Source organism: Heteronotia binoei, chromosome 9 (genome assembly GCF_032191835.1).
Source record: "Heteronotia binoei isolate CCM8104 ecotype False Entrance Well chromosome 9, APGP_CSIRO_Hbin_v1, whole genome shotgun sequence".
NCBI lineage: Eukaryota > Metazoa > Chordata > Lepidosauria > Squamata > Gekkonidae > Heteronotia > Heteronotia binoei.
This window is the reverse complement of record NC_083231.1, coordinates 89,249,687-89,460,080: the sequence shown is the minus strand read 5'-3', so window position 1 is coordinate 89,460,080 and position 210,394 is coordinate 89,249,687. Positions and strand designations below refer to the sequence as shown.

At 42.2% G+C, this 210,394-nt stretch overlaps 2 protein-coding genes across 6 annotated transcripts; one reads left to right on the top strand and one right to left on the bottom strand.

Annotated features, from left to right (window-relative positions):
* Positions 1-17,466: 17,466 nt before the first annotated feature.
* On the bottom strand, positions 17,467-162,561 carry TBCK (TBC1 domain containing kinase). Of its 3 annotated transcripts, none has more exons than XM_060246961.1 (26): positions 162,399-162,561; positions 160,889-161,120; positions 153,164-153,236; positions 135,817-135,931; positions 129,100-129,173; positions 127,466-127,607; positions 123,635-123,695; positions 122,627-122,688; positions 121,721-121,782; positions 119,097-119,245; positions 116,591-116,729; positions 111,690-111,789; positions 106,121-106,170; positions 105,072-105,201; positions 103,997-104,095; positions 102,105-102,167; positions 100,924-101,050; positions 100,110-100,160; positions 99,153-99,236; positions 93,558-93,643; positions 82,498-82,534; positions 79,920-80,081; positions 68,378-68,553; positions 50,880-51,055; positions 44,812-44,971; positions 17,467-18,657 (listed from the first exon to the last, which is right to left on the bottom strand). In XM_060246961.1, exons 2-26 carry the CDS (start codon positions 161,079-161,081, stop codon positions 18,547-18,549), a joined length of 2,682 nt encoding a protein of 893 aa, XP_060102944.1. In that variant the 5' UTR covers positions 161,082-161,120; positions 162,399-162,561; the 3' UTR covers positions 17,467-18,546. The 3 variants fall into 3 exon arrangements, with proteins under 3 accessions (XP_060102944.1, XP_060102942.1, XP_060102945.1); XM_060246959.1 differs by having other exon boundaries at positions 162,404-162,561; XM_060246962.1 differs by lacking the exons at positions 153,164-153,236; positions 162,399-162,561 and having other exon boundaries at positions 160,889-161,027.
* A 1,341-nt stretch (positions 162,562-163,902) lies between these two features.
* AIMP1 (aminoacyl tRNA synthetase complex interacting multifunctional protein 1) lies at positions 163,903-208,298 on the top strand. 3 transcript variants are annotated; one of them, XM_060246957.1, is made up of 8 exons: positions 163,903-164,012; positions 165,944-166,042; positions 179,500-179,633; positions 182,703-182,816; positions 184,157-184,309; positions 184,789-184,997; positions 187,870-188,038; positions 208,049-208,298. In XM_060246957.1, the coding sequence occupies exons 3-8, from the start codon at positions 179,525-179,527 to the stop codon at positions 208,213-208,215; spliced, it is 921 nt and encodes a 306-aa protein (XP_060102940.1). In that variant the 5' UTR covers positions 163,903-164,012; positions 165,944-166,042; positions 179,500-179,524; the 3' UTR covers positions 208,216-208,298. The 3 variants fall into 3 exon arrangements, with proteins under 3 accessions (XP_060102940.1, XP_060102941.1, XP_060102939.1); XM_060246958.1 differs by having other exon boundaries at positions 163,938-164,016; XM_060246956.1 differs by lacking the exon at positions 163,903-164,012 and having other exon boundaries at positions 165,941-166,048.
* Positions 208,299-210,394: the final 2,096 nt, after the last annotated feature.

Here is a 210,394-nt window from a genome sequence, read left to right as displayed (position 1 = left end):
CATCCTAATCTCACATGAAAAATGGGCAAAGGTCTTATTTTCCTTTTCTCCCTAGAAAAAATGCAAGACATACTCTGAATGGAGGCTAAAAGTGAATTAAAGGAAGAGATCAGTGAATTTTGACCTTTTGTCTGCTTTATCCTATAAAAAAACTTTGAATCTTGTTCAGTGTGCCAGCTTGCTCTCTTGCTAGCATCAGAATGATCATTCTATTAAAATGTCACACTCTGATAGCCTAAAGCCATGAATGAACCTTTTTCTCTCTGAGGTAGAACTCAGGAAAAGGGGGCGTTATACTAGAGTTTTGCAAATTCTCCTAAAAGTTTGCCTTCATATTTGCCATGCACATATAATAACGTTTTGCACATTATAGATAGCTAGGTGGGGGGATTTGGTCTTGAAGGCACTGTGGCTCAGTGGTAGAGCATCTGCTTGGCATGAAGAAGAAAAAGAAGAAGCCTGCAGAATTATATCCTACCCTTTTCTCTGAATCAGAGTCTCAAAAAAAAAAAAAAGAGTCTCAGAGTGGCTTACGATCTCCTTTATCTCCTTCCCGTATAACGGACACCCTGTGAGGTGGGGCTGAGAGAGCTCTCACAGCAGCTGCCCTTTCAAGGACAACTTCTGTGAGAGCTATGGCTAGCCCAAGGTCATTCCAGCAGCTGCAAGGGAGGAGTGGGGAATCAAACCTGGTTTTCCCAGATGAGAGTCCACGCACTTAACCACTACACCAAACTGAGTCCCAGGTTCAATCTTCAGCATCTCCAGCTAAAGGATCTGTCAGCAGGTAGTGAAGAAGACCTCTGCCTGAGATCTTGGAGAGCTGCTGCAGGTCTGAGCAGACAATACTGACCTTGAAGGACCAAGGATCTGATTCAGGATCATGTGTTCATTTAACATGCATTATCAAATAAATGCTGAAAATTCAATGGGTGCAGCTGCACACATGGAGACTGCTGTGTGGGTAGTCCTACTTTCACTTCTCCTTCACATTCTCAGCCTTGACGGATTGTGCATTTGGTTGATAAAACTGAAGAACTGAATGAGAGGATAAAGAACCCGCCCAGTCAATCAGTGTTCTGATATGATATAGGATATTGGCTGGCAAACCATTTGCATAACCATTTGGCTTCTCAAGCACCATCTAGAATTATTCTCCAGACTTGGGAACAGAAGGGCTTGGAACTGGTGTGTGAGCAGAAAGGGAAAAATATTTAGCACAGTTCCACTTGCACATGCAGCTGTGCAAAGGGCTGAAGCAACCTATAGCACTTCTATATTTGTGCAATGTGCAAGTGGGGCGATGGAGTGTACAACAGAGAGTTTGCATGATTTCTTTTACACTGGTTTTGAAAATGAGTAAGAAATGGTTTGTGATATGTCCTTGAGTGGAGAAAAAATCTATACAATTGTTTTCACCTATCACAAGTAAACAATGAGGAGTAATTTGGCACTTCTATTAGGACTGTTGCACGCATGGAAATCTTCTATGGGATCCAGCACCATGTTTTTCTGCAGCTCTCAATCTTATAGGAACTACTTGTGCATTTTTGGGAAGTGATTACAAAGGTAACTTCCATTTTTGCCCCTTGACTCCAGAGGCATCTTGAAAGGTGATTTAGCATTCAGTTTTATGTAATCTCATGAAGTTTGAAACACCTCCTAGTCTCACTTTAAGAAAGCAACACACAACAGATGTGTGGGCTCTCTTCACATGCCCTAAAACAGCTTTTCTTAATTAATTGCCCTTTATTAGTACTTAGCACTTGGACACATGAAGTGTTCTGGGAAATTCAAAAGCTTGGGCATACTATCAGATGATATATCATTCTTAATCAAAGGTATTATGCTAGGGATGCCAGGCTCCAGGTGAGACCTGGGGATCCCCCCAGAATTACAACTCATCTCCAGTCTACAGAGATCACTGCCCCTGGAGAAAATGGATGCTTTGGAGGTGAACTCTATGGCATTCTACCTCACTGTTTGAGTGTGTTAATAAAAAAAAAGTCCCTGTTTGAGTGTGTTAATACAGCTAAAAGAGAAATACATTAGATAATGATGTTCTTGTCCACCTAATTTACTTTTTAACATGTAAACATAATTCTAGTTTGCCATAGGAAAAGGGAATACAATAAAATATAGTGCAAATGGGTAAAGCATATGTAATGAGATATACAGCCAATATTTATTTATTTATTTATTTATTCGAGATTTATATCCCGCCCTTCCCACGAATGGCTCAGGGCGGCTTCCAACAATTAATCAAACATAAAATTTAAACAATTTCAAGTATAAAACAATTAAATATTTAAACAGTTAAAACCTTAAAAACAGAATATTTCCATTTCCTGTAAACAGATGGCTGGCCAGTTACATCGAGTTGTCGTCCTAGCTAAGTATAAGCTAGCCGGAAGAGGGTCGTCTTATAGGCCCTGCGGAACTGCGCCAAGTCCCGCAGGGCCCTCACCTCTTCCGGCAGCTGATTCCACCATACGGGGGCCATAACGGAGAAAGCCCTTTCTCTGGTGGCTTTTAAACGGGCTTCTTTTGGCCCGGGGATAGTGAGGAGATTTTGTGTTCCTGACCTCAGTGCTCTCTGGGGAACATGTGGGGAGAGACAGTCCTTCAGGTAGGCAGGTCCCAGGCCATATAGGGCTTTAAAGGTAATAACCAGCACCTTGTACCGGACTCGGTATATCACTGGAAGCCAGTGCAGAGTCCGGAGACCCGGCCGGATGTGTCCCCACTTTGGGAGACCCAATAGCAGCCGGGCCGCGGCATTCTGCACCAGCTGCAGTTTCCGGGTCCGAGACAAGGGCAGCCCCATGTAGAGGGCATTGCAGTAGTCCAACCTCGAGGTGACCGTAGCATGGATCACTGTTGCTAGGTCGTCGCGCTCCAGAAAGGGGGCCAGCTGCCTTGCCCGCCTAAGATGAAAAAATGCGGACTTGGCAGCAGCTGCTATCTGAGCCTCCATCTTTAAGGAAGGCTCCAATAGCACCCCCAAGCTCTTGACCCTGTCCGCCGCCATCAGTGGCGCACCATCAAAAGCCGGCAGGGGGATCCCCCTCCCCGGGCCGCAGCGACCCAAGCAAAGGACCTCTGTCTTCGTAGGATTTAGCTTCAGCCCGCTCAGTCTGAGCCACTCAGCCACGGCCCGTAATGCCTGGTCAAGATTTTCCGGGGCGCAGACAGGCTGGCCGTCCATCAGTAGATAGAGCTGGGTGTCATCAGCATACTGGTGACACCCCAGCCCATACCTTCGGGCAATCTGGGCAAGAGGCCGCATGTAGATGTTAAATAACATCGGGGAGAGAACCGCCCCTTGGGGCACACCACAATCGAGTGTGCGCCTCCGGGATAGCTCCCCCCCAATTGCGACCCTTTGTCCCCGACCTTCCAGGAAAGAGGAAAGCCACTGTAAGGCCAACCCCTGAATCCCCGCGTCGGCGAGGCGGCACGTCAGTAGCCGATGGTCGACCGTGTCGAACGCAGCCGACAGGTCTAACAACATCAGCACTGCCGAGCCACCCCGATCCAGATGCCGTTGAAGGTCATCCACTAGGGCAACCAGCACTGTCTCCGTCCCGTGTCCCGGGCGAAAGCCGGACTGAAATGGGTCAAGGACGGAAGTGTCCTCCAGGAAAGTCTGTAACTGCATCGCCACTGCCCTCTCAATAAGTTTACCCAGAAAGGGCAAATTTGAAACCGGCCAATAGTGTGTCAATTGGGCCGGATCTAACGATGGCTTTTTTAAGAGGGGTCGGACCACAGCCTCTTTGAGTGGCGTTGGAAAGTGCCCTTCCATTAGGGATCTGTTTATGATATCCCGCACGGGATATCTAAGATCCCCCTGGCAAGATTTAATAAGCCAGGAAGGGCATGGGTCTAATTTACAAGTTGTTGGGCGAGCAGATATGAGAATCCTGTCAACTTCCTCCAGACTGAGGGGGCCAAAGCCATCCAGAGTATAATCCGAAGACAGGCTCGGGGCCTCAGGTTCGCTAACTGTCTCCAAACTGGCAGGGGTGTCGGGGCGGAGTGACGCGACTTTATCCGCAAAAAAATTCGCAAAAGCCTCACAGCCAATTTCCAATTCAATAGAATTTAACCTGCCTTGCGGCAGCGTTGTAAATCCTCTAATTACATCGAATATTTGTGCCAGGCGCGAAGTTGCGGACGCAATCTTAGCCGCAAAGAACACTCTCTTTGCGGATTTGATTGCCATCTCATAGGCCTTCAAACTCTCTCTATAAGATGTTCAGGTCGCTTCGTCTCGAGTACGCCGCCATTGCCTCTCTAGTCGTCTGAGCCCCCGCTTTTGTTGCCGCAGCTCCCGGTTAAACCAAGGTGACGGTTTCGGGCGGGGGCGCAGAGGGCGCCTGGGTGTGATCTCCTCGATGGCCCTGGAGAGCCCATCATTCCAGGACTCTACCAGATCATCCAGGGAATCACCAGCGGGCCAGGTATCCCGTAGAGCCGTTAGGAACCATTCCGGGTCCATCAGGCTCCGCGGGTGAGCTAAAATACGCTCTCCGCCTAAACGGGTTTTGGGTGACACCTCCATACGGGCCTTAAGGGCAAAGCGATCTGACCATGGCACTGCTTCCGTTGCAATATCAGTCACTGATATTCCGGCGGCAAAGACCAGGTCTAACATGTGTCCCGCCTGATGAGTGGGTGTTGTAACAACCTGGGAGAGTCCTAGTGTTGCCATGGATGACACCAGGTCCATCGCCTGGCTGGATGCCGCGTCGTCGGCATGGACATTGAAGTCACCCAAGACCAAAAGCCTTGGGTGCTCCAACGCCCAGCCCGCCGTGGCCTCCACCAGGGATGGTAAGGCGCCGGCCAGTGCGTTAGGCGGTCGGTACACCAGCCAGATCGCCAGCCCCTCCCCAACATCCCACATCAGGCCAACACATTCAACGCCTGGGATCTCTGGAGCCGGAAGAGCCCTAAAGGAGTAAGCCTCTCGTATGAAAAGTGCCACCCCGCCACCCCGCCCGCTAGTCCGTGACTGGTGAAAGACCGAGTATCCTGGGGGAACGGTCTGGGAGAGAGCTACCGTCTCCCCTTCGCGCACCCAGGTCTCGGTCACGCAAGCCAGGTCCATGTCCTGTTCGGTCAAAAACTCCTGCAGGACAGAGGTCTTATTATTGATGGACCTGGCGTTGCATAACACCAGTGACGGAGGCGAGTAATTCAACCTGGCCCCACTACCTGTCACCGTCGGGATGGGACGAAGGCTGGAAGGGGGTCGAGCACTGTTATGTCTCGATCTCCTTCCTTTATAATTCTGCCTCGTCCCACCGTCATATCTTCCTCTCCCCAGGAGCACTGGAATCCCCAGGCCAATCATCTCCTGTTAATGTCCCCCTAGATTGATGGAACCGTCCAACTACCCTCTCTTCCACCCCCTCCTCCCAGCTGGTCTGTCTATTTTAACTAATCTGCCATTTACTGATTAGCTATTTAACTAAATCCCCTCTAAACTTCCCAACGATTATTAGCTAAAATTTAAATTAATTTGATCTAAAGGCTTATTAATTATAAAACCCTCCCCAATAATTATCCTTCCTTAATCAATTTGCCACAGAACAGTTTTTAGTTTCAGAAGCTCCTTAATCATAAAAAACCCTCCCAATAAATTCTTCCTTAATTAATTCGCTATAATTCAAACTCTCACTTTAGCCAATAAATAATCTCCAATTTAAATAGCCTATAAACCACAACTAATAATAAATAATATCTCTCAATTGGCAGTTCAGATCTGATGGGACGGGGGTTAGGGACAGGGGGATGTAAACAGTTGAGTAATGAGCAATGGTTTTAAAGTGCTAGTGCCTATGAGTGCAGTGTTCTTATTTTTGCCATGTTCTTGTCTTTTTTTCTTCTGGCGTACTGGTATCCATATGGAGCCTGCTTCTTGTAGAGCGGTAAGAGGGGGGGGGGATTGCCGAGAAGTAGATAGCTGGATAAGGGTCATTGAAATGTTCTTATGTTGGTTATATGGCCGACTGGCCGACCGGCAGACTCGGGCAACTCCCTGTGCAGACTCGGGGGGCCCGGAGGGTATGAGCCCTCCGCGTCCCTTTCGTCCCACAGCCTCCGCCCTAATCCGCCTGTCAGCAACTCAATTCGGCCCTTCCAATATTCTTCCAGACCCTTCAGCCACCAATCAATCCCGCACTCCCCCCCAGTCAAAGTCACACTCCCACACAGGAAGGGGGGTAAGGGGGATAGGTCCCAAGGCTAGTCCGGCGTTGTTATTATCTCCTCCGGCTCACGGTTCAGGTTCGCGGCTCGGCTCCTCCAGCCCCCGACTCCGCTCCTCAGCCTCTGCGACCGCCTCAAAGATGTCCAGCTACGGTCCGGTCGGCTCAGCTCCTCCACCTCCACGTTTGCCTCAGTTGCGCCCGACTACAGCCCCGGCCGACTCAGCTCGCTTCTCCCGCGGCACGCACACCGCCCACAGCAGGTCCCGTCGCCGCCGCCTTCCCACTCTACTCCGCGGCTCGGCGCGGCGCGACTCAGCCCGAGCACCACAGGCAAGTTAGTTCGTTTCAAGGGGGGAGGATGGTTTAATGGTCTTCAAAATTCCTCACCTCCCTCTCTCAACTGCTTGTCTCTCCGTCAGAGGTAGAAAGCGAGTAGCTTGGCTTAGCTTGTGTGGTGGTGAGAGCTGTTTCTTGAGGAGCTCTAACACTAGGGCTCCTCCACTGCCGCCATCTTTCTTTCTATTTTGAGTATGTCAATACAAATAATTATACTAATACACAAGTCTAAAAGAGAAACACATTGGAATACTGTGGACCCAGCTTGTATTTGGCTATCCTACCTCCCCTTCTCCTACTGGACACTGGGGGGACCTGGCAAACCTATTAATGCAGGTTATTTCTGGACATGTTCTGAACAAGTTTAGCACAATACTTGGTGTCTGGGCAGCATCCATTTCGAAATGTAACACTTTAAAATGGGCGAAAGCAGTCAAAGCTTTTAATTTATGGCAGATGTAGTGTTTAGTGTGGCAGATCTAGTCCATTAATCCAGCCCAGTGTTTTGGACTCTCATAGTCTACTCCAGGACTTAGTGTGGGCAAGAACAGGGGGAAAGGGAGTTGTCACTGCAGTAACAGACAGAAAAAGGACTGGAATTAATAAAGTGTGCTCCTATTTGAAAATATGCTGTTTCCTTATTTTGATGCCTAGCATTAAGGACACAACAGCAGAGTCCAAAAGATGGAGAGAATGTTTTAACATTCATTTGCCATGCCTTTGGACAACTTTGTTTTTCCAAAGAAAGGAAAAGAGCTCCATGTGCTGATAAGATGTGTCTTGAAGTATAAGTGCCAAGATTCTTTTATCTTTCAATTTTTTTGGAAGATATAATTTCCTGCTTAGCATTTCTTAGTTTAATAAGCATAATTGCAATTGCTCAGGAATGTATACAGACTACATTGTATTACTCTGTCATTTTTTAAATTAAAAAAAAGAGTAATTCTTCTGTGGTCTAGTAAAGACCCAGAATTTAAATTACCAACTATCAACAGCATAAAATAGTAATTAAATGTCTTATTTTCTCTCAGAACTTACAACTCTCAAGCTATGCAAAATCTAGTTATCAGAGGGGAGATTTTTATGGGAAATAATAATAATTATATTTTAAATAGGAAAGGAAGTTTGCAGTGTCAGAATTTGACTGGAATTTCCTTCTGATGTTGTTCTTCAATAAAATAATTTATGTAGCAGATAAGACATAAATCACAACAGGACTTTGTACCATGTCAGCTTCTTTTGAAAGCTCAAGAAAAATTAATAGTTAAGGAAGTATTTTACAGGATAAACAGTCAGGGCTGGATCTAAGGGGAGGCAGAGGGGGGTGCCTGCCCCGGGCGTTGATGGGGCGGGGCACAAAATTGGGTATGGAGTCCATTGTATTCTATGGGACCATAATATAGAATGGCTCAAAAGGGGGTGTCATTTTTTAATTTTGCCCCCCTTCAAAAAAACATGTAGATCCTGTAAACAGGTAGTTAGACTCAAAGAGCTGTGAGGTGAACTCTGTGTGTGGAATTAATCCTTCCTATCTCTTCCTTTATGGTAGAGCCCCTATACTTCCAGGAAACAACTCACTGTATTTTTAAAATTATATATATGATATTGACATGATTGAAATTTAACTGGAAAAGGTATGAAGTGTTTTTCCACAGTGACCATCCTAAGCAGATTGACAACTTAAATATTCTTCATCAATTACTTGGGGAAGGGCAGAGGTAAGATGTAACTCTGAAATGATCATGACTACATGAAGATAGTTCTGAAACAGGAAAGAGAACAGGATTAACAACAGGTCTTTCATCTTCACATCTTCTGTGCAGGCACACATGGGACTGCTTAAAATTGGGCCTATCATAGAAGAATTTTCTGCAAGCTTCTAGAATCTACAGCAGAGTGCTCCCCCTCAACACAGAGGAATATCAAGCTCTGTTCCTGCCCAAACAAGCAAGCATGTGATGAATGGCAAAGGCAGCACTCTTCCTTCAGTTCTTTTTCTGCCACTGTGGGGAGATGTATTATAGCTTCTCAAAGATTTATTTATTGAAATTGTATGTTTTCTGCCAGTTTCTATAATAATATAGATGGCACTTTTTAAAAAATGCCACAATTGCAGCACAAAAATCGCCCAGGCAAGTCCAATCGCATCACATCTTGGAAGCTAAGCAGGGTCGACTATGGTTAGTATTTGGATGGGAAACTGTCCTTGAAATACCCAGTTAGGAGGCAGGGGCAGGCTTATTTAGCCACCTTTCTGAATATTTCTAATATTCCAATAGTCAGTCACCAGAGGGCGACATGACTTATAGGTGCAGAAACACACACACAAATACCAAAATACCAAAAAAAGAGGCACAAAACAATGAATACGACCAGTGCCTCATGTGCTTGAGGGAAGAATACCTATTTTTGTCAGACATGCAGCCTCTTTACCCTAAAAGTATGGCAAGAAAGGGCTCTTCACTTCAAAACCACTTTATGGGAGCAGTCACTTGGAAACAGTTCCAAAACTTTATGGGAGCAGTCCCCAAACTGTAGATCCCTCTCAAAAAAGGAATCTCATAATCATCTGTGCTCATGACAATACTAGCACTTCGGGTTTCCAAACACAACTTTTAATTAATTGCAATTGAATAAAAGGTGGCTAACAGGGGGGACGTTCCCAAGTCTGCCGTGCAATAACAATTTCAAGTTTTGTCATGCAAGGAAGAGTGTAAAAAGAAGGTTTTCATGCCAAACACTAACAAGATACCGCTCCTCCCCAACTGGTGCTTGTGCCACTCCTTGGTCTGAATGCAGACACACCTCCAGAGGAAAGCATATCCTGTGGCTCTAGCTGTGGATTCACGTAACTATAGATTGCAACACAAACATTCACAAACATGCCTCTTCTTTCTTGGTCTGACACCAACTGCACACGAATGACTGACCAGCAATTTGAGAACATCAGCTGGCAAGAAACATAGGCTTGGGAATAATCTAACACCTTGGCTTGTGCAGACCATCTTACCTTTTTATTTATTTTATTTTAGAAACAGCCACGATATGCGGTTTCTATTACTTCACAAATAATAGCACTGAATGTGATTTCTGAGTCTTTGAGAAAGCACAGGGTGTCCTAGCTATAACAGCAACTCCCAAATCTGGGGCTAATTTGGGGTTACTGAAGGGGGGGGGGTGGAGGAGCAGGCTGTCAATGCCATTTTGCTTCCAACCAGACTGTCACAGTTGTCTGTCCCCTCAGCGTTGCCCCAGCTATGTTTTACTTTTTATTTAGTGAACTAAAGCTATAAAGACAATACATTCGTGCTGAAAGAAATAGGGTTCTTAACATTAGCAAATTAAAGCAGATTCTTTTGGAGAGTACCCAAATTTTAATCTATGCCCTCTAAACTGAGAATTTTATTTTGGCTAAATCAATTTTTTAGTTCTGAAAAAAGAAAGTTCAATTTTACTAGAATCTACCTAAACATACTCTTACTAAAAGGCTTATTTTTTGTGGCTCTTGCAGTCATGATAACAGTAGTATTGGTTTACATCACTTCCTCTCTTTCTTTGTGCCTCTTTTGTTTCTCCTCACTTCACAAATCCTGTCAGAGTTGCCTGTGGCTTCTTTGTTTCCACTCCAGATAGTAATTCATTAGTGTGCCTGAGCAACACCTTGTAAGCCAAAAGTTCACAGATCTTCGCTGGAGGGATTGCTGCAGTTTCTCTCCTGCTGAAAATAGCTGACATGCTACATTGTTTGTATGACTGGATAATTTGGATAGATAGAGCCAGGGCTTTTTTTCTGCTGGAGCCCACAGGAGCAGAGCTCTGCCTGGGCTGGCCAGGGCTCTGGCTGGCCTGACCCACCGTGCAGCAGCCACGTGCTCCCAGGCCAGGTGGTGTGGCCTAATATGCAAATGAGCTCCTGCTGGGCTTTTTCTACAAAAAAAGCACTGGACAGAGCCATGGGATGTTGTGGGTAGAGTGTTGTATGTGAACTAAGGAGAACTAGACTGAAATCCTTGCTCTACAAGCCATGCATTAGAATGTATTACTATTTCTCAGCCAGTACTGCACCCCACTTGGAGTGATACATTTTAAATATATACAATTTTTTTAAAAAAATCTACCTCTCAGTTTCACTATGAGATTAAAATAAACAATGTTATGTATGCTTCCATAAGCATGATACAAATGCTATTTTTAAATTTAAAAGCATATAAATGTTTGAATCAGCCTTCAGAAGAGAATAATGGGGAGGATAACAGGGAGCCAGCTAAAATGTAAATCATAATAAAGTAGTTTCTGTTTCATGTTAAAAATACAGCATCACAACTTTCCTATGGGGAAGATTATTTCAAAGTAATCCCACTAAAATTGCCCAAATATCAGACAAAAGGCTTGATTTACTATATATATATATATATATATATATATATATATATATATATATATATATATATATATATGAAGACTGCAGATTTATACCATACTCTTCTCTCTGAATCAGTCTCAGAGTGGCTTACAATCCCATTTATCTTCTTCCCCCACAACAGACACCCTGTGAGGTGGGTGGAGCTGAGAGAGCTCTCACAGCAGCTGACCTTTCAAGGACAACTCCAGCAAGAGCTATGGCTAATCCAAGGTTTTTGCAGCAACTGCAAGTGGTAGGCTTCCCAACCCTCCTGCCCTGGCGGGGGACCCCAGGATTTCCACCCTCTTCCCCCGCTCCCCAAAAAAACGGAAGCAGGGGAGGGGAGGAAACGGCGCCGGGGAGCATGGCGAGCTGCCCGATCCTGGAGCGGGTGAGGCCGCTGCACCACTGCCGCCCCCTCCCCGCAGCTGCTCCTCCGAGATGGGCCCAGGCTGAGCCCATCTCGGAGGAGCAGCCAAGACCAGCGCAGCCAAAACCAGAGAGGGGGAGGGCGAGGCAGGCCAGGAGCATGGCGAGCCGCGAATCCGGGCCCTTCTAGGACCCGGACTTGCGGCTCGCCACACCCCCGGCCCGCCTCCACCCCCCCCTCCGCTTCCACCCCAGAGGCGGAGCGGGCGAGGCCGCCACGCTGCTGCCGCCTCTTCTCTGCTCGCTGTGGCTGCTCCTCCGAGATGGGCTCAGGTTGAGCCCATCTCGGAGGAGCAGCCACGGCGAGCAGAGAAGAGGCAGCAGCTGTGGGGCGGCTCGTCACGCTCCCCGGCGCCGTTTCCCCCCTCCCCCTAGCTCCACCCCCAAAGTCCCCAGATATTTCTGGGGTTGGACTTGGCAACCCTAGCAAGTGGAGGAGTGGGGAATCAAATCTGGTCCTCCCAGATAAGAGTCTATGCACTAAACCAATACACCAAACTGGCTCTCAGTTTTATATAGTGAAAAATAACTGAGAATATTCCAGACAAGTTCACATCAGAAGAACACTGATGTAATTTAGTCTCATAATGTTGAGAGACTGGATTCTGCCATTCCATTTTGCTGACACCAGCACGCTCCATCAACACCTTGGCTGAAGAGCATCTTACATCAGCACAAGGTTCCCTTAGCCAGTGGAACATGCCACCACCCGCAGAATAAAATGGCAGGATCTCACCCAGGATGCACAGTTTAAGAAGTGGTGAAAGTTAAAAGGCAGTCTAGCTTAGCCCAAACAATTACGCATTTTGAATTAAGATGGTTTCTACAATGTTCCAGGTCCCCAAGTTTAAAATAAGACTCAGAATCAAAAAATCACAGAATCATTGTTGGAAGGCACCTCCAGGGTCATCTAGTTCAATACCTTGCACGATGCAGGAACTTCACAAATACCTTCCCCACAAACATACATCCCCAGTGACCCCTGCTCCATGGCAAAAACCTCCAGGATCCCTTGCCAAACTGGCTTGGAGGAAAATTGCTGACTGACCTCAGTGGCAATCAGCATTTTCCTGGGTGTACAAGAAAGGACCACAAGAACTAAGCACTGATGCAACCCTTTCTGCCCTCCTCATGATCTGCCTAATTCACAGAATCAGTATTGCTGTCAGATAGCCATCTAGCCTCTGCTTAAAAACCTCCAAGGAAGGAGAGCCCACCACCTCTCAAGGAAGTCTGTTCCATTGAGGAACCACTCTGTCAGGAAGTTCTTCCTAATGTTTAGACAGAAACTCTTTTGATTTAATTTCAAGGTAGTAACTTTCTCAAAAGTTAGGTGACTCACCTAAATAGCAGATGGGGAGATAAGGTGACATGGTTTAGCTTGATCTTGGAAGCTAAGCATGGCTGGTAATTGGATTGGAGACCACCATGGAAAGCTCTGCAGAGAAAGGCAATAGCAAATCCCCTCTGATTCTCACTTGGCTTGAAATCCCCTTGCTGGGGTTGCCAAAATTCAGCTGCAACTTGATGGGACATAGGTACATAAATGGCAAATGATGAGACATGATGTTGCTGTCTTAGGAACTAGCCTGGCATCATCCAAAGCCACAAATGACAGAGGATATATCTATTCTAAAACCTTACATTGCTTTTGTATTAAGTTAACTGTCCATCATGCACCTCTCACAAGACTCCTATGCCCTGCAGTCTTGTAAATGTGCTGGAAATTCTGTTGGAGATCTCTGATTCTTTCACAGAGCTAAAGTTTCCATATTCAGCAAATGATAGTTAAACCAGTTCAAATTCTGTGCTCTGGATGTGCCCTTAGTTTCTCCTTGCAATAGATATTGAGTTGTACAAATGTTTCTTATTCCATATTGATGGGAAAGTGCAATTAGTGGCCAGTTCCTAATGTTCTCCCTTCTGTCAACAGCAGACTCCTTTACAGTGATTCATTTTGAAACTAACTCCTTAGCAAAAGAGATTAGTTTTTGTAAACCACCTCCTCATTCCTCTCATCTTATTTGCAAGACATCAGATTTTTCATTACCAGGCCAAACATCTGATGTCATTGAATCTACACATGCACCACTAACAAAGAGACTACACTGGGAGAAGAAGTGAAAATTCTAAACAGAATGAGAAAATGTATTGATTGGCTAGGAAGACAAGTAGGGAGAAAACTGACAGCTTGCTTAGACTTTTTATTTTTTAAAGCACCTGACCCCAAGACAAGTCATGCCAGTATGCTCTTAGGTTGGCAATGTTAACCCAAACAATATTGTGGTAATTTTGCCAGCAGTTGTACATACAGAAGGAATTGACATAGCACTTAGAATACTAAGTGCTTCATTTATGTTTGTTCCTCGTTATCCATCTGTTCAGTATGTTTTGCCTCACCCTTCCTCCAAAGAGTTCAGCAGTCTGTACTTTCCTTCAGCCCTATGAAATGGATTAGGATGACAGAAAATGATTGATTTAAGCTCCACCCCCAGTGAGTTTTATAGTAGAGTGGGATTATGACATCTCTACGACAGAGAGGATTTTATGCTTAAGACTTAAGAGAGAATGGCTTGCCTAATGAGACGGTCTACTGCACTCATGACTGAAGTGTGAATTCACCCTGGAACTACTTTGCTTGTAGCCAGCTCCCATGTCGCCCCATCAGACCTCATGGCTACATGGTTAGGGAAAGGAAGAAATTTTGTCAGTTGATGGGTCTTATAAATGTATCAAGATGGGGTGGTGGGAGGAGGAATCATAGCACATGCTGGGCATGCAGAAACTCCTAGACCCAATCCATGACATCTTCACTTTAAGAACATTGGATAGATGGTTTGGGGGAAAGCCTCAAGATTCTGGTGAGCCAGTGTTTGTCGAACCAGTTAGTATCACTTTGGATGAACAACCAATATATTCATACATGTAAGATTGTGCCTCAAGATGTTCTGGAAAACCTTTAAAGAAAAATTAACCACATAATTGGTATGTTACACTGGGATATGCTAGGCTGGCTGCCACCATATGTCGGCTAGGAGCAGAAACATTATATAACCATTAAAAATTAGAGGTTTTTTTAAAAATTCTCATTCTCCCACACTGGACTGGAAAAACCAAGAACTCTCATATAAACAAACTGCCTTGATATTGTTCAGACCCACAATATGACCAGAAAGTGTTCAAAAGGTTCCAAATTAGGAGGGGGGAAGTATAGAAATAAGAAATAATAATAGAAATCCACACAAGTTCGTGGCTGGTTTCACACATACATTTTGTGTCTTTAAAGATGATGGAACTCTGTATAGCATTGTGCATGGAATGCCCTGTGTCTTCACTAATGAACACATATGGTAAAAATCTGGCCACTATGGTGCGTGCTTTGATTACATCTAGATTTGATAACTGCAATGCCCTCTGTATGGGGCTGCCTTTGAAAAACATTCAGAAACTTCAGTTGGTACCCAACTCTGCAGCCAGGATATGGACTGGAGTGGGTTGTAGGGACCATATTGCTCCAGTCTTGGCCCATTTACACTGGCTCCCAGTCTGTTTCTAGGCATGATTCAAGGTGCTGGTGTTGATCTTTAAAGCCCTATATGGCTTGGGATCAACATAAGGATCATCTACTCCCCTATGAACCTACCTGACCACTACAGTCATCTTCTGAGGCCCCGCTTTGGATGCCTTCTGAGATTAGGCAGGTAGCATCCTGTGTATCCTACGACAGGGCTTTCTTGGTCATGACAAAAGCATTATTTCTACTTTCGAAATGCAATTTTCTGCACTAGAACAAAGTTGGAGTCCAGTAGCACCTTTAAGACCAACAAAGTTTTATTAACAATGTAAGCTTTCATGTTGATGCACACTTAATCAGACCATGAAATTGGGTACAGTGAGCAAAGTTATATATAGCTGGTTAAGCATGCAAAATAGTATGAAGGTAGGACCTAGCCACATAGTTTTGGAACTCCATCAACCTTACAAAGATTTTCTGCACTGTTTGATATACTTTTTTTGCTTTGTTTTAGGTTATTATAATCCTAATTGTTTACTAGAGATGAGATATCTCATCCCACTGATTGCGTTGATTTACACCATGTTATTAATGTCAATGAAAAAGGTTGATTATAAATAAAGCAAAAATCTTCTCTCCCCTGTGTGCCTTCAAGTTTAACCCACTAAATCAATAGTAAGGAGTTGTAACTCATATTCTTAATAAGGCCCTCATTCTGCCACAAAGTTGGCTTCCTGAAATATCACAGTCCTCACTGGGCTGAAAACTTGCACTCTCATTCAAATCCTCTATTATCATTCAGGAGCTGAATTTTATAAAAAACACATTAACATTTTCTCAAGAAGTGCCAGAAAATGAACGGTATCATTAAAGACTCCAGAGGATTAACCGAAGCATTTAAAGGGTGGGAATGAGGCAAAGCAAGTCTTGTACTAAGAAGGTGAGAAAGTTAAACCTTTTCTAATTCCTTAAGTTCTACAATGCACAGTGCCCCCGAATCTCCAGATACTGACAGGTTTGTTATTGTAGCTAATATTAACAATTATCCAGCAGAAGAAAGATTTATTGTGTTACTTTTGTGCTTGCTGGCGCCAGACTTATGTTCTAAATCCAGAAACAAGATAAAATTTCTCCCTACAGAGGTGCCTGAGAAAAGGTGGAGCTGTGACTCACACTGGAGTCAGTTTACTGTGATTATGCCAGGTAAATACATATTCAGTGCAAAAACCTGTCTTTTGACAGCTGATGAATCACATTTTGTAATACCTGAAGGGCTCTCCCAGTTTTTTCTTTTCTTTTCCAGAATAATTACTCTGTTCAAGACAAAGGTGGAAGCTAAGGATACCAGGTGATCCCCACAAAAGTACAATAGAATGTAGAGCAGTTTCTTGGCCATGTAGCCAAGCATGCTTGTTATTTTCTCCCTACTACCACAAGGGTCACTTATTTACCTAGAAGGAACTCTGTGACAGTGTTTCCTGTGACAAAATTCCAGTTAGTTTCATATGCTGAGTTTAATGTAATGCTTCAGTCATCTAGAGATAACACATACCTTGTTACTCATCTCGAGCTGGCAGGAGAGAGGCAAGATGAGATGGGAAGTGATATAGGGAAGTACAACAGAGGGTCTTTATCCCATACTTGCAAAAATGCCATCTCCCAAAATGACTGTAAATGGCAAAAAAGGGGGTTGTCTTAGAACTAATTGTATATAATCTAAGACTGGCTAAAGTGCAATATTTTTGGAGGCTTAATTCCAGGCTTAATTGGTTCCAAGCTTAATTCTACTCGGAATATCTTGGCTCTGATGAACACTCAGGGAGCTGTTTGTTCCTGCTGAGGACTTTACAAGGATCTTCTGGATTCTATTTGATGGAATATTTATATTATTTCTACATCACTTATATATAGGGTTTAATATTTTTGTATAACATTTTTGCATATCACTGCATGATTCTTAGAAGCTATATTGAACATTATGCATTCTTATTTCACTTAATATATTTTTTTGCATTTTATGCAGCGATTTTTGTATATTCAACTTTATATTCACCATGGTCCTGCTCAGCTTATATACCTTCTAATTGGGTCTCAAAAGAGGCAGGGTTCTCTTGAACCTCAGACAAAGTGTGTCCACTTGTGCACTTCCTTTGAACTTAGCACCCCCTTCCCAATGAGTGAAAGAACCTTAGGGCCTCTAGAAAGAGCATATGGCTTAAATTTAGCTAATGTCTTGATTAAAAAGGAAATGTAACATAAAGGAAATCATAAGCATTCTGAACAGCTGCAGCGATCTGTTTGCAAAATTTTAAAAAAATGACAAAATGATCTGAAATAATGAATTAGTGTTTTTTTATGCCTTTTCAGTACTTGAGTTTTTATTCTTATTATGTCAACTGAACACTTCATTTCAACAATTCTTTTTGAGGTAAGTATTAATCAGTGTCATAATACTGAAAAATGTGTAAATAGCACCTGGAAGCAGTTTTCCATTACCCCTCAAATTACAAGCATACAAGTTTATAATTCAGACGCTGATGGAAATGACAGAACTAGGGGGAAACTTTAGCTCACAAAAATTATGTTTTAATGTCAACATGATTACAAATAACAGTACAAAATGAAATGCTTTTTGTGTCAGGTTGGTGAACACGGTTAACCATCTTATTCTACGATCCTAAATATAAAGACAAGTCAAAGAACAGTCAATTTTCCTAATATATACCAGAAATATTTTAAAATTCAGGCATTTGCTGTTTGTTGCTAAGTAGTTAAACATTTACTAACAATTAAATATTCATTTAAAAAATTCATTCATTCAACTTCCTTTGTTGGTGAGAGTGCAGGGAATTTCATTGTGAGATCAAAAAATTTCCATGGTTCCTCTCTCCTGTGTCAACATGCCAGTGATGCCTGCTTCCAAATGCAGACAATCCACACATTTCAGGTAAGGACAGAAGTCTGTTCTTGCAAAAATACATTCCTCAAATCTCAGGATGTGTCATATTGAGTTACATGGATGAAATTAAGGCTCCTCCTAGTAGAGCACTATTGAGTTCTAAAAGGATGTATGGACAGATTTTTGAGAAAGGATTTGATAGCATACTTTGGAACTAACCTTCAGTTTGCTTTTCTATTCAAATTAAAAATGTCACCTTGTGTCCAGAAATAGATCAGCAAGCCTAATAACCCAATGCTACCTGTGCAAGCCGAGAGAGACCTGTGCAAACTTTAGCATTTCTTGTTTAAGTGAAGATTATGTCCCATTATTTTCAGCATTTCTTTCTCAAAACATTACCTCTGCAATAAGTTGAGCAATTCTGCTTAATAGTTTGAAAATGCAAAATTGATTGACCCAAATGTGTATTACCGCTGAACTGCTAGACAGACAAAATTCGACTGGAAGATTATTGGTACGCTGAAATCACACAGGTTCACATTTTCACTCTACGAGCATTTACATTACCATCCAACCAGCACTGGAGCTTCTATGCCAAAAAAATAAAATAAAAATTAATCTCCTGAAAAACTAGCATGGAAAGACTCCAATAATCTGTTGCTTTTATTGACACATGTGCTGTAACACCTTCACAGTTTTCTCACATAGCTGATAGACACCTCAGGTTCTCAGGATATTTAGTTGCTCATATTTGTGGAGAAGGAACTGTCAGCAGACCCGTTGGCTTGAGTTTGTTTATGCCACCATCTAAAATGCAAACCCTTGGATACTTGATTTTCACAAGATGAGCTGCGAACTGAAGCAGAAAAACTTGGTGTCAGAAGGCTGTGTAGCATTCATGTACTTACACAAAATCTTTCCAGAGTTAAGCAAACAGATGTGAGATGACTTATGATTTCCTCATCTTCCTTCTAATCAAACAAACTGCTTCATTAAATGATTTCAAGCCATTTACATTTATGTCTGTCACCCGTAAGAAACACAAAACTGACAGGAGTAGATTCCGAAGTACTTTTTGCACAGGATTCCTTTGCTGCTGCTTCTACAGCTCTCCATCATATCCTTCACCTCTGCTGTCTCATACAGACCAAGCTTTTTATTTTTTGTGAAAATGCAAACAATCAAAGACTCCTTGGTCTGACTCTGATGGTCTTCTACTGCTGATATCAAAACACCAAAGTTTACTGGGATGGACATGAACCTCTCCTGTTCAATAAACTGTCACAAGCCATCACAAATCGTGCCAAGTTCATGGTGGTTTGTCTCAGTTCTTCAGTTCATGAACTTTGGTTTGTGAATCCTAAACAGGCCAATTTGTGACAAATTTTAGTTTGTCAGCTGGTTTGTGCCCATTCCTAACTGACATTGATTAGTAAAGGGAAAATACACAAAAAGAGGAAGATGTATCTCAACTTGTGACCTGAAAGAGAAAATTTCTGCTTCACTAATTTTCAGTCTCTCCCACTCCAGAAATTGGCACTTAAACACCAAAATGAGTCAAAGTGCATTGTAACTTAGTGGATCATTTTAGGCAATAAATAATTCATTGTTTTATAGAAATATTGTGCTGCTCTGATTACTAGTTGAAAATTCTAAATTTCTTGATGACATCTGCACCAAAGTGCAAGCAACTTTCTTTCGCCCTCTGAAAAGCTCATTGTCACTTATAACATTTAATAAATACCATCCTTTGCCCTTTCTAGCATTCCTAAAGCCCACCCTGATTATTAGTACATAAATAGCCTGAATGAAAGCAAAAGACAGTCACTTCCCAGAGCATTTAGAAACAGCAAAACACTCCATGCTTTCACCTCACACCAATGACAAGGATAGCTAAATTAAAATGGAAAAAGGCCTATAAGCACAAAAGGAGAATCACATAGATGTCACTCTAAAGTGGCTCCAAAACTGTCTTCACAAGGTGATTTGCCTGTTTCTTTTTGTTGCCATCTTCGGCCAGCAGGTAAAAGATTATTTTGTTTTGCAAGCTTCTGTATATATGTGTACTTCATGTGTTTGCTCAGAAAGCACTGGTTAACCATAGGATATTACAAATGCCCACAGCATTTGTATTGTTTTTAAAGAAGCAAGTAAGAAATCAGGAAATGATGCACGTTGGGACGAACTTCAAATATATCTTAGTAGGATCTGAACCAGCTGTACGCATGCATGACACAGATCTTGGAGCTGGGGCAGATAAACCACTGAAATACCAAGGCAAAATGCAGAAGCAGGAAAAAAAAAATAAAACACTGCCTTTTAAGTGTTATTAGGAAAAGTACTGGAAGAAAAATGGCCAGTCTTACAAAATACTCTTTATGCAAAAATGCTGCTCTTGCAAGTCACGTTTTTGTGTATGTGGGAGTTTAGAAAGATCCATTTTCCTTGAGTTACTTACTTCTTTCTGGGTGCTTCCTCTGCCACCTGTCTAGCCTAACAGAGTAGTCCTTCAGGACTCTTGCCTTGGCACTGCCTAAAGACTCTGACTCTTTGCCTTGTTCCCCACTTGGCACTGACCAGGCACTGTGGGGACTTGCACATTTGTGCTCTCTAGGACATTTACAGCTTCCTCCCACCCACACTTCTCCTGAATAATTGTGGCAGAATTAGGCATAATATGGGTGCAGGCATCAGACTACTGACAGTCAATTTTGACAGCAGTTTTATAAAGTAATCAAACCCCACACATAGCCTATTTGCACAGCACACTGAGCAAAAATCAAAAGTGATATAACTTTGAATCCCTGCTTTGGTATATGTGCTATGAGATGGATAGGCTACTTATGCTTCAAGTTGTAGTGTTAAAAAATCATTCTTTACCTGAATTTCCTAGGGTATCGCTCATCCCCTTTATTCAGCCACATGTGCTCAAGATGGCATCATCCACAGCTTATTCCTTCATATTAACTAGATGGAACTTAAGAGTTGAACAGATCTAAAAACATCTTAGTCCCAGTGCCCTCTTATAACCTCTTTCTGACCTTTCCTTTATGGATTTTTTCATCCCTTTCAAAAAACGAAAAAGTACATTCTAGCTGTAGATTCTCAAATCTCTCTTGCTTAGGTTTAACTCTCTGGCCAAAGTGTTACCTTGGTGACAATTTGTCTTCTTCCTGCCAGAGCCATCTGTATAACTGCCTATGAAGCTGATTCCTTGCCCAGTAACTCTTTCACTGTTATTAACCTGTAGAAAGGCACTCTGAACACCTAAAAGAGCTTTCCCAGTCTAAAATTGCTTTTCCATTTTATTAGGAGTGCTGTAAAATAAGCGGACAGATATTTTTCTTCCTTCTCATAATACTTAAATTTGAAAGTCATGCAATGAAAACATGGGTTAAGACAGACCAAAAAACCCAACACTTTCACACACTGTAATGTGGAACACTTTCCAAAAGATGTGATGACAAACAGTATCTTCATTTGCTTTAAAACTGGTTCAGACACATTTATTTATTGTATTTGACTTGTATTCCGCCCTTCCCCACAAGTAGGTTTAGGGTGGTTTACAACACAGATAAACAATAAAACAATTTGTCAGAACCATAACAACAAGAATCCTGAATAAAAAACAGATGGCAGGCCAGCAATAATCAATTGTGAAGCTTGTGTTGAAGATCATGCCAGAAGAAATATTATAAACAGTCCCATTACAATTGATGGCGATGAGTGCCATCCACACCTTAAGCAATTTGAGGGCAGTTTGGGCAGGAGGATACATAGGTCTTACAACTGCTATTCATCATGCTAGCTAAATGGAAATAGAGATGCAGAGACGGCACATTGATTGATACCAGTTGCTGGGTATACACAACAATGGACATTATTGTCTTTACATGTGGGCTTCCATGAAGCATCTGGCAGCGTATTGTTGGATACCAGACCATGAAGACCCATCATTTGATCCAGCAAGTCTCTTAAGTCCTTATGTACACTGTGATTCATATTCACTGATAAGGATGGACTCACACAGTTCTATTTCTTGTATGAAAAGCACATTGAGCCTACTTATTTAAAAATCTCCATCACTCACTGGCAACCTATTAATGTCCTCACCCTTCAGTGAGTGAAAACCTTAAGAACATTGTTGATTCCTGAAAATAATAAATATAAAACAAATAAGGCAGTGGGTTGGATCATATGGCAGTGGAGGTAGCAGAAGATGCATTCCCCTGATGCAAGACAGTAGTTTGATGGTACTTGGGATCCAACCCCATCTCTTTTGTTAAATAATCCAATTGAAAACTCTGTGCAACAAACTGCACAGCCAAAAAAAGTCAAAGTCTTTATTAATATGGTCACAGACCAGCGCAAGTAAGCAGTCAATAAAATGGGAGAGGGGGAGAGAGAGAGAAAAAATGTGGTGTGTTATAGATATGCACTTAGATCATTGCTAGCTGGGTTTTTTTTTTTTTTGGTTAGGGGAAATGTAAAAAAAAATCTTTCAAAACTTTTCACATTGGCCTTGCACTCTGAAGTTTTGGTTCATGGTCTATTTGCACTTTACAGACTGCTTGTCCTAGACACGGAATCTTCAATGTCACTGCTGTTGGATGTATTTGTATAGGGAAAACCAAAGAGAATTGGTTTTGACATCCTTCTCTCTTCATACATGTTAGTGCCAATCAATGCAAGAGAAACGTCTCAAAGAAGGCAAGAACATATCAGTGACTATTTTAAAAGACAAAAAACGCAATCTGTCAAATGATGCCAGCTTGGGATGTAGGAAAGCATGCTTTGCATCTGATCCCAAGTCTAGCAAAGGATGGGCATTCAAGATTTACTTTTCCCCTCTGAACAATGCAAAATTCCCTTCACAAACAATCTCTTCTTCCAGTCCTCAACCAGACAGTACTTTTAGCAGTGGTCCTTGTAGTTGTTCACTATGGCCTCATTATTGCCAGCAGCCTAAATACTAAGCACAGTGAGGTGCCACCAGTGTCGCTTCTGCTCAACTGTCTTTGATCATCTCAGAAGGAAGAGAAGAAAATACTCCAGTAGTAGTATAGGCAGATTCACAATGGTACACCTACTCCTATGGCTTCCTGGATTTGTTTCTACACTACTTTCTAAAATATCATCTCCTCCAGCAAGTGGACTAGTGTTGCAACAAGCATATGCTTTTGCCCTCAGAGAACAGTTCATCTGAGGAGGACAGAAACTCATGTCCAGGAAGATTCCGCACTTTCATTTGTTTTAAACAGGGCTTTTTATTTTTTAGCAGGAACGCACAGGAATGTAGTTCTGGCTGGCTTGGTGCCAGGAGGTGTGGCTTAATATGCAAATGAGTTCCTGCTGGGCTTTTTCTACAAAAAAGTCCTGGTTTTGAAAGTGATAGGATGCTCTTGCCCTGCTTCCTTCTTGTATAGTCAATTTATATACACAGACACTGTAGCTTCTGGTTCGCATGGGCTATTCTAAACTCTAGGGTGGTGATCTGACCAAGACATCATTCAGGTATAGAAAAATTGTGACACTCTTTTGTTCTAATGTAAGTTACCAGGTCCTGAGTTCAAACATGAGGAAATGTTGATGGCTTGGCTAAAATGGAACATGCATCAAATCAATTTATACCAGTATGTCTCTCCATTAAATGGAAGTGGAAGAACATTTTTTATTTACAGCTTCCTTTCAATACATTTATTCATCTTCATTAAAACCAATATGGCATGCATATGCACATGGATGGTGTGTCTGCATGGAAAAGAGACTGTAAAGAAAACATATATTGTACATACCCCACTAATGTGGGATACAGAAGTGGAATTGAATCAGACACTTGTTCCATAGTCAATACTGTCTACTCTGACTGACAGCGGCTTTCCAGGATCTCAGGTATTACCTTTCACATTACATTGCTACCTGATCCTTTCAACTGGAGATGCTGAGGACCAAACCTAGGACTTTCTTCATGCCAAGTAGATGGTCTGCCACTAATCCATTGCTCCCTGGTTTGATGGTCCTAATACCTTAAGATGTGCTGAATCGTAGTTAACATACATATATTTCTCCAAGGATACAGATCTTACTGCTTTGCTAACTAGTTGGGATAGATGAAAGTACAAGACAGATATAGCTAGCCTATGAGTTCCCCTGCAAACCTTGATGAGGATGCAATCCAATTGCTACCAACAAAACATTGCAATGGAGAATGATTTGATAACGAGTCTAGTAGTCTATAAAACTGATTTTTTTTTTTTTGTAATGGAAATATCTTCACTGGATATGCAGCTTTCTGGTTATGCTGAGTACTCCACATTCCAGAAGAAGACTTGGAAGAACCTGTCTGTGGCCTGGGCAGGCAAGTCCAGCAAAGCAGAGTAACCCACAATCACTAGGACTTAATACTACAGCCATGTAGGAAGGGTCTACTTGGACCTTTTCATAGAATCAGAGTTGGAAGGGACTTCGAGTCATCTAGCCCAACCCCCTGCACAATGCAGGAAATTCAACAATACGTCTCCGTTCCACAGAGATTGTCCATAGGAGAAGCAGCATAACCCAACTCTTTAACAATACAGCAAGGGCATAATGGAACTGACAAGGGTGAGGAAGTCCATGCAAGTGGAGGCAAGAAGAGTATAAAATCACAGAAAGGATTGGCCCATTGTCCCTTTGGACTCAACCACTCCCTGCTTCTGCCATGAGAACAGCCAATGCAGTGCAGTGCTATAGGGGCTGTGCATGCACGTGTTGCTTCCCTCCCCCAGTTTGAGGGATAACAATCCTTTAATGCTTGAGAAGATCAAAAAAAGTGCCCTTGAAATGGTCACAGTTTTTTAAAGACTGGATGCTGAGCCCAGCCATGCAGGCAGATTCCAGAGATTATACCCCTTGTCATGAAGATTAGAAGCCCAACGAGAAAGGGAAAAACTAGCAATCAGACCCAACCGTGTCTGGGTGCTGAACAAAGACATGAGCTGCAGGGCCTGCAGAGCAGCTGTTTTGCCTCTAACTATGAAGACCCCATGTTTTTTCATGGTCAAAAAGAGACCAAGCAAGGATGAAAGTGACACAGGAAGCACAAGTGGCAGCCAACCCACTTTAAGATCCTTATAGACTGAAGATGTTCTTGAGCTTAGCCACTGATTATGCAGCTGATCCTTCTCCTGAGAGCAAAACAGCCTCCTTTCAGAGACTCATAAACACACATGAACACATGAAGCTGCCTCATACCAAATCAGACCCTTGGTCCATCAAGCTCAATCTTGAGTACTCAGACTAGCAGCAGCTCCCCAGGGTCCCAGGTAGAGATCCTTCACATCCCTTCCTGCCTGATCCTTTAACAGGAAATGCCAAAGACTGAACCTGGGACCTTCTGTTTGCCAAGCAGTTGCTCTGCCATTGACACACAACCCTTCCTCATTAACTGGAAATGCTGAGGATTGAACCTGGGATCTTCTGCATGCCATGCAGATACTATGTCACAAAGCCATGACTCCCTTTCAATTGGTCACTTGGCCCGGGGTGATTCTACCCAATCACCAATGAGCCGGGAGGGAAGAAAACATAGGAAGAACCATGTAATCCTGATGGCTGGAGGCTGGTGAGTATAAGGATGTAAGAGTGTAAGAGTATATAGGGATGCACACTAATTCATTTTCATGCACTAAAAGTGATATTCCATATTTTAGCAAACTTTCAGCGACTACTTTAGCTTCTATTCATCCAACAGGCATTTGCATGGGTTGCAGCTTTGCTTCTTTCTCAAGTGCTGATAAATTGTCTGCCATAATATTCTTTCCTAATGCCTAAGTAATCATGATGTAATAAAACAAGGCTCTCACTGAAGCGGTGACAAATGGCCTTACTGAAGAGCCAAAGGGCTATTACTACAGCCGTGCGAGAGCCCCATAGCAACCAGGCTGGACAAGATCTGCGATGACTGTTAAAATATCAGTTGAAAGAAAGAGAATGGTGGTGTAATGCAGTCGCTAGCTGGGTGGTCTGGGGAAATGAGCAATATTGCAGAGCAAAGACATGGCAGGAGCTTGAATAGCTTCAGAACAGAAAGAAAAGGGTGACATGGAAACAAAGTAGGAGGTCTCATAAATAATATATTTATTGATGGAAGAAGAAAAAAGGATGAGGGAAACAGTGAGAGCATGAATGTGTGTTCTCCTGGGAAAATGGCAGAATGTAGTCACTCGTTGATAAATATGAATGCAGGCAACCAAGAAATGATTAGGTCAGATCTAGATGATATCTAGTTCACTGTCCAAAATACATCTGAAGCCACATCATACATACCAAATTTCCTATGCAGATATCTTTCTGATACAGGAAATCACTTGTGATTACTGAGCACACACACAGAGAAACATTTACGACAGAAGAGGGCGTATGTACAAGTTCCTACATGGATATGTTATCTTGTGCATTCTTAAAAGAAAAATACTACTGAAATGGAATTTATTATTCCTGCTTATTTCTAGCACTGTTTCATTTCTTGTCCTAAAAGTCACAAAATATGTAACAGTGTTTTTTTCCCCTCTCTTTGCCTTTTTTGGTTAAAAAGGTTAAAAGGTTATTTCTGGTATGTACACTGCTGGAGGGAACAAGCGAAACAATCATTCCAAATATTTACAAGGATCTCAATGTTCTACTCTGCCTGCAGGTCTGTGTAACTATTGTAAAGTTAACTTGGAGATGAAAGAAAAGCAAAAGAGAAAATAATTTCCTAATAAAAAGATGAAACATGAAAAATACGGGAATAAAACACATTTGGATAGAAACCACTTTCCAGATTCCTTCTTCACCAACTAGTAGCTGAACTTCTCACCACAGGCAGATCAAAACTTCCCTTTATTCTCTAACTACTGCCTTAGTGTTGCTATAGATAGGAAGCCATGGAGATTTCTATTTTCTATTACTATTAACTTCTGTTTTAAAACAGTCAGGTAGTTTTCCAGAAGTGAATGATTTTTCAGATTTCTCACATCTATAAAATAGAACAGAACAACATCATTTCATTTAAAAATGCTTATAAGAACATAAGAGAAGCCATGTTGGATCAGGCCAATGGCCCATCCAGTCCAACACTTTGTGTCACACAGTGGCCGAAAAACCAGTGCCACCAGGAGGTCCATCAGTGGGGCCAGGACACTAGAAGTCCTCCCACTGTCCCCCCCCCCTATAAAGAATCAAGAATACAGAGCATCACTGCCCCAGACAGAGAGTTCCAACAATACGCTGTGGCTAATAGCCACTGATGGACCTCTGCTCCATATGTTTATCCAATTCCCTCTTGAAGCTGTCTATGTTTATATGTTGTCCTTCACTTTCTGCCCTCCTTTAGTTTAATTTTATTGTTAGAATTTTTGTGTTGTGAGTCGCCCTGAGGCTGCTTCGGTGGGGTAGGGCGGGATATAAATTGAAATAAATAAATAAATAAAATAATTTAAAGAAAGGCCATTTGGTATTGTATGCAGTGAGAACAGATTTCCAGATAAAACTCTATCAAAAGCTTGTCCATGTTAGCTGAAGTGGACTTCTATATGTAGGAAAGTTTCTTGGAGGGGTGATGACTACTAGAAACATGGGAGTTACTGCCAAATGTCCTAATTTTCCCAATGAATCACAAATAGTGGTTAACTTACAGAATGGAGTCTTTCTGAGATAGGGTTGCCAACTCTAGATTGGAAAATACTTGGAGATTTTGGGGTGGTGCCTGGGGAGGGTGGGGTTTGGGGAAGGGACGACCTCATCAGGATAATACCAGCCCATCCTCCAAAGCAGCCATCTTCTCCAGAGGAACTGTTCTCGTTCATCGGGATATCAACTGTAATATCAGGATATCTCCAGGTACCACATGGAGGCTGGCAATGCTAAATCTCCTCCTTCCTGATGCAGCCTCATGTACCCTCCAAAAATAAGCTTTTAATTTGGGGTGCCCAGAATGGTATTTAAAGTAGCACACAGGAGTTGTGAGGAGAGAGGTTTGGCTCAAGGAGAACAGGAGGAAATGAGAGATTTCATCTTTCATAAGTGAAACTGCTCTTGTATATCTAAGTTACAACACTGGATTAAATGGATCCAACAGAGCCCTTTGAATATTCTAAAGTTACCGCTAGGTAAATCTAGCATATTTTGAAGTATGTGCCCATTGGTCATGTTAAAAACAGCCAGTAAAATAGCTAGGAATAGCAAACTGGATTGACACACATACCCTCCACCCATTAGTTAAGAAAGTACTCATCAGAACAAAATCAAACTTGCTACTATTTAGATAGCAGTCTGGTTTACCATACAGTACTGAGCCTTCATACCCACAATTCTAAGTGATTTTTCATTCCTCTTCCCAACTATTTTCCTCTCAGTCCTCAGAAGAAAGCTACAGATATAATCTAAAATCTTACTTTTTTTTAAAAAAAAAGAGAACACCTTAATTCACCACTGCCCCTTTGTGAAGACCTTACACATCTATATATCTATGCACTGAATATTTAAGTAGACACTCAAAGCTTAGATGCTGCTACAGCGAGTTCATTTAAAGATATTCCAAGATAAATTCCTCTGCAACGCTTTTGAATATACATTGCAGCTCTGACTTTTTATGTTATACTCATATATATCAGAAGCCAAAATGCTGTGTTTATGTTTTAACCATGACCCTTTGCATTCCTCAATAGAAGATTTATTGGATTATCTTTTATTCTGTGCTACTGAAGAAAGTAAAACCTCACATCTTTCAAGTATGTTGGAACATTAGACACCTCAGGTTTTTAAAAAATGTATACAAAAGTGATTCCACTGAGAGAGAGAGAAGCAAAAAATACTGTTATTGTAAACTGACTTTAGCCAAATCCTCACACATAATTCTCATGAGCTCCAGTGCTAGTGCACAGAGCTGTCGAGAAACTGTCCCACCCTGCCTGTTGATGTAACACAGGGCAGTGGTATTGTCTGTTAGCAGAGCAACAACCTTCCCCGCCACCATGGGGTGGAAAGACCAAAGAGCAAAATGAACTGCCAGCAGTTCCAAGTAATTTATGTGGCAGTGAGTCAATTTCCAAGGCCAAGGACCCCCCCCACACAGAGCGTCCATGTGGGCACCCAAACCCCCTAAAGACACATCTGTTGTGATAGTCACAGTTGGTGCAGGTAGATGGAAGGGAGCTCCCTGACAAATGTTGTCCTTTGACTTCCACCATTGCAGTGTTTGAAGTGTCACAGGTGGAATTACAAACCTCTTTCGAGGTGAGTCCCATAACGGGCGAAACTGACGAAGAAACCAAAGCTCATCCTCAGCTTCGCAAGGAGCAGCACGCTTGTAGTCGCCGCTATCAGCCCCAGCATCCGCTGCAGCTGCTGCGCCGTGCCCCACTTTCGACTCTGCAGAAGTTTGACAAGGTTGATAATGTCCATCACTCTCTGCTGAGTCAGAAACATGCGATGAAGGTTCGTATTCAGCAAAGCCCCTATGAACTGAACTGTCCTTGATGGAGTAAGGTGTGATTTCTCCAAATTGACCTGCAGACCAAGGTGTCGAGAAGACGAAGAGCGACGGCAATGTGGGATGACAAACTCTCTTTCGACTCCGCCACAAGGAGCCAGTCATTGATGTATGGAAAGACGACTATCCCTTGAAGCCGGAGATGGGCAGCCACAACGCTCATCATCTTCATGAACACCCGAGGTGCAGTGGACAGGCCGAATGGAAGAGCTTTGAACTGGAAGTGCTGAGAACCTACTGCAAACTGAAGGAAACGTCTGAACGCAGGATGGATGCTGATGTGGAAGTATGCATCCTTGAAGAAGAAGAAGAAGAAGAAGAAGAAGAAATTGGATTTATATCCTGCCCTCCACTCCGAAGAGCCTCAGAGCGGCTCACAATCTCCTTTATCTTCCTCCCCCACAACAGACACCCTGTGAGGTGGGTGGGGCTGGAGAGGGCTCTCACAGCCGCTGCCCTTTCAAAGACAACCTCTGTCAGAACTATGGCTGACCCAAGGCCATGCCAGCAGGTGCAAGTGGAGGACTGGGGAATCAAACCCGGTTCTCCCAGATAAGAGTCCGCACACTTAACTACTACACCAAACTGGCTTGAGGTCCAGTGTTGCCATCCAATCCCCTTGGTTGATGAGTGGCAGAATTATTTGCAGAGGGGCAGAATTGTTTGCAGAGTGGACATTCTGAACTTCTGTACAAAATGAATTTGTTCAGATTCTGAAGATCCATGATTGGTCTTAGACCCCCGCCCCCCTTGGGAACCAGGAAGTAACGAGAGTAGAAGCCTCCCGTCCTGGCCTCCATCGGAACCCTCTCTATGGCTTGTTTCTGTAAGAGGTTGCTCACCTCTGCCAGCAGAGGTGGGGAAGGGAGAGTGGTAATTACCACAGATTGGTTCGGAATCTGAGCAACGTCTATTTTGTAGCCTTCCGCTATGATGGAAAGCGCCCACCTGTCCATAGTGATGGACTCCTAGGCCAACAGGAATGGGCGGAGGCGGATAGACGAAGTGGAAGAGGGGACGGTGACACGTGCTGCCAGAAAGTCAAAGGCCCTGCTTTTGAGGGCGAGTGCCCTTGGACTTGCCGGTGGTCTGTGAAGCATAACGGTTTCTGTTGTTCCCCCTGTATGGGGACCTACTCTCAGGTTGAGCAGAGCAAGGTCTCCACTGCTGTTCTGGGGAGAACTTTTGGTACGGCTACTTTGCCCAAGGCTTGTGCCACTGTTTCTGTTTCGCAGCTCTGGAAGATGCTGGTACGCCCAGGTTCCAGGAAGTTTTTATACTTTTGTCCATTTCCTGGAGCGCATTATCGGTGGTAGAGCTGGACAGGCCTTCATCCTCAAAGGACAGATCTTCAATGAAGGCCCTGGTGTCCTGCTGGAGAGCCGTAGATCTGAGCCAGGAGTCGCGGCGGAGGCAGACGGCAGAAATGATGGTCCTTGCTGAGATGTCGACCATGTTCTTTGCTGCAGCCAGTTGTTGTTTGGCTACAGCAAAGCCTTCCTTCTGCAACTTCTTTGCAGCAGACCTCTTCTCCTCACTCATGGAAGACAGGAGGGGGGTTAGTTGTTCCCATACTGAGTATTGGTATCTAGCCATGCACACGACATAGTTAGATACCTTTACTCCCAGCACCCCAGCAGAGTAGAACTTCCTCCCGACGTTGTCCAGCTTCTTTCCCTCCTTGTCTGGTGGAGAGGAGTGCATCTTGCGGGCGGAGGAAACGACCACCGAATTCGGCTTTGGATGTGTGAAGAGGAAGTCAGCCCTGGACTCTTGGACACGATACATATGGTCCAACCTCCTCGAAGACACGGGTGTAGAAGCAGGCTTCGCCCAAGGCTTCTTCACCACCTGTAGGATGACCTTCGTCACCAGCAGGGCAACCGCGATAGACGTATCCCGTTGCATGATGTCGAACACGTTATCGTCTACAATGGGTTGCGGCTGTGACACCGGAAGCGAGAGGGAGAGTGCCTTCCTCTTCACCAGGTCCCCGTACGACTTCAGATCCTCTGACGGTGAGATGGGAAGATCCTCAGCTGTATGAGACACCGGGGGAGGTTCCAAAGCCTGGTCCGGAAGAAGAAGATATTGGATTTATATCCTGCCCTCCACTCCGAGGAATCTCTGAGCAGCTCACAATCTCCTTTATCTTCCTCCCCCACAACAGACACCTTGTGAGATGGGTGGGGCTGGAGAGGGCTCTCACAGCAGCTGCCCTTTCAAGGACAACCTCTGCCAGAGCTATGGCTGACCTGAAGCCATTCCAGCAGGTGCAAGTGGAGGAGTGGGGAATCAAACCCGGTTCTCCCATATAAGAGTCCGCACACTTAACCACTACACCAAACTGGCTCTCCGACGATGAAGACTCTCTGTGTAGAGACCGTTCTGAGAGCACCGGCGTAGACTCTCTGACGAGCGACTGGATCAACCCTGACGACCGAGGTTGGACTTCCTCCACCACCATGCTGCGTCTGTCAGGCGGGACAGCGATCAATGCCGAAGGACGCCATCTCGAATGTTGAGACAGCCTGGACATGTGGGAGGCCTCGGACTGCTGGTCCCAGTCTGCAAACTCACGAGGAGGGTACCATTGGTATGGTGAGTAAGGATAAGTGTAAGGAGGCCATTGGCGCTGCTCCCATGGTGGAAGCGGTGGGAAGCGACGAGCTACTGCAGTCGGTTCCAGCTCTCTCCAGCCTCTCGCCTGATCCATCGTTGCCGAAGGCTCCATCGGCGCCGACACCTCCACCTCCGAGACTGAGCTGCTCTCACTGCGATGCCTGGACCCTGAAGAGTGGGAGTGCTGAGTCAAGTCAATCTCATGCTCCGATGCCAATAGGCGCAGCTGCGAAGCACTGCCTCTCGACACCGAAGGGCTAAGACGCAGGGATGCCGAGATCTTCCTCGGTGGGGCTGTCAATGTTGAAGCATCATGCGAAGGCGAAGGGGTGCGGGATGGTCTCTTCTTCCGCTTCTCCTTCGATTTCCCCTTCTTCGGCGTGGATGATCGGATCCCCGAATCTTCCCGACACCTCTTAACCGGAGTGTCCACTGACCCTTCAGAAGGCCATTTCGTGGAACGCCCGCGCTCGACCGGCATCTCGGTCTTGATCGGCGAAGTCTCAGCCGATGTGACCGTCAGAGCCGCGGCCTCACCCATCGGTACCGACGGGCCCGATGCCATCTTCTGCGGACGAAGTGCCAACTCGACCAAAGCCGTCGAAAGCCTCACCGCTCGATTCTTACAAGTTTGTTTCAAGAAACTCAGACAGTGAGCGCAAGAATCGACTAGATGTCCCTCGCCCAGACAGAGGAGACAGAGGGAATGGCCGTCGGGGGGGGGGGGGGGCGATCTTCTTCCCACAGGAACAGCACCTCTTAAAAAAACCCATCTTTCCATAGACGCCCAGGAAAAAACCCCACCCAGGAAAGTCTCTGAGGGGGGAAAGCGGGGGAAAAACCAAGCCCCGAAGGGCAAGTCCAACAAACCTTTTTTTTTTTAACAACACTATCTAACAACTAACTAACTAAACTAAGAAAATAACAAACGGGCTATATACAAAGGCAAAAAAGCAATCTAAGATTACTTTACCGACCAGGGACACGAAAGGAGATCCTCTCAGCGCAGCGGTCAGAAAGGAACTGGCGGGATCCTTGAGCTGGCACCGGCAAGCATGCGCACTGGGACGCCTGCGCATGCCTGTTGGTGCCGAGTGCGAAAAAATCCCGGGCTTTTTAGGTACCGATTTGGGGATCGGCGCAGGTGCTCTATCCCATGAGTGTGAAGCACAGAGACCACGAAGAAGATCGTGACAATACAGTGGAAACATACAGAGACCTAGCAGAGTTTTGCTTTGTGAGAACTGGTGCAACTAGAATATCCCTCCTTCTGTATTATAATGCCCAGAAATTGGTTGCACCATATCTTGTGGAAGCAAAAATGTGAGTAGGGATAGATTGTTTGACTTAGTGTAAGTAGCTACCACAATCTTTCCCTTGCATTTCTGCTTTTACAAGACCTCTAGTGCAGATGGAAATTTTGTGCTGGATCCAACCCACTGATCTTTTGGCTTTTCAACTGCTTGTGAATGTAGATTCAAATGAGTTAAGGAATGATGATTGGGTAAGATCTTGGTATAAAATAAATTCAAAATAAAGCCACCTGATCTCCCACTTGCAAAGTTTCAAAGTCACAGATGAGCTGATTGTGGTCTTTTGTTGAGCTAGTCCTAAACTTCCTCTATAATGCCCCAAGTATGCTAAAAAGCAACATACATTTCACATGACAGATGTGTTTGCTGCTGGACTACTATATGTTTTCCAGTGAAGAATCATGTCTGAGGAAGTGTCTATATTGGGATACACAAGGGGAAAGTACTAGGGAGCCCTAACTGGCCAGGGTACCTTGATAAATGTCCATCTTCCACTATGTTACAGGTATCCAAGGGAAAAACACACCAGAAAGTAGCCAGTTTGAGAGCCAGTAAGGTGTAGTGGTTAGAGTGTCAGAAAAGGATCTGGGAGATCCAGATTCAAATAGCTGCTTTGTCATAGAAGCTTGCTAGGTGACTTTGGGCCAGTCCAGGTCTGCAGCTACAGTGGGGCCTGGGAGGGGCCAGGCCCATCATTTCACCCTCCCCTTCCAACTGTATAGCCCCTCCATTGGACAGCCCCCAATCTGTCCCCTTTGCTCACTGCCACTCTAAACAAGTAGTAGCGTTGCTGCTGGTCTTTTTGCTTTTTCGCTCCCCTTCCCTAACATACCTTGCAGAGCAAAGAGGTGAGGGGAGAGAGTCAAGAGATCTCTGTCTCTCTGAGAGATGGGCACATAAAAAAGGGGTGGGGGGAGCAGAGCTGATATGACTGCCCAGGCAAAGGGAGGTTAGTTTGTGGAACTCAAGGCAGCTTACAGTGCTCAGAGCTTTGGCTGCCAAACTGGGTGGCCCCCCCCGACCCTCCAAACAACAAATCCTACTGTGGGCCCCACCAAACATGAAATCCTGGTTACGGCACTGGGCCAGTCACACACACTCTCAGCCTAGCTTGCCTCACAGGGTTGTGGTGAGGATAAAATGGAGGGGAGGAGAAAAATGCAAATCACTTTGGGTTCCAACTGGGGAAAATGGCTAGGTGTGAATGAAGTAAGTAAACTTATCACCTATGTTGAAGTGTTGAGTTACCCTTCAAAATGCTGACCAAAGCCACTTAGGTACAGTCCAACCATTGTGCAAAGTTCTCAGATACCGTAAAATCGGAAAAATATCCATCTTATGGTTCCCTGCAGTACTGCAATACATGGAGTAGAACATGAAGGCTATATTTTCAAGGCTTTGTACATTTAACAGTAAATTTGTCTGGATCGTAACATGTTTCTATTTTTAAAGAAAACCTACAGTTCTTCTGTGATTGCATTTGTAAAAACTAGTTGATGAACATTAAAGCAAATAAATTGTTCATCAACACTTGCCATTACTGAAAAGAACTGCTCCATGTTAACTAAGCATACAGTAACCCTTCTCACTCTATTTTGCGGATTATTTTTTAAACATTTAGTCAACAGTGTCAAACAGTAAAGGTTCACTGATATATGAGACTGGAAACATTCAAAACGTTTCTTAGACATGGTCGGATGCTTAAAGCAGCACCTACACTACTAAGGCAAAGAGTAAGGAACAACAGTATGCACTTTTCTATTCACTCAAGTACAAGGAAAAATTCCTTACATACCCAATGGATGAGGAATGTACGCTTTTCACTCAATAATTTCAAGTACAAACTGACAGGTTTAAGGGCCCAACACACAAGGAGTTTAAAGATCCCATTAATCTACATCTACACAGATGGAAAATATGATAAGAGATAAGGCCATGAAGATCAGCAGATGCCAAAAGAGAACATTCCCAAGTTAACTACTTCAAGTGCAACCACATTTATAGGGAGCACCGAATTGCTCAGTCAAAAAAAGCGGGGGGGGGGGGGGGAGGGCTTGTGATGCTACTCCCTCCAATAACGAGATGTTACGTATCTTTCGAAAGTGATGTTCACAGGCATCTCTTTGTCTGCTGTAGCCCTTAACTGACTATGGTAAAGGCCACCTGGTCACTAGCTGACTCTTGTCTCAAGAAAATAGAGGGTAGGAAGGCATTTTCCTGAAGTGCTTTATCCCTGCTTCCATTTGAGAGGACAGATTGCTCCAGTCCACAGCCTGGGAAAAATAGTTAACCAAACCTTCCCTCCACATTTCATCTTAACCAGCTGTGGTTGTGTGCATTAAAACTGCAATGGCATGAAATTGTTGCATGTGTTTTCTATGTAAGGCGATCAGGCACCACAATTCAGTCATTCAAGTGACTCTCCACTGAAAGAGTGCTGCAATATTAGTTTGTTGTATCCAAGTAATTTTCCTTTCGCTGTCAAGCCAAAAGAACAGTTCTCATAGCAAAGGGCCACCATACATATTTGGAAATGTGTTTCACAAGAGAGACATTCCTTTAGGCCAAGAATGTGTTATGTTCAGGGGAAGCTGAATTTAATCTTGTTTTATGCTGATTTGAAGGCCAACAAAACTTTGTGTGAAACTCACGATTGCCCTCTTTTGTTTAGAGAGGATTACCTGTTCCTCTTACAGCTAACTTCTGCCATACATTCGAAAGAACTATGATACTATGGTAACCAGCGTGTATATGGCATTTTATAAATGTTCCAGATAAGGAGATGGTCTCATGTCAGCTACTTTTACAGGCCAAAATAAATTGGTATGATGATCAAAACGTCATTCACCATAACCACAGCCAGCTATAAAAACAAGGTAAGAGACATTTATTTAGCTTTGTAACCACTCTTCTGGCTTAGGCTTCCTAAGTTCTGTCCAAGAAAATATTTTTCCCAGAGTACAAGACAAAAGAATGGGTCATTATTATTGTCACCATGATTAAAAATATTCTATCAGATAATGCCTCCATACAAAGAAGTCTGCTTCTGTGCAGCATTTCTGTTATTCAAGATCATAAAAGGTCAGCGTGCATATTTGACCTTATTACTAGAGCCTTCAGAATATGCTCAATTAGCAAGTATAACATGGATTCAGCAGCGTGGTCAGTTCCAGGAACACTATTCACTAACACATTGGCTTTGCAGTTTCAAAAGCAGAGCCGCCATTGTGGTCTCTGACCTCAGCCAAGTGTTTCTGCTGCTTTCTAGTTTGATGATCAGGCTGGAAAGTCGTTTTCACATATATTCTGCCACCTCACTGTTGTGGAAGAGTTTCCTGGAAAGGATGAAGCAGGTGTCCTTGGAGCCCTCCAGTAAGGCTGTGAAGAGGAGCTATTTAAGAGAGCTTCAAAGATAGTCTAAAGGTTATAGACATGGGCTGTGGCTTATTTGTTTTAAGAATTTTAACAGATGCTTATTTTTTATATTGTTATCATTGTCTTGGGTCCTGACTGTTTTGAGAAAAGTGGGGTAAACAAATAAACAACATGGAGCTAGGGGTGTGCATTCAGATCTACCTGAGCCAAAAATATACCCCAAAATACTTTTTTAAAAAGTATATTTCAGCTTCCCAGATATATCTTGGTTTACTTGGGAAAATCAAGGGGAAAAAACCCCAAGGAAATCCTGGGAATATTTGGGAATTTCAGGTAGATCTGAAAACATCAGAGAAGCAGAAGCAGATTACTCTCAGCTGTTTGCTGGGCAAGCTTATGCAGTCCCTTTACATTTTAAACCCCTGGTTTACACTAGGCAGCAAGAGAGGGCAGCCCAGCCAGAATCACTATGCCTGTGGGGATCTGAGAGCTCCCTGGAGGTGCCGATTGCTCCCTGCCAGCACAGCTCTGCGCTGCCTTCTTCCTGCAGCTTGATTTAAACCAGGCTGCAGGAGAAGCCCAGCCAGCCCCAGGATCATGCTGATGTTTTTTATTGACATTTTTTCAGTTCTGGTGTATAGGACCTGAAAAAAATTGGGTTTTCTGAAAAATCCCATATCCAAATATAGCAATGGGATTTTTCAGGAATCCTGAATTTTTTTCCAGGTCCAATAGACTTGAACTGAAAAATACTGGTAAAAAACAACTGCACACTCCTACATGGAGCTGCTACTATGATAGCTCTGTCCTTAATAAAAAGGCAAAATGGCTATCAATTGTATGTCTCAATAATCACTAGTACTTTTACATACCCTGAGATTAGAGTGAAATCTCATCTCATCTCTGCTGTACACAATTAGTTTAGTTTAGTTTATTAAATTTATACCCCGCCCTCCCTGCCGAGGCAGGCTCAGGGCGGCTTACAACATTGGTCATAACAACAATAACAACATTGGTCATAATAAGAACATAAGAACATAAGAGAAGCCATGTTAGATCAGGCCAATGGCCCATCCAGTCCAACATTCTGTGTCACACAGCGGCCAAATATATATATATATATATATATATATATATATATATATATATACACACACACACACACACACACTGTGGCTAATAGCCACTGATGGACCTCTGCTCCATATTTTTATCTAACCCCTTCTTGAAGGTGGCTATGCTTGTGGACGCCACCACCTCCTGTGGCAGTGAATTCCACATGTTAATCACCCTTTGGGTGAAGAAGTACTTCCTTTTATCCGTTTTAACCTGTCTGCTCAGCAATTTCATCGAATGCCCACGAGTTCTTGTATTGTGAGAAAGGGAGAAAAGTACTTCTTTCTCTACTTTCTCCATCCCATGCATTATCTTGTAAACTTCTATCATGTCACCCCTCAGTCGACGTTTCTCCAAGCTAAAGAGCCCTAAGCGTTTCAACCTTTCTTCATAGGGAAGGTGTTCCAGCCCTTTAATCATTTTAGTTGCCCTTTTCTGAACTTTCTCCAATGCTATAATATCCTTTTTGAGGTGCGGCGACCAGAACTGCACACAGTACTCCAAATGAGACCGCACCATCGATTTATACAGAGGCATTATGATACTGGCTGATTTGTTTTCAATTCCCTTCCTAATAATTCCCAGCATGGCGTTGGCCTTTTTTATTGCAAACGCACACTGTCTTGACATTTTCAGTGAATTATCTACCATGACCCCAAGATCTCTCTCTTGGTCTGTCTCTGCCAGTTCACACCCCATCAACTTGTATTTGTAGCTGGGATTCTTGGCCCCAATGTGCATTACTTTGCACTTGGCCACATTGAACCGCATCTGCCACGTTGACGCCCACTCACCCAGCCTCAACAGATCCCTTTGGAGTTCCTCACAATCCTCTTTGGTTCTCACCACCCTGAACAATTTAGTGTCATCCGCAAATTTGGCCACTTCACTGCTCACTCCCAACTCTAAATCATTTATGAACAAGTTAAAGAGGATGGGACCCAGTACCGAGCCCTGCGGCACCCCACTGCTTACTGTCCTCCACTGCGAAGACTGCCCATTTATACTCACTCTCTGCTTCCTATTACTCAGCCAGTTTTTGATCCACAAGAGGACCTGTCCTTTTACTCCATGACTCTCAAGCTTTCTTAGGAGCCTTTGATGAGGAACTTTATCAAAAGCTTTCTGGAAGTCAAGGTAAACAACATCTATCGGGTCTCCTTTGTCCACATGTTTGTTCACCCCCTCAAAGAAATGTAACAGGTTGGTGAGGCAAGATCTTCCCTTGCAGAACCCATGCTGAGTCTTCCTCAATAACCCGTGTTCATCAATGTGCCTACTCATTCTGTCCTTGATAATGGTTTCTACCAACTTTCCCGGTATTGAAGTCAGACTGACTGGCCTGTAATTTCCCGGATCTCCTCTGGAACCCTTTTTAAAGATGGGGGTGACATTTGCTACCTTCCAGTCCTCAGGAACGGAGGCAGATTTCAATGAAAGATTACAGATTTTTGTTAGAAGATCCACAAGTTCAACTTTGAGTTCTTTCAGAACTCTCGGATGTATGCCATCCGGACCCGGTGACTTATTAGTTTTTAATTTGTCTATCAGTTGTAGGACCTCCTCTTTTGTCACCTCAATCTGACTCAGGTCTTTCAACACCCCTTCCAATATTAGTGGTTCTGGGGCGGGCAAACACTTCTCATCTTCCACGGTGAAGACGGAGGCAAAAAATGCGTTCAGCTTCTCAGCCATTTCCCCATCCTCCTTCAGTAATCCTTTTACCCCATGGTCATCCAAGGGCCCCACTGCTTCCCTGGCTGGTTTCCTACTTCTAATATATTTGAAGAAATTTTTATTGTTGGTCTTTATGTTTTTTGCAATATGCTCCTCATAGTCCCTTTTTGCCTGCCTGATCACAGTCTTGCATTTGATTTGCCACTGCCTGTGTTCCCTTTTATTAATCTCACTTGGACTGGTTTTCCACCGCTTAAAGGAGTCCTTCTTACCTTTTACAGCTTCCATTACTTTGTTTGTTAACCATGCTGGCCTCTTCTTATACCTGTTTGTGCCTTTCCTAACTTGTGGTATGTATTTTATCTGAGCTTCTAGGATTATAGTTTTAAATAGTCTCCAAGCTTCCCCAAGGGTTTTGACCGTATTTACCTTTCCTTTCAGTTTCCTCCTCACATGCCTCCTCATCTCAGAGAATTTACCCCTTTTAAAGTTAAATGTGGTTGTGGCGGTCTTTTTGGGCAACTCCCTATTTATACAAATGGTGAAATCAATAACATTATGGTCACTGTTCCCAAGCGGCGCAATCACTTTTACGTCTCTCACCAAGTCTTGGGCATTACTTAGGACCAGATCCAGGATCGCCCCACCCCTGGTAGGTTCTGAGACCATCTGCTCCATAGCACAGTCATTGAGAGCATCAAGAAACTCAATCTCTTTCTCTCGACCAGAACACATATTGACCCAATCAATCTGCGGGTAGTTAAGATCACCTATTACGACACAGTTTTTACGTTTAGCCGCTATCTTTAATCCCTCCATCATATTATAATCGTCCTCTCTCTTTTGATTTGGTGGGCGATAACAAACTCCCATAGTTAAATTTTTTTTGGGGCCCTCTATTTCAACCCAAAGCATTTCTAAAAGGGAATCTAATTCTCTGACCTCAGTCTTACTGGACCGTATATCCTCTCTGACATACAGAGCCACCCCACCTCCAACCCTTCCCTCCCTATCCTTCCGATATAACTTATATCCAGGAATCACCGTGTCCCACTGATTCTCCTCATTCCACCAAGTTTCTGAAATTCCCACAATGTCTATGTTTTCTCCCAACACTAAACATTCCAATTCACCAATTTTACTTCGGACACTTCTAGCATTTGCATACAAACATTTATAATTTCCCAAGCAAGCTAGGCCCGCCACCTCTCTCCTGCCGCCTCGAGACTCTAGCAGACAGTCCATACTGTTTGTCACCATCACAGTGGACAACTCTGATCCGTTACTCGGTAGAAAAATAGAAGCCAACCCTTCATCTCTTTGAGACGAGTCCTCCCGAACCAGAGACATTCCATCTCCTGTCGGCTTTCCCCCAAGATTTAGTTTAAAAACTGCTCTGCCACCTTTTTGATTTTAAGCGCCAGCAGCCTGGTTCCATCCGGAGACAAGTGGAGACCGTCTCTTTTGTACAGCTCCGGCCTGTTCCAGAAAGCATCCCAGTGCCTAACAAACTTAAACCCTTCCTCCTTACACCATCGTCTCATCCACACATTGAGACTTCTAATTTGCGCCTGTCTCTCCTGTCCTGCACGTGGAACAGGTAGCACTTCCGAGAAGGCCACCTTGGAGGTCCTGGCCTTAAGTCTCCCACCTAGCAGCCTAAATTTCTCCTCCACGACCTCACGACTGCATTTCCCCACATCGTTGGTGCCAACATGCACCATGACCACAGGCTCCTCCCCAGCACTGTCTATCAGCCTATCTACTACACGCGTAATGTCCGCTACCTTCGCACCAGGCAGGCAAGTCACCATACGGTCAATACGCGGTTTCGCCACCCAGCTGTCTACTTGCCTAAGGATCGAATCACCAACTACCAAGACCCCCCCTCTCCCCCTGCCCAGGGATGGTTCCTTGGCGCGAAAGGATACCCGCTCACCAACCGAAGAAGAGGTCCCTTCTGAGGGCGCATTCCCCTTATCCTCAGCAAGGTGCCCTGTTCCCTCTAGACCCTCACGCTCTCTGGCAGCAACGGGGCTGCCACATTCAGAGTGGGGCTCATCTAATACGCCCCCAAGAGTCTTCCCCAATTGCCTAACTGACCGTCTCTGCTTCTCCAGGGCAGTCACCTCGGCCTCAAGGGTACGAACTCGTTCCCTGAGGACCAGGAGCTCCTTGCATCGAGCACACACCCAAGACTTCTGTCCTGTGGGCAGATAGTCATACATGTGACACTCAGTGCAAAACACTGGAAAGCCCCCACCCCCCTGCTGGCATTCTACCTTCATGATATATATATATTAAATATACAGTCCTCTTTAAATGCTGTTGTTTACGTGGCTCCCCTTCTGGAAGGTCAACTTACCTTATTGGGAGAACAAGGAAATCAGGGATCTGGGTTCCTGGTCCTTAGGAAGCCCCCAGGCAAAGAGCCACAGGCCAAGAGCCCTTTAGCTCTCGCCCTTCGGCTCGCGCCAAAGGCTCGTGCCTTTGGCAAGGCGCAGCTTAAAATGCAAAGAGGGTGGAGCAGACCACTCCTAAGCAATCATCAACAATTACTCTCAATCAATCAATCAATCACTTTCACCTTTAGCCCACTCACCCAAACGTACAGCAGTTCCCCAGCTATCACAACTCAGCCTTTTCAGCAGTCACCCAAGCCTCAGAATGAAGTCTTTCAAAACGCAGAGATTCTTAGCAACTTCTCCAGCTGTCTCAGCTTATCAGAGCTGCTCTGCTCTGTTCTGTTCCTCTCAGGCCTCTCACATTAGCATTAAAATCAATCAGTTAATAAAACAATTTAAAACACTTGGTGCTAATAACATTTTGGTATTATCCAGTTACCCTGGCATCAATATTTCCTGGATTTCTCCTGCTGTTATAGGTCTCAAGGATCAGCTGAAAGTAAGCCAGAAGAGTATGGTCTTACAGTCCTTGTGGAACTGAGTGAGGTCCTGAAAGAACCTAACCTCTTCTGGCAGCTGATTCCACCAGTAGGGGGCTGCTACTGAGAAGGCGCGATCCCTAGTAGTCGTCAATCTCACCTCTCTCAGCCGAGGGATCACTAAGAGATGTTGAGTTCCCAATCTTAGCACCCTCTGGGGGACATGTGGGGACAGATGGTCCCTCAGGTAGGCAGGTCCTCAGCCATAAAGGGCTTTAAAAGTAATGACCAGCACCTTGTAGCGAATCCAGTATACTATTGGCAGCCAGTGCAGTTCTTGCAGCACCAGCTGTATGTGCTCCCACCTGGGCAGCTCCAAAAACAGCCTAGCCGCCGCATTCTGCACTAGCTGTAGTTTCCGGGTTCGTGACAAGAGCAGCACCATGTAGAGGGCATTACAGTAGTCCAATCTTGAGGTGACTGTTGCATAAATCACCGTTGCCAGGTCGCTTCGGTCAAGGAAAGGAGCCAACTGTTTCGCCCACCTAAGATGAAAAAAGGAGGATTTTGCAGTTGCTCCTATCTGGGGCTCCACTGTCAAGGAGGACTCCAACAGCACCCCCAAGCTTTTGACCTTGTGCGCCATTGTCAGCGGTGCATCATCAAAAGTTGGTAGGGGAGTTCCCCAACCCAGACTGCCACGACTCAGGCAAAGGACCTCTGTTAGCTTAAAACACAAATGAAGTAAAACTGGACAGTACTTCAGCACTAAGGTTAAAATATCCTTAAAACAGTAAATGGAGGGTTGGTAGCATTTTACTCTGGCACAAGGAGTCTTTTGCTTTTGTATGAGGTTCTTCCACTGATGGAGGGCTCCTTGCATCAGCAAAAGGAAGAAAGTGCAGCCACCTTTAGTGGAATGGTAACAGGAGACCAGTGCACCATTTAATACTTAATGAAAGCATTGTCGGGTTTCTCTGATTTATTGCCACAAATATACTAAGATCCTTAAGTAAACTGAGCAAATTATTTCCCAGTTTTATTAGCAATGACAAACTACTCTTTTCTATGTTTATGATGAAACTTCTTAAATACACCAGATATGTAATGACATTTTATCATAATAGCCTACAACTTCTGGTAACTTAGCAGTATAACACATTCATGTTCTATACCATAATGCATTCTCTCTCTAGAGATCCTCTTCTTACTCACTTTTTTATGACAAAAATCATAAACAGCAAGCCATCACACATACAAAGAGAAACCTAAAATTTATTATCCGAATTACATGATTTTACTACACCTGCCCAAAATTTAACCACATAACATTACTTGTGTCTAGAAATCTTTAAAAAAAACACCAAAACATATTGTGTCTAGAAATCTTTAAAAAAACACCAAAACATATTGTCCTAGCTGTACATCTTTCCCAAGTGACCTACAATTCTTTTAAGATTATCCAGTTATTGTACATGTATTGTGACGAACCAAATGCAATGTTCTTCTTTATAAGCTGTTAAGATCAACTGAATGTTCCAAGATGACCACATAGTTAGTCATGAAATTCTATGATTCAGAAATTTAGAACACGTACATATCTCATTAGCATATGTGCTTTACTGCCAATTCAACATGCATTGTAAAAAAATCTTAGTTCAGGTTCACAACTAATTTTAAATTACAGTATTTCTCCAGCATCAATCTTTTTTTAGAATCAAACAATAACTTTTTAAAAAATTCAGTTAAGCTTTTTGGAAAAACCTGTAAAAGTTTTCGTTTGGTCTGTAAAATAAAAAGGTATTTAATTTCAACATAAATCATACATGTCATCTGTTTTCCAAATAATCAGTAATCACAGTTCTTTTAGGCTTAACAGAAAGTAAAAATATGCTCATTCAAAGAATAGGTACAAAAGAAAGCAGTAACTTAAGTAAAAGGTAACAATAATAACATATTCAAAATCTAACTGTGTACTTGGGTGGCAACACCTATAATAACTTATGCAGGCAGTCAACAATAGTGGTGTTATCATTCGTTCACTCATACAGCAGAGGACTTTGTGTCATAAACTTGTCTTAAAACATGCTGATTGCTATGGTGCAGGATATGAACACAGAAGATACTGTCTGATCTGTATCTGAAAAAACTGACATCATTAGTATCTAGGGAACATTATGTGGTTATTTAATATCAAGTATAAGTCATCACAATGTATTATTAAAGCACTGTTTCTATTGTGTTGATTGACTTTGAAAGTGAGAGATTTCATCAACTGCACTTGAAACAAAATATGAAATTTTTCTTGCAACACAATTTTTCTTTTGCCCCTTTAAGTGTAAACATCACACAATGTTGCTTTTTGGATACATTAATACATCAATATTTACAACTTTCATTTAAGCTCATGTCATGTAGCATTTTCTCCTGAGAAAAACCCAAGTATGCCTCTTACAGGCTGTTGCTGATAACTGTCTTGGTCTTAGATAACATATTACATGTACAACTTACTGAGGCTGCGTTCTTTGCCACATTTCCAACAACTACAACAACTCTTCCTTTAAAGCTCTGAAGTGTGGCAGTGGCAGGGCACTGGATGAACTCCCCTTCTGCAGTGAATGCTGATCCAAATGGAATATTGATGCTGCCTGATATATGCCCTCGATTGAAACTGGACAAGAAGAGTTAAGGGAATTAACGAGGGGGAGGGAAAACTAACAATTGCTGTATGGAAACAACCAGAATTGCAGAGTTTCTAGATGCTACCACAGTGGAAATGGGTACCAGGACAAAGAGAACCACTGCATTAAAATAGCAATAGGCAACAGGAGGCCAATCGAGTCCCCCAAAGGCTTCACATTATGCCTTCACCATGCCCTCCACCAAAGCATAATTATTGTCTAGCTGCTTTCTTCCAAGGTTATATACACACAGAAAGTCTGTTAACAACATGTTCTCCAAGCTGAACAGAGGCCTGGTTAAAGTTTTCCCATGTATAAATCAGGGATGTTGAACTAATTTGTTATGAGGGTTGGATCTGACATAAATGTCACTTTGTCAGGCCAGGCCATGTGTGCCATAAAATGTAATACCCAGGTACCGGAGATATGCACTTACAAAAGACACAGGCAAAGCAAAACCAAGTAACATTATTTTTTACTCAAAATACAAACAAAAGAAATTGATTCCTAGCAGTGAAAGCAGTAGATTTATTGGGGAAGTCACAAAAGTGAAAGCAGTAGATTTATTGGGGAAGTCACAAAAGTCCCAATTAATGTATTTAATCATATGCAAAATAAGTCCCCCCCCCAAGACATACCATAAAGGGGGAGGGGGAATCATACACTTCCAAACAAATTAGCTACTTTTTTATATATAGCACTTTTAGGAAATGAGTCAATGTCCTTACAAGTCAATAAGGTAGTTTTTCAGCACCCCTCACCCCACATACCCAGCCTCAGCAGCTGAGCATGGCTACATCCTGTCTCTCGTTCTTTGTTTCATCTCTTCCCCCATTCTACCTCTGAGGATCTCAAGGAGGCACACTGGACTCCCCACTCCACCATCCCATCGTCAGCACCACCACCAACCCTGTGAAGTGGGCCAGGCTGAGCGACTGGCCCCAGGTGACCAAGATGACAAGGCCCTGGTTCAGGAGGAGAGGGGTCTGAACCAGGCTCTTTCAGATCCCTCAACCTCCGGTTCTCATCCCTCCTGCGTTTCCCACAGAAACAGTGACGCTAAGGGAAGACCTGAAGGTGAGGCTGTTTCTGAAATCATCAGGGTGCCCTTTTTGTCCTCCCACAAGCCCCGTTCCCTCACAGGCTGAGAACAGGTGGGGGGAAGGGAGGTCACCATCCCCCACCCACCTCAACACTCACTCTGCCTCTTGGCTCAACAGCTGTTCAGAACTGGCAGTGACATTAGTGCCCCTTTTCCCCTTTGTTCCTCCACTTGCTTATTAGGCCAGAGGTCTTTCCCCATCAAAGCACATGCACAAGACAAGTCAATTGCCTCACAATTGATGTGCCACCTTGTCCTCCTCTCTTCAGTGCTGTCATCCATGTACTATCTGCCAACTGGCGCTCTGCGCTCCTGCTCTCACAGAGCACCCTTCATCAGATACGAAGGTAATGAAGGGAATGATGACTCGTTAAAGTTTATATCTCCAAAAGCTTGTTGGTCTCTAAAATGCTTCTGGACTTGAATCTAGCTCCCCTCCATTGTAAGTACAATAAAGATAATCACCATTATATTCATGCATATGTGATTAAACACACTAATTAAGTGTACAGCTCTAGATTATATATTTCATTTATGTAAATTTATGCTGCTAAACCGGACTTTTTTGGTAGCAGGAACTCCTTTGCATATTAGGCCACCCCTCCAATCCACGATATAGCCAATCCTCCAAGAGCTTACAGTAGGCCCTGTAAGAAGAGCCCTATAAATTCTTGGAAGATTGGCTACATCAGAGGGGTATGGTCTATTATACAAAGGAGTTCCTGCTACAAAAATAGCCCTGCTTGCTAAACAGGTTGTGAATTTTCCACCCACCAGAAATACTGAAATAGTCACTTTGAGAGGATGCTTGCTAGGAATCCAGCTAAGTTACTTCTAATTAAAGCTGGTTGCAACAGGATGAGAGATTTCAGGATCTAACACAGACTGCCTTGGAGAAGGGCTTAAAGTTAATCTAAGATTAATACTAGTATGAATTCCTTTTAAAATAATTAGCATGAACAGCTCCATTTGAATAAGTGTCAAAAATATACTGTGGGAAATAATGTCAGGGAAAGTTTTACAGATTGAGTGACTGACCCATCTCCGTCATTACCATGGTCCTTTCATTTCTAACTGGAAGGAGTAGCTCTTACTCATATCACAAAATGAACAGAATCAATGCATTCTCTTCCTCATAAACATTTCAGTACAACGTAATTGTGAAAAGGAGATATTCCTTCATGACAATAGCACAAATGACTTAAAATTTAAGACAGGGCAAATATATTTACACGTTTTCAGTGTCCTCCCTAATCTTAAATGACCATCTTAACCATTCCAGTACTAAGATGATTATAAAAGCCAGAGAACTTATGCAAGGGATTTCAAGGACCATAAAGTATTCAGCTGAGATCTACTTGAAAGAAATGGAACGCTGCCAGCATCATCGTAACATACTTAGCGAAATGAGTCTTAGGCAAAATTGCCGTCTCTCTTTAGCAACCACAGACGTCATTTAGACATGAGCTTTTTCATAGAAAGGCCCAGACAACATTATCTTTTTACCAGGAAGTTCACCCTTATAAAACTGTTGGGCAGGGAGAGGCCACCAGAACTTAAAGTGACAACACATAGATTGAATTTCAGTAAATCCAGTTTACGTGGAAACTAGCACTACACAAAGAAAAAAACAAAAACTAAAAAACACCTGCTACTCATGTTTTCTCTCAAACTTCGTTAAATGCCATCTACTTTTTCTTCCTATTTTGCTTGGAAGGAGTTCAGGCAAAAATATGGAAGATAATGATCGGGAATTAAAATGGGCAGAGAGTTGGATCCCACGCCATTGCTCCTATTAACGGTGGCGCCTTTCTCTTGTGCTTGAATATTTCATTATAGTATATAATCAGATATAATGTGTCATAAAGAGTGTCTGTTGCTTAATGCTGTACATCAGCCACATGATAAAAGTCTGCCAACTGCAAAAGTTTCTTAGTTACTCCAAACCAGGGCAATTTATTTTAAGTTGCAATTCATTTGGATATATTATCAATACTTGCAAGTAAATGCTTATATTAATTTATTAATTAAGCCAGTTTGGTGTAGTGGTTAAGTGTGCGGACTCTTATCTGGGAGAACCGGGTTTGATTCCCCACTCCTCCACTTGCACCTGCTGGCATGGCCTTGGGTCAGCCATAGCTCTGGCAGAGGTTGTCCTTGAAAGGGCAGCTGCTGTGAGAGCCCTCTCCAGCCCCACCCACCTCACAGGGTGTCTGTTGTGGGGGAGGAAGGTAAAGGAGATTGTGAGCCGCTCTGAGACTCTTCGGGGTGGAGGGCGGGATATAAATCCAATATCTATCTATCTAATTGAGCTTTTAGGTATAAACTCTGGTATTTAATATGTGGGATTTCGGAAAACAGACCCATGCCTGTGATGCAGTTCCACACTATAAACCAGGGGTCTCAAACTTGTGGCCCAGGGGCTGAATCAGGCCCTCAGAGGGATCCTATCGGGTCCCCAAGCAACTGGCTGTCATCTGCTTCCTTCTTCCTCTCTCTTGCTTCCTTCTGCATCACAGCTTGCTTTGCCAGGCTTGCTCAATCACACAGGAGTACAGAGCAAAACCTCTATTTTCTCCATTAGCTGAGGCTCTTCATCCTCCTGGCCCACTGGGGAGAGAGGGAAAGAGCCAGAGCTTCCTTTGCCCAGTTCCCTGGATCCCATGGGAGAGATACAAAGAAAGCACCTTTAAGACCAACAAGTGCTAATGCTTTAAGCATGTCTTATTTTAAGTTTTTTTAAAAAATCTTTTAAATGTTTTTTGGTCTTAAAGGTGCTGCTTGACTCCTGCTTTGTTCTACTGCTTCAGACCAACACAGCTGCCCACCTGGATTTAATCGTGCTTGTTTCTTTTAAAAAGTTTTTATCTCTTCTACCTAATCTTAAATAGGTACACACATGGCCTGGCCGGACAAGGTCTCATTTATGTCAGTTCCGGCCCTCATAACAATGAGTTCGACAACCCTGCTAAACCTTTATGGTAGAGCAGGCTACAGACAGAAAAAGATTTACCATTTTGCCTTTTTTGAAGTAGTTCCTGTGCATTTTACACCGCCCTCTTTCCTCTTAACTCTCAATTAAACTTCATTTTTAGTCAATTGAGCCCTGTGATGAAGTGCTTATTAGCTTTCTGACTCTTTGCACCTTGAAAACCTGAATTACATTAATTATGATGATAAAGCATTTAGTACTAGCACAACCGCTCACATTTCTGTTGGCCTTTAAACATGTCAGGGAACAGGGAGGGCAAAAGAAACAGACTTAGCTAAATTGATCTAGTTTAAAAATTAAACAAGTTTCAGGAGAAAAGCCTCAGAAGACTAAACAATGAAGAGCCAAATGATTCAGACACTGAAGCCTGTGATTGAGTGGAAACCTCAACTGATGCATGAAATTAATGAGCGTACAGAAGAAATAATTATACTTTCATGCTTCTTTGATCACTTTTGTTTTAGTTAGCCAGCACTGAGGGTTGGGTTTTGGCATATGTCCTGACAGTTCTGTTTTGCTTATATATAGTTGTGAATTAGAACAGTCTTCCCATTCTACCAAGCTACATTTAGTCTTTCAAAAGTGTAAAAAATTAAACTGATCGATCTAATAAAAAAAAACTAAACACTGTGCATTTCTTAGATAAAATAGATTGCCAAGAACAAGAAATTAATGAAAGGTACTTTTAAGACAAATCTACTGGAAGAAAATGTAAGAAATTTTAAATCAAAATACATTAGTGATATGCGACATGTATACATAAATATCTGAAATACAGTATTTGATAAACTGTTGTAAAAGAACGAGTATCATGCACTGCACATTATTATAAAATTAACACAAAACCACAGCCACGAATGGATTATACATCTGACAGCTAATCACTCAAAAGTAACAATGTTGTTTGCTTCCTGGCAAGGCAGGAGTCAGCTCAAGGTTTCCCATTCTGTGGATAGGGAAATTTGTGACCTTGCTCTGTATCCCTTGCTCTGGTTACTTTGCATATCCTAATCTACCTACTTTAGACTGGTACCTACCTACCTACTTTATTCTACAGCTGTGTGGTAGACAGCACAGAGATGAGGACCTCGGATCTACGAAGCTAATCTGTGACTTTTAAAATTTTTTAGATGATACATGTATTCAGGGGTGGAATTCTAGCAAGAGCTCCTTTGCATATTAGGCCACACATCCCTGATGTAGACAATCTTCCAAGAGCTTACAAAAAAGAGCCTTGTAAGCTTTTGGAGGATTGGCTGCATCAGAGGTGTGTGGCCTAATATGCAAAGGAGCTCCTGCTAGAATTCCACCCCTGCATGTATTAATAATTATAAAAGTTAATACAACATTTTAATAGGCAAACTGGCTCACAGCATGGAAGTTTCTTTTTTATTTGATCCTCTTGAAATCTATCATCTTTCTATCTATGGCCTAGTTATCACCGTGTTACTGAGTTTGCCTCTACTATGACTGCATCATTTACCCCATTGTAAATCAGTCCCCCAACTGCTATCTGCACTAGTACAAGAAATATATTTGTTTGTCCAGGGGAGCAATTTCCATTGGGAAAATGACATAGTGCTGGGCCTCAATCTAATCTTCCTTCCCAGCTGCTATTTATAAAAAAGTTTAAAGCAACTAGAGATCTGATTACTGATCTCCAATGTCTCACCCAGTTGTACCTTCAGATCAGTCAAAATGTCCTCCCCCCCCACAGCCACTGCAGCACTTCCAGTTAAAAAGATTGGCAGAGCGATAATGGAAAAAAAGATTAAGCTATAGCTCTTTCAATTTAAAAGGATACTCCTCGCTGTTCCGAATGTCAACAATAAGCAGCTTTGGCTTGCTAGATTTTGTTTTCTTTGTCGGGGTCTTGAAATGGCTAGGTCCCGTCAAGTCACACAGGTCAATCAAATCTTCTGCTGAGATCCGTGGAGAAACTTCCGATTTCAGGTCATTCAACTTGATAGAGTCTCTAGACTGTTAAGGGAGATAGACAGAGAAACAAACCCAACAAAATAATGCATTGAGATAGCAAGAGTCATTTTGTAAGCACTATGTGCTATGAAAAATAAGATGTAGATATTTACTGATGGAGCACCTTTTCCCTATTTTCTGCTTCTCAGTTCTGCATTCTATTCCCTCAAGGAACTCTACTGACTAAATGGTACCTGTATTCACAACTTTTAAATATCGCTTTAATTCCATTTTTAGAAGGCTAGGCCATGCATAACTGTTCATATGTGGCAACACAGCATCTAATTGGCTTTTCATCTTGTGATTGCAAAAAGCACCACAGTGCAGAGATGAGTGGAACAAACTGCTTATTATTCTAGGGTACGTCACAGGAGACAATTCAGTTTTGTCATTAATAAAACAATTCCTAGCTGATAAGGTACAGAAGTGAAAGCACAGTGAACCATCCATTATACCATGCTGGAATCAATGCTATAAATCACATAAAAATAAAAAATATGGGTGAGAAAATAACAGGACGACAACAGAACATACACTCACCCAGATTTCATTACTTCTGGGTGTTGCTAAAGGGTGAGGTTGTGCAGATGACCAGGAAATAGAATTTAGGAGCCTGTTAAGGAGCTTGAAGGAATAACATTTGCAGGCGCAGAAGAAAGCTTATGTGAAGCTCAATCCTGGAGGCATTTGCACTTCTTTAGGGCTCCTTTGTATTATGGTGCCATTAGTCAGTTTGCTATCCATGAGCATTCTATGACAGGACACATTTAACTACCCTCTAATCACATCCAGACTACATTACTGTAATGTGCTCTACCTGGAGCTACTTTAAAGACTATTTGGAAGCTTCAGTTGATATGAAATACAGCAGCTGAATTGGCCTGAGGGAATGAATTACAGAGTATGTATTTGATCTCAAAAGATCTAGGCTGCAGTCACACACTCAATAATGCATTTTCAATCCACTTTCAGTGCACTTTACAACTGGTTTTTACTGTGTGAACTGGCAAAATCAAGTCAGAAAGTGTACTGAAAGTAGATTGAAAGAACATTATTTAGTGTGCGTATGTGATCGCAGCTCTACACTAGTTGCTGATTTGCTTCCAGACCCAATTCAAAGCATTGGTTATTACCTATAAAGTCATAAGTAGCTTGGAACTAGGATACCTAGAAGATTGTTTGATCCAATATGAACTTGCACATCAAGACTCAGAAACTGTCTTTGACTGCCCTCACCTTACAGGGTTATCAGAGACTGGCACCTTTCTGCTGAATTAACTCAATTATGGAGTCTTGTCCTCTCAACATACACCTGAGAAGAGTCTGTTGAACTTTGTGCAAGAAGGAAACATTTTTCTTTTGCTAGCCTTGTAGTTAATAGCATTCCTTTCCTTAGTTAACAGCTTTAAATATTTTATTTCTTTCTCTTGCTATCTATACTGTACCTTTTAAACTCTCTTTTAAAAATGGTTTTATTCTGACCCACCATTTTATTCTTTTCTTTGGCCCATTTACTGTTTTTATTGACTTACAGTATTCTTAACATTGCTTTGTTATAGTATTAAAATTATAGTATGCTTAAAATTGCTCTCCTCTCATTTTCCTTTCTTCCCGCCTTTCTTATATTCTCATTTTCCTTCCCCCCCCTTTCTTTCTTCTCATTCTGGTGTTTATTTTATTCTTCTCCCAATCCCACCCCCCACCCTCTGCCCTCTTTAGAGCTGCCTTGCTGAACTGTGAGTTCTTGTGCTGACTCCAATCGCCCACTAGTGGCAGACTGCCAGGGTGCCATCTGATAGTAGTTGATTGTTAGGCTTTAACTGAAATAATGTGGATTTTATTTTCATGCTGATTTTATTGCATATAATTGTTGGAAGCCACCCTGAGCCCTGCTTGTCTGTGAAAGGAGCAGGATACAAGTCCAATAAAATATAAAATAAATAATTAAAAAACATATATATTGTTTTGAAGCCACCTTGCTAGGCATGCTATTGAATGTGGGAAATAAAGGTCTTTTAAAACCTCACTGGTTACTATTACTAGAGCCTTAAAACAGTTTTAGTTCCGATTTAGGTGCATCTCAAAACATATTTCTTTACTTACGTTCCATGCAATCAAATAGTTGACATTCATTCGCTTAGTAAAAAGAAAACATTCCACTTGGGGACATTGTTGTAGTGAGGTGAAAAAATCCTCCTCTACCTTAGTGTAAGCCTAAAATATCAGTGACTGGGATAATGAAAAGGTGCACATGAAAATATCTCTCTACACCATGGCAAATGCAAAATACCAATCAGCCTTAAGAGCTTTGTATTATTGAAGCCAGTCCATCCTTCTATATGTGATAAAGTAACTGGCTGCTCAGTGTCACTGCACATCACATTGGAAAACACTGTTCATGCGTTGCCCTGTTGCAAAGTCTCATTTGCCACTTTGGGTTTAGCAAGAGAAAAGACAGCTACCTCTTTAGTGCTGAAGCACAGCATTTTCAATTGCAGAAATTAACAGAAGCCTAGCTATGTTTATACACATATCCCACACAAGTTATTACAAAGGAGCTTTAGACAGAACATAGCAAACCAAGGAGACTGAAGCAAAACAAATAACCTCAAGTCTATAGCAATTTATAACCAGTGACTAGCCTCTTCACTTTAATGGGTGTTATTTCTCTAAGAGCAATTATTAACCACTCTATAGCATGTCATAGTAAAAGGGAGGAAAGATAGCATTTTCTTTCAGTGCTTTTCTTCTTCTGTAATACTGACAGCATGAAGGCTTATATCTATCCAATGGGCTATCCCAAGAGAATTATCCCCTTTCTACTAGATATAAAATTTAATATTCACTGTAGGAGTATTTTCATTTTTTTAAAAAAAGATGCAGCATACTGTTTTTGAGATAAAACAGTTTCTTTACTGGAGCATGAAATAAAACTGTAACATTCTGGAAACAACATCACAGTGCCCTGTATTTCAATGCCAAACTATCTGTTTTTATCAGCTGTCTTTTTCACCTAAAATCAGGGCTCTCACTCAAATACACAAGGGAAAATGAAACTGTGCTGTAGCTACTAGTGCATGTCTAACACCATTCCAGAAGTACTGCCTTGTCTCTAACAGAGAATGCTCAAAAACAGATGCTTCAGGAAAACCACAGAATAGAATGGGGCAATGGCTCAATGCTAGATAATCAGCTTTGGATGCAGAAAACTCCAGGTTCAATCCCAAGCATCTTCAGTTGAAAGGATCAGAAAGGATTCCCAAGCAACATGGAGAAAAATATTCTGTCTGTTTAATAAAGGCATAGTGTGTGGAAATGGGCAGCTGAAACCTTTCACAGCACAGCGGCAAATAATACCACGTGATAAATAATATCCCATTAAACTCCTATTAAAGGGGCAGGACATTTTGTCTCCAGGCTGGTAGTAGGTGATAGGAAAATCCTCTATCCATGACTCTGGAGAACCTCTGCCAATGAGAACAGACAACTCTGGTAGACAAATGGTCTGAATTAGTAGAAAGCTGTTTCATGTGTATATGCAGTATTTTATTCCATGTTTCAGAACATATTCTAGATCAGGGGTGGGGAACCTTTTTTCTGCCAAGGACCATATGGATATTTATAACATCATTCGCGGGTCATTAAAAGTTATCAACTTAAAAAACAGTGCTCCGCCGAGGAAGAATGATTCAGGTGAGCAAAATTAATGCAAATAATTGTTTTCTATTTGAAGTCATGTGGGGAGAGCCTAATCTGGCACACACACACAGCCTGCCGCCCTAAGCAAATGCATAGGTCCAGGGCTTTTTTTTGTAGAAAAAGCCCAGCAGGACTCAGCATATTAGACCACATCCCCTAGTATTAGCACATTAGGTCACACACTCATTAGCATATTAGGCCACACCATCTGGGATAATCAAGTGCAAACTGAACTGTAACAGTAACTTTTCCAGGTCCTGCAGCAATTCTGGCCGGTCAGCCAGGCCCCAGGGAAGCTGCCGCACAGTACATCTGGGCCCTGTGATCCCTGCATGGCCCTGGAGAGGCTGCTGCACAGAGCAGCTGAACCCCATGATCCTTACTGGGCAGCCAGGCCCCAGGGAGGCTGCCACATGGCAATCTATGTATCTGTCCAGCAATCCCTGAGGGCCACACCAAGTGACCTCGAGGAATGTATATGGCCCTCGGGATAAAGGTTCCCCACCCCTGTTCTAGATCTTTAATACATGTGGTCAAATCAAACTAGGGGAAAGCAGCATCCTAAAAGATAGTTTTCTGAAGTGTTATCAACCATTTCCCAGCTTCAAATTCAAAGGTAGGACATCTGAGTTAGGAATAGTGGACGTGGACTAAAATATCAAGGGGACTTATTTACAGTCTACTTTGAGGATTTGGGGTGTGGTGTTGGCCCATCATCCCCTTTACAGAGTGTCCTTATTGCAAGAGTAATTATTGACCTGCACTCTGGTATGAATGCCCTGAGCATTCACACGTTAAACAATTCTTATAACACAAGATAGGTGTATTTGTCTGTAGTTGTAGAAAAGATTAAAAGTCCTCTAGCACCTTAAAGACTAAGGTAGGGTAGAAGCTTTCATGAGTCACTGCTCACTTCTTCAGATATAGCTAGAATGTGAGTCCATCTGTTCTATATATTGGAAAGTGGAGTGATTTCAGATGCCAAATGACATTAGGAAGCAAATGACAACAGCAGGTGTGATTGGATTAGGTATGATATGCAGAGAGATAGTTGGCGTGGAGAAATCAACATTGGCAATGAGAAAGGAAGCCTAGGTCTTGATACAATCTAGGTTAGGGATGTCAAACTCATTTGTAATGAGAGCTAAATCTGACATAAATGAGACTTTGTCAGGCCAGGTCATGTGTGTCATAAAATGTAATGACAGGTAACAGATATGCAAACTTTTAAAGGACACAAACGTAAACTTAAAACTTAGACCTAGGCTTCCAGCCTCACTGCCAATGCTGATTCTTCCTGTATAGCTCTACGTCGCTGTATATCACACTTAATCCAATCACACCTCCTATTGTCATTTGCCTTCTAATGTCATTTGGCATCTGAAATCACTCCACTTTCCAATATATAGGACAGATAGACTCACATTCTAGCTGTATCTGAAGAAGATAACAGTTGATATTTTTCTGGATTGTTTCCTGTAACATAATGAAATCCTCAAATTGAAAAAAAAGTGTTGCATTAGTTCCATTTGGTTTGTTAGCATATATTCAGCAACAAACATTACCAGCAAAGTTTGATTCAGAGGGTATCCACTTTGGTCTGTGGCAGAACAAAGGTCCACCAGTGGCTATTAGCCACTGTGGGTATTGATGGAACTCTCTGTTTGGGGCAATGATGCTCTGTATTCTTGGTACTGGGGGGGCAACAATGGGAGGGCTTCTAGTGCCCTAGCTCCACTGATGGACCTCCTGATGGCACCTGGTATATTTGGTCACTGTGTGATACAGAAAGTTGGACTGGATGAGCCATTGGCCTGATCCAACATGGTTTCTCTTATGTTCTTATAGCTAGATTCAAGTTCACTAGCACCTTAGAGACCAACAAGATTTTCAGGGTATGAGCTTTTGAGAGTTAAACTTCCCTTTGGCAGATGTGACAAAAGGAAGTTTTGTCTTTTGAAGGCTCATACCCTGAAAATCTTGTTCTTTAAGGTGGTCCTGGGCTTGAATCTAGCTGATCTGCTACAGACCAACATGGCTACACAGCAGACCAACACATAGCTTTGGGAAGGGGTAAGTCGTCTCTATGACTGAACCCTACAATAGAAAAAGTACATTTATTGTTCTTTGCGTGTACGTTTTGCAACAGTAAACTGAGAAGCTGCAAGGGGCTTTGGTGCCTCAATTATTTCCCACTTCAGAAATAACGAAGCCTCTTCAGGCACTCTTCACGAGGTATGGCATGTGCTGGGAGAGGGAAAGGCACAAAAAGGCAAAACAGAATTGAGTCCCATTGCCGCAACAGTATTTATTTTTCCTTTGTATAACATACCATCAACATTTGCTTTGCTCTGTGATAATGGCCTTCAGGAGTTTACTTTAGAAAGCGATCAGCATGCGGAGGGGAAACACTGCACATGGCATGAAAGGAATTACAATTTGTAAATAAGACATCCAATGTCAAGCTGGCATAATTTGGACTCTGTTGGGGTGGGAAGGGAATTGTGGAGCACCAAAGGAGTTCTGCTGATAAAACTCCTCCTTGGCACAGAAACTGCAAACTTCTTCTCTAGGCAATGTCTGTTGTTGGGCTTGTTTATCAATTCCATGCATTTCTGCAGCTATTGGGAACTCTCGCAGGGCACGCAATAATTGCTTAAAAGAAGAAGAACTTTAATGAAATGTTCAGTTGTTTTTTTTAATCACTATATATTTAAAATATGAATATTGGGGCTTTAGAGATAACATACTCCCAGTTCTTAAAATGAGTAGATTTGGCTGCATAAAGAAGGTACAAAACAGTGGTTATGCAAAGAACCAAATGAGAAAAAAATAAAATAAAAACAAGCTAACCCAAAACGCTGAACACAGAAAGGGAGTCTCAAAATTCCAATGAGATTGGACCAATTTTTCATGTAGCTGAATGTGTTGTAGAAGTGATTCTGAAGTTTCGCATTACTACATTTCCCCCATCAATATTTTAACATGCACTTCTCAGGGAAACTTTTTAAATATAAATTTAACACTTATTTGAAGTCCATTATCAATATCAGTGCAGCAGAACAGACAGGGAACCGTCACACTATGACCAAGTAGACAGATCCAGGTGGGCAGCCATGTTGGTCTGAAGCAGTAGAACAAAGCAGGAGTCAAGTAGCACCTTTAGAAGTGTGCATGCACACAAAAGCTTACATTCTGAATAAAAGTTTGTTGGTGTTAAAGGTACTGCTTGACTCCTGCTTTGTTACACTATGACCAAGCAACTGTATTTTTCATACTTGCTCCCTGCTATGATAATGCAAGTCTAAAATATATTTTTAAAAATCCGCATAACATTTTTAACCTTTATGGTGGTGCTTTGCCCAGCTCAAGGAATTGCTGAATGCTCTTGTGTCAAGAAAGTGCCGCAGTTAGTGTAACTGCTCTGCAAGATTCCCATGGACTTCCATGGACTTAGAAGGGCATGATTCTGCTTAGCATAGTGCTGTGAGGCTTGTCAAAAGCTCTGAACAGTTTCCAAACAAATAAAAGAACAAACATTTAGTATATTCACATGCTGGCCTAGATCATGCTCCAACCTGGTATCACAGAAGCAAGTTTCCCCCAAAGTACATTTTTATCGGTAAATGAAGACAAAATAGGGATTACATTATGTATTTAGATCATTAGATCATTATACCCCACTTTTCAACTCAATGGTGTCATGGGACCCCAAACCAGGATCCTTTGGAATGGGGCTGGTCAAGCAAGACAGAACAAAAAAGGCGGAAGGATGAGCCCTCACACCTCAAGGCAGTGCCACCACCTGTCAGGATGTTTCTGCAAAGTGTTATTCTGCATGTATTCTGACATGACCCCCTGGTTCATGAGAAACATGATTACGATGCTTGCCTAACTGACCTCTGAACTCTACAACTTTTAGCTCTGGCCGCTCGTAACATTCATAGCTATGTACCACTAAGAAATGTGCAGGTGGAATAGAGAGGAAGATACGTGTGTAATTCACTGTAGTCTAGACAGAACTGGTACTTATCACGCTGCTTGGTAACACATAAGGAGGACTCAGCCATTGACCTCCAAATAGCTCTATGTGGTGCCATCTATGGGAACTAGCCCCGAGTTGCTAGAAGACTTTTTTGTGCATTTTTTGACTACAACTGTATGCTTTGTTCCTGCCTTCATCATTCCTGGCTTTGGTTGTTCACAGCACAATGCTAATGCTTTATATCTGGATCCAATAAACGTTTTACTCTTTTAACATGAGAACTGGTGAGTTGGATCAATAACTGGCTGAATTTTACACCACTAGCCCCTTTCCACTAGCCAGACAGCCAGAGGCCAAGGGACAAAGCCTCCAGCTCTCCTGGGACTAAGATCAAAAAGTCACCCTTGCAAGGCAGGACACTTAAAGGCAAGTTTTACAAAACAATTAATCCAGCAGCTGTAGCCTATGAGGGCTAAACTACTGGATTCAGACTGAAGATTCCTGAATTCACGAACAAAATAGAAGTGATTTATTTTAAATTGTGCAGAAATTGATTAGTGAACAGTGAGGATAAAATAACAAAGTGATAAGTACAAAGTGATAATAACAAAGCACATTTACAAGAATTGGTTCAAGATCCAGATGTTAACAGAGTCCAACAGGGGTCCAAAGTCCTATATAAGGTTTCCACAAGACCCACACAAATTAAGAAGTGTCCCAAGGTCAGATGTAATCCAGACATAGGGCAAAACTGAAAAACAGGTTGCCTACCTGTAACTGATGATCTTCGAGTGGTCATCTGTGCAGTCACACTGATGGGATTCAGGCGCCTGCGCCGACCACGATCGGTAACTTCAAAAGCTGCGGATTTCCGCGCCCCCGGCCCGGTGCGCATGCGCACCGCCCCTCCTGCGCATGCTCACCGAGCCCGGAGCGGACATCCCGCCAGTTCCTTCTGACCGCTGCATGATCCGCTGATGGACCGGCAGCAGTGGGGAAGGTGGGCGGGTAGTGTGACTGCACAGATGACCACTCGAAGATCATCAGTTACAGGTAGGCAACCTGTTTATCTTCTTCGTGGTCTCTGTGCATCACACTGATGGGAGACTAGCAAGCCAATATCCTACCTGGAGGAGGGTGCTCTGGTCCATCAGCAAGACAGCGACTGCAGCACCGCTCGGCCAACCGAAGCTCCTCGATGCCATCTCAGGTCCAACGCATAGTGCCTGACGAAGGTATGCGGCGAGGACCACGTGGCTGCTTCGCAAATGTCTCTCAAAGGCACTCCCTTCATGAAGGCCGTCGAAGTGGCCATCGCTCTGGTGGAGTGAGCTCTGATGGGACCCGGCAAGGGCCTCTTATTTAGTAAGTAACAGAGCTTAATGGTCTCCGTGATCCACTTAGAGATCCTCTGAGCCGAGACCTTGCTCCCTTGTGATGCTGGGGCATACGATAGAAAAAGTCTGGAGTCTTTCCGTAGCGGCCCCACTCTGTGTAAGTAAAAGGACAGCGCTCTCTTGACATCTAGTGCATGGAGTCTGCGCTCTCCGTCTGTAGTAGGGTTCGGAAAATACACTGGCAAATATATTTCCGTGTTTAAGTGGAAAGACGATATCACCTTTGGGAGGAACCTGACATCAGGTCGCAGCCAGACCCCTTCCGCACTAAACCGTAAGTAAGGGCTGTCACAACGGAGAGCGGCCAGTTCCCCAACTCTCCTAGCTGACGTGATGGCTAGTAGGAAGGCCGTCTTCCACGTTAGTAACTGAAGTGGGCACGTAGCCATAGGTTCAAATGGTCTTCCCGACAAAGCTTGCAAGACTCCCGGGAGGTCCCACGCTGGAGCCGGAAACTTTATTGCAGGGTAAAGTCTGGCAAGGCCACGAAGGAATTTTTTAGTGTCTGGGTGAGTAAACACCGAGTGGCCCTCAATGTGCACATGCTTAGCTGATATGGCAGCCAAATATACTCTGACTGAGGATACTGCTAGACCCTTATCAATCAGGGCGAGGAGGAAGTCCAGCACAGTGGGAAGACCTGCTCTGGAGGGGGTCTACCCCGTACAGTGAGGCGAATTCTACGAATTTGGCCCACTTGTAGTCATAGGACTTCCGAGTGGATAGCTTCCTGCAATTGAGAATGACTTCCTGCGCCCTAGCTGATATTGATGCTGTTATAGCTTCCACGCCGTCAATTTCAGGTGCGGTGCGTCGTGATGGGTCACCCGCCCCTGATGCGACAGTAGCAGATCTGCGGCTGGGGGAAAATGATGAAAGACCCCTCTGGAGATGCTCAGTATTGGGGCAAACCAATGTTGCCTTGGCCACCAGGGGGTGATAAGGATCCCCCGCGGTCGTTCGCTGTGAATCTTGTAGACCACCCTGGTGATGAGCGGAATGGGGGGAAACAGATAGATGTGTTGCCCCTTCCAGGGGAATAGCAGGCCGTCCCCCAACGATCTCGGATCTGCTCCCCCTCTGCAACAGAAGTTCTTGCACTTCGAGTTGTTTCGGGTAGCAAATACGTCCACTTCCGGGGTCCCCCATTTCTGAAAAACTGGTTGAAGGAACCGCCAGTTGATTTCCCACTCGTGCAGCATGGCACCTCCACGGCTCAGGGAGTCCGCACGAGCGTTGAGAGTGCCGGGGAGATGTGCTGCAGTCAGTGTTGTTTGAGTCTCTCTGCAAATCTCCCAAATGCGAAGCGCAAGCAGGCAAAGCTTTCGGGACACTGTACCCCCCTGCCTGTTTATGTAGGCAAGGGCTGTTGTATTGTCTGTTAGGATCGCCACTGATTTGTTGGTCAGTAGCTTCCGAAAGGAGAGGATGGCGTGATGGACTGCCAGTAGCTCTAAAAAGTTTATGTGGTACCGTAGATAGCATGGTGGCCACCTGCCCCCAACGCACATGCCGTTCAGATGTGCTCCCCATCCCCATAGGGATGCATCCGTGGTTATCGTCAGGGATGGTGCCGTTCTGTGAAATGGAGCGCCTTCTATTAGATTTCGCCTTCGGTGCCACCATTGTAGGGAAAGTAGAACTGGTACTGGAAGGACCATTCTGCGTGACGGGTGGTCCCTCAGATGGTTGAACGTTCTGATGAACCACAGCTGGAGACTTCTCATGTGGAACCTTGCAAACTGGATGACCGAGGTGGTCGCGGCCATCAGCCCTAGAAGACGTTGGATCTGTTTCGCTCTCACAGTGGGGTTGTGGAGGAACTCTGACACTAACGAGATAATGTCGTTTGCTCTGTTTGGTGGAAGAAAGGCCATGCACCTTCTGGTATCTAGGATTGCTCCGATGAACTGCGTCCTTTGGCAGGGTTGGAGGTGTGACTTCCTGTTGTTGACCTGCAGTCCCAGTTCCTGTAGGAGGGTCAAGGTTATCTGGATGTGGTGTAAAAGACGATCCCTCGAGTTTGCTACCAGGAGCCAATCGTCTATGTACGGGAACACTGTTATCCCCTGTAATCTCAGATGTGCTGCCACTACTGCCATGGTCTTCGTAAAGACCCTTGGAGCTGTTGAAAGACCGAAAGGCAGCGCCCGGTATTGGAAGTGAGATTTCCCGATAGTGAACCTGAGGAATTTTCGATGATCCGGATGTATGCTTATATGAAAATATGCGTCCTGCAGGTCCAACGTGGCCATCCAATTGCCCTGGTTGAGAAGAGGTAGAATGTTTTGCAGGGAGGTCATCCTGAACTTGTGATGAGCGATGAAGATGTTGAGCGCTCTCAAGTCCATGATAGGCCTGAGGCCACCATCCCTCTTGGGGATTATAAAATACCGGGAATAAAAACCTTGTCCTTCCTGACCTGGTGGAACCGGTTCTATTGCGTCCTTGTGTAGAAGAGCTTGTACTTCCTCTTTTAATGTGGGGGATGAAGTGGTGTAAACAACTGTAGGGATGGAAGGGTATTGCTGGAACTCTATTTGGTAGCCTGATTGAATTATAGACAAGACCCATTTGTCTGTTGTAACTCTGTTCCAAGCTTGGACGAAGGGATAGAGCCTTGTCTGGTTGCCAAGGGACGGGGATGGGAAAGAACACGGTGGGGGACAGTCAAAGGCCCTGTTTGGGCTGTCGGTTTCCCTTTTGGCGGGTAGTTGGGGTTGAAGTTGGTGAGTACTTCGTTTTAGAGCTATATTGAGTTTTGGAGAAGGAACCCGAGCCCTTTGGTCTCCACTGTTGGTCTCCTTGTTGTTTCAAATATGGTTTCTTGTTCCAAGTTTTTGACCAGGGTCGTTTGGTCTGTGACTTTGATGAGGTAGATACTCCTAAATTCCTTGATGTTCTAATACTTTTATCCATTTCTTGTAAAACGGTGTCAGTATTAGCGCTGAACAGTCCGCTGCCATCGAATGGCAGATCTTCTATATAAGACTGGGTATCTGGTTGGAGGGCTGTAGATCTCAACCACGAATGCCTTCTGAGTGTCACAGCCGAGGAGATGGTCTTTGCCCCAACGTCTCCCACGTGTTTTGCAGAGCTTATCTGTTGCTTTGCCAGTTGGATGCCTTCCTTCTGCAGTTTCCGGATCGCTAACATTGGTTGTTCCGGAAGGGTTGGTAAAATTGTGGAAAGTTGGTCCCACAGGGCATATTGGTAGCGTCCCATACAAGCTGTGTAGTTTGCCATCTTCATACACAGTGAGCCTGCTGTATAGAATCGCCTACCCAAGTTGTCCAGTTTTTTGCCCTCCCTATCGGGGGGGGTAGAATGGGTCTTCCTAGCTTTAGACGAGGAGGCAACCACTACCGAGTTTGGTTTGGGGTGGTTGAAAAGGAATTCAGCAGTAGACTCCTGAATTCTATACATGTGGTCCAGCCTGCGTGAGGATATCGGTGTCGACGCAGGCTTGTCCCATGCAGATTTGGCCGTGTGCATCATTACTGTTGTTAGGGGTAATGCTACAGCTGTGGAGGTGTCGAGTTGCACGACATCAAAAACGTTGTCCGTCACTACCGGTTGAGGTTGGATAGTAGTGAGGGCTAGTGTCTGGGCCATCCGCTTAATGAGGTCACCGTAAGATTTTAGGTCCTCGGAAGGGGATATCGGTTGTTCTTCCCCGACCTTCTGAGAAGGTGATGGTTCTTCAGGAGAAGAAAGGTTGCCCTGTTCTTCCGAGGTTGATTCTCCCTCTGACTTAGAGTCCTCCGGAGACTCTGAGTGCTCCGACCGGGGTTGTGGTGTGTCCGGGGTCTTGCTAGGTTCTGGAGTCACTTTTTTGTGTCCTCGGGGCCGAGGGGAGCTCCCCTGCTTAGGGGGTTTTTCGGTGTCGGGAGGTTTCGACAGCGACGCCGATGGTGTATGCCTTGGTGTATGGTACGATGTCCTTGATCTCACCGACGCTTCAGATTGTTGGTCCCACTCCAATTGTCTGGGGGGCAGCCAAGGGAAAACTGACGGCATCGGATAAGAACCATACAAGTACTGCCACTGTCTCTGGTCCCACGGTATCGGGGGTGGTGGCTTCGGTAGCGGTGAGCTTCCTTTAGGTTTCGACCTCGGTGAGCGAGTGACCGATGATCTGGCTTCGGCCGAATCTCTCGATCGGTGCCGACGTCTGGGGCTTCTGGAGCGACTGTGGGATCGGTCCCGACGTGTGCTTCGGGAGCGGTGGCGTGGGGTAGTAGATCTGCGTGGGCTGCGCGATCGACCCCGTAATGGAGTGGTGCGATCGTCTCCCCTGGGTTGAGGGGATGGAGTTCGCGGGCGACGATCTTCGATCGGGCTCTGTTCCGTTCCCGAGCGTTGCGCAAGCTCGATGTCGCGGTCGGAGTCCGACGAAATCGCTATTTGCGTCGACATGGAGGAGAGTGTCGGTGGGCTGAGTCGCCGTCTCGGGGAGGCAAATAGTTTCAGAGGCGGAACTGAACCTGTTGCCAGTCGCGCTGGCGATGTCGGGACGGAGGCCGCAGAGTGCCCGCTGAGTTTGGGCTTGTCTGCCTTTTTCTTCTTCTTCGCCTCGGTGTGGGCTACCTTCTCCTCTCTAGGCCGTTTCGCAGGCGTAGAGGAGTCCGACTTCGGTGCCGAGCCCGCTCTGTTGTTGGGGCGATCGGCGTCGGTAAGGGCCCTGTCGGCATCGACCGACTCTGATGTCGATGTGGTCGACATCTTCTTTGGCGAAAGCGCTCTTTCCATTAGTGCAGCGGCTAGACGGGCTGCGCGATTTTTCTTTGTTTGCTTCGAGAATTTCGAGCAATGCGAACAGGAGTCGGGGATGTGGGACTCTCCCAGGCAGAGTAGGCAGAGGGAATGTCCGTCTGGTGGGGCTATCTTGCTGCCACACCTCACACACCTCCGAAAAAATCCCCAGCGCCTTTCCATGCGTGGCGGGAAGGATGAGGGGGAGGGGGGGGATGGGAGGGTGGAAAAGAAGCGGGAAAATCCCGAAGAAAATCGCCCCCTTTTTCTTCAAGTCCAACACAATAAACTAAAATAAGAAAGATAAAACAAGAAATTGGAAATCCACAATCCTAATATATATAAGGACAAAAGCACCGACCGTAGCGTGAAGATCAACTGATCCAGGCGGCGGTCAGAAGAGAACTGGCGGGATGTCCGCTCCGGGCTCGGTGAGCATGCGCAGGAGGGGCGGTGCGCATGCGCACCGGGCCGGGGGCGCGGAAATCCGCAGCTTTTGAAGTTACCGATCGTGGTCGGCGCAGGCGCCTGAATCCCATCAGTGTGATGCACAGAGACCACGAAGAAGATATGAAAGATCTTTCCTTTATGCCCAGTGACCTGCATTGGCCTGATTCTAGTTAACTAATCAAATGTATAGCAGATGATGTAACTTGACCAGTCAGATATGTTGCTAACCAAGTGATCTAACTGATCAGAAGCATTTGCTAATTAATTCAAAACCCCCTGCAGCTGTTTTGGGTTCAACTGAACAAACCCACCCATGAACTCAGGAGCTAATGGATGGAATGCACCCTCCTAGATTCTTATGTTCTTGAAGCTACCAGGCCTAAAGGTGTGACTGGTAGCTGGATTACCTCCCATCTCCCTTATCTGAGTCTTTGAAGCTACAAACAGCTTGACCTATGTTCCACAGGGCTTTTTTTGTAGAAAAAAGCCCAGCAGGAACTCATTTGCATATTAGGCCACACCCCTGACATTACCATTGTTTCACACAAGGCTTTTTTGTAGGAAAAGCCCACCAGGGCCTCATTTGCATATTAGGCCACACACCCTGACACCAAGCCAGCCGGAACTGTGTTCCTGTGCGTTCCTGCTCAAAAAAGCCCTGATGTTCCAGAGAAAGGAACTTCCATCTTTTCTAGGTCTGAGTCTGAACCATTGTTTGAACTGAACAAGAAACTGCTTAAAGAGACCAGCTTCTTAACAAACAGGGAAGGACCCAAAGTAGCTTACAACATCATTCTTCCGCTTCTGTCTTTATCCTCAGAACAACCACCCCCTGAAGTAAATTAAGCTGAGAAATAGTACAACTGGTCCAAGGACACCTACTGAACTTCCAAGGCAGGGCCTAGCCTAACATTCTAACTTATATGCTAACACAGTTTGCTAGAATGTAGCTAATGTAAACCTAGCATGGTGGCGATCACAAGGAAGGAAAAGTCAAGCAAAATAAACACACTGCACAAATTACACAGGACGGAAAATTGCAATTTTTTGTTATCTGTTTTGTTTTGCTATTCCCTTCTCACTGCAAAGAAGGGATTACTCAAGAGTTTTGTGGCTAACCCTTAATAATCTCTGTTACAGAAATGAAAGGCTGTGTTCTGCAGAAGTGGGAGGAGGATGGGAAGCAGGGAGAAGCCCTGGCACAAGATAAAATGCTTCCACTGGCACATTCTTCTGAGCAATTTTAGGATCAAACCGGTACATGACCATAAATAAGGTCACATGGCTATCAAATCATGGAACAACTTCAAGTTCAAAATGCTTCAGGGAGGGGGAGACAGAAAAGGTTGCAAAAGGAACTCTTTCCTAGGATAGCCCATTTTCACAGCCCACTCAGAGATACCAGTCAACCTCCAAACCACAACTATCTAGACTGTAGGTGAATGTGGAAAAGCTATCAAAACGTGTAATGGCTTCGTTGTTAAACGGATATAAATTTATAAAGCAGCTTTAGTGCGAACACACACACAATATCTCATTTACAAAACTCCACTGAACTAAATTCATTTATTCCTGTGCTATAAGAAAGCGTAACATTAATCTTCCCTCCAGCCTGGAAAAACTCACAACCTGGAATGAGTGTTGAAAGCAGGGCTCAGTGCAGAGAAAAAGTAACGAATGAATCAGGCTGTGCTATGTTTATGTGAACTCAGTATCTGCCTGGCCACCCAACTTTAAGACTTCTTTCTTTATAGATGGCAGAAAAAGCAGTTATGAAGATGCAGCATTTGAATAAACTTGGTACAGCCAGTTCATTAGTTACTTTCTCTGTGTGGTAGTGAGAAGAGGTGGTGGGCTCTTCTTCCTTGGAGGTTTTTAAACATAGGCTAGATGGCTATCTGATAGCAATGAAGATCCTGTGAATTTAGGGGGAAGTGTTTGTGAGTTTCCTGCATTGGGCAAGGGGTTGGACTAGATGACCCTAGAGGTCCCTTCCAACTCTTATGATTCTAAGAAGCTTGTGACAGGAATTCTAACCCAACTCCCGCTATGTCTGCATTCATCAGGCAAAGAAGTTAGTACTCTTTACTGCTTTAATTCCATGCTCCTTTTTATAAACTTTTTATGAACTCAGGTGGCCACATTATCAAGCTGGCTCTTCTAAACAGGCTCCAAGGCAGGTGTTTCCAACTTTTTATTTAATGAGAGTTACTTCTGAGTATTGACAAATATCCCAAGCTACTTCCCTCTCCATGGTACATCATTACCAAAGCTTGTTCTGTCCTAGAAAAAGGACATGCACTAGGAAAAACACAAGAAATGAAGCTATCAGCTAAGCAGCACAAAGGAAAACCCTAGGAAATACAGCTCAAAAAAACAAAAAAAGCCTAGAGCAGATCTTGTGATCTTTTCCTGGGTTGTCTACAGGCTGCAAAAAGGACGCTGCAGCATCTGGCAACCTACCGGTAGCTTACAAGCTACCTGTTGGGAGACCCCTGCTCTAAGCTACCCCCCCTCCCAATAGCAATATGCAACCTACTTTGAATACATTTATAAGGCTGAATCTTGCTCTTGCTAAGCCACTGCTATAAATTGTTCTAGCCCTTTTCTAGCAAAAGCTTTACTCATTCTTTCATTTCAGATATTTCCTAGAAAAATTCCAGAAAGCCAAACACCTCACCCCGTTACTTTAAAACTCATATTTCCCAAATCACATTTACACACAATTTACTTAGTAAAATGCAAGCAAATTGTATAACCATGAAGGAGAATACTTACAGATTGTTATATACAGAAATGCACAAAACTGATGCCTAGTTTATGTAATGATGAAACATGATATGTAAGCTTCTGAATTTTGTTCTTTTGATTGTTTTTAATTAATACTATTTATTTAGAATGTTCTGCCAGACCAACAAAAAGTCTTTCATACACAAACCCATTCCCAGTTCAAATTATCAAAATAGATTAAAAACAACCAGACTTTTAAACATTATTCTATCAAATTGCAATAAAACATAGTTTAAAAAAAAATCTCACCAGATCACTTCTGGGTGCATCTTGATAGTCTGATGACAAACAGGACATTAAACTTCTGGGGTAGTTGGACTCATTTGCTTGCTTAGGATGCTGGGCATATTGTCTGTATGTGGCACTCTTAGGGGTCCAGCAAAAGAGGTTGATTGATTCATGGACACATCGTTCAATGTCAATTTCTGGGGTGGGGAGGGAGTAAAGAAAGATATAGGTGAAATCATAACAAAAAAGGCAGATGAGAAAACAACTGCCTTGATTCAAAAACTTCAAATAAAATTTGGAAAATACATCCTTTTTAAAAAAAAAAAAAATCAATCAGGTGTTCATTAGAGTTTTTCACTACCAACACAATATCCTAAGAAAGAAAAGACAGGAAGAGGAGATTGCAAAATCTACATGGATGGGGATAATCCAAATGGAACATGGAATAAGACCAAATGTTGAGTTATTTCATTTTTACTTCTTCCTCCGTGGCAAGTTCTAAAAATTCTTCAGCCTACATTTCAGTGTCAGAATTGACACACTGGAGCATACTGGGAAGGGGTTTAGAAGAATGTACTCCTCGTGCTGTATTTGGTAAGAGTTTGTTCAAAATTATGTGTGTATGTGTGTGGGGTGAGGGTTACTCTGCATCACATGCCATTGAGAGGGTGTTAGAAGATGCAGCGGGAGGCAGAAAATTGGTATTGGGGGGATCCATCCCACAACTGTGTTCTGTTCACAGTTCTTTGGATCCAACAGTCTCTTACTTTAGCAACTGCACAATGGTATAATGATTTCATTTTAATTTTTAAACACACCAGGAAGCCTTATAGATAACTCATGTTGCAATCTTGACAGACGGCAGGAAACTACTTATTCCCACTACTAATATTCAACCCAAATGGAAATTCAAAGTGGTAATTATTGAGCAGTCACAAGTCACATCATACAGCAAGTTCAAATGAAGAGGATATTTCAAAAAGCAAAATTTCATTCTGGTGTGTAGGCTGACAGCATATGTAATCAAAGCAGAATGTTCAAAACTGGGCCAACTATGTCTTGGTTTTGTGTGTGATCAGCTGAACACTTGGACTGGAAGTGCAAACAATGTGACACAACCTGAATGTCAGGCAGGGCATCCATCAGCATGATGTGTGGCCTAAGCCCAGTACATTGTTTGTCATGGTTACAGTTGCTAAAGGAAACTGACAGATCAACCAAAAGCAACTAGAGAAACAGAAATATGTGAATCTGAAGGTTATGTGGCCTACTGCATTTGACAAAGCTGTATAGTTAGCACTGAAAAACTAGAAGCTGTAACAATATGAAGCAACGGATATCAGCATGTTGATTCTCAACTGCCAGGTCAGATTACTAGCCCATCTAGTACCCAAATTCCTGTGAGTTGTTTAGCTTCAAAGACTCAGGGTACTATTAAAATGTTTTGGGGGTTTGCTGGCCACTCAAACCCTTTTGAACTAAGAAGGATATATTGAACCTCGGTGGGGTAGGGCGGGATATAAATCGAATAAAATAAATAAATAAATAAATAAATAAATAAATAAATAAATAAATAAATAAATAAATAAACAAACAAACAAACATCTACCAGGTAAGGACACTCTTGCTCAATAACCGCATTCTACTTAATAGATCCAATCATTACTGAGACTCACAATTCCTCTTTGAGGGAAGGCCCAGAATTTTTTCAGAATTAAAACATAGTTTTGCCTTCAATGAAGCAGGGAAGAATGGAAACACTTAGTTCCTCTTCTGCTTTTACTGACTGACACAGAAGCATCGATTCTAGCTTTTTTTAATGGATGTATGATTTCTGCTGTACAAACCTGTATAATTATGAAGATTTTTTTTAAAAGAATACCCTGTTTTCAGAATTCCCTCTTCTCACAAATCACTGCTATCTCCCCTCCCCCCAAAACCTCTACAAACTACTCATAAAAATCAAAACACGTCCGGTTAATAAAATTGTTTCCTGTATGTTCAATGAGCTGGAGAAACAAATCTGTTACCTAGCACTGGCAATTTGGTGGTAGTATTTTCCAACGCAGAGCCAATAATTAATCTCCCTTGACCTGAGGAAATCTCTTCTGAACATGTGGAGAGCCAAGTCGCTTCTGCCTGGAGTGCAACTTCACATTACAACTCACAGTGACACAGTATATGCTTAAAAGCATATTAAGGGTATAACAGGACACACAGAGTGAAGAGTTCAGACATGTGGATGACAAGGAGATGGCCTGCCCTGATCACAAAGCTGGTCATGAGGGGCGGGGTGGGGGGGATGAAGATCTGAATATGTGATTAACTTCCTGAAATCTTTTCATAAAAAGCAGTTACGTATTAGAGTAAAATTTTCAGGGTATCTCAAAAGCTCATACCCCTAAAATCTTGTTGGTTTCTAAGGTGTTATTGGACCAATATGTCTATCCGCTGAAAATTATATACGGTATGTATTTGACAATACATGTGCTTGTGCACATGCCTTTATATACCATTTAATCCATCCCAGAAACTTGTTCTTTTTGAACAAACTTGCATGTCAAGATAAACTGCTGGCCACTTTCCAAAACACTGAATGTTAATAACATTGGTCTGACCTCTCTGTCCCATGGCATTCTATTTACTATTGCCCACAGCTAGCCTCAGGCAAGCAAACAACCCACATCTCAGTGGGGGGAAAAATGCAACAGGACTGTAAGAGGTCAGGCGCTGAAGAGGTCACACACACACACGGCCTTCAGAGCTCCTTCTCTTTTGTACAGTTTTGCCTATGAAGGTGCATTTCAACACTTACAACTTTGGTTTACTTCTCTCAGTGATTTAAAAGATTAGATTTGATTCTGCTCCACACCTCAAACCAAGACACTTTGAGTTCACAAAGCACTGTTTTGCCTGGAGTCTTTTATACTTTCTAGCTGATGAACATATCTTAGAAGAATGCAGACAGGCAACTGTGCTGAAGACCCTGTCTTTTAGATGGGGGGACTCAATGATGTGGGATCTGCTCAGGCTTCTCACAGAGAGCACAGTACTATCGGAATTTGAGAACAAGTTTGTTATGTTTATCTTGCAGAAACAACGTGGAAATCTAGTGTAAAACTCATAGTGGAATTAATTACTTGTGGCATTTATATTGCAACTAAACAACAGTATTCAGGTTGATGAAGTAAACAAAAGCATTCTCAGGGGATGACTTAATTCATAGTGACTTTTTCTGGGTTAGATTCAAAGCCAGTAGCAGCTTAGAGACTCTCAAGATTTTTCAGGATATAAACTTTCAAGAGTCAAAGCTCCCTTTGTCAGATAAAAGCAGAAATGAGGATCTCAGACTCTGAGTCTTTACATTCCAGTCAGAAGGACCTCTAATAGAATTTGTAGTTCACCAGAAGCAGAGCCCTTCTCACTGTGTTGCACTATAGCAAGGAGAACTGAACACGGGAACTATAGGGAAAACATAAAAACAGCCTGCCTGGATTGAAGCAAAGGTCCTTCTAGTCCAGCATTTTAACAGGCACAAAAGATGCCGCTAAGACACTTAGAAAAGCCCAATTTCACCATGTGGGTGCACCTAAATAGACAATCTGGAGTCATTTGGGAATGGACCTGGATGGATTATGAATCCAATCTGAAACAGCTTTGCAGGCAGCCAACACATTTTGCCATTACAGTAACTACAAATTCTATCAGAGGACTTATTTTTGCTAGATAAAAGCTAAGGAAAAAGAAAAGAGGAGAGTTTAACTCCAAGTTCAGCCACATACTCACTCGATGGCCTATTTCATATTCTTAGTTTTATCTGTAACCTGGGGATTGCACCAACCTGATTTATTAGTGGTATTGTGAGGACAAACAAGACTTTAAATATACCACCGTTTCATGAACACTTACAATCATTTTTTTCACACAGAAATTCTGATGAAAATGTTGTATGTTGTTTACTTAAAACACGTTTATTACCCAATGCCTATTACAATCCAGTGTAACAGCAAATATACACCAGCTGGGTCAAGCCATCTGGAAACCTGACAGCTTTGTTTGTACTGAGATGTCACATGCCAAAATACTGAACAATTATTACCAGCTGCTGTATAGAAATGCTAGCCATATTATCTTTATGCCATATTATAACAGTATAGCCAAGAAAACAATTAAAGACCAGTAAATAGCAGATTCTGTTAGGGGTTTACTGATCCTTAGCCCCAAACTAGAATTGGTAAACTGAGAATTGTGAACATCATGTAGCTACAAGTGAAAAATGTGAATAATTAAAGGATTTGCAGCTTTAGGTAAAATGACGTCAATCTTGCAGGTCTTGACGCTACAGAACATCTTTGGTAAGCAGGTATGTGCTAACAAATCACTTTCCTTCTGTACCAAAGCCAGATTCCCCAGTCCACACTTGGCTGTAAGCTATTAAACATTGGCAGCTATGCATGGCACCCATTTCACAAATACCATTATTCACCTTTGATGAATTTCTAAGCACCATTTCATAAACACACGTATGCCTCTTGGTCCTTGACAAAGACATCAGACACAGTCATTCAAGGAGTCAAGTTGCACCTTTAAGACCAACAAAGTTTTATTCAGAATGTAAACTTTCGTATGCATGCATACTTCTTCAGATGAGGAGATAAGGTACAGTGGGTCACTGTATAAAACTTTGTTGGTCTTAAAGGTGCAACTTGACTCCAACTTTGTTCTACCGCTTCAGACCAACACGGCTGCCCACTTGGATCTACAGTCATTCAAGGATACACAGGGAAATAAAATCCAACCACAACCGTGTCTTTTGGGGAGAGAACAAATGCAGAATACCTCATCATCCTTCTGTAAAACCTTATTGTTTTAGGGCACTGATTTGATCCTAAACAAGTCCTTACAGAAACAGAGTTGGCTGGATAACTAACGGTTTCTTCTTCTTAAAGCCTTTTCTACTTTGCAAACTAGGGCTTTAGATTGTAAGAAAGCCAATTTATTGTTAATTTTCCATATCTTGAGGAAAATATTATGTATGGTAGTAGATATAAGAAAAGTCTGATCTGCCAGTATCTTTAGTGAAGACATAGCCAGGCTAGGGCCAGAATCAAAGTCCTGCCTATTTGGTTTCAGACCTGTCTTCTCACATCTGGAGACTTCTTCAAGGATTGAGACAAATATTATCTAAGCACTATAATCTATTTTTAGTTGCCAGCCAGGGGATTAAAAATCATCCATCTTACTTTGTTTACAGTATGAGCTTGCTATATCCCTGAAATGGCAAGCTCTTTTTTTGGTCCACTGGAACAAGGAGTGCCTGAAACAGAAATTTTACCAAAAAGAGAAGGGAAAAAGAAAATCAAAATGTACTAAAAAATACTAACAAGGTAAAATATAGCTAAAACATCAGATAATCTAAATATCTGGGATGAATGCAATAAAAGCTCTGTGACTCAGCCCAGAACTTTAACACACAAGGGCCAACTACACAGAGAATAGCTGAACTAATTTCTTCTTCTCTCCTCAGAAAGCTAGTCTTTCACCACTCCCTAGCTAGTCTTTTATCACTCCCTAGTCCAAAGATGACCAAAACAGCTTGTAAAGAGCATAAATAAAATGAATGAAACTCGATCACAGTGCACAGCCCTCAAATGACTTTCATCGAACAGTAATTAAAAATAGTTAAAATCACTCAAGCAGGGCTGGTGCATGGGAGTTGGTGAGGTAGGCGGCTGCCTGGGGCACCACCTTGCCGCAGGGACAGAGGGGTGGGAGCAGGCACCCCCTCCCTCTCCCCGCTCACGCCAACCTTTATGCTCTTCCCGGCTCCCTCTGAAACGGGAGGGGGGTGGGGCAAGGGGCAGGCCAAGTCATGGTAACTATTCTATAACAGGTGTTTGAAGCACATTACATTTTACTGCAGTTGTCTCTACCAGAGACCTTCCAGTAGATAAGCTGTACTATAATCAACAGTGGGTACTTTGTTTTCACAGAAGACCTAAACACAGAAATTTCATCTCATTTCAGTTTCGGATTCTTCTAATGAAGACATTTTGAAACATAACTCAATACCAAATTCCAGACACATGTTCATACGTCCTACAATATATACTGTTCTCTGTTATTCATTCAATTACGCAATGGTTTTGCAATGAATACCTATGCATCACATTTTACTACATGTTTGTAATGTTTAAACATATTTTGCATTTTGTGTGGGGGAAAAAATCAATACTCATACGCTGATGATATGGTTCTGGTCTCTCGTACACATATAGGCCTTAGAAGACTGCTACACAAATTAGATGGTTTCTAAAAGGAAGAGGCCTTAAGCATCAATTATGCCAAGACCAAAGTAGTGGTCTAGGAAAAGGCCTCATAAGTTTAAGTAGACCATAGATGGAATCCCCGTAGATCAATGCAGCACCTTCAAATAAACTTCAGTGAAATTTTATCCCGGAGAGCTCACTTGGCAATAACCAGATCTGCAGTTTTATGATCAATAGGTGCTAGTCTGAAATTTGATTACACAAAAGAAAGTATTCTAATAGATCCAGCTTTTGAAACTATATCAAGGCAAGGCTGTCCCTCAACTCATATATGGCATAAAGGCTGTTGGAAAGACTGATCACAAAATTGGAATCTATCTGAAATCTTTTAAAAAGTCAAATCCTAGCTTGAGGTACCCTTGCAGCTTTGATGTGAGAAGAATTCAGTTTGCCCTCAATTAGGGCCCATGTACATGTAGCCTTCATAAGATTTTGGAGAAAGCAAAGCAATGATAACCACCAATTTACTTTTCAGGCAATGTTATGAAATGATGTTGCAAAATAATGCTATCCAGACAGCCTGCTATAATAACATCCTCCATTGCTACTCCATAGAATCATAAAGTTGGAAGGGACCTCCAGGGTCATCTAGTCCAACCCCCTTAGTTGGATCCAATATTCATGACAGGGAGTCAATTTCCCAGTCCAAATTCTTCCAGTGGTTGAAACTGTTTAAAAGGGACCATGTTAAAACCTCCTACTTGGTTAATATCTCCCCTTGTGACCTTAGAATAGCCTTCAGTTTCAAACCATTCCAACAGCTTTGTTAGCTGGATGTTACTCCCAAATATTGCTGGCTTCACATCTTTGCATTTGCAGAGCTTCTTTTTTAAAGGACCTGTTGCATTATATTTTATTCTGTCCTCTCTATATAGAGGCCGGAACCAAATTTCTCACAGTGCTTTTAATGGGTTTACATTTTTTTTCAGACTCAGAGAAGATGCTTTTCCTTCTCTTGGGTGCTGATCCATTTGTTGCCTATAGAGTCTCACTCTCTGCTTTTGCAGCCAAGAAAAAATGGGCTATAGCTGCATCTAAAGAGGGTACTGTTTTTATTTGATTAGTGCTTTTTGGTTAGATTGTTTTAATGTCGGATGTTTGTAATTATGTTATATGTGTCAGACTGTAATGGCCTTTGGCCATAGACAATAAACTTTATTGAACAGTAGTAATAGGCTAACAATAAAAAAAACCCTTCCCCCAAGCCCTTTCATCTACTCAACTTTCACATCGCTCCAATCCCACCCAAACAAGGGAGGGAGAAGAAATTTTGGCACTGAGTCTATAAAACAAAAGAGGACGGAGAGAAGTAAAGACTAAAAACTAAGTAAATCAAGGCTAAATTAAACAAAGAACAAAAGATTAAAAACTAAGGTAAAATAGAACCAAATAAAAAATAAAATGCCCTAAGGACAGAGCACAGCCTTGTAGCATCCCACTGCATTGGAAACTCCTTCTGAACTACATGATTCACAATTTACAGTTGTGCTTGTTTAGAATTGCCAAAAACTACCATAGAAGCTTCCCTGCAGATGGGGATGACCACAAAGTGCTAGTCTCTCTTTACTGTTCTTGCATCACAGATAGTAGATCTATTACTAGACATTGTCTCTTTCCATTATTATTTCCCAGGACTAATCTACACTGGCAGTTTGGGACAGGAGAAGAGCAGGTCTGTCCAAGTAATTGCAAGACACAACAAAGGAATAAAGAAGAGGTTGGCTGACCAATGGCTCTTTCCCTCTTCCAGGGAGCTGTTATCAGATTGGAAACAAGCACTTCATATGGCCTGTCAAGTCTCTAGGGATAGCTGCAGTGTTCCAAAAGAATAGAACAGAGCTGTCTGCATGTGATTTACACACTATGCAGCTCAGATGTTACCATCTATAAAATTGTCTTATAAAGCAGCGTTCATTTCTCTCGTTCCCATATAGCTATATGTTTTAGCTATCTCTAAATATATCAATATATATTGTTGAAGAGAGGCAGATGGCCAATAGATGCTGTGGCAGTTAGAAGATGACACTGGCATCCCTGTGACAAGGAGAATGTGAGAAAGGTGTTCTTTAGATAGAGAGCAGCATTTACAACCAAAAGGGAAAGCATGCTAGCTCTTGATGTGTTGACACCTCTTGATTAGAGTATCCATATTCTTGTAGAGTAGAGCCCCAAGACTAAGCCCCTTGAAGTCCATTTGTCTGAAAAGGGGGAACTGTTCCTTTGTTTGGTGCAATGAAAGACGACAGAAGGGAATGATGCTAGAGCTATTTGCAGGTGTGCTGAGGGAGGGGGCATTATGCAACCAACAAAGACCAGTTATGTCATGGATTGTAAGTAGCTAGTTAGTAACTTTTCTTTATTTTGCTTCATGTACCTCGAACTGTCTTGCAATGTTCTCTCTAATTTCCATCACATCCCTGCTGAGTGGAACATTTCACATACTGAGCAGAATATAACTGCTCTAATCTTAAAATGGGCAATGGGCAGCACAGACTACTGCTGAGTGGTGCTTCCTAAATTAATGAGCAACCGCACATATGCACAGCTTAGAGGGAACACTGCTGCCTTATAGTACCCAGAGTTTGTGTCTTGTAGAAAGTTATTTAATTAAGGGAGTCTGCACACTTCCTTACCACCTGCCTTGGTTACTTGGCATGCTAAAGTAAAACACCCCTGTAGCATTGGCCTTGAGTGACACCTCGAGGAGAGAGAGAGGGGCTGTTTTACCCAGGGTGGTGGCAGCTATTGGAAAAAAGGAGGGCAAGAAAAGACTTTCTGCCCCTGCTTCCTGGTTAGGGAAGTTTTGGGAGAAAATATCCTCACACTTTTAAGCTGTTTAGCAGTCCTGCTGCAGAGCAGAACTGTCTTGTCATAATATACCCTCACACACATAATTTCATCCAGTATATGCTCACCACAGGATTTAATTGTTAAATCAACTGCTGAACACATGAAAGCTGTTTTGTACCCTTTGGCTTAAACAGAGACAAGCCATTTGTCTACTGTGGTCAGTACTGTCTACTCTGGCCGGCAGTAGCTTTCCAGGGCCTTTGCTGTTAAACTTGGGACCTTCAGCAGGCAAAGCACATACTCTCCAAGGGAGCCATTGCCCTGCCCTAATTGTGTAACTGTTTGCAAAAAGAAAATAAAATCTAGCTGCTAAGTTTAAAAGAGAATTCTAAGTGCACACATACTGTCCAGTGTAGTAGGAGACAGAACAAAGTTTCTTATAACAGGAGGCAGCTCTGAAACACCACAGTATAGAGGTCAACTTGATAAATACTGGCTTTTGTCCTTGGAAATATTTTGTAATAACTTGAGGGCAATAATTTTAATTCCACAGGCCATTTTCCCAGTTGAAATCATGGCCAAAGAGCTGATCTTATCCCCATGTATAGGTCCATATGGGGATCTATTTGGTGGTTCTGAACCAATTCTTACCTATCTTATCTTTTACAGCTGTCTTCAACTTTTTTTTAAAAAAAAAGATCTTACAGTTATGACCTCTTAATTGGTGAAAATGCTGCCCTTCCAAACCCTTCCAGTCAAAACAAAAAACATAAGATCGATTCTTGGTTAGCATAAAATGGAATATTAACATTAATTTCTAGCCTCCGCATACACATAGGTTGTTCAGAGAAAATTTAGGGAGATATATTTACTTGGTTTAATTCTTAGTCTTCTCTCTTGAAAGAATTGCTCAAGGCAGCCTACAACAATTGAAAACCAGGAGGTATGGCAAATGTTGCAAAATATTTTAACACTAATTAAATTTGCAGAGTTAAAACTATAGGAATCTGAGCCTCGAGTTACTTAACACTGATAACAAAAGAATCCCTGTCTTTTCTGCATACTTTAGACTGTTCAAGCTCTGCTTTATGGTCCTGAAACTAATCTGAGGCATGTTAATGGGTTGTCATCTCACGAGCAGTTATTGTGTGTGCAAAGCCTGGGGGAAAGATTTTAAAGGCTAATAGAAGGGAAATATTGCAACTAGATGCTGCTTTATTACAAGTCTCCCTAAATTACAAAATGATTGACATTTCCAGCAATCATATGCCCCTCTGAACCCTCTGAACAAAAAGTCAACAGAGCTGTCAAGCACTGTGCCTCGCAGTCACTAGGGAAAAATTATGCATGGGACAGAGAGGGAAAAGCCAGATGAATGGAAAGACATTGAGATGCTGCTTATTAATTGTGGGATTCTGGGAAGAACTGCTGAGTCCAGAAAAGTGGCAAACACCTATTCTCCTCGGCTTTTGGCAGAATTGATGGCACAAGATATGTTCAAAGCTTAGAACTGTTATTTCAGAATGCTCTGAACAACTATCAGTGCCAATGATTACAGTCACATGAACGCAGCATCAAATGACTTGCATGTTTTTTCACAAGAAACTACATCATACTACTATATAAAATGTGGGTCCTCACTTAGCCAAGGCATCCAGTAGCTAAACCCCACTGCTCAACATGAGCAGAGAGACATGGTGGCTCAGAGCCCTGAGTCCACCTAACACCCAAAAGAAGTTCACAATCTGGCGGGAATAAATAAATGTGCTCTGCTAATTGGCTTTTAACAAGTTCTTTGCTTCTCTGTGTAACTGCAAACAGATGACAGATGAAAGAGTGTGAAGCTGAGCTAAGCATATATATATATATATATATATAGCTTTCTGATCCCAAAGAGCAGAATGGGAATTCTGTTATTGGTAGCTCATGCTGATGTTTCCAAGTCTGGAGAATTCCACCCACTCCCTTGCCCTGGAGTTCCATAAACAGTTTAATTGTCTGAAAATATATCCATTTATGAACCACCACAAAAAGAACCAATGTTCATGGAATGTTCGTGCTGGCACCCTTCCATGAACATATCTTGAAAGTCAGAAACTGCTCAAAATTCAAGACAAACCTTTGTACCCATCTCCAGCAATTTGGAATACCTATCAGTTCAATATATGGATATCATTACACTTGTAGTTACCATTTCCCTAAAGATATCATGGAGAAAAAGGAAAAATGATAACATAACTGTACATGTGTAATAATACCCACAACAAATAATATCCACAATAATGTAACTATGATCACTGTGACATAGTGTCCATTCACTGTGTTACTATATGAATTTCTCGAGCTGCCCTCTCATGTTCAAGTTATATTTAAAATCTGAAAAATAGTGAGAACAGTAAGAAAGGGCAATCCAGCATAGAAACAAACCTAACAAATTTTAATACCTGGTAGATCAGAGAAGAGCAAAATGCATTCATTGAATCCATTAGAAAGAAGCCGATCCCTCAGTTGCTGCAGAATTGCCACTCCAATACAAAATGGGAAGGAAGAGTTCCCGAGTAGTAGCGTATCCCAAAGATGAAAGATTTTGTGCAAAGGGAAGACATCTGCAAGTTGGTACATAAACATTAATTATAACAGAACAACTGTTTTTACTTAGCTCCAAAGGCTAAAAACATTACCAAGTAGATCAAGTAAAATAGTCTAAATAATCAAAGGCTAGATCAAAAGCACTGCTGGTAAATTGGTGGAGTATGATTTCCCCACTTCCTGCTTCCTACTGCAGAACACTATGCCCCCCAATTACATTCCCCAGCTATAACTCCCCCGGTTATACTCTTGAGGGTCAAGGGAGCCTCAAAATACCATGAGGAGGTGAGGAAATCTGAACTGGGGGGGGGGGAGTAAAAAAATGGCAAAAAAAAAAATCATCCTTCCCCCGCCACCATTCTATATATGCCTTTGAATAACCTGCTAGCTGCCTTAGTGGCTCTGATGAAGGAAGAAATACAGGGTATAAATTTTGTAAATAAATAGAAAACAAATATGCAGGGAACAAGATGTTGAAAAAAATAACACAAAAAGGAAGTGAGTCAAGGAGATATGAAAGCAAGGTCAAAAAACAGATTGCTGATTGATCTCTTTGTTTAAGCATCAATAATGTTCCAACAAAGGAAGGGAGAGTTTATTTTAAGACTACTGAGAACATGTTCTTCCATTTGATTTGATTGATTTCTTAGTTTTTCAAATTGTTGACATGCACTATTTCTTCAGAAGAAGAAGAAAGAGTGAAGAAGACATGGGAGCCAGTATGTGGAGATGCTGGAAGGGAAAGGGGGTTACAGGTAGGTCCTGTAAGATTTCCATGTTCTTAATATATATTGTACAAATTAGGATATTTTCCAAGACTACATTATTTTTGGGATGCAGACGTCATCCACAGGAAACCAGATTATGTTAGGTTGTTTAATCAATTAATTCATTGATTAAATTGGTTACTGCAGCAAAGAATTTGACAGATCTATATTTCATATAAAATATAACAATTTTTCCACAAGCATCACCACAGCTACAAGGTTATTGCATGGTAATCTGGGAACAAACCATACCTAATCTTGTTTAGAAAGATTTGTGTTCATATGAAGATTTATTACTCCCCATGGCAATCAATAATGCATTCCAATATTATTAAATGCCTAAATAAATTATATATTTTGTTCCCAAAACACTTCAAGGACTTTCCTCAACTTTCTGAAATACCCTGCATTTATGCAGAAGAGTATTAATGAACCAATGGGGGAAAAAGTTGTGAATGTTAAACACGATTCATCCTTCCCAATTATTTCTTTCAGGGAATGATTTTTTTTCTTATGAGACATACAATCTGCTCATTCACCTAAGAAACATTCAGCTATGAAATAGTAAAATACTTGGCCAAGGTATGTAACAGTTGACAGGAGCAGAAAACATGTGGTTGTCAGCAGAAACATATACAAGATAACCCTCAATAACTAGTTCTCCATGTGGTAGGGTTTTCTGCTGTGTGGTTGCTTGGTCGGATGTGTCATGAGTGTGGTATTTTTTGCCAGTTGCTGTTCTGTCATAACATTGCAAAAATCTTTATAATAATGTGGCATGTCTTCCCTACATTTTTTATTTGAGTGGATAGTCATTTTAATTTGTAATCCAAAACTGTTGATGTTGAGCATGGAAAGTAATTGCTCCAAACTGGGGAGTTCCATGGCTCATCATCTTGTAAGAAAGTTTATTGCCCCTATATTTTTATTTGTAATTTTCAGCTTTGCAGTATCAACACTTATTTACATACTTTGAAAAATTGAAACAGCATTTTTGTGATGCTTTCTTCTTGTTTAAAATTTTTATTTATACTTTTGAGCTGAAGGACAACACCCTGACATCTGGGGGTAGTTCTATGTGTTGTGTGGTTAAATGGGTATGTGTACAGTTCCTTAATTCCAGTAAGCAAAACTTCCTAATACATTTGTCCTTTCCCCCCATTTCATAGAGGTGATGTGTATGTATGCAGACACACCCAACTGCGGCACCGTTTTTAAAAAAATAAGAAAAGAAAATCACTTGCATAGAAAAATCAGAGCACTGACATTGATAATTCAAGCTATACACAGTATAATATTGCACTGCAACGGTATGTTACAGGGAAACAGAATATTATTTTGGTTATTAATTTCATTTAAACTTTTTCTTTACTTTAATTCACCCCAATAGGGACCCAAAGCAGCATGCTTTATAATCTTCTTCTCCATATTATCCTCTGGTGTCAAGTGTTTTTGCTCACATGATCAGTGTCCTTCATGAAAAGCTGAAAAGCACCTAACACCAGAGGAACACACTCAGCAGAAGATGGGCATGGCTTAAGAGCCTATTCGCTCTTTTTAAGGACAAAGTGAAACTATCACTAAAGGAACTCAGTGGTGTACGTGAAGCAAAAAGGAATATAAATAAAAGGGGAGTATGGAAGAAGTAAGAAAAAGTCATACTCACGTGTAAACATTGTGAGAAACCAAGGAATAGCATATAGCTAAAACAAAATGGAAAGGGGAAAAATACATTGTTAAAACAGTTCCTTGTAAATTTTCTATTACATTTTAGTGAAGTGTTTTTGGATTGTCTAACTGCACTGAGAAGTTAATGTAAGCAGCACCTCAAAGCCAGACTGCAGCATACATCTTGATTATAATATATCACCGATGCTGCAATTTAAACCTTAGAAACTTTCCCTACATTTCTATGTTCTGTACAATGATTGTAATCCACAGTTTTGACAAAACTGAAATGCATGCTCCATATAGATTTGGCATCAACTAAATAGTATGTCACAGTGAATATTTATTTATTTATTACTTTAAATTTCTGTCCCGCCCTCTCCGCAAGCGGACTCAGGGCGGTTAACAACATTCATTTTTACAAATTAACCAATAAAAAAGCTACAGTATAAAATTATTTAAAAATTATTTTAAATTATTTTAAAAAATTCATTTCATGGTGCTGTATCACTACAATATAATATAAGTCATGATCATGGTACTGTATAATGATGTAGAGTGGCAGCTCTCTCCCGGTTAGATCTCAAAGGCCTGTCGAAACAGTTTGGTCTTACAGGCCCTGCGGAAAGTAGGGAGATCCCACAGGGCCGTTATGGCCTCCGGGAGAGCATTCCACAATTCTGGTGCTGCCACTGAAAAGGCCCTAGCTTGCATCAGGAGCAACCTAGCCTCCTTTGGTCTAGGGATGGACAATAGATATTTTGTCCCTGAACGCAGTGCTCTCCGAGGAACGTGTGGAGAAAGGCGGTCCCGTAGATAGACAAGCCCCTTACCACAGAGGGCTTTAAAGGTCAATACCAACACCTTGAAACGGACTTGGAACACAATAGGTAGCCAGTGCAGCTCTCTCAGCACTAGCCGAATGTGCTCCCACTGGGGGAGACCCATTAACAGCCGCACTGCAGCGTTCTGCACTAGCTGTAGTTTCCAGGTCAGCACCAAGGGTAGCCCCATGTAGAGAGCATTACAGTGATCTATTCTTGAGGTGACCGTAGCATGGATCACCATTGCTAAGTCGTTGCGCTCCAGGAAAGGGGCCAACTGCCGTGCCCGCCGAAGATGAAAAAAGACGGATCTAGTAGTGGCTGCTACTTGGGCCTCCATTGTAAGAGAGGACTCCAGGAGCACACCTAAGCTCTTGACCTTAGGGGCCGGTATTAGTGACACCCCGTCAAGAGCCGGCAGAGGGATCTCCCCTCCGGACCACCCCGGCTCAGATAGAGAACCTCCGTCTTCGTTGGATTCAGCTTCAACCGACTCAGCCTGAGCCAAGATGCTACGGCTTGAAGAGCCAGGTCTAGATTTTCCGGGGTACAGTTGGACTGACCACACATCAATAGATAGAGCTGGGTGTCGTCTGCATATTGGTGACATCCCAGCCCATACCTCCTGACAATCTGGGCAAGGGGGCGCATATAGATGTTAAATAACCTTGGGGACAGAACCGCACCCTGTGACACACCACATATAAGTGGGTGCCTTCAGGATGATTCCTCCCCTATCACCACCCTTTGTCCCCGATCTTGGAGAAAAGAGGCCAACCACTGCAAGGCAGACCCCTGAATCCCCACATTGGCATAGATATATATATATATATATATATATATATATATATATATATATATATATATATATATATATATATTTTTTTTTTTCTTTAAACTATTTTATGCCACCTCTCCACATAGTGGAGCCAGGCAATGAAGAGAACCACAGAAGGAACTGCAAAAAGCAAAATAACAAACTGTGGTCAAATTACTAATATTTCTCTATTCCACTAATATATTGTATACAAAAATACTTTCCTACATTAGTTCATACACAAATCAGTTCAAATAACAATTTGGTTGTTTAAGTTCAATAATAATCACTGTAGCTATTTCCTATAACATACCAATCCAGTTCCAGAATGTGCTTGAGTGATGTCTCCATGTTTTGAAATGGTGCCACATTCGGACTCTTGTCTTGGACATCCCAAATCCACATCTGCTGTGGCTTGCTAGTTGGTCAGCCCATTTCAGTTACCCTCCTCATGGAGGGGTAAATGGTTGTCCAAATTTTTACACGTTCCAAACCATTTACATGCATTCAGCAGTCCTAACAAGCACAAGTCATCTTCTATGGAGAAAAGCTCCATCGAAGAGAAAATTTCTATTTATGCCACATCTTTGGGTCCCAACAGGTGGCTGTGATTTTGGGTGCACACACACAAACACACACTCCTCAGATCCTCCAGACTTCTGTATGTGCATCTGTCTGTTGGTTGTGTACAGCCACCCTAAAACTCCAACACTAGCAGAGCAATTCATTTATCCAAGCTGCTCCTCGATCGCCTTCTCCACCTTAACTGTGATAATGATTTACTTTGTTGTATTATTTGGGCCCCAGGACTACACATTTGTTTCTTCCCACCCACCACCCACCATTCTTTTTTGGTCTGCAGTTTCTATTGATCAAGTTGAACCAGAAGGTTAAGTGGTACCCAACGTAGCAGTTTGAATACAGGCAAACAAGCAAACACTAAACTGTCTCTTTTCCTGCTTTCCATAAACAGGCATAGGCTGCAGCCCAGCAAATTAGAATTGGGGTGGGGGGAATAAAAAGGGTCTAGAGGAACTCTAGATGGGATGTGAAGTCCAGGGTGAGATGGCCTTTAGGCATCTTCCCAGTAATTTAATGGCAAATTCTCCCTGACTCCATACTTCACTGGCTATCTGCTATCTGCATCATCTATCTATCTGCTAGCAGCTAGTTGTATCATTTTTTAGGGGGGGGGGGTTTAAAAATGAACAAGAACAAACTTCTAAACTGGTCACATTTATAGACAACCTTTCATGGAAACATTGTATGTTTGCTACTTTCAAGGTGGGGAATTTGGGATTAATGCCAGAGCTTTGTGGATTCCTACTGCAGAACCTCCCATGGGTAACAAATAATTTTGCATTCATTTCACTGTCAAAAGGGCAAGTAGTCTCTCTGGTAACACAGACTGCTCTGACAAAACAAAACTGCTGTACATGTGGTTCATAAACAATTACTTCCTTCCCTTGAAACCATTACCTGCAGTTGCATAAATGAAAGGTACAAGCTTAATTTTTACATCCATCTCTATATATCACTGGGACACGAAGAGGTCACCATAGAGACCATTAAAGTGCTCTAAGACTCAAAACTACTGAGATGATCACAAAGACATGTCAGATCTCCTTGCCTGACAGGTAATCAATACAAACCAAAAAGAGTTGTAAACAGGTACGTGACTGTACTGCCCAAAGGGAAGGGCACATTGCAGTTCCCCTTCCCACCAATACAAACATTCTGGAAACAGGAAAGAGTTAGCTCTGTCGTGAAAGCAAATATGGTAAATTTAGAATTCTCTGGGTTTTTTAAATAATATTCTACCTTGGTGGAGAAAAACAGAATGGTTTAAAAGAAAGAAAAAGGACACACAAGAATCTTATGAAATAGTTGTGGAAATATATTCTTAGTATACACTGCCCCCTAGCAACCTCACTCTGGTATAGCTAACAGTCGGATTGCTCAAATTGTTATCGCAGTGCTTCCTTAAAAGTTTGAGAGATGTAGGACAAACCTTACGTTAGGAATTGTATCTATTTTTACTTCATATCAATACTTTTCAGTATTAGTTATGCCTTACACTTTAAAAAAACCTAAGAACTTCCCATGTTCAAAGTATTAAAATCTTATGCCAAAAACTCTGTGAAGCAAGTCTAATATTTGAGATTTTCTTTTTATTAAGAAAAAGTTAAACAGATACATAAACTCTTGATACTGGCTCACATGGTCTGTCAACACTAACTAATATGAGCTCCCGATTGCCCTTGAGTTATGTGTCATGCTTGCCTGCTATCAAATCTGACATCTATGCCAACTCTATTGACCTCTTTGTACATTCCATATTAGTGCTGACAGAAGGAGGATGAGTGACCCATTTTTCTTCTCTTTCCTTCTTCTTCCTCGTGTGAAGATGGAAGATATATAATTTGTTGTACTAACAGAACATGCATTGAAGAAGAAAAGGAGGAGGAGGAGGTGGTGGTGTATGGACATCTTCTCTGCAACAGAACAAGAAAAGCTAGCCAAGAGGCGTAAGACTCTTCCTATAGAACATACAAAGAGACTCTCAGAGGAGAATCCAGAAGTATCTCAACTATCTTCTCTCAGACTGATGTTGCCTTCTTAATTGAAAAGAACACAGAAGCTGGGACCTAAGGTTGTCTCCTTAACTGAATCTTGGACTACAAACTTGTAAAATGTTTGCATGCATAGTAAGATAATGCTATTCTTATTGGAGATTTACAATCAGCTAAAAATTGGAGGAATACCCAAATAGTACTGAACTGGGGGCTGTTCTACAATCAGTAAGAAAAATAACTACCAGATACAGTGATCTTTGCTGCAAAGGAGATTGATAGTTATGTATTATTCTGAGAAGTCACTGCTTCTGGGTTGCTTGCAAAATGGAGCTTTGAGCATACGTTTTTGAGCATACATTTTCTGAGGGGGCTGAAGGAGATTGTTGCTGATTGACTGGGAGTGGCTGTGTTCCTTGGGTAGATTGAAGCCCCACCCTCTTTGCATTATTAAGCTCCACCTTGCCAGAGGCACGAGCTGATGGCTGAGAGCTAAAGGGCTCTTGGCCTGTGGCTCTTGGCCTGGGGGCTCTGTAAGGACCAGGAACCCGGATCCATATTTTCCTTGTGTTCCCAATAAGGAAAGTAGACCCTCCAGAAGGAGAGCCACATAAACACAACAGGATTTAAAGGGGGACTGTATATTTTAAAAAGCTGTCATGAAGGTAGAATGCCAGCAGGGGGCTTGGGGCTTTCCAGTGTTTTGCACTGAGTGTCACGTGTATGACTATCTGCCCACAGGACAGAAGTCTTCGTACCCTTGAGGTCAAGGTGGCTGACCTGGAGATGCAGAGGCAGTCAGTTAGGCACTCGGAGAAGATTCTCGGGGACGTGTTAGATGAGCCCCACTCTGAACATGGCAGCTCCGTTGCTGCCAGGGAGCATGAGGGTTGAGAGGGAACAGGGCACCGTGCTGAGGACAAGGGAAATACGTCCTTAGAAGGGACCTCTTCTTTGGGTGGTGAGCAGGTATACTTTTGCGCCAAGGAACCATCCCTGGGCAGGGAGGGGGGCGGTCTTGGTAGTTGGTGATTCGATCCTTAGGCAAGTAGACAGCTGGGTGGCAAAACTGTGTACTGACCATATGGTGACTTGCCTTCCTGGTGTGAAGGTAGCGGATATTATACGTGTTGTAGATAGGCTGATAGACAGTGCTGGGGAGGAGTTGGAGCTGGGGTGGCTCTGTATGTCAGAGAGGGTATACAGTCCAGTAAGACTAAGGTCAGAGAATTAGATTCCCTTCTAGAAATGCTTTGGGTCGAAATACAAGGTCCAAAAGGAAATTTAACTATGGGAGTTTGTTATCGCCCACCAAATCAAAAGATAGAGGACAATTATAATATGATGGAAGGATTAAAGATAGTGGCTAAACGTAAAAACTGTTTCATAATCGCTGATTTTAACTACCTGCAGATTGATTGGGTCAATATGTGTTCTGGTCGAGAGAAAGAGATTGAGTTTCTAGATGCTCTCAACAACTGTGCTATGGAGCAGATGGTCACAGAACCTACCAGGGGCGGGGCAATCCTAGATTTGGTCCTAAGTAATGCCCAAGACCTGGTGAGAGATGTAAAAGTGATTGCACCGCTTGGGAGCAGTGACCATAACATTATTGATTTCACCATTTGTATAAATAGGGAGTTGCCCCAAAAGACCAGCACAACCACTTTTAACTTTAAAAGGGGTAAATTCTCTGAAATAAGGAGGCATGGGAAGAAGAAACTGAAAGGAAAGGTAAATGAAGTCTAAACCCTTGGGGAAGCTTGGAGGCTATTTAAAACTACAATCCTGGAAGCTCAGATAAAATATATACCACAAGTTAGGAAAGGCACAAACAGGTATAAGAAAAGGCCTGCATGGTAACAAACAAAGTTACGGAAGCTGTAAAAGATAAGAAGGATTCCTTTAAGTGGTGGAAAGCTAGTCCAAGTGAGATTAATAAAAGGGAACACAGGCTGTGGCAAAACAAATGCAAGACTGTGATCAGGCAGGCAAAAAGGGACCATGAGCAGCATATTGCAAAAAACATAAAGACCAACAATAAAAATTTCTTCAAATATATTAGAAGCAGAAAACCAGCCAGGGAGGCAGTGGGGCCCTTGGATGACCAAAGGGTAAAAGGATTATTGAAGGAGGATAGGAAAATGGCTGAGAAGCTGAATGTATTTTTTGCCTTCGTCTTCACTGTGGAAGGTGAGAAGTGTTTGCCTGCTCCAGAACCGTTAATTTTGGAAGGGGTGTTGAAAGACCTGAGTCAGATTGAGGTGACAAGAGAGGAGGTCCTACAACTGATAGACAAATTAAAAACTAATAAGTAACCAGGTCCGGGTGGCATACATCCAAAAGTTCTGAAAGATGAAGTTCACTCAAAGGTGAACTTGTCGATCTCCTGACAAAAATATGTAATCTTTCATTGAAATCTGCTTCCATTCCTGAGGACTGGAAGGTAGCAAATGTTACCCCCATCTTTAAAAAGGGTTCCAGAGGAGATCTGGGAAATTACAGGCCAGTCAGTCTGACTTCAATACCGGGAAAGTTGGTAGAAACCATTATCAAGGACAGAATGAGTAGGCACATTGATGAACATGGGTTCTGTAAAGGAAGAGCTTGCCTAACTAACCTCTTACAGTTCTTTGAGGGGGTGAACAAACATGTGGACAAAGGGGACCAATAGATATTGTTTACCTTGACTTCCTGAACGCCTTTGATAAAGTTCTTCATCAAAGGCTCCTCAGTAAACTCGAGTCATGGAGTAAAAGGACAAGTCCTCTTGTGGATCAAAAACTGGCTAATTAATAGGAAAGAGTATAAATGGGCAATCTTCGCAGTGGAAGACGGTAAGCAGCGGCGTGCCACAGGGCTCAGTACTGGGTCCCATGCTCTTTAAATTGTTCATAAATGATTTGGAGTTGAGAGTAAGCAGTGAAGTGGCCACTAAATGACAGAAGTTTACAAGATTATGCATGGGATAGAGAAAGGAGAGAAAGTAGTACTTTTCTCCCTTTCTCACAATACAAGAACTCATGGGCATTCAATGAAATTGCTGAGCAGTCGGGTTAGAACGGATAAAAGGAAGTACTTTTTCACCCAAAGGGTGATTAACATGTGGAATTCACTGCCACAGGAGGTGGCGGCAGCTACAAGCATAGCCAGCTTCAAGTGGGGTGTTGGATAAAAATATGGAGCAGAGGTCCATCAGTGGCTATTAGCCACTGCATATTATTGGAACTGTTTGGGGCAGTGATGCTCTGTATTCTTGGTGCTGGGGCAAAGTGGAAGGGCTTCTAGCCCCACTTGTGAACTTCCTTTGTTTTTTGGCCACTGTGCGACATAGAGTGTTGGAATGGATGGGCCAATGGCCTGATCCAACATGGCTTCTCTTATGTTCTTACGTATTCAGTTTTTATTGTTGGAAGGTGGGCAGGTACAGCAGCTAGGATTAAAACCCTTTCTGCACAGAAAATGCTCACCTTGTTTTCAAAACAACAGCTCTGCCCCTCTGGAACAGTAATATATCCCATCTCCACTGATTCCTTTTCAGATTGTAGCCACAATCCATGGTATGAGTGCTAAAGTCCTTTTAGTAAATTAGATTGAAGGGACCATGAGGGTCACACAAATGCATTTTTCCTGCACCTCCCTTTCAGTAGCTCGTGCTCCCCTGAAGGGGAAGGTGAGGATTGGATGATCCTTAAGAACAGCATGGAGTGCCCTATGGAGGTCAGCCATGAGAAATGGGGAATCAGTGAACTCCTACCTCTTTATGAGGGACTTTAGATTCAACTCAAATGACCTTATGTATGCCGAATTCTGTACTGGATTGTGGTTGGTATTGTTTTAATGATATTAAATAACTTGGGGTGGATTTAAGATGATGAAACATGTTTTGAAAGGCTGTTAGGGTGCTGGTGAGAAGAATTCAGGAGAAGAAACAGCTAGTGATGGAGAGGCATGTTTAATACATTGGAAGACAAGATAGACAGCTCTAATGATATTTACACCAACATGAAGAAATTATGGAGATCATTAAAATTCAGGTCTACTGCCTTAACTAAATATTTATTGAAGAGGATCTCGTTATTTACTGTAAATGTAGCTGTAATAAACAAAACTTCAAAATATTAATACTTTTTTTAAAAGGCAGAAAACCTTGATTAAAGCACTAATATCTTTGAAACAGCAAGTAGTTGTAGCCTTATTCCATAAAGCCTTGTAATAACAACACCGGGACAGGTTAGGTTCCACCTCTTCCCAAGAGAGACCATTGGAAGCTGATAGAATGTTGGAGAGGCTGACTGTTAAATAGTCATTAGCACAGTTGAAAAGAAAGCTGATGGAGGAAAGAAGCAGTAACTTGAGTCATCCTGGAGCATAACAGCAACCTGCCACTGACTGAGAGAAAGTCAGCTCATATCAAAGAATCCCAAATAGGGCTCAAAAAAAAAGTTCAAAAGTTCAAATATGAAGAGACTTGGTAATCTTCTACCAGATTCACTCCAGTGTTGTGCTTAAACTATAAATAAAAGTTAACTCCTTGTCTGCGTAACCCTGTGGGTCTCAGGGAAAGATACACACATGTATGAGCCTATATATAAACATTTCAGGATATGTATAAGTGGTGAATGAATGAAGGAGTGTGTGAATGAAGCAGTGAGGAGTAATCCACATGCACCTGTTGATGTGACCTTGATTTAGTCACAAGTTCTCGCAGATCTGTTCTTCTCAAAAGAAGTTTCTGTCAGAGCTCTCTCAACTCCACCTACCTCACAGGGTGTCTATTGTGGGGATGGGAAGGGAAAGGAGATTGCAAGCCACTTTGAGACTCCCTTCAGGTAGTGAAAGGTGGGGTATAAATCCAACCTCTTCTTCTAATTATTAAAGAGGACTGGCCTAGCATGTCTGGTTGTGGTTCTGTGAGTGAGAGAGCACCCAGTGTATGAAAGTGTCAGGGCTCTCTATATATTCTGAAAGAGTCAAGACAGGTAGTGAACTGCAACTGCCTGACCTAACTGTAACCTTGAATCTGTGTGACAGAATTTGTGGAAGGCAGTAGGGTCTTTGAGAGAAGCAGGGAGTCACAAACACTCTCATTTGTGAAGTGCTGGCAACTAACAAGATGCAAAACTGCTTGCAGGGGAATCAAAAATAAGGTTATTGCAGTAGCATTCCTGGGTGGGTACAGTGTCACCCACAGCCAGAACCTAAACTGCTAGTGGGATACTGTGTCTTATTTTTATAACGTGCAGCAGAAAAATAATAATTTCATACACTTTCCTTTGAGTTTGAGAGTGTCTTCTTTTCATGATAGGGTTATTCAGAAATGCAGAATTAACTACACACATTAAATACAGAAGGGACATGTTTTTTTTTTAAAAAATACCTCCGTTTTTATATTGACTTCACGTAAAACTTAAAGCAAGCACTGCCTCAGCTGACAATATTTGCTGTTCAGTAGCGTTCAATATTCTAAGAGCTTTTAAAGCATAACACGAGTGGAAGAGTGCCAAGAAATCATCTTTCTCACAGCAGGAACCTGAAAGATTAATCAGCTTCTGATTCAACAGGATTAGTAAGTGAGCACAAGAATCTGGTCTATGTCTCTGCTGAAGTGTATGTCTTTCACCTTGATGGAAATTGAGGTGTCATGGGTACAAAAACACAATGCACATTTTATTTTCTCAGGGACAAAACATATTAGGAGGATATATTAAAGGATTGCAGAGTTCTTTATGCAGACAATACAATTCTGGAGATAACTGCTATTTATTTACATGTGATACATATGAAGCCACCTTACACTGAATCAGACCAGTGGACCATCACTGTGAGTATCATCTACTCAGGCTGGCAGGAGCCGTCTAGGGTCTCAGGTGGAATTCTTTCACAACACCTACTACTTCATTCATTAACTGGAGATTGCAGGGATTGAAGCTGGCACCTTCTGCATGCAAAGAAGAGTCACAGCCCTTCACCATGTACAAAGCTCTTTGAAACATGTGTTCCTCTATATAGACACTAGGGGTTTGCTTTTGGCATAAACCAAGCCAAAAAAAAAAAATGAAGCTGAATACAGATCAAAGCATCTGACTGGCTACCAGTACAGCTAAACCTGAATAAGAGCTGATTCTCCCCCCCCCTCCCCACCCCTTTTGGTTATATTCAGCTATACTCAATGGCTGGTGGGCTTCTTTTACAGCTCAGTTCAAGATGCAAGATAAGTCAGACCTAGAGCCAGCTTCTCCTGTGGCATGGTTTAAACCTCCACAGAAGCCCTTCCAGCCAGGTCTGTGTGTGTTGGGAGAGACCTCCCTGCTGCATGCCTATCCTGGGGCCACCTTCTCCTGCAGTGCAGTTTAACAGAATTTTTCGAAAATACCCAAATTTTTGGATCAAAGTGCTCCAAACCAAAAAGTATCTTTTTTTTTGTACACCCCAAGTAGACACAGTTACCAAGAAAATGGGCATCATTCCACCCATGGTTTCTGCACATAACCTGACTACAAAGACACACAAAGCAGCCATCAACAGCACAATAATTTTCATGAAGTGGGCTGAATCAAGGCTTCTTCTAGCATCAGAAGGACTGTATTACTATACACTGAAACAGGTTTCATAGTTTTTTCCCTGCCCAGGGAAATCTGGGGTATGTAGTTCTGTGGCCTTGGTACTACAGAGCAAAAGTCCGCAAACCATTATGATGCTCAAGTTTATTATGATCAGAGATCAGAATTCAGAATCCCATCATATCAAATTTGCTTTGGATGGTGAGACACAGAAGCAAGCTTTTGAAAACAACCCTACTTTTGTTTTTTTTAAAATTATTATTATTGTATTTCCCACTTACATCTGGAATGAAGCCAATTTCATTGAGATGGTTGCTCAGCTCTGGGTCATGGAATGCAATCATCTGGGAAAACACTGTCAAGTATTCTAGAATTCCAAGAGTGTGAAAGAAAAAAAGATTTTTAAAAAATCACTATGAATTTGGCTACAAGGATCAGACACGAATAGCTGGTTTTTGGACTTTCCATTCTAAATAGCATGAAAGAGAAGAAAAAAAATCTTAAAACATTGCCACAGTTAGTTTGTAGTCTGACCAATGTTAAGTATTTTCTTTCTCTCCCTTTAAAACAGACAGAAACATAAAAGTTGCAGGAGATACAGATTTTGTCTAGCATAGCTATATCAAGATAGATGTACAGAAAGTATGTTGCAGTTGCTTTAAACATCATTCACTTCTAATCTGGGTTTGACAGTTGTGGAATTAAGGGGGTATTTGTGACCATATTAACTAGACCATGTTCAAGACCATCTGTTTCTGCTGTACCACTCCTAATACAAAAAGGACTGTTGAACATGTACGATACTTCACATTTTTATTGCTATGTAAAACCCTTAATAAAATATTAGCAACAAAAACCGGGTCAGTCAAAGGGAAAAAAAAGGCTAACTGACCTTCTGACAAAATATACAAAAGCCAGACCACCCTTGTAGCTGTACAAGAGGCTGCTCAAGTAATTCACCATTATTCTTCCGAATTAACTAGACTCTTGAGAATCTCATTTTCCTAATGTAAATGTTCAATTTTTTTTTAAAAAAATCTGTGGTGGGGAAGCAGAGGGAGAGAAAGACTTTCTCTGACCAATCTGATAAGAGCCTGGACACCCAGAGAGGCATCAATATGAAGGAAAGGGCCCTGCATTTCTACAAACAATTCAGATGGTGCAAAAAATGCCCAACTTATTTTACAGATATTTAGCAGAATACTGTAGAGGTGGAAAATTTCATCATGCCACTTACTTAGGGTGACTCCATAGGGTTTCAAGCAAAGTGGGAAACAGGTTATTTGCCACTGTCAGATTTGTGTAGTAACCCTGGGCTTCCTTGGTGGTCTCCCATCGAAGTACTAACCAGGACTGACCATGCTTAGCTTCTGAGATGTGATGAGATTCTAAAACTTCTGAGTAGTTAAACAGATCTACATTTACATCTCCTTCAGGCTGACAGAGGACCCATGGCTCCACACAGGGGGGCCTAAGACTATGTATTTTGAACAAAATCCTGCAGCCATACCAAATGAGCAGTGTGGGAGGGAGGTGGGGCCTTCATCCTGCTTCTACTCACTGCTTCTGCTCCTATTGGCCTCTTGTAAATTACAATTTCCACAATTTCACAAAATAGAAATAATGGGAAAACAATGGAATCCTGTGCAGATTACTTCAGTCTAAACCCACTGAATTCAAATGACCTCAACTGGATTAACTGCACCAATTTGCACTGCAGATGTAGCATGGCCAGTAAGTGGATCATATATCTGTCAGGCTTATTAAAAATACTATGCAAGTAAGGTTGCTACTTTTAACCAATATTTAAATAAAATATCTGAATGAGCTACGGCGCACTGTCTCACAGCAGATTTTTAACATGGTTTTACATGACAGCCAGAGTGACGTAGTGGTTAGAATGTCAGAATAGGATCTAGGAGCCCCACAGTGAAATCCCTATTCTGCCATGCAAGCTTTTTGGTGACCTTGGGCCAGCTATATATACTCAGCCTAATCCAACTCACAGGATTTTCTGTAAGGATAAAATAGAGCAGAGTTGCTTTGGATTCTCTTTCTTCCATTTCAATATAGGTATTTGAGCTTGATTGTTTGAAAGCATATGTCATCAGGTTTTCAACTTGCAATACCAGCTACATGGGTGTCAAATACAAAGACCAATAGGTTGCTACAGAAGTTTCTTGCCTTGCTTTTAGCTTTGCAGCACTTTTATTCTGTTCCCTAGACTGGTGTGAAAACTCATCTGATCCTTCAGCGTTATTTTATCTCTAAGCCTCTGAAACTATGCTCATTTTATTCAGGTTTTTTTCATATGTTAACGTATTTATGTTCCTAATACCTTCAGCAGCCACAGGTATAATATTTAAAAACAGTAATCACATACACTCAGGTATGTGCCAATGAAAACAAATTTACAATTAGCTTCCTGAAAGCACATTTCTTTTTTAAACAAGGAATTCATGACTTCGGTGGTTCCACAGGGATATGCTATACCTTGTTAAATGTCATCTTTATTTGGATAGCCAGCCTCATAAAATATAATTGCTATGCAGGATTATATGGTTAATTAAGCATCTATTGAAGGCATACATCCCTTTGTGAAAGTTTATCATTTGGGTTCAGGAAAACAGTGTTGGCTGAAATGATACAAATTATTCCTTCAGATAATTTGATATCCTACAGCTATAAACCAGTAAATGGTCTTCCAATGGCAGGCACTGAAATGGATTTCAAAAGCCTACATTATGACAATTTAGGACAACGTTCTGAAATTGGAGATGCTATGCTTACTTTAGTTGTACAGTTGATGATTTTCATGCAGTGGTGTTTGGGACTTCACAGGGGGCTATCTGAATTTTTAGTCCAGTCAGAAGTGGATGAAGACATGAACTATAAGAACTGGCCAGGAGTTGTTTTGTAGAAAAATAGCTGGTGGAGCTCATCCAGGGATTGTTATGCAGCTGCACCTACTTTTCAATGGACAAGGTGGGAAGGAGGAGGTGGAACTCTCAGAAAGGTTCAGGAGCTGTGCTCCTGTGAACTCCTGCTGAATCTGAGGCCTGGAACTGGCACCTCTGAATGGGAGATGTACATGCTGTTCCCACAGTTTGAGTAAGAAACTTTTTTAAAAATTGCAGCAATTGTGTACCTTATTTTCCCCTTAAAGTTTATAACTCAGCTATTCAAGAACTTTCCAAATGAGTGACAAAACATAAAAAAACAATACAATTAGAGATAAAACTAGTAGTGTTCAGTTGCCACGAGGGGTGCGTGTATGGGGGATACTACCACAATTGGCACCTTTATCCAATCTTAGCTAGACAAGTATGCCCTGATCTCACTGGAAGCTAAGCAGGGTCAGCCACAGTTAATACTTAGATGGGAAACCACAAAGGAAATCCAGGGTTGCTTCACAGAAGCAAGCAATGGCAAACCACCTCTGAATGTCTCTTGCTTTGAAAACCCTCTGGGGCCACCATAAAAGTTGGCTGTGACTTGATGGCACTTTTCACAACCAACTGCAGCTAATAAGTCTTATGAGCAATGTTCCTGCAAAGCTGAGTTAGCGTGAGCCAGCTCACAGATATTTAGCCTCCAGCTCACACATTTTTGTCTTAGCTTAGGAAGGATGATCCCTGAGCACACTAATTTATGCAGTAGCGAAGCGCTGGGTTTGCGGAGGGAGCGGGTGCTTCCTCCGTGCCTGTCTGCCTGGCTCCAGCTTGATGCTTAAAGCCAGAACCGGAATCAGAGGGTGGAGGGAGCGATCCTGGTGCTTGCTTTAAGCGTCAGAGCTGGAGCCAGGCAGACAGGCATGGATGAAGCACGCTGCCCCCTCCGCAGCCGGCGCTCTCGAAGCGCTGGGTTTGCGGTGGGGGCAGCGTGGAGCGATCCCAGTGCTTGCTGGAAGCAGAGCTGGAGCCAGGCAGGCGCGGGGGAAGCGCCGGGATCGGAGGCGGAGGCAGCGGATCGCCCCCCCCCCCCGGAGGAAGGTACGTCCTATCGTCCCTTCGCTCCATAAGACGCACACACTTCCCCCCCACTTTTTTTGGGGGGGGGAGTGAGTGAGTCTTATGGTCTGAAAAATACGGTAAGTATAATTATTACCCAGTGCAAAATTTAGTAAAACATCTCATATATAAACCACTAGGGTTAGTTAAAAAATGTTTCAGAAATCCCCCGTCATCTCATAGAAACCTGCTTAATTGGAAACATAGACAATACAGACCCTGGTACAGAGCTTCCATCTTCAGAGATCAGATGGATGGACACTACTGACATCATATTGGCACTGTACCACAACTGTGGAATGTCCTCCCTATATGGGTTAATCTGGCTCTAGTTTTTGGAGTCTAAGCTGCCTGGTGAAAGCTTTTTGTTGGGGATACTGCTTGACTGGTAGTTTTGCCCTCTGCTGTGTTTGCCCCATTGCTTCTGTTCCTGATAATGGGACTTTTCTCTCCTGACTTTTCCTAGCAATGGAGCTTTTACTATAAAGTTTGGTTATATTTAAAAATAAATTATTGCCACTGCTTATTGTTGCTGCTATCTATTGCTGGTTAATTTTTGCTGTTGGTATGTATTTTTGGCTTTTTGTATTTTTGACAAGGTCATTTTTAGATTGTTTTATTTTTGAATGTATGCCAGGCCATAGTCCTTTTTAAGGGGAAGGGAGGCTAGACATGTTCTTAAGTTTAATTTAAATGCCAGTATCACCATGTTTCGCACCTGTCTCAGTATGATTTAGAATGAACAACCCTGGCAGGTACCACTAGAGCCAAAGTGTGGCTTGTTAAAATCTATACCTCCTCCAACTTGTGTACTTATCTTCAGAAACAAAGAAAGCTTTGCACATCTCTTTCATATAGGGCAAATATAAAGAACAGATTTCTTCTTAAATATCTTAAAGGAAGGGGAAAAAACCTTACAAACGTAAAAGCTTTTTCATTTACAAAGTGTATTTCATTCTTTAAAATCTGCTCTTTAGCATTACAAAATATCTCCAATAAACTATTATGGAAACACAATAAGCAGGAAGTTCTTAACTTGTCTTCTCTGTACAATTAAATTACAGTTCTATTATCTACACTTAAACATGTCATTTCCAAAACAAACAGTCCTTATCTTTTAACATTTCCTCTTGTGTTAACCCACCCCCCCTTCAGCCCTTTCAACATTATTCCTTTCATAAAAGCTACAGCTTTTGTAAGAGGGCTAGCTTATGTACCAAAGATTTTTCAAAAGAAGTTGTGCAGGTCTACATGGTCACAATTGTTTCTTGGAGTATAGTTTTAATTGCTTCTAAGCCTGTGTCCAGAACCGAAAGAGCATTTCTCTTTGTTCTAAATGGAACTTTAGGGTCTTTTAAAAAATGCACAGTAAGCGTTAGGACATAAAAGAAGCTGCACAGATCCCCTGTCTTACCCATTTTGATTGCTCTCTAACTTCTTTCCTAAATTTGATAGTGATGCACCATACTTAAGGAAGGTGGCTTAAGGAAGACTCTCAAAAACAAGGAAGAAGGTGAAGTTTCACATTTCATTCTACATAACGCAGTTGTATAATTTCAAATTATAATCCCATGAGAAGAAAAACACTCAAGAGAAATAATTCAGAATGGCAGTCCAAACTTTACACCATCCATGGGCATCCATCAAGTAAGAGTGCATTAATATTGGGATGAGATGGAAATGTCTTTAATTAGAATGCAAAGCCTATATTTGCCTGAACTTTCTTGCTCTGCTTTTATGGTTGTGGAGATTTTCTGGGTCTCTGGTATGGACTAACGGATGAATTTGGAGCTATATAAATAAATATAAATTCATATGTGCTTCTGAAGAGGAAGGTATGTAAGGAGATTTAAACACAAAATTTACCTTGAATCACATGAGAGTTGTCTTTTAAAAAGAAGTTATACAGGTATTTGGGAATAAATGCAGACATGCAGGCATAGGCCAGGCCTGAAAGAGAATCCACAAGAGAAATATCAGACCTTTCTTGCATTCCTAATATAAGGTTTTTCCTCATTTTTTTGTGTCAGTTCTGCTTTGGTTTATGCCGATTCCTGCATGCATTTTTGTGCCTTAGTTTTTGCTTCATTTTTATTGTCCCCTTCCTCCCTGGGGTTCTTTCCTGGTTCTTTTGAAACCACTTTTTCTATGGGCTGATTTTGAATTGCCTTTTCCCTGATTCATAATGTTTCTGCTGATTTCCTTTGGTCTGCTCACTCCTACTTATCTCCAGCCTGCTTTACAATTATTAGACTGTCAATAGCATCAAACCACTCCTCCTCTCCCCCAGCCCTGAAAATGGGTAGTTTAGGGTCATTTTTTTTTAAAAAAGCAGTAAAATATCACGATCCTGTTGTAATGACAGGTCAAACGCCTTCTCTGAATTCACAACCTTCATTTCTTTAAAAAGTCTCCATGGCCTTCTCTCATGGAGATATAAGGAAAAAAGCTTATCTCTGCAAAGAAAAAGATACAGACTTACTATATATTTAGATAGCTTGCCTGACCTATCATTACAATGATATTTCAATATATTGATATATTGATATTTTAATGCCCTTAAAATATAACAATGATACATCAATATAAACATATGCAAAAAATAAAGGGGTATGTGTGCTGTGATACTACTACTTATGACAACACCCTCCCTTGAAAATCCTGATTATTTGGCATGTGCAGAAGAAAATAATGTGACTCCACAACTGTGAAAATACACAAGTTATCATTAGGATCAATCCAGCACAGATAGACAAACCTAAATAGGTTGGCATGCATTCAATCTATGTACTCAACATTTTCATCTTAGAGACAACTGCTCACCTTCGTTGTTAAAATTCAAGTACAGGAATGGTGCACAGAGAGAATCTAGGCCTTCAGGGAACAAAATGTGCATTCAGTACACATCTCAGACATATTTATCAGGTAGTACAAACAGAATTCAGAAGATTAAAGAAAAAGGTAATCTACACAGTGAGAAACTTTCCATATAACAAAATACTATATGCCATTATAAGTGAAGAAAAGCAGATGTTAATTTTGCAATTTTGTGTGCCAAAATGCTGATATATAAAGCAGCTCCTTGACATGTACAAAAGGAAAATATTTTTCTACTCAACTATGATAGCGTACACATTTTCTTTCAGTGAGGAAAAGTGCCATGTGTGAATCATGAGACAAATTTAGAGAAATTCAATTTCTTCCCACTTCAGTGGTGTTTACCATTATCAAGAAAGAGCCAGGTATATTACACTCAATGCTGTAGGAAGTTTGCACAGGAATGCATTGTTTAGCCTTCTAAAATACAGCATAACATTGATAGGGTTGGTTTCAGATTTAAATTGCCATTCATGCAAGACAGAATGTTCCTGCTCCCCAATGCAGTCCACCAATTTCCCTACAATGCTGCTCCTGGGGGACAGGGGACCCTTAGGAACAGCATGAGAGGAGAACTGGTGGTCTGCAGTTGGAAGAGGGAACTGGTAGAAAGTACCCTACCCCTTCTGTTAGTGGAAAACAGCCTGGATTGAACCACCTGATAATATTGCAGAGTTATTTTAAAAATTCAATCACATAAAAAGAAAAAAATGAAAAAGACCATGCATTTCTGATTGCTTAATTGGTCAGCTAAACTAACCTTGCCAATATACAAGATCAGGATGGGAAACCACCCAAGCTTTCAATACCCGTCTAAATTTTGCATGACCTTCTGGTGATGACAGCAACTCATCATACTGATGACATCGAGGAATGTCAACTTCAATCTACAAGACAGCCAAGCACAGAAAATTAATTCAAAGTATGCTCCGCCATAAATCCAAAGACACAAAAAGGAATTTTGGAAGAACTCAAATAAGGCCTTCGGAAAACCCATCTGTTCTGATATCTCGCCACACCATCTGCGGGGGCTATTTAAGGGAATTGTTACAACAGTGGTCAATCAGCTATGAACACACTGCCCCTTCTTTTCCACTTCATATTATAAGCATATAGTTATACTCTGGAACATTTTACTTCTCTCCCACAAATTGGGAAATATCAAGTTATTCAGACTGTTAAGCTACTCTTATATTTTGCCAGTGATACCTCTCCTGGTTCCCACCAAATGTTTTTAGAAAGTGGGTGGGGCCTGAAGGGGCTTTTGCTGAGCAGGGCTTCTGATTGGCCATGAGAGATCTGACTGGCTGTATAGGTTGAAAAAAACAAACATTGCTTTGACAGCAGCTGCAACCACAGCACAAGACCTTCACCTGTGACTGAAGGTAAGTTCTGGGTAAGCAAGAAAATATTTTCAACAATATGTTCATTTTAAAAGGCCTCCTGTCTGAAATGTGGAAGAGTTTCTAACTTCTGTCTGAAATGTTGAAGAGTTACAATTAGAATTATGCATAACCTCACTCACAGACATTTTGCAGTTGGTTCTGCTTCCTGTGGTAGTCATTCCCCTCACCCCCATCACCTTGTGTCAGAATTCCGAAGTGCCCACAGATCACTTCTGTTGTAGGGAAAGGGAATTTGCCCCTTTGCCAGTTGGGATTTAAATGTGGAATGGGATACAAATATAAGCACATATGGAAATAGATGTAGGTAGTGTGGTTTCTGGATTCACATTTTGGTTCAGCCTTAATGTTGAGCAGGTATAAGTTAAATCTCTAAAATGGCTAATAACTGTGACTTGACACACAGGCTTATCGCTTGAAACCCAATCACTGTGAAACATTTTGCACACTCAAAATGCAATTTCATTGTCTCTCCAAAAAGCTTGGAAGAATTTTCAGGATTTCATAGGTGACTACTCAAATCCAGAAAGAGTCTTACTTGTCTATCTGTAGGAATTGGAGTGTCCTTGTCAATGGCATCATACTTTGCTTGAATGGCACCCTAAAATGTATTAAAATAATCAAGATCTTAAGCAAGATAACAGCACAGGATAACTGAAATTTGTCTACAATAGCAAACACAGAATTTTTACAACTATACACTGTAAAAACACATTGGACAAATGTTTACATATTCATTGCCATTAAATCTAATCCCTTATGTTTGGGACTTTGGACACCAAATAGAAAATGGTTTTAGTTAGACTTACATTTATGCCCTCTCCCCCACAAAAAATCACTTTCGAAATGTTACTGCTCTCTCAATACATTGTTCTGAGGAAGTAAAGGAACTATATAATTCTAGACGAGTCTGTCAATGCCTGTTGAATATCCATGCTGATACCTCGCAAAGATTTCATGTTGTTATTTGGTCCAGAGACATAAATGAGGCTGTTGTAATGTTCCTAGATCCCACTTGCCTGCTACCTTAAACACAGAAGGCAAGCTGATAGATGAAGATAAATGCCTTGCTGCCCTTAATCTGGCCCTTCATCCCAGGCCCTTCTCTTCTCTACTCTATTCTGTATTTATGCACACACCGTGTGCTGCTATATCACCACAGTTTCCCCACCCTGTGAAGCACAGAATAGAGGAGTGATGGGCCAGTTCATTGTTCAACCAAGACACAATGTCCTCACTAAAGCATATCCAGGCAAGGAAAAGAGGAATCTTTGCCATAATTGTGTGAATGGGCAATGCGTGGCTTGCTTCTTTAGAACAAGCTCTGCCCTCAAACATGATAAAGTGCGGTTTCACTTCCTTGTCCTCTTATCTCATACTAGACTATGTATGAGTCTTCACACACTGAGAGTCTCTCTCTCCTTCTCTCACACACACCAAGAGGAAACACAACGTGTGAGGGAAGGACAAAGCATCAAAAATTACAATCTAATTAGAGGTAGGTGGAGGAATGAAGAAAAAATAAGGGCATAAGTTTAGTTTATGAGCGGCCCTGTGGTGCAGAGTGGTAAAGCTGCAGTACTACAGTCGGAGCCCTCTGCTCACGACGTGAGTTCGATTCTGGTGGAAGCTGGATTCAGGAAGCCGGCCCAAGGTTGACTCAGCCTTCCATCCTTCCGAGGTCAGTAAAATGAGTACCCAGCTTGCTGGGGGGGAAGCATAAAAGACTGGGGAAGGCAATGGCAAACCACCCGTAAGAAGTCTAACGTGAAAACGTTGTGAAAGCAATGTCACCCCAGAGTCGGAAACGACTGGTGCTTGCACAGGGGACCTTTTCTTTTCCTTTAGTTTATGAAGGGAGAGGGAAAATTCTTATCTTTTGGCTTCCTATCACATAGCTAACTCCTGAATTAGAGCAGAAGCTCTAGAAACACATCACCCATACACAGAGACAACTGGTTTCATATTTATCACCTCACTCTCCTTGATCCAAGCCTAGCTCATAACACAGGTAGGTATATGTGTGGAGGGGAGAGCACATGGAGAAGCAAAAAAGGCTGGAGTGGTTCCTTAGGAAATTCAGGGGACAGATTTGGTTCTGGGACGTAGACCTGGCCTTGTCGTTTACTCTTCCCGTTCTTTTTCTTGTTGCTTTCCCATACATCAATTAGGCCATTGCCCCAGGCAGTGAAAGACAAAGGGCCAACCATCTCTTTCCCTACCTAGTTCTTCCCAGCTTTTGCTACCTAGGATGAGGATACCGAATTTCCGAAAAGGAGTTGGGGAAAGGTGAATACAGAATCAAGGAAGATCACAGGATAAAAGTACAGTATGATAATAAAAGGGAGGAGAAATCATAACTCCCCTCCATGAAATTGCATGGACCTTGTTCTAAGTTAATTAAATAATTCTAGTTTCTTTTACTCTTACCTCTACTCCAAGCAAGGCAGCCCAAACTAAACCTCTCATTAATGGAGGAATATCAATTCTGGCTTCCTTCCAAATTTGATTTTTTTTGTATGGATAGGCCTGGAGATAATTTAGAAAACTGGAATTATGTTTGATATAGACTAAACAACAGTCCTCCCCCACAGAGCTTGCAAAATAAATCAAAGTCTGAATTACAATGGAACAATCAGAAAACAATCAAATCCCACTAAAAGCTTATGAAAATAAAACAGTCTTCAAGAGCTGCCTAAAAGATGGTGACATCTTTTGGATGTTCTAAGGAATGTATTTGGGGAGGGAATTCCACAAACAGGGTGCTACCCTGGTCAGGACCACCTTCATTTCTGAAGGGGGCGGAGAGCAATGGAGCAAGGAATCTTGGAAAGTTCTTAACCAGCAGGAAAGTTCGTATCACAGGAGGCTGTCCTGGAATTACCCTAATCTTGGACTATTCATAGCTCTCCATCTCTGAATTAAGCTCAGAAACAACCTGGCAAGCCATAACAATCTGTAAGCATGGACATATTTGTATATTTCATATTTCCCTCTTATAAAATAGTTATGTTAGAACAGGGGTGGCCAAATTTGCTTAATGTAAGAGCCACATAGAATAAACGTCAGATGCTTAAAAGCTGCAAGACATGAACATCAGATGTTTGAGAGCGGAAAGGAAGGGAGGGAGGGAAATAGATGTGGGAGGAAGAGGTGGCAAGAAACCAACTTTAACTTTAAATGCATTCTCCAAGTTGCCAGCTGACTTGGCTTTGAGAAGGGATTTAAAAGACAAATGCCTTCTCCAACTTGGCTGACAGGGTGGTGGAGGCTTCGAGAGCCACACAATATGTATGAAAGAGCCACATGTGGTTCCCAAGCTGCAGTTTGGCCACCCTTGCATGAGGTCTTTTAAAAAATGTTTTGTTGCTGTCTAAAGGAGGGAATGAAGCCTATTTTCTTTTCCAGTTCAGAACTGATTAGGGACAAAGCGAATACATAAATACAAAGAAGAATCCTGTATGCTAGGAAAAGCTGAAATTCTTCCAGCTTCACTAATACGTACCTTTAGCAACCTGTCAAAAAGGACTATTCTGTTGAGTTGGTATTCTGTATCCCGTTCTCGGATAATAAGAGGAAGATTAGCAGCAGCAGATAACTCATTATTGCTGTTTGAATGGGGCATATTTGACTGGCTGAAAGTGAACGATATACTTGCTTAAAAAATTCCAATTTATCCAACATAATGAATTAAGTATAAAAGGAATTTTAGAAAAAAATGGCAACAGATTATCGGCATGTTCCACAATGAAGGGTAAAATCTACTTAAAAACAAAACATACACCCCTGGCAAAGTTTAATTTTAGAAAAAGTGGATACTGTAGTTATCATTGTTTTCTACATGAATGAAACCATTGGTGTTAATTAAAAAAAAAATACTTAGCACTATTTCCCAAACTTCATACCTGCCATTCTTAGGTCCTTTCTATACATCCTGGAACTAATTTATGGAATACAAAAATATATATTCAATAAACCTTTTTGATCTCATTCAGACCCTGCACAAAGAACAAATCAATGACAATATGTTGTCAAAGGCTTTCATGGCCAGAGTTCATTAGTTGTTGTAGATTTTCCAGGCTGTATGGCTGTGGTCTTACACCCCAGAAAATCTACAACTACTAAATCAATGACAATTGAAAAACAAAGAAGACTTTTATTGCTTTTCTAATAATTCACAAGCCTGACTTCTATGAAGGAGCATAAGTGGTTGAATGGGCCTTCTTGAACCAATCTGTTTGTAAGTAGTTTCAGTTGGGTAGCTATGTTGGCTTGCAGTAGAAGAGCAAGGTTTAAGTCAGGAACACTCAAAAGACCAGCGAGTTTTCCAAGATAAAAGCTTTTGAAGTCAAAGCCGGGTACATGTGGTGAAGGGAGCTTTGACTCTTGAAAGCTTATACCTTGGAATCTTGTTGGTCTTTAAGGTGTTAATGGACTCAAATCTTGTTTGGAACTAGTATTTTATTTCCTGTAAGGCAGTCAAGCCACCTACCAAGGAGGACAGAGTAGGCAGTGTGCACCCACACTGTCCAAAAAGAGAGGGATAATACTTACTCATCTTCAAGCAATGGATAAAATGCTTCCCCACCAACATCTTTCAGTCTCTGTTAGTGTTATAAAGATACACGGGATTAGAGAAATGTTTGGAATATTGAGTTATTAGCATAAAAATACTAAGAAAGAAATTTGAACAATAAAACTGTCATTGTCTGCTTGTAATTTTCTTGAACATACTTTGGAAATAATCTCTAGCTTCTTTGAGCTTTCAGAGGTGATACGTTCTCATGTAGCTCATTTATGAACCAAACGAAAGCTAAACCAAGGGCTTCTCCAGAATCTTAAGGCTACTGCAGATGCTATAGTGGCTGTTCCTCAATCACTTTTATGAGACTGGATCAAAAGATCACATGCCCTATGTCCTCATGTGTGAACTAACCTTTATTGCAGGTGCTGAGTTATAAATATTTCAGGGATTAAAGGATAATTTGCATGCAACAGGGAGCATGCTATCCAACAGCCTTTCCAGTTCCCTTAAACAATTACCATTACATCTCCAGTCTATCAACTTTGAAAACATATTTGTTTCTTTGATTCCAGAATCTAATACCTGTTCATTCAGTTGCTTTCTATAAACTGGAACTAACCCATGGCAAGTAAAAGATGCATTCCGTAAACCCCACTGATATGACCTTCCTCCTGAGTCAAATTCACCAGCCTTTCAAACAAGGACAGAATGATGATGATCACAAAACACACATATTTTTCAGAATATCTTAATTATACAGAGCCCCTTTTGTTTGTGACAGAATCTTACTATTAAAATGATTATGTTTTAGTTAGTAAACCTGAACCCCTGTACATCTCAAGTAAATACAAATAAAGATTTATATTGCAAGAAATGCAAATGACTGAAGTCTGCCACTGCTATTCTCTTTCAGTATAAAAGATATGGCTCAAGACAAATATGCATCTGGACTATGTTATAATTCCACCTTGCCATTCAAAGGATTTTACCTTGGTAATTCAGCACTATGAATGCATTCTTTATTACCAGCAAATGTTCCTACAAATTTTCATGCTCACCTCAGTGATAGCTTATGTTATTGTCTGACTTTATGTTTAAATAAAATGGGAAGGGGGGATGAAAATACTTTAGAAAAAAGAACACAGACACAACAGCTTGTATCCCACAAAGCATCAATGTAAGGTGTGTGGATATTCCCAGGTCCCTTTCCTCTGCCTGTTAAGCTGATAGAAGAGAGAGAGAGAGGAGAGGATGTCTTCATCCCTTCCTCCTCCTCACTGCAATTGCCCAATATGCACAGCTCTTTGTCCATATGGATTCTATCACTACAGGAGCAATCTTTTGGAGGAGAGGGGGAGGAATACTGGGGGGAAAATCAGTGTTCCACTGGCATTTCAAAGTATAGAAGCCAACATGTTAGTCTTATTCACTGTCATTGGTTACAGCTTCAAAGCTCAGATGCTAAATTAACCAGAGTCTCTAGTGCAACATGATTAAAATTTAATACTGCCTTTTTCTTGTGTAAGCCAGGCCCTGCTCTGAAGGTGCAGAACTATCTTTTCTGGGGATTTGAAACTCTTTCCTGCATGTAGCACTGATCCTCTTTTGATTACAGTCACAAAACTGTGTTCTAGGAGCGGCATGTGGAGGACTCTGAATGCTGACGGAAAAAATCCTTTTCATTAATACTGGACATTTGGTTAGGAGATTAGTGAAGCTCAAAACTGTTCTTCTCAAAAGAGAAAGATCAATGCTGAGCATATTCATCCTTGTCTACTGTTAAGAGCTGATATTTCAATTCCACAGTTCTGAAAAAAAATCTGTAGCATAGTGACAAAGGCTTTTTTTTGTTAAGAAAGTTTGTGCAATGATTTTTAAATGGCTTTAGGTTAAAAAGGTGACCTCAGGGTTTCTTTTCTTTCTTTTTTTTAAATGGCCTTTTAGAAATATCTCATTTGGACAAGTTCCATATGTAGAGATCACTATTTCATGCCATGTGGTATGAATTTCTAGGCCTCGATCCAAAGTACTATGCTTCTGGGTTTGTTTGTTTTTTTTAAAAAAAAAAATCAGACCCAACCTCTTTTGAAACCAGAGGGAGTTTTGAAAGCAGAAGGAGCTTCAAATAAATTTTATGACATGGTTTGAGAGGTTGAGAGGGAACCACAAAAATCCCATTGAGCATGCCAGAATCCTGCAGAATACCCAAAGCTGCTATTTGGACCACAATATTAATATTTAAAGCTGTTCATTTATGATTTATTGAAATAGATCGTAACAATTTGGATTTGGTGCATCTAAAGGTATTACAAAGTAGGTAGATACAAGTGAGGGACTTGTGAAATTAGTGGGGAGGGGGAATCCCATACTTTCCTACCCCTGCCCTCTTGTTTCTCGTGCCCTCCCCACATAAACTTCTCCCACTGTTTCTTCCCATTCATTCAACTCATCCAGCTGTATTGCCAGTTGTCTTCCCTGTCATCTCTCTCACTCTTCCCAACAGTTTGCCTGCACACTTGCTGTCTCAATAGGCTGCTCACTCTCCAGGCCTCCACTCTGCTTGCTGGCCAGCTTTCCTGCAAACAGCACCACTATCTTCACTTGCCTGGCTCATGTGGTGGTAGTTGTGGCTCTAGCAGCAGCAGCAGCAGCAGCTCCTCCTCCTCTCCTCCCCTTCTTTCCCTCCTACCAGTCAGTAGCTGTATTTCCTAATTATTTTGGTAGGCTTTTGCTGTTTAAAATGGTGTTCATTATCTTCCTGTGTTTTGTGGTAAGTTCAGTTCTGATTTTGCTGTGCGATATGGCAAGTTCAACTGCCTGTAAGTTGTGATGTCTGCACAAGTACAGACTTCACTTCTCTGATTTCAGGGCTTCCTGAAACCCCCAATTTGTCTTTTAAAGTTTTTGCATTTTTCTGCAAACATGGAAATCTACCATAGCATGTAGAAATTAACAAAAAAAAAACTATACAAAGATACTTTAAAAATGAATTAGGGTGATTGTTTAAAAGCTCTTCTCCAGTTTCCTAATTCTAATTTAATTGCTTGGAACAAAACAAATGGCACACTTTATGACAATCGGAATCACCCCCCCCCCCCCCACACACACACGCTTGGAAAATTCCATTGCAAACAATAGTGATAACTCCATCCTTATTATCTTAAGACAGCCATATCAGAATGTCACCGCGAAACATAAACAACAAGCCAGTTTGGTGTAGTGGTCAAGAGCGGCAGACTCTAATCAGCAGAGCCAGGTTTGATTCCCCACATCTCCACATGAAGCCAGCTGGGTGACCTTGGGCCAGTTACAGTTCTCTTAGGGCCCTCTCAGCCCACCATAAGCCTACCTTGCCACAAAACAACTAGAACTTCTGGCTGCCAGACAATCCAATGATCTCCTGACTACACTACACACACACACTGCCATATGATAATAAATTAATTACAAATATATGAATCCGCCTTACACTTTTTTCTGCAGTGGTGGCATCCTACCAGATACAAATACAAACAAATTATTATAGACAAGCCATTAATGCTTCAATCCCCTTCTAAATCCATTTGGAATCAGTGGGCTTAGAACTGACTTCAACAGAGTCAGCAAGCTGCAACTCTGTTTAGGACTGCGCAGTTAGTATTTGACTCTAAATTGGCTATTCTCACCAACAGAGGTTCCCCAGGATCATTTGTAAAAAAAAGGTCTTTCACTATCCCTATTACCTGAACTATCAGACCACTGATCCATCTAGCTCACTATTTTCTTCTCTGACCGGCTGAGGCAGAGAAAGGCTAAAGATTCCAAAATCTGACCTGAGAGCCTTTCTAAGCAAGATCTCATTCAGCCATGGATCCTTACTGTATTCAAAAAAGAATATCAAACAGCATAGTCTTTGTCATATTTGCTGACGCAGGGATTCAGGGGTTGGCCTTGCAACGGCTTTCCTCCTTTCTAGATAGTCGGGGACAAAGGGTGGCAATTGGGGGTGAACTGTCCCTGAGGCACACCCTTGAGTGTGGGGTGTCTCAGGGGGCAGTGCTCTCCCCGATGTTGTTCAACATCTATATGTGCCCCCTTGCCCAGATTGCCCGGAGGTATGGGTTGGGTTGTCACCAGTATGCTGATGACACCCAGCTCTATCTAATGATGGACGGCCGGCCTGACTGTGTCCCAGAAAATCTGGACCTGGCGCTACAGGCCGTGGCCGGATGGCTTAGGCTGAGTAGATTGAAGCTCAATCCAGCAAGGACAGAGGTCCTTTGCTGAGTTGTGGTGGTCTGGGTAGGGAAATTCCCCTACTGGCATTTGATGGTGTGCCACTGACAATGGCGCACAAAGTCAAGAGCTCAGGGTAACTACTGGAGCCTGCCTTGACAACGGAGGCCCAGATAGCAGCCACTGCTAAGTCCGCTTTTTTCCATCTTAGGCGGGCAAGGCAGTTGGTCCCCTTCCTCAAACGCAGAGACCTGGCTACAGTGATTCATGCAACGGTCACCTCAAGGCTGGACTACTATAATGCCCTCCACAAGGGGCTGCCCTTGTGTCGAACCTGGAAGCTACAGCTAGTGCAGAACACGACCGCCAGGCAGTTATTGGGGCTCCCCAGGTGGAAGCACATTCAGCCGGGACTGCGGGAACTGCACTGGCTGCCAACAGAATACCGGATTTGTTACAAGGTGCTGGTTATCACCTTTAAAGCCCTATATGGCCTAGGACCTGCCTACCTTACGGACAGTCTCTCCCCACATGTTCCCCAAAGGGTACTCAGATTGGGATCGCAAAATCTACTAGTAATCCCCGGGCCGAAGGAGGCCAAATTAAAAACCACCAGAGACAGGGCCTTTTCGATTGCAGCCACCTGCTGGTGGACTCAACTGCCAGAGGATGTGAGGGCCTTGTGGAACCTTGCACAGTTCTGCAGGGCCTGCAAGACTTCTCTTCCAGCTGGCATTTAACTGACACGGTGCCTGCATTTCAGGGAATTGGAAGATATGCCGTCGCCAATGAAATAGCACCAAATTTATAATCTGTTATTAACTGTTTTAACTATTGAATATTTTGTTTTATTGGTGAATGCGTAATTTTAATTCTTATTAATTTTAACTGTATGTTGGGATTTTATGCTGTGAGCTGCCCTGAGCCTGCTTTGGCGGGGAGGGCAGGATATAAAATAAATAAATAAAATTCTTTGCTTCTGCTCCTTCAACAGTAGTGGAAAGAGTACCTAAGGCCTGTAGAGAGAATGTTTTACATACTTCTCTCTAATGATTTCGTTGATTTCTACTGAGTTTTTTTTCTCTCACACTGCACCCAGAAACCTCCTTTATGTTTATTTGTATTTCAGTTGAAACTCATTGTGAGCTGCCTCAGAAGCCTGTTGACAGGTGGAAAAGGTGGCATATAAATAAAATAAACAAAGGGGGGGGTCCTCTCAGTAGCATTTAATTAAACATCAAATGGGAAAGAAAACCAGTCTGAAAAGCTCGAAAATTTGAGGTTTGACAAGTGCCTAAGCAACATGTCATAAAAGGTATAACATTTTCTGTCAGAAAAAATACTTTAAAATATACAAGCACAGAGAAACATATTTCTTCTTACATTTCTTAGCTGGCACAGTGAAAGCGTCACTGTTGTGTCATCCAAAAGGAAGCTTCTGTCTCGTCCCTGGCCAAAGCTCTCTCCATCCTCCAGCAGAAAACTGAAGAAAGAAGTGACAGTTTAAAATTATTTTCAACATACAAGGCACAAGACAGGTAATTTGTACCCAGGGCTCATGAACTTCTATAGTATTATTGCTGAGGGTTAATGTAGACTGTATCATAATGCCCCTGTATAAATCGATGGTGCGGTCTCATTTGGAGTACTGTGTGCAGTTCTGGTCGCCGCACCTCAAAAAGGATATTATAGCATTGGAGAAAGTCCAGAGAAGGGCAACTAGAATGATTAAAGGGCTGGAGCACTTTCCCTATGAAGAAAGGTTGAAACGCTTGGGACTCTTTAGCTTGGAGAAACGTCGACTGCGGGGTGACATGATAGAGGTTTACGAGATAATGCATGGGATGGAGAAAGTAGAGAAAGAAGTCCTTTTCTCCCTTTCTCACAATACAAGAACTCGTGGGCATTCGATGAAATTGCTGAGCAGACAGGTTAAAACGGATAAAAGGAAGTACTTCTTCACCCAAAGGGTGATTAACATGTGGAATTCACTGCCACAGGAGGTGGTGGCGGCCACAAGTATAGCCACCTTCAAGAAGGGTTTAGATAAAAATATGGAGCACAGGTCCATCAGTGGCTATTAGCCACAGTGTATGTGTGTATATAAAATTTTTTGCCACTGTGTGACACAGAGTGTTGGACTTGATGGGCCGTTGGCCTGATCCAATATGGCTTCTCTTATGTTCTTATGTTCTTACTGTATTCGGTCTTTCTACAAGTTTAGGGAAGTGAAGTTATATGTTCCCTAGAAAATTGTTCATCAGCCAGTACAATTTAAACACAGTTTATTTTTATTTGAAAATAAGAAGGGCACTGTAAGGCAAAATATTAGAAAGATTGAGAGTTTGTAAACTAAGGATAATGTGAGGCACTGAAGGCAACTCAACTAGATGGATTAAAAAAAAAACAATCAGGTCACTCGGTACTAGGTTTGGGTAACAGATATCTTTTGAAGCAAGGCTGGTGCTACCAATATCATTTTTTCTTTCTTTCAGGTGATAAAACATTTAAGGCCAGCAATGATCAAAAGACTTTAAACAGTTGTTGGGGCTCTGTCCCCTCCGCCTGTGCTGTTTTCAAGAGCTGTCCTGTTTTGCTCTTGAATATGGTATGCAGTGAGAGACAGGATCTTCTCACCCCTTGCACCACAGTCCCCAGCAGAATCAGCCATCACAACATTTTCATATACTAATAAACCAAACTCTAAATAGGCACAACACCCCTATGGTGGACTCAGTATTGTCTAGTTTGGCCCTGAGCCAATCTCACTTGTAGAGACATTGGTGTTATGGAATGCCAGGTCCATTAATAATAAGACCTCTATCCTTCGAGAGTTCCTGATCGAACAGGACATGGACCTGGCATGCGTGACCGAAACCTGGGTTCGAGAGGGAGACACAATAGCCCTCTCACAAACAGCTCCACCAGGTTATTCGGTCTTTCACCAATCGCGGACTAGCGGGCGGGGGGGAGGAGTGGCGTTATTTATACGTGAGGCTTACTCCTTTAGGGCACTCCCAGCCCCAAAGATCGAGTGAATGTGCCGGCCTGGTATTGGAGGCTGGAGAGGGTTTGGCGATCTGGCTGGTATACCGTACGCCTAATGCACAGCCAGCACCTTACTGTCCCTACTCGAAGCGGCGACAGGCTGGGCGCTGGAGCACCCAAGGCTGGTGATCCTGGGTGACTTCAACGTCCATGCTGATGACCCGACCTCTAGTCAGGCGACGGTCCTGGTGTCATCCATGGCGACACTAGGACTCTCTCAATTTGTTATAGCCTCCACTCACCAAGCTGGACACATGTTAGACCTGATCTTTGCGGCTGGGGTTACGGTGGACGATATAACCACTGAAGTGGTGCCATGGTCGGACCATCTTGCCCTTAAGGCTCATGTAGATATGCCACCCCAAACCTGTTTAGGCGAGGAGCCCATTATGGCTCGCCCGCAGAGCCAGATGGACCCGGAACGGTTCCAAACGGCCCTGCGGGATCCCTGGCCCTCTGGCGATTCCCTCAGTGGCCTGGTTGAGATATGGAATAGCCAACTATCTAGGGTCATTGACGAGATCGCACCTCGGCGCCCTCTACGGCCTCGGAGTAGGCTGGCTCCATGGTACACCCCGAAATTGCGCCAGCTGAAACAAGGCCTCAGACGGCTAGAGAGGCAATGGCGACGCACCCGTGACGAAGTGACTAGAACATCTTATAGGGAGTTTATGAGGTCCTATGAGATGGCAATCAAGGCTGCAAAGAAAACATACTTTGCGACCAAGATTGCGTCTGCAAATTCGCGCCCGGCACAATTATTTAGGAGAATTCGAAATTTTACTACATTGCCACAAGGCAAGCCAAACGTTAAGGAATTGGAAATAGGCTGTGAGGCATTTGCGAAATTTTTTGCAGACAAGGTCCAATCACTCCGCCATGACTGCCCTGCCATATTGGATACAGTGAGTGAACTCGAGGCTTCGTGCATGTCTTCAGATTTGATCCTGGACTGCTTTGACCCGCTCAGCTTGGAGGAAGTTGACAGAATCCTTGTCACTGAACGCCCAACTACGTGTGATCTGGACCCATGCCCCTCCTGGTTAATTAAGGCCTGCCGGGAGGAGCTAAGATGTCCTATACGGGACATCATAAATAGATCTCTTTCAGAGGGCTCTTTTCCAACGCCCCTGAAGGAGGCAGTGGTCCACCCTCTCCTGAAAAAGGTTACATCAGACCCGGCCGAACTGGCTCACTATCGGCCGGTCTCAAATTTGCCCTTTTTGGGCAAAATTATTGAGAGGGCTGTGGCATTGCAGTTACAGGGCTTCTTGGATGACGCTTCCACCTTGGATCCATACCAGTCCGGCTTCCGTCCGAGCCATGGGGTGGAGACGGTGTTGGTCGCCATCATGGATAATCTCCGGCGACATCTGGATCGAGGCGGCTCGGCAGTATTGCTGCTGTTAGACCTATCGGCCGCGTTCGATATGGTCGATCATTGGCTAGTGACCCGCCGCCTTGCCGACGCAGGAATTCGGGGGCTAGCCTTACAATGGCTTTCCTCCTTCCTTGAGGGTCGGGGACAAAGGGTGGCGGTTGGAGGAGAGATGTCCCAGAGACACCACTTAATTGTGGGATGCCTCAAGGGGCAGTTCTCTCCCCAATGTTGTTTAACATCTTTATGCACCCCCTTGCCCAGATCGCTCGGAGACATGGGCTGGGTTGCCATCAATACGCTGATGACACCCAGCTCTATCTATTGATGGGTGGCCGGGCCGCTGACACCCCTATAGATTTGGACCGGGCATTGCAAGCCGTGGCGGACTGGATTAAGCTGAGTGGGCTGAAGCTGAATCCAGCGAAGACAGAGGTCCTTTGCGTGGGTCATGGCGGGCTGGGGGGGAGATCTCCCTTCCGGCCTTTGATGGTGCGTCACTGATACCAGTGCGCACGGTCAGAAGCCTGGGGGTGCTACTGGAGTCCTCCCTGACAATGGAGGCACAGATAGCAGCCACTGCTAAATATGCCTTCTTCCACTTTAGAAGGGCGAGGCAGTTGGCTCCCAAACTAGAACGTAGCGACCTAGCAACAGTGATCCATGCAACGGTCACCTCGAGATTAGACTACTGTAATGCCCTCTACATGGGGCTGCCCTTGTGCCGAACTTGGAAACTGCTGCTAGTGCAGCGGCCAGGCTGCTAGTGGGACTGCCCCGGTGGGAACACGCGCGGCCTGGGCTGAGGGAACTGCACTGGCTGCCAATTGTATTCCGAGTCCGCTACAAGGTGCTGGTTATTACCTTTAAAGCCCTATATGGCCGAGGACCTGCCTACCTTAGGGACCGCCTCTCTCCATATGTTCCCCAGAGAACACTGGGATCCAGCTCCCAAAGTCTTCTAAAAATTCCTGGACCAAAGGAGGCCACACTGAAAGTAACGAGGGAGCAGGCCTTCTCAGTAATGGCTCCCCACTGGTGGAATCAGCTACCGGAGGAAGTGCGAGCCCTGCGGGACGTTAACCAATTCCGCAGGGCTTGCAAAACCACCCTCTTCCAACAAGCTTATAGGGAACTCTGAATGTTAGCCATCTGGATAGACATCCCACTGAATATAGCACCTTTAATTTATTATGGTTTTATAATTTTTATGTAATTTTTAAATTGTATTTTAACTGTATCTTTTATGAATTGTATAATTGATCATGGTATATACCATGTCCTGTTAGCCGCCCTGAGCCTGCTCCGGCAGGGAGGGCGGGATACAAATAAAAATTATTATTATTATTATTATTAGATAATAAGGGAAATCTCTAATATAAAGTATTTAATGTACCAAGGTAAGTACATATTCAGGTCTTATTACATGATATGCACTGCATAAAGATTTGCAAACTCGGATAGCAGATTTCAAAATAAGAGATTAGATAGTACAATACTGAACATGCAGGAAGGATGCTTGACAATGCAACTATTTTTCAGGCCATGGCTTCAAATTTCCCTTGCAAACTAAGTTTTTAAATTATATATATATATATAGCATTTGTGTATGTGTGTGTTTGCACCTGGAAATCACATCAACCTCTGGTGACTGACCCTTATTGAGGGCTTGAAGGATATTCAGAGAAATGGCTGAATGAGCCTGCCCTCACCGTCCAACTGGGTATTTCTAGGACAGTCTCCCATCCACGTATTGAGATTAGCTTTTGAGATCTGACAAGATCAGGCTTGCCTTGATGTCACTTTATAATTTATTTCTTTGCACATCCATCCCCAAAACCAGTATTTCATTTCTTACATTGGGAGAGTGCAGATGGGTGGTTTTGAATGAATGATTTCCTTGTTGACAAGCTCTTTTTCCAAGTCTCCTCCAGCCAAGCACCAGAGATAATAAACTTCTTCAATTGATCTCTCTGCTAGGTAATCAGCATTTGCATCTATTAATGAAGCCAACAAAGACAACAACATAACTTATTAGCAATTTAGAAGATTTCTCCTGCATTAGAAACACATTTTCTACCCCTTTTAGAAACAGAAGACTAAGTCCGAGGAAGAATTCTTCCTACCACGTTATTAAAGATAAATGATCTCCCCTTTGGAAGGACTAGAGGTAAAATCCCTTGGAAAACAAAGGCCACAGGGGTCAGCTTATAATGCGGGAAAGATATTAAGGAAGAGAATGTCTCCATCTTGATTTGGTACCAGAGAAAACGCAATAAATATATTAGAAAAAATTATCAAACACTTTATTCATAATTTAGTATATACTTGTCCAGTATAGTTTAATTGAATGCAGTGGTACTAAATAATAGAATACATGATGTGTGCAGCATTCCTCCAAAATCTAATGCTTATTCTACTTCTAACAACTGTATCTTTGGCTATATCAGATTTGTGGGAGGGGGAAAATAACTGTTTTAAGATCTGTTATTCTAAAAGGGAACTAGCACATTACATTGTTGAAGCTAAGAGAGAACTTTTCCTCTCCTATACATATCCTACACAGATGAAACTTCCTTAAATTGTCCAGCTCTTGATCCATCTATAGTCTATGCTAATTTACAGCAGTTCTCCAAAATCTTAAGAGTCTCTTTTCATCCCACGAAGAGTACTGAGTACCCCAACTGCTTCTACTGAGTACATCACAGAAAAAGTCTCATGTATGGAACTGACAATTGTTGCCAGTCTTACAAATGTTCTGAACCTTCTAATAAACCTTTCAAAATAATCAGCTGAACTCCCTCTTAAAACACTGTAAAGGGGAAATTTTAGACTTTTAAAATTCAGAAGTACAATACAGGTTCACAATCTGCAGAGCAACAGGCAGGGTGTTCAAGGGAAAACGCAATGGATATAAACTATGCAGGACAATGGACAGACACCTGCATCCAACCAGTGTGGCAGTGTGATAACTCTATTAGGCTATCAGACTAGGATCTGGAGGACTTAGGTTGAAGTCCCCACAGTGCCCTAGAAGCTTACTGGGTGACTTTAGCCTGGTCATTAGATTCCCATTCCCCCACCCCCGGTGAGGGTTCCCCCGATTTTAGGGCCTCCAATCCACCAGCATGAAGATGGTCAGCAGGGGAGCCCTGTCCCCAAAGAGCTCCACTGTCGCCACAAAATGCCTGGCTGTGATGATGTCACCCAGAAGTGATGTCATCATAATAAGCACATCACGTGAGGGGCGCTCTAGCATTTGGGTAAAAAATTCTATTAGTTGTTAGAGTTTTTACTCAAATGCTAGAGCATCTCCTGCATGATGGTGTCACTTCCAGGTGATGTCATCACACTGTGCACATGAAAGAAGTCCCCTGCTGGCAGCCAGATAAACCTGGCAATCCTATTAGTTACTCACTCTCTCTTTCTGCCTAACCTACCTCATGGGGTGGTTGTCAGGATAAAATACAGGAGAGTTTAATGATATTGTAATCTGACTTGGGTCCCCAATGGAGAGAGAAGTGAGGTATAAATATCTAAACAAAAGACTTTTAAAGGCACTGAAAATTTATGCCAATTCCTTCTTCCTCCTAAGAGCCCTGTGGTGCAGAGTGTTAAAGCTGCAGTACTGCAGTCCTAAGCTCTGGTCACAACCTGAGTTTGATCCCCGGCGGAAGATGGGTTTTCAGATAGCCGGCTTGAGGTTGACTCAGCCTTCCATCCTTCTGAGGTTGGTAAAATGAGTACCCAGCTTGCTGGGGGGAAAGTGTAGATGACTGGGGAAGGCAATGGCAAACCACCCCGTTAAAAAGTCTGCCATGAAAACATTGTGAAAGCAACGTCATCTCAGAGTCGGAAACGACTGGTGCTTGCACAGGGAACCTTTCCTTTCCTTTTTTCTTCCTCCTACAGTTCCTTGAACATTTATTCATGGGAAAGGGAATAAGTAGGAAAAAATGGGGGGAATCTGCAATAAGAGGGAGCAGCAGAAACTGCCACCCCTTCTTCAGAAAAGTCAAGATCTTAAAGTCTTTGTAATGTGACTGGATACAGGCCATAGATAAATCCCATTCAAGCATGCAAAAAGAAACAATTCATTAAAAAAATTCCACCTTTCCCTCACGATATCCATTGTGGCTTACAAATCCAGTTAAAATAATATAAAATGGCAACAGTAAATAATTTAAAATAAACAGCCTAAGAACAAAGGAACAATATGTGCCAATCCAAATAAAGAAACAATATCTGGTCAACAACCATTTGTGATAGTCCACAAAAGCAAGAAAACACCACATAGTAACTGTCTATGTCAAAAATAATTTTAGAATTTTGCTCCTAGACTTTGGTTGTAGCATCCTGTTTACCTTCACACAACTGGTTAATATCATCAGGAAGAGTTAAGTCAGCACATCTCAGAGTGGATGAAAAAAGGTTAGCGGGTTTGTGGAAAGGTGGGTATAAAGACGAGATTTCACTGAACACGGAGTCTTTGAGTAACTGGTCTGGAGTAGGCCTTGAGTGAAAGGGACAAAAAAGAAGAGAAAGAAGTTATACACACACACACACACACACATATATATTTTTTTCAAAAATGAACTTTAAAGCTATTAGGGAATTTTTGGAGTAGGATTCCCATTCCCACCAGCTTCAGTAAGCGGGAGAATGACTGGCAAGAACCCCATCATTTGAGAGAGAGATTTGTTCCAGTGTTTAAACTATTTATTAATAATTAAACCATATTGGAAAAACTTTTAATCATGTAACGTTCTAATATGCAGCATGCAGAATTAATCACATTAAGCAAATACCCTAATTAAAATGCACTGTATAGAGGATGCTTCTACCATAAGGTGTTTGCCCAGAAACAACAAGGAACAAGAACAAAATCGCACATTAAGTACTTTGTCCCAGCCATAGGAGCTAATGTAACTGTCAGTCAAGTCTGTGATGAGCAACTGACAAATCTGACAAAACCTAACCCCTATCATACAGTAAGGCATGAACTTTGACTTAGTCAAAACAGTACTATGAGGGCAAGAAGCCCCAGACTATTCAGGCACCTCTTCAAGTGTATAGTAGCTGTACATTATCTGTATATTATCGGTGGGTTGGGAAGCTCTTAGACTAATACTACTTGAGAGCCAGTTTGGTGTAGTGGTTAAGTGTGCGGACTCTTATCTGGGAGAACCGGGTTTGATTCCCCACTCCTCCACTTGCAGCTGCTGGAATGGCCTTGGGTCAGCCATAGCTCTGGCAGAGGTTGTCCTTGAAAGGGCAGCTGCTGCGAGAGCCCTCTCCAGCCCCACCCACCTCACAGGGTGTCTGTTGTGGGGGAGGGAGATAAAGGAGATTGTGAGCCGCTCTGAGACTCTTCGGAGTGGAGGGCAGGATATAAATCCAATATCTTCTTCTTCTTCTTCTACTTCAAGTGTTCCTGAGGAGCCTGGTGATCTAATGTTCAAGTTTTGGAGCTAATATCATGGATTTGAAAATATAAACTATTTTCTAGGACAGAATGTATTGAGGAATTCACTCATGCTTGGAAGAATATAACACTTTGCTACACTCAAAGCCTCATGGGAGGAAAAATCAAATTGGGCAACAGACAAATTCAGACTGCTGGACAAAATTGTCCCATCTCTCCTATAATTCTGCCACAAAACCCAAATGAATGAAAATCCAAAAGATTTTTTAAAAACTTCACTGTGATGCAATGTGAACATTATTAGGGCACTATCTAAACTTGTATATATTTCAAATAAAATATTTCTTTGCTCAGCAATCAGCTTCTGCCTCTATTATATATTTTATCTAGGTCAATAAAAAGCATATTATCTCAAGTCTGAGGAGATAAGGTAGTATACAAATTATTTAAGTAAATACATAATCTGGTAGCTTTGCATAATTTCTCTTTTAAAGTCCTGTGGCTGATTCATGTTCATATATATGCATGTGAACAGTCTGCTTATATAGCCAAAGTAAGAGAGGGGACTCATGAAACACTGCAGCTTTAATTTCAACGTACAGGTATTATGACAACTCCTCTCTTTAGAAGTTGGTATTGTGATGTCATAGTCACACAAGTTTTACCATTTTACATTGCTCAAAATGAAACAGCTTTTAGACCAGACTTGACTGAACCTTGACAGAGAAAGAATACAACATGCTAGCTAAGTTGTGATGGAAATTTACATTCCAGTTTTTTACCAGTGCTATTCCTATGTACAGTTACACCCTGCTAAGCCTCAAAACTTCATTAGGCATAGATGGCTGGAACTCTATTTAGGACTGCATTGTGCTCTGCATTCCTCATTATTATTGTCTTAAGCACAATGAAACAAGCTCTTATGTGTATATTCCCAGGTGCCTGAGGAATTCTTCCTACCGTATCTCGAACAGATGATTAATGCTATCATGGTCTGCAAACCACTTTCCATATAACTTTTTTTAACATCTCAATTCTAAAGTGTACATTCAAATAAATGTACCATGCATTTATGTTTTCCAGGAATTTGTGACTGGCTCTAGCTCCTAGTTAAGCATACACTTCTGGAAAACCTAGGGTTGCCTTTATGTAACATGGGTTACAATTAGCATTGCCATCCTCCAAGTGGGGAAGTACAAATTATTACAGACTACAAAGATTATACTCCACTGAAGTCCCTCGTCTCCCCAAACCTCACCTTTCCCAGCCTACACCCCAAAATCTCCAGCAGTTTCCCAAACCAGAGTTGGCAACTCTAGTAACAACCATGTTGCCTGACTGGTGGCTGAGGCTCTTTACTACTAGTAACCATGCACACAGAAGTTGGATCCCATAGTTGGATCAAGGAGTTGATTAACAGATAAGTAACTACAGAAATGATCAAAAAGTGATTTTAACAGATTGCCTCAGATGGCTGCCATTTTAGGCATAAATAGCAACACATGGCTACTGCATAAATACTGTATCCTTCTTGCTTTAAAGGGGATCCATCCATGTGCTCACCTCTTAGAAGGATGGAATGTAAGGCATTTCTTCAGCAGAGCTAAAATATTTTCTGGCATTTCCTGGTAAGCAAAAGCAGAAACATCAATAGAAATGACACTGAATTAAGCATTTTAAAAAATGCGCAGTTTAAAGACAAAACAAACCATAGGGAATTTTATTTATGTTTGAACATAAGACTGCAAGGGCATAAATCAGATTATAAAAGCTGTGACTTCTTGGGGGGGGGGGGTTAGAAAACTATGGACCATCTTCTCCCATATTGACCAGCTTGCCAGTTCAAACCTTCTGTTCTTTGTACACCCACCTGCAGAGGTCAGTGTATGCAGCCAGTGCAGTATAGTAGTAGTGTCACAGTATCTGGGAGAACTGGGAATGAATCACCATTCATGACTTGGGAGCTCACTGGGTGACCTTGGTCCAGTCACACTTTCTCAGCCTAACCTACTTCACAGGGGTGCTGTGAGGATAAACTGGAGGAGGGAACAACATGAAGATGCTTTCTCCCCATATGGGGAGAAAGGTGAGGTACAAATGAATTAAATAACTCACAGGTCAGGTGAGTGGTGATCGGAGACAGGCTATTTCCAGTGGTAGCCGCTCATCTGTGGAAGTGCCCTCCACTTTGTGGCTTGTGTGACACCTATCCTATTCTCTTTTAGGCACCAGGCCAAAACATGTCTTTTTAACAAGGCTTTTAACTAAGAGGTTACAGTCTCGAAAAAGGAGAACTTTCAGTATAACGGAAAAAGGTTTGAGCACATAATCTAAAAATGTAACACAGTACGGAAGACATAGAAATAAGTTTTGTTCTAAAACATATCCTCATTTTGCTTCAAGAAAAGGAGTTGAATGCTGTGATAATTAACATATCTAAAACTAAGCAATACATTCTTCTGGTCTGACCTTGATAATCTCCAGACAACCGTGTTCCTCAGCCAATACTGTTATGATATCATCCACACATCCTACAAAGTCAGAACATGAAGAAGAACATTATCAACATGGAATGACTCAGTGCAAAAAAAAAAAAAATCCTAGAAATCTTTCCTTCCACTTGAGGACCTGTCTCCAAACTACATCTTTGCAAGTTAATCAATTTCTAAAGGACCAATTTTAACAGTAATTTATTCACACATTTTTGTAAGACTCAAATTTGACCTTCTGTAATTGGAAAGATTTTACCTTTCTTTTAAAGCAAGTGAACCACTGGAGCATCAGAAGGGGAGGGGGAGCCCATCTTAGGCTGCCTGTGAATGCTAACATAAATAGATCTGGCACTAATAATTTGTGTTTTTAGCTTTTGATGATGTCACTTTAAATTGTATGTGCAGTGTTTTGAATACTGAAAGTGCTACAGAAATTCTAATTCTAATTATTATTATTATTTATTTTGGAATCAGTCATCTGGTGTGCCTTGATAGCAACACACTTTATATTTGCATTTTTGACATTCCTACCAATCAAAATCACCCTGATGATAGAAGCAATTATTACTTTGCCTGGTTTAGTCTCCTACATGGTTAAGCAGGGCTTTTTTGAGCAGGAACACACTTCCTTCTAACTTGGCGTGTCAGGGGGTGTGGCCTAATATGCAAATAAATCCCTGTTGGGCCTTTTCTACACAAAAGTCATGTGTGAAACAATGGTGACATCAAGGGGTGTGGTCTAATATGCAAATGAGTTCCTGCTGGGCTTTTTCTACAAAAAAAGCCCTTGTTAAGAGTTTCCTTCTAACACCATTACTTACTCAGCTTCTTTGCTACATATGGGCAATACTGCTTTGACATATCCTTAAACTTCCTACATTCAGAAGTGCTGGAAATCTGGCATCCCTGCACCAGTAGTATGACCTTGATTCATCTGGATCTTTATGAAGATGCTATGCCCTGCAGTTATTTTCACATAACTTACCAAGATTAAGCAGGAGTTTTAATCTTTCAGCTACGTCTAAACTCTGGAACAGCTTTCTGCCCTAAAGGCAAAAGCAAGGCATGAGATTACTAAAACATTATTATGAAATACATGTTATGTTATGAAATACATGGCTCAAGGCCTCCATGACAGTTTATGAATCATATGTACCAGAAGCTGCTGTGTCAACTTTAAAGTCGATATGACAAATGTAAACTTCTACTTAACCATAGTTTTAGGAGGGTAGCTGTGCCAGTCTGTCATAGAAGACCTAGTCCTGTGGCATCCTAGAGATCAACCAGATATTCTGGGTATAAGTTTTTAAGCGTCAAAAGTCCCTGTTCTTATAAACCTTACTTTTGCACTGCCCTGCACTGTCTCTAGCTCAATGCTCTAGAAGCATAAGAGAAGCTTTTCAGGAAGTGCAGGGGAAGGGAAGAAGGGGAGAGAACTTTCCTGTCAAATAATTACAGGCCGCTTAGTCTCCTATCCACCATTGGTAAATTATATTCTAAATATCTGCTGAGGAAACTTGAACAATGGATGACACGAGAAAAAATTCTTGGTCCGGAACAGCTGGGTTTTTGTAAAGGCAAAACTACTCTCGATCATTGTAATACTTTGTCCCATCTAATTTCTAAATACACTATTGGGAAAAAGATGAAATTATATGTAGCCTTTTTAGACTTAGAGGGAGCATTTGATTCGACTGACAGAGACCTGTTGTGGGATAAACTGGAACAAACAAGTATTGATAAAAGACTCCTTATGCTTATTAAAAAATTATATACTTTCAACTTTTGCCAAGTCAAATGCTCTTTATCAGGCAATCTTACGTCAAAAATCCCGTTAAGAAAGGGGATTAAACAAGGTTGTGTGTTGCCCCCCTTTTGGTTTAACCTCTTTCTTAATGATCTTGCTCCCTTTTTGTCAGATACTGACCATCATAGTTCAAAACTTGGTGCCAGACATGTTCCCTTACTGTTATATGCGGACGATACAGTCTTACTGTTCCAGAATTGGATTAAAGCGTTTGCTTGTTCGCTGTATCACATTCCTTGACAACAATAAGCTCCTATTGAACTATGACAAATCTAAAATTGTTGTTTTTTCCAAATCTTGGAAACCAACTAAATGGTCAATAGGTGGCAAAGAGATAGAACAAGTAAAATACTACAAACACCTAGGAATTCATTTTCAATATAACACACTTTGGACTAATCATCGTAACTGTATAATTAAGTCAGTCAATGTTAGTGTTGCAGCTATCCAGCGCTTCTTTTACAGCAGAGGCAATCAGTTTATCCCAGCCACGCTAAAAATCTTTAAGGCTAAAGTGATACCGCAGCTTTTATATGGGGTCCCAGTGTGGATCACAGCCTTGGATAATAACATTGAAGGTGTCCAATCAAAATTCCTACGGAAAATTCTGGGATTCCCAAAGTGCATGCCATATGCAGTTTTGTGTTTAGAAACAGGGACGAATCTTGTGGAAACACAAGCATGGCTAATGTCACTTAATACTGGCTTCGGCTACATTTCCGCTCTGACTCAGAGAGCCTTTTATATCAACTGCTCTCAGAGTCTAATTTGTCAAATTGGCTAGTATTTATTGAGAGGAAAATAAAATCTATGGGCATTGATTTAGACTCACTTCTTATGCTATCCTTAAAAGAAGCTTTTTTGAAACTTAAGCTCAGAATTCTAGATATTGAAATGCAAACGTTATATAGCCTGGCCAACAAGTCCTGCTCCCCGCTGAATTTCGAACTTTCCTCTTTCAGTAGGGAAATTAGTGTCGTATTTCTCCTCTCTGCAAGCTCCACAGCAACGGCGTGCATTCTCGTTAATGAGATGTAATGCATTACCATCTGCTATCCTATTTGGTAGATTTAGCAGCATTGAGTACTCTAATAGACACTGTCTTTGTAATTCCAAGTGTATTGAAACTATTTCCCAGGTACTACTGAACTGTCCTCTTTATGATGATATTCATTGTATATACTTGAAAGATATCTTAGCAGATATGTTGGGCTGTGCTGATTCAGGCAAAGTCCACAAACTTTTAAATGACACTTGCGCTGAGGTAACTTTAATGGTGGCTAGATTTCTCCAACAGGCCATGGAAATACGACAGAGAATGGTCCTGGAATGACCACATTTTGTCTTTTAATTATTTAATTTGGCTAAACTCGACTCATATATATTTTACTTGTTTTATGTATTTTAGCTCCCTATGTACTTTATAATCTAGGATTTTATATTATTTATATTGCTATTTTACTGCTAAATCTGTTTTATGCCAATAAAGGCTTTCTATTTGCTATTTGCTGTCAACTTGTTCCACAGGATCCATGCCAAAAGAAAATAATAAAATGCAGGAACAAGAATGCAAGAAATTGGTAAAGGCATTACATATTTTTTAGAATCAAACTGCCACTGTCACTGCATTTGGAACAGGAATGAGCAGATTCACCCATACTCTCCCCAACTGGGAGCTGTTCAATTCTTAACCCCTGGGTTTTATTCCAGTGGTATTCCATAGAATTTTCATACAGCTTTGAGCAGCGGAACACAAAGAGTATTGATGCTCCTCCTTGTCTTTCAAAGAGAATGGAGGCAACAGAAACCACTTTAAAAATTAGCCGTTTGCATGTTGAAAAACCTAATATAGTTTAAAAAGTGTTTTTCAGTAGGCAAAGGAAAAGCTTTGAAAGTGTTCCTATTTATTTTTCTGTGTTTATCAGAAAAAAAATTATGTTCCTTTTTGATGCATTTATTTATTTATTGGATTTATATCCCACCCTCCCCACCGAAGCAGGCTCAGGGCGGGCTCACAGCAATAAAACATTTAGACAATTCATAAATTCTAGAATTTAACAGTTCAAACATTGAAACAATTAAAACAATTTAAAACAGTTTTGGTGCTAGTATCATTAATTTCTGATGTCATTTAGCCCTCTTAGGTATCCTCATACTACTAATACACGCATACAAAATGTATCCAATGACTCTTTGGTTAAGGTAAAAAAGTTTAAGACCCCAGTAACACCTTAAAGACTAATAAAATTTCTGGTAGGGCATGAACTTTCATGAGTCACGAAAGCTCAGTACTGGGTCCGATGCTTTTTAATTTGTTCATAAATTATTTGGAGTTGGGAGTAAGAGTGAAGTGGCTAAGTTTGCAAATTACACTAAATTGTTCAGGGTAGTGAGAACCAGAGAGGATTGTGAGGTGCTTCAAAGGGATCTGCTGACACTGGGCGAGTGGGTATCAACATGGCAAATGAAATTCAATGTGACCAAGTGCAGAGTAATGCACATTGGGGCCAAAAATCCTAACTATAAATACAAGTTGATAGGGTGTGAACTGGCGGAGACTGACCAAGAGAGAGATCTTGGGGTCATGGTAGATAACTCACTGAAAATGTCGAGAGACTCAAGACAGTGTGCGACTGCAATAAAAAAGGCCAACGCCATGCTGGGAATTATTAGGAAGGGAACTGAAAACAAATCAGCCAGTATCATAACGCCCCTGTATAAATCGATGGTGCGGCCTCATTGGGAATACTGTGTACAATTCTGATCACCACACCTCAAAAAAGATATTATAGCATTGGAAAAAGTGCAGAAAAGGATAACTGCTACTCTCATAAATCCATTTTTATTCTGTGGTGAACATGGCAGTCTTTTTTATAGTCTAAACATTCACTTTTTTACTTCAACAAAACTTGAAAATGTGACATGGAGCAAAAACACTTCTGTCCAAAGCTATTTGCTCTTAAGTCACCTCATCCCCAATTTATGTATAATTGTTTAAATTTTACGTACCACACAAAGCTCGAATAATATAATACCAAGGGACCATACATCAGATTTAGGGCCAGAAGGCAAAGGCTTTTCGCTTTGAGTATGATCACTGGATTTCATAATTCCCTGGGCAATCACTTCCGGTGCCAGGTATGAAGGATATCTACAGTAACAAAACAACAATTTAAACAACAAGATATGGCAAGGAACTTGGACAAATCATTTGAATGAAGCAATTCATTCCTCATGAATACCAGTCTCATTGAATGTGAATGCTGTCACATTTTGTAGCTATATTATTGCACAAAATTACCTTGGAAAAATAAATGCTGATATGGGAGGTGGGGTGGAATAGAAAATCTATCACACTACACTTTTTTACTTTGGAAAACTGTCTTGTTGATTCTTACGGGACAGATTGCTGCTGTCCGAACTGCATTTCAAAACTTTGGAGTTCTATGAAACTCACCAGGATTTCCAGGACATAAAGATATGGTGATGACAGATAAAGCTCTTTGAGGCAGTTTATCAGCTATTCCTGATCTCTCCTCACCATGCACAGCCAAAGAGCACAATCTACATTCCACAAAGGTTGCTCATATGTATAACAGATTTGGGCAATGCATCATGCAAACTGAGAGTACACCTCAATTACAATGCATGAGATTGTGCAGTGAACAGATCCTCCTCCAGGCACAGATCTCATTTCTGGACCATTCCGACTATACTGAAGGGCAATAATAGTATTGTACCAATTAGCATCATGGGACTATAGAACTTTCCTTTCTCAGCTATAATCAAGCACTCACAATGAAGAACACTGGGGTTGCCACAGTTGCAACCTAGGCATCAATCCAGTGTTAAACCTTGGCTTCAAGTACTAACTAAAGAGGTAACCTTAAGCACTGTTAGTGATTCAGCTTAACATAATGCTTAACTGTGCAATTTTACATACACCTTGAAACCTCTTAATCATGCTTCAACAGCATGAATCCCTGGCCCCCAAAAGTCAAGCTTCCCTTTATAAACAATAAATGAGATTTTCATACTTCTAGACATACCATTCCCCATGGCAGCTAAGCAGCTGGGGTTTTTGGAACAGTAAGCAGCTGCAGATTCTGTAATATTATCTGTGACCCTTCATCTCTAAAAGCTACAAGTAGTATTCTAAAACTTAATAAACTGGAGTAACTCAACAACAGAGTCAGTTTGGTGTGGGAGAGCCAGTTTGGTGTAGTGGTTAAGTGTGCGGACTCTTATCTGGGAGAACTGGGTTTGATTCCCCACTCCCCCACTTGCACCTGCTGGGATGGCCTTGGGTCAGCCACAGCTCTGGCAGAGGTTGTCCTTGAAAGGGCAGCTGCTGTGAGAGTCCTCTCAGCCCCACCCACCTTACAGGGTGTTGTGGAGGAGGAAGATAAAGGAGATAGTAAGCCGCTCTGAGATTCAGGATGGAGGGTAGGATATAAATCCAATATCATCATCATCTTTGTTTGCAGAAGAATTCTTGTCCAGTCCTTGGCACCCCTGCTTAAAGGCCCTTAGACAGCAGGACTGACCATCAAAGTAGACAATATTGACGTTGATAGGCTTATTATTGGCAATTTCATACGTTCAATACCTAGTAAGTTCATAAAGCGGACATCTATTCTTACCCTATGGGAAAATCAACATCAGCACCATAAGCTGTCATGTGGTAAAAGCCAAATTTAGCCAACTTGGCATGTCCCTGTTACAAAGAGAAAAATGTATCAATCTACAGAACAGCACTTTTATTTGGTAATTTATGGTTTTTAAATAAATTTTAAAAAGTTAATCCCAAATACCTGAGGTCAAAGTGAACCAAAAGTGGCAGATGAATTCATTAGTGGAATGGATCTGCAGGACCCAACCTGATATTTTCCAAACATTGGTAAATAGCAGCCTAAGTTTACTGTTATCAAAAACCTTCAACACTTTTATATAAATCATTGAAGTCTCACATAGAACATTTTAGGAAAAGTATCACCCTATTCTGAAAAACCCATAACGATCTTCAAACTTTCCCAATTTCATAATTGAAGACATTTTGCTATATATGTGAACTTCTCTTTCAAATGTTTTGAAATCAATATCCTTTTCATGAAGTCTGGAGTTCTGTATTTCCATCAAAAACCCATTTTATAGTTTTATTATAAATTTAATAAAGATATTCCAAATAAAAATACTGCCAGTCATGCTTCTATTAAGATTTAATATTCTGGATTACACTATCACTAGAAAAAGTTCTGTGTTAAATGTTCTGAGCATTAAAAAAAAACCAAAGAAAAAAAATCAAGCTCCTTAAAAGCTTGTGACCATCTTCCATTTTTGATCTTATTTTTCCATATTCTTACTTTTAAGAAGAAAGCAAAATTCCAATGTCACAGACAAAAAGGAGAGAAGGAATATATTCCATCTGCTTGTCTGTTACCATTCTTCTAGAGAAAGCAACTAGCATTACTTTATAAAATGAATTGTTCTAAACAACACATCATTCACATTTTACAACAAACAAATTATCTTAATACATGAATGATTAACACACTTTTCATGGGAAATCAGGGGATATATTTAAACAAACAAAATCTATAAATATTTCCCATGAAATATGCTGAACTGACCCTATCCCCCCATTAAGTGTTCAGTGTTTTTTTCTGAAATCTGCAAACTACAACTGGTAGAGAGGCTATCAGAATCCATAGTGCTGGCTTACATTTTCAGTTGAAGTGAATATTGTGGTATTTGTTAACTGATTTCATAGTAAAATCTGTAGATTAAAGGAATATGAAGCAAGCCAAGAAAGAAATGGGATGACAGTGAAGGGGATCAAGGTTCCTTAGGCTATGAAATACTCACTCAGATCAAAGGTACAGGAGTAGAATACACCTTTCAGGATGTATACTCATGAACAATTACTTTTGTTGTTTAAAAGCCAAACCAGTGTAACAGCAAAATCAACCCTGATAACAATCTGACAGTAATTCTGTGCTACAGGTTCTTAAAACATGGTGTTGGCCTGGGTTATCCTATACTTCTCCATGCAGATAAAAGGAAAAACTAAGGAATTGGGGGTAGAAAATGCCATCACAGCCAATGTGTTTTATTTATATATATGTTTGTGTGTGTGTGTTTTCAAGGCACGAGACCTTCAGAGGTAGTTTGCCATTTCCTGACTGTAGTGTATGGCGTTCGCAGAGCGCAACCAGTTCATAATGGCCACAACAGCAGAATGACATCAGTCCACCCCAGCCGCGGAGGTAACTGAGAAATATCCAGGTGCCTCCGCGCTGGGCGCAACGATCCGCCAATCACAGCTTGTGGCGGGAAATACGGCTGGTCGGCATTGGACCGGCCAGCAGGGAGAATAGTCCGGCAACTATATATATGCGGGATCCGGCCCGCGTGCTAGCTCTCTCCATCTTGTATAGTACCATGTAATAAACTATGTTGCCCTACGCTCGTCTCCAAGTCTGGTACTTTACAGTGGCGACGAGGATGGGATTCTAGCCTCATCGGCTACGACGGAGATCTTGGGCAACGAACGACTTGACACGACCGCCGCCGCCACCATGGCCAACCAGGGCGGGATCACCGGCTACCTCGAGCCCTTCGACCCCGCAAATCCAGAGGGCTGGGAGTCCTACTCGGAACGGGTCGAGTTCTACCTCCGGGCCAACAAGATCACCGACGCCGGAGCAAAGAGGGATGTTCTCCTGAGCGTTTGCGGGCCAGCCACGTTCGAGATCGCGAAGGGTCTCTCGGCGCCCGCCCGCTTGGCGGAGAAATCCTACGAGGAGATCATCCGGCTCCTCACGGGCCATTTCTTGCCGCAGCCCTCACGGGTGGCTCGCAGATTCCTGTTCCACAGAAGGGACAAGACCGCAGGAGAGTCAGCAGCGGACTACTTGGAGGCCCTCCGCAAACTCGCCGGGAACTGCAACTTTCCCCAGCTGGAGGAAACCCTGGCCGACCGATTCACGTGGGGCCTCCGCGATGAAAGGCTCCAGCAGAAGCTCTTCGCCAAAGAAGAGCTCACCCTCCAGGGCGCCTTCAGCGAGGCGGTAGCGTGGGAGAGGACCGCCAGGACGTTTCCCCGGGCCAAGACCGAGACCGCTCACCACGAGGAGCTGGACCCCGAGCACCAGGACGAGGGAGAAGCCTTCCAGACGCGACGCGCCGCAGGACCCGCCGCCCGAGCTCCACAGCGCCCCTGAGCCCATGAACGGCAGAGTCAGCGCACCAGCGAAAGGGCTAAATGCGCCAGCTGCGGCGACCCCCACGATCGGCGGGACTGCCAGTACCGGACCTAGGACTGCAGAAGCTGCGGGAAGACCGGCCACATAGCGCGGGCTTGCCGAGCCAAGCCCCACCGCCCGCGGCCGACCGCGCACCACGAGGTCGCCGAGTCCCACTCCACAGCCTCCACCTCACTTCAGGTACTGAATTTACCCCTGACCACCCCCAACAAGATAACGATGGCGGTCCTCCTAGACGGGGCCCCCTGCACCATGGAAGTGGACTCAGGCTCCTCCATCTCCATAATTGCGGAGGAGACCCTGAGAAGGCTACGCCCCGGCCAGGGGCTGCAGCTGCGACCGGCAAATTTCATATTGCGGGACTTCCAGCAAAACCCGGTCCAAATAGCGGGGTGGGCACGGGTGCTGGTGGAGCGGGGATCCTTCAGAGGGCCCCTAGACATCCTGGTAGTCAAGCGGCCGCTTACCACCCTGTTGGGTCTTGCATGGTTTGGCCCCTTGGGAATCCGAGTAGAGGTGGCGCGCACAGCCACAGCAGGAGGGTTCGGGGAGGTGTGCGGAGAGTTCCCCGACGTATTCGATGGGTCGCTGGGTAGTTACAAGGGCCCGGCCATCTCCCTACCGCTCGACCCGACGGTCAGACCGATCCGGCTCAAGGCAAGGAGGGTCCCCTTCGCCTTGAAGCCCAAGATCGAGGCAGAGTTGGACCGCCTAGTAGCCCAAGGGGTCCTGGAGCCAGTTGATTACGCCATGTGGGAAACCCCCATAGTGACCCCGGTCAAACCAAATGGGGACGTGCGGATATGTGCCGATTACAAGTGCACAATTAACAAAGCGCTCCAAGACAACCCATACCCGGTGCCAGTCGTCAGCCACGTCCTGGCAGCCCTGGCGGGGTCAAAGATTTTTGGGAAGCTGGACCTGGCACAAGCCTACCAGCAGCTCCCAGTGGACGCTAAAACGGCCGAGGCGCAGACGATAGTTACCCACAGGGGGGGCGTTCAGGGTTAACCGGTTGCAGTTTGGGGTCAGCGTGGCTCCGGGGATCTTCCAGAGCATAATGGATGCTCTCCTTAAAGGGATCCCCGGAGTCCAGCCGTTTTTCGATGATGTTTTAATCGCTGCCCCGGACCCCGAGGAATTCCGCAACCGCCTCCGGGAGGTGCTCCGCCGTTTTCAAGCCGCTGGACTAAAAGTTAAAAGGGAGAAGTGCATGCTGGGGGTGCCGCAGGTGGAGTTCCTGGGATTCGCAGTGGACGCGGAGGGAATCCACCCGACCGAGGAAAAGACTAGGGCCATTGTTCAAGCCCCTGCCCCCACGTGTAAAGCGGAGCTACAGAGCTTCTTGGGGGTCCTCAATTTCTACCACACGTTCATACCCCACAAGGCGGCCCTCGCCGAACCCCTACACCGGTTACTGGACAAAAAAGCTCCATGGGTGTGGGGGAAGAAGCAAGCCGCCGCCTTCCAGGCAGTTAAGGACGTCCTGGTCTCCAACGCGGTGCTGCACCACTTCGACGAGCGCCTCCCGGTCATCCTGGCATGCGATGCATCGCCGTACGGGGTGGGCGCTGTCCTGGGGCACCAGTTACCGGATGGCCGGGAGGTCCCGGTCGCATACTACTCACGCACCCTGACTTCGGCGGAACGGAACTATGCACAAATCGACAAGGAGGCCCTGGCCATAGTAGCGGGGGTCCATAAATTCAACGATTATTTGTATGGGCGCCGGTTCACAATAGCGACGGACCATAAGCCGCTTTTGGGTCTGTTGGCCCCAGACCGCCAAACCCCCCAAATCCTGTCCCAGAGGGTGTTGAGGTGGAATCAGTTCCTCAACTCGTACACCTACACGCTGGTACACAGGGCGGGCAAGGCAATGGGTCACGCGGACGCTCTCAGCCGGTTGCCGCTCCCCGACACAGGCCCCGATCCAGCCCCAGCACACCAGGTCATGTCAATCGAGTCACTTCCGGAGCAGCCCCTCCACGCGGCAGAGGTGGCTAGAGCCACCGGAAAAAACAAAACCCTAGCACGGGTGCTCGACTGGGTGGTGAGGGGGTGGCCAGAGGGGGACATGGGGGAAGAGTTCAAACCCTACAAAATGCGAAGGGAGGAACTCGCAGCCCACAAAGGGTGCCTACTATGGGGGAGCAGGGTAGTGGTCCCCCCCCCCTCTACAGAAACGGGTCTTGGAATCACTCCACGAAACACACCCAGGCATAGTGAGAATGAAGGCCCTGGCCAGGAGCTACGTATGGTGGCCGGGGATGGACGGGGAGATAGAGAACTGGGTCCGGAGATGCAGCACATGCCAGGAGTCGCGGCCGCATCCACCCAGCGCCCCGGCTACACGGTGGGAGACCACAAGGAAACCGTGGTCCCGGCTCCACATTGATTTTGCCGGGCCGTTCCAGGGACAGATCTTCCTAATCATTGTAGATGCATACACAAAATGGTTAGAGGTCATCCCCATAGGGTCTACCTCGTCAGCAGCAGCCATTAGAGCACTACGCAGGGTCCTGTGCACCCACGGTATTCCGGACACCATAGTCTCGGACAACGGGGCAGCGTTCACCTCGGGGGACTTCCAGGCGTTCCTCCAGAGGTACCTCATTAGACACATCCGGTCAGCCCCCTTCCACCCAGCCACCAACGGCCAGGCCGAGCGGATGGTCCGAACAACAAAAGAAGCCCTGGGAAGGATAGTGCAAGGCGATTGGGACCATCGGCTAGTCGCGTTCCTCTTCGACAACCGGGTCATTCCAAACCCAGTCACCGGGGTCAGCCCAGCCGAGCTCCTCATGGGACGCAAGCTCACCACAAGGCTAGATCGGCTAAACCCCGACAGAGCCCCCGACATGCAAGGGTCCCCGGAAGTCAGAGACGCGGCTAGGGGGTTCTTCGCGGGGGACCCAGTGTTCGCCCGCAACTACGCGTCAGGCCCAGAGTGGGTAGCCGGGCGGGTACTATGGGTCGTGGGTTCCCGCCACTACGAGGTATCCACCGAGGGGGGCCAGATCCTACACCGGCACATCGACCAGTTACGCCGCCGGACTCTCCCAGAGGTACCCACGGAAACGAGGGAGGGGGCAGGGTCCGAGGGGCACCCAACGACCCCTGCACCAGCACCACGGCCACACACACCGGCAGAGGCGGACCAACCCTCGGACTCCGACCCACAACCCACCAACGCTCAAACCCCCGGGGAAACCCCAGATGCGGAAGTAGCCCCGGCACCACAAGCAACTCCTAGGCGTTCAACACGGGAGCGCCGGCCTCCCGCCTACCTCCAGGACTATGTCACTAACTAAGGGGGGAGGAGTGTAGTGTATGGCGTTTGCAGAGCGCAACCAGTTAATAATGGCCACAACAGCAGAATGACATCAGTCCACCCCAGCCGCGGAGGTAACTGAGAAATATCCAGGTGCCTCCGCGCTGGGCGCAACGATCCGCCAATCACAGCTTGTGGCGGGAAATACGGCTGGTCGGCATTGGACCGGCCAGCAGGGAGAATAGTCCGGCAACTATATATATGCGGGATCCGGCCCGCGTGCTAGCTCTCTCCATCTTGTATAGTACCATGTAATAAACTATGTTGCCCTACGCTCGTCTCCAAGTCTGGTACTTTACACTGACTCTGGACTTCTATTCAAGTATCAACCAGGGCTGACCCTGCTTAGCTGACCACCCAGCTCAGAGCCTGCAGGAATTAGCTCCAGATTAATACATGTCCCAAAGTGCTGGCGGGAGTTAATAGCAGATAGGAAGCACTATAGTGCACATCATTACCGTGGGAGAAATGGGGAGACAGTGCAGGATGAAAACAACCTTTCTGTGCCAATCTATCCCCCCCATCAATATCTGTAGGGTTTTTTCCCCATTTAAGAACACACATGCATCTTCTATGCATGTAGAAACGATCATGCAAAAACCTGCAGATGTGAGGGTGGACTCTACATTTACATTTCAATGGATTTTAGCAAGCATTTTACATTTAAAAAGTAGATATCCCTCTCAATTACTTCACTTAATGCTTGGATGATGGCCAAAAATGCATATAGACAGCCTAAAGATTAAGCCCTGTAGCCTCACCTCTTGATCCATCATGATATTGTGAAGCGAAAGGGCCCGGTGGACTATTCCATGTTTGTTCATGTACTGCAACCCCTCCAATATTTCAAAAGCGATACACAAAATCCTAAAAGAGCTGGGAAAAAAATTACAATTGTCAACAGTCTGTTTTAGCACTTTTGGATTGAAATGGTACTTTCTACTGGAAAGGATCTAGCTTCTATATTCAGCCAAAATATATTTCAATAAATATGAATAACTAAACTGTAATGCATAAACAATGTTATCCAAACATAAGCAAAGTCTCCCAGCTTTGGGTAATCAGAGGTTTGGCGCCTCTGTATAGGGAGGTTCCCTTTAGTCACCAGGGCTAGTATCGACTGGTGCTTCAATGCAACTTTACTCCGTCTTTCCTCCCAATGTTACAGAAGCATAGTGAACAGTATGCAAACCTGCTACATAATTCTCTCTCTCCTGGCCTGCTTCCATAAACAAATGTCAGCCTTTGACTACTTCACCTACCCAGACAACCCAGCAGGTGTACAATTTGAGATTCAGATTGAAGCCACACAGCAAACTTTCAATCTAGACAGAATATGAAAAAGCAGCTATATTTTATTGAGACACTAGAGGGCTCCCTTATATATCCATAAAATCAAGAATATCCAGGAACACAGCATGTTCAGGAATCAATTTGTCGGCTAAACCCCATACACAGTCCACGCTACCCAGTAGATAACCATGACATGAAATGTTAAATTAGAGTAAAATATGCGTTTGACAGATGGTGATAATGTCCTTATGTTACAAGCAAGGTGACACTAGTGTTTCTGGCAGGTGAGCCAACCTTAGGCTTTGGATAAAAATCTTTCTTTTTCTTAGTGCTCCATGAGAACGCTTAAGTTTAGACTCTATCGGTAATTATTGGGAGGAAAATATGGGATGACATAAGCAGACACAATGACTCTGAAGTTTCCTTTTTTAAAAATGTGTCTAGCTGTTCTGTTTTCACAAGACTTCAAAAACATGAAACAACTCTAATTGAATGCAGAGATGTCTGCACAGTTTGCAAGAAAGCCTTTAAGAAACTCATACTACTTGTGGTATGAACTGCCCCATCTACTTCATCGAATGTATAACTGGATGCCAGTGCTTAAATGTGGACGTTTTTAATTATCTGCTTCAGAGTCGATGAATAATTTGTTGTATAAAAAGCATTAAAACAAAAGGTTACCCCCCATTTTGACAAAGTGCTGCGTTATAGTATCATACATGCAAGAGGAAAATTGACCTATACATGGAGCCCATAGAAAAAATGGGGTGAGGGAGAGACAAACCACCATTTAAAATTGCTCCTCAAAATCTGTATAGTGAAGAAGCAAGAAGATGCATCTGTTTTCATCTTCTTTAATGAGAAACCTCAAAGATCTGGAAAATCTGGACTAAGTTGAAAATGCTAAGTGAATCCATAATGCCTCTGACCATTTCAAATTATTTTTAAAAATTAGCCATATTCTCTCCCTCTTCCAAAGTGCATGCCTGTAAGCAACACCAGGCAGAGGTTCAAGAGGTAAGAAAGGATTGATAGGAGCTCTCACTACTATAAAAATGGCAGGACAAATGTCTATCCTCAGCAAAAAAAAAAGCTCAGCAGAGAACATCAAGAAAGGTAAGGGAGAGATCACAACCAGTCCCTTAGATAATTGAGGACCATTGAGAGCCAAATGTGGTAGGTAATGAGAAACAGAAATTATGGAATGGATACATATATCAACCACTTTATATTTCACAGTAATATTATAACTGTCACCTGATTAAAGAAGCCTTAACCAATTAATATTAGTTGTTTCAACTGATCAAAGCTGCATATGAACAATAGAAGCATTCTGAAGAGTGGAAAAATCCCTTATTTCCAGATGATGTGCACACATTTCAGTAGGCATCATGTTACAAGAAGCATTCCCTCACACAGGAGGAGAGATAGGGGCACATTTCTTCTATGATGGTGATTGAAGTATATGGTTTCTTTACATTTTATGGTGTTTTATGCTTTTATTATGTTTAACTTTGTAAGCTGCCTTAAGCAAGCAAGTTCTCAAGAGATGTGGTATGTAAACTTTACTAAATACAGAAACAGTACATCTGTAATCCAAAGAGCAACTTCTCTGTTGGCTTCTCAGTTGGTGTAAGGTTAGACCATGGCAAATAAAAACAGTCAAATGGTGAAAAAACTTGAAGCTACAAATAATAATTCTGTTCAACTGTTGTACATACTACTACTAAATTTTATTTAAATCCCACCCTCCCCGCCGAAGCAGGCTCAGGGCTGCTAACAAGACATGGTATGTACCATGATTATTATACAAGTCAATTATAAAATACAGTTAATAATACATGCTTTGTTGAACAAACTTTCAGTCCAGTGGCACCTGATCTTAAAGATGCCACTGGACTCAAAATTTGTTCTGCTGCTTCAGACCAACACAGCTGCCCATATAAATCCATTCTTTGTTGAAGTTTAACTTCTGTTGAGTGCTCACCACCTCCTCTATCCTAAATTGGGTGGGAAAGTGGCATAGAATGCTTTAAGCAAACAAACCAACAATTGAAAAGGCATGCCTTGCAAAATGATCCTTGGTATGCTGAAGGGCAGGCATGTCCCTATTTCTGTCTGTGAAATGTTAGTGTTTACTTAAAGCATCAAGAACACTTGTGTAGCTTCAGGGCTGCTGAAAGCCACCCCAGGCTTCCAAACAACTATTTCCTCTGGTACATGCCCAACCTCACTATATAGACCCTATTCAAGTATTACATGAAAGCAAATTTCTGTTGCTCCAGAAGGTCAGACTAGAAACAACGGGTCGAAATTAAATCGAAAGAGTTTCTGGCTAAACATTAGGAAGAACTTCCTGACTAGAGTGGATCCTCAGTGGAACAGGGTTCCTTGAGAGGTGGTGGGTTCTCCTACCTTGAAGGTTTTTAAACAGAGGCTAGATGGCCATATGACAGTAAGGATGATTCTGTGAATTATGAAGATCATGAGAAGGAAGGCAGGAAGAATTGCATCAGTGCTTAGTTCTTGAGGCCTTTTCTTATACATGCAGGGAAATGTTGTTCACCACTTTGGGGTCAGTCAGCAATTTTTTCCCAGGCCACTATGGCAAGGGATTCTGGAGGTTTTTGCCATCTTCTGGATGTGGCGCAAGAGTCACTAGGGATGTATGTGTGTGTGGAGGTATTTCTGAAATTCCTGCATTCTGCAGGGAGTTCGACAAGATGACCCTCGAGGTACCTTCCAACTCTATGATTCTATGACTTGGACCCCAAAACTTACCAGGGCCACATGAAGTTTGTTCAATTACCTTCCAACTCTATGATTCTATAACTTGGACCCCAAAACTGACCAGAGCCACATGAAGTTTGTTCAATTAGCCTCCCCCGCATTTTGATGGTCTTACTTTGGTGGCATCAAATAAATATATTGCACAAAACAAGATCTCACAGAGTTGGGGTGGCCATTTGACCAGTAAAAAGGATTAGGACTTTTTGAGTGCTTAAATATTGGTTAACTATTGTTAAACCCATAAATATATTAAGGGGGGGCAGATATACTTTAATCAAAACATTCATTACTCATGCTAAATATATTTTTAAAACAAATTCAGCAACTATAATTGTGAAACAATGAAATAAACTTAAAAAAAAACCACTCTGCAGTTTCCATAAAAGCATGAGAGAGAGAATAACTGGCCCTGTACCCCACAATGAGCTTCATGACAAATTTGAACCCAGCACCAGTCGTTTCCAACTCTGGGGTGACATTGCTTTCACAACGTTTTCATAGCAGACTTTTTTACGGGGTGGTTTGCCTTCCCCAGTCTTTTACACTCCCCCCCCCCCACAATGAGCTTCATGACAAATTTGAACCCTGGTCTTCTTAACCCTAGCCCTGTATGCCAACCCCTATAACCACAAAGGGCAATATGAGAAGTGCTATGCTGCTATGTTTGTCCATGACTTCTACAGGGCTAGGGAAATAACAACCCTTTTCCCTTAACAATATGATAAAATACTGCCTCTTACACAGTAGAATGTATGGCTTCAAGGAAAATTTAACCATGGTCAAATACTAACCAAACAACCAACAATATGTTACTAGTCAACTGGTTGGTGTCACCTTGATTTCTGAGTCGGCAATAAAAATTCCTCCATCCACAAAGCCTGAACTGATGCAGCTTTACTCAACAGTAAATCCTGCTGAGTTTACTGGGTCTTACTCCAAATGTACAGAGGAGGTCAGCCTTACACTGCAAGAAATGTAAGACTCAAGTTGGAATTTGAGATGTAGTATTCAAGAAACAAACCTCAAACTGATGAAAGGAAAGGAAAGGTCCCCTGTGCAAGCACCAGTCATTTCAGACTCTGGGGTGACATTGCTTTCACAACGTTTTCACGGCAGACTTTTTTACGGGGTGGTTTGCCATTGCCTTCCCCAGTCTTTTACACTTTCCCCCCAGCAAGCTGGGTACTCATTTTACCGGCCTCGGAAGGATGGAAGGCTGAGTCAACCTTGGGTCGGCTACCTGAATCCAGCTTCCACCGGAATTGAACTCAGGTTGTGAGCAGAGAGTTCAGACCACAGTACTGCAGCACTGCAGCTTTACCACTCTGTGCCACGGGGCTGCTATTCAGTTCATCAAACTGATGAAAAGACAATAATAAATATTCAGAAAAAAAATAGGCAGAATTTTGTTTTAAATCTGGAATAATATATTCTCGATGTCAAACATTCATGAGGATTAAATACATTTATGGACTTAAATACTCCCTTTAAAAAAAAAAAAAAACGTGTGGACTACTTTCTAGTCAGTCAAGAAGGAATTACTGCCCCAAAACATGTTACCAAGTACACTTACATCATCCTGCCTTTCACTTCTCTCTACTCTTGTGGATATCTTTCTACAATACTTCCTCCTCCATTTTCTTTTTGCCTTTCTCACTCCACTTAAGATACCTTCTGGGCATTTCAGGAAAGCACTCACAGGGCCTCTGCTATTTCAACATAACATTGACACCTTTACTGCTTTGCCTCAATGGGTTGTGGGCTCTTCAGGAGACAACTGCTTTGTAGAACTGAAATGGAACTGAATTGCTGGTGTTTAACATCAAAAAGGTTGCAGAGCAGTTCAAAAACTCTTCAGTGGAAATACCAGGCCTGAAAAGTACTTGGAGTGTACCTTGACCAAAATTCTTGATGCATTCCGTGGGTGGAGGAACAAATCAGAGAGGCTGATAAAGGAAGTAGCGTAATAATAGGGGGCTTAGCATTACACTCAGGGGGCAAAAGTCTGCACAAATCATGACAAAGAGGAAATTTCTAGACATGATAATATGACCAGGGGTGGAATTCTAGCAGGAGCTCCTTTGCATATTAGGTCACACACCCGTGATGTAGCCAATACTCCAAGAATTTACAAAAAAACCCCTTGTAAGCTCTTGGAGGATTGGCTACATCAGGGGTGCGTGGCCAAATATGCAAAGGAGCTCCTGCTAGAATTCCACCCCTGAATATGACTATGTCCTAGAACTGATAAACATGCACACCAATAAAGGGTAAGCAACCATGAATTTGTCCTGAGTGACACCAAGGATCTAGTATGTGGCTGAACATCAGAGGGCTTTCTAATCCAAGAACACATGAGCAATAAGTCTGAAAAAATCATGTTCAAAAGAAAAAAAATTATCAAAGATAAGGGGATTAGTTAAACAGGGAGTGGGTCATCACAAAATTTGTTACCATAAAGGCATTATATATTTACATGATGCAAATGGTCAGAATGATGAAGCACACAATTAACACAGAATTCACTCCCAGAAGAAGTAAGTCCATCCATCAGTAGCTATCAGCAATTGCAGCTGAATGAAACCTCTATGTTCAGAGATACTATACATCTAAGTCCTAGATACTTAAAGACAAAGGAACCAAGAAGCACTGGTGAACTCATGCTCTAGTCTTGGCTTTCTAAATCACATCTGGCTGGCAGATGTTAGCAATGTAATGGACTGGATGGCCCTTTGGCCATACCTAGCAGGCCTCTTATGTGGTCTGGTGTTAACACTATTTTAATCCAGGAATGACAAAGGCTAGATTAAATACCAGACTTGTTCAGAAGTTTTCACTGCATGCAAATATGCACCTTAAACTCTTAAAATATGGGCATACCTTCTAAACCCAAAATTGCATTTGACTCCATACAAACATGGTCTACAAGGTATTGATGTAATTTTTTTCCAGCAAAGTCAATTGACTAGTTTTCTTTCTTTCATTTCTTACCTCGCCCCTTCCTTTCTCCTTTACCCTGTTTAGGGCTAGAGAAAAGGGTGGGGTATATTGGAGGGAAATAGTTGTTTGACAATAAGTGTGAATAAACTTTAAAAAGTGTTAATTCTGCTGGGTTACTTGAAAAAACTCAGAACAAACAAAAAATCCCCACAAAGATACCAGAAAGACCCTGTGAACCCTTTGTACTTTCTCTCACCAAAAGAAAAACCAAATGCTATCTTGCTGCCCTTTAGGCTTCTCAACACTCAGGGAAATGGAGAACATTTTAAATCCATGAACTGAATAATATACTATTTGATTACGGTACTTACAATGTTTAAAGAATTTGCTAACATCCTTGCTAACATACAGCAGCAAATAAATACCAATGAACAATATTCCCCTCTATCTCATTAAGAACAATGGATTCCACTTTCTTCAATCTAAAATATAAAAGAAAAAACAGGTAAAGGAACTGTCCAGATAATATGGATGGAAGTTAAAGGCTGCAATACAAAGAATCAAAGAGCAACTAAGAAATCAAGTGGAGCTTTGTTTGCTGCTGCCACCAAAGCAGCTTGTACTGCCAGAGACAATATCTTTCAAGAATGAAAACATGGTGTATCTTTTTAGCCCAGATCTGAATTCTATAGTGAAAACAGTGCTGAATGGTCAAGTCACTTGAAGGATTATCTCCTATTCATGAGTGTGACTTTTTAGAATACTAGCCAATAGTTGGGATCTACAGATCTTTCAACTAAAGTTATTACCTACTGCTTGAAGTAGAATCTTATAAACCCCAAGCAACTTGGTGTGTAATATGGTACAAGTATACCATTTTAGCCAGATTCTGTTCAATATGCAGAAGCTTTTCCTCATTGAAAGCCCAGTTATGGCTCCCAGTACTCCACAAATGGGTCAGCTTCTGGCACCAGATCTTGCACATCAGTGCATGGAATGGCACAAGATGTCATTTGTCTTCCACCTGCAGCTCTTTGGATTCTGCACTAAATTCACAGACACAGAAGTAATAAATATAATCTTCTAGTTATAAGTAACAGCAAGATTTATCAGGAATGGATATAAAAAAACACCTTTTGCGAGATTAAAGACCTTCTGAGAATAAAAATTGCTTCTCTAGAGTCACTTTTAGATATTTAAAATATTTGGAAGTAAGTCCTTTGAGTTTTCTTCTGCTTTTTCAGCTGCAATTATTTTAAAAATAGCAAGCCATTCATATTATTAGCATTATCCTTACACTGAATTTTTCTCCCTAAAGAGTTCTTGACAGGAAATTACTAATTAATTTCATCATTATTTTTCTTTCCTTAAAAAGATATATATAATATTGCACAGAATGACTTTGTGTAGAATTTTCCAGCTTAAGCTTGTGCAAATCACAAAATATGCCTTTGTGGTGCCCTGGACAGCCTACCACAGCTTCCTTCTTTATAGTGAGGCCAAAATGAATATACTGATTTAATAAAATGTAAAGCCACGAGTGAATGAAAATGTGCTGACATAGCAGGCTGCCAGAGCTATATGCCTGAGGTATCATTTCAACACAACTCCATTTTAACAGATGAAAATAATTGAGTTGAAACTTACTAAAATATTCTCAACTCCTTCCTTCCACACACATACAAACACACACACTTCCTACTCAGTCAAATATTAAAATACACATAGTAAAATGAAAAGCACTGTATGAATATTTAGGATACAACTTAACCAGGGGGGTAAATGAGTTCAAAGATGAGATGATGGATTTCCTTACTGTTTCCAAGCCTAGCTGAAAATGGTTTCTATAGGCCAGAAGCTGCCTCAGCCCTTTTTACAATTTCACAATTATATTAGCTAATCTGGGGTCATTCTTCACTCTCTTATCAGTCCCTTTTCTACAGGCCTGGGAATTGGGGTGGGGTCAGAATAGCAGTAAAGGGTTTTTATTTTCAGTTGCTAAATGCATTTCTTGCTGCACAGACATTCCCCAGGACAGCACAATTCTTGCAAACAGATTTTGCTCGCCCAGTTTCAGAAAAAGCTGTGACTGAAATGAAAAAAAGCTAATTATTCCTTGATGGAAGCAGAATGGCAAACAGGGAGCCATCTAGCCACATAATACCCCAAACTCTGAGCTGCAGAGTTTTTCCCATCAAGTTCCCAAATGAGCTAATGCTAATGAATAAAGAGGAAAGATTATCCAAAGCCCCTGTCACGGAATACATGTGCATGCCTCTATGAGCGTACAGTAAAGTCCCCCACTACAAACAATTCGACTTATAATTACAAACAACAGGGATCAGGAAGTGACTTGTGTGCTTCAGAATTGGCAGTTGAGGCGTAACGAGACAGGTGATAAACAACTGAAGAGGGACTCATCCCTTGGGAGTGCTGGAGTGAAGAGAAAAGGTCAGGAAATACAGGAGGAGACTAAGCAACTAGAGGATGCTGGAGACAGGCTTGCCTTTGATTTATGTTGAACTGTCCACCAATGGTCCAAAAACTTGGAAGTGTTTTAGCTTTAGACATGAGTTAAAGAGAAAGCCTGCTCTTCTCAAAATGTGTTATATGTCATGCATTTGTAGCTTTCTCTAATGACACCTGTTCTAAGGTTGTCAGCTTTGGTCTGGGAAATGACTGGATATTTGGGGGCAGAGCCTGACAGGAGGGAGGTCAGTCAGCAGGAATGCAAAGTCAAGGATTTTACCATGTGAAGCTGCCATTTTCTCTAGGGGAAACTGATTTCTATCATCTGGAGTACCACCATAATTCCAGGAGAATTCCAGGCCACCCCTGGAGGTTGGCAACCCCACCAGATTCCTGTAAGCAAGGCAGCACCAGCATTTTTTTAAAAAATCATAGTCTACAGTCATTTTTATATTTATTTTGTTTTGACTACTGTGAAGTATTACAGCAGTATTGTTTTCCTCTGTTTATCATTGCAAACATACAGTATTTTAGTTACATTATGTTTTAAATAGACTTGTATGGACTAACCTGGGAACCCAAACACCATCTATCACATGTAACTCCATGGGAAAACGTGCTGAGTTCTCAGCACCTGATTTACAAATGAACTGCTGGAACACAAGTATGTTGGGGACTTTCTGCATGGAAGAAAGAGAACACAATATGCCCTTGCCTACCGAAGCACAAAAATTCTGTTCAAAAATTGGGCTTTTTGCTGCAGGCTTCTAAAAAAGGCAATTATTTCTCTCAATATATACAGAATAGTGTAGCTTGTACAATGCTGACTGCAGCTTGAAATCCCCTATAGAAATTAAACCTCATGCGAGATTCTGCAAACATGGGTCAATAGATTCTACATCTTATATGCTAGACACAAAAAAAAGACCTGAAAACAGGATGATGAAGTTGGTAATGTGTCTTAAGTTAGGAAATAGCTTTAAAGTAGAAGTAAGTTCATATTACATGAAAATGACACTTTCAAAGAATCTCGTGTGTTTCTCCTTCATTTCCCTCTTGAGAGTTCCGGCACCTCTTTTTTCAAGAAGAAAGCCCTGCCCACATCCACTCCAAACTTGATCTGGCAACATGCTAAACTGGCTCTCAACCTTCATGCACAAGCATCTTCAGGTTGCTAAATCTGAGGAGGAGGAAAGGACTTGTGTGCAAGAAGTGCAAAGGGGACACATAATCCCACAGACCAGTCCTGGCTTCTTAACTGATTATGTTTGCATAGGGCTCATTTCTTCTAAGAGTGATCAAAAAAGCAGGTAAACTAATACAGAAGCAAAATAAAAATTATTATTTTTCTAAGGACAGCCACAATTCCTTCTTGGGAAATTCCTGAAGACTGAGGACCAGTACTGAAGAACGATTAGGGTTTAGAGTAGACAGCAAACTAAGCAGAGAGGTAATGCCACAGTTTCTATCCCCCAAATTGCTGTTTCCTCCAGTGGAACTGATTGTTGTAGTCTGGAGATAGTTGCCATTCTGGGAGAATTCCATGCACCACCTGGGAGTGCAACCCTACCTTCAGAACTTTTTTGGTAGAAAAGGCCCAGCAGGAACTCATTTGCATATTAGGCTACACCCCCTGACATCACCATTGTTTCACACAGGGCTTTTCTGTAGAGAAAGTCCAGCCGGAACTTATTTGCATATTAGGCCACACCCCCTGATGCCAAGCCAGCCAGGACTGCGTTCCTGCTAAAAAAAAAAAGCCCTGCCTACCTTACTTTACAACACACATGATATCAGTCATGGCTTCTTTTTCATATTAAGGGAAAAGTGAACAGAACAAAAGAGCAGATACTATTAGCATCTGTTATTGGAACGCATAAATGGTAAAAGCACCAGGCTCAGAATGTTACAGAAAAATATCTTATGTATAGATCATATGGCTCAAAGTATGGTTAGCCATGACATAAATGATTTTTCATTTGGAAGAAATTAAAAATATTTTGAAGTTTTGAGATTAATATCCAAGCCTGAAAACTCAGAGAAGGTGATAACGTTTATTTATGAAAGGACACCTCCTGCTTTAAGTTTTAATTATTTTGCAATCCAGATTCAGTTCCAATTTTATGCTTACTAAAAAATATCAAACTAATTAAGAAAAGCAGTATTGGATAGTACATAAACAAACCGTGATGACTAATGGATTTTCTTGCATAATAACTTCACTACTATAAATGCTGGTTTGGAAATGAATTTCTGGAAAAGGATTAAAACAAAAATAAACTTTGACGCTATTACATGCCCAAAACATACTTTCTGTCATGGCTGATCAGAAAACAGATTTTTAAATAATTTCTTTTCCTCATTGCTTGCTGTTAAGTAATTATACCTTTTCCACTGCCTGATGAAGCCTTGTTCACTGAGTACGGATTCTTGTCACAGTTTCTATAACTCAAGGTTGAAAAGTTACCACCAAATTTCACTCAGAGGAACATTACAGTTGCATTGACAGGATGAAAAGAAAGGAATTTGTTACAAAACTGCTATATAAAACATTGGTGTATTTTGAGCTATAAAGCTCTTTCTCAGTGTTACCGTATTTGTTCCTCTCAAAAGAATCTTAGCTTTTTTCCCTTATTTGCTTTCCTTAACAAAAAAAATAAATGCAATTGACCCAACCGTTCTCGATTTTACAGACAGGACAATCTCCAAATCCATTCTGAACATCAGATAAAAAGATTACTTGGATTCCAGGCTCCTAAGGAAAGTACTGCATATACAACCCTCAATGCTCTATCAACTGTGACTCTTGCACTGAAATCAAATGAGGACTCGGCATCGGCAGTGAAAAACCATGAGCCTGACTTTTACTCCCTTCCTAGTTAAAATTTTTATAGCCTACATGTTTAGCTTATAAAGCTCAGAGAAACTTCTTCACATAAATTCTGTCTCTAATGTTTGATGCTGCAACATGATGCAGCACAACAGTAATCATTTAAGGGAGGATGGAACAAAGACACCTAATCCGGAGAGTAGACAATAGTTTAATAACTGTGAATAAAACTTACTCATCTGAGTCAGATCATGCTTTCCACCAAGCTAGTAACAGCTGCAGACATAGTCTGCTTCTGATCAAAGGCTCCGTGTATAACATATTATACCTCTGTATCTCTCTGATGGTTCGCTGGTAATTTTTCAAAACCATAACCTCCAAAACATATGATAACTATATTTTATTGAAGACATATTATGACCACTTGACTCACAAATTCAGAATATGTAATGCAGGTGCCAAAATCATACAAATATCCGCATACTACATTTGCGAGCACTTCCACGTAAAACAGCAAAAAGCTTCCAAGAAAAGGAATTTTAAGTGCTATATATATGTGTGTAACAGAACGGTGCATGTAACTATTTTAAAGTCACTGGAAAAAGATCCAACCCAACCACTCCAAACCAGAGGCTCCACATCTGTGGGTAAGACGACTGCAACCAATAAAAATGTAATATAACATTTAATAATAACCAAGAGAATAGCTGGAGCTTGAAATTCTAATACGATTTCTTCTAACTTGAATTAAAACTCCGTTATATGTATCTAGAAAGCCAGTGTAGTATAGTGCGGTTGGAGTGCTGCATTAGGATCAAGGAAGCCCAGTTTCAAATCTCTACTCTGCCGTGAAACTTGCTGGGTGATCCTGGGTTTGGCATTCTCTCAATCTATCCTACCTCACAGAACTGTTGTGAGGATAAAATAGAGAAGGACAGAATAATACATACTCACTTCAGCTCCTGTGGGGGGGGGGGGTGAGATTAAAAATGTAACTAACAATTAAATTTACTTTAACCTCTGAAAGGCAATAACATCAATTTTTTGCTATACAAACAACAATTTTACTTGAAAGAGACTCAAACACACAAAATCAGGTCGCTGTTCTACTGCCAGGTGACACCACTACAAGCAGACTCTTCACTAAATAAAGTCTGTCAGTTGTGTCCAACACTTCCACTGAAGCTGGCATCTGCTAAACACCAGCTATCTGATGCTACCAAGGGGCTGCTACTGCTGCTGCAAAATCTTGTGAAATAACTTTCAGAAGAATTTCATTCAAAAGAATTAAAAACAACACCCAATTAATTGAATTATGATATCAAGATACTAGTCCAAAATTCAAAAGAGAAATAAAATCTCAACTTTAGAAGCAAGATTGCAAACTTTGAAAATCCATCAAACTTCATTTGCTTGCAGAGTTCCTTCTGAAGAAACCAAACTGTTTTAGATTTTATCTAATTACTTGAGTCTGGTTCAATACCAAAAATTACAGATCGCAGAACCAACTGAAAAGTTGCAATATTGCTGCCACCGAGTGTTACGTGTTGTACAGAACACTACACCAGGGTCTGCTAGCACTCCATCATCTATGGTTTGTCTTGTACAACTATACCTATATCATCACCTGTTATTTTAATGTGTTATTTTAACAAGGTAAAACAAAAGGATGGTAGATGTAATAATAGGCTCTCAAGAGGTTTTAAATATCGTTGTGTTTAACAAGGGTTTTCCATTACCTATAATGGATTAATCTGGGAATACATCAAAACTGTAACAGAAAAGTATGCTGGAATGTTTCAACGGAACATTTAACTTCCTGATGAGTTATGATAAACCATAGCAATTTAGTCAGAACTATTCAGCCAAACTTGCTTAGGGCTGTAGCCACTTTAAGATATCCATCTTTGTAGTCTAAAATTCTGATAAGCTCCTCTAATAGGACCCTCGTGACAAAGTGAACCATCAACTCAAAACAAAATCCGATGTACTTGTGGACTTAAAACAGAAATGTGCAGAAACACCTATGTAAACGTTACCTCATATGTAATCTGTATCATAATGATGCATGACTTCATAAGATTAACTGCAAATAACTATCAGACAGCTGGGCGGCCTGCTGTTTTGCAATATGCATGGAAAGATGGACTGTCCACCATGGTATACCTTCAATTTCAGCAACAGTCTAATAGAAGATTTCCTGCTGACTTGACATCAGCTTGCAGTACAGGTGCAAAGGACTTATTTCCTGGCAAGTGCAAGAAGAATTAATCTATAAACCATAAGGGCAGATTCTCCCATTCCATAACAATTTGCAAAATTAATTACAATAACACACACGTCAACTCTGGGTATAAGACCAGTGCTGCTATCATGAACGAATGCAAGAGAAATAATGTATATGTATTAGTTCCATACAAAGCTAATTGACAGAGATGGATTGAATAGCATAACTGGGAATTGCTCTTTCTTAAATTATTTCAGGCTATTGAAAGGTCTCATGCACAAAACCAAAAAATGTCTATTTTAATTAAATGAAAAGCAAAGGGAAATATTTTAGTTGGTCTCACTGGAAGGGAAACAGTTTCTCTTAACTGCTATAAAGCCAAGACTGTGCAGCACATGCAGGCTGAGGATGGCACATGCCATTTCTCAAGCACAGCTCAACCTTCATTGATAAGAAACAGTTGGCCATGACCAATTCCATATGAGTAGCCTTGGCATGGCACATTTTATAACACCCCTGAAGAATGCCTTCAACCTTTCGCCTTCAAGTGTGAGGAAGGAATTGTTTCCGTACCCAAATATTATCAATAACTCTGTAACAAAAAAGGATCAAAAATGAAAAACTATGTTTTAGAGATTGTTAATATAATAATGTGATACTACCAAACCACCGAGTGGGAACTTTGGAGTTACCAGAATTATGCCTTTGGACAACTGTTACAACTTTTTGCAGGGGGATTCCCCCCTTAAAGTGGAGCCAAGATATACAGTATACCTAAAAGTGTTTTACTGTTTCTTAGCAACATGTCTTCAAAAACTGGTGTACAGAGGCTAATAGTACAGTACTAAGCAGATATACATCCTTATAAATCTATAGAAATCAATGGCTTTAGAAGGGCTTAAACTGCTCAGGACTGCACTGCAAGAGACTGAGAAACACATATAGAAGTTTCTAATTCACATTGTAGTTCTGCTATGAATTCACTAATTCGGTGGAACTACCTGCCTCCTTTATCAGGATTATATCACTAACCTACCTGGCTGGGCTGTTGTGACGATAACAATCTGAAGCATGCTGAACATGTGAAAGAACTGATTACTGAAACTGCTAAAGATATTGAAAAAAGAAGGATGGGGAAAGAAAAACTAGGTGGAATAACACTGTGGTCAGAACACTGACTGGACTTGGTCGTAGGGAGCATATCACTCCAGCCTTGTTCCACCTACATTGGCTTCCAACTCAAGATGCTGGTACTGACCTTTAAAGCCCTACATAGCTTCGGATCCTTAAGGACTGCCTACTTCCATATGAACCTACTCAAACAATTGTCTTCATGGGTCATTTTGGGTGCTCCCACCGTTTAGGCTATATGGGTGGCAATTCAAGAAAGGGCCTTCTCAATCGTGGCACCAAAAATATGGAATTCTTTTCACAGGGAGATTAATCTGTCCCCCTGTATTTTGCCAGTAAGTAAAGGTTTGGCATCCCCTCACAGATGCTCCTTCCAGTTTACATGTAATTGTTTTATTTATGTATATCCAATATATATTTTAAAGTATAGAGAATCATAGAATCACAGAGTTAGAAGAGAACTCCAGGGTCATCTAGTCCAACCCCCTGCACAGTGCAGGAAATTCACAGACACCTCCCACCCCCACACACCCAGTGCACTAGAAGATGGCAAAAAAACCCCCCAACCCTACAAGATCCCTTGCCAAAATGGCCTGGAGAAAAATTGCTGACTGGCTCCAAAGTGGCAATCAGCATTTCCCTGTGTAAGAAAGGGCCACAAGAACTAAGCCCCTATGAAATCCTTCCTGTCCTCTTCCCATGATCTGCCTAAGTTCACAGAATCAGCATTGTTGTCAGATGGCCATCTAGCCTCTGTTTAAAAACATCCCAAGGAAGCCTGATCACCTGAGGAACCACTCAAACTGTCAAGAAGTTCTTCCTAATGTATAGCCGAAAATTTCAACCCCTTGGTTCTGGTCTGATCTTCCGGGGCAACAGAAAATGATTCCACACTATCCTCCTTTTAATTGTTCTGATTATTTATGGTTTTGGTTGCTCTGCACCTTGGGGACTATAAAGGCAGTATAACATTTCATTAAATAATAAATAAGAAGACTGGGATCTCTATTACCCTGTAGTAATTTCTGGGGCTGATACTACCAAAGGACTTACTGGACAAGAACATCAAGGTAAATGTATTGATTGTGCATCTTCTAATTCAGTGGTATACTAGCCTGTGTGTTCTCTGTGTCTATAGAAATCACATGAAGATCAGTTAAGAACATGAGCCATATTCATAAAGCAGGAGCACATGTAAAAGCACGGCAGATATCTTACCCTAATTAAGAAGTCTGCTCTTCTACTTAAGCCTTCTGTAGGCACTGGTGTTTAGTAAGCATGAATTTACAGTTATGTAATTGTCACTTCATTTTTTTAAATACACAAAAAATAAAAATGTTCTACCTGCATCAAGACAAAAAGCAGTTTACTATGCTAGACAGGGTTATGAACTCAGTAGAACAGAAGTTAGTAAAAGGGTAAGAGATAATGAAAGGCTAAAGAACTGGATTGCAGACGAGCTTTTAAATATATACAAGAAACATTGGTTAGGATTATGCTATCTGTATCATCCACAAGAACAGCCAAGTATTTAACAACATGCAGCCAAGTATTTATAAAGATTTGTTTTTGAAAACACTGTTAACATCCCAATGCTATGCTTTACCACAGAGCAACAGCAAATACAAGTAAGTCCCAAGGTCCCAGCACTGGCTCAAGAAAACCTTCTCAACTCCAGCGGAGAGAACGGGCTCCACTTCCAGCACCCAGACACAGAAACAGATACTGTATACCCCACATCAAAAGTTAGTGCTCGGCTGTGTTACACAAGTCACATTCTAAGCTGTGACCTGTTTGCAGACCACAACTGTATGATACTCTGTCATGGTTGAGGCTTCCCTTTACCTGGACAGAAAGCCTCTTTTTGTGAATTGGCAGGGGGAGATTTTGCAACCTCCATCCTACATTAGGATTTCTACCACACACCAAAAAATGTCAGAATTAGGGACAAAAGTTTGCTTTCTCTTCCTATCAGTCTCCCCTCTCCCAAACCCTGAACTCACCATTTGATCATTGGCAAGCTTGTACACTCGGACAACTAATGCATACAAGCAACGCACTCGGCTTCGATTCTACAGTGAACTTCAGATTTTTTAAGAACTTTATTTGAAACATAACTTGAAACACAAAACAGAATATATGGGGAGAAATGTTTGGCAAGTCCCAGTACTTTCACCATAAATCTTAAAACTTTTTGTGCAGAAGTAAATATACACTTCAGCCGAAGCATGTGTTTATCTGATTGCCAGAAGGGTGAAGCACTGCAAGATGTCAGTGTTGAATCTGCCTGGACCTGTAAGGGTAGTTAACTTTTTAAAAGAAAAAGTGTGTCTGGGTTTTGTCATTTAAAGTAGATAAACCTTTCAGCTAGCATGCTTCCTTGCAAAAAAAATTTTTTTGGGGGGGGGGGGGAGGTGGGATACTGTACCTCACTGGTTTCCTGTCTCGAAGCAAATCTTCCAGACTTCTTTCACAGTGTTCAGCAACCACCACCAGCCTCTCTGATTAAAAATATACACACATACAAAGACAGATTTAGTATCTCAATACACACAGGCACCAAACACTTTCACTTACTCATCCAATTGAAATTAAAACCATATTATCACAACATCTTCATCCGATAATAGAAAAAGAATGTCTACTTCTTTCGGTGGAACATAAACTCCCGCTGGGCACACAGTCCACAGAAGATAACTGAACACACAGATACACACATGGATAAATCCAAATAGCCTCAATATGTGCGGGTAATGTGCCGTCCAGTTGCAGCCACCTTATGGCGACCCTGTAGGATTTTCGAGTAAAATTTAGAATGCTTAACATTTTCAAAATGTTTTTTATGTAAGTATTACAATTTAGTATTACATTTAACCCTGGATGCTGCAAAAATAAGTTATATTTGTGCAAGGAAAGGAAGACAAAGATTAATATAAAGAAGGGAATATTTATGTTTTCAGTATAAACTGAGAACAGTAATAGTATAAATTTAAATTGTTTTAGGTTGCTATAAATACACAAATTGATATCTTTTCCAGTCATTTTCTCAACGCCTTTTATTTCTATTAGTCAAATTTGAGAAACAACGCTTATATAGTATCTTGAAGGGAACAGGCTCCAACACTCAGTCCATATGCAACAACCTAACCAGGGTTTGTCATTATAGAAACAAATTTATTGTTATCAGGCTCACATGGTTTTCATTCACGTACAGATAGAAAAAAGAAATGCTTCTGTTTTCACAGCAAACCATAGATTATTGATCCATATGAAATCACAACTATGGTCTGTCCTTCACTCTCTACATCACAATTCTAAACCACGATTTAGAGAGCCAAGGAGAGAGAAAAAACAGTTTCTGATCTGGACACGAGTGCATGAATGCAAGTTAGGAGGAATAAACCAAGTCTGTAATAACAAACCATCATATGTCATTATGTGTGAACTTCTACTTGTTTTTAAAACATCACACCTTTTTTGCCTGAAGGAGGAAATCTCAATAGCTTATACATTTTTAAACATGTTGTAAAATATTTAAAATAATGATACTTTTGACCAAATTACACTTAAGGTAACAGCAGTTCACAACTGAAATGAACCATAAGCACCACAAACTTGTGCTTCCCTCTCTTATACAAATGGATCACCTCCCACAAAGCATGCAAAAAAAGTACAGTTATTGAACTCATTCTACTTAATCCTCTGTGAAAGTCCTCACATCATTAGAAACATTGGTCCAATTATACAATGACAGAATTTTAAACCAGTCTACAAGGGAAATCAGGTGGGTAGACAGTGAACAGGTTTGTTGGCAGAAAAAGTTTCCTGAAAGTACAAAGTGAAGATGGTATTGATACAGGGTATTTAAAAATTATTAATATTGTCACACACATCAACAATAGTTACACAAAGATTTCTATCATTTTAAACTATGGCTGTGGTTTTTAAGTCATTAAGGTATGCAGCAGTATCATCAAAAGCCATCCAAACCAGATATAAAAATTAAGATATAAAAAATCACTCTAGACAAGACAACTGTATTTATATTTGTGAATAGAGGAGTAATTTTATTTGTTGTTGGGGGCTGCCCTAAGGAAAGAGGATAGATTCCTGTGTTCTGCTGTTTAAAGTGTCTGAGTCTGCATAATCTAGGATTTTATATTACTCACCTATACTTTGGAAAAAGGTCTTTTTTTATGTCAGAAGATATTGCTGCCTAAAAACCCAATGCCTGTATTTGCCCTCCAAAATTCTAAACATCCTACAAAATCTTAGGAACAAATGAACTATGCATTTCAGCAGGTAATTCCATTTTAAGGAGAAGAATCTTTCAAATACGAGCTTGACATGAGATAGGATCTTAAAATGCATCATAGTTTTGCTTTGCTATACAGATAACTGCTTTCTTGAATTCCTCAAGTGAAACATCTGCTCACTAAAGTGATAGTAAGAGAGCTGGGTGTGGTCACAGGTGTTAATGTGCCAGGACTGCCACTGAGTCTGGGAAGTTGTGATGGACAAAAGGATGTCCTGCCGCTTAGAGGTGAAACAGCCATTCAGCTGTTGGAAGGAAATATAGCAGCAGTCATATTTTTGGGGGTTTGCCTCAGCAAAAGAGCAGACTGTCTGAAGGGCAGCTAGTACCAAGGCAGAGTGGCTTAACTCTAGTTCTGGGGGAAGATGGAGTACCTGGTTGTAAGGTCTGTTTCTCGTGATGAGTAGACCTTGCCATTTACACTGACTCTTGGGGAAAGACAGGTTGCTCTGGGTAGAAACTTGTACATGGCTCTAACCTGGTAGTTAGTAAAAGCCAGTTTGTAACTGCAAACATTAAAAAGAATTTACCACATAATCTGTACATATATTTTCTTTGTTGTTTTCTTGATCTTGTGCTGATCAATGTACTGTTCATGCTCAATACTAATCTTACCTTACAGCAGTGACCCAAAGCCTTTGTATTTGCTACCGTAAGAACAACTTGTAACTGAGGAAAAGATTTATATCTCAAAACCAACCTAATTTTTCAAACCCATAAGAGGCTGCATTGATTCCCTCACTTTAAAGAAAGGGCCCATCATAGAAATGTTCAGGACCCTGCAATAAAAAAGGCAGCTGCACCTATAAGAAAGGGAGCCAGAAAGATTTTGATCTAGATCTAGTAACAGACCAGGATGCTAGTCATACATTGGTATTCTAGGGCCACAATGAGAAGGGGTCAAAACATGGCAGGCCAGGCATAATATCCAACCCCATTTCCAAAATTGATTGCCAGCAAGTCTGCTGCTTTAAACAGCACTCTCTCTGAGCAAACCTCATGCCACTGTATTGTCAACTAAGGGACAAGCTGGTCCTCACAGGATCAGACTTGGCATTGAGGCCTCTGCTTGCTGGTCCCTAGGCTAAGGAATGGTCAGGGTACATTCACAGAAACTGTTGAGGGAAAGGCTGTGTTGACTGGTTTATAAGGACCTCAGCATTTGATTATCTATTTTATTGATTTTTTATTGCGTGTTTTGGAAAGGACGTAACTAAATTTAAGCAAAATAAATCAAGGAAAGGCCTCTAGAGTATTACAAATTCTTATACTATTTTTGCTGTAAACTGGTTTGCTAGCCAAGGCACTGTGTTTTCAACTTAACTTCTCTCTGTTACATCATAATACATTATCCTTGTATTGTTGCAAGGGTAAGTGTTGCCATTTTTCATACAACCCTTGCTCCTTCAGAAAAAAGTCAGATTTACAATGTGAAGGACATCTGCTATGCTGTACTTTGGCAGACATTGAGTTTAGCTGCACAACTAAGGCTAGTTTAACAAAATTTACCAAGGTTTTTTTTTAAAAAAAAATTTACTTAAAAGGAACCAAACTGATCCCAGGTGTAATGGTCATTTTCTCCCTCAACAGCACATGTGGAATTTCCAAGAGAGAACAATCATCTTGAATGAGTTTTGAATGGTATACAGAAAACAAAGGCAAAACCTGACTCCCAAGCTAACTTTACATGTGAAAGCATAATGCTTATAAAAACCAAAAACATACCCATCTGATCCCTAACATCAGTACCAAAGGAATAACAGCAGGCAGAGAACAAGTAAAGTCGGGGGACAAAAATCAGGATGCTTGGAAAGTAAAATGTAGCTAAATATATGGAAGGCATTATGATAGATGGGGTGTGTATTGAAGGAGGATTTCTACATTGTGAAACCTCTCCATGTAGCTGAAGAAGCATACTGCACCCCTGCAGGACCTGTCAAGGAAGCCAAGCCACCCAGTATCAGTTGAACTAAGCATTTTTTCCGTCACTGACACAAGTGCTGTTGCCCATTTTTCCCCAAAGGGCAACCACTCACTTTAACTTATATGTGATATTAGATCATTTCAGAGCAAAAGTCAAGTCTAGTAGTACCTTAAAAACAACAAAAATTCCCGGCATATAAGCTTTCGTGAGTCAAACCTCATTTCATCAGATACAAATAAAATGAAGGTCTATATCCAGGTCAGAAGGTGGGAGTTGAAAAGAAGAGCCAGTTGGAGTCAGAATGCAGTAGCACAATGCAACATGAAATCAGCCTAGTTAGAGCTAGGAGATATGATTCATGGATGTTTATACCTAGGAAAACACTGCTGGTGTTTAAAGTGCTATCCACTAGTACAGACTACATAGCTACCAACCTGAAATTAGATTGATTGTTTTAGTGGATTTACGTGAATTGTGCCTTCATCTATGTACACAGACTAGAAGTATGCAACCTTTTTGGCCCAAGTACCAAAAAACCCACTTGTTCCTGTTACAGTTTTGATGCCGCAGCAAATAAAACAGCAAGAAATAGATATCCACACCAATAATGGAGAGGAAAAGAAAAGAGATAACTGGTTCAGCAAAAGTATTAATTTTAATTTGCCTCTAAGACTCCTAAATGTTTTTCACATACACTTCACCAGGGGATCTGTAAACTATCATAGTCTAAATGGTTCCCACAGCAACAGAGTTTCAGGAAAAATTCTCCCAATTGTCTCTTCTTGTTTTATAAAGTGACAGAGGGAAGAAACAGGGCGGTTTAAGTTTGTCCCCACAACACGATCCAATCGAGTCTCAGCAGCACTGCTAGAATCTCTTAGGTTTTCCTTGAACCTGGCTAGCACTTGGGATAGGTTATGAGGTACACAAACTATGTCCATTACCTCTCTCATGGAGCTGACCCCAAAGACAGTGACACTACCAGCACTTCAGCACTGCCCCTGGTTGTTTGGACAGAGGTCAGCCTCTGCAAGGATAGTGTATATGTTGGAGGGTTGCCTATATTTGCTACAGATCCATCACAAGAAGTTCTTTATACTAAGAAAGACCAACTGTATGTTAGTACTGTTTACTCTGAAAGGCAGTGACTCTCCATGATCTTAGGTAGTCGGGATGCTGGGAAATTAACCTAGGACTTTTTGCCTGCAAAGCAGATGTTCTATTACTGAGTTATGGTCCCAGCCCATCTAAGTGCTGCTTCTCAGCTACACTGAAATCTCACAAAAGACTTTATTTACTTAAATGCAAGACTAGATTTTCTTCCAAGTATGCCATCAAAAAGTGAAAGAAAAAAAAGAAAAAAAAGAAAAAAAAGTAAAATGTGAAAGAAATTGTAAAAGAAGGTGATTGTCTTAAAGTTACATACAAACTACAGTTATTTAAAAAAAAATTTCTGGTGTATAACACTTGTCTTACATAAGGGGTTTTCTTCCTTTGGGAAACTACAGTATCAGTGATTGGCCTTATATAAAGATAATCAAAGAGAAAGAATCAGCTCATAACAGTGAAATAAGGCTATGTAACTAGGTAATTATGGCCGTGAACAAACATGTGAACTTTTTATCTATTTAAACCATTTATCTCCGGCCTTCCCACCTAAAAAGGAGTCTGAATTAGTGTCCTGGATTTGTGTGACCTCTCCGATATTATCATCTAACATCTGCATACACTTTGTTACAAAATATTTACATGGAAATGGTTAAGAGGTGACTGTACTGATCAGGCAGACACACAAGTCCTTCATGACACTTTACTAACTCAAAAGAACACATCTGCGTAGTGAGGGGGATATCATCACCAATTGTGTACACCTTGTTTGGGTGAAGGGGAAATTAGGGTTGCCAAGTCCTACCTTGCCTGGGGCAGGGAAGTCTATAGTATCATAGAGTTTAACCCTGAATACTAGAGTGCCCCCTACATGATGTGCCTGGTGCAATGATGTCACCTGAAAGTGACATCATCACACCGGGCACATCACGTGGTGATGGAGCTCTTTGGGGCAGGGATCCCGCTGGTGGCCCTCTCTGTGCCAGGGGGTTAGGGGCCTCCAAACTGGGAGAAACCCCACCCTGAGTGAGACCTTGGCAGCCCTATGGAAAATCCTGACCAAATCTAGATTATCTTCTCAGTTGCAACCTTTTTACTTCATCCCAAAGAGTTCAGTGGCTCAAAAGTGAGGGAATACTTAAACCCAAAGCAATTTTTTTTCTCACTTTCTTCCCTCAGCCATAGCAACTAACCTTTACAGCTTAGTCAACATTAAAAAGAACTCATTCTTAGAAACATTCTAATTTCCCGGTATGTCCAGAACTGTTACAATATCACAAATCTGCTATTACTTTCAGTGCAGAACACATATTGACATTTCATAAAGATTAATCTTTTTCCAGCTACACATCTGATATAGACAAGGAAAGCAAGAACTCTATTCAGCTACAGGCATTCTTCTAAAAAATTATCCACCCTTCCTAACAGTCAGGCAAGCAACAAAAATACAGGCAGTGAATGCTGATGCCATTTTGAAAACAAGGAATATTTTTATTTGTTCCTTTGGACTTGCCACAGGTTGCTGTGCCTTGGCTTGCCCAAACTGGAGCACTGTTTTTTGGTGCTTTCCACATATTTCCTATCCTCAATACAGTTTCCCAAACAGGCTTCACCACAGTTTTTAAAGAAAGACTATAGTCCAAGTGAATTAATAAGCTGTCTAAAAGTTAACGGTGTGCATTTACCTAACTTTCAAAAATTCCTTCCACAGAACCACCATTTCTTGCCACCAAGCACTTCACTGGAGCCATTCCCCCAGCTCTATCAAAATTTGAAATAGATAAGTGGCATTGTGCTATAGTACATGTTCAGATTTTAATAGAATCACTATAGTGTGCTTGTGTGAAGGAAAGAACACCCATGGGAGGGTGAGTTGCCATGGCAGCAATGACACCCAGGCCCCAAGCCAATGCAGAGTAATTCTGGAAGGAAAAAGTCAAGAGGGAAAGCACAGAAGTGGGCAGAGAACTTCCGTATACAGAAGCTCAGTTGCTGTCACAGATGCCTCTGAATTTGCAGCAGCAATGAAAGCAACACAAAGCAGGGGAAGATCAGCCTACTTTCCTAAAGAAAGTATATAAACAGCAAGTAAATATTTGCTGTAAAAAATTCAAGACATTCAATGATGTTAAACAGATGCATACAAACCTGAAGTAGTTCTGCAATTGGCAGCATTCAGTGGCCTAGAAGAAACCTACTATGAGGTGTGAATTACCATTTATACTTAATCATCACCATGCCTTGAAAGATTTATACCTCAGTGCTAAGTTCCAAAAAATATAAGAACCAAGAGAGAATGGCTGAGACTGCCTTCTGTGAAGCACATTTCTTTTAAACTTCAAACATCAAAGGAGAGACAGAATTAAAAGAAAAAGTGAGACAGATTGATGAATGACAGAAACAAAAGGTCTGAAGAAAGACTGTAGTTTGTGTTGGTTTTTTTTTTTTTTAAGAGCATAGAAGATGGAAATGGAATGAGGATGGAATAACGAATGAGGGAAGCAGAGTGTGAAAAAGAAAAGGAAATACCTAAAAATTATCAGGGCGATCAGAATTACAGGATAGCAAAGGCCTGCAGTCCAACAGCTCATACATCTGCCTCTTTTATGTGTTACTATTATACAGACTAGACTGAAAAATGTTGCTCCAGAGTCAGTCTGGAGAAAAGCAAACTGCTGTCTTTGAGCAAAAAATATGCTCCAGGCTTCTTTGAAGTCTACCACTTTGAAACACACATACAAAATAATTACTGTAACACTCGGACTGTTGGACATGCACACGCAACAACCTGGGGGGGATTGACTCACCATGTTTTCCACGAGAAATATCCACATACTGGCAAAGTCTGGGGTGTGTAATTGTCTTCAGAATTTGAAAACGTCCCAGGATTTTTATGGAGTTTGGTGTCAAAGGCAAGCCGTTACTCCCACAGACATCATTTGGAAGAGCTGAGGCAAAGAAAGTGAATGCGCCTAGCTCTGCATCCTTTAAGGGAAACATTGTGGACTACCAAAAGGCACTCCCTCAAACAGTATGTCCCTGAAAGAGAAATAGAAAGATGAAGGAATAAATATTTTTAAATGTTGCAGACTTTAAATCTGTAAATGGGATACCTCCAGAATAAGCAATTTATTGCTTGCAGCTTTAACTGCAGTCCTAAACAAGTTATACCTTTCTAAACCCATTTACTTCAACTATGCTTTGGACAGCATTGTAAGTCAAGGAATGAGGACATATTGTTATTACACTGGGTATTACATTAGCTGAAAATACTTGCAGCAAGTCATCACATATTCACAGAATATGCACCTAATTCAACACAGGATTGGACTGTTAAATGAACTCTGGAAAAAAAGAGAGCCTGAGAAGTTTAGCATGGATGGATGTTAGTAGCATGCAGAACTGCCCTCTGGGAGAAATCCATCAGAAAACCCCAGCTGCAGGCTTAGTTATATAGGCAAAGAGATCCACTTCACTGTATAAAAATAAAATGCAAGAAATCCAAGAGATCAATTCAAGAACTGTTAGTTCCGGAACAATTTCAGCCCTAGGACAACAGCAGACTGCCTAAGGCATTGCAAATGTCCTTATCCAGACAGCTCCAGAACCCAGCCAAATTTAAAATGTTTGTTTCTTTGTCCTAGCACACCACCCACACATCAATCAAAGTCCAAACAGGCTTTTTTCCAGCCCCAACCAGGAATATGCAACATCCCATGTTGCCTTTTTGCAGATATAAGGCAGTTTATAAAGTAGCCCATTTTCCTACTCATCTAGATGTGTTAATTCTAAGTCAGGAATCATTTTGCATTTCAGAAGAGGGAGTCTGAAAAATACTACAGTTTGCAAACATACTACGGCATGCTAAGAGAAATCTTCCCAGCCCCATTCCAAGCTGATTTAACTCCCATAACCCCAAACACTGTCCTTTATATACCGTAACTTGCTTTTCTTTGTCGCAAACTGCTAGAAGTCCCTATTAGATAAAGTGCATACACCAAACTTTCATGCTTAAAGCAAAGGTTTCATTTGCAAACTTCCCTAGAAACTGTAGTTCTGTTCAGTATTCATATGATAAACTTTAAACTACTTGAGGGTAGATGTCATGTCTCTCATGTTGAGGGAGATGTGTATAAATTCTGTACTTTCCCTCTGTTTCGTTCTTTGCGTAATGGAAGTGTCTTGAACACCTGACCAAGCTTCTACAAAGCATCAGTTCTTCATCTCCTTCCGCCTGCTTTTCTGTGGCAACACCAGTTATTCAGTTGTACTGAGCCTGGCAAGAGGGAAACGACAGCTGGCCCAAGCCGGTCTTACCTCACCTCCCTTCCTACGGCCAGCTTATAAACAGATCACAAGGATGGCCTTAAACATGGCCAGCTCCGGGATGCAGCCAGCTGCTGCCACACCTGGATTGCAGTAGTGAGCAAAGCCCGATTCCCTAATTCACTCTCAGCTGCTCATCATAGCCGAATCCTTCCGTACCCTACCGACTCGCCCGTTCCTCTCTAGGCTCCATTTCAATCTCTATGATCTTAACCCTTCAGTATCCGCTTATATTGCAAAAGAGAAAAGGGGGGGAGTGATCCTGCTCGGGATTAGAATTCGAGCTGCTATCCCAATCTGCTCTTGCCCTTTTATCCATTTCCACGCATTCCTTTTTTATTATTATTTCAAAATTTTATTGAGAATTGCAAAGATAAACTGAACAACAGTTATGGATAAGCATTATGAAAAGTACAGGTAAAATCACTCCGATACAAACTGGAAAATCCTCTTTTGTAATGCACTACTCTACAACAAGAAAAAGTACAGAGGAGATGTACGGTTGCTAACTCCAGCTTGAGAAATTCCTTAAGAATTTGGGAGCATAGCCTGGGGAGGGGAGGGAGTTCAGCCAGGTATAATGCCCCCAAAGCAACAATTTCCTCCCGAGGATCTGATTTATATAGCCTATAGATCAGTAGCAATTCCAGGAGATCTCCAGGCCCTACCTGGAGCTTGGCAACCCTAGATGCGAGGCAAGGAACTTCAGGGGGACTGGGACTTGAAGTGTGTAAAGTAATAAAGTAATGCTTGCAACATTAAAAGAGCTGGCGAGATCCCGGAGATAACTGGTCACAGCTACTATTATTACACACTCAATACACAACAAGATCCAGAAGCAGGTAGAAAAAACGATACAATAAAACAAGGGTTATTATCATAGTTTGAAAAGCAAAAAAAGAAAAGAAACATATTTCCCGACTAACTACTTCAAACAAATGATCACTACGACAAATCAAATTTAAATACTCCAACTATTTAAACTGTGACAACCTTATATGCAATGGTTGCGGAAGTCTTGTTTCAAATCGGAAGTGTGCATGCTCAGAAAGTTTATAGCCAGAATTAAACTTTGTCGGTCTTAAAGTTGCCACAGGACTCAATTTTTTTTTTTAATTCAAGGGAGCAAACGTCCATAGGATTGCAGTCCTGGACCCCTAATCGCCTCTAAATCAACTGCCACTTCTTCACTGCTGTACCCCAAATAATCTTCACTTTTGCTTTGATCCTCCCTCTCTTCAGGTGACTCCACTTTCTTTCTACATTTCATCTCAACGTGTTTATATACAACCAAACCTCGCTGAATTCAATGCAGTTCTGTCTGTCCCAGCCAGCATGCCTACAACTGAACCCCGCCCGCGGCTGGCAAAATCTGCTTCCTTCAGCCCACAGGCTCCCTCATCGACTAGCTGCTAGCACACTTTGACCCATCTGTCCCGGCCCCTCCCACATTTCTTTTCCAACCCGCCCTTCAGGCTGCCGCCGCACTGCTTGACAGAGTGCGCATGCGCTGCACTCGCACGCGTTCGGAATCTGGGATTCTGGCTGTGTGGCGGGCGCATGCGTATCGGTACCGATTTACTCTAGTGCGGCCTCTGAGGAAGGGTAGGTAAGTTGGGAGGCAGTTGCGGGTTGGTTATGGGGCAGTTATGAGGGGGTGAGAGGGAGGGCATCTCAGCGAATTATGTTCTATTTTACCGGGAAGGCGACCGCTGGAGGTGAAAGAGCTGGTGGATCTTTCCCCGAGGAGCCTCCTTGGCAGGCTGGCTGGCGAGTGAAATTACATGGGCCTTAAATGGCGCTCTTAAAGGAGGGAGGTGTATTACAAGCAGTGTTCCCTCTAAGCTGAGTTAGTGTGAGCTAGCTCACAGATTTTTAGCCTCCAGCTCACAGATTTTTGTCTTAGCTCAGGAAGGATGACCCCAGAGCACACTAATTTTATGCAGTAGCTCACAACTTTTAATGCCAGTAGCTCACAAAGTAGAATTTTGGCTTACAAGACTCCACAGTTTAGAGGGAACATTGATTACGAGTGTAGCCCCCTGTGAGAGGAATTGGTCTTTAGCCGTACTAGAAAAAGGCTGCAGTTTTCTGGGAAGGAGCTGCTGTAAAGCCTTAAATATAACAGTTCACTTTAAAACATTTCCTTGTTGGTGTTGCTGTGTCGTTCCACATGCATATGAGCAAAGAACTGTGCATTGGGGAGGGGGTTGTACGGAAATGCGAATCAGCTCTTATCAATGAGTGTTGGGTTCCTGGTTCCTCAATGTGGAGCCTCCATCTTAAGAGACAGTGTAGCTGAATGCCACTATCTGAGGAGGAGCAGCCTGAGGAGGTTTGGTTTCCAACTGTGTTTCTGGGCTTCCGAGCTATGTTTCTGTGGTTGGGAGAACAGGATATGGACTGTGGAGCCTTTGGTTTAATCTAGTGGGGCCGTTGTGGTACTGGGGTGGGGGTGATTGAGACATTGAATATGATTGGTGATAGTGAACTCTGGAAGGGGGATGCTCGTACTTCTGTATGTCCTCCTTTGTCTGCTGTCATTTCTTTTTACCGTATAGGGTAGGCTTATATTCAGAGGAATGCTGGGACCAGGAAGCCCTCACCCCTTGTTGTTAAATGTGTGGAGACAGATAATGACTTGTGGATAGTGGGAAAAAAAGATGCTTGGTAAACGTTTAAAGGCCAGATTGAGCCCTAGAGTCTCTGGGATTAAGTTTTGGTGATCCCTGGTTCCAGTTTCTAGAGCTACCCTAGAGGCACCATCAAGCAACTCTTTCTTGGTATAACAACAAATAGAACAGCAAGGGAGTGGAAAGATCAGATTCTTGAGATATGTGTCAATAGGATAAGATTGTTAAAGGGATGGGGGATGCAAGCAGATGGAAGCTACTGGCATTTGGTGGTTTTGACTACATGGCAGGTGGCAAATGTCTGCCACATCTGTGAACCGAGAGGGAGAGCAAATAAGTCTGCCAAGTTCTCAGTCAGTGGGTGTGATCCCTTTGTCAGACTGTTACTCATGATCTTGGCTAATGCTGTCTTTCCTTAAGCTATTCAGCATGTGTATTGTCACTGTCATAATCAGAACTTTGAATTGGCTCCTTTCCACTGTTCTGAAATAAACTGAAACTCCTTGTGTCATTGTGCATGTGCAAAATGGCTGATTCTGTTTGTGGACTCTTGCTTGTGGGTGGAGTCTGTTGATGCTGTGTCCTGGCAGTGCAGTACCCCTTTTTCAGATTCACGCATAAGCACACATGAAGTTGCCTTATACAGAATCAGACCCGTGGTCCATCAAAGTCAGTATTGTCTACTGAGACTGGCAGCAGCTTTCCAGATTCTCAGGCAGAGGTCTTTCTCATGACCTACTGTGTTATCTTTAACTGGAAATGCTGGCGATAGAACCTGGGACCTTTTTCATGCAAAGCAGCAGCTCTTCCATGGAGCCATAGACTGTCTTATTCACAAGACTTTATTTCTCAGCTGTAATTGAAGTAAGTTGTGTGCTGAACATTGCCCCCTTCTGCTATCAGGTGTTTACAAAAGACATGCTTGACAGGAAGAGGAAGCAGCGTTGGGGTCCTGTCTTCTACTGAATCTTGCAGTGAGGATCTCTGCTCTGGCTGTATCTGGTAAATGTGAGTCTTTTTAATGTGTTTTGGAATAATGCTTCCTGCTGAGTCAAGTAAAGTTGACTGGAAGCATCACTATGAGCAGGACAGTGTTGCCAGCCTTGTGTTTAACATATCTTCTAATGTGGGTAGTTAAGAAAGAATTGCCAGGCAAGATAAGGTCCTTAACTCTTCTAGTACTCACTGAACCTTGTAGGCTGTCTGCTATTTGTTTGGCAGTTTGTGTTCCCCTGGCACTGAAAGAAGCTGCAGAGAAAATTGTCTAGTATCTGCACGGAAAAATTGCTGGTTCTCCTCTACAAACATCCCTGTGTCATACTCATATTAACCATATTTGATTGTAGATCCAAATGGGCAATGTTGGTCTGAAGCAGTAGAACAAAGTAGGAGTCAAGTTACCTTTAAGACCAACAAAGTTTTATTCAGAATATAAGCTTTTGTGTGCTTTCATGTGTGTTTGATTGTATCTGTTCCCTTCCCCCCTCAAAATCGTATGCGCTTGTAAAGCCTTTTCTGTTCAGCACATGCATTCTCACAATAATGTGCCTGGAAATGAAGTAGGGTTAGGTACAGTCTTTCTCTATAGATAATGTATCCACTCTCATATCTTTAAAAGGTTAATTGTTCCATAGCACTTCTGTCTTATTGATGTTACCAAAAAAATCAGCTGTGTGGGCCATTTTGTGGTGGCAGCTGGTTAATAGCCGACAAGTTGAAAGTTGGAAATAACTCTCCTAGAAGCTGGAAATGAAATAAAACTAGATTCCTATATTGAGCTTGAATTTTGAGAAGGGATGTCTTGCTGTCTAGTCTGTCCCAGGCTTTTGCTCTTTCCTTGTCAATTCAAGAAGCAGCTGCTGAGGAATGCCCAGTTGGTTCATTCATTCAGGCAGATTAAATACTGGTTGAAGGCAAGGAACATAAGTAGTTTTGGAGTTGGTGTGTGGGAGACAGAATGGGAAAGTCAGTATCGGGAAAAAAAATATAGTCCTCGCTGGCTCCTTAAACATGAGGCTGTTACCTTGACAGCAGATCTCTGAAGCAGGGGCAAAATGCTTTTCTGATATCAAGGATTCCAAGAACTCTTTTGCTTCAGTTTTTTTTGCCAGTGAAAACTTTGCCAAATGTGCTGGCAAGTTTGTAAACTGGAACACACAATGAAAATAGTGGTATGTGGGAGTGAAGACTGTACTAGAGAGAAGGCAAAATACATGGGTGTGGGTGCGAAAAGAGAAAGCTGAACTTGTTGACCTAAGAATCATAGAGTTGGAAGAGACCTCTAGGGTCATCTAGTCAGCCCCCTGCTTCATGGCCAGAAGATGGCAAAAAAACCAACCTCCAGGATCTCTAGCCAAACTGGCCTGGAGAAAATTGCTTCCTGACCCCAAAGTGGTAATCAGCATTTCCCTGGTCGTGTAAGAATGGACCACGATAATTAAGCACTGATACAACCTTTCCTGCTCTCCCTCTCATGATCTGCTTAAATTCACAAAATCAGCATTGCTGTCAGATCTAGCCTCTGAAAACCTCCAAAGAAGGAGAGCCCACCACTTCCTGAGGAAACCTGTTCTACCGAGGAACCCCTCTGCTAGGAGGTTCTTCCTAATGTATAGCCGAAAACTCTTTTGATTTCTTGTCATTTATATTTTTATTGTATATACATCCACATAGTACATATAAACATTACATACACCCCTAATACCACCACCCACAACTACTGACAATACGCACCTAAACAAATACAAGAATACATAAAATGAGGAGGCTGCGAATTCCTATTAATCAGAAACGTTTCTTTTGTCAATACTACAACTCAAAAAAGACATTTGGCTATCCTGTAATATAACTTTAATTATGGATAACATAATATTAACTTATTTCCTTTATTCTTTCCCCTGTAACCATTGATAAAATAGATTCCATTTACTAGCTATTTGTTTATAATTTCTTTCCCTTAATTTATCTGTCAAAGTATCTACTTCGGCTACATCTAACACCATTGCTATCACTTCATCCATTGTTGGGACTTCTTTACCCTTCCAATACTTTGCCAAAACAATTATTGCAACCGTTATTATATTTAAAACCAAATATTTCACCTGTTTCTCCATTTTATCTGGTACCAAACTGACTAAAAATAATTCTGGTTTAAAAGGAATGACTGTTTTAGTAATTTTTTGTAGGAGTTCATGTACTCTAATCCAGTATTTTCTGATTTTTTTACAAAGCCACCAAACATGATAATATGAACTGATTTGCTTATCACATTTCCAAAATAAGCTTGAAAGTTTGGGATACATTTTCTTCAATTTTACCGTTGTGATGTGCCACCGGTAGAACATCTTGTATACATTTTCCTTGAGAGCTATTGACTTTGTAATTTTCAGATTAACTTTCCATAGTTGGGACCATGGCTCCATAGTAATGTTGTAACCAAAATTCTCAGCCCATTTTATCATTACCTCCTTCACCTCCTCATCAGCCATTTCATTTTAGAGTAGGTATTTATAAAATTTGCTAATTTGCTTATATTTCCATTAATAATTTATCTAATGCACATTTATGTAATTGGAATCCCATAACTTTATCCTTAATGTACCTTGATTTAAGTTGTACAATCGGCCACCAGTTTTTGACTATTTTCTGCTCTACTAATTCCTCACCAGCCTTTAAAGTATTATTCTGATTCAGGAGATCTCCACATCTCACTACGTTTTTAGCCTGTGGCTGTAAGAAAGCTTCCAATGGGGACACCCAATAAGGGATTTTTTTTGTCTATGCCCCCCTTTATTTTATTCCATACCATTATTAGGGATTTCCTGACTAGTTGGTTTGAAAAATATGTATGTCCTTTAATGTTATACCAAAGGAAGGCGTGCCACCCCACTTTCATATCATGTCCCTGTAAACACAATAATCTTCTATTTTCCAACGTCACCTGCACTATTCTCTTTTAGATGCCAGATCAAAATATTTCTCTCTTTAAACAAAACAAAACCATAGTTAAAAGTCTTCAACAGTATTTTCAATCTGCTTCTACCCTGAGGACTGAAGTGAACATCAAGGTGCTATGCTCTGAGTTTTCAGTGGTTAGGTTTAAATTGTTTGCTTTTGTATTTTTGTATTTTTTTAATTTTGTGAGCAACCTCAAGTTGGTCTCTGTACAGCTAGCATATAAGTGTTTTAAATAAATAAAAACATTGGCAACAAGAAGCCAGAAAATGATTTCTTTCTCCTTAAATCCACTTCTTTCTCCTTAAAGTAATACTGTTTTGCTGTACATTTATATTATGAAACTTATGGCAGGCACATACATTTTCCTTCTTGCCTTTAAACATTGTTTCTGTAGCATCTCAGAGCACAAAACAATGTAAGCTTTTGTATGTATGACTGTTTTTATTTAGCGCTAGTATCTGTTTGTACAGAATGATCTCTTTAAAGTTATGCATGAAAACAATTTAAACTGAAAATTGTCTGTGCTTGGCAAGCAGGTTTTGTCTCCCTTCTGGTGCTGAATGCAGATGATCTTAAAACAAACTCAGCCCCACCAGTTTGTGTTTCATATTGTCTGTTGCCTTCCAGTGAATTTTGGCTGAGGAAGAAGCTCTCCCATGTGAACATCCAGTACTTTATTCAGCTGGCCAGTGATTGCATTGCTAGCCAATGGAGTAGTATTTGAAAGACTAACAGCAAAAAAAAAAATCTGCTTGTGCCAGAGCTATGCATAGTCTAAAGATGTGCTATACAAATATTGTTTCTGGTTGGAATACCAGAATATCTTTAATCAGGAAGTGCTTTAAGCCTTTCAGAGATAAGTTTTTTGGAAATGGCAAACACTAGCTAGCATGTCTATATCAGACTTTCAACTTGCTTGGTTATTTTTGATCGCCATGTGTCAAAAACCACAGAAGATTTCCATGCACAGCAGTCTTTAAGGAAGTTCTAACATCATTCCACAGTAGATTCAGGTGGGTACCCATGTTGGTCTGATGCAATAGAGCAAAGTTTGGGTCCAGTGGCACCTTTAAGACCAACAAAGTTTTATTCAATTGAACTTTATTAATCTTCTTTGTGGTCTCTGTGCTTCACACTCATGGGATAGAGCGCTTGCGCCGATCCCCAAATCGGTACCTAAAAAGCCTGGGATTTTTTCACGCTCGGCACCAGCGGGCATGCGCAGGCGTCCCAGTGCACATGCTCGCTGGCACCAGCGCGAGGATCCCGCCAGTTCCTTTCTGACCGCTGCGCTGAGAGGATCTCCTTTCATATCCCCGGTTGGTAAAGTAATCTTAGGATTGCCTTTCTTGTTGGTATATAGCCCATTTGTTATTTTCTTAGTGTAGTTAGTTAGTTAGTTGTTACATAGTTAGTGTTGTAAAAAAAAATTGTTGGACTTGCCCTTCGGGGCCCAGTTTCCCCCCGTTTTTCCCCTCAGAGACTTTCCTGGGTGGGTTTTTTCCTTGGCGTCTATGGAAAGACGTTGGGCTTTTTTAAAGATTGCCCCCCCCCCAACGGTCATTCCCTCTGTCTCCTTTGTTTGGCCGAGGGACATCGTGTGGATTCTTGCTTGCACTGCCTGAGTTTTTCCAAACAGACTCGCAAGAATCGAGCGGCGAGGCTTTCGGCTGCATTGGTTGAGTCGGCACTTTGTCCTCAAAAGATGGCATCGGGCCCGTCGGTACCAATGGGAGAGGCCGCGGCCCCAACGGTCACATCGGCCGATACATCGCCGATCAGGACCGAGATACCACTCGAGTGCGGGCGTTTAACAAAGCGATCTTCTGAAGGGTCAGTGGACATCCCAGCTAAGAAGCGTCTGGATGACTCGGGGACCCGATCATCCACACCGAAGAAGGTGAAATCTAAAAAGAAGTGGAAGAAGAGATTGTCCCGCACTCCTTCCCCTTCTCATGATGCTTTGACATCGATGTTGACTGCTCCACCGAGGAAGATCTTGGCGTCTCCGCATCGTAGCCCTTCGGTGTCGAGAGGCAGTGCTTCGCAGCAGTTGCGTCTATCGGCATCGGAGCAAGAGACTGACCTCACTCAGCGCTCCCACTCTTGGGGGTTGAGGCGTTGCAGTGAGAGTGACTCTGTCTCGGAGGTGGCAGTGTTATCACCAATGGAGCCATTGGCACCACTGGATCAGGCAAGAGGTTGGAGAGAGCTGGAACCGACCACCGTAGCTCGCTGCTTCCACCATGGGAGCAGCGCCAGTGGCCTCCCTACGCCTATCCATATCCGCCGTACCAGTGGTACCCCCCTCGGGAGTTTGCAGACTGGAACCAGCAATCCGAGGCATCCCATATGTCGAGGCTTTCCCAGCATTCTAGGTGGCATCCCTCGGCATCGATGTCTGTCCCGCCTGAAAATCGCAGCGTGGTGGTGGAGGAAGTCCAGCCTAGGTCATCAGTGTTGATCCGGTCACCCGTCAGAGGGTCAACGCTGGTGCTCTTGGAACATTCTTTGAGGAGAGAGTCTTCATCGTCGGACTCCAAGGTTGGTACCGACAATCCGGACAGGGCTTTGGAACCTTCGCCAGTGTCTCATACCGCTGAGGATCTTCCCATTTCACCATCGGAGGATCTCAAGTCGTATGGGGACCTGGTGAAGAGGATGGCACTCTCCCTCTCTCTCCCGGTGACACAACCGCAACCCGTTGTAGACGACACCGTATTTGACATCATGCAGCGGGATACGAAGGTCCTCTTACAGGCGGTGATGGAGCCCTGGGTGAAGCCTACTTCTCTACACCTGTGTCATCAAGAAGGTTGGACCACATGTACTGGGTCCAAGAGGCCGGTGCTGAATGTCTCCTCACGCATCCAAAGCCCAATTCGGTGGTTGTATCCTCCTTGTCAAAGGCCCGCAAGATTGGCTCCTTGTGGCGAGAGTCGAAGGAAAGTTTGTCATACCATATTGCCACCACTCTTCGTCTTCTTCACACCTTGGGTCTGCAGGTCAGTTTGGAGAAATCACACCTTACACCATCACAAACAGTTCAGTTCATAGGGGCTTTGCTGGATACGAACCTTCATCGCGCTTTCCTGCCTCAGCAGAGAGCGATGGACATTATCAACCTTGTCAAACTTCTGCAGAGTCTAAAGTGGGGCACGGCACAGCAGCTGCAGCGGATGCTGGGGCTGATGACGGCGACTACAAGCATGCTGATCTTTGCGAAGCTGAGGATGAGAGGCCTACAACTTTGGTTTCTTCGTCAGTTTTGGCTGTTAAGGGACTCACCTCGAAAGAGCTTTGTAATTCCACCTGTGACACTTCAAACACTGCAGTGGTGGAAATCAAAGGACAACATTTGTCAGGGACCTCCCTTCCACCTACCTGTACCAACAGTGACGATTACAACAGATGCATCTTTATGGGGTTGGGGGGCCCACATGGACGCTCTGTGTGTGGGGGGCCCTTGGTCTTTGAAATTGACTCACTGCCATAAAAAATTACCTGGAACTGCTGGCAGTTCATTTTGCTCTTCGATCCTTCCGCCCCATGGTGGCGGGGAAGGTTGTTGCTCTGCTTACGGACAATACCACTGCCCTGTGTTACATCAACAGACAGGGAGGGACAGTTTCTCGACGGGTCTGTGCGCTGGCACTGGAACTGTGGTCGGAGTGCCTGGACCACGACATCTTTGTGAAGGCTGCACATCTCCCAGGGGTGCTCAACCTGCAAGCAGACTCCCTCAGCAGGGGTGCAGCTTCCCCGCACAAGTGGGAGTTACAGTGGCGCTTCCTTCAACCCATGTTTCAGCTCTCTGGGGGTATCCTCAGGTGGACGTCTTTGCCACAGCCGAGAACCGGAAGTGTCCTCTGTTCTGCTTCAGAGGGGGCTCGGATCCAGAGTCATTGGGAGACGGTCTGCTGTTCCCGTGGGAAGGTCAGTTCCTATATCTGTTCCCACCTCTGCCACTATTGACAAGGGTGGTCAACAAGATCGCAAGAGAGAGACCATGCTGCATCCTGGTGACTCCGTGGTGGCCTCGGCAGAACTGGTTCCCGATCTTGCTCCAGCTGGCAAGGGGGGGTCTTCTACCAGTTTCTGGCGGAACCGGATCTTCTGTCAGCTCAGGATGGTCATGTATTCCATCACAACGTGCCCCACCTGAAGCTGACAGCGTGGTTCATCGACCCTGTGAGTTCTCCAGCAGAGTCCAACACGTTTTCCTGGATAGCAGGGAGCTGTCTACCCGCGCTTCTTATGATAGGAAGTGGCGGAAGTTTCTTCAGTTTTTAGTTGATCCTACAGTTTCGCCCCAGAGGGTGGGACTGTCTGTTATTTTTGAGTTTTTGTTATCTCTGGTGGATGCTGGCCTTGTTTTTTCCTCCATTAAAGTTTATCTGATGGCAATATCTGCATTCCATGAACCAGTGGAGGGGCATTCAGTTTTTGCACACCCTCATTCTAAGAGATTTTTGAAGGGTTTGCTTAGGCTTCATCATCCTTTGAGATCAGCCCCACAGTTGTGAGATTTGACTCTAGCGTTGGACAGGCTGACTCGGTGTCCTTTTGAGCCGAAGGCCACATGCTCGTTACAGCTCCTATCTTGGAAGACTGCTTTTTTGGTAGCCATCACATCAGCATGCCGTGCAGGGGAGCTCATGGCTATGCGTTGTGACTACCCATATTTAGCTTGTCAGGAGTCTGGAGTGTCCTTAGCTCCTGATATTTCCTTTCTCCCCAAGGTGGTTTCTCAGTTCCACCTTAACTTAGAAGTTTGGTTGCACGTTTTATCCTACACCTTCCTCGGATGAGGAACGTAGGTTGCATGCTTTAGATGTTAAGTGTGCCTTATTGTTTTATTTGAGTCGCTCCAAGAGTTTTCGTAAGGACCAGCATCTTTTTGTTTCTTATGCTGCTCCTAAGTTAGGTTCCAGAATCAGCAGCTTTCAAAATGGCTCACTGAGACTATTAAACTGTGTTATTTGTTGGCTAAGAAGCCATTACCTGGGCCTATTCGCGGACACTCTACAAGAGCGATGGCGACGTTGATGGCATTCCTGAAAGGCGTTTCCCTGACGGACGTTTGCAAGGCTGCCACCTGGTCCTCTCTGCATGCCTTTATGAAGCACTACGCACTGGACGTGCATGCTCAACAGAGGACTCGTTTGGGAGCTGCGGTGCTGCAAGCTGCAAGTCTTCCCGCCTCCAGGTACGTCTTGCTTGCTAATCTCTCATAAGTGTGAAGCACAGAGACCACGAAGAAGATAGACAGGTTGCTTACCTGTAACTGTAGATCTTCGAGTGGTCATCTGTGCATTCACACTACCCGCCCTCCTTCCCCACTGCTGACAGTCTCCCTCCAGTAGGGGCTTCCAGCGGTCAGGAAGGAACTGGTGGGATCCTCGTGCTGGCGCCTTTGAGCATGCGCACTGGGTGTCCCAGTGCGCATGCCCGTTGGTGCCGAGTGCGAAAAAATCCCGGACTTTTTAGGTACCGATTCGGGGATCAGCGCAGGCACTCTATCCCATGAGTGTGAATGCATAGATGACCACTCAAAGATCTACAGTTACAGGTAAGCAACCTGTCTTTCTACAGTGCCTGCTTGTGCTAAGGAAAAGCAGTTCTATCACTACAATCTTTTTTGCATGTTTAAGACATAACGCAACACATTTCTGATATAATCATGCAGATCATCTGTTGTATATTCTATTACTCCATGTGCATGCTATATGTTTTATTAAAAAAATTAATTGAAGCTCTTAGCAGTCTTTGTGCTATTGCTTATGCCAGTAGAATTATGCTTTATGTGGATTCCTTTCCTCGCATATATTGCTGAATTCCAAGCCCAGCTTTCCAAGCTTTTCTGCGCACTGTCATAGTTCTAAAATAAGTGAATTATACTTAATATACAGTCTGATGATGATGTATAGCTTTATCTGGAAATACTTCTTTTTCTTTTCCTAGTGAAGTCATTCATAATTTAATCCTAAACTGTCTTTGGAGAAAGTTACATAGAACTTGCTTCTGAATAAACATGTATGTAATTAGCCTATGTTCAACATTGTGTCATAGTATGAGCATTTGCATGGTATGTCCTCCTTTGCCATGCTTCCTAACACACATGGGGGCGGGGGTTGTCGTGGGATAGAAGGAGATTGGTAAAAAAAAAAAAAGGCTTTGTATACCCATTGTCTTGGCTCTGAGTTTGGCTAAGAACAATTCTGCTAACTTCTGGGAGTGAGATTTGAGGCCTATTTCAGGCCAAGATTGCTTTGAGATATTCTACATTCAGCACCTGGAGGGAGAAAAGACTTGCTTGCCAAGCAGAACCAATTTGCAGTTTAAATTGTTTTCATGTGTGACTTTAATTTTAAGACAGCATTCTATCCAGGCAGTTCCTACATACTACTAAAAAGGTTAGACAAATAATACAGCCCAGCTGTTGTGATTTACCCAAACAGAGCTGTAGAATTAACTAAATGATTATGTGACAGTAGCTCCATAGTGGTTGTAAAAATTGATCTATTAAGGTTTTTGAATATTAATGCAAAGCGTATTTTTCTTCCACTTCCAAAGATATAGCTTTTATATGTATTCATATTCAGGATGCTGGGCTTTATGATGATAAATTTGTCTTCTGCAAAACCAGTATTTTTTGCACAGTTTCATGTCCTGTAAACTGTCTTAACATTGTAAACAATACAAAACAGTGTCAGATTTATGTTCCTATTTCTGAGAAGCTAGCTGACAAATTCCCGAGGGTGGCAAGTGGCACAGAGAGAAACAATAGCTCTCTTTCACTGCCTAATCACTTGGAGATAATTCTTATTTCCTGTGGATGATCTGATTAGTGGTTTCTTAGTCTGGTTTGAGCAAGTCCCCAGCAGCAATGGCAGTGGCTTGTTTCAGCTACGCACAGTGTCACGTTCCTCTTAAAAAGAAGGCTGCCCTTCACAGGTATGTTAGGATATAGATGCAACTCAGGGATCCTTGGGGGAAATTCTTCTGAAGTCTTAGTGATGATATCTGATTTGCTAGCTGTACATTTTCTGCTGCAAAAAAACACACCTAGGAATAATCCTGACTTCAGAGCAGTAGTGTCATGTCATGTTTAACAGCATTTAAAAAATTGGTTTATTTAGGAAGATAGTACCAGTAGTTGTTACTGCATGAATAGGTAGCTTCTTATCTTATCTAGTGGTTGTAAAAATTGATCTATTAAGGTTTTTGAATATTAATGCAAAGCGTATTTTTCTTCCACTTCCAAAAATATAGCTTTTATAAGTATTCATATTCAGGGCTTTATGATGATAAATTTGTCTTCTGAAAAAAAAAACACACCTAGGAATAATCCTGACTTCAGGGCAGTAGTGTCATGTCATGTTTAACAGCATTTAAAAAATTGGTTTATTTAGGAAGATAGTACCAGCAGTTGTTACTGCATGAATAGGTAGCTTCTTATCTTCTATAGAAATTTCAGATCTACCTGATCACTAGCATTTAATTGCATATGCATAATGGTTTCTCTGTCAACCGATATAATCTTCTTCATACATTTGACATAAAGGGTTCTGGACTTTGAAAACTTACGTCACAATAAATCTTTTAGTCTTTTAGGTTCCACCGAGCTCTTTGTAGCTTTTAGAAGTAGAGGGTTTTTTTTAAAAAAAAATCTGAGTTTCTCTATTTAATTTGAACACAGCTTTGTTATATCCAGGTGGGCAGCCATGCTGGTTTGAAGCAGTAAAAGCAAGTTTGAATCCAGTGGCACCTTGAATAAAACCTTTTTGGTTTTAAAGGTGCCCCTGGACTCAAACTTTGTTCTACAGCTTTGTTATGGCAGTCTGTTTCAGAATAGCTATATCATGCTATAAGTCTCGAATGTGTCGCCAAGAATGATTGCTAGTTCTGCAAGTAGAATCATAACTAAACATAGTACTTCGATATATTTAGTAACATCTGTTCAAAGGGTTGATGGTTATATGTTTGCATGCCTGTTAAAATGATATATTCAAGGTGTACTAAACATACACAGCTCCTTCAATCTTTCCTCATAGGATTTTGTCTCCAGACCCTTCACCAATCTCTGGAAACGTTCCAGCTTGTCTGTATCTTTCTTAAAATGGTATATCATTTTTTGTACTGTTCATCTAGGTCACCTTTTATCTCATGTTCTGTTAATTATGATTTCTTCTAATGTAGATGTACAGTTAATCATAGTCTAGGGAATATGCTGCAGAATCACTCTCTTCTTCCTGTACCATCCTTCAGTTTCAGTCTATGGCATAAAATGCTGATCTGTATTGTTACCCTGTCCTAAGTAATAGATTCACAATATTTGTAAAGGGATTTTTTTTGTCACTTTTGCATTGTTGTAGCTGTGAAAGAAATATTTTTATTCCTTTTTACAACATATTTTGCCTTAAATTCCTGTTTCATACCCAAAAGTCCATTATCTACAAAATGCTTTGAGAGAATTCCTGTGAGAGAGAATGAGAGAGCACAGGTGAGGTGAGGTTCTGTTTCAGCATAGGTGCTAGAAGAAAGATGGTCTCTTCCGTAACAGTTTCTGATGCAAGGTGATAATAAAATTCATTGTTTCATTAATTACTTCAACTGATAGAAAACAACTTTTTTGTTTAGAGACATTTTGAAGGCAGTACCCTTTTCAAACAAGTTTTATTGGCTACAGAATACATTTTAAACTTAAAGTATAGCTCCAGATATATATAAGACAGATATGTGGAAGGATGATGGCTCAGTGGGAGAGCAGCTGCTTGGTAAGCAGAAGATCCCAGGTTTAATCCCTGGCATCTCCAACTAAAAGGGTCCAGGCAAATAGGTGTGAAAAACCTTAGTTTGAGACCCTGGAGAGCTGCTGCCAGTCTGAGTGGACAATACTGACTTTGATGGACCAAGGGTCTGATTCAGTATAAGGCAGCTTCATATGTTCATATGTACTCTAAGATCTTGTGAAAGTAAATATGTAACTACAAGGCTACTTATTGGCAGATCACATGACCCTTTGCTGATGTATGCACTTAATGTTAAACTAGAACCAATAATCCTGGTAATATAGAAATTGTTTAGATATTAAGAGGTTTCTTTTATTTTTGAAAAAAATATTTATTTATTGCTTCAGATGCTTGAGTTCTTAAAATACCAGTTAAGTTTGAAAGTTTATTAGTGAATTGGACCTATAAAGTGTAATGATGCAGTGGTTATGATTTCTATCATATTTTACTCTTGTATGTTTAGTGTTTAATTATGGTTAAGGCTTGTAATATGTACAAGCTTGAATTATAAGTGATCATGGTTCAAGAAAATGATTCACTCATTTTTGATTTGTAACTGCACACTTGTTACTTGCTTTCTTAAATTGTTACTGTATGTTTCAGACACTTAATGTCTTAGCTCAGTAGTGAGCTAATTCTTTCTTTAAACAAATCAGCTATTAAAACATGGTATTTACATGCTTTAGAAGTGTTCAAATAATATTTTAGTAATATAGAAAATTATAGTAATATAGAAAATTATAATGTATGAATAACAAATTTAGGGTACAAGGAACCTTGGTTCTTAAACATTTAATTAGCTGAAATTATTTTGAAATAAGTAAAAGGAATGAGTGTTCTTCTGAAGCGAGGAATCTTCAGGAAAAATAGAATTGTATTACTGAAACTACATTTCCTTCTAACAACCTGCAAGCACACATATTGTAAAACCATAGAGTTTCCAACAATTCTTGGAGGAAACCTTTGTTGCTTCCAGAAAAATATCCAAAAGTGCTACACTCCAAGCAGTGGTGGTCAGCAGGAGGCCTGACCAGCCTTGACCAGTCAGAATAGAACCTTAATAAACCATTGGTGTAGTTAGTATAACACAGCTTCATGTGTTCATCTTCTTACATTTTCTCTTTTAGTAATTTGCTGGTGGTGTCTGTGCTTTTCCAAAAAGAGAAATTCTAGAGCTTCTCTTTGTAGGAGATATGTGATACCTCTCTAAACCCTACTTTAATTTTTTTACAATGTGTGTGGATGGAGGCAGCATTTCTTTATGATGGTGGGAACAGACTCTGTGTATGCTCGAGGTACAATCTTTTTACTGCTATTTCTGCTTAAGGGGTTTATGGCAGTGCAGTGGAATGGACAAATCATAATACTCTGTGTTTCATTGCAGCTGAGCTGTAAAATGGATCCAGTGTCCACTCAATACTATAGATAATGACCATACATGTACGCACATGTTGCATAATTTTGATTTGATTTACTACTGTTGTCACCTAAAGCGATTTCCTTACATACAGTTTTATTTTCTGCTTGACACATTTAGAGTCTGTTGTGTTGATCCTGTCATTTTCCAACAGATCAGGCTGCTAGGCTGTGCCCATGGCCTGCTGACTCTATGCAGAAGCATGTTGGAGGGTTTAGCTACACTGATGAAGTGTTGACTTTTTCTATTCCCTTTCAAATGTTCACATTTTCTTGTTCTCTTTTATTCAGGATTTTAGTCCGTTCCTTGATCAAAATGGCTGGCAACAATGCAGTTTTGAACAGGCTGGAGCAGAAGGGAGCAGAAGCAGATCAAATTATTGAATACCTTAAGCAACAAGTTGCTCTTCTGAAGGAAAAAGCCAGTAAGAAATCATTAATCCTTTTCTATGTTATCAGATTGTGCTTAAAGTGAATAAACATACTCTTTCTTCCCTTTCTTCTGCGTGTTCTGGCTTAACCACACCCATCACATTCTGCTTTCTGGAGGTTAAAGGTGGTTCCCAGATCTGGAAAGATGGAAGATGTGAGCAGAAGTGACTTCAAACATTTGCTTTTGATAGGGTGGGCTCCAAGCTTGTACCACAAGACTTCTTTTTGTGTTAACCTTAACTTAGTGAATATTTACTTTAAAGGGGAAAAACTGGTCTAGAACCATGATTATTTTTCATTCTTTTGATGTATCGATTTCACTTGTGTGCTTTTAGGAAAAGCAGTCATTACAGGGTTAATTGAGGGACTATAACACAAAGCAAGTAACAGGTACCTGCCGTCACCATTTTTAGTATTCAGTCTGGAAAGTTTTTTAGCCGATATATCTTTTCTAAGTCCCAAGGAGAATTTTTGGCCAAGAACTGACTGACACATGTTCAGCACCCTTTCTACATAGCCCAAAGGTAGTGTCTCAAGAGTTCATCTTGCTGCAGTTTACAGTAAAATGCTTTGTCACCTTTCTTCTGGAAGGGAGGACACTCTGATACACTTGGGTTCCTCTTCCCACAATCCCTGGAGGCAGGAAATCGATTGCACTTTCCATCTTTGAAGTGGAGAGGAGCCCACCCTCAGTCTTTTTCCTGCATCCTCCGGAGACAGTAGGATTTAGAGGGCGCCTGAGATTTTAATTTAAGGAGCAACTTTGGTTGCACTTTGTTTTTCTCTTTCCATGTGTGTATCTTCCAGTATGCCTTTCCCCTTGTTTAAAAAATAGACTGTTCTTCTGGCCTTATCTTCCCCAATGCTGTTTGCCTGCTGCTTCAGTCACAGCGGTGTCTGCAGCTGAGGTGTCTGACCATGGGACCTCTGAGAGAGAGTTGGGGGAGGTGATCCCCAGGTAGCAGAGTAGAAAGTCCCTGTAAATCTGCTTGCCCAGCCATCCTGCTGCAACAGAGCTTTTGGAGAGAGCCATTGCCTGGTTTGGATCATGAAGAACAAATTAACAAAAACAGGATGAATACAAAAACCCACTGAGAATAAAGACTGCTCAACTTGTTTTGAATAGTGTGTGTTTAACATATGGTTTTCCCAAATAAAGTACTGCAGATATATATTAAAATCACTAAACAGAGACTTTCCAGCTAGGGTTGGTTCCGAGTGTCCTCCTCATCCTTGAAAAGAAGGAATTTTCATGATAAGTCCAATGTACAGTTCTTTCTTCTTGGAAAGGAAGCTTTTTTAAAAAAATAAATAAAGCTTTTGGCTATAAGTTCCATTCTAATAGGCATAAAATAACAGTTCCAAATTGTATTCTTACGAGAAGCTTATAGAACAATTGATTTCTTAGAACAGGTGCCAAGTAAAAGCAAGAGAAAGCATGTGAGAGAGAATGTGATAAAATAATCTCATTTTAAAATGCTTCTACTCCACTTCTGAAGTTTAGGAGAAGTTTTCAGAACCAAGTTCCATGAAATTATTTGCTATGTGTTACCAGATATTCTTTTGGTGTTTGGGCAGTAGTGCAGATATTGTAAAGTATCTTAATTTTGATAATTGCAGGAGTTGAAGTGCTAAGTGGTTCCGTGTATGTACTGTGGAAGAGCAAGGGACAGAAGTTAAATCTCCCTAGTGGTCCTTCTAAGCTGAGTTAGTGAGAGCTGGCTCACACATTTTTGTCTTAGCTCAAGAAGAATGGCCCCAGAGCCAACTAATTTATACAGTAGCCAATTCACTCACTCACAACTTTAATGCCAGTAGCTCACATAGAATTTTTGCTCACAAGATTACACAGCTTGGAGGGAGCACGTCCTAGAATTTTAACAGCAGGAATATCTTTATTTGTTGTGTTTAGTCTTTTTCTATTGTCTTTCTCTTTTTTAAATGCTGCTGGTAGAGTTCTTTTTCACATAATAAATCTGGAATTTGTGAACTACAGGAAACTTAAGGATGGATCCAGCAAGGATCCATCCATTCAGTAGCATAACAGAACAAGCTACCATTATTTTAAAATTTTATTTCTCAAACATATACCTCACCATTCCCTCAGCAAGTGAGGTTTAGGGTGGTTTGCAGCAAAGTAAAATACAATTCAATAAACAGTTTTAAAAGCAATAGTGATAATAATAATTAAAACCAACTATAATAATCTCTTATTGAATGTGACTGCATTCAGCAACTTAACAGTAAAATGGTCTGGTAGAAACAATGCAAGAATTGCAAGACATACGTAACAACTATAATTAAAAGCCTGTTGGAAAAGCTATGTCTTGCAGGCTCTGTGGAAACTATCAAGGTCCTGTAGGCTATGTATATCTTCTGATAAAGCATTCCACCAAGACAGGGCAACCACAGAGAAGGTCCTTGCCCTAGCAGAGGAAGAAGAAGAGTTGGATTTATACCCTGCACTTCACTTGGAGCCTCAGAGCAGCTTACAATCTTCTTCCCTCCCTCTCCCCACAACAGACACCCTGTGAGGTAGGTGAGGCTGAGAGAGAGAACTGCTCTTGAGAAAACACCTCTGAGAAAACTGTGACTGACTGACCCAAGGTTACCTAGCTGCGGCATGTGGGGGAATGGGGAATCAAACCTGGTTCTCCAGATTAGAGTTCACCACTCTTAACCACTGCACCAAACTGGAGAGGTGAGCCAATAAAGGGCCAGGCACCATCTTTTTTATTCTTTTTGTTCTTTTGCTTGTGCAAGGGCTTGATCATGGTGGATCCAACCCTTAAATATGCTCTGTGACTTTGTGAATGTAAACTTCATTATTTGTTTGCTGTCCTGGATTGTCTTTGAAGACAAATATGTGAAGAACAGCCTAGAGTTGTGATTCCTCTTCTGAAGTGTAGGAGAAGTTTTCAGAAACAAAGTTTCATGAAAGTAAAACGCATAGCTGTTTATGGGTCAGCATAGAGTCAAGCTTGTAAAAAAAGTGAACTTCAGTTTACCCCCTTCTGTAATTTGATACTTGTAAATCCTAGTGGGAATTTTGTCTTTTATAGTCTTGCAGGCATCTTTGAGGGAGGAAAAGAAGCTTCGTGTAGAAAATGCTAAACTGAAGAAAGAAATTGAAGTACTGAAGCAGCAACTGATCCAGGCAGAAATTCAGAATGGAGGTGACTGAACTAGGATTAAGGGAGAAGTGTTGCTTTATACAATCAAACCTTCTTTCACCTTTCTGTAATTCTTCTTTTGAGCATGTTTTGCACAGCTACAGCATCAAAGGCATAACAGCAAATATTTACCTACCATAGGTGTCCTTAGGAGTTTTATGAGAGAATGAATGTTGAATCAGAAGCTTATAAGTCTCAGCTTTTTTATTATTCTTGAAAGTAACTGTCTAGGCAACCTGCTTACTAAGGATTGAAAGTACATGGGCATGCCTGATGAGGTTTGAGGTAGGCAATAAGAGTCAGATTGCTGGACTGTATTCCTTCCTCCAAGGCAGATCCAGCAAATCACTGCTGCTAAGAATACCTTTTGCAGTCAGAGGCAGAAAAGAGTCATTGGATCCAACCGTGTAACTTCAGTCTGTTTTTATTGTGCTTAGGTGTGAATGTATTCCAACTTGTAATTACCTTTTTAATTACGCTGCTATCAAATGTTATATTTATTTATTAGATTTTTTATCCCACTCCTTTCCCCGCCAGGCAGGGCTCAGGACAACTAATAATTAAATAACAACAAAACCAGTGTCACAATTTAAAATCAACTTTACAGTTAAAAACATGTGGCTCAGACAATCAAAACATATCAGATGTAACTTTTAACAACTTCCAGATATGGATAACCAAGGGGGAAGTCAGTACAGTGGGATTCGTGGACCAGCACTATGGAGGCCAAGTGGTTTTTCTGGCCTAAACTGTCCTCAATCATACACCCAGTGGAACATCTCATCTTACAACCCCTGCATAATTGAGCCAAGTCCCCAGGGGTTGAGTTTCATTAGACAGAGAGTTCCACTAGTTTGGGACCAGAGCCGAAAAGGCCGTGGTCAAAGACCACCGGACTGTTCTGGAGCCAGGAACTACCAGTAAGTTATTGTTGAATGAGCATAATGCTCTCTGCAGGGTATATAGGGAGAGGTGGTCCCATAGAAACAGTGGTCCCAAATCACTTAGGACCAACATGTATTGGAAGTCCCTGACCCAAGGAGCATCCGGCTATCCTCAGTCAGACCCAGGACCTTTTCAGGTCCTCACACTTTATATATATACATACACACACACACACACCCATGAAATAAGGGCCTCACACTTGGAGTCAAAAACCAAAGTGTATGTTTGATGCTACATTCTACTCCCAGCTAATATTTTACAATCTGCAGACCCAGGATGTAAAATTGACTGGATTTTAAACTACAGTAATTCCATGTATTTAGTTAAATTTAACCCATTCCTGTTTTGCACATAAGGTAATTTTCTAAAAAATAATCTTATTTTGTGATTAAATCTAGTGAAACAGATCCCTGTATCACACAGCAATATAGCTTCATTTTCAGAAGGTGTTCCCCAGCCTACGTCTACAGACATTGCACCACCAGCTCTTAAAGACCAATCTAAAGGAGCTGGTGAAGAAAAGAAGAAAAAAGAGAAAACAGAAAGGAAAGGTAATCCTACAGATATACTTTGAAAATGTTCTGTTGCAATTTTGTTTGCTAGCACTGGAAAGGAAAACTAAAAGTAACCAATGTAGAATTGTTTCAGGAAAATTACTGGCATGAAACTTCAGCATACATTTGAGTCCATTGTAGAACAATCCAGTGGTGTTACATTTGTTTTCTATGTATGTTAACATAAAACTTTTAAGGCTGGCTTATTGTATGTGCATTTAATGCAAACACACTGTCGTTTAAAGTAATATTTATTAGACACTTTGAAAATTAGTAAATATATTATTATTAAAATAGGTTGTTGGATCACTTTTTGTTTAAAGGAAGTTTATTGGCATGGAATTGTAATAATTGTTCTGTGAGATTGTGGTGGTTGTTCAGAAATATATGATAATGGGGTGCTTGCTTGAATTAGGAATTCTTTGTGAATGTAGTTCAGCGGGTTAATGTGCTTTCTGATTTTTTTTAACTCTTAGTAGGAGAGAAGAAGGAAAGAAAGCAGCAATCTGCAAGTGATGTCTCAAAACCTGTAGATGTTTCTCATCTTGATCTTCGAATTGGTTGTGTGACAACAGTAAAGAAGCATCCAGATGCTGATTCTCTGTATGTTGAAGAGGTTGATGTTGGAGAACCAAATCTTAGAACAGTTGTCAGCGGTTTAGTGAAGCATGTTTCTTTAGAAGAGGTACAGATAGAATTCTTTTCATACATTATTTGGCTAAATGGCATTTGCTTTATTTTATATACTTTTATTAGATATTTATTATAGTACTATAGTACTAGCAATATTTGCTAGTGGCAGTTGCAGTGGAAGTATTATTCATATGTGTATTAAGATACTTTGACATCCTGAATTTATTATAAATTAAATGTAAGGATGTGAACAAATGTGACTTCTGCTTGTGGCATTACAAGAATCTGATTCTGTCTCAAGGATTTGTTGGTTCTCTTCCAGAGCACAGCACAGAGGGAAAAGCTAATAATAGGCCCTTACACTGCATCTTCTAGGCACTTATCATTGTAACCTGATATTTTTTAGTGGATGTTACGGCAATTGTGGTGTCTCTTCCCCATTAACCAAGTAATAATGCTTAACTGCCTCAGTCCATTAATTAAGCAGTTAACACACCCCTATTGACCATGTGTACTACTTTGAAATAGAAATGTGTGGAGTTTAGTTTTCCTGAAGGCAAAAAAGAAAATACAATATAGATCTGTAACTTCTGTGTAGTTTACAATATTATCATCTCCTAATTTTGTACAGTTGTACTGAATATGCTTTATGACAGTCTAAGCAATTTTGTGTATTACTTCAAATAACTTATTCTAATGCATATGTATCATATGGTATCCTGAAATAAACATTTGTTTCATGTTTACCTTACTACTGTAACATTTTCCATGCATGAATATATTCAGCCTGAGCAGCAATTCTTAATTCTTCCATAATCCAATGTAGCAAAACATTTACTATTAAGAAACCAACAACCCTACCTCCTTCTAAATGTCCATCAGGTGGGGACCAGATTATTTGTGATAAGACACAGGGCTTCAAACAATTGTTGAAATCCTGAATCCATTCGTGGGGTGGGCAGCATACAGATTTAAATAAATAAATAAGAGGTTTACTTCCAGGAAGGAGAAGGAGGAAGTGGCTGCTGTTCAAGAAATACAAATCCCAAGTTCCTCTGATCACACAGAACTAGTTTTGTGGTTCTTTGGGTCCACTTTATTGTGCTTAGTCTATCATAGCAAGAGCCCCGTGGCGCAGAGTGTTAAAGCTGCAGTACTGCAGTCATAAGCTCTGCTCACAACCTGTGTTCGATCCCAGCGGAAGCTGGTTTCAGGTAGCCAGCTCAGGTTGACTCAGCCTTCCATCCTTCCGAGGTCGGTAAAATGAGTACTCAGCTTGCTGAGGGGAAAGTGTAGATGACTGGGGAAAGCAATGGCAAACCACCCTGTAAAAAGTCTGCCGTGAAAATATTGTGAAAGCAACATCACCTCAGAGTCGGAAACGACTGATGCTTGCACAGGGGATCTTTCCTTTTCCTATCATAGCACCAGTCTTCCACATTTGATTGTGCTGCTCATTTTTTCTGTGCCAGGAAATAAAAGACATATTTTGTATAGTCAGCTCTGTGGTTAGTGTTTTGGCTTTTTTTTTTTATTAAGCCAGCAAGTGCATAAAAATATGAGAGGCCTTTTGTTGTTGGCTTCATCTGCAGTCCAGCATGCTTTAAAGCGACCAATATATTGCTTGTCTTTTACATAAAACACACTGGAACCACCATAGTCCAGACAGCTTGGAGAACACCCAAGCGCTCCAGACTTATATTCAGGGAAAAAATCTTCCTGGCTTGAAATTACTCTAATGTCGGATCTTGACTTGTTAGAAAGACATTCCAAAACAATATTCCATCCTGCCTAGTTGGCTGTTTCTTCTTGTGAAAATTCCTGGTGCTCCAAAAGATGGGAAATGTCTCTTCCTGGTTTCAGTTGGTCTGCAGATGGGGACAGCCCAATAAAAATGCCATTTAAAATTTTCCACTAATTTTCTGAAGCCACTGAAGCTGCTAATTCTTAGCAGTTTGCTTAAAACTATCCCATAACTTTGTGCTTCAGATTGTGAGAAATAATGGGCTAAATCCTCCTTGTTAACTGTGCTCATTGTGGAACATTCATTTGACACAAGATGCTGTGTGCTGGATGAAGACTCTGCACTATTCTGGTTTCCTGTTTAAAAAGTATTAATTTTCACTTGTTATTTCCACATGATGGATATGTTAATCCAAAAAGTGCTTCTAAAGTTGCATGTATGTAAGGATATGAACTGTAGAAATAGTGTGGAGTAGGAGTTCTGAGCGATCTAGGACATAGTGAAACAAATCCAGTTTTTTAAAAAAAGGATTCCCATTTATCAAAAGAATTACTCATTTCCAAGGGTAAACTCTTGATTGCAGTGCTCTGCAATGGAGTCTAGTTGCTCTGTTCATTAGTGGTATTCTTCCCTAGAGAAAAAACAGAAGCATTTATAGTTTTAAATTAATGAGTTCTAGTGCATATTGTGTAACCATTTTAATTTAATTTGTTCCAAAAACATCCCGTCACTGGGAAATGGGTTCAGTAAGTGTACATACCATAATTGCATCCTGAATGGTAAACCACCTGGTCATGGAAAGGATAATTAGCTTAGAAGAGTTTTTTAAAGCAAAACTTTTAATGTAATAATGTTAAGAGTGGAAACCCAGAACCACAAAAGCATCGACGCCAGTAAAACATTGTTTCATTATCCCAGCACATCAGGACACAATGTGAACTTATTTATTGCACCCTGTTGTGTCTGTATTAGAAGACAGTGATTTGTAATTGGTTATTTCCTGGCTTTTACGGCTGAATTATAGTCTTGAAAGAATGTTAATTGTTACTAACACAGTGGTATCTGTGTGCTTGCTGGTGTTTTACTGTGTGTTGAATGCATTATTTTTCTTTCTTTCTTGTGGACTGTGAAAAAAAATTAAAAACTTTTTTTCTCAAAAAAAATCTTTTTGCATGTACAGATGCAGAACCGGATGGGAATATTTCTTTGTAACTTGAAACCAGCCAAAATGAGAGGAGTGGTGTCCCAGGCTATGTTGATGTGTGCCAGCTCACCAGAAAAGGTGGAGATTCTGGCTCCCCCTAATGGGGCTGTTCCTGGGGAGAGAGTCACATTTGAAGGTTTTCCAGGTAAGAAAATGTATTTATTTATTTACCTTAAATTTCTATCCTGCCCTCTCCGCAAGCGCACTCAGGGCGGCTAACAGTCAGTTCAGACATTTACACTTTCAGTTTAAAAACCAATAAAATACAATTACAATTAAAACATTCTATGGAGCTGTCTTCAATATAGGTAGGTTCTTTTTCCTGATGGTGATCATATAATAATCTAAAGAGCTATGTATTGGAATGCGATGGGGGGAATCAGTGAGTGAACTTAATATGAATTCTAAAATCAGCTGATGAAATATTTAATTTCAGTAAAATACAATATACTACACAGGAATTTCAGAAATATTTAGTAGTTCGTTGAGGCTAAAAATTAAAATGATGGTTTGTCCTCATGGCTTAATACAGCCCCAAGTTATGTAGAAGTTACAGAGCTGAGTATTAAAGAGTATGCTTTGTTTCATCTCTTCCCCTCCCAACCTTTCCTTTGATTTCATTTGTTTGTCTCCTTCCTCAGTAATGGAAAAATCTTAGTTATTTGCTTTCTTTCCTTAGGATAGTAGACTCAATTCCTTTAAAACAAAACAATAAGACTTGGATCTTAACCTCTTTTTCACTGGTAGAAGGTTCTCCTGTTCACAAGGGAGCAATGTGCTTTTTACCAGTAACCCCCTCCCCTTGCAGCTATTCACTTTTGACACTCAGAATGTTCCTAGAGGTCCACAGGGGCACAATTTCAGTGGACAAAGAAGAAGGGGAAGAGGCATGAAAGTCGCTGTTTATATAGTGCAGCTCTGTTCATGCCACAGGAATCAAGCCTGAATTTGTATGTTACACCTATGCAGTTTTCAGTTTTTATGTGCCACTGCATATGTGCAAGACCAGTTCTGAAGATCTGTGCTCATTGATGAGCTAGGCAGACTGATGGTATGACTCAGTATAAGGCAATTCATGTATTTCTTGTACACGGATCCTTTGTAGGATTGCATGTGAAGTAGCTAGGTCCTCATACAATCAGAAACGTATCTACCCTTCATGTTCATCCCTTAGAAACTGGCAGATGAAATTTGTAAAAGAAAATTGGTGGAAACTGCACAAGTTAAGATTTAATTTTTAAAAAGGTAAAGCAGTAATAGATTGGTTGTTTGTAGCTTTTGATCTATTACTTCTGCTACCCAGGAACACAAAATTATCATAGGAAACCCATTGATTTATTTATAAAAAATATTTGTACTCCCATCTTTCCAGACTATGACTAAGAGGCATACAAAGAAGCCTCACTTGCAAGTAACACATACATATTTTTTTTAAAAAAGCTACAAACGGCATAGTTATACAACTTTCCTCAAAGTAATATCATGAAATTAACTATGAGATGCCTACCTTGGAAGAGCAGTTTTATATTTCTTGCAAGAAAGCAGATGGGGGGGGCATCTGCACTATATTAAAATGAGCATCTGATAATGCTGGGGCCAAGTAGACACTTTGATGAAAAGGCTGAACCAGAGAGATACTGAGGATCTGATGTCATAATCTAGGCTCATAACATTAGAACCTAAAAACAGCTCTCCAAGCAAAGCAATTTTGTTCATCTGGATATACTTAATGCTATATGCATACAATATGCAAATCTCAGGCATACATTCAATGAGACCCTTACGCCTGGTAGCCATCAGACAACTGCTTAATGTTAACATTTGATTCCTGTTTTCTCTATCACTTTTTAACAGCCTGTGGGATATACTTGGGATTTTATCTTCAGTGCCGGGTAACCATTATAAAACAGCTCTCCTTCACTTGCCGTCAGAAGTCATTGCAGGTGGAGAGTAGAGGCTGCCTAAAATCCCAAATGCCCCCAGAGTTCGGAATGCGAAGATTTGTAGATCATGTCCAAGGAGGCTGTTTGGCCCCCTTTTAAGAATCGCTAGAATAGAGATGGAATAATAGCTGATATAATGGATATCTGCCCACATGATATAGGGATGGGTTGCATTTCGTTTAACAAAATACAAGCTTTCATGTATGATGCTCCACATCAAGTGAAACAGGAATCAGACAGTGCAAATGTACCAGCTATATGCAGTGTTTTCTGTGGGAGGGTACAAATGAATGAATTAATCCTTAGGGAGAAAATGAAAACTGCTGTAGTTCAAATATTGTCATTATAGTTCTGGAGCTATGATTTCTTGGTTTCTAATCACTTGCCTAATTAGTAGTCTTCTGGAACTTTTTTCTGTTCTCTGTGAACCTCTGAGCCTAATTTAAATGGAAAGTTCTGAATGTTTCATCATTTGGACGTATTCAAGTATTAATATAAGCTAGTTCTAGAAATGTCATTGTTTTCATCATAAGACCAAAACTTTTTGGTAGTCAAAATAAGCAGTCCCTGTGCTTTGCCAAAGAAAAGAAAAAGCTCTGTAATATGCTGTACAAAACTGACTTTTTAGGAAAGGTATAAGCAAGCTGATGCTGCTTGGGTATGGCTTTCTTGGGGAGGGGAGTGATTATTGTTTTGCTGTAATTGGATTTGTCTTTATTGTGGCTTTAGGATGATGGATTGCAGCTTATTTTTATTAGATATCTTTGTTGTAGTTTTATTGGAGTGATAGAATAAAATTATTATACAAAACTACAGGCACACTTCCCCCTTCACCCTTCAGACTGTTTTCATGTGCATTTAAATAATTGCACTGTAGATATAACCTATGTTGTGAGAAAGGAGGCTTTCTGAACTTTCTCACTGCTGCTTTCTGATAGGAAACCGGAGATAACTGCAACTTTAATAGTTCCATATGAAGGATTTATAACTCCTTTTAAAATAAGGTTGGCCTAAGGCTATATCTTAGCTGCAGTATAAGGCACATATTCCCTAAAGCACAAAAGGGAAGGAACTGCTCACAGAAACTAGTAGCCATGAAATAAATGCCTGTCCTTCATACTGCTTAACAGGGCAAGAGATGCATCAAGACCAAGTCTATTTCTCTGTCAGGTAGGGATTCTATTAAAGAAATATGCAAACATAAGGACAATGGTTCCAATGACCACAATGGGTTGGATATAGCAGTAATTTCTACTGACAGGAATCTCTGTTGGTGGTTTGGGACCTTTTTATCTCTCCTTTCTGAAATGCTGCTGTTGGTCAACAGGGGACCCAAAGGAGCAGTATGATGGGTGAATTGACCATCCACAGAGGGAAAGGGAAATTGGTGAAAATTGCCCTCTATCCATTAATGGAAATTTGTTTTCACAACAGAATCCTTTCGTATCATTGATTTTGATGAAATGTTTGTCTTTGATAGCTTTCATATCATTGATTTTGATTAAATGTTTGTCACATCTCATTTTTTCCATGTTATACAGATGAGAACAGAAAAGCCATATTTTCCAGAGGCCCTGGATTTCTCATGTTTTGTTTTCTTTTACAGTTATTTGTCACAAAGTGGTAAATGTGCGATGCCTTTTGATAGGGTAATGAGTTGATTAGCTATGTCCTCACAGCTTCACAATTTTTATGGGCCTCAGCCTTTTAATAGGGTAAGGAGTTGATTAGCTATGTCCACCCAGCGTCAGAGTTTTTATGGGCCTCAGCTTAATGTTGGTCACAGAGGCCATTCTGATAGATGAGTTTTTTTGGAAACATGTTTCATGGCATTCCTCAGCACTAATGTAAGTAGGATGACCTTTACCTGGCAGTAAAACATTTATGAGGAGCTAGTGTCGTGACTGAGGTAAATATCCAAAATAGTAATAGTACAGTTTGAGTGCCTCCTTACTGAAACATGTATCTGATGTAACTTGCCAACAATGAAACTGTTGCTCTGAAACTCTACCTTGCTTTTCACTGAGAAGAAAAATCCATTGGTCCTATAGTGCCTGTTCAGCTATGTTTTGAGTTCAGGTATGTCTTCAATGCTAACCAGAGCAGTACAGTGTGGAGCCAGTCTCTTACTGTATGATTCAGAAAATACAACTTCTATCCCAAAAGAGTAAGAATTATGGGTTTGCTCCAGTTTTATTTTTAGATGTCCTTCAAAATAGTTGTTTCTCTGAAAAGAAAGGGATGCTATGGGAAGGTTACTGTGGAATGCTCAGTTTATTGCTCTGGTAATGTTTAAAAAGTGGTGCCTGTGTTAATCTAATACAAGCCTACCACAGATCTCAAGGGAGCTTGCCTGGGTATTCCAAAGCAAGTTTTAATAGGATCCAGAAGGTGTTTGCATAATAAAAGCCAGATTTTAATTTATTCTTGAAAACTAAATTTGCTTTTTTTAATGTTTGCATTTTAAAAAGATTGCCTTCACCATTGGGGTAATTTGATTGTTTTGCAACTGTTTTACTCAGATTCCATTAAATTTCCAACATGTATACATTGAAATTATTCTTTTGTCTGTGAAGAATATTATAAATATTCTGTAGATGTCTGGTCTAATTCAAATCATAATATTCCTCTGTAAGTGGTGCTAATTTGCTGTTAGCTGCTTTTCTGTCGCAGCCCAGCCTATCCCATTGAAATCTGACAAGCTGTTTTACCTACTGTTACAGGAGTCCATCTACGGGAGATCTGACAACTCTTTTTTCGAGTTTAAAACAATTTTATTGGTAACAGATGGTAATAAATCTATATCTTACATCTTTTAAAAAAACCCTTTTATCTACCCCATATATTACTTTCTACCCACCCCTCTCCCCGTTACTTGACCCCCGCCGGTGTTATTTACTTAAAATGCAAATATTTAAAGGTACCCTTAATTATTAAAACAAAAATTTATATTCCTCTTCTTTTTAAAACTTAATCATTATCAAAGATTGTCCAATGTCCTTTTATTTTCCACTCTTTTTCTACATCTTCTAAACTTTTTCCATTCCGTCTTAAAAACTTCCAAATCATAGTCTCTTAATATTCTTGTTAATTTGTCCATTTCACTCCATGTCATAACTTTTATAATCCAATCCTATTTCTCTGGTATTTTTTCTTGCTTCCACAACTGCACATACAATGTCCTAGCGGCTGAGAGCAAGTACCAGATTAAAGTTCTATCTTCTTTTGGAACTTTTCCATGTGTAGTCCCAACAGAAAAGTCTCTGCAACTTTGTTAAACTCATATCCCAAGATCTTAGAAATCTCTTGCTGAATCATCTGCCAAAACATTTTAGCTCTTTCACAAGTCCACCACATATGGTAGAAAGAACCTTCATGCTTTTTACATTTCCAACATCTGTCTGGAGATCTGACAACTCTTGATTTAGGGCACCTACACGCTGTTAGCAGCCCAGTTACAAGCACTAACCAGTCTTTTGTCCATCTGTTAAGGGAAAGAATCCTTTGATTGGATTGTTCTCTTAACAGAAAAATTAAATGGGCAAAAGCAATGTGTCTTTAAATATTTTATTAAAAATTTAAACAAAATAAAAAAATTGAAGGATAAGGAACAGGCATGAACAAGTATAGTTAGGTTGAGCAGTCTCTTTGGCATCATTTCAAACTCTTGCTTTTATTTAGAAAAGGGGCCTGGTGGGGGGGATACACTCCAAAAAACAGTTCTTTTTACTAAGAACAAGAGTTGTTTTGTCTTCCTACCTGGAAAACGATTTCAAGCTGCAAGGTATGTCTTCACAAAAGAGAATCCTAGCCCTACAAACTACAAAGATCTTCTTCGTGGTCTCTGTGCATCACACTTGTGGGATGTACTGCGCCTGCGCTGGTCCCCAGTCGGTATCTGTAAGAAAGCCCGGGAAAGATTTCCGCGGACGGCGCCACTGGGCATGCGCCGGCGTCCCACTGCGCAGGCCCAACGGCGCCACCGCGGCAATCCCACCAGTTCCTTTCTGACCGCTGCGCGAAGAGTTGTGTTTCCTCGTGTTCCCGGTCGGTGAGCTTTGGGTTTTTTCTACCCCTTTTTCCCCGAGCCTCCTGTAAATATTAGCCTGTTTATTGTTTTCTGTAGTGTAGTAGTTAGTTAGTTCCATAGTCAGTTAGTTTAAAAAAAAAAAAAAAGTGCGTTTTCGTTCGGGTGCGTGTCGCGGTGGGGTTTTCTTGTCCTCCGGGACTTCCCCCCCCCTCGCCCCTAGTTTTTCCTCCTCTCAGAGGACTCTGAGAGGATTTTTCCCAGCAACCGCTGTCTATGGACAGTCGCTGGGGATTTTTTAAGAGGTGCCAGGCCTGCGGCAAGAAGATCGCCCCTCCCGACGGCCACTCTTTGTGTCTGCTCTGCCTCGGCGAAGGACACCGCGTGGAAGCCTGCCCGCATTGCCTCCGCTTTTCGAAGCAGACCAGAAAGAATAGAGCGGCTAGGCTCTCGGCCGCACTAACTGCCTCGGCACTTCGCCCTCCGAAGCAAACGGCGTCTTCCTCGGCATCGGTACCGAAAATGGCTGCCGCCCAAACCCCGAAGGCCCCATCGGCCGATGCAGCCCCGGTCGACGTTGCCCCGCAGAAGGAGCAGCAATCGGCGAAACGGCCCCCCGACGAGTCGGTCGAGAGGCCCCAGAAGAAACGACGGGAGGATTCGGGACATGAATCCTCTAAGAAGGCGAAGAGCAAGGAGAAGCGGAAACGGCCACGCTCCCCTCCGCCTCCCCCCGACGTGTCGGCACCGATCGGCACCGACCCAGTGAGAAGGGTTCCCCCCTCTCCTCTCCGCACCCCCGCTACTCCAGGGGCTAGCGCGAGAAGGCAGCGCAGCCCTCCGACACCAAGGGCTAGCGGCCATCGACCACGCAGCCCTCCAACTCCGCGGGCTAGCGGCCATCGACCACGCAGCCCTCCAACTCCACGGGCTAGCGCGCATCGACGTCGTACCTCCCCGACGCCTGGACCCAGCGACCATCGGCTGCAGTCCTCGACACACGACGTGGAGATCGACCTCACCCGTCGGTCTCCATCGGTGGCGTCTCCTCAGCGGAGCTTCGACTCGGCATCGGACGTCGAGTCTCTTCCACCGGTCGACGTGACAACGCCTGCGGCACCCAAGCGCGTGAGGCCAAGGGAGCCTTCGGTCGAGCCACGCCACTACCCATCGATGCCGCATTGGGAGCACCATCGATGGCAGTCGACGTATCCCTGCTGCCCCCAATATCATTGGCATCAGCCACTCGACCACCCGGACTGGGAGCATCAATCTGAGCTATCCTCGCTCTCCAGGACATCGCATCGGTCCAAGCATCCTCAGGGATCGGCCACGACTCCTCGGGACAAACGCGTCACACCGACGGAGCCTCCGCGCCGAACACCGACACCGACCCGGTCGCCGCGAAGGGAGCCATCACCGCGCCTATCGGAGCGCTCGGGCCGAGGAGAGTCCTCCCCGTCGGGGTCGGAAAGCGACGAGGAGAGAACCTGGGAGCCCTCACCGGACCCCAACACGTCAGAGGACCTCCCCGTCTCGCCCTCTGAGGACCTACGCTCCTATGCGGAGATGGTCAAAAGAATGGCAGCGACCATCTCCCTCCCCATCTCTCAACCCAAGCCAACCGTGGACGATAGTGTGTTTGATATCGTCCAGAAGGACACTTCTCCAGCCGTCTCCCTCCCAATGACAAAGGTCATGCTCCAGGCGCTCAAGGATCCGTGGAAGAAGCCATCCTCTGCACCGGTGTCTTCAAGAAAACTGGACCACATGTACAAGGTCCAAGAGGCGGGGGCTGAATTTCTGTTCACACATCCTAGACCAAATTCAGCCATCGTCTCCTCTTCCTCGAGGTCACGTAAGGTGCACTCTACCCCCCCTGACAAGGAGGGGAAGAAACTCGACGCCATGGGGAGGAAGATCTACTCGGCGGGGTCCCTCGGCGCCAAGGTATCGAACTATACGGCCTGTATGGCCAGATACCAATACGCCATGTGGGAGCAGCTGTCCCCCCTCCTGTCCTTCCTACCGGATGACAAGAAAACCACTGCCAAGGCACTGCTGCACGAGGGCCAGAAGGTCGCAAAGCAGCAACTAACAGCAGCCAAGCACCTAGTGGACGTTTCAGCTGCGGCAATCATGTCCGCTGTCTCCATTCGCAGGCACTCCTGGCTGAGATCGACCGCCCTGCAACAAGACACCAGGGCGCTTATCGAGGACCTGCCATTTGAAGGGGACGGACTCTTTAGTTCCACCACGGACACCGCACTGCAGGAACTAGATAAGAACCTTAAGATCTCTAGGAGCCTTGGGGTGCAGCCACTTCCCAGACAACCCAGAGCCAGACAGTGGAGCAGGTCCTGGTCGAGAAAGACTCCGCATAAGCCATCTTCGGACCAACAGTGGCGACCACGCCCTCCACAGCCCGACAAGCAGGCCTACTCGGGCAACAACAGAGGGCGCTACAGTGCCCAGCCATCAGGCAAACCGAAGGGCACCCGCCCCGCCAAGCAGGGGCTTTGACTTTCCTGCACCACGCGTCGTTGCCACCACCCAGCCCACCATCCGCCTTCGCCCTTTCCTGCCTGCCTGGGAGCTGGTCTCCTCAGACAGGTGGGTCCTCTCTGGCATCCAAGAGGGCTACAAAATAGACTTTGCTCAGATTCCAACACAGTCAGTGGTGATCACCACCCCCCCATCCCCACCTCTGCTGGCGGAGGTGGACACCCTCCTACAGAAACAAGCCATAGAGAAATTACCATCGGAAACCAGGACGGGTGGTTTCTACTCCCGCTACTTCCTAGTCCCGAAGAGAGATGGGGGATTAAGGCCCATCATGGACCTCCGGAATCTGAACAAATTCATCCTGTATCGAAAGTTCAGGATGTCCACACTGCAGTCCATCCTGCCCCTCATCAACCAAGGAGACTGGATGGCCACCCTAGACCTCAAGGATGCTTACTTTCACATCAGCATCCACCCAGAGTTCAGAAAGTTTCTCAGGTTTGCAATAGGCTCACAACACTTCCAGTTCACTGCCCTACCCTTCGGGCTCTCCACGGCACCCAGGGTGTTTACAAAGATGATGAGCGTCGTGGCCGCCTACCTGCGGCTGCAGGGGGTGATAGTCTTCCCATACATAGACGACTGGCTCCTGGTAGCCAATTCAAGAGAAAGTCTGTCTACCCACATCACAGCCACACTGCACCTTCTCGATGCCCTGGGCCTGCAGGTCAATCTAGAAAAGTCAAATCTCACTCCATCAAGGACAGTGCAGTTCATAGGGGCAGTGCTGGACACAAACCTCCATCGAGCTTTCCTCCCCGCCCAAAGGGCAGAGGACATCACCAACTCAGTACAGTTACTCCAGAACCAAGGCTGGGGCACAGTAAGGCAACTTCAGCGAATGCTGGGACTGATGGCAGCAACGACAAGCGTGCTTCTTTACGCGAAACTGAGGATGAGGGACTTACAGCTATGGTTTCTTCGCCAGTTTCGCCCGAACAGAGACTCACCTCGAAAGAGGTTCACTATTCCCCTTATGACGCTCCAATCGCTCCACTGGTGGGGATCCAGAGACAATATCTGCCAGGGAGCTCCCTTCCACCTCCCACCGCCCTCAGTGACCATCACCACCGATGCCTCCCAGTGGGGCTGGGGCGCCCACATGGAAGGCCTGTGTGTGGGGGGCCAGTGGCCTCCCAAGCTGGCTGTGCACCATATCAACTATCTGGAGCTACTAGCGGTTCACTTTGCCCTGCGTTCCTTCCGCCCAAAGTTGACAGGGAGGACAGTGGCACTACTCACAGACAACACCACCGCTTTGGCGTACATCAACAGGCAGGGTGGGACAGTGTCCCGCCGCCTCTGTGCGCTGGCGATGGAATTGTGGACGGAATGCATCCAGCACGACGTCTTCGTGAAGGCCGCACACCTCCCAGGGGTCCTCAACATTCAAGCGGACTCTCTGAGCAGGGGGGGGGCCTCCCCGCACGAGTGGGAACTTCAGTGGCGTTTCCTACAACCAGTTTTCCAGCTCTGGGGGTACCCACAGCTGGATGCCTTCGCCACGGCAGGCAACAAGAAGTGCCCTATGTTTTGCTCCAGAGGGGGTGCAGACCCTGCATCCCTGGGGGACGGGCTCCTCATTCCGTGGGAGGGCCGCTTCCTCTATCTGTTTCCTCCTCTCCCTCTGCTGACCAGGGTAATAAACAAGTTAGCGAGGGAGAGGCCACGCTGTATCCTGGTGACCCCCTGGTGGCCCCGCCAGAACTGGTTCGCCTCCCTACTGACCATGTCGGGGGGGAACTTCTACCACTTTCCAGCGGAACCAGACCTCCTGTCGTCCCAACGGGGGCGGGTGCTACACCACAACGTGCCACACCTGAAACTGACGGCGTGGCGCATAGACCCTTAGAGTTCTCGGGTAGGGTCCAGGAGGTCCTGTTGAATAGCAGGAAGCCCTCCACCAGGGCATCCTATGACAGGAAGTGGAAGAGGTTCTCGGACTTCATGGCTGGCCGGCCAGTCGCACCTAGGGAGGCTGGCCTGCCGGCAGTCTTTGATTTCTTGTTGTCCCTAGTAGACGCGGGCTTGGTGTTTTCCTCCATTAAGGTCTACTTGGCAGCCATTTCTGCTTTTCACGAACCTGTGGCTGGGTACTCTGTTTTCGCCCATCCCCAGTCCAAGAAGTTCATGAAGGGGCTATTTAGACTGCATCCACCGTCCAAACCCCCCACCCCACTGTGGGATTTGTCAATAGTCCTAGACAGATTAACCAGGCGGCCCTTCGAACCCATGGCCTCATGTTCCCTGCAGCTTCTGTCCTGGAAGACTGCCTTCCTAGTGGCCATCACCTCCGCACGCCGGGTGGGGGAACTCACGGCGATGCGTTGTGACTACCCCTACCTAGCCTTTAGAGAGTCGGGCGTCTCCCTGGCCCCTGATATCAACTTCCTTCCTAAGGTGCCCTCCCAATTCCACCTCAACCTGGAAGTGTGGCTCCCCGCCTTCTTCCCTAGCCCCTCCTCGGACGAGGAGCGTCGGCTTCACTCCCTAGACGTCCGGCGTGCCTTGCTTTTCTACCTAAGCCGATCCAAGTCCTTCCGTAAGGGACAGCAGTTATTCGTTTCCTACACCGCACCCAGAATGGGTGACAAGATTTCTTCACAGAGATTCTCGAAGTGGTTGACAGAGACCATCAAGCTCTGCTACCTCCTAGCAAAGAGGCCACTGCCTGGACCTGTACGTGGCCACTCCACACGAGCGATGGCGACATCGGTGGCGTTCCTGAAGGGCGTGCCTCTGGCTGATGTCTGCAAAGCTGCTACCTGGTCGTCCCCGCATGCTTTCATGAAGCACTACGCGTTGGACGTGCATGCTCAGCAGAGGACCCGGTTGGGGACTGCGGTGCTACAATCTGTCATCTCCGGTTGACCGTCTTCCCACCTCCAGGTATGACTTGCTTGCTAATCTCCCACAAGTGTGATGCACAGAGACCACGAAGAAGATAGACAGGTTGCTTACCTGTAACTGTAGATCTTCGAGTGGTCATCTGTGCATTCACACTACCCACCCTCCTTCCCCACTGCTGACGGTCTCCCTTCCTTAGGGGCTTTCAGCGGTCAAGAAGGAACTGGTGGGATTGCCGCGGTGGCGCCGTTGGGCCTGCGCAGTGGGACGCCGGCGCATGCCCAGTGGCGCCGTCCGCGGAAATCTTTCCCGGGCTTTCTTACAGATACCGACTGGGGACCAGCGCAGGCGCAGTACATCCCACAAGTGTGAATGCACAGATGACCACTCGAAGATCTACAGTTACAGGTAAGCAACCTGTCTATACCAGTTCCTCAAAAACGCAGGCATAGTTCACCAGACTGAAGACTGATGTAAGTCTGTCAGACATTAATCTGGAAATGACTGGAGGCCTAGAAAGGCTAAGATAGTTCAACTGTTGCACTACTTATGACTTGTCACCAAAGAAGGGGCACTAAGAACTTGAATTAGGTCTGTAGGAATGATAAGATTGACAGCATCACCTTTCCTATTCATGAATAAGTCTTAAGTTTGCAAATAGATGAACAAGCTAAAATTAACTCCTGACAAAAGGACAATGATGTTGGTCGTTAAGGCTGAGATCTTGAAGATGTTGCTGACTTGGCTAGGAACCTGGCTGCTGGATCAGATGTAACACTTATTGTTGCTGAATACAAGGTGGAGTCAACTGCAAAAAAAGCCACCTTCCACATTTATTGGTCACTCTTGTGAATCTGATCTATGGCACTGTGACCCTGATAAGATTATTGTAATATACTCTGCATGGGACTACCCTCAAAGTAAATGTGGAAACTTCCAGCTGCTACAAAACTCTGCTGCTTGTTTAATTATCATACTAGGAATAAGGTCGGTTGTGGAGAAAAAAACGAGCTCTAGAAAAAGGCTCTGGGTGAGTGCCCTCCCTCTCAAAGGGAGCTGATCTCTGCCATCTGGAGAGCAGTTGTAATTCTGAGTGATTTCCAACCTTTACCTGGAGATTGGCAATTGTGATTTATACAGTATAGTTTTAATGTTGAAATTTTAAGGTTTTTAGGTCTTTAAATGCTTATTTTTAATTGTAATAACTTTGCTCCTGTTCTATTGTTTTATCGTTTGCTGTGAGCTGCCCTGAGCCACTCTGTGGGAAGGGCGGGGTATAAGTTACGGAATAAATAAATAAATAAATAATAGTGGTACCTTGTGAAGAAATGACTGAGAGAAATGGTGGAGTTTATGGCAATGTACTTGTCTGGGGTCCCACCTCCCCTCAAACCTTACCTTCTCCAGGCTCCACCCCTCAAATCTCCAGGAATTGCTGATGGATACAAATTGGTAGAGGCGTTTCATGAATAAAAATAAATAAGAACTTAAGGAAGCCAGGAAATGTTGGCACTTCAAGTCTACTGTTCCAATATATATGACAAGATGGTCCCTTGAGGAAGGATAGAACATCCGAAATAAAATTGGACCAGTTCTATTTTTTTGTTGGACTCATCATAAATCATTATGAATTCTGGACAGGAGCCATGTTGTGCATGGGATGGTTTTGTAACTGCATTAATGTATTGTTTATTCAAGGTGTTTTGGTGAATGCTGTTTGTATTACACATTGTTACTATTTTGTAAACAGAGAGAGTGTGCTTCTTTCTAACTAAACAGGAGCAATCAGCCAGGCCTAGTTAAGTCATGCCAGTCAGGTGGCATCAAGTTGCCCAGAGAGTGCTGCCAGGCCTAAGGTAGTCAACCTCCAGGTGGAGCCTGAGGATCTCCTGGGATCACAACTGAACTCCAGACAACAGATTTCTCTCTCCCTGGAGAAAATAACTGCTTTGAAGAGTGGACTCTATGGCATTATATTCAGCTGCAGGCTCTCCCTTTACTGCCGAGCAACAGTCTCTGGCTAGCAGCTTCCTCAGTGGCTGTCCTGGGGTGAGGCTGAAGGGAGGAGGGAGGGAGGGAGTGATAGGGAGGAGGGAGGGAGGGAGTGATAGGAAAGAGACAGCTGCCATGTCTTCTGAGGAAACGTTTTGTGAGGCTGCAGTAAATCGGCAGCCCTTTCTGGTTGATGGAGAGGACACAGAGAAGCGTTGGAGATGTGTCTATCTCTGAGGTAAGACTATTTTGGTGGTTTGTTCAGTATTCCCGGGCCTGCAGTAGGCAGGGGACGGGAATCAGCTATTGGGAACCCAGTGGTGGTGAGTAATACATGATGGGACAGTGGTTTGTTGAGTGCACCTGTCAGCCCAGAAGAGTGCTCCATTTGGCCACCACCATTATTATCTATGATTATTTCAATAAAATTAGCATATTACCTGATTCTGTAATCACATCACTGTTTGCTTTCAGGTCCAGTTCAAAATGTTTGTCCTTCAGGGTCTTTAGAGAGTGCCATCCCATAAACTTCTGCATGGGTTGAGAAAGTGGACAGGAGCTTTTTCTTCCTGTCACATAATATTAGAACTGAGGGGCACCCAATAAAGTTGATAGACAATAGGTACAGGACAGAAAGAGGAATATTTCTTTATTCAACAAGTAAATTGTGGGATTCAGTGCCAGTGAACTTAGTAATGGCCATGAACACAAGTGGCTTTAAGTGTGTGGACTCTTATCTGGGAGAACCGGGTTTGATTCCCCACTCCTCCACTTGCACCTGCTGGAATGGCCTTGGGTCAGCCACAGCTCTGGCAGAGGTTGTCCTTGAAAGGGCAGCTGCTGGGAGAACCCTCTCCAGCCCCACCAACCTCACAGGGTGTTTGTTATGGGAGAGGAAGGTAAAGGAGATTGTGAGCTGCTCTGAGACTCTTCGGAGTGGAGGGCGGGATATAAATTCAATATCTTCTTCTTCTTCTTCTTTAAAAGGAAGAAGAGGAGGAGGAGATTGGATTTATATTCCACCCTTCACTACCAGAAGAGTCTCAGAGCGGCTTGCAAACTCTTTTTCCTTCCTCTCCCCACAACAGACACGCTGTGAGGAAAGTGGGGCTGAGAGGTCTGGCAGAAACTGCTCTTGAGCAGAACAACTTCTGACAGTGTTATGACTGACCAAAGGTCACTCCAGTAGTTACAGGGGAGGAGTGTGGGGGATCAAACCTGGTTCTCCCAGATAAGAGTCTGCACACTAAACCACTATACCAAACTGGCTAGACAGATTTATAGACAATAAGTCCATCACTAGCCATGGTGAAAATGGAACTTCGTCATTAAGAGGCAGTAAATCTGTGAAACAGTGCACATCAGCAACATCAGGGAAGAGCCTTGTCTTCTGTGTCCTGTTTATTGGCTCTCCAGGGCACCTGGATGGCCACTATGTGACCTAGATGGATTAGATGAACCATTGCTTTAACATTTTTGATAGTCATTTCTCCTTGAGGTAGGATATTGTTACTTCTGTCATGGTGTAAAAGCTTTATGGTATTCTGATTGATTAGTTAATGTCATGAGATAGGATCCAGCAAGTATGCACCTAATACTATGCACTGGGTTTCTACTTCTTGAAATGATCTTCCCCTCCACAATATGCAGCATGGCAAACAGTTTTTGAAACTGAGGGGCATTCAAGAGCACTTTGTGATCTGGCTTAAATCTGCTGTTCCTTTTTCTTTTCTATATATTAAGGCAACTGGATAATCTTTGGATTATGCCTTTGGTTAATAAATCTGAAGTAAGTGAACTGTTTGTCCTGACTTCGATAGCTCAGGCTAGCCTGATCTCATTAGATGTCAAGAAGCTTAAGCAGGGTCTGCTGTGGTTAGTATTTGGATTGGAGACAGCCAAAGAAATCCAGTATTGCAACACAGAGGCACACCACCCATGAATGTCTCTTGCCTGGAAACCCCATCGGGTTGCCATAAGTCTACTGTGACCTCACTGTTTGGGTAAAAATACCATCCTCTGGTTTTTGTCAAGGTATTTTCCGAGTTAAATGAATGTGAAGGGCTGTAGTCATGTACAGTGCTCATGAATGAAAATCTGCTGCAACAAAAAATGTTGCAATTGTTTTTCTCAGAGTTAAGAAGTCATCAGTTCTTTGTTTTGTCTTTTGAAGGCTTAGATTTCTATTTCTCATGTAAGAATAATACATTCATGAATTGTGAAACACATCAACAGTCATGGGCAGTCAGACCAAGTTCTTTGAAACCTGTTCTGTGTCCTGTTAGAACCCTTAAACCACTGTATGTCCAGTTATTATAGATATAATATTATTATAGATTAAGACTTGTAGAATGTAAACTCACAAAGTATGACTAAGATGTGGCAAAAGATCAAAGAAGGAAAGGAGATACAACGGTGGATATATTTTCAATTTCCAGACTAAAAAATGATATTTGAACCAAGAGAGGTGTTATTAAAGAACTGACTGATTTTGAAAATATTGTTTCACAAACTAAAGACCATTTATTAGGATGATTTTACATTACTGCTTTAGTATGATTCTGAACAAGTTAACCTTGCATGATCAAATGGATGTAAAATTTTGGTAAAGAAATACAGTTTGGGAAACCTGTGGACTAAGGACATTAGATATATTGCTAGTCAGCCATTAAGAGAAAACTGGTACAAGATGTTCTACCAATGATATGTCACCCAAAAGATATTGAAAAGATGGACAAGAATTATAAGGGGTCTTGCTGGAAATGTAAAGTAGAAGGTACTTTTTGTCCTATGTAGTGGATTTGCGTTAAGACGAAAAGATACTGGGAAAATATACATGAAGAGATCCAAAATATTTTAAAAACCAAATTCCTTATGAAAGCAGAGACTTTTATTGAAAATTCCGCCAGACAATATAGAAAGAACTTCACAAGACCTACTTAGATACGTGTTAGAACAAAGTGGGAGTCAAGTGGCACCTTTAAGACCAACAAACTGTTTTTCAAAGTGTGAGGCTTCGTTCGCATGCACACTTTCTCAGACAAAGTGAAATGAAATTTACATATAAGGCAGAGCTTGAACAGCAGATTAACATACAAGCAGACAATATAATGAAATGTTTTAATAGTTGCGAACAGGAATAACAGGATAAGTTTATAAGGTCATCATTGTTTAGATTCAATTCCAGGGGGAAACAATGAGTCAAATATGCCAGACTTGGCAATAGATATGTAAAGATATCCTTAATTATGAAGAGCCTTAATCTGACCCCACTGTCATGTGGAGGTAACTGATAGTATCTTTTCCTTTGAGGTGAGGTGATTTGTAGTACACTGTTATGTCTCCTCTGTTACAAGACCAGAGGAATACATTCCAATATACCATTCTAATTCATTGCATTACATTACAATCACTATTCTAAGTTACTATTCCAAATAAGGAATACACTAAAAGAGGATGTATAGCCCTTCTTGGTGAGAATACAAATATAAGGACTGAATGAATTAAGCATATTTAATGAGATAAGAAACCAATATCCTTTTTGAGTCCTGGAGAAGTGTTTAAGTTTTATAATAACTTGTAAATCAGGAATTTCCCTTTTCATTCTGTTCTTGAAGTTCCTTTGCAATAAAACAGCTACTTTGGGGTCACCCATTGAATGTCTTGGAAGGTTGAAGTGTTCTATAGATTTCTCAGTTTTGTGATTCCTGGTGTCAGATTTGGTACAGAGTTTCTTTTGTTTGTCCTGTGTAGAGAACCAAAGGATATTGTTAGCATTTAATAGCATATACAGTGTTAAAAGATGAGCAAGTGAATAAGCCTGAGATGGTGTAGTTGATGCTGTCAGTGGCTGTGATGTCTGGGTATGGCAGAAAAGTTGGCATTTGGGTTTATTGCAGGCCCTGGTACCAGTGTCCTTGTTCAAGAGAGATGTTGCATCATTGTGGGTGAGTTGTTTGAGACTGGGGGCTTGTCTGTGTGCAAGAAAAGGTTTGCCCCCCAGTACTTGTGAAAGAGCTGTCATTGTCCAAAAGAGATTGTAAGCAATTGGTGATGTGTTGAACTGTTTTGAGTTGAGAGTTGTATGTGACCACTAGTGGCATTCTATTATTGTCTTTTTGGGGCCTGTCGTGTAACAGTTTTTTTCTGGGTATCATTCTGGCTTTGTTAAGCTGTTTTCTGACTTCATCAGGTGGATACTTTAGTTCCCAAAAGGTTTGTTGTTGATTCCTCAGATGTGAATCTCTGTAGGATTGGAACAAATGTGGCTGTAGTGTAGACTCTGGCTGTATGCAATGGATAGTTTGGTATGTTTAGATTGGTACCTGGAGGCTTGTCGGTATGTTTGTCAATCAGTAGGCTTCCAGTATAAGGTGGTGTCTATACATCCATTGTGTATTTTTACAGTAGTGTCCAAGAAATGTATTTCTCACATAGATTGGTTCATTGACAGTTTGATGGTAGGGTGAAAGTCATTGAATTCCTGGTGCAATGTGTCCAGCGCTTTTTCCTTATGTGTCCAGGCAATAAAAATTTCATCAGTGTAATGCAGGTATAAGAAAGGGATAAGTGGATGGGAGTCTTAGATATATGTTGACAGCTGCCAGAGTAATATTCGCAATGAAATGTAAGATTGCTCTGTGTTAGAGACCTGGAAAGAAAAACTAGCAGAGTATGCAACAATGGCAAAACTAAATAGAAGATCATTGAAGGAATTTCAGCAGAGATGGCAAGCTTACTACTCATATTATGGGAATAGCTTGACTACTGAAATTATTTTAATATTATATTAAATGATTATAGTTTTAATCTTTTTTTAGTATTCCACTAGCAGTTAAGTATTTACTAAAAATAAGACTTAGAATCTGATGAACAATTAAGATAATCAGATTTTAAGGTTGATTTAAACTTAGCGCAGAAATATAACTGTTAAAGATGTAACCTTTTATTGTTAATAGATTAATGCTAATATTAGGAACGTTCTTCTTTTAAAAAGAGAACTGTTTTAGTATCTGCTTCTATATTTGAAACGTATTCTTACTAATATGTTGATTTTATTTGTTGTATGTAACTATTCATAATATTTGATTTTTTGATGAATTTGTATTTTCCCTTTTTCTTTCTGTATCCCTCTTTTTCTTTCTGTATCCCTCTTTTTCTTGAGAAAATAATAAATTATGAAAAGACTAGTTGAATGATGTTAAATGAAATTTTAAAACTAGGAATATTGATAGTGAGAACGTTGTAATTTTGTGTCAGAATGTACTATACTTGATAGACAAGTATAGTAAAATGAATAAGATTATAACAAATTATTTCTGTTGATCCTGAATAGCTAGAACTACAAACTGAAATTAATTTATTTTATAAAAAATAAAAGCTTCTGTAGCATATCACACCGCAAGTACTATGAAAGAGGCATAAAAGATGATTATTTGTTTGTTGTAATTATTTTCAAATGGGCTATAAATGTAGACCTAAATAATATGTCTTTCATTTAGAGGTAGGTGCTGAGAATAGCTAATACAGGAGCTGTAGCAGCCTGCTGAGAAAATCCTTGGTTTCAGAAAGCATGTCCTTGTGGCGAGTGTATTAATGTAGACACTAATTGCTATATGAATCTTTTGCTAAGGGAATAAGGAATAAAGTATTTCTGCTGCTCTGCATGGTCTTGCACATTTGTGATAGGAAGCAGAACACCTTGCTCACTTAAATGGTTTTGATAATCTTACTCGTGGGCTTTGTAGTATTCCACTACTGTGACCCTCTTAACTATTCACAGCAGTTTCACTAAGTAGCAGTAGGAAAAGGGCATAATTCTTCCTTTGCCTTAGCTCTAGGTTTCATGGAAAAGAATTTGTATCCTGTAATTTGTATCCTATTTACAGCAGTTTCACCAAGTAGCAGTAGGAAAAGGACATAATTCTTCCTTTGCCTTAGCTCTAGATTTCATGGAAAATAATTTGTATCCTGTAAATTGTCTGTACTTTTTCTGCCTAACCATTTTGAACCTGTTTGGGTAACAATATTTTTAAGAGTTAATTATTTTGTTGCTATTTGTCGTCTATTCCAGATGCTGCCAAAGGATTGGTTCAGAAGTAACCTGCTGATTTTTAACCTTGTTTAGTCCTTACGTCTGCATAGGATAGGAACCCAAACTGAAAACTCTTCCGTCCACTGAAAACTCTTCCTAGTTTGAAGCTGGTTCCAAATTCTGGTTAGCCTTAATGCAGATGTAAGGACAAAACATGGTTAAGTTCAACAGGCTTTGGTTAAGCAATAATTCTGTGGATGGAAGAGATTTCTTCTGCTCACAGAGTGCTATTTGCCCCCCCTTCCACTGCTCCAAAAGGGTGGGAAGTTGGAGAATGAAAGGGCTGCAGTGGGTTGTGGGAAATTTGAAACAGTGGGCCTCCCTTCTGTTTCTCTTGGATCCAAGCATTAACGTTAATTATGATTAACAGTAATAGAGATGCAAGTATTAGTAAGGCAGCTTGCCTATGGCAAGAAAGGCACAGATGGGAAAGAATGTCCAATCCCACAACCTAAGTGAACATTATTTCTGTATCAAACCAGCATTCTCCTTTCCTTCTTTGGCAATTAATTCATGGTTATTCTGTAGAAGTACTTATACCACCATGTGGATCAGAAAGTATACTTGCCTAAAATGTGGCATGTTAGAATTTCCAGCACATTTTTCAAAGCAAAGGAGCTCTTGTGCACATAAGCTAAAATAATGAGTAGAATTCTCCCTACCATATTTGTCTGCTTGATTTTATAGGTGAACCTGAAAAAGAACTTAATCCCAAGAAGAAAATTTGGGAGCAAATCCAGCCTGATCTTCATACTAATGACCAGTGTGTTGCTACATATAAAGGAGTACCATTTGAAGTGAAAGGAAAAGGAGTATGCAGGGCTGCTACAATGGCCAACAGTGGAATCAAATGAATATAATCAATTCTGGAAAAGCTCGAGGTCATTTCAAATGGAAACAATTGTGAACACAATTAAAAACAAATATTGCATTACCAGATTATGACTGATTCATTTTGTTGCATCTATTACTAAAAGTATGAATGTGTGTTAATTACCAATTTTAAATTTCTCTTTCATTATTTCTGAATCTGATTATCAGCATTACTTAGAGTATGGCTCATGCCTTTTCACATGAATGAACATGGGATTATTTGGAGTGTACCATTAGGTAGCTTGAACAAATCATGTAGCTTTAGTGAGCTGGCATCTGTATCCAGCTGACATTCACTGGTGATCATGCCTGAGAGTTGGGGAGGGGAACGGTTCAGAGTATGCACCAATTTTGTGTTATATGGTGTGCAACTGTTTGACTCTTGTGTCACAACTAAGAGTAAAGAGACTTCATTGTTTCTGTTTCAGGAAGTGCATACAAGTAAAGTGTTGCGCAGATTTCCAAAATATTCTATTTCTGTGTCTGAGATCCCCTGTTTCTGGGGACAGGGATACTGGCTTACCACATGACCAGGTTTCACATGAGTCTAATCTGGAGTGAATGGCCACAGTTCCATTATGTCAGCCTCTAACCACCTATGCAGTGACATTCACATCCCTACATGATGTCTTTGGGATATAGGGAGGAATGTGTGACAAGTTTGCAAGCTCCAGGAATGTGAACTTTGGCAGAACTTTCTGTGAAGGTGTATTTCTTAGTAACAGTTACCTCAGCCAGGAGAGTGAGTGAGTTAGCAGCTCTTCAGATGGATCACCTGTTTTTTTAAGTTCATTCCTGAAAGGGTAATCCTTTACCCCGGTCTTAGGTTGAGATGATAGATGGTCCTGTATCAGCATTTGGAAGCAGTAATGGGCTGAATGCAGACCAATAAACCAAATTAATCTCAATAAAATGTGGTGCAGTTGGTAGATAAGGGCAACAGAATATTGAATTGCTCATTTAGTGGCACCACATTCCATTAAGGAGAATGTACAGAGTGGGGCTGTGGGATTCCAGGTTACCAGTGGAGGCACAGATCTGTCCATTTTTGTCCTGTCCTTTTCCCAAGGAACTTAAGTGGTGTACAAGATCTTCCTCCACTTTGTCCTCAGAAAAAAACAAACAGGGATGTTCGGTTAAGAGGCTGGCCCAAGGTCACTCAGTGTGTTTCATGCCTTATTGGGCATTTGAACTGGAGTCTCCCAGGTCAGTCTTTGTGACACTATAGCCTCTACAAAACAGTGGTGTTCAAACCTACATTGTAGTTCACAGCACCTTTAGCCCATTTTGACTGGTTTGTCACCTGCAGCCCTTCCTTCTTGACCATAGTTATCTACATTCTGATTATGGTGAAGCTGAACTACTCTACCTAGTGTTGCCTTTGTTTAGAAGCTGTTTAGCTGATTCCAAATGTAATGACTATCAGGTACAAATTACAGAGACCGTATTAGTTTGAAAGCACAGTGTTAGTTGCTGGTTCAGTTCTGGGCATAATTCAGATTGTTGGTCATTTAACTCTTCATTGTCTGGGACCAGTGTACCTGAAGCAGTGTCCCATATTGGGCTATCAGTCAATTAAGATCAGTACATCCCCATTTTCACAGGCTGGGGTGGTAAGCATCAGAGATGGAGGCCTATTTCCTAGTGATAGGGTTGCCAAAACCACCCTGCCAATGGAGGTAGGGGGTCCCCTGCTGCCAGGCCCCACTATTTCACCACCGATTAGGTGACTTGTGGGGGGCTTACCTGGAAAAAGAGCAAGGCCCAATTGATGTTGCAGCAATATGTCTATGTTACTTCCAGAAGTGATGACAGCAATGTCAGGGTGATCTGGTATTTAAGTAAAAACTCTATGGTAGAAGCCAAATTTACCATAGAGTTTTAGCCCAAATACCGCAGTGTTGCCACAAAATCCCTGTGTGATGACATCACTTGTGTGTCACATTGAAAGTGACAGACTCATCGCTACGATGTTGGCTGAGCCTCCCTCCTGCTCCCAGTAAGTCCCCTCCATCCCCTGTTGGTTGCCAGGAGGGATGTGGCAACCCTACCTAGTGAGCTGTGAAATTTCCTATATATATTCACCTGGCACTGAAATTACAAGTTCTTAGGTGCCAGACAAATACCTTTTTAGCCTTTCAGCCTTTCATATTCCTTTTC

What these genes read in the sequence shown, in the direction of transcription:
- TBCK (XM_060246961.1), bottom strand. Translation starts at nt 161,081, where the DNA reads ATGTTTCCCTTAAAGGATGCAGAGCTAGGCGCATTCACTTTCTTTGCC. An exon ending in CTTGAATTTTAACAACGAAG is followed by an intron (nt 99,237 to 100,109) that starts GTGAGCAGTTGT and finishes ATTCTCTTTCAG; the next exon opens with GCCTGGCCTATGCCTGCATG. An exon ending in GTTTCTCACAATGTTTACAC is followed by an intron (nt 80,082 to 82,497) that starts GTGAGTATGACT and finishes ACCAACTTGCAG; the next exon opens with ATGTCTTCCCTTTGCACAAA.
- AIMP1 (XM_060246956.1), top strand. An exon ending in AGAGAAAACAGAAAGGAAAG is followed by an intron (nt 184,310 to 184,788) that starts GTAATCCTACAG and finishes TTTAACTCTTAG; the next exon opens with TAGGAGAGAAGAAGGAAAGA. An exon ending in CACATTTGAAGGTTTTCCAG is followed by an intron (nt 188,039 to 208,048) that starts GTAAGAAAATGT and finishes TTGATTTTATAG; the next exon opens with GTGAACCTGAAAAAGAACTT.